This window comes from Oryx dammah, unplaced genomic scaffold, assembly GCF_014754425.2.
Source record: "Oryx dammah isolate SB20612 unplaced genomic scaffold, SCBI_Odam_1.1 HiC_scaffold_3, whole genome shotgun sequence".
Taxonomy (NCBI): Eukaryota; Metazoa; Chordata; class Mammalia; order Artiodactyla; family Bovidae; genus Oryx; species Oryx dammah.
This window is the reverse complement of record NW_024070187.1, coordinates 64,736,124-65,024,481: the sequence shown is the minus strand read 5'-3', so window position 1 is coordinate 65,024,481 and position 288,358 is coordinate 64,736,124. Positions and strand designations below refer to the sequence as shown.

At 37.7% G+C, this 288,358-nt stretch overlaps 2 protein-coding genes across 2 annotated transcripts; both read left to right on the top strand.

Moving 5' to 3' along the window:
* The first annotated feature begins 24,487 nt into the window (after positions 1-24,487).
* Positions 24,488-102,183, top strand: GABRA4 (gamma-aminobutyric acid type A receptor subunit alpha4). Its single transcript, XM_040238142.1, has 9 exons — positions 24,488-24,645; positions 25,032-25,150; positions 39,760-39,827; positions 40,751-40,971; positions 41,131-41,213; positions 43,549-43,692; positions 45,155-45,307; positions 54,604-54,863; positions 99,648-102,183. Exons 1-9 carry the CDS (start codon positions 24,560-24,562, stop codon positions 100,179-100,181), a joined length of 1,668 nt encoding a protein of 555 aa, XP_040094076.1. The 5' UTR covers positions 24,488-24,559; the 3' UTR covers positions 100,182-102,183.
* A 29,662-nt stretch (positions 102,184-131,845) lies between these two features.
* LOC120862086 (cytochrome c oxidase subunit 7B2, mitochondrial) lies at positions 131,846-272,558 on the top strand. Its single transcript, XM_040238141.1, has 3 exons — positions 131,846-131,953; positions 185,050-185,105; positions 272,147-272,558. Exon 3 carries the CDS (start codon positions 272,206-272,208, stop codon positions 272,443-272,445), a length of 240 nt encoding a protein of 79 aa, XP_040094075.1. The 5' UTR covers positions 131,846-131,953; positions 185,050-185,105; positions 272,147-272,205; the 3' UTR covers positions 272,446-272,558.
* The last annotated feature ends 15,800 nt before the right edge of the window (positions 272,559-288,358 follow it).

Sequence of the window (288,358 nt, the reverse complement as noted above, 5' to 3'; positions counted from 1 at the left end):
TGGGCTGAATGTCTATCTCAGCCTCCTCAGATCCAGGGCAGGACCAAAGTTACAGGCTCGGTGTGTTTTCACAATAAAGTCAGAAAGGAGTACCTTAATCACACCTCTGGCTTTATTCCTGCAGCAGCAGTGAATACAATCATGTTGGTTCATGGCCCCCCTACAAGGAGGGCAAGGAGAGACTGGAGAAAATGCTGACCACTTCAGATTGGTAGATGACAGTGTGAATAAGCAGGGGAAATTACCTGCAAAACTTGTCTGGCTGCAAAATGAGTAGATTTCCATACAAGATACTGCCCCCCTTCCTGAGAATCTTAAAGCTTTATATAGAGTTCTTAATGGGGTTCAGTACATATTCCATCCAAAAAGTCTCAACAGCCCCTTACTCTCTCAATGCTATGTCCTTGAAACAGCTCCCAATGTGGGCATAGTGAGCAGAATGTACATTTCAAAGATAGGGAAGGGGTGAGGAGACTGGGTCAACTGGTGGTCCTGTCATCTCTATGACCTCCTCCAAAAAAGTTGCAAAGTCTTTGGAGTTTGCCTGAGCCTCCTGCATCCTCTTTTGGAAACTTTTCACACCTGGTTTCATTTCCTTTCATTTTGTAGGTGTCTCGGCCACCTTTGAACTCCGTATACCATTGAAACTGCAAACTGTCTAATGCCCTCATTTTCACTTTGACTAAAACTTATTCACATCAATGTGTTAACTCCCTAATGCTTTAACACTTTTAAGCTTTTGACCTCTAGCTGTAGAAAGACTTTCTCTCCATCAGTGGCAATGAGTTAAAAAAACCTGTCAGTTTCAAAAATCGAATATGTTAGTTATTAATATAGCTAACACTTTGTTAGTGCTCTGTTCCAGGCACTCTTTGAATTGTTTTAACATGTATTAACACATTTAATCCTTGTTAGCAATAAAATAGGCACCATCATTGTCCTTATTTTGCAAATGATGAGTATGAAGCCAAGAGTAGTGAAGCAATGTTCCCAAGGTCAAACTGTTAGGTAACGGGGGAGTCAAGATTACAAAATTCCAGATAATAATATTCCAGCTTTGGGGAAGAAGAAACAAGAACTTTGCTAAATAAAAAGTATAATATGGTTCAGTTCAGTTCAGTTCAGTCGCTCAGTTGTGTCTGATTCTTTGCGACCCCATGGACTGCAGCACGCCAGGCCTCCCTGTCCATCACCAACTCCCGGAATTTACTCAAACTCATGTCCACTGAGTCAGTGATGCCATCCAACCATCTCATCCTCTGTCATCCCCTTCTCCTCCTGCCTTCAATCTTTCCCAGCATCAGGGTCTTTTCTAAGGAATCAATTCTTCGCATCAGGTGGCCCAAGTATTAGAGTTTCAGCTTCAGTATCAGTCCTTCCAATGAATATTCAAGACTGATTTTCTTTGGATGGACTGGTTGGATCTCCTTGCTGTCCAAGGGACTCTCAAGAGTCTTCTCCAACACCACAGTTCAAAAGCATCAACTCTTTGGTGCTCAGCTTTCTTTATAGTCCAATTCTCACATCCATACCTGACTACTGGAAAAACCATAGCTTTGACTAGATGGATCTTTGTTGGCAAAGTAATGTCTCTGCTTTTTAATATGCTCAGTTGGTCATGGTTTCAGTGTGTCTGCCCTCTGATGCCCTCTTGCAACACCTACCATCTTACTTGGGTTTCTCTTACCTTGGGCGTGGGGTATCTTTTCACGGCTGCTCCAGCAAAGCACATCTGCTGCTCCTTATCTTGGATGAGGGGTATCTCCTTACCACCACTGTTCCTGACCTTCAACGTGGGATAGCCAGGCTTCAGCAATACGTGAACCGTGAACTCCCTGATATTCAAGCTGGTTTTAGAAAAGGCAGAGGAACCAGAGATCAAATTGAGAACATCTGCTGGATCATGGAAAAAGCAAGAGAGTTCCAGAAAAACATATATTTCTGCTTTACTGACTATGCCAAAGCCTTTGACTGTGTGGATCACAATCAACTGTGGAAAATTCTGAAAGACATGGGAATACCAGACCACCTGACCTGCCTCTTGAGAAATCTGTATGCAGGTCAGGAAGCAACGGTTAGAACTGGACATGGAACAACAGACTGGTTCCAAATAGGAAAAGGAGTACGTCAAGGCTGTATATTGTCACCCTGCTTATTTAACTTCTAGGCAGAGTACATCATGAGAAACGCTGGACTGGAAGAAACACAAGCTGGAATCAAGATTGCCGGAGAAATATCAATAACCTCAGATATGCAGATGACACCACCCTTATGGCAGAAAGTGAAGAGGAACTAAAAATCCTCTTGATGAAAGTGAAAGAGGAAAGTGAAAAAGTTGGCTTAAAGCTCAACATTCAGAAAATGAAGATCATGGCATCTGGTCCCATCACTTCATGGGAAATAGATGGGGAAACAGTGGAAACAGTGTCAGACTTTATTTTTGGGGGCTCCAAAATCCCTGCAGATGGTGACTGCAGCCATGAAATTAAAAGACGCTTACTCCTTGGAAGAAAAGTTATGACCAACCTAGATAGTATATTCAAAAGCAGAGACATTACTTTGCCGACTAAGGTCTGCCTAGTCAAGGCTATGGTGTTTCCTGTGGTCATGTATGGATGTGAGAGTTGGATGGTGAAGAAGGCTGAGCACCGAAGAATTGATGCTTTTGAACTGTGGTGTTGGAGAAGACTCTTGAGAGATCCTTGGACTGCAAGGAGATCCAACCAGTCCATTCTGAAGGAGATCAACCCTGGGATTTCTTTGGAAGGAATGATGCTAAAGCTAAAGCTCCAGTACTTTGGCCACCTCATGGGAAGAGTTGACTCGTTGGAAAAGTCTCTGATGCTGGGAGGGATTGGGGGCAAGAGGAGAAGGGGACGACCGAGGATGAGATGGCTGGATGGTATCACGGACTCAATGGATGTGAGTCTGAGTGAATTCTGGGAGATGGTGATGGACAGGGAGGCCTGGCATGCTGCGATTCATGGGGTCACAAAGAGTCGGACACAACTGAGTGACTGAACTGAACTGAACTGAAGTTGATCATAGCTTTTCTTCCACGGAGCAAGCCGTTTTTTAATTTCATGGCTGCAGTCACCATCTGCAGTGAGTTTGGAGCCCCCCAGGGACTCCGGTCTGATTCAATTCTGGAAAGAATAGTGTGTATACAGATGTGAGGCATCCGTAGCCAGAAGAAAGGGCTAAGAACAGCTCACCTGGCAGCAATGAAGTATCAAAGCTTAGTAACCTTGGAAGTGGAAATAGGCTTATGGGCAGAGATGGAAAGAAAACCCAGATACCAGGAGGAGAACAAGGAGACTGGAAAGTGTAAAGAACAAATTAGTCTCTGTGAAGAGTACTGCCAAGCATCTTAGTGAAATCTAACATCAAGAAGACTGTCCTCACACAAGTGATCAGGGCACATCCTTGTGAGGCTGAAAAGCAAACAGCATCAAAGGTCCAAGGTGTCATGTTGAGAGCTGTACCATGCCACTGTTCTAGTCCAGAAAACCAGCCTCATCTAAATATAATATAGCAAGGACACCCTAACAGGCCTCCTGGCCTCTAGCATTTCCTTATTCCTAACCGTTGTTCAGTCTAACTCTCCTCACCTCCCGTCAACACAGACATAACCAGAATGACCATTTTAAAATGCAAACTTGATTACATCAATCCCAAGATATATTCCTTTATTGCTTTCCCAGTGCTGTTAGGATATGAACACCTTAGAATGACTTAAGCCTTCTTAGAATCTAGATTCTGCCCATCTCTCTGGTTTCTTGTTCCACCTCCCTAATTTTTCTCCTTTCTCTAGACAGAGTTTCTAGTTATCTATTTACTATTAATTTCTACCTTAATTTCATACCCATCAAAGAGTACAGCTGATACGATTTCAGTCTCTTGACATTTGTTTTGGTTTGCTTTAAACCCCAGCATGTGGTCACTGGGGGTGCTGGCCCATGTCATTTGAAAAGAATATATACTTTGCAGTTGTTAGGTGAAACAGTCCCCTATGTTTATAAGATTCAGTTTCTTAATAGTGCTATTGAAATCATCTACATGCTTATTATGTATTTTGTCAGTTCCATTAGTTTTGGAGAGAAAGTATGTTAAAATCTTCCACTATAATTCGAAATTTTGATTTTGTCAGTGTTTCCTATGGTGTTTTTAAGCTTGTAAATTGAAGTACAAACAAATTCAGAATTATTATATCATTCTGGTGTGTATATGTCTCTTTTCAATATGAAACATTCACCTTTATTTCTAATGATGTTTCTTGGAGATTAGGTTTCTTTTATTTGATATAACGACACTTGAAAACATGGGGGTATACTTTACCTTAAAATTATTTGTGTTTTACCTTCAAAGTAAGCCTTTTAAGTGCCATATACTTAAGCTCTTTTTGTTATTCAGTCTAACAACTTTTATCTTTTTTTAAGAGATATTTGTATCAATTGGAGGATAATTACATATTGTGATGGCCTCTGCCGTACATCAACATGAATCAGCACCATTGTCTTTTAGTTACAATATTTACTTTAAAATTTTAATGTAATTATTGGAATATTTGGTTAAAATTTAACATTTTACTACCTTTTCTATTTGCCTCACATATTGTATGTTTCTGCTTGAGTTCACATGTCACAAAATTTTGTGTTACAAGCAAAGTCAAATATGCTGAAGACAACATATTAATTATAGAATCTTCTGCCAAACACATATATAGTACTTTTCAACACTTTGCCTTTATAATTCCATATTTCAGAAGAAGTTTGCCTACAGGATACAGGCTTTATCATAACTAAAGTCATTGGAATCAGAACCAAGTGAAGCAATTTGATTTTGGACTGCTTTTGTATTCATGATCTAAGACAAAGTATGGATATAGTAGATGTGCCAGACCCATAAAATTACAGTATTCTATCTTTATGATTATAACTGGGTAATTTTTATATGTTTTTCATTTTTTACTGCAAACTTTGTGGGAATATACACTCTGGAATAATGAAATAAATTATAATATGTTAAATATCTTTTCCAAGAGCCAGACTGTTTCAGTATAATATAACGAGGGGGCTGTTTGTGAGGGTTAGGAAGCCTTATGAAATTGCTGGAAGCCAATCCTGCCTAAAATCAAAATGTATGGTCATTATTCGATATGGAAGGAAACAGCAATAACACAGTTTTTATTATAATTCTGTTGTAAACAACTCAATTGAAAGGACTCCATTTCAAAGAACATCTAAGGGAGTTAGAAAAATAGTTTTTATTTTACCCAGGAAGGAGAAGACAAAACAAATCACTACTTTTTTATTAGATGACTTAAAAAACATAACAAAAGTCTCCCCAAATCAGATACTTCCAAGTTTCAAATAATTTTTAAAAAACAGCAAGAAGAAAGGAGAGAGCATTTATTCTCTTCGTTGTTGTTCAGTCGCTCAGTCGGGTCTGACTCTTTGCAACCCCATGGACTACAGCATGCCAGACTTCCCTGTCCATCACCATCTCCCAGAGCCCACTCAAACTTATGTCCATTGAGTCGGTGATGCCATCCAATCATCTTGTCCTCTATTATCCCCTTGTCCTTCTGCCCTCAGTCTTTCCCAGCATTAGGGTTTTTTCCAATGAATCAGTTCTTCGCATCAGGTGGCCAAATTATTGTAGCTTCAGCTTCAGCATCAGTCCTTCCAGTGAATATTCAGGACTGATTTTCTTTGGATGGGCTGGTTGGATCTCCTTGTAGTCCAAGGGACTCTCTAGAGCCTTCTCCAACACCACAGTTCAAAAGCATCAATTCTTCAGTGCTCAGCTTTCTTTATAGTCCAACTCTCACATCCACACATGACTACTGGAAAAACCATTGCTTTGACTAGACAGAGACCTTTGTTGACAAAGTAATGTCTCTGCTTTTTAATATGCTGTCTAGGTTGGTCATAACTTTTCTTCCAAGGAGCAAGCGTCTTTTAAATTTCATGGCTGCAGTCACCATCGGCAGTGATTTTGGATCTCAGGAAAATAAAGTCTGTCATTGTTTCCATTGTTCCTCCATCTATTTGCCATGAAGCGATGGGACCAGATGCCATGATCTTAGATTTCTGATTGTTGAGTTATAAGCCAGCTTTACTCTTAGAAAACCAAAATGCAGTTGTAAATAAGTTTTTTTTTTGTGTGTGTGTCCTCAGTCGTGTCTGACTCTTTGTGATGCCAGGAACCGTAGCTTGCCAGGCTCCTCTGTCCATGGAATTCTCCCAGCAAGAATACTGGAGTGGGTTGCCATTACCTACTCTAGAGGATCTTCCTGACCCAGGGATGGAACCCAGGTCTCTTGCCTCTTGCTTTGGCGGGCAGATTCTTTACCACTGCGCCACCTGAGAAGCCCCAAATAAGTTGATTAGAGGGCAAATTAAATGACAACATCCCTTAGCTGAGCTCTATATGCTACAGCTCACCCATGGTCAGATTTCGGTAGAAGAACTGGTAGTCATCACAGAGACACTGGCTCCTAATTTTAGAAAATTTGCAGAGGTAGAAGTAAAGTTCTCTTTGATGGAAAATTTAAAAAGGCACTTTTAGTTCTTGTATCTTTAGAAAGCCTTTTAAAAGCTGACCATAAGATAAGATAGAAGTTCTCAGGTAAAGAATCTGCTCGCCAATGCAGGAGATACAGTAGACTTGGGTTTGATCCTGGTTTGAGAAGATCCCCTGGAGAAGGGAATGACAACCCACTCCAGTATTCTTCCTGGAGAATCTCTTGGACAGAGGAGCCTGGAGGGCTACAGTTCATGGGGTCATAAAGAGGCCGACATGACCGAGCAACTGAGTGCAGCACAACACAGAACCTACGTTAAGAGAGACCACTGTTAGTCTCTACTTTATCAATACCGAATGTTTGTGCTGCCTCACTGCTTTCGCTTTCCTGTTTCTTTTAGGATCAAAGGGTTCCTTCCCAGAGATTCTGTTCAAATCACATTTGCTACATTTCTAGCATTCACTAAAATTTAAAATCTTACTGGATTTTATTCTTTACCAAGAACCACTTTTTTTACTTTTAATCCCCTGGGGAGTGTTTCTGCCTATGAGATATTAACCCTTGGCACCACAATGTCAGATGGTGTTTGGCCTCAGCTGAGGACTATGCTTGGCTTAGACCAACAAAGTGATTGGCTCTGCCTGCTTCCTGGCCTCTCAGCATCCACTATTTATATTTATGCTTTAACAGAAATTACAAATAACTGTGTGCCAGACACCATGGGAAACGCCAAAATTAGTGAAACTATAAATTTTAAGGCTGAAAATGCCAAAACATTTTTTCCCTAGAAATGTAGTTTCTGAAGATGAAAAAAAAAAACCCAAAACAACTGGATGATATGGTGGCAAATATACATTCAAAGAGGATTCTGGATTTTAACTGGCATATCTTATTAAAAACACATTCCAAAAGACTATGTCATTTATTTTTATAGGGACATTCTGTGGATTTGGTTAAAAAACAAGGTATGGACTTCCCTGGTGGTTCAGTGGTTAGGAACTACCTATACAGGGGACACAAGTTTAATCCCTGAATCAGGAGGATTCCACATGCCATGGGGCAGCTGGGCCTGTGCACCACAATTACTGAAGCCCTAGCCCCCTATAGCCCATGCTCCACTGCAAGAAGAGAAGCCACTGAAAGGAGAAACCCACACACTGCAAATAGAGAGTAGCCCCCTGCTTGCCACAACTAGAAAAAGCCCTCATGTGGCAAGGAAGACACAGTGCAGCCAAAAATAAATAAATTAAAAAAAAAAAAAAAACAGCAAAAGCAAGGTATGTTTGGAGAATCTCAAAAACCTCCTATTCAGCTCTAAAGGACATCTCTTAATAGTCAAAGAAAGATATCAGAAATTATATTAGAGAGTCTATACTTTTCAGAAATATTAATAATGAGGACTTAGCTGGAGGGTCAGTGGTTAAGACTCCATGCTTCCACTCTAGAGGCCATAGGTTCAATCCCTGGTTGGGGAACTAAGATCCTACATCCTGTGCAGTGTGGCCAAAAAAAAAAAAAAAAAAGGTATTAATAATGATGATATCGTAATGCTTAGTGCTCATAATCTTGACATGCATGACTTGCTGTTTCCTTAGGGTAAATTCCCAGAACTGTTGGCACAAAATCAAGCACTTTAAGAAATTTAAATATATAGTTGACCTTTGAACAATGAGATGAGGTAGAGAGGCTTGGAGGCATGGACACCCTCCCGTAGTGAAAAATTCCTGTATTACTTTAGAGTCAGCCCTCCTTAATGGCAGTGCCATATCTTCAGATTCAATCAACTGTGGCTCTTATAGAACTATAGAATGTATTTATGGAAAAAAAATCTGCATAAAATCTGTGCAGTTCACAGTATATTGTTCAAGGTTCAGCTGAATTTCATATTGTCGTATAACGTAACTAACGATTTCTTAAGTTGCCTGTAAATATGTGTAGTTTAGGTCATGAATCAGGGCTTCCCTGGTGGCTCAGATGGTAAAGAATCCATTTGCAGCGCGGGAAACCTGGGTTCGACCCCTGGAGGAGGGCATGGCAACTCACTCCCGGATTCTTGCCTGGAGAATCCCCATGGACATAGGAGCCTAGCAGTCCGTGGGGTCGCAAAGGGTCAGACACAACTGAGCGACTAAGCACAGCACAGCACAGGTCATGGATCAAGTACGGAATTCAGATCCCTAAAAGAGTATTTAATTTTTACAATTCAGTTCTCTAGAACTAAGATTTCTCTTGAAAGAAGTCGGGGATTAAGCCAGTAGAGTAAAAACCTCACTGATGAAGTGTCAGTTGATAGGGGGTCCAAATACTAATTCCAGTAGTTATTAGTTGTAGAAACTTGGGAAAGTCCAATATTCTTTCTGAGCCTCAGTCTCATACTTAAAATTTTGTAGCATAACTAGGTGATTTTCTGGTTCTAGTTTGGCTTTGTGATTCTGTGATGGAAGTGGGAAATTTAAAACGTCAATATGGCCATTTACCTTCTCCAAAATCTCCTTCTGTCCTTGTTTCATCTGTTGAGTGTAAACCGTGGAAGGTTTCCTTTGGTTTAAATTTCCTAAAGAACAGTGAACTTCCTGGATTTATTCCTTCCTGGAATATTTATTTAAATATATATTAAATGCTTAGAACTCAGATCTTAAAAGGATAAGTAGGGCACCATCACCTCTCCTGAGGAACTCAACCAGTCATGAATAAAAAACTTTATGTAAATGATAACAGCCTAGAAACAACAGTTTCTAGGGATGGAACCTTCAACTAGGACTGCACAGATAGACTTCTCAAGTGAGGTTCCATTTAAGCTAAATTTCTAAAGGTATACAAGTGTTTACCAGGTAGATAAAATAGAAGAGTATTTCTTGGCAAATGGCGGGTGAAGATACATGGATGACCAAAATATTTAGTAAATTCAGAAAAATGATTACATCTAATTTACCACTAGAAGAAAAAAAAGTACATTGTTTTTTGTGTTGTAAAACAATTGGGTGATATGGAGTTCTTATGCTGTTCAAAGTATTATTTATCATATATTCAACTTTTGTCCATTATAAATTATTGTTTCCAAAAAATAACTTTTTATGGTATACTTTTTTATTGTAAAGAAAGTTCCAAATCCTTCTTTGTTTTTTATCCTCATTCATTCTTAATATTCATCAATAATACTAAGGTTTTCTCTATTCTAAAGTATTTAGTTCTTTTAACTTTCTTTTAAAATTATGGTTAATGCCACTCCATGCAGTAGCCACCAGATGGTAATGAAGAGCAGTCTAGCTTCGTAGTCTTCTGTGGACCAAATATAGTAATATTGCTATTGTGTTATGTTATGTGTTCCTAGGTTTGTTTGGAAAATTTAGTTCCAAATGCTGGGTTGATGGCTAGTCAGTATACACCTGTGATACTTTAACTGTTTACTTTGTTTGAATCTGATTTATGTGTTAGATTCTGTACTGAAGTTTAAAAAAGCACAGAAAAAAGACATACAAATATCTAACATTATGCCTGTCTTCAAAGGTTTTTGGTATTAAGCATTTTAAAAGGCTAAAATATTTGTGTCTACAATGATTAGTGAAAATAAATACATCCTTTAGGTTAATTTAATTTTTCTTCTAGTTATGAATATATTTTAAGTAGCGGGTCTCCTCATATCACTAGTAAAAAATTGATACAATAAAAGTAATGTAAGTACATACAATAAATTACATAAGATACACAATGTATTCCACATCTTTACTACCTGGACTTATTCAGTTGCCAAATATATTCACTATATACAGTTTTTGTTAAAGTTTATAAAGCAGATGGCAATAATTTTTTCAAAGAGTTAAGCCCTTTTTTTCCCTTAAACCAAGTTAAGAAGTGCCTTATTTGAATAATTGTATTTTACATAATTTTGGGGGGTTTTGCTAGTTTTTTGTATTCTCTAAAATTTCTATAATGAACATGTGTTATTTGACTGATTTAAAAAACAAAAAGACAAAATTCAAATAGAGTGATTTATCTAAAGCCTCAATTATGACTCATGTGTTCACTTATCATGAGTGAACCCTTAAAGAAAACTGTTTATCCTAAGAACAACAATGGCAATAAGATATCTTATTATAAGATAATATTCAGGACTCTAAAATCATTTCATAGTACTTATTTGGGGAAGGATTTAGTGGCATTTTAAAGGCAAGAATATGTTTCCTTGTTGAATGGACACAGCATTAAATATTTCTCATACCCCAAAGGTTCAACAAGCATTTAGTCTTATATCACCATAACACTTGTGTTAGATTAGGGTTCTGCAGAGAAGCAGAACCAATAGGAACTGAGAGAGAAAAAGAGAGATTGATTTTAAGAAATTGGCTCATACAATAATGGAAGCTGGCAAATTCAAAATCTATAGGATAGGTTGGCAAGTTAGCAATCCAGGGAAGAGTTACAGTTCAAATTTGAAGGTCTCCTGGCTGAATCCTTTCTTCCTCTGGGTTGGTCAGTCTTCTTTTCTTTAAGGCTTTCAACTGATTGGGTGATTTACTCAAAACTCCTAATTTAAATTTTAACCTCATCTAAAAAGTACTTTCACGAAACATCTAGAATAATTTTTGGCCAATATCTGGGAACTGTAGCGAAGCCAAGTTGACACAGGAAATTAACCGTCACACCACTGGTGTAAAATGCTATTCAGTTCTTCCATGAACTATTTCAGGCCTAGAGGAAAGTATATATGACAGCTAGTCTTCAAAGATGGCCATTCGATGAACCATGCCTCCCATGGGTATCCTATTTGCATGATGTGGTTTGGTCCTGTAACTTGATTTGACCAATAGAATGCAATTGTGGTGACACTCTGTCTTCTAAGGCTTGTTTTTAAGTCTCACAGCAGCCAATTGCTATGTAAAAATGTTTGGCTGTCCTGAGACCATCATGTTGTGGGGAAATCCAAGCTAAGTAAGTAACGAAGCAAAAGATAGAGGATGAGAGAGATCCAGTCAGCCCTCCAACTGCTTCAGGTATCCTGGATGTTGTATCAGTAATGTGAAGCCATAAGTTATCTTCATAGCCAGCTCAGTCAAACCTTTAGATAACCACGGCCCCAGTTACCATCTAACTGCAGCCCCAGTTACTACAACAAGGTGAGGCACTTCCAGAGGTGCCAGCTGTTCTGGGAGAGCTGCCAGATGAGCCTGGTCATACCATGAACACTGACAGATAGTCATAAATTTCTTGTTTCAAATCAGCAAGTTTTGTAATGGTTTTTTATATAGCAATAGATGGTCAGAACAATCCCTAAAAGTAATATTATGGAGGCTCAGGTCTTTACCACTGAATTTGTCAATATGTAACATTTTGCCATATGTGCTTCATTAGATAAATAATTGAAGTAGCCAATGTTCTATTCTGTTCCTCTCTTCTCCACAGACAACCATTATCTCTAATTTGGTATTTATTTTTTCATACAAATTTATCACTACATACATACTCATAAATAGCATACAACATATTCTTGGCATATGTCTAAATTTTCATATATATATATATGCACATGATCCTCTTAATTTTAATTTCTTTATAGTGCTTAATTTACACCACAATATAATGTATCCATTTCCCTGTTAAAGGACATTTAATTAGTTGGTATTTTATGGCTCAGATAGTAAAGAATCTGCCTTCAATACAGGAGATCTGCATTCCATCCCTGGGTCAGGAAGATCCCCTGGAGAAGGGAATGACTACCTACCTAAGTACTCTTTCTTAAATAATTCCATGGACAGATAAGCCTGGCGGGCTATATAGTCCATGAGGTTGCAAAAATCAGACACAGCTGAACAACTAACATTTAACAGTCTTCATTGTTACAAACAATACACTGTTTTGTAGGTCTCATTTGAGAGCTCCAGTTCAGTTCAGTCCCTCAGTTGTGTCCAGCTCTTTGTGACCCCATGAACTGCAGCAAGCCAGGCTTCTCTGTCCATCACCAACCCCCAGAGCCTACTCAAACTCATGTGCATTGAGTCAGTGATGCCATCCAACCATCTCATCCTCTGTCGTCCCCTTCTCCTCCTGCCTTCAATCTTTCCCAGCATCAGGGTCTTTTCCAGTGAGTTGGTTCTTCATGTCAGGTGGCCAAATTATTGTAGCTTCAGCTTCAGCATCAGTCCTTCCAATGAATATTTAGGACTGTTTTTTTTTAGGATTGACTGGCTTGACCTCCCTGCAATCCAAGGGACTCTCAAGAGTCTTCTCCAACACCACAGTTCAAAAGCATCAGTTCTTTGGCACTCAGCTTTCTTTATAGTCCAACTCTCCCATCCGTACATGACTACTGGAAAAACCATAGCTTTGACTAGACGGACTTTGTCATCAAAATAATGTCTCTGCTTTTTAATATGCTGTCTAGGTTTGTCATAGCAAGCATTTTTAAATTTCATGACTGCAGACACCATCTGCAGTGATTTTGGAGCCCCCCAAAATAAAGTCTGTCATTGTTTCCATTGTTTCCCCATCTATTTACCATGAAGTGATGGGACTGGCTGCCATGATATTAGTTTTTTGAATGTTGAGTTTTAAGCCAACTTTTTCACTCTCCTCTTTCACTTTCACCAAGAGGTGCTTCAGTTCTTCTTTGCTTTCTGCCATAAGGGTGGTATCACTTGCATATCTGAGGTTATTGATATTTCTCCCAGCAATCTTGATTCCAGCTTGTGCTTTATCCAGCCTGGCATTTCACATGATGTACTCTGCATGTAAATCAAGTAAGCAAGGTGACAATATACAGCCTTGATGTTCTCTTTTCCCAATTTGGAACCAGTCTGTTGTTCCATGTGCAGTTCTAACTGTTGCTTCTTGACTTGCATACAGATTTCTCAGGAAGCAGGTAAGTGTTAGTCACTCAGTCCTATCTGACTCTTTGCAGCCCCATGGACTATAGCCCTCCAGGCTCCTCTGTCCATGGAATTCTCCCGGTGAGACTGCTACAGTGGGCTGCCATCCTCTTGTCCAGGGGATCTTCCTGACCCAGGGACTGAACCTGTATCCCCTGCATTGGCAGGCAGATTCTTTACCATCTGAGCCACCAGGGAAGCCCATCTCTTTACGAATTTTCCAGTTTGTTGTGATACACACAGCTTCAGTGGGCTATAAAATAGGCATGGGATGGCCTGATCATACGTTATGATCATGTTCAATGTGTGTATATACTTCCCAAATTTGTTGCATTAATCCTGTGTTACTCTTGAAACAAGATAATTCAGACTGAGAAAGACAAATACTGTATAATCTCACTTATATGTAAAATTTAAAAATTGAACTCATAGGAGCAAAGTGGATTAGTGACTGTCTGGGGCTGGGGGTGAGAGAAATGGGAAGGCATTGATCAAAGGGATTTCAAGCTTTCAATTAAAAATATAAGGTTTAAGGATCTAAAGTATAGTGTGATAACTATAATTAATAATGCTGTATTGTATACATGAAATATGCTGAGAATAGATCTTATCACACAAACATACACAAAATGTAACTATGTGAGGTGACGGATGTGTTAACTAACATCATTGTGGTAATCATTTTACAATATACACATATATCAAATAAAACTACAAATGTAAATTTTATTAAGTAGTTCCACAGACCTTCCCTGGTGGCTCAGAGGTTAAAGCCTCTGCCTGCAATGCGGGAGACCTGGGTTTGATCCCTGGGTCAGGAAGATCCCCTGGAAAAGGAAATGGCAACCCACTCCAGTATTCTTGCCTGGAGAATCCCATGGACGGAGGAGCCTGGAGGGCTACAGTCCATGAGGTCACAAAGAATCGGACACGACTGAGTGACTTCACTTCACTTCACAAGGAAATAGAATAAAATCTTGACCTTTTCATTTTCTGGTCATGTAACTATAAGCAAAATTTTTTTAGCATTTTTAAGCTTTGGTTTCCTTATCTATAAGATGTGGGAAGTAATATCTAACCATAAAATTTTTTTTGAAGATTCAAATGAGATTAGCTATTAATAACTAATTGATACTATCATGGGCTTCCCAGGTGGCTCCAGTGATAAAGAACTCACCTGCCAATGTAAGAGATATAAGAAACAAAAAACTTAGGTTTGATCTCCCTGGGTTGCGAAGATCCCCTGGAGGAGGGCACCTCAACCCACTCCAGTATTCTTGCCAGGAGAATCCCATGGACAGAGAAGCCTGGCCAGCTATAGTCCATAGGGTTGCAAAGAGTCGGACAGGTTTGAAGCAATTAGTATGCACGCATGCACGCATACTTTCTTCAATGTCCAACTTCATCATGGACAATCACAAAAATATTTAATCAATAATTTTATAACTTTAATATAATAGCTGACTTTCCAAATTTCACATATAGAAATTATTCAGATAAGATACACATACTGCTTAAATTATTTTCTCTTTCAAGTAATCACATTGAAACAACTAAATCTGCATTAACTATATGGCAAAGAAAAATAAATATTTTGGGAGAAATAATCAATTAATTTTATGATGTATTTGTTCAAATAGATTCTGTTAAGATGCCCCAGATTATGCCATTTTAAAAGTAATAACCATTAAAACAATAGACACAGTTTTGAGATGCCTCAAGAGCAGAGATACACATCTACAACTAGACAATAACAATAGGCCAGCATGCTGGTCAATTTTTGTAAAATCATTGTTTTAATACAAAGAAGGAAAGACATGACCAGAGAGCATCAAACAATTCTTCTCGCCTATCCTAAATATTTAGTGCAAAGAAATGCATTAATGTAAAAATAGTCAATAGCTTTTACGTTCTCAGAACTGAAATGTTTCAGCTAGGTGGATATCCATTCCTTCAGAATTTACAGTAATTCACACTATTACCCTCTTCAAATAGTTTAAATTGGTTCAATATTTTACCAGAAATAATTAACAGAAAGAAAGAGAAACAGATTGAAACTTTTCAAATCATTCATTTTATTATTGCTCAAAATTCTGTGTGCCAATTAAGCCCATTGAATAAACTGACAAAAATTGGGCCAAGCACTTTCAATGTAGACTCAAAGTCTACATAATATTCTATAGAAACTGGTTGTTGTTTATCAAATGAGGTAGAGATGTTTGTCACACATTACTTACAAATGGATATTCATTTCTTTGGTTGATTTTTCTATTATATATGTCATCTCTTATGTGAAAATATTAGTCTGTACTGTAGTTGTTTACAGGCTTTCAGAATCTAATAAAAGTTATGAAGAGCACACAGAAAAATGCACATATTTACATGAATACAAAATTTTGTATTAATTTTCTGGACATTTTTTAGGCATCATAGACATAGGGTCCATCCTAAGACTTTAACAATAAGGTGATACACATTATTTGCATCCCTCCATACCAAATGTAAACCTTTATGACACATTTATAATATGTTACTGGCTTAACGTCATGATGTTTGGGGGGTAGTGCATTTGAATATAGCAATCAGAGACAGGTTAACTTTAAAGAAGGAAATTATGTGTATAATTTTAATTTCTTCATATTTCTACACAGCTATTTATAGGAAAAATTTATTTACAGCCTGGATCTTAATGGATAGGAACATTATGTCATGTTCATAATATAGCACATAATATCATGTGCTGTGATGTTTTTAGTTCCTCAGTCATGTCTGACTGAGCATGGACTATAGCCCTCCAGGCTCCTCTGTCTGTGGGGATTCTCCAGGCAACAATACTGGAGTGGGTTGCCATTCCCTCCTCCAGAGGATCTTCTCAACTCAGGAATCAAACCCAGGTCTCCTACATTGCAGGCAGATTCTTTACTGTCTGAGCCACCAGGGAAGCCCAAGAATACTGAAGTGGGTAGCCTATCCTTTCTCCAGGTAAACTTCCCAACCCAGGAATCAAACCAGGATCTCCTGCATTGCAAGAGGTTTCTTTACCAGCTGAGCTAACAGTTCAGTTCAGTTCACTCGCTCAGTTGTGTCCGACTGTTTGCAACCCCACGAATCGCAGCACCCCAGGCCTCCCTGTCCATCACCAACTCCCTGAGTTCACTCAGACTCACGTCCATCGAGTCCGTGATACCATCCAGCCATCTCATCCTTTGTTGTCCCTTTCTCCTCCTGCCCCCAATCCCTCCCAGCATCAGAGTCTTTTCCAATGAGTCAACTCTTTGCATGAGATGGCCAAAGTACTGGAGTTTCAGCTTTAGCATCATTCCTTCCAAAGAAATCCCAGGGCTGATCTAATAGGAAAGCCCCAAATAATGGCATATTGAGTGATATTTGCAGGAGTAAATTGTAATTTTTGAATTCTGGATTTATTTTAAAGTTCATAGTGACAAGATATATATGGGGACCCAAGGACAAAAGAGCAGATAAAACCAAGGAGGGTCTTGGAATGCAGGAATGGAAAAAATAGACCCAATCGTCCTTCCCTTCCCCATGTTGTCACTATTAACAGATTTCAGGTTCTCCTGAGCAGTATAACCTGTCTCCCCTCCTACCCCATAGGGAGAAGATATTTTCCTTACGCCTCCCCCACCCTCAACACAGGATATGTGCCTCATCCAATCAACAAATGACTCACAAGACCTCTATCCCACTTCTCGTACCCTGGGCATAAAAGTGGATTAAGGACCCTGTTCAACATCGGTTCTCCCTTGAGCTGGCCTGCTGTTCTAATAGTGTCTCCCACTGTAATAAACTTTATTTCCCTCTCATTCTGTCTATTGTCTAGAAATTCTTTTCCAACTTGCCCCTGGACCACGACAATATATATATCTAATGCCAGGCTAGATGAAGTACAAGCTGGAATCAAGATTGCTGGGAGAAGGATCAATAACCTCAGATAGCAAATGACACCACCCTAATGGCAAAAAGCAAAGAACTAAAGAGCCTCCTGATGAAAGTGAAATAGGAGAGTGAAAAAGTTGGCATAAAATTCAACATTCAGATAACTAAGATCATGGCATCTGCTCCCATCACTTCATGGGAAATAGATGGGGAAACAATGAAAAGAGTGGCTGACTTTATTTTTGGGGGCTCCAAAATCACTGCAGATGGTGATTGCAGCCATGAAATTAAAAGACACTTGCACCTTGGAAGAAAAGCTATGACCAACTTAGACAGCATATTAAAAAAAGAGACATTACCAACAAAACTCCATCTAGTCAAAGATATGGTTTTTCCAGTAGTCATGTATGGGTAGGATAGTTGGACTATAAAAAAAGCTGAGTGCCGAAGAATTGATGTTTTTGAACTGTGGTGTTGGAGAAGACTGTTGAGAGTCCCTTGGACAGCAAGGAGATTCAACCAGTCCATCCTAAAGGAAATCAGTCCTGGGTATTCATTGGAAGGACTGATGCTGAAGCTGAAGTTTCAGTAATTTGGCCACCTGATGTGAAGAACTGACTCATTGGAAAAGACCCTGATGCTGCTAAAGATTGAAGGTGAGAAGAGAAGGGGATGACAAAGGATGAGATGGTTGGATGGCATCACCGACTCAATGGACATGAGTTTAAGCAAGCTCTGGGAGTTGGTGATGGACAGAGAAGCCTGGCATGCTGCAGTACATGGGGTCGCAAAGAGCCAGACCCAACTGAGCGACTGAATTGATGATACATACAAGTGTATAGATATGTATATATTTTTTAAACATTTTAGACTGTAAATCCAACATGTAACTTCTTTAATAATATATGAAAAAGGTGAAATTGAAAGTTGCTTGGTTGTGTCTGACTCCTGAGACTCCATGGACTGTAGCCTGCCAGGCTATTCTGTCCATCGAATTCTCTAGGCAAGATTACTTCAGTGGCTAATCTTTCCCTTCTCCAGGGGATTTCCCCAAATTTGGGATCCAACCGAGGTCTCCTGCACTGCAGACAGATTCTTTACCATCTGAGCCAACAGGGAAGCCCTTCAGTTCAGGGGATGTTGGCAATTTGATCTCTGGTTCCTCTGCTTTTTCTAAAACCAGCTTGAACATCTGGAAGTTCACGGTTCAAGTATTGCTGAAGCCTGGCTTGGAGAATTTTGAGCATTACTTGACTAGCGTGTGAGATGAGTGCAATTGTACAGTAGTTTGAACATTTTTTGGTGTTGCCTTTCTTTGGGATTGGAATGAAAATTGACCTTTTCCAGTCCTGTGGCCACTGCTGGTTTTCCAAATTTGTTGGCATATTGAATGCAGCACTTTCACAACATCATCTTTCAGGATTTGAAATAGCTCAACTGGAATTCCATCACCTCCATTAGCTTTGTTCATAGTGATGCTTTCTAAGGCCCACTTGACTTCACATTCCAGGATTTCTGGCTCTAGGTGAGTGATCACACCATCGTGATTATCTTGGTCGTGAGGCTCTGTTTTGTATAGTTCTTCTGTGTATTCTTGCCATCTCTTCTTAATGTCTTCTGCTTCTGTTAGGTCCATACCATTTCTGTCCTTTATCAAGCCCATCTTTGCATGAAATGTTCCCTTGGTATCTCTAATTTTCTTGAAGAGATCTCTAGTCTTTCCCATTCTGTTGTTTTCCTCTAATTTTTTGCGCCGATCGCTGAGAAAGGCTTTCTTATCTCTCCTTGCTATTCTTTGGAACTCTGCATTCAGATGCTTATATCGTTCCTTTTCTCCTTTGCTTTTCACTTTTCTCCTTTTCACAGCTATTTATAAGGCCTCCTCAGACAGCCATTTTGCTTTTTTGCATTTCTTTTCCATGGGGATGGTCCTGATCCCTGTCTCCTGCACAATGTCACAAACCTCCATCCATAGTTCATCAGGCACTCTGTCTATCAGATCTAGTTCCTTAAATCTATTTCTCACTTCCACTGTATAATCATAAGGGATTTGATTTAGGTAATACTTGAATGGTCTAGTGGTTTTCCCCACTTTCTTCAATTTAAGTCTGAATTTTGGCAATAAGAAGTTCATGATCTGAGCCACAATCAGCTCCTGGTCTTGTTTTTGCTGACTGTATACAGCTTCTCCATCTTTGGCTGCAAAGAATATAATCGATCTGATTTGGTGTTGACCATCTGGTGATGTCCATGTGTAGAGTCTTCTCTTGTGTTGTTGGAAGAGGGTGTTTGCTATGACCAGTGCATTTTCTTGGCAAAACTCTATTAGCCTTTGCTCTGCTTTATTCTGTTCTCCAAGGCCAAATTTGCCTGTTACTCCAGGTGTTTCTTGACTTCCTGGTTTTGCATTCCACTCCCCAATAGTGAAAAGGACATCTTTTGGGGGTGTTAGTTCTAGAAGCTCTTGTAGGTCTTCATAGAACCGTTCAACTTCAGCTTCCTCAGTGTTACTGGTTGGGGCATAGACTTGGATTACTGTGATACTGAATGGTTTGCCTTGGAAATGAACAGAGATCATTCTGTCATTTTTGAGATTGCATCCAAGTACTGTATTTCGGATTCTTTTGTTGACCATGATGGCTACTCCATTTCTTCTAAGGGATTCCTGCCTACAGTAGTAGATATAATGGTCATCTGAGTTAAATTCACCCATTCCAGTCCATTTTAGTTTGCTGATTCCTAGAATGTAGACGTTCAGTCTTGCCATCTCCTGTTTGACCACTTCCAATTTGCCTTGATTCATGGACCTGACATTCCAGGTTCCTATGCAATATTGCTCTTTACAGCATCAGACCTTGCTTTTATCACCAGTCACGTCAGGGCAGTGGCCAAGAGGAGAACCCCAAGTCTAAGGAGCAGTGGCTGCACGAGCTTAGGAGGGCTAAGAGGATCTACTCCACGTTCAAGGTCAGGAGGGGCGGCCATTAGGAGATACCTCTTGTCCAAGGTAAGGAGCAGTGGCTGCACTTTGCTGGAGCAGCCTTGAAGAGATACCCCACGTCCAAGGTAAGAGAAGCCCAAGTAAGATGGTAGGTGTTGTGAGAAGGCATCAGAGGGCAGGCACACTGAAACCATAATCACAGAAAACTAGCCAATCTGATCACATGGACCACAGCCTTGTTTAACTCAATGAAATTAAGCCATGCTGTGTGAGGCCACCCAGGACAGGCGGGTCATGGTGGAGAGGTCTGACAGAATGTGGTCCACTAGAGAAGGGAATGGCAGACCACTTCAGTATTCTTGCCTTGAGAACCCCATGAACAGTATGAAAAGGCAAAATGGTAGGATACTGAAAGGGGAACTGCTTGGGTCAGTAGGTGCCCAATATGCTACTGGAGATCAGTGGAGAAATAACTCCAGAAAGAATGAAGGGATGAAGCCAAAGCAAAAACAATACCCGGTTATGGGAAGCCCTTAGATAGCATAAATAAAAGTCTGTGATGTAAAAAAAAAATGAAATATAAATGTCTCTACTATTATCTTCAGTTGATTTTAAGTACTAGACATCAGTTAGGAAAAATAAAATTGGAAATATCTATATGAAGGGAGAAATCTTCTTTTTATTCTTTGTGAGGTTTTAGTTTTACATACTTAATATTTTAAAGATAATTTGTTTTAACAATATGGAACTTCTTTTCCCCAAGGTCATAGTTTTCTACTCTTTATTTTATATATAAGTAAGTAAGTGTTAGTCACTCAGTCATGCCCGACTCTTTGCGACACCATGGACTGCAGCCCACCAGGCTCCTCTGTCCATGAGATTTTCCAGGCAAGGATACTGGAGTGGGTTGCCATTTCCCTCTCCAGGGGATCTTCCCAACCCAGGGATCGGACCCTGGTCTCTTGCACTGCAGGCAGATTCTTTCCCGGGTGAACTACATGGCAAGGCCTGTAGTTTTGTATATGCATGCCTCTGCTGCTGCTGCTAAGTCGCTTCAGTCATGTCCGACTCTGTGTGACCACACAGATGGCAGCCCACTAGGCTCCTCTGTCCCTGGGATTCTCCAGGGAGAATCCCTGCGTATTTAATGGCAATTGTAAAGAAAAATAGAGAATATTGAATTAGATTTTAGAAAGCATAGGAAAGCACTAAGATTGGAGAAATAATATAGTTTGATATAATAATATAGTTTGATATAATACTAATATAATGTATTAGCATCTTTTATGTAGATAATCTGAGGAGACAAATGTTTTCATGGCTTATTTGGGAAATACACTAGTATTTTCATTTTTTTCCCCCAAGAGCTTGCTTGAACTTGAATTTCATCCAAGTTAATTAAGATGGACTTGGAAACAAGCTATTCATTCATTTAATTGTTCATTTAATAAATATTTCTTGTCCTTGTATTAGGTGTCATGCACTGTAATATAAAAAAAGTAAACTCAGATAAGAAAAGTTAACCAGCTCAGGACCTCCAAGAGATTACAACCTTTAAGAGAAAGATACAGACCGAATTAGAATAAGATGTAATAAAAGCCAGTTAGGAAGTAGTACAGAATATAGTGAGAGTGCATACCTCTGGCTCTTAGGTATTTTTGGCAATCAGGAAAGTCTTCCTCTTTGTAAGAAAAAATTGAACTAAGAGGCTGAAACAAACAAGTGTGGACTCAAAAATATAAACACAACCTGAAACTAGAGAGTTATTTTATTTGGCGGGAATGTTTAGGACTCTGAGCCCAGGAGACTGCATCTCAGTAGCCCTGAGAAAACTACTCCAAGGGGGCAGTGGGCAAGTCAGTCTATACACTAGTTTGTAACAAAAGGAGCAGGCAGTCTGAACATCAAAGACCAGGTATTAAGGAATTTAGCATTCTACATATAGGAATATGCAACCCTCTAGGCTCCCTGAATTCATTCCTTTCATATGCATCTCAACTCTCTGGAGCCAATCCTGTTTTCCTAGGTCACCTTGCTTCTAGCATTCCCCCAGCTGCTCAGCAATCACTCTGGGGGTGGCAGCATCCAAAGGCTTGAAGCTAGGGGAGCTTGCATTCACATTTGGAGGCCAGAAGTCGCTGATGGCTGTGACATTTCTTGTTGCTTAATATGGCAGGAGAAATTTGCATTTTACACACACAGACAAAAACCCCAAACTCCCTTGCTTTGATTGTTTCCATATCAAATAAGTCTACCAGTCCTCAAATTTTGAAAAAATCATCAAAGTTCTAAATAGAACATAATTATTGGTGGTTCTAGGGACCTATACAGAAACTTACTTAGGTCATTGATTCAACATATAAGTATTTCCATAGGAATCACTATTAAGGTGAAAGACACCTTTCCTTCTTGGAATCAATAACTAAAGTTTTTAAAAGTTCTACTGAAAGTGTTTATCTCTGTTCAGTTCAGTTCAGTTCATTTCAGTCGCTCAGTCGTGTCTGACTCTTTGCGACCCCATGAATCGCAGCACACCAGGCCTCCCTGTCCATCACCAACTTCCGGAGTTCACTCAGACTCAAGTCCCTCCAGCCATCCAGCCATCTCATCCTCTGTCATCCCCTTTTCCTCCTGCCCCCAATCCCTCCCAGCATCAAAGTCTTTTCCAATGAGTCAACTCTTCGCATGAGGTGGCCAAAGTACTGGAGTTTCAGCTTTAGCATCAGTCCTTCCAAAGAAATCCCAGGGCTGATCTCCTTTAGAATGGACTGGTTGGATCTCCTTGCAGTTCAAAGGACTCTCAAGAGTCTTCTCCAACACCACACTTCAAAAGCATCAATTCTTTGGTGCTCAGCTTTCTTCATAGTCCAACTCTCACATCCATACATAACTACTGGAAAAACCATAGCCTTGAGTAGACGGACGTTTGTTGGCAAAGTAATGTCTCTGCTTCTCAATATGCTATCTAGGTTGGTCACAACTTTTCTTCTAAGGAGTAAGTGTCTTTTAATTTCATGGCTGCAGTCACCATCTGCAGTGATTTTGGAGCCCTCAAAAATAAAGTCTGACACTTTTTCCACTGTTTCCCCATCTATTTCCCATGAAGTGATGGGACCGGATGCCATGATCTTCGTTTCTGAATGTTGAGCTTTAAGCCAACTTTTTCACTCTCCTCTTTCACTTTCATCAAGGATCTCTGTTCAATACAACACTAACGTTATACTGCCTAGTGTTTCCTTTCAAGTCATTAGTGAACTCTGAGGCGTCCCTTTCATTTTCGGCTCTCTCTCAGACACACACACACACTCTTTTCCTGCTTTCTCCTCTCCCTTTCCCCAGACATCCTTTGCCTGCTCCCTGATGCATTCTGGATGTGGAGTCAGCTCTGCTGTGAAAGAAAAAGTGTCAAGTGTCTCAAAAAGTGAAAGTGATTTTGACCTGCTGTCCCTTGTTTCCACTTCTCTTCCCTCCGGAGAAAGGATGGAGCAGCAAAGCAGGGGGCATGCGAGTGCCAGGCGGCGGCGGGTAGCATAAAGGAATTTGTTATCTTTGTAGCAACAGCTTGGCAAAGGAGTTGACAACACATTGAAGCTCAAGTCCACCTTCTAACAGTTTTGCGAGAGAGCACCAGTGAGTTGCAATCCCTTTTACTAGGAAGATTTTTCTTTCCTCCGCCGCCCCACAACACCTGAAGGGGAGAGTCCCAGAGGTTGTTTCTGTCCAGACTTGATTTCCTCCCCCTCATCAAGATCTCCTACCCCTTCGCCCAGAAAGCCCATCCATTTCGCCCATTCTCCGTCTCCAACCTTGAAAATGGGTACAGACAGGTCCTCGACAACCTGAAGAGACAAGAGCTTCAGGGGTTAAATCCAAATGCCACCGGAGGGAGAAGCTGAGGCTAAGCTTTGCCGTGGGCGGGGACACACTTGGCGGCGGGGCTCCAGAGCTCGAGGAGAGGCTGCAGCCCCTGTCTCAAGCCCGGGAGTTAAACGTCGGAAAGAACTCGGTTCAGCCTTTCGGTATCAGTGCTCCAGGTGTTAACTCTGGCCGCTTCGGGGTGCGGGCAAGAAAGAGTGTGAGCGGCATACACAGCTCTTCATACACTGGAGAGCTCGGCGAGAAAAGGAGGGGGCGAGGAAAGGCAGGATCCGCCTCCCCGGCCCGCGTGCACACACGCGCCCACCGCGGCTGGGGCTGGCTGAGCGCGGGCGAGTGTGAGCGCGAGTGTGCGCACGCCGCGGAGAGCCTCTGCCCTCGCCTCGCACCCTGCTCAGGGCATCTGGAGAGCCTGGAAACCTGAACAGGCTTAAAGTATGGCATGTTGCAAAGATGGTTTCTGCCAAGAAGGTACCCGCGATCGCGATGTCCTTCGGGGTCAGTTTCGCCCTCCTGCACTTCCTGTGCCTGGCGGCTTGGTGAGTTCCCCGGGGTGCTGCGGGTTAGGGGAAGATGAAGAAGGGGCCAGTTCTGGGTCTCCTCTGCCCCTCCCAAGGCGAACCAGACTCTCTGGTCTCCGCTGTAACGTCAGGGGCGCGGAGCCCGGCTTTGCTCTGATCGCGTAAACGCCAAGAGCAGCAGGGGCGCGGGGTCCGAGAAGAGTGTGGATACTGGGGTCCGTGTGCGCGGGCTGCGCCTCCCCGGGCCATTTCTCTCTCCCCCATCCCTCAGCCCTGACTCCTTTAGTTTGGAGCGAGAGACTCTTTTCCTAGAATATAAACCTGTTTCCACCTGTTCGTTGATCAATTCTTAAAATAACCCCTCCGCCTGTTTTTATTTTTTGTTTGTGTGTGTGCGTTTGCAGTTTAAACGAATCCCCAGGACAGAACCAAAAGGAGGAGAAATTATGCCCAGAAAATTTTACCCGCATCCTGGACAGTTTACTCGATGGTTATGACAACAGGCTGCGTCCTGGATTTGGGGGTATGAACGATTTCAAACGCGCAAGTGTGTCCTGTGTATGTCTCTGCGTCTGCCTGTCTGTCTGTGGGAATATCATTAGGTATGCCTGGAATGCACAAATGAAAAATCTGTTAGTCTCTCTCTTTCTCCCCTCTCCGCCCCCCCGCCGCCTTTCCCTCTCCGTCTCCCTTCTCTCTCTCTCTCCCCTCGTTTGACAAGACCTCTGACAAGAAGACCGCCCCCACCGGTACTTTCCCATCTCCCTGCCCCCTCAGCCTCTTTGCGTCTCCCCCACACTAATTACCTCCTGGGACCTGACTGCTGGGCGGGGGAGGGTGAAGGGAAAGAGTCAAAAATGGGAACCTGGGGCTCAACTGGCCCGCTGCTCTGCGCCCTGAGAATGGACTTCTCCCAACTTGGCCACTTTGTTCAGAGCAGGTTGCACTTGGACAGCTGATTCTAAGTCCCCTGTCCTCCCACGTGGTGTTAGTTCCTCAGCCAAAACCTCGACCCTGTTCTACCTAGGACATGAATCTAGGGCACGAAGCTGTCTGCTCTCCTAGAGAACCCAGTCCTTGCCTATTCTTTTCTACCCTGGGATCAAATTGTCTTTATTTGGAGAGGTGGCTGTTTACTTCCCTCCTAAGACTTTGAAGTCAGGGATGTTTCTGCTTTATTTCTTCCTTAAGTAAATATGTATAAAGGGCCTGATAGAGGCACATCCATTCACAGCATCGTTGCTCTTTTTTTCGTATTCATAGTCCCTTTGCTTATGTAATGAGAATCTCAAGCATTGTGCTAGGCACCAGGTCCACAGAAATCTCAAGATAACTATTGTTAACCTCAAATACCCTCTCAGTCCAGTTCAGTGAGAACAGTCTTCACCTAAAGCCTCAGCCCATGTCTCCTGACCACCAAGTTCCTGTTCTTTCTACTACTCTGATCTAGTTACTTCTTGGGAAATGAGTCGAATAAGACTTAGGCTCTACCTTAAAGGATAAGGAATCTTACTGTTTAACCTTACAACAACCCCGAGAGAAAGGTATTACTATCTCTGTTTTACAGATGCAGAATTTGAGGCTTGGGAAGATAACCAACTGGTCCAACTTCACAGTTAATAAATGGCATGGGCAATATTGGAACCCAGATCAAGTTGTGTACTTAAAGGACAAACCCACAAAGATTGGGGTGCTATCAGATACTATGTGATGAATATCATAGTATTAGAAGCTCTGAGGCATTTGTGCTTCCTTTTGAGGGTTTTAGGAGATAAGAATGGGGAGTGTAGAAGGTAAATGGGAGCAGGATGTTCCTGGGAAAAAGAACAGAATTAGATATTATTCCAGAGGTGTTCGGTCCCAGCTTACAAAGAATTGTTGAAAATAAAAGAGAATTGTATGGGTTTTAGGAGTCTAACCAGTCTTGTTCTTCTCATGTAACAAAGGAGAATGTTTGAAAGAGAAAGTGATTTATACTGAGAAACAGAGCATATTAGGCTTCTCTGGTGGCTCAGGTGGTGAAGAATCTGCCTGCAATGCAAAGGACACAGGAGACTCAGATTCGATCCCTGGGTTGGGAAGATCCTCTGGAGAAAGGGAATGGCAACCCACACTGCAGAATTCTTGCCTGGAGAATTCCATAGACAGAGGAGCCTGGCAGGCTATAGTCCTTGGGTTCCTTAAGAGTCAAACAGGACTGAATGACTAACATAGCGTGTTAATGATAGACTGGAATCCAGTCTTCTGGAACCAGGAGCCCACTTTATTCCTTATTCCTGGATTTTATTGAGAAGGTTACTGGGAGCCATTGAGGGACTTTTTTTTTTTTTTTTTTTTTGCATTTTGACAGTGATAAAGATGGGTGAGAGGATGAAAGATTCTCCCAGTTCTTCTCATGTTGCTTTTCTAGGGGTAGGATGCTTAGCCCTGCATTTGCCTTCATGGAAATCTGAAGAAAGGCTTCCTTACAGAAGTGAATCATTTGTCAATGCACGATCTTTCCTAAGTGACTGGGAAATTATCACTTTAGATCAAAAATAACTGTGTGGAGAAGGTTTCAGATGATGTGATGCCATTTAAGGCTATAGTATATCAATAAAAGAGGATTTATCTGCCCATAAAGCTTTTAAACTTGACATTTTAAGTAAAAGAAAAAAATAATAGAAGTATCAAATCACATGTAGTTTAAATATTCATTAGTGAACTGATGTCCCTGAACATAAATTAAAGCAAAAAATTATTGAAACTGTATGATTTTATTATTAAATGTGGAAAATTAAAATCACATCTGCCCAGTTGGTGGTAATGCAAGTTGTAACTCAAAAGGAAGAAGGGATCCATTGTAGATGCATCATTTTTTTCCAGCTACCTTCTCCCATGATAGTATATAGACAATAAAATAAATGAAATCCACCTACAGAGGCCATTGCTGAATTTTGGTTAGCTGCAGGACTGCTAAAATGTTTCAAGGGCATTAGTCATCTTGTTTGTTTCTGCCAAGTTATATTCATTGCCCACTTGGAGGTTCTCTTATAGCTTTATGGGAAGGGGTTGAATTCACATTATTTTAAGTGTTAGTAGTTGATTCATTATTAACAATTTACCATGTAGCACAATTTCGTGGGTTGTTGCTCATAAATATTTGTGGTAAATGTGATTCATTATTTAGAATGGGTCATTCTCTGTAAATATGTAGTATTCCAGATGTAACAGAGGAACAGTAATTCTCACCTGCAGAAAAATGTGTAATCTGTTTACATGATGTTATAAATGAGCATCACAGAAAATAATAAGAAAATTCATTGTTAGCAGAAACTCTTGAATGCCACAGGTTTGATGCCTTCCTTGACATTTTATATCTTGTGGAAAATTTGGCATTTTTGAAATGAAATGAAAATAATTCAGATTTTGACCATTGTGCTATAAATACAGATTTACTTCCTGGTTCCCTTAATCCTGCTTCTGCTCTTTGTAGATCGTTTACTTTATATCTGTTTATACAACTTAGCAGTGTTCCCTTTAAAATAAAGCTAAAAGCAAAGATCTGAATTGAAATGGGAGGGTTTGTGATTGCTCAGTAGGCCAGGCAAGGGTTGAAATAGACTTGGAAATGAAATTACATATTTTTAACTCAGCAGCACAGCTTGCAATGGGGAAGTAAAAGGGACTGAAATGGTTCTTTCCTTTCATCCCTCCAGGATTCCCTCTCCCCTGTCTCTGTTGGAAGAGGAAAGGGGAAAGGTGAGAAGGGAAGGATGGAGGCAGAGTGAGGGCAACTAGACTGGGACATCTGAAAAGGCAGAGTTCTTCCAGCCTGCTACCATCTAGAAGGAGCCTGCACCAGCCTAGAAGAAGCACACAGTAAACCATTCCACAAAGGAGCTAGAGAGCCATCCCCTGGGCTTCTAGCCACTTCACCACTGTTATACACCTTCTTAATAATGCATAGCTAAGGTATTAACCACGTGGAGATAGCCTAGGAAGCCAGCCCTTATCCACTTCCATTGATCAAAGGATTACACAATCTTTTTGTGCATCTCTACACAAAATCTGGAATAATTGAGGCACATGATTTGGAATCACCCAGAGATGTATAGATAGAGATAATTGCCTCGGCTCATCTTCCACAATCTCTCTGAAATGGCAGTGGAACACTAGGGTTTTGCAAGGTTGTTCACCAACACTGTAGGACTTCATGTAAGTAGGGTTTTCTGCAGTTTTGAAAACATTTTCACATACGATTTCTAATAAGACGATCAAAACTATGCAAAAAGATAAGCAGGGCATGCTTTTTTCTTCTCTTAGAGAGGAGGCTGGGAAAATTGCAATGAATTAGCCAAGAATCCTGCATCTTCTAATTGACAAGACAAGATCAGAACTCACACTTGACTCTTTAAAACCTTAGTCAGGCAGCTTGTCTTTTGCTTCAACCACTTCTAAGACAAGTTTTTGCATCCTTCTGTTGACCAAGAGTCAAATTTTCATGAACATACCTTCTTGTTACTAAGTAGGTCATTACAGTAAGCAAAACGCCATTTCGCCCAGAGGAGTAAAATGAGAACTTTTATTTTAAAGACTTAATAACATTTTTAAATGGAAAAGCAAACATTGGGGGAATATATTGTTGTTGTTCAGTCACTCATGTGTGATCAACTCTTTGTGACCCCATGGACTGAAGCACTCCAGGATTCCCTGTCCTTCACCATCTCCTGGAGCTTGCTCAAACTCATGTCCATTGGTGATGCCATCCAACCATCTTGTCCTTTGTTTTCCCCTTCTCCTGCCTTCAGTCTTTCCCAGCATCAAGATCTTTTCTAATGAGTTGGCTCTTTGCTTCAGGTGGCCAAAGTATTGGAGCTTCAGCTTCAGCATCAGTCCTTCCAATCAATATTCAGGATTGATATCCTTTAGGATTGATATACACTAGGTAAATTTGGAATAATTTTCCCACAGAAATGCAAGTATCCTTGAAATGTTTTAAAGAGATCTATTGTTGGTCAGTCTATGTCATGTCTGACTCTTTGCAACCCCATATCTCAAGCTAAAAATTAAACTGATATATCATGCCAGCTTTATTGGAGAAGGCAATGGCAACCCACTCCAGTACTCTTACCTGGAAAATCCCATGGATGGAGGAGCCTGGTAGGTTGCAGTCCATGGGGTCGCTCAGAGTCGGCCGCAACTGAGTGACTTCACTTTCACTTTTCACTTTCATGCATTGGAGAAGGAAATGGCAACCCACTCCAGTGTTCTTGCCTGGAGAATCCCAGGGACGGGGGAGCCTGGTGGGCTGCCGTCTATGGTGTCGCACAGAGTCAGACACGACTGAAACGACTTAGCAGCAGCAGCAGCAGCAGCAGCAGCCAGCTTTATTAATTGAATGTTGACAGAGAATATATATTTTAAAATATATAAATGAAATGAACATTTGAAGTCCACAGGGCAACAGAAAAATAAAGCTTCATTCTCTTCAAACTTGTCACTTTCATTCATTGGTTAAATCAATAGATAGTGAGAAATTGTTACATGCTAAGAACGATGTAAAGCTGTAAAGATATAATTCTGAATCAGACACAGGCTAAGCAGTGTAGAGAGATAAAAATAACAGGGAAACAAATAATTAAAGATAGTGCTATGGAACAATCCAAATGCTAAGATAAAGAATAAATTGGGTGAGAGATCTATTTCAGATACAGTGGATGAGGTAGATGTTTAAGCTGAGACCTTAAAGGTGACAGACATGGGAAGAGTAAGTAAAACTTGTCTCAGGCAGAAAAAAAAGAACCCAAAAAACAAATGCAAAGATTCTAAGTTAGATGATAAATTAATGAGATTCAGACAGTGAAGGGTGTCCAGTGTGCTTGGAGTCAGAAAGCAAGAGGAAGAATCTCAGAGGCCTAGCTTAGTGTTGTTAGAGGAGGTCAGATTATGCAAAGTCTTTCATAAAGGAATTTTCTTTTATGAACCTGGATGCTATTGGATTTTTTTAGGTAGAGGGAGTGACATGGTATGACTTAGATTGTAATATGATATCTCTCGCTGCTGCGTAATAAAAAGAAAAACCTAGATATGAAGTTGGGACAATATTAAAAGCAAGGTAACCAATGGGAAAAAAAAAAAACAAACCTTTTATTCCCTGGTTGTCTCCTTTTAGTTAATGATGGCTTGGAATAAGATGGTAGATGCAACAAAGATGAATATAAATAGATAAAGGTGAGATATATTTTGGAGGTATAATTCAACAAAAAATTGGTGATGGATTCCTATATTGGTGGTAAAGGAGAGGGAGAAATAAGAAATGAGTCCTGGATTTTTTATTTTGAGAAAATGGACAGGGAATAGTGTTATTTAAATTGGAGAGGATTGGAGGAGGAACAGTAAGGGGAGAAGGGTGAAATTTAGAGATCATGTGTGGATATTTGAAGTATGCTCCTAAGTAGAAAAGAGCCTAAGTTGTCTTTAGATGCAGTCTTCTGGTGAGAAGGAACTACGGATGCAGACTTGCTGAGAATGGAAATGTCACTGCATGAAGACAACATGGCTGAGAAGTGAGAAGGGGTCAGTGTGATACAAGGATGAGGTTTATAAAGCTTCACAGACTGGTGAGAGCTTTGCTTTTACTCTGAATCATATCAGAAGTAATTGGAAGGATTCCACTAGGGGTGAGACCTGAACTGGCTAATTTTCAAATTCTCACCTTGGTTGCTGGATTGAGAAGAGTAAGTCAGGGTCAAGGGCAGAAATGTTTTTATGACCAAGCAGGCAAAAACTGATGGCCATTTTGACCAAGTTGGTGGCAGAGAAGCCTGTAAAGCTGTAAGAAATGGTTGGCTTTTGGCTATTTTTCAAAGTTCTAGTCTACTGGTGACAGCTAGACTATGAGATGTGAAAAAAAAAGGGAGACATCAGATCTGACTCAACAGATTTTAGACTTGAACAGCTAGAAAAATGGAGCTGCCCAAACTGGCTGAAGCAGCTTGGGGATGTAGTTGAACAATTTGCATGTGGATATGTTACATTTGAGCTGCTTATTGGATGCAAAATGAAGATGGGCTTGGAATGCAGGGATATTGGATATGTCAATGTGTATGATATATAAGGCCGTAAGACTACAGAGAAAACCATGGAATTAATGGCGATAGAGAAGAAGTACAAATATTGAGCTCCAAAAATCCCCAGTGTTAAGAGGTAGGGGAAGAGGAGGAAGAATTTCTGTCTCAGGAAGACTGAAAAAGAATGGCCCTTGAGGTGGAAAGAAAATATCCAAGAGAGTGTTTAGATTGGATGTACAGGGGAAAAAAAGGTATTTCAAAGTGGAGGCAAGATTGATCAATTATGTCTAATGCTTCTGACAGATAAAGAAATATAGGAACATCAAGTAGACCGCTAGATTTAGCAATATCTACATCTCCAGTGATTTTGACAAAGGCAGCTTCGGTGACGTGATGAAGGTGAAGGTCTGATTGCGTGTGTTCTGGAAAGAATGAGAGGAGTTTCTTTCTGGGCATCTGTACAGGGGAGCAGAGAAATGAGCTGGTAAACGGGAGAAGTAGCATCAAGAGATCTTTTTTTAAAAATGAGAGAAATAAGATTATTTTAAAACTTTGAGGGAACGATGCTGTAGATAGGGGAAAAAAAAACTGATGATACTGACAAAAAGAATTTTAGTGGATCCTAAACATGAAAACTAGATTGTAATAGATGATGGAGTGAATAAAAAGAAAATTCCAGGCAGTCAGCATAGCCTTCTTTTCCCCTCAAAGTTTACATATGAAAGAGAAGAGGAAGAGCGAAGGTTATCTTTTCCAAAGAATTAGAAATACCATAAGCTGTTTGTGTACCACTGGAAACAGACAAGGAGAGAATAATTTAATATTAGATTGGAAGGAAGGGATAACTGAAAGAAAGATGCCCTTGAGACAGCAGGAGACTGTAGAATCCAAATCACAAATTTACTTTCTTATGCTCTTGATTTAACAAAAAAGATGTACTGGTGCTAATATACGCATAGGTTCCTTAGGACAAGAATATGCAAAATGTATTTTTTTGTTTCCTAAGATAGGCACTAAAAATCTGGTTATTAATAACTTGGTGGACATTTAGATGATATTTCACTGAGATGTTCGTTTTCTCTTAGATGAAAAATTGCATCAACTTGCATTTTGTATGTCATTAAGCAAATAGCTGCTTTATCGTCTAAGCCTTTTTATGTATTTGTTATAAAAAGCTTCTGCTACACATAATTAGATTCTGGATTAATAATCCTTGGTTCATGACACATTTCCATTATGGGACCACAGATAGCCTTCTTTATATCTATCCATCTATTCATTCATTTGCTCTAATAAAGTAAACACCCACTTAAATAATTAAACAGCACAACCTTGATAACTTACTCTGCTATATGGTCTCCCTCATCCTATTTGCCTGTTTTACCCACCCAAAATAACCATGATTCCGAAACGTTTTTAAGTTATTGCATAGCTTTATTTGAATATTGTTTTAGCTCAAATTTACTCTTTTAATAAAGACATTGAAGTTTAAAATTTTTCATTTGTTTTGAACATGCTATTATCTTTTGATGCTTTTTCACTTGTGTATTTCTAAAATCTATTCTTACTATCGTGTCTTGCTATAGATCATTCATTTTAACTGCTGTGTGATATTCCCATTGCATAGGAACTAGCTGATTCATCTGCTGCTCTGTTGGCAGTCGGCATTTTGCTTGTTTCCAAGATTGTGTTTCTGTGAATATTCTGGCTCAAAGTCCCTGCTGTAAATGTGCAAGAGTTGCTTTTGCATTTATATCCAAGAGTGGATTTTTCTGGATCTTAGTGTAAGTGGGAGTTCAATTTGATGAGATAATGCCAAACTGTTTTCTGTGGCGGTTTTACAAATTCAAACCCATTTACAGTGAATATGAGATTCAGGATCCACAAACCTTTCAACACTTTAGAAAAGAAATGGTATTTTAATGTGAAATGACTTGTATTTTTCTGATTTCTACTCTGATTGAACATCTTTTCAAAATTTTATTGCTCACAAGAATTTTCCTTCTATGAATAGCATTTTCATCTTTTGCTCATATTTTTTGTTGTTTAGGTACTGTTCTTATTTGTTTATTTGATGGCTTTAATATTTAAAAAGTAGAGCTGGATTCATAGAAGGATCACAGCATAAAGGAGGCACTAATCTTTAATGTCATCTAAGTAAAGCTCTATGCTTGTTTGCTTTCTCAACAGTATCAAGAGACATCTGTTCCTTCTTTAATATGCAGGAAGGCTAGTTTTTCTATATTTTGTAGGTGACAGAGAGAATTAGAGATTTCTTTACATATTACACCAAGATTCATTGTTGTTATCATACATCTTAAATATTTTAAGTCTCTTGTTTTGGGGAGACATTAATAGTGTTTTATGAGATGTAGCTGGGTGCATGGATTTAGGTGACTGAAAACCCAGAAAACTTTCAAGCGCATAGCTCAGAAGGCAATTTGGAAAACAGGAGTTGACTCTTTTCAGTATCTACAAAACAGCTTAAATGTTTTTTCCTGGGTGTGACAGCAAGTTGGACACTTTTACTAGAGAAAAAATTAAAAAGTGATATTTTTGTCCAGGTCTCTAAAGCTATAGTAAAGAGTGGGAAATTGTCTAAGACCTTGTTAATTGCTTTCCCACTTTCCAAGCAAGTTAGATTCATTAGAAAGATGGGAGTATTCCTATGAATTTGATCCTGGTGGTCTTGGTTCCTTTCAAAACTGTTGAAGATCCCTTTGTCCTAGGAACTGTCCACTATGTTGGGGGAATTAAAAACTATTTCCTTATTATCAAGGAAGCAAGATTTTAAAATAAAAGATTCCTTTATGTTACACAAATGCATATAAAATTAAGAGAAGTCCTTCCAAGATCAAAATTATCTGGTTTCTATGTAATTATACTCTTAGGAAAGTTGATTTGAACATCCTAAACTGCAGTGTTAGAGGAAGCGTCTCTAAGAATTATTCTTAATTGCATAGCGACCGTTGTTCATTGAGAACTGATTTATTGAAAATCTATTACATTTAAGGCCTAAAATTTGTTCAGGAAGAGGATACAAATATAAATAAAACATGAATTCTACTTTAATCAGGAAATATTTTTAGCTTAGCTGATGTAACAAATAAATCTCAGAATTTTTTTCCTTTGGGGAGATTTTAAAGCCACTACTAGGGTGATAACTGGGAACACAATCAAACACATAGTTATTCACCACCTAGTATGTGAAAAACACTGTGCTTGTTTGGGATTTCCAAGAGAAGTAAGATTCACCTTTATTGTTAAGGAGAGAAAAGACTCAAGCAGGCTGTAATAAGAAGAGCAAATGCATACAAAGAGCTGCAGGAATATAGTTTAGAAACTACTCATGAAACAAAACAAGAAGGATAGGTATGGCATGTTATGTACTAGATAGAAAATTATATGTATGTTATTAACGGTGGATTTACTATTTAATGACATCATTAACATAGTAAATCTAGAATACGTCTTATAGATCAACACAGGGAGGTTATAATTCTGGCTCTGGAATATAACATTTAACCTCTGAGAGCTCAGTTTCCATATCCATAAAATTCTCTTAAAATATCATTCCTGGAGAATATTATGAAGATTGAATGAAAGAGCATATGGGAAGAATTTAGTACCCTGCTTGGCACATGCAGGCATACCTGCTTAGTCGCTCATTTGTGTCCGACTCTTTGTGACCCCATGAACGATAGCCCACTAGGCTCCTCTGTCCATGGGATTCTCCAGGTAACAAATCTGGAGTGGGTTGCCATGCCTTCTTCCAGGGGTATTCCCGACCTGGGGATCAAACCTGTATCTCTTGCATCTCTTGCATTGCAGGTGGATTCTTTACCATTGAGCCACCAGGGTAGCCCACTGGCACATAGTAGGCCTTAAATAAATACTAGTATGTTTGCTTATTGTTCTTTGGGAACAGCCCCATTGCTTGGGAGCTGTTCCACACATACATGCCCCTTGATTCGTCCAGTCTCCATCCCCACTGCCACTCTCCATCCCTACTGCCACATCCCTTGTCCAGGACACTGTCATCTGCCACCTGACTTAGTACAGCAGCCTCTTAGAAGAGATTTCTTCAGCTGGTTGTGTGTGCGTATGTTAGTCACTCAGGTATGTCCAACTCTTTGTAATCCCATGGACTGTAGCCCTCCAGGCTCCTTTATCCATGAATTTCCCCGACAAGGTTATTAGAGTGGGTTGCCATTCCCTTCTCTAGGGGGATCTTCCCAACCCCAGGATTGAACATGGGTCTCCTGCATCGAAGGTAGATTCTTTACTGCCTGAGCCACCAGGGAAACCTTCTACTCTTGCTTCCCTATAATTCAGTGTCCATACAAATGCCAGAGTGATTCAGATCATATATTTTCCTTACATCAAATTTTTCAATGGTCTCCCAGTGATTAAGGAATACAAATCAAACTTCTTACTATAACCTATAAACAGAGGCAGAGCTGGACTGCCTATCAGAGGAAGAAATCTTGGGGGAAAAAAACAGGACAAATGATTAACCTCTGTATTCATTTGCTTCGGCTGCCATAACAGAGTGCCATGGACAGAGTGGCTTCAATAATAGCAAATTCATTTTTTTCACAATTCCAGAAGCTAGAAGCCCAAGATCAATGTGTTAGCAGGTTGATTTCTTCTAAGCTCTTTCCCCTTGGCTTGTAGATGGCTGTCTTCTCTTTGTATCTTCACATAGTTTTTCTTCTGTGTGTTTCTGTGTTCTATTTCCTCTTCTTATAAGGACATCAGTCATATTAAATTCAGGCCCAGCCTAATGACCTCATTTTAAGTTTATTCCCCTTGTAAAGACCCTATCTCAAAATATAATCACATTCTGAAGTACTAAATGCTCAACATATGATTTTAGGAGAATATAATTCAGCTCATAACAATCTCTTTCCCTGGGATTTCTACAAGTTTAAGACAGTGAACTTAACATATAAATAAGTTGCTTAAAAGATACCACTTTCAGAATATGGATAGCGAAGGAGGTGTTCTGTCTGAGTTTTTCCCCTTGAAGTTCTCTTACCTGAAATGCATTTTCTCAGTTTTTCCAATGTCTTGGGATCATTCTTCAGCTCTGTTTGGAAAGTCACTGCTTTGGAGATTGGGACGACATTGTAAATCAGCTATGTGCTTAGTCGCTCAGTCACGTCTGACTCTTTGCGACCCCATTGACTGTAGCCTACCAGGCTCCTCTGTCCATGGGGATTCTCGAGGCAAGAATACTGGAGCGAGTACCATGTCCTCCTCCAGGGGATCCTCCCAACATGGATCGAACCCAGGTCTCCTGCATTGCAGGTGGATTCTTTACCATCTGAGCCACCAGGGAAGCCCACTATACAGGAAATCAACTATACCTTAATAGAAAAATAGAATTTAGAAATTAAAAATAAGTCACTGCATTGAAGAGTGGCTAAAAAATCTACAGTGGCTTTCCCAGACTATTACTAGCCTGTTTTGTTTCTCTTATGAATGATAGCATTCTTTCATTTAATTCATATCCTTATTATTTATTCTTTGACTCCCCCAATAGCATGTTAAGTGCCTGAGGCAGGAAACTTCTGATTTACCACTGTAACACCAGAACCTAGCATGGAACGGTGTACATCAGGTGATCACTCAATAAATGTTGAAAGAATGGGTGTCTAAATGCAATTTTTCTACCAATTATATATTTTTAGGCTCTCATTCAATCTCAAAGATCTTTTTTATTGTGTAAAGTAAATACTCAATAATGTCACAAATAATCAAGGTTGTAATTCTGAACATAAAGCATTTTTCAAGAATCATTGAAAAAGTAGCAATGTTATGTCAGAATTTGAAAAGATTCGTTATCATGGAATCATTATAACTTTAAGAATTAGCATAAACCCAAATTGGCTTAATCCCTCCCTTTCCTACCTTTCCTGCATGTCAATAGAACACCTGTAATATTAATGTTTTACAGGACACAGTTAGCTAAATAAATACTGTTCTAGGAAATAGATAAACATTTTATGTGAACTAAAGTGAATAGCGTCACCTAGGAACTTGTTAGAAATGTAAATTTTCAAGCTCTACTTTAGACCTACTTTACAGAAGTCTGAGGTAGGCTCCAGCCATGTGTGCTTTAATAAACCTTCAGAGTGGTTCTGATCCAGTTCAAGTTTGAGAACCAGTTTCCTAAATTGATCTTCAAAGTAACTGAATTTCTCAAGATTCTCATCAAACAGTCTCATTGTCAAGATCTACTCAGCCTTAATTCTTCTGGGTAACTTATCACTCCTTGTCCTGACTTGCACTGAAGTAATATTTTTAACACTTTAGCAATTGTCCTTAAGAAGCTAGCAGAGTGATTTCTCTCACTTTTGAATTTTTTTGAATGAAATCTCCATCTATTAGGGTTTGACACACATTATTTGCTTCCTGGATTACCTGTCTATTCCTGAAGCACTTTGGCTTTCATAAGCTTATTACTATCATATTTTTGTTGTTGCTGTTTTCAATTTCTTAGTCAACTTCTCACACTTATTCTGTTTTTTTTTTGTTACTTTTTTAAAAAATGAAAAAATTTTTAAACATTTTAGAAAATGTTATTTTTACAAAATGAAAACTCGTGGCAGATCAGCGTGATTTATACTTTTTCTCTCACTGTACTTCCAAAGGATATATTTTTCTTAGGATACTTATTCAAGAAAGAATTTTCTTTCTCCTTCAGACTACTTTTCTTTCTGTGACTCAGTCTTCACCATGTAGAGGGAGAAATACTCTCACTTGTTTTATGAAGATAACTTTAGACCTAGAGCATAAAGCTATTCCAATTGCTCTGTGTCCTTTTTGGCATAAATCCAACTGCCTACCCAGTATTCAGGAGAAACAGTCCATCTTGATAGCAGATGTTGTTCTTTCCAGTATGGAATAGGTAGCCCCTGGCCATGCAGTGTTATAAACTATCATATAGGAAATGATGTTCAAGAGTGCAGCAACTTAAAATTTTTATTAGTAATTAAAATTGCTATTATGTACAATAATAATTACTATCATTATTGAGCATGCTATATTCTGGAGACTGGAACAAGTGATTTACATGTATTATTTCAGCTAATACCCATTAAAACCCCCTCTGTATCTGATGATATATGACTTGACCAAGATCATGCCATTAGAAACTATTAGAGCCGAATTTGAACTCCGGAATTTCTCATTTTAAGCAACATGCTAAACCTGGATTGCAGCAGTTTCCTCTGTCTAAAATCTGTGTCAACCCTATTGTCATGATGCTCCCATATTTCGCTTCTGCCAAACATACCCATACACTTGTTCCTGAAACAGTCTTATTTGGATGTAGGAAAGAATCTCAATAGCAAAGAAAAGCTAATACTTGATAAATACTTTCATGAAAGTGTAACTGTGTTCAGGCTCTCATAGGAGAAATTTCATCTGATCCCCATCAATAGTCTTGTCTGATAGGTAAGGCTGCTGTCATTGAGGAGTTAAGTAACATGCCCAAGATCACAGAACAAGTAGATGGCAGAACGTACATGGGTTTGACTTTTAGGAGAGCTTGTTTTTGATCCTAATTACCAGTGGATGATCTTCCTATTGTTAAAAGTCACCTCAATCATTTTTGTGTTTATTTACCAATATCCTCAACTCACTGAAAATGTGTTCCTTACAGCCATTATGGTTTTTCTCTACCTCACTCTTGTGGTTAAGTTCCCTCTTTTTAACAGCTCACTTCTTTACTAAAAGCCAATCAGATGATGGGCTATAAAAAAAATCACAAAGGCTAAAAGCTTTTGTTCCCTGCACTGCCTGTTGTAACAGTGCCCAGGGGTGATGTATCTTCGAAGAACGAAGAATCGCAGTAAGTAATTGGGGTTTCTTTTTGCCTGTAAGTAAATATTGCTTTCTGGTTTTGTTGTTCTTTTGTCTACATTTTTTTGGAGAGATACATAATCTTACTGAAAACATAAGACGCTTGTAAAAACATAATTTATCTGTCTTTACTTTTTAATTATCAAATCCTCCTTGCCTGTAGGATTGGTAATTATCCTTTCACACTTGTTTAATTCATGCCTACTAGGTCCTGTTACAGAAGTGAAAACTGACATATATGTCACTAGTTTTGGACCTGTTTCTGATGTTGAAATGGTAGGTATTTGGGAAATTAAATGTACTTTTTGAGGTTTGGAGAAAATATGCAGAAAAGAGGGCAATTAACATTTATCTTATAATAGATTACAGAGCTAGAAAGTGAAAGAACAGCCTAAAAAGTTTTAAAAAGTGAGACATTTAATTTGCATTTCAGCTGTAATATTTGAGTTTTTTTTCTGGTTTGGAGTCATTCTCAACAAAGATAAGAACGTTCTGTCCCCACAATATAATGTTGTATGTAATATTTTTTCCCTTAGAAAATTATTGTGGAGGAGAAAATTAGAGAGTGTAATTAGTTTTGGTATGAAACTATATTGTAGTCCTAATTGCATTTAGAATTCCTTGTTGGCCCACTTGCTCATCACCCCTCCTCCCACTTCCATAGAACATCAAGCCCTGGTCAGGATAAATTCAGTTTTGCTTTCTAATATTAAATATTTTCAGTTTTCAGGTCAAAGAAATGATCCTAGGGGAACATTAATAAATTCTGTGGATATAAGATTTCTCTTTTACATACTTTACATACTTTACTTTGTCTTAAAGAGCTGCCTACAATTTTATGATTAATTATGCAATGTTATTACACGTTAACTAATTTTGTCACTTGATTTAAAACAAAGTACAACTGTAATTACCTGGTGGCTGGCAGTTTTATTAAATTAGAGTAATTATTCTTAAGTGATTAATATGTATAATAATTTATTTATCTAACAAATGTAGAAGATTAACGTATCAGATGGACATAACATGTTTTAATTGCTGACACTCCTTTTGCTCCATTGATTTAAAAAAAATTTTGCTTTTATTTGTTTTTATCTGGGGGTAGTCTTTTCTGAGGGCAAATCTAGAATTTAATGCATTTTTCTGCATATTTATGTGTAATCATCTGTGATTGAATATGTCACAACTAACTTCCCTAGGAATACACAATGGATGTGTTCTTCAGACAGACATGGATTGACAAAAGACTAAAATATGATGGCCCGATTGAAATTTTGAGATTGAACAATATGATGGTAACAAAAGTATGGACTCCTGATACTTTCTTCAGGAATGGAAAGAAATCTGTCTCACATAATATGACAGCTCCAAATAAACTTTTTAGAATTATGAGAAATGGCACAATTTTATACACAATGAGGTAGTCATTTTTTAAATTTTTTAAACTGTTTTTTCTTCCTTCCCTTCCTTCCTTCCTGTCTTTCCTTTTTCCTTCCTTTCTTCCTTCTTCCTCACTGAGGAATCTATAAAAAATTTTTTTAAGTTTTGATTTTATTTAATTGCCTTTTTTCAATCATAGACTCACCATAAGTGCAGAATGTCCCATGAGATTGGTGGACTTCCCCATGGATGGCCATGCCTGCCCTTTGAAATTTGGGAGTTGTAAGTTACAATCAGATTGTGGTTAGGATTTATGGTTACCTCATGCAAGCTGATGTTTTTGTATGTTCATGATTTTCCATAGTCTAACATTTAAATCATTGTCCGTGACAATGACTTGTCCAAGGTTTGACTTTTAAGAGACAGTTTATTACCTAATATATTTAAATTAAGAGGTAAAAACAACCCCCTTTCCCTCACCAGAAGCAAAAATTATTTCTATTTGCTACCTAGATAGCCTAGGTAGATTGAGTCATAGTTAATAGGTTGGTGATCAGTGGTGAAATTTAGGGACCACTGAACTCCTTGTGTTGGTAGTGTATCAGAGAAAGAGTAAATGATTTTTTTCATTTTTAAAATTTAACAGCTTCTGTTACAAGCAGAAACCTTTATGGTAGACTTGGTAAAAGAAAAAGAAGGTTCAGGGCTTCCTGACATGACATGGGTTAGAATAACATAAGCAGCACTATTAGTGTAAAAATGGCTGAAGCATGACCAACACAGATTAGGAGGGATGGTCTATATGTAGGCAGAACAAGATAGTATAGTACCTTATGGACTACACTAATTAGTTTGGATATTGTTCTAAGTGCTATTGGATGCCTTTGGAAGGTTTTACTAAGGGTGGTTGAGAAAGGACTTTATCTAGATTAGAGCTATCTTGAGTGAAATTTAAATTATTATAGTACAAATAGTTTTCAATTCTGGTCCCAGTAAGATCACGCTTTCTGTTCATTCTAGGGAGAATGGATTGTAGAAACACAGAAGAGCTGGAGGCTGTGTCTTAATAGATGGATGGTGGTGACATAGACTAGATTATAGTATCAGAGGAGGTGTAAGACACGTGGATTTGGGATATTTTGTGGTGGTGAAGGCAAAAGGATGAAATGAATGGGTAGGACAGAATAAGGAATCTCTTTCACCCAAGCTCCCCTCTCAGAGATGTCAGCAAAATGTGCTTGCCTCTTCTCACGTCTGCCTCAAATATTTGACTCAATCAGAATCTACCAAAAATAGATGCTGACTTTTACTATTGCTTCAGATTCTCAGTCACAATGATTGTGAAATTGTTGCCTGCTGTTATTATTGCTTATTGCTTAACTTAATGAGACTTGGCAGTCACCATTCTTTTTATAACTCTCAGTAATCACAATATTCAAGTTGGGTTAACTTGAAACTAGAGTGAGTCCTTTGCTCTCCAACCAGTGATTTGATGAGAAAAGATAAAAACAGAAAAATACACGGACAGAAAGGATACCTGACTTAAAATATCATGGACAGGATCTTAGCATTCTGAGGCTTTAAATGTATGATTTATTCATGGATATACTTCAGAAGATAAACCTTGAGACCTGATTGTACACCACTAAATGACAACACAAGCCTTATAGCTTGTTTTGCAAAGTCATTTGTAGAGATAGTCTCCCTAGGTACTAACCCCTTTTGCAGAATTAAACATTTTCACTGAGGGCCTACTGTGCTCTAGCCATTTTAGGAATCTTTGCAGAGGGCAGCACACAATTCATCTTGGTTCTTTTGAACTCATCTGTGTGTGAGCCAAGCTATCTGTTCTGGGTAGGCTGGTAAGCAAGCAGCTGGTCTCCATGTGCACTGAACACAAAATAATAGAAAATGGGCTTGAATTGCCGCCGGGAGGGATTTGCTGAAGATGGAAGGGAAAATGTTCTGATTGTGAGAGTTTAAAGGTAGAGGAATTGGTTGTGTAAGTACGTTCCCTGGAGAGCTTTACAAACTGCATAGCCAGTTGTCAACCGCAGAATGGTTCCCGAACAGCATGGGTATTGCCCAGAGGCAGAGTCTGGAATAGGTGACCCATGGAGAGCACTTCCAAAGTAGGATTTGCTTTTTGTTTTTGTTGTTGTATTATTATAGGCAGCATCTGGTATGTTTCTAATTGAGAGAGCTGCATGAGGAAGGAAGATGTCAATATTGGTCAAGTATTAGAAGTGAGCTAGAAGGGAAAGGAATAGCAGTTGGACAGTACTTTGGGTGGGGGATATTCTGCTTTTCACCTGTTTATCCTATTAGTATGGAAACATATCCAAGGGCACTGATGCATAGATCTCATTTTAGTTGCCTTCGTTTTAGTCTCTTGTCCTGTAAACCTTTGGCATAAAAATGAGAAATATGCCCAGTTGCAAGACTGCTTATTTAATCTCTACAGTTTTGTCAATCTTAAACATGTTTGAATAGATCATAATGATTCTTGTTTTCATTTATTCCATCTTTCTTGAACATGTGTAATATTCTTAATCATTGACTGTCAGTGCAGATGGAAAAGGAGCCCTGACTAACCACCTTCTCTGCTGTCCTCCAGATGCCTATCCGAAGAGTGAGATGATTTATACCTGGACAAAAGGTCCTGAGAAATCAGTAGAAGTTCCAAAGGAGTCTTCCAGCTTAGTTCAGTATGACTTGATTGGGCAAACCGTATCAAGTGAAACTATCAAATCCATCACGGGTGAGACATTCAGTAATTTAAACCAATATGCAACTTGGCACTAGCTTCTTCATTGAAATATCTTGTGTTTTCGGGGTCCAGCTAAAAGTTTCCAGAAATAGAGTTGATGCATAGCTCACAGTTGAGAATTCTCTTTCTTTATATTTAAATCTTGTTTTAGTTTAAAATAAATTCTGAGTTGCTGAGATGCAAGAAATGAGCTGGTTTTCTTTTTCAGAAAAAAAGTCAATGATCAAATATATCAAAACTATTTTCAACAGAATTCTCAGGTAGGAAATCTGATCATTGATTTTTTGAACACTGAATTTTCTGTTTTTTAGTACTTTCCCCAGATCTATTTTTTTCATCTAGAAAAAAACAATTTTTGTGGTGCTACTTACTCTATCCTTTTTCAAAAGTAAAGGCAAAATATAAAATTTAATTATAAAATATTATAAGGGCATATATTAAAGCTGTCATGTGAGTAGATGGATGATTATTATTGAGGATTCTTGGTCTGTATTTGTTTTGGGGATGTGAATGGAAAGAATCATAGGACTTAGTTTTTGTCATATTCAGTGGGAGAAAAATAGCTGATTATTGCTTGTTCTTAAACTATTCCTTATGTATGTGTATAACCAGGAAAAATATTTTTTTGAAAACATTTATTTTCCAGCCTGTAAGTGGTATTAAAAACATGTTTTGGGAAGATTTGAGTCTTCAGTCTGAGGATAAGGCTACTGCTTCCTGAGTTACTTTCTTAACATGTTACTTTCAGATGTAATATTAAAAATTTTATCAAGAGATAAAAATCTCATATCATGAGAAATCTTATGATATATTTACTTACTATCTTATTTAGGTTTTTGTCTAAATGCTAATAAAACATACCTGAACTCAGGGATGTTATGGATGGGTCTATATGTGTTTTTTTATTTTTTATTTTTCACATATATCACATTTAGAAAGAAAATTTTTTCCTGAAACTAAAACAGTAAGGAACGTTTCTCTAAGTGTATATGTATATACAATGTATAGCTGTGTATTACAATTCTTTCTAAAATGGGGCTTTATATTTTCATATAGGTGTGTGTATTTTCATGTTTTTTTTTCTAGTGATTTTCCATAAAAGTTAACTCTAAATTCTGCTCTTAAAAATGCTGAAAATGAAGTCTAATTGCTTTTGCAGTGTTAGATCTTTAAAATAGAAAGCACTGAAAGAATTTTTATAAAATTATAGCCCAACTTATTAAATTGCTTAAACACGATGTAACAACAGAAATGTTTTTCTATGTAATGATGCTCAGTATTGTTTTCCCCTTGTTGGGAACTTCATATTTCTCAATGCTTGTACTGTCATGCAGAGCAGATACTTTCTTTGCCTAGAATATGGTTTGTTAGTCTGAAATATGATTATAAAACCATTGAATATTTGCTCACAGAACATATTAATATAACAATTTTCCTCATGCTTCGTTCACAGGTGAATATATTGTTATGACGGTTTACTTTCACCTCAGAAGGAAGATGGGTTATTTTATGATTCAAACATACATTCCATGTATTATGACAGTAATTCTTTCTCAAGTTTCATTCTGGATAAATAAGGAATCAGTTCCAGCTAGGACTGTATTTGGTAATTATAATTCATTTCTTGGTTATTTTTGTCCATATTACATTTTGATTGTGATTCATGGGACTAGCCTTTAGATATTATCTCTGAGAAAATATTAAACAGTAATATGTCTGGCTGTGCTAAGTAAAGAATCACATAAGATTTCATTTTTATCAGCTAATACAAAGTAATAAAGCTTGAGAGGATAAGTGCATTCCATTCCTTCCTTTGGGTCCCCATCAGATTTCCTTTATTGTGAACTGGCAGGTGAAGACCAAGTGTAAATCTTGATATAATTTCACTGTGGGTGATATTCTTGGGTGCCTAGCTTAATGCTGTGTAATTGAATTAAAATCATGTCTAGGTGTTAAAATGAAATGCACTGGGAGCTTAAAATAAAAGTCATGGATGAATGAATATGAAAGCCTTAGAAATATTTGCCTTTTAATGAAGAGGAACAAAAGGTTTAAAGGCATTGAATTGAAAGTATTATATGCTTAGTTTGTTAACTCATTGTTGTAGTCTATCTACACAGTATTTTCTGAATATGCCACGTTTTTTCTTTTTGTTTATATACTAGCTTCCTATATATCATTCGTCATTGTATCAAATCCAGAACACTTGAGTTTTAATTTTTTTAGCTGTTAATAAGCCTTTGTATATCAGCCATGCTTTTGGCTGATTATAAAATATTACAATTAGTTATAATGATATTTAATTTAATATCTCTCTATTCTTTTTCTATTGATTGTGAGTGGAAAAGGCATTCAGTTGTAGGACAAAAAAGAAAATGATCAGAATTGCTCTGGAATGGAGGTATAGTCCCCATGAGAGATGCCAACTTTCCATTGCTTTTTTCTCTTTGGTAGAAAGTCAGACTGAACCATGATATAATACCCCTCATCACACAAAAGCTGAAAGAATGCTGGTAAGGAGTAACTGAAGAGCGTGGGAACTTCTTACCCAACCCCGATCCATTGAGATGCTGAGGGCCATCTTAGTGTTCTCAGGTGACCTGAATGTGGGGACATATTCCAGGGACACCCCCACCGCTTTAAGCTTAGGTTCACTCAAGAAGGTTTTGAAATCCTACTGGGGAAACTCTTAGAGGAGGGTTAGTACTCCGGGCAGAGTGTGACCCAAGAAGGCATTGAGCAGGTGTAGTGGGACTGTCTACTTCATAGGGTTGCGAGGGTTCAATTAAAGGATAACTGCACATTGCAATTGTTGAAAAAGTTCAGCTATTGAAAACAGATGGGAAAATGAAACAGAGAAAACAACGCAGTGAAGTTTATTTTCCAGTAGGTCATGTTTTAAAACCCACTTCTGCCACTTATTTTGTCCATCCATAAAATTGTGATAACACGTCTCTCCTTCCTAGACTAGTGAAGATTTAGAATAATGTGTGGTACTCATTACAGGTTATATACCACAGTAGGCACATATTGTTACTCCCAGATATTCTATTATACAGGGGAGAATAATTTTGTTTTGACTATGTTGCCTTAATTATTAACTGTTTTTAAAAGAAAACATGCAACTTTCCATTATGTAATGCCACATACTCTGCTAAATTCTTTTTTTTAAATTGAAGTACAGTTGATTTGCAACATTGTGTTCAGTTCAGTTCAGTTGCTCAGTCGTGTCCGACTCTTTGTGACCCCATGAACCACAGCACGCTAGGACTCCCTGTCCATCACCAACTCCCAAAGTCTATCCAAACTCATGTCCACTGAGTCGGTGATGCCACCCAACCATCTCATCCTCTGTCATCCCCTCCTCCTCTTGCCCTCAATCTTTCACAGCATCAGGGTCTTTTCAAATGAGTCAGCTTTTCGCATGAGGTAGCCAAAGTATAGGAGTTTCAGCTTCAACATCAGTCCTTCCAAATGAACATTCAGGACTGATCTTCTTTAGGATGGACTAGTTGGATCTCCTTGCAGTCCAAGAGTCTTCTCCAACACCACAGTTCAAAAGCATCAATTCTTTGGTTCTCAGCTTTCTTTATAGTTCAACTCTCACATACATACATGACTACTGGAAAAACCATAGCCTTGACTAAACAGACATTGGTTGACAAAGTAATGTCTCTGCTTTTTAATATGCTATCTAGGTTGGTCATAACTTTCCTTCCAAGGAGTAAGCGTCTTAATTTCATGGCTGCATCACCATCTGCATCTGTGATTTTGGAGCCCAGAAAAATAAAGATAGCCACTGTTTCCACCATTTCCCCATCTATTTGCCATGAAGTGATGGGACCAGATGCTATGATCTTAGTTTTCTGAATGTTGAGATTGAAGCCAACTTTTTCACTCTCCTCTTTCACTTTCATCAAGAGGCTCTTTAGTTCTTCTTTGCTTTCTGCCGTAAGGGTAGTGTCATCTGCATATCTGAGGTTATTGATATTTCTCCCAGAAATCTTGATTCTAGCTTGTGCTTCTTCCAGCCCAGCATTTCTTATGATGTACTCTGCATAGAAACTAAATAAGCAGGGTGACTATACAGCCTTGATGTACTCCTTTTCCTATTTGGAACTAGTCTGTTGTTCCATGTCCAGTTCTAACTATTGCTTCCTGACCTGCATACAGGTTTTTCAAGAGGCAGGTCAGGTGCTCTGATATTCCCATCTTCTTCAGAATTTTCCACAGTTTGTTGTGATCCACACAGTCAAAGGCTTTGGCATAGTCAGTAAAGCAGAAATAGATGTTTTTCTGTAACTCTCTTGCTTTTTTGATGATCAAGCGTATGTTGGCAATTTGATCTCTGGTTCCTCTGGCTTTCCTAAAACCAGCTTGAACATCTGGAAGTTCACAGTTCACGTACTGCTGAAGCCTGGCTTGGAGAATTTTGAGCATTACTAGTGTATGAGATGAGTGCTGTTGTGTGGTACTTTGAGCATTCTTTGGCATTGCCTTTCTTTGGGATTGGAATGAAAATTGACATTTTCCAGTCCTGTGGCCATTGTTGAGTTTTCCAAATTTGCTGACATATTGAGTGCAGCACTTTTTCAAATCTTTTAGAATTTGAAATAGCTCAACTTGAATTTCATCACCTCCACTACCTTTGTTCATAGAGATGCTTCCTAAGGCCCACTTGACTTCACATTCCAGGATGTCTGGCTCTAGGTGAGTGATTGTACCATCATGATTATCTGGGTCATAAAGATCTTTTTGTACAGTTCTTTGTGTGTTCTTGCCACCTCTTCTTAATATCTTCTGCTTCTGTTAGGTCCATACCATTTCTGTCCTTTATTGAGCCCATCTTTGCATGAAATATTCCCTTGGTATCTCTAATTTTCTTGGAGAGATCTCTAGTCTTTCCCATCCTGTTGTTTTCCTCTATTTCCTTGCATTGATCTCTGAGGAAGGCTTTCTTATCTCTCCTTGCTATTCTTTGGAAATCTGCATTCAAATGGGTATATCTTTCTTTTTCTCCTTTGCTTTTCTTTTTTCTTCTTTTCACAGCTATTTGTAAGGCCTCTCCAGACAGCCATTTTGCTTTTTTGGATTTCTTTTTCTTGGGGATGGTCTTGATTCCTGTCTCCTGTACAATGTCAAGAACCTCCATCCATAATTCATCAGCAGCATGGACCTACCATTCCAGGTTCCTATTCAACATTGTTCTTTACAGCATTATTACAACATTATTACAACATTGTGTTAGTTTCAGTTATATAGCACAGTTACTCAGATATATATATGTAGCTGCTGCTAAGTCGCTTCAGTCCTGTCCGACTCTGTGCGACCCCAGAGACGGCAGCCCACCAGGCTCCCCTGTCCCTGGGGTTCTCCAGTCAAGAACACTGGAGTGGGTTGCCATTTCCTTTTCCAGTGCATGAAAGTGAAAAGTCAAAGTGAAGTCACTGAGTTGTGTCCAACTCTCAGCAACCCCATGGACTGCAGCCTACCAGGCTCCTCCGTCTATGGGAGTTTCTAGGCAAGAGTACTGGAGTGGGGTGCCATTGCTTTCTCTGATATATATGTAGACACATATATAAATATATATGTAGACACATATATAAATATATATCTATATTTTTTAAGATTCTTTTCCCTCATAGATTATTACAAAATACTGAGTATACAGTAAATCCTTTTTTTGTAATGTATCTATTTTCTGTATATAGTGTGTATGTTAATCCCAAACTCTTAAGTTGTTCCTCCCACATCTTCTTCCCCTTTGGTAACCATAAGTTTCTTTTCTGTCTATATGTCTGTTTCTGTTTTATAAATAAGTTCATTTTTATCAGTGTTTAGATTCTACATGTAAGTGATATCTTATTAATATATAGTTTTCTTTCTCAGTCTGGTTTAGTTCCGCTCAGTATGATCATCTCTAGGTCTATCTGTGTTCCCGACAAAAGATTAATTTGCTAAATGCTTGGTGTCTATTGTCTCATTAAGTGCACTGATCACTCAGTTAACCTTGGCTGTATACATCATGTATAAAGACAGCCTGACTGGGCAGCAAGTTAGGGGCTGAGAACCAGGTCAAAGTCCCTTAACTTTCCCTTGTACAAATAATATTAATGTTTCAGGAACTATCATCAGTGAAAATAAAAATAAAATCACTTCCACATGTATTACCATCTTTATCCTATGCTCCTAAATAATTTCTGCAACAGAAAATATTGCCCCATTAATGCTGCCTTTGATTAAGAGGCATCCACGTCAAAAAGTACAGACTCTGGAGCAAGATGGCCTAGGTTGTAACCTAAAGTCTACCATTTATTAGCTGTGAGCCTTCGGTGAGTTATTTCTGCCTGTTTCCTCAAGTGTTACAACAGGGTGAATTGTCACTACTGCATAAGGTTGCTGTGAGGATTCGATGAGTTTATTTGGATACAAAGGCTACCACAGTGAATACTGTTTTTAGTGTCATTGACTATTATGACAGTCCGTGCTGCTATCTCTCTCATTTTGAGACTCACTACTTGATACTATCATGTGAATGTTCTCTTTATTTTATAGTTATTGTGATTGGTTGATGAGCTTTGAATGCTTTCTTGGTTGATTACAAACTCATTGCACTGTTCTGTTTCATTTGTCCCCAAATAATAGGAATTTCCAGTGGTATGTAGGGGGGAGAGAGCATTAGTTATAGCTGTATCCATCCAATATTTCCTATCCAGATGAGCTAGCTAAGGACATTATGTATCATACAGTAAGGATACTGCTGCTGCTGCTGCTAAGTCACTTCAGTCGTGTGTCCGACTGTGTGAGCCCATAGATGGCAGCTCTGGTAACACTAATCATAATGATAATAAAATTTGCCATGTACTGATAGAGATCATCTTATTTAATCTTCAGAATAACTCAGCAAGTTAGGCATTAGTAATTTTATATGGATAAGGATATAGACACAAAGAGATTAAGAAACTTGTATAAAATCATATATTGAAGTGATAAACCCAAAACAATTTCTGCCTAGCTTTGAGAACTCCCTCATGTCCACTCTGCCATTCTGTCCTTATGTGGTGGGGGTGGGGGTCGGGGAGGCAGTCTGGGGACCTGGGAGCTTGTGGATGACTTCAGAGCTGCTGAGTGGATGTGTATGGCTGTGCGCTCTGTGTACTTTGTGGGAACTCTTCCATTTGCTTCTGATTGTGCTCAGGCACCAAGATACTGGTTTGGGTTGACCAGGAAAATTATGCCCAATAATGAAGTCTTCTAAGACCTAAGATGTGCCAGAAGGGTAACCATTTAATTGTTTGTTGAGATTTTTGATGGTATTTTCTTAAGGAAGTTAAGTTTTAAGTATGTGGGGAGGGGAGAGTGAACAGTCTATTTCATATGAGACTCAAATAAAAAGAAATAATTCTGGGCTAGCATTTATCTGTCCCAATTCTCATTTTTCTCTTTACTCAAGGAAGAATTTGCTGAGTAAGAGATGTCACTCGAGATCACATAAAAAGAAAAACTAATAAAAATTAGTGTAAATATGAGAAGTAGAGTGTGCCAAATTCTCTGGAAAGGTCTATCGTTAAAGATGTATGCCTCTTAAGTTTTCTAATTATTCCAGTATAGTGAAACATGAAATCTGCGTAAATGCCAGTTGGCGTATCTGCATCATTACTAGTTCATTTTCTAGGAGTAGCTAGCCCAAAATTCACTCCTGTGTATTGTCTTAGCCTACTCTTAAATGTCCTCTTCCAGCTCCTGGGCCAGCCAATATGGTGCATATTCAGCATTCTAAAAACGGGGCCTGGCATCAATATCTGAACTTGTTAAAAAAGTTCCATGGTTATTAAAGTATTTTCAGGGTAGATGTGGTGACAGATGTACTGTCTTCCTAGATGCAGAAGAAGCATGGCTTCTGATCTGAGAGGTTAGCGTCTGTTTGCTGTTTTGCTGGTGTCCATTTAACCAACTACTTCACCTAGACACAAGTGTAAAAAGCCCATTCCTGTCATGCTAGTTCTTTCTTAAAATTGAACTCCAGACAGAGAAACTTTTTAATGTCTAAAGGGATGGTAATTTCAAACACTCAGCCAACTATTTATGCCAGTTACTTTCTTAATTTTACCAACAGTCATAAAATAGGGACCATAATATCTGAAAGACCTTTGTGCAAACTTTTAAATCAAGTGTACTCTAGACAATAAAAAAGTAATGCAAAGCAGCCACATAGCCATATATTGTTGAACATATTCATAAACTTGGTGATCTACCCTCCTTAACAATCAGAAAGTCATTTTTGGATTCACAACTCAATAATTGCATTAATATTCTGCTTACTTGTCATTAATGATGAAATTTCTTCTCATACTGCAGGAGAGAAAAAGAACATTACTGCTTATCCTCAGGAGAAATTGTTCTATTACCAAAAAAATGTTCAAAGCAACATGGATAATTTTAAGTTGTTTATATTTGAGTTTCAGATTCCTTTTTGATTACATTATGGTCTCTGTAAAACTTTCTGATTTCTGACTAGTATTCTTACTTACATGGCACTGTTTATATTTTATTTTCAAGCTCTTTCAGTATAATTTCTATGCTATTAGAGGAAATATACCTAATAAAGTTGTAGAACAGTTTTGAATTCTTAATAGGCCATTTAACTTGCTATGAATACGAAGAACACCTTTGATTTATATTTAAATTTTGCAGCTAGAATTTTTCAGAATTAATTTAGGGTTTATTCACTATCTCTCAATGACCATAGGGATGGTGCCACTTTCTGGATCGCAGAGTTGGACACGACTGAGTGGCTGAACTGAACTGAAAAATTAAAATAAAATAAAATAAAAGAGGCCTAAAAGTCCTGAGGTCTCTTTCCAAAACAAAGTCTAATAAATTCACAATATTGCATTTTCATAGGCATTTAGGTATTTATATATTTGATTGAATAAACATATTTTAACTCTGTTTTAAACTTATAAAATATTAAAAATATCACAAACATTTTTTTTAAAAGAGAATACAACCAAATTCTCGACTTGTTCCCTCTGTATAGTTTATGGAATATTTTTGAAAGATCCGTAGCTCAGAAGCTACACAGTTGTTCTAATTTCTCATGTTTTAAAACTGACAATTCAGAAAGGATTAGAAGGAAAATGGATTTGTGAAGAGCTGAAAAATGTATTTTTATTTACTACACATTTATCATGTGCTCGGCATTATGTGAAATATGATTAATTCCAAAGCGGTGTTAAATATTTCTGCCCTTAAGGAGTCAATGCTTAACGAAGTTGTGGAAACAAAGCTCACACAAATGGAACAATTAGGGAACAATACAAGGTAGAATATAATTAAGTCCGAGTTGAAGAGACAATGTTATTTCTCCCTGCATCAAAATATTTTTATTCCTTCATTATTGCATGGGGCTCACTGTCCCTTCAGTTTAACATGTGACTTTAGGCTAGGGATTGGCGTGGATTGGAATAAATAGTTTATGCCTTCATCATTGTTATTGTCTTCCTCATCATCATTCCTAAACATCTGAGTGTATCAATTCAGGAGATTTCCTAGGTATTATATAGGATGATTTAGATGGATATGGTAAATCTCCAAATAAATTTCCAAACTTAACTGCATAACATGGATTAGATCCACAGAGAAACAAAGATGCAGAAAGGGACAATTGTGCAAATATTTAGCATTCTTAAATAATGAATTTCTCTATAGTTTCAGTGGCAAGTGGGATTTTTCCATTGAGACTGGGGATTAACATTTTTCCAGGCTCTGCAGAAAAGGTTTTTCTGGAGATGATATGCTTCAGAAGCTTATTGATGGCAGAGAAATACTGTTATTCTTGTTACCAGTATTTTCCTGCCAACCATAAACTGAAGGGCAGTAGATGTCCAATCAAAGGAAATCAGTCCTGAATATTTATTGGAAGTACTGACGTTGAAGCTCCAGTACTTTGGCCACCTAATTCGAAGAACTGACTCATTAGAAAAGACCCTTATGCTGGGAAAGATTGAAGGCAGGAAGAGAAGGGGACAACAGAGAATGATATGGTTGGATGGCATCACCGACTCAATAGACATGAGTTTGAACAAGCTCCAAGAGTTGGTGATGGACAAGGAAGCCTGGCTTGCTGTAGTCCATGGGGTCGCAAAGAGCTGGACATCACTGAGTGACTGAATTGAACTGAGATATCCAATATTGTTAAAACCAAATTGTTCTTTTTTTTTATTATTAAAAAAAAAAAACCAAATTGTTCTAGAAATCTATTTCTTGGGAGCATTCCTTCTGTTTTATATAAATTGAGCTATTTTATAACTAGTACATTTATTATTTTAATTAAATAGGTAATATTCAGGTAAAGATTTTGAGTGTATATAACTTGTGATTTTTCTGGTAGAGAGTTTCAATAACATGGACCATGCCTACCCCAGACATGAAATTCTGATACTTTAATTTTCAGTGTTACCATCTTCCCACTCCTGGTTGAGAATCAGTGCTTCAATGAGTCACACTTCCTGTTAGGTGTTGAGTTTCTCAGGTATGTTGGCCTGGGTACTAATATCAACCCAACATATGTTAGTTGCCTCACATACTTTAAGTCTTCATAGTAAGCTCAGTAAGTGGGTATCAAGTGAAACCCAGTGTGTTTTCCTAACTTAATCCAACTCACACTGAGCCAGTGATTGGAGGAGTAAGTATTTGAACCACATCTGTCTCTCACTCCAAAGCCTGTGCTAATTTCACTGAACCATTAGGATTGGAATCATATCAAAGATGGTTTGTTTTGAATTATTATAAACTTTGTTATTGCCACCCCACCAAATTTCCAGATCTTTTTGTTTGGTTGTTTTTTCTGCGTAGAAGTAACCATAAAGTATTTTGTCTCTTTGTTTTTTTCCTTTGAAGGAATAACCACAGTCCTGACCATGACCACACTGAGCATCAGTGCACGGCATTCCTTACCCAAAGTGTCCTATGCAACTGCCATGGATTGGTTCATAGCTGTCTGCTTTGCTTTTGTATTTTCGGCCCTTATTGAGTTTGCTGCTGTCAACTACTTTACCAATGTTCAAATGGAAAAAGCCAAAAGGAAGACATCAAAAGCCCCCCAGGAAATTTCAGCTGCTCCAGTGCTGAGAGAAAAGCATCTTGAAACACCTCTGCAGGTATTTGACTTAATATCCTTTAGCTCGAGATTTCAGCATCTTGGTCAAATTTCCATTGCCAGGGGAAAAGCTAGGAAGTTGAAAATCCCAATAACAATTTGTAACTCACTTAAAAATTCAAAAAAAATCTTAAAGGATAATCATAAATTTCAACTATGAAACTATAATTAATGGCTTAAAAATTAAACAGCTCTGGATGAGATAGATGTACACAGAGCTGTTCAAATGGAAGTTCAGAATTTAAAATTTTTTAATTTTTAGGGGGCAAAATCTTTTACTTAAGAGAAACCTGTGGATACCCTTAAGTAGGTCAGAAAAGCATCTTAGTGGAGTTCATTGAACAAAATAAAGCAGAGATTCTTAGCATGGCTCTGCATTAGAACTGCCCACATGGGGCTGTGCCCTTGTATGAGAAAAGAAAAGAAAACCAATAAACTAGAAGACTCATAGGTGCAGGTGATATCCGTCCAAGATTGAGAATTCTTGTCCTAAAGAGACAGATCTAAAAGGACATGAAAATATATAACAGCTACTGTAATTTACATTGGGCACATAAGTGATTCTGCAAATTAAAAAAAGTTAAAAAGTGGCTTTTGGATACCAGTTGTACAAAAATAGCAAACCATCATGAAAATGAGAAAGCAAGCAATCATCACCTCCTCTTCCTCCTCCTCCATCTCTTCTTTCTCCCCCTCCTCCTCTGATACTCCACTATCTCTCTCTCGTTTTCTTTCCTTAATCAAAAAAGTATCTATGGTGAGTTATACACAACCTTATTGTAGTTGCCACAGATGAGTCTAAAGCTCCTTTTGTCTGCATGTACCCAAATCAAAGTGTATGTAAGTCACCAACTCTATTCTCTATAGGTAATAACTCATCCTCTTAATTATTCAAACATGCATTCATTCTTTTTTTCACTCATTCACCATACACATTTAGTATCAACTATGTATCAGATACTGTTGATGATCTGAGAAACAAGGGCATACAAAGCCCTCTGACAATTATCTTATGCTATGGACTTACATTTAACTATGTAGGAAAGGGGAGACAGAAAATTTACCCAAAAAATGTATATATATATAGCAAAACAGGTACATTAGATGGTACATTGCTTTGATAGTGCTGAATCACCAAAGTGGGAAGGAAATGTTAGGGCCTTGGGACAATAGTAGAATTCAGTTCCGAGACCAGAAAGTCCTCCCAGAGAAGATGCCAGTAGAACAAATTAGGTTAGCTGTTTACCCTGGTAGGTATGAACTGTTATGGGGCCTTCAGTTTATAGCTCTCCTTCCCAGTGTAGGGATATGGGGACTGGTTCTCTAAGAATGACATATGAGCTGATAGAAAAATTATTGTCCTTCCACTAAAGTAAGTTTGGATAGCTTCCGTTTTCTTCTAAAGAAATCAGTTTCATCAAGATTTTCAAGATTATTAGAATGAATTTTGTTTACTATTGTCAGATAAAAAACTCATTATCGACAGTTTTATCCCCTTTCCCTTTCCCCATAAGTAATTTTGTGTCCTTTCTGCCTTTTATTGTTTTGTTGTCTTAGTTTTGTTTTGCTGTATTGAGGCCTTGGTAGAATAATTCTATCTACTGTTCCTTTAAAAAATTATCCTGTGTTTATTTATTTGCTTTTTATTCTTATTGTTGATTTAAGATTTATTTTAATTCCATCTTTCTGCAGGTTAATTTTGTTACTCTTTTTCTAGCATTTTGAGTTTAGTTCTTAATTTATTTTCCATTTCTTATTTAATAATAAAGTTTCTTTTATTGCAATGAGATTTCCTTTGCATACAGCTTTGGCCATAATTCATAACTTTTTAATGATATATTATCATAATTATTTGCTAAATATTCTCCAATTATGCTGCTATTTTTCTATATAAGCTCATAATTATTTGGAAGATAATATTACAAGTTCCAAATGGGATATTGTTTGTTTATCTAGCTTCATTGTATTTTTAGTTGAACCACCTTATGTTCAGAAATGTTACTTGTATAGATTTGAATGTTACTGATATTTTCATTGTGGATTGTACTAAAGCTTATAAGTGTTTGATGAAAATTAAGGAGTTGACTATTAGTTACTAATTTTACCTAAAACATTATTATGTCACCTCTTAATAACTTTATAAGTCACTTTTGCTTTCTTGATCTTTCAAATACCAAAAAAGTTAAGAAAAATTCTCCCAAAATGAGATTGTGTTAGTTCTGCATTTTAACTAGTTTTGTCTTATGCATCTTGATACTGTGATACTCAACATGTAAAGATTTATAACAGCTCTATTTTCATTTAACTCTGTGAATTTGATCATAAGATAACCTCTATGGGGAAATTCCATATAATACCCCTTGAATTCTATTTGGTCTGATTTCATTAACTTTTATATTCTTTCTTAATATTAACTTTTGTAATGCATTTTTATTGCTAACTTTTCGCATTCTTTATTTTTTCATATACTTTGAAAACTATCTGTCCTATTACTATATAACCAGTGTTTAGCTTTTAAAACAACCTATTTCAACTTATCATTTTCTAATATTGTAGAAGTTATTAAATATATTGACTTTTCCTTGTAGCTATTAACTCCCCCTGATCCCAGGATTGCTAAAGTCTAAAGATTCTACATTTGGAGACACTATATATATATGTAGTTTTTTTTCTGTTTATAATGAGTTGATATGATTCTCTTTTCATTTTTGCAAGGTGATAAGACTCCTTGCACAGTGTTATTGTATATACTTGAAAGTACTGCTTAACTAGCATCAAACTATTTTGCAGAATTTCCAAAGGTGGGATGAGAACTAATACCTCCTTGGAACATATTTTTTGACTGTAACAGTTGTTATCACTGATGAATGCTAGGTTTGGTGTGTCCAGTTGGCTAAGTCTGCTTGGATTCAGTAACTCCTCTTGGCAGCATGGGCCTCATGCTGTGTGCAAATGACATAATAAAGAATAAGATGATGAAATTTGTTTGTGAAGGGCATAGAGTCATGGTCTTTACAGGTGTGGAAGGAATTTATAATAAATTTCATCAAAATATATGTTTCACGTCCTCTACAGTGTGTAACCATGTATGTATTATAACTTAGATCTCCAGTTTCCTTGAGCAATCTGTGTTCTAAGGACAGTGATTAATGAATTCCCATCCATCTTCCAGAGTACATATTGCTGCCAGAACACCCCTGGCTTTGGGGCTTCAGTTGTCACTGAATACTTTCAGTATTAAGTTTAGCTTTGAAGGTTGAGAATGCATTAAAATTGAGGAAGGGAAGGAGACAGAGAAAAACTTAGATAAATAAGGAGAAGAAAGCAAGAAGGGGAAAGAGTGTGTTAAGAGCTAAATTTTAAAATATGTTGCTGGTAAGAAATACTCTAATCATCTTAGTAAGTCTGGACTTTCAGTATAGATTTTAATCAAATAGTTGAAATTTTATTATTCTAATGTGTTCCAACTTGTATAGCTATTTGCTTATTTGAATAATGCTGCCTTTGTTTAAAATGTGTTTAAACTCCTCATTTTAAATTGCCTTCAGTCTGCACAATATTTGATAGTTCACTGGTCCTTTGGGTAAGCTCACTAGTCGTTTGATTCATTGTCACTATATGTGACCTATGGACTGTTAATGGCCTAGCAGAGTTTTATGGTTACCATTTTTATTTCTTGGGAATTGGAAAGCTTATGGTTTATGGAATATTCATGAAGCAAGGAGAAAAGGCCGATTGGCAGCTATGGGCAGCCTGAATATGTTTTTAGGCATCTCAGGAGGGAAAGTGAATGTTTTGCTTCTGCGACATTATTATAATTCTGGCTTTGACTTTGCCCTTCCAGTATTTAAGCTGAGCTCTATTTTTGTGGTTCTATCTTTCCGTACCCCTACTGCTTCTTAGAGTACCTACCTGCTCTCTGACACAGGTGATCTGGATTAATAGGAGGGTTTGGAAAATAAGTAACTATAAAATGTGGAGATTTCTTAATAAAATCATATTTTAAAAATTATTTGAAAATATATTCCACAGTTCTTGTTCAGTCAGAAAGTATACATTAATGTAAGCACATTGTATATTGTGAAAAAAACCCCATGATAAAATGACTAAAATTCCTCGGACTTCTACATTGTGTCAGGTACTGTGTGATATACTTAACATGTGCTAATTAATTGCAAGCTCACAATAACTATTTTACAGATGAAGAAAGTGACCCTTGAAGTTGTTAAGTGATGTATTCAAGATAACACAACTAGAAAATTGTAGACTCAATATTTAGCTTAATTTAGTTGTGTCTGAGTGTAAGATTTGTTCTCTTAAATTCTGTTTTATAGTATATAATTTATAATATAGCTATACAGATAGACATTAGAATGTATGTGTGTGTGTGTATATATATATATTTATAATACATGTGTATAAAATGATGAGCCTAACACAGAGTCTTTTGTTTGTATTTCTATGGTTAAATAACAACAGCAAAATATTCCAAATACTTTTAGTAAGAACTTTTACAGACGTTGTAGATACATTTTAATTCCAACAACTTATAAAATACATTCTATTTGTGTCCATGTTTTACCAATGAGGATATTGCTAGTTAGGGATCAAGGAATCTGCCCAAATTTATTTATCTGGTAAGTGGCAGGGCTGGGTTTGCAAACCGCAAACTTCTAATTTCACACCTTAATGACTGATTAGATGCTGGGACAGGGAAATGAAGGATGAGATAGATGGTGGTGGCATCAGTCATTAGAACAGAGAGCAGTGAAGCATGTTTAATGAAGAAGATAATTAGTTCAAGTTTAGACAGGTGGACTTTTCCATAGCGGGACATTTTCTCCTATCCCATGAGAGGACAGAATGTCAATGGGTACTTTTCTGAATACAAGTGCATACATCTCCACTGTGCACCTTTCCTGTCCCATCTACCTAATTGCTTTGTCTGTTTACATTTCACTGTAGTTATTCTTCATGGACTTTTCACTGTTAAAGTGCACATAGCTTCTTACAAGGATATTTGTAAATTAAATAGCTATTTGCTCTGCTTAGGATCTTTAAGAAAAACATGATATTAAAAGAGTATATAAATAATTCAAGATGCACCTTGAATTTAGTAATTCAAGTACATTCTTGAAAATCTCCTTCTTTACTATCTATTCTTCAAAGTCAAACTCTAGCCCTATTTCCCAGATGAGGGTTATTTTGACCAACCTTAAGCATCTCAAGAACATGGTGGCAAGAGTCCACATCTACAAAATGTGGGTAATAACAGAATAAGAGAAAAAAGAATAGAAAAATAGGAACTATTTGTCTTTCTCTGTATGACTTATTTCACTAAGAATACCCTCCAGATCCAGCCATGTTATAGCAAATGGCAACATTCTTTTGATGGTTAAGTAGTGTTTCATTGTGTGTGTGTGTGTGTGTGTGTGTGTATATATATATATATGTATATACACATATGCTGCTAAGTCGCTTCAGTCGTGTCTGACTCTGTGCGACCCCATAGACAGCAGCCCACCAGGCTCCCCTGTCCCTGGGATTCTCTAGGCAAGAATACTGGAGTGGGTTGCCATTTCCTTCTCCAATGCATGAAAGTGAAAAGTCAAACTGAAGTTGCACAGTCGTGTCTGACTCTTCACGACCCCGTGGACTGCAGCCTACCAGGCTCCTCCGTCCATGGGATTTTCCAGGCAAGAGTACTGGCACGGGGTGCCATTGCCTTCTCCAACATATATATATATATATAAACATACACATATATACTACATCTTTTTAATCCATTAATCTATTGATGGACACTTAAGTTCCTTCCATATCATGGCAACTGTAAATAGAGCTGCAATGAACATGGGGGTACATATAGTTTTTCAAATTAGTGTTTTTGTTTTCTTTGGAAATATACTCAGGAGAGGAATTACTGGAAAATATGGTAGTTCTATTTTTAGTTTCTTGAGAAACCTTCTTGCTCTCCATAGTGGCTATACCAATTTACATTCCCTCCAATGGTGTACAGGGCGCCTCTCTGTACAGGGTCTCCACACCCTCTCCAGCATTTGTTATTTGTGATCTTTATGATGATAGCCATCTGACAAGTGTGAGGTGCTATCTCAGATGGTTTTGATTTGCATTTCCCTGATGGTTACAGTAGCTGTGATCATTATCATTGTTTATTTCCTTGAAGCATCTTTGACATCTAATGCATGCACCACACATAAGTTATCAGCTATAATATTCTAAAGTATTTTGAATAAATTATTTCATATGTGATTACTCTGTTTACCTACATGGATGGTGAACTCCTTAATAAAATTGATTATGGCTTCATTCTGTCTTCCCATACAGCACATAGCACAGTGTCTAATAGTCACAGTTGTTTATTATAATCAGCCAACTATAGTAATCAGACAATAGGAAATGTGGTGCCTCTAAAAACTGATACATTTATCACCAATTTCCAAAAGCACTTGCAATTTTATGTAAAATTCCTCCTTACCACAGTTAAGTGTGAACTTTAGGTGGATATTAAGTGGTGAGCCATAACCAGGTCACTGTGAGGATCAGGAACAGCAGATAGTCATTCTGAGACATGCATGTCAACAGTTGGACTTAGCTAGTGGACAAAAACAGGGAACTGAGGAGGACGCTTTGAAAACAAAATCAAGCAAAATGAAAAGTCTCTGTAAATCTATAAGCGCAGCCATGCATTATGAGGAGAGTACAGTTTGTTGTCCTTGGATCATTTTTGTCATCTCTTTCACTGAAAGTGAAAGTCACTCAGTCTTGTCCGATTCTTTGTGAATCCATGGAGTCTACCATCCATGGAATTCTTCAGGCCAGAATGCTGGCGTAGGTAGCCTTTCCCTTCTCCAGGGGATCTTCCCAACCCAGGGATCAAAGCCAGGTCTCCTGCATTGCAGGTGGATTCTGAGCCACCAGGGAAGCTCAAGAATATCAGAGTGCATGGCCTATCCCTTCTCTAGAGGACATTCCCAGCCCAGGAATTGAACTGGGGTCTCCTGCATCGCAGGTGGATTCTTTACCAGCTGAGCTATCAGGGAAGCCCACACAGATATTGGTGTCTGTGAGCAACATCAGTGTTAAGTACGATAATTTCCCAGTGGTTGGTAATACACAAGCCTCATTGCATTCTAACAGGCTCTATAAACTAGGCCAGTTTCAGATTTTCATCTCAATCATTCTCAAAATTCCTTTTAGAAATGCTGTGCTTTAAATAGTTTAAGCTAACATGCAAAAAAAAAAAAAACACCTCATTTTCTCGTTTATCCTTATTTCTTTCACTTCTTAACTTAGTTTAAAACCTATTTCTGTGGCAGTTTGAACAAGGATGTGAAGAGGTACTGTCATTCCACTTGACATTTCGATTTGTTGGTGACAGTAGTAGTTTAATGACTTCTTTAAGTCTTATATAAATTGTACCTCTCTGAAGCCATACTTTTTTCTGTACTGAATGTTCTGTAGTTAGTAATGCTCTTTAGGCAATGAGTAATTGTTTAATTGCACAATTATTAAACTGGAGGATTTAAGTGTCATGAGTATCAGAATTATGTTTAATTTCCAACCATGTTTTTCATCTGTTACTTTTATTATGTGTCCCGTGCTGACTCATGAGAAATTGTCATTTTGCTAAAGCAAGAGAGCCAAATCTCAGTTAGCAATTTAACAAGTGTTTCTAGAGCAATACTACGCACTAGTCATCATGCAAGGTGCTGGGAAGTCAAAGACTAGAAAACCTGGGAGCATAGTCTTAAAGTGAAGGAGACAGGATATTATTCTTATAATTGACTATGTATATGTAATATATAGAATCTTGGTTTAAGAATAATTCAAGTATGTTTGTAGTAGTATAAGCTTACTCTCAAATATTCACTTCTACCTTAGACCTATGTGCTGGATCTATGAATTCAGTTACCTACTGGGAACCTATTTATTTATGGCTATATTAATGGAACACTTGTTAAGTGTAGTAGTTTGGAAATACTCTGAGGGTAGTGTCGGGGGTGACATTCAACACTTAACTTCAAATATTTAAATAATGATATGTATGTGAATGTGAATAAATGAATGTGAACATGAATGAATAAATGTGAAAAATGCTTTGAAGGATGTTTGAGAGGGTGATAATTATATCAGAGAGAGTTAAGCTGAGACTTCAAATTAGCCTTTGAAATGCAAAAAGTGACAAGGTAAGAGACATTATTCAAAATGACAAAGGGAGGAGAAGCGATCAGTTTTAGTAGCTTATTGAAGTATTACTGTGCATATCTTGGTGATTATTTGTAATAACATCACGTGGGAAGAAAAATGCCAACATTAGCATCATAATTGAAAATTTAAGCTATTTTCTCCTCCAGAATGCCATAATTTCAATGCTACATCAGGAAGGCTAGATATGTTAGCTAGTATTTAAGGAAGTATTAAGGCATCTTGTAAACCTAGTATAATACAGTGTAGGAGTGCGTGTATGTGGTATGGATATAGATTACTAGTAAACTTGTTCATTTATTTTCATGTATTCTATGTTTGCAAATATGACAAAGGAAGAAGCTGGAAGTGTATTTGTGTAGTATGTAGAATTTGGGGATTTAGTAAGTAGCTTGTCACCATCATAATCATCACTGTTATTTTTTAAATTTTTCTTTTCTAAAATTTTATTTATTTATTTTTGGTGTGTCAGGTTTTAATTGTGGCACATGGGTTCAGTTGCCCCTTGGTATGTGGGATCTTTAGTTCCCTGACCAAGGATCAAAACCACATCCTGTGTATTGGGAAGTGGATTCTTAACCGCTGGACCACCAGGGAAGTCCCCATCATTGTTACTTCTTTGTGCCATACAGGGCTTCCCAGGTGGCCATAGTGGTAAAGAACCCACCTACCGATGCAGGAGACATAAGAGATGCATCTGTGGAGTTGCAAAGAGTCAACACAACTGAAACGACTTAGCACACACACACGTGCCATATATAAATATTGTATTAGTTACTTTACGTGTGTTATCTCTGATTTCCACAAACACCCTGAGATAAGTCGTGTTGTTACATATACAGTTTTATGGTTGAGGACACTGAGCCTTGGTGAAGTGTTTGGGATGCTTTCTGATGCACTGTGCTGACTCTCAACTAGAGAAAACAGGCAGGTATTGAGGGATTTTTGTCTCTACTCTCAGTTTTCCGGTTTTTCTTTGATCACACAACCTAATATCTGAGTGTACATTTCTCTGTCTGTTACCTGATGATGTTAACCAAGATTATATCCAAGTTCCCTTCTAATTTAAAAACCTGTTACTACAAACTCATCCATATCTATAACTAATGCTAGCTTGCTTTATACTCTTTAACATATGTTTACTTTCATAAGCATGGCTACAAAGAAGGATGGTTCTTTTCGGGTTCACTGAGTCAGGTCAAACTAAATATTCAGGTTATTTTATATATTCTTACATAGCAAAAGTCCATACTGTTCCAACAGCAATAAGAACATCAACTGATCCTGTGTTTAGTAGCACCAGAGAGTATTTTAAATATTTTGCATATATTCACTTATATAATTGGCATAGCAATCCTGTTTTAGTTTCATCCTCTTTTATAGATGACTAACTGAGACACAGAGAGGTGTAAGTGATTCGTTCAAGCACACACCTCATAAATAATTGAGCAAGGATTTAAACCCAATAGTCTAGCTCCAAAGTCTAGATTTACAACCTGTATAAATTGTTTCCCCTCTCTTATAACCAAATACTACGACTGGTGACTCTTTCCTGTGCTTACCCCCATATCCTCACTCCCCACCCCATTCCTCAGTTTTCTGAAGGTTGTTAATGTTTATATTGTGGAAAGTGTAAGCCGGGCTATAAAACTCTATCCCATTTATAACAAAGCCCAAGCAGTTCAGGGCTGGCAGTTCAGTTTACATAGAAGCTAAAGTCTCAGAAAATTGCCACACTCTCCAAATTTCTAGCTTTGCATAAAATATATGTGGCTTTCCTCAGTGCTAAAAATCACCAATTGATTTAGCTCGGTCATTTTGACTATAGACCAATTCATAGTTTTCCCAATATTTTGACATTTTAAACATCTAAAAAATGTTAAAAGGTATATCTTTGAATTTTCAGTTTGAAATAACCTGCCTGATATGTACTACTAGATTCAATTAACAATATTTTCTTATAATATATTTCAAAAGAATTCTATTGTAAAGGTGGAGAGGAAAATTTTAAAGGCTCTTAAAAGAGAGTTTTTACACTTACTGAATTTATACTAAGTCAGGTGACAGCACAGGTAGTCTGTAGGGGCCAAGTGATGAAACAAATGTGGTGAATTTTGGGAGGGGCTGGTGAGAGAACCTAGCCTGGCAGTGAGGTGTATTTTACTGATGGTCAGCAGATAAAGGAGAGTATCAAGGAAATGAGCCACCTCATTACACTAAATATCATTAGTTTGGTTTGTGATTTTTATGCGTTAGCTTAAGGATCGCTGTAGAATTGCTCTATAATTAGTAAACTTCTGTCACGTTGTTGATATTTTTATTACTTCTCCATTTACTCCGTTCCTTCTCCAGTACATCTGGCACAGATTTGCTAAGAATCTAGCAGGTGCTCAAGAAACAGCTACTGATTAATTTCACTCGTCATGTAACTGAGATAGGTGCTCAGTTGTCAGGGAGAGCAATACATGGAGGAACCATCCATTTCCCCAGGTGAAATTTTTGCTATCAGTTTTTTTCTTAATGGTGTTTCCCATTATTATTAACTTGGTCAATCTTTTTCTGTGTTACTACATGAGTGGGCCAACACTTCTTTTTAGGGGGGAACATTGTCAGCTTCAAAAATATGCAGATGCTTGAAACAAATTCCCTCAATATTTGGCTATATTATCCAGCAAGTTTTCTTCCCTCAGCTACTGAGTAAGAGTATTCGTTCCTTCTGGTTTATTTGGCTAAGCTGCCAATTTCCCTTCTGCTATTTTGAGGGGCTAATTTTCCCACAACATAATATACATCGCTAAATCTCCAGCTTTTCTCTCAGCCTCTGATAATTTAGAAGTTTCAAGATGCATCAGTTTGGGTATAACTTGTTTCATTTCATTTAAATAAACCAGAGGGTATTATGCATATAAATGTCTTTGGTAGAGGAAAATTGTTATGTATTTTGGCCAATTAAAGGAGAGGGCGTTTTCTATTCAGATTGTGTGGCATGGTGTGTTTTTCTTAATATTTGCTATTATCTCATCTTCCCGGAGACTCTTACCCTACCTAACTTCTTTGAATAATGTGTTATATTCTTTCCCAATGTCTTTTTTGCTGCTTTTATTAGTGAGCCTGAATTTTCACATTCCTCTTGCTTAATTATTCTGTAGAACTATTCTTTCCCCTTCATTTGCTCTATCTTTAATTTTTTAGTTTTTTTGTTTTATTTTAGTTTTTAATTTTTACTGATTTATAGCTGATTTACCATGCTGTGTTAGTTTCAGGTATACAGCAGAGTTAATCAGATATATCCATATATATATATACCCTCTTTTTTAGATTCTTTTCCCATATAGGCCATTATAGAGTATTGAGTAGAGCTCTCTGTGCTATGTAGTAGGTTCTTATTAGTTATCTATTTTGTATACAGTAGTGTCTATGTATCAATTCCAAACTCTTCATTTATCCCTTCCCCTGCTTATCCCCTGGTAACCTAAGTTTGTTTGGTACATCTGTGATTTTACTTCTACTCTGTAAATAAGTTCATCTATACACTTTTTTTTAGATTCCACATATAAGCAATATCATATATATTTGTCTTCCTGTGTCTGATTTACTTCACTCAATATAATAGTCTTTAGGTTCCTCCATGAAGTAAATCGAATTATTTTGTTCTTTTTTATGACGAGTAATTTTTAAAAATCTAATGTTTTCATGTAGGCAACTAACTTGGGCATTTCTTTATCCCCTCCAGTCTCATGACTCCCTAACAATGTAGTCCAGTGAATTTTGCTTCTTTCTCAAACTCTCTCCCTCTTTTGGGAGTAGTTTGGCTGAAGCCAACTTTTTCACTTACTATTTGTTTGGCTAATTGAAAACAGATGTATATTTCATAGTCAGAGAAAAGTCTGCCTATAAGGAATTCAAAAAGAATGTTCAGTTAGGTTCAGTTCAGTTCAGTCGCTCAGTCGTGTCCAGCTCTTTGCGACCCCATAAATCACAGCACGCCAGGACTCCCTGTCCATCACCAACTCCCGGAGTTCACCCAAACTCATGTCCATTGAGTCAGTGATGCCATCCAGCCATCTCATCCTCTGTCGCCCCCTTCTCCTCCTGCCTGCAATCCCTCCCAGCAACAGGGTCTTTTCCAATGAGTCAACTCTTCCATGAGGTGGCCAAAGTATTGGAGTTTCATCTTCAGCATCAGTCCTTCCAATGAACACCCAGGACTGATCTCCTTTAGGATGGACTAGTTGGATCTCCTTGCAGTCCAAGGAACTCTCAAGATACTTCTCCAACACCACAGTTCAAAAGCATCAATTCTTTGGCACTCAGCTTTCTTCACAGTCCAACTCTCACATCCATACATGACCACTGGAAAAACCATAGCCTTGACTAGACGGAACTTTGTTGGTGAAGTTATGTCTCTGCTTTTTAATATGCTATCTAAGTTGGTCATAACTTTCCTTCCAAGGAGTAAGCGTCTTTTAAATTCATGGCTGCAGTCACCATCTGCAGTGATTTTGGAGCCCCCCCAAAAATCAAGTCTGACACTGTTTCCACTGTTTGCCCATCTATTTCCCATGAAGTGATGGGACCAGATGACATGACCTTAGTTTTCTGAATGTTGAGCTTTAAGCCAACATTTTCACTCTCCTCTTTCACTTTCATCAAGAAGGTTCAGTTCAATTCAGTTCAGTCGCTCAGGTGTGTCTGACTCTTTGTGACTCCATGAATCGCAGCACGGCAGGCCTCCCTGTCCATCACAAACTCGCAGAGTTCACCCAAACTCATGTCCATAGAGTCAGTGATGCCATCCAGCCATCTCATCCTTTGTCGTCCCCTTCTCCTCCTGACCCCAATCCCTCCCAGCATCAGAGTCTTTTCCAGTGAGTCAACTCTTCGCATGAGGTGGCCAAAGTACTGGAGTTTCAGCTTTAGCATCATTCCTTCCAAAGAATTCCCAGGGCTGATCTCCTTCAGAATGGACTGGTTGGATCTCCTTGCAGTCCAAGGGACTCTCAAGAGTCTTCTCCAACACCACAGTTCAAAAGCATCAATTCTTCGGCACTCAGCTCTCTTCACAGTCCAACTCTCACATCCATACATGACCACTGGAAAAACCATAGCCTTGACTAGACAGACCTTTGTTGGCAAAGTAATGTCTCTGCTTTTCAAGAAGGTTAGGGGTTTGTAAATGAGGATGGGGGTTAGTTTCTCTGAGAGTGCTTCTATCTTTGCCTCCCTAAAAAGTTTTTACTGAGTCCAGGCAGTTCAGTATGGATATCAAGGGGTCACTTGAAAGTAGAAAATCTCGTAGCATGAAAATATTAGACAAAGGGAAGAGGGAGGGGATACTCCACCGTTTAGGACATCTGCATTTCCTCTTTGGCCAGTTTGTTGGCATATGTGGGAGCTCACTTCTGTTCGATTCTTTGAGATCCCATGGACTGTAGACCTCCAGGCTCCTCTGTCCATGGAATTTTCCATGGAGTAACACTGGAGGGGACCGTCATTTCCTACTCCAGGGGATCTTCCCCACAAAGGGATTGAACCCACATCTCTTGCACTGGCAGGCAGATTCTTTACTACAAGTGCCACTTGGGGAGCCTGCAGTTTGTTGGCACCTGAGGATTAACCTTCCCAAAGAGGACTTAGCCAAAGGTGGTGAGACCTCTGTAGCCAAGGAGCAGAAATTCAACTCTTCATATATAAAACAAGTGTGTTACCCTTTCCAGCTTATCAAACTGTGGACATTTGTGTACATCTGGGATTAGTGTATTGAACAGATTTTCTTTAAAAGAAGCAATTTGAAGAATACAAATCATAAGACAAACGCTTAGCAGAGAGCCTGGCACCCAGTAAATGACCCTCCAACGTTTGTATACTGAGTTAATGAATGAAAGAATGAATGCAATATAGTCTCTACGAAATATTGTTGCTACTAGTAATGATAGGAAAGAGAAGTCCTAGATGATAACAATAATAGAGAAAAACCCTATAAACCCATCCCAGCATTGCTTTTTTTATTTTTTGAGGTTCACACAGAGCTTTGGGATTACTGAAGGAAATCTGGATATCACTTGACCTCTGACTACCTGGTTTCTTTGGAACTCTTCCCTGCGAAGGAGCTGCTTATCCCTGCCTTTTAATTGTCCATGCATTTGATTCTTAGTTTTGTTGTTGGGTTTTCTTTGTGTCCTAATGTAGATGGGCTACTAGAGGGGAAATGAGAATCGTGCTCAACTCTGCTGTTTAGGCTATATTAGGCATGTTCTCTGGTTGCCTATGGAAAAAGGGATTAATCAATACTCTCCTGAAAACTGATTTAAATGGAGAAGCTCTGGGAAGAGCATCTTGCTTGGAAAGTGATAAAAAGAAGCCTCTGTGGAGCTTGGAAGGTACTTCCCTGGAAAGTGAGCAAGGGTCTAATAACCATTTAGAAACTTGCTATCTATAGTCTCAAGAGCTGATCCTTAACTAAAGCAGCATTAACAGCAGCAATGAGTTGACAGCTGGCACTTGACTTTCCCTGGCTGTCTCTTCCGTGAAGCAATGAGCCTATGGTTTGTTTTGAGAAAAGCCAGGTTTTATTTGTTTGAACCGTGTAAAAGCACCATTTTTGCTTGGTTTAAAATGATTTTTAATACTGAGCGATGTTGAGTATCTTTTCATGTGTTCATTGACCATCTGTATGTCCTTTCTGGAGAAACGTCTTTTTAGGTCTTCCTCCCACTTTTTGGTTGGGTTGTTTGCTTTTCTAGTATTGAGCTGCATGAGCTGTTAGTATATTTTGAAGATTAATCCTTTGTCAGTTCTTTAATTTGCAATCATTTTCTCCCATTCTGAGGGTTGTCTTTTCATTTTGTTTATAGTTTCCTTTGCTGTGCAAAAGCCTTTAAATTTAATTAGGTCCCACTTGTTTATTTTTATTTTTATTTCCATTGTCTAGGAGTTGGATCAAAGAGGATATTGCTGTGATTTATGTCAAAGAGTGTTCTATGTTTTCCTCAAAGAATTTTATAGTTTCTGGTCGTACATTTAGGTCTTTGATCCATTTTGAGTTTATTTTTGTGTATGGTGTTAAGAAATGTTCTAATTTCATTCTTTTTAAAAAATATTTATTTTTTAATTGAAGGATAATTGTTTTACAGAATTTTGCTGTTTTCTGTCAAACGTCTACATGAATCAGCCATAGGTGTACATATGTTCTCCCCCTCCCCATGTTGAACCTCCCTCCCATCTCCCTCCCCAACCTACCCCTCTAGGTTGATACAGAGCCCCTCTTTGAGGTTCCTGAGCCATACAGCAATTCCCATTGGCTATCTATTTTACATGTGGTAATGTAAGTTTCCATGTTACTCTCTCCATACATCTCACCCTCTCCTCCCCTCTCCCTGTGTCCATAAGTCTGTTCTCTATGTCTGTTTCTCCATTGCTGCCTTACAAATAAATTTCATTGTACTATCTTTCTAGATTCCATATATATGTATTAGTATACAATATATATCTTTCTCTTTCTGACTTACTTCACTCTGTATAATATGTTCTAGGTTCATCCACTTCATTAGAACTGACTCAAATGCATTCCTTTTTTATGGCTGAGTTATATTCCACTGTGTATATGTACCACAACTTCTTTATCCATTCATCTATTGATGGGCATCTAAGTTGCTTCCATGTTCCAGCTATTATAAAGAGTGTTGCAATGAACATGGGGATACATGTGTTTTTTCAATTTTGGGTTCCTCAGGGTATATGCCTAGGAGTGGGATTGCTGGGTCATATGGTGGTTTTATTCCTAGTTTTTTAAGGAATCTCAATACCATCTTCCATAGTGGCTGTGTCAATTTACATTCCCACCAAGAGTGCAAGAGTATTTCCTTTTCTCCACACCCTCTCCAGCATTTATTGCTTGTAGACTTTTTGATGATAGCCATTCTGACTGGTATGAGGTGATATCTCATTGTTGTTTTGATTTGTATTTCTCTAATAATGAGCAATGTTGAGTATTCTATGTCTTCTTTGGAGAAATGTCTGTTTAGGTCTTTTCCCCAGTGTTTGATGGGTTGTTTGTGTTTCTGGCATTGAGTTGTATGAGCTGCTTGTATATTCTGGAAATTAATCCTTTGTCAGTTGTTTCATTTGCTATTATTTTCTCCCATTCTGAGGGTTGTCTTTTCACCTTGCTTGTAGGTGTGCAAGGTTTTTAAAAGCTTAAAAGCTGTGCAAAAGCTTTTAAGTTTAATTAGGTCCCACTTGTTTACTTTTGGTTTTATCTCCATTACTCTAGGGGGTGGGGCATAGACGATCTTGCTTTGATCTTTGTCTTCAAGTGTTCTGCCTCTGTTTTCCTCTAAGCGTTTTATAGTTTCTGATGTTACATTTAGATCTTTAATCCATTTCGAGTTTATCTTTCTGTATGGTGTTAAGAAGTGTTCTGACTTCATTCTTTTACACGTAGCTGTCCAGTTTTCCCAGCGCCACTTATTGAAGAGGTAATCTTTTCTCCATTGTATATTTGTGCCTCCTTTGTCAAAGATAAGGTACCCATAGGTGTATGGGTTTATCTCTGGGCTTTTTGATTTGTTCCATTGATCTATAGTTCTGCTTTTGTGCCAGTAGCATACTGTCTTGATTGCTATAGCTTTCAAAACGACATTAAGATTCACCTCATACCAGTCAGAATAGTCATCATCAAAAAAAATCTACAAACAATAAATGCTAGAGAGTGTGTGGAGAAAAGGAGGTCCTCTTGGTGGGACTGGAACAGTATGGAGAATCTTTTAAAAACTAGGAATAAAACTGCCACGTGACCCAGCAATTTCACTATCGGCATATACCCTGGGAAAACCATACTTGAGATAAGACACAGGTACCCCAATGTTCATAGCAGCACTATTTACAATAGCTAGGACATCTAGGAAGCCACCTAGATGTCCATTGATGGATGATGAATGGATGAAGAAGTTATGGATCCATGCATACAATGGGATATTACACATAGCCATAAAAAGGGACACATCTGGGTCAGTTCTCATGAGTGGATGAACCTAGAGCCTGTTATACAGAGTGAAGTAAGTGAGAAAGAGAGAAACAAATTTCCTATATTGATGCATATATATGGAATCTAGGAATATGGCACTGATGAACCTATTTGCAGGGTACAAATAGAGATGCAGATACAGAGAACAAACTTTGGAGGCAGCTGGGGAAGGAAAGGGTGGGACTAATTAAGAGAGTAGTATTGAAACATATACCTTACCATGTGTGGAGTGGATAGCTGATGGGGGGATGCTGTATGGTACAGGGAGCTCAACCTGGGGCTCAGTGATAACTTAGAGGGGTAGAATTGGTTGAGGGGTTGGGGGAAGCTCAAGAGGGAGGGGATGTGTGTATACTTATGGCTGGTTCACATTGTTGTACAGGGGACGCCAACACAATATTGTAAAGCAATTATCCTTCAATTAAAAAGAAATAAAAAACAAAACAGAACGATTTTTAGCAAGTCAAAAATGATCTTTTGAAGTGAAGATGAGGCCAAGATCTGACTTTTAATTTCCTTTACCAGCTGTCTCTTTCTGACAGCAAAACAGGTAATTAATAAGAAATTGTGCTAGTGATTAGCATTTTAAAATTTATTGGTTTGTTTTCAAGACAAAGCTTGAGTTTGGAGCTAAGGATGTCAAAACCTTGGAGCTGTATTTGGTGTGCCTGGGGCTGATGGGGACACATCCTCTGTGAGCCTCTTAATGCTCTCAGTAGGATTGTTTTGTTGGTTTGTTTATTTGATTTTGACTTGAAGCTGTTCAGGCTTGTGCAGAGGAGGAGCTTCAACAGTCACTTTCCCCTGTGCTGAACTCACTCTGGCTGCTTCTGCAAGCAAGAAACCACTTTGCTAAAGCCTTAGCTGATCCTGAAAAATGTTAACATGCTTTCTGCTTAATGTTTGCCAATGGGCTGATCTAAAAATGGCACCAAGGAGGTTACCTATTATCCACAGAACAAGAATACATTTCAGGACTGAAATAGATTATGGTCAATGGAGACTTGATCTGCTGACAGGAAGTTATATTAGTATCCCTGAGCAATTCATAAAAATAGGAAGAGATTTTTATGTGGTGAAACTTGGTTTTTTTTTTTTTAATTAAACAGAATCTTTCCTTTAGTAGCTTTCAATATTTAAGTTTTTTCTTATTTTTTCAGTTTTCTTTATTGAATTGCATTCATCCTTTAAACTCCATAAATCATTCATTTTTGCACATGTGTGATGGGTTTGTACTATAGCCACATTTATTTGATCAAATAGCACCAAATTTGATAAAATTTGGGATGATTTAAAAATAACTTTTTAAGTGAAACTTGCAGTTATTTCCTGTGTGACCTTCAAGTTCCTGCATGACAGATTGAAATTTTTGATTATTTTTTGCAGTTAACCTATGATGGATAGATTGTCTTTGCTTTATCCGGTCCCATCACTTCATGAGAAATAGATGGGGAAACAGTGGAAAGAGTGTCAGACTTTATTGTTTTGCAATCCAAAATCACTGCAGATGGTGACTGCAGCCATGAAATTAAAAGATCCTTACTCCTTGGAAGAAAAGTTATGACCAACCTAGACAGCATATTCAAAAGCAGAGACATTACTTTGCTAACAAAGGTCCGTCTAGTCAAGGCTATGGTTTTTCCAGTAGTCATGTATGGATGTGAGAGTTGGACTGTGAAGAAGGCTGAGCACCGAAGAATTGATGCTTTTGAACTGTGGTGTTGGAGAAGACTCTTGAGAGTCCCTAGGACTGCAAGGAGATCCAACCAGTCCATTCTGAAGGAGATCAACCCTGGGATTTCTTTGGAAGGAATGATGCTAAAGCTGAAACTCCAGTACTTTGGCCACCTCATGCAAAGAGTTGACTCATTGGAAAAGACTCTGATGCTGGGAGGGATTGGGGGCAGGAGGAGAAAGGGATGACAGAGGATGAGATGGCTGGATGGCTTCACTGACTCGATGGACGTGAATCTGAGTGAACTCTGGGAGTTGGTGATGGACAGGGAGGCCTGGCGTGCTGTGGTTCATGGGGTCACAAAGAGTTGGACACGACTGAGTGACTGAACTGAACTGAACCCAAGTTTATACCTTTTAACCTACCAGCTAACATTTGGTTAGGACAGAAGTATCCTGGCTTTTGTCCAATAGAGTGGATAGTTACCCTAATGATAGAGCAAATATAAAAAGCAGTCTTACTCTAGCATTGAAGACTTGTAAAGTATTTCAGTTAAATGTTTCCAAGTGGTAATCTTAGTATATATGACATATGTTGACTAAGTATTTTGTTGTTGTTCAGTCGCTAAGTTGTGTCTGACTATTTGTGACCCCATGGACTGCAGCAAACCAGGCTTCCCTGTCCTTCACTGTCCCCCGAAGTTTGCTCAAATTCATATCCACTGAATCAGTGATACCATCCAACCATCTTGTCCTCTGTCACCCTCTTTTCCTTTTGCCTTCAATCTTTCCCAGTATCAGGGTCTTTTTCAATGAGTCAGCTCTTCACATCAGGTGGCCAAAGTATTGGAGCTTCAGCTTCAGCCTCAATTGTTCCAATGAATATTCAGGATTAATCTTTTAGGATTGACTGGTTTGATCTTGCAGTATAACAAGTATAATAGGCATGCTAAAATGGAGTTAAAGTTTAAAGTTACAACCCGTAAGGAATTTCAAAATCTGATGAGACAGTTTGAGATAATCATTGGCTATAGTTAACTTCTTGGTTACTATCCAGTCATTCTAAAGCCATTAAGTGGAACTAGCTACTCACAGTATTAGAAATTATAGCATCTAAGTGATGTAAATTCTTAGTTCTATGTTCCAAGAACTAAGAATTGAAGAAAACAGAGGAAAAAAAAGTCTCAAATCTTTGTTGTTGGTACAAGGTGGGTAACAATTGTCCTAAAAGGTGCTGTGGCTTTATTCTCAGGGATTTTGTTATCAGTGTATATTCCTTGTTTTAGGGGGAAAAAAGATGGAGAAAGATGTAAAATTCGGAGCTGAAATATGTGGGGTGAAACCAGAAGTATGAAAGTTAGAAGAGAAATACTGGATAAAATATCTTCTCTTCTGTGTCACTTGCTGGGCTCTGCAGCCCATGTATTACCTAAAGTGAAAGTGAAGTCGCTCAGTTGTGTCCGCCTCTTTGCCACCCCATGAACTGTAGCCTATCAGGCTTCTCTGTCCGTGGGATTTTCCAGGCAAGGGTACTGGAGTGGGTTGCCATTTCCTTCTCTAGGGCATCTTCTTAACCCAGGGATTGAACCCAGGTATCCTGCATTAAAGACAGATGCTTTACCCACTGAGCACTTCAATTTTTAGTTTTGGGGATTTTTTTTTTCCCCCCTTGAAGCACTAATGGAGGAAATCCTAAAGTTTCAGCATATGTGTTGACCTGAATGAGAATGGAATGCTGGACTTGTACTGGGAAGAGAGAGATACAGATCCAGTTGTCATGTTCTGGATAGAACACTGCTGTTATTTGGGATTCTTGGATTCTGTCAGATAGACCTGAGTTTGCACTGAGTAGTATAGCCTGATTAGTTATAGAGCTGCTCATCTTAGCAATAACTGTATTAAATATGAACACTGTATATTTTTTTTCAGCCAATCTATGAGCACAGTAAAGCAAGCACAATCATACACTCTCAGCAAGACAGGCAATAATACAGAAGTTGTTGTTGTTTTTTCACTAGCTTGCCATATTGTACTTCTCCAATTTGAATTCTTTGTGCAATCTGGTTATTGTGTTTACTCCATGGTGTTCATTTTTGGTGTCATTAATATCCTACTTTCTGGCTGAGGTTCTCTTTATTTATGATAATAGTTTGTTACGTTTCTAAAGGATAAACAAATGTGAATACTTTAATGGTTCAAGTACAAATTGGTGTTGAGTGGCAGTCTTATGGCTGTTTCAGATCAGCTGGATATGTTCATGGCCTAAACACAGCTAGGTTTACTATTAGAGAAATGTTAAAGAGTGCTGAAAAGATAAAGACATTAGCTAGAAGCCTCTTGATATATTGATGGTAGATGATAGATTAAGATGAGAAGAATAAATGACCAAGTGGACTGTGTTATCCTTTGTAACAATTCGTTTGGTGATACCATTTCCGTGTATGCACTCCCAAGCTCAGCAGTGCATGCATACTCAGTCGCTCAGTGGTGTCTGATCCTTTGCATCCCCATGAAGCATAACCCATCAGGCTCCTTTGCCCATGACATTTTCCAGGCATGAATACTGGAGTAGGTTGTTATGCCCTCCTCCAGGGGATGTTCCTGGCCTAGGGATGGAACTTGTATCTCTTGTGTCTCCTGCATTGGCAGGAGGGTTCTTTACCTTTGTGCCAGCAGGGCAGCCCTATGCCAAGCAGGTATACCCGTAATTCATGTAGTAAACTCACATCTATTCAGATACCAAAAAGCCCAAAAAAGCTAAATTAGGTAAAAGAAACGTTTTGGTAATGTCATAGAGTGTTAACATATATAAATATGCCACAATATAATTTTAGTGCAGTTAGTGTTTATATCCAAATGCTTTGAAAGTTGACAATGCATGAGCAAAAAGGCTCTCTGTTAAGAACAAAAAAAATTAATCAGAAACTCATTCCAAAGTTTAATTTCAATGTTCAGCTTTTTTCCCCCCATAGTTCATCAAGATGGCATTAAAAGTTGTTCCATTCCTCTTTTTAGACTGATCATTTTAACTGCTCCATCCTTAATTACTCCACCATGCAGACAAAAAGAGCCTGTGAAGCCTCACTCCCAGGCTTTTTGAGACATTAATGAATATTGCAAAAATTGCGTTGGGCCAGAAATCATTTTTCAAGATGGTTGTAATGAGAAACCCATTCCCCAGCCCCACTAATGGCCATCCAACCCACATGCATTTCTTACAATGTATGGTGGACTCTTTGTTCCCTCACCCTTAAAACCTGGGTGGCCTGTGGCCACAGTAGAAATGGTGCTTTATGGCTCTGAGGCTGGCTGTCTTGGGACTGCTTTCTTGGATCCAGCGAACATGCTGTGCTCTAAGGAAATCCAGGCCACATGCAGAGAGCACAGGTCGGGCCTGCCAGCTGACCGTCCCAGCATCAGTGGTCAGACATGTGAGGAAGGAGACTCCAGTACCAGCTGCTTTGACTGAAACCAGGTGAGCGGTGCTGAATGATGGAGAGCAGCCTGAGTCCAGCCAACCTCCAAACCTGCAAAAGACGGTGTTAAGATGATTGCTGTTGTTTAAAGAAAGACATGGTCATTTGGAGTGATTTGTTATGCAGCACTAGATGGCTAAAAACACATGCTTTTAAGTCAGACCTACTCAAGTTTGAATATTGACCCTACTTCCTGCTAGTGAGATGCGTCAGCCAAGATCTCAAGTTTTTCTAATTCTTTTTGTTCCTGTTACAGATGTTTAATCTGGAATACTGCAGGTGTTCAATGAACATGAGTTTCCTCCAAATGAACATGAGTTTCCTCCCCACCTCCCCCTTCTGGTCTTCCTCCCTTCCTTCCCTCCTTTTCTCCCTCCTTCCGTTCCTTCTTTCTTGTCTTCCATCTTTTCCTTTTTGCTTGCTTACTCCTTTCCTTCCCTTCCTTCCCATGTAAATTTAACGGAGCAGCTGCTTTGGTGGTAGGCCATTTTAGATTGGAATATCTTAGTGCCAGGTGTGGATTTAATTGGACCCTAACTTAAAACGCAAGCAGACAGAATTCAGGATTCTTTTTTTTTTTTTTTCGGTGAAAACTGCTGAATCACTGGTTCCAAAATTAGCAGAAAATATGCTCAGACCTTCCACAGACAGTGTGTGTGGTATGATCAAGTGTCTTGGGCGAGTGGGGTAAACACATTTTTTAAAAAAGAAATGTTTCCATCAGTTCACAGTGAACATTATCTGAATTCAGTTCAGGCGAAGAATATCTTAAAAAGCTAGATAAAGGAAATGAAGGCATGAGCAACATGTTATTTGTAGGAATGACATACATTATCTCCTTGGCAACTGCAGGGTGGCATGCAATTTGGCACTCTATGTTGTGTCATCTCGGATGCCTGGAAGTCACTGTTTCCTATGGAAACAAAGGAAAGAACAACATGAGAAAAAGAGTTCTGATTTTAGTATGCTGAGAAAGTATTTTAAAAGTGAGGGACCAGCAGGCTTCCACAGCAGAACCAGAACTCAAAATGGCATCAAATTTTCATTTATTAATTCCTTGGTGCTTTAGAATATGAGTGAGATCCAAATTTTTTTTGACCGCACTGAACTTTTTATTCATGCTTTGTGATCAAATGATGACTCCAAACATTTGTGTGGAACTTTCAATGCCCTGGTGTGTAGTAAGTCTTTCATAAACATTAGGATGTCAGCATTATTCATGTTCATTTATCTATTCATTCAACAAATATTTGTGGAGTGTCTAATTTGTGCCAGGCATTGTGCTGGGTACTGAGGCTCCATAAACCCCTTGCCTTATGTCTTATGACATTATTCTGCCATATTCATGGGATATTGTGGTAGTTCTTTGTTTGAAGTGACTCAATAATTTAGCCAGCATTCATTTAGCCTCAGCCTGGAGAGCTTATTATTACATAGATGTTGGAGATAGCAGAAATGAACCACATAGCCTCACACTATTGATGGGATCTCATCATGGCTCTTCTTTGGTCAGTGATTCCGGGCAAGTTTCCTAGGTGCAGTCAGCTTGTTTTCATCACCAACTTCCAAGTGAATGGCTCCAAAATATTTATGATAGTAACTCATGCTCAATATAATTTCATTTGGTAGGTAATTTGATGAAATTGAATGTCTTAAATGAAGGAAATTCAGATTGCAATATAGCTGGCTAGAGTCATAGTTTCCACCTTGATGAAATTCAAAGAGGTATCAACATTATAGAATGCTACCAACATAGTTGTAGCGGGCTGCTTGATCACTGCAGGAGAATGATACACCGGTGACATGAGGTTAAAGCCTGACGTTGATGCGGCCAGGATCACCAAGGTGCTCCTAGGAATTTGTCCACAATGGTGCTGGAGAGAAGGACTGTGGAACAGATACCTGGATTCCAGAGTCAGTTCTTTCCAAGGATGATCTTGCTTTCATTCATCTATCCAGTATCTCTAGAACATGGCCTTTCCTGCTAATTTTATATTCACTCCCTACCTCATCACAGCAGAAGGTGAGGCATTTATTCACATTTCTGAGACCTATTAAAGAATGACTATGAAATAGGACAGCTAATGTCCACCAAAGGATCTCACAAGAAAAGCCTTCTAGGATGACTATACAAAATAGTGATTTCAGGTGTTCTTTTAGCTCTAAGGAGTTGAAGCCATATGGCTGATTTTATAATTTCAGCATTAAAATTAAAAACCAGATTTCACTTCCTGGATTCTTCTTCCCTAGGGTCTTATTTTACTATGTCCCTCTCTAAGAGCAATATTTTAGCTTAGAATTTTCTTGGATTTGTGGATATATTCATGGAAGATTTAAATAGCATTGCAGCTGTACAGAAAAGCTGTTCTCGTGTATGCTTTGAAAATCAGCTTTTCAATAACTGATAGCTTTAGAACCGTGATTGAGAGGAAAAATCCAGTCCTTGTTAAACAAGCTATTTCAGCTACTGGATGCATGCTTCAAACCATGTGAAGAAAGAGAGGCTCACATTCCTCATCACTTTGTTCCCAGAGAGGCAGGTTGGTGCCCATGGCCCTCACGCATTTTCTGTGTGGCAACAGAAGGCAAGAAGAAGGTGGGGCTGGATCTGGGAGATGACTCTGCTGCTCCATAGCAATCACTCAGCCATATTTTTAAACAGGCAAATTCATGAAATGGGAGAGGAAAAGCATTTAATTCTGGTTATCAGTTAATATTCCAGGATTGACTCATTAAGCAGTCCATTAACTACTGTAGTGGTCCAGGAAGTATAATCTGGATAGAATAAATGACTGTCATCTGGTTTTCAAGTGGATTTAAATGGGCTGCTTTTGGCTATATAGCATTGCCAACTACTTATCTCTCGAGACATATTGTGTGAGACTCATTTTTGCTGTTTTGAGTGTACAGGAGGGAATGATTGTGTTGTTGATTTATTTCAATACAGCTTATTCACTATTTATCATTTTTTCATTGAACTTACTTTATTGAATATTCATAGTGCTTGGTACTGTGCTAGTCATTAGGGGGAAGAAATTGGTAAGACAGTATTGCAACCCCAAAGAAACAGTAGAGATGGGCTCTCATACAGCATGCTGCATTGCTAGGCTGGGAAGAAGCATCAAATGCTGTGTGAAGATCACAGCCCCGATGAGCCATCTCTGTGGTGGGAGATTCTGAAGAGGGTGGTGGGGCTGTCAGGTTAAATTTCTCAGAGGAAGCAATGACTAAGTATGATATCAGAAAATACAGAATGGAGGCAAAGGAGATGAGGAAGCAGAGTGAGAAGAAAACGTGCCAAGACCCAGAAGCAAGACAATACAGCTCATCCTTGTAGAACTAAATGAAGACACCCTGGCCAGAACCCAGGTGTTTTAATTGGGTTTCCCCCAAAGCAGACTCTGTTTCAAGAATTTGTGTGCAAGCAATTCATATTTGAGGTGATCCCAAGAAGCACTGCAAGGAAAGTGAGATGGCAAGGAAGACAATCCAATAAAGTATGACTAATGAACAGATTTACCACTGTGTGTTCATCACACCAGAGGCTCTCCCAGAATATGTGTGGAACACACCTCAGAATTGTCCTGTTGTGTGGCAGAGAAGTTGAGGTACTTACTTATCAGCTCTTGCCTCTTGTTCATTAAGTTTATTCAGGAGATATTAATTTTCTTCTACTTCTGGTCAAACTCTCTCTCCCATTCCAGTCAAGCTCCTGTAAATAGGGCATTACTTAGAGCAGAAGAAGGTAGTAAGGCATCAGTGATGTCTGGGTAAACCAAACGAATATAGACCAGGCACTCATAGCCTGTGCAACACCAGGATCCCTGGAGTGGGTCCAGAGGAGGGTTTGGGAATAAATGGGGAGATGTACCTGGACTTGGAGGCAGGACCAGGTCAGGGAGAATGTTATGTTATATAAGTGTGCGTGTTTCAGGAAAACAATAGGTTCATAAGGATATTAGTTCTGAGAACTTTAATAGCCTGTGTGAGCTAGTGAGAGATGTAGCCATTCTGTGGCTTTGAAGAAGAATAGGCAGATTGGAAAAATCTTGAGGAAGTTGGATGGAAAGGAATAACACAGAGAGAGGCAAAAATCAAAGTTTTTTGTGGCTTGCAAAGTTAACTGGATTGTGTGCTAGTCTCTAAGATCTAGTATAGAGTAGGAAGGTTGTGTTTGTTTGGATAAATATACTGAACTCATTGGATATGAATAAATTTGTACCTAGGTTTGACTTTGGTCAAGAGGGTTTCTTAAGGGTAAGAATTTAGGGCTTTTCTCCAACTATCATATCACCAGAGTCAGAACAGTGCGTGATGTATAAGCAGGCACTTAAATATTTGTTGACTAATGCCTCTCGTGTTCCATAAGCCTCTTATCCTTCTCCATCAGAGGGCAGACAGACAGAAAACCACAAACACAGAAAACAATCCAATCTGATCACATGGACCACAGCTTTTTCTAACTCAATGAAACTATGAGCCATGCCGTGTAGGGCCACCCAAGACAGACAGATCATGGTGGAGAGTTCTGACAAAGTGTGGTCCACTGGAGAAGGGAATGACAAACCACTTCAAGTATTCTTGCCTTGAGAACCCCATGAACAGTATGAAAAGGCAAAAAGATACGACACCGAAAGATGAACTCCCCAGGTCAGTAGGTGCCCAAAATGCTACTGGAGATCAGTGGAGAAATAACTCCAGAAAGAATGAAGGGATGGAGCCAAAGCAAAAACAATACCCAGCTGTGTATGCGACTGGTGATAGAAGCAAAGTCCAATGCTGTAAAGAGCAATATTGCATAGGAAACTGGAATGTTAGGTCCATGAATCAAGGCAAATTGAAAGTGGTCAAACGGGATGGCAAGAGTGAACGTCAACATTTTAGGAATCAGAAAACAAACATGGACTGGAATGGATGAATTTAACTAAGATGACCATTATATCTACCACTGTGGGCAAGAATCCCTTAGAAGAAATGGAGTAGCCATCATGGTCAACAAAAGAGTCTGAAATGCAGTACTTGGATGCAATCTCAAAAATGACAGAATGATCTCTGTTCATTTCCAAGGCAAACAATTCAATATCATGGTAATCCAAGTCTATGCCTCGACCAGTAACACTGAGGAAGCTGAAGTTGAATGGTTCTATGAAGACCTACAAGACCTTCTAGAACTAACACCCAAAAAAGATGTCCTTTTCATGTTAGGAGACAGGAATGCAAAAGTAGGAAGTCAAGAAACACCTGGAGTAACAGGCAGATTTGGCCGCAGAGTACAGAATGAAGCAGGGCAAAGGCTAGTAGAGTTCTGCCAAGAGAATGCACTGATCATAGCACACACCCTCTTCCAACAACACAAGAGAAGACTCTACACATGGACATCACCAGATGGTCAACACCAAAATCAGATTGATTATATTCTTTGCAGCCAAAGATGGAGAAGCTCCATACAGTCAACAAAAACAAGACCAGGAGCTGACTGTGGCTAGATCATGAATTCCTTATTGCCAAATTCAGACTTAAATTGGAGAAAGTGGAGAAAACCATTAGACCATTCAGTTATGGCCTAAATCAAATCCCTTACGATTATACAGTGGAAGTGAGAAATAGATTCAAGGGATTAGATCTGATAGACAGAGTGCCTGATGAACTATGGATGGAGGTTTGTGACACTGTATAGGAGACAGGGATCAAGATCATCCCCAAGGAAAAAAAAAAGCAAAAAGGCAAAATGGCTGTCTGAGGAGGCCTTATAAATAGCTGTGAAAAGAAGAGAAGCAAAATGCAAAAGGGAAAAGGAAAGATATACCCATTTTAATGCAGATAAGAAAGCCTTCCTCAGTGATCAGTGCAAAGAAATAGAGGAAAACAATAGAATGGGAAAGGCTAGAGATCTTTTCAAGAACATTAGACATACCAAGGGAACACTTCATGCAAAGAAGGGCTCAATAAAGGACAGAAATGTTATGGACCTAACAGAAGCAGAAGATATTAGGAAGAGGTGGCAAGAATACACAGAAGAACTGTACCAAAAAGATCTTCATGACCCAGATAATTATGATGGTATGATCACTCACCTAGAGCCAGACATCCTGGAATGCAAGGTCAAGTGGGCCTTGGGAAGGATCACTATGAACAAAGCTAGTGCAGGTGATTAAATTCCAGTTGAGCTATTTCGAATCCTGAAAATGATGCTGTGAAAGTGCTGCACTCAATATGTCAGCAAATTTGGAAAACTCAGCAGTGGTCACAGGACTGGAAAAGGTCAGTTTTCATTCCAATCCTAAAAAAAGGCAATGCCAAAGAATGCTCAAACTACTGCACAACTGCACTCACCTCACATGCTAGTAAAGTAATGCTCAAAATTCTCCAAGCCAGACTTTAGTTGTACGTGATCTGTGAACTTCCAGATGTTCAAGCTGGTATTAGAAAAGGCAAAATAACCAGAGATCAAACTGCCAACATCTGCTGGATCATCCAAAAAGCAAGAGAGTTCCAGAAAAACATCTATTTCTGACTTATTGACTATGCCAAAGCCTTTGACTGTGTGGATCACAATAAACTTTGGAATATTCTGAAAGAGATGGGAATACCAGACCACCTGACCTGCCTCTTGAGAAACTTGTATGCAGGTCAGGAAGCAACACTTAGAACTGGACATGAAACAACAGACTGGTTCCAAATACGAAAAGGAGTACATCAAGGCTGTATATTGTCTCCTTGCTTATTTAATTTCTTTGCAGAGTACATCATGAGAAACACTGGGCTGGATGAAGCACAAGCTGGAATCAAGATTGCCAGGAGAAATATCAAACACCCCAGATATGCAGATGACACCCCCTTATGGCAGAAAGTGAAGAACTAAAGAGCCTCTTGATAAAAATGAAAGGAGAGTGAAAAAATTGGCTTAAAACTCAACATTCAGAAAACTAAGATCATAGCATCCGGTCTCATCATTTCATGGGAAATAGATGGGGGAACAATGGAAATAGAACAGACTTTATTTTGGGGGGCTCCAAAATCACTACAGATGGTTACTGCAGCCATGAAATTAAGATACACTTGCTCCTTGGAATAAAAGTTATGACAACATAGATGGCATGTTAAAAAGCAGAGACATTACTTTGTCAACAAAGGTCCATCTAGCCAAGGTCATGTTTTTTCCAGTACTCATGTATGGATGTGAGAGTTGGACTTAAAGCTGAGCACTGAATAACTGATGCTTTTGAACTGTGGTGTTGGAGAAGACTCTTGAGAGTCCCTTGGACAGTGAAGAGGTCCAACCAGTCCATCTTAAAGGAAGTCAGTCCTGAATATTCATTGGAAGGACTGATGTTGAAGCTGAAACTCCAATAATTTGGCCACCTGATGTGAAGTGAAGAAATGACTCATTTGAAAAGACCCTGATGCTGGGAAAGATTGAAGGTGGGAGGAGAAGGGGACAACAGAGGATGAGAAGGTTGGATGGTATCACTGACTCAATGGACATAAGTTTTGTAAACTCCAGGAGTTGGTTATGGACAGGGAGGCCTGGCGTGCTGCAGTCCATGGGGTCGCAAAACGTTGGACATGACTGAGTGACTGAACTGAACTGAATTGAGTGAATACATGAATGAATAAATTAAAACTTTGTTATGCTCCTGGTTCCTGTCTGCTGTATAGATGGGTCTTCAAGTTGGAGAAAAACTTGAGAAGTAAACATTGATTTTATGATACAGATATAAAGATGGTAATCTAAGCCCCTGGACAAGTTTATTCATTTACCTGAAGACTGAAAGAACTGAAATGTCTGAGGGTTGAGCCCTTTGGAAATGTAACATTTTAGTATTCCACACTGAAGAGAGTAAGTAAATGGAACATGCCTGGATTGTGGAATTTATTGGACCCATTTAACGGAGGAAGAAATAATCAGCAGTGTTAGATGTTGCCAAGACAGTATGTAAGATGCAGATTTTTTAAAGTTCTTATTGGATTAAAACATAAAAACTTGCAAGGGAAAGATGGGAAGGGAAATAAATAAACAGTGGGTTGAAGACTAAATGACCAGGGAGAGGTGGGAACATTAAGTGTAGAAGATGTTTCCCTAAACTGGCAATGATAGAGTGGAACTGGAAGGGACCAAAGGTTAAGGAGTTGTGGGACTTGATATTTTCATCCCCTTCTTTGTAACATGAGAGAAATTTTAGTATGTTCTATGTTGAGAAAGTGCAAATATTTTTTAATTGCTAGCCTGATTAAGTCAAACAATATTCCCAGGATTGTTAATTTTATGCTCTCCTCAAACATCCATCAGCCCAGAAGGAAACCTTTTAAATGGGAGTCCTTACTTACCTCTTCCTACAACTGTCAGATGAAGGCAAGTTGCGTTTTAGCTGATTCTTAGCATTGCTCCAAGGAATGGAGACGATTGTCTTCGCCGAGGAATAGGAAATAACATTACTTTTGAAAAGAACACCCAATATAGTGTTCCCATATATTTCCAACATTTTCTGAGGTAGATATTTACAGTATTCATTCAACATTTAGTTCTATTGCAAAAAATACAATGAATATCTGAGTATAGAAACAATGGAAACTTCTATTATAATAATTTATCTCACAGGGACTATCTACATTTTTTGTTCTAGAATACAAACAGCAGTATCAAAATGATATTTCACAAGTATTGATCACTTACCAACTTCAGATAAAGTGTTAAGCACTTTATGAATACTACTCCTTCAATAACTTCAAGAAGTTATCATTATTATCTTCATGTTACCCAGGAAAAATATGTAGCACAGAGAGGCTAAATAATTTCCCCAAGGTAACACAGCTAGTATTTAGCAGAGTCCAAAACTTGAATCTACCTGAGTTTAGAACCTACAGTTCTGACATTGGTTTTTAACTTTCAATATACTGCCAACAAAGATAAAAATGAAGATAGATATTTGGCAGCTTTCAGTTTTAGAATTTATTTTATAGATGTCTGTAGAGGGCAAGGGCTTCCCTGGAGGCTCAGTGGTAAAGAATCTGCCTGCCAATGCAGGTGATGTGAGTTCCAACTCTGGGTCAGGAAGATCCCTTGGAGAAGTATACAGCAACCCACTCCAGTATTCTTGCCTGGGAAATCCCATGGACAGAGGAATCTGGTGGGCTACAGTCCATGGGGACCCAAAAGAGTTGGACACGTCTTAGCAATGAAGCAACAACAAATAAAGGGCACATTTCCCTTGCTGCATACCAGATATTTGTGTCTTTTAGTTTCTGGCCTGCTAGGCTGAAGTGGTTACGTTAGTGATATACATTAATGTGCTGATCAGCCATTTACCATAAATTGCAACTCAGCTACTGGTTTAATTCCTGCTAATTTTGCAATCTGCCTTTACTGAAGTGCAAAACTGGCTTTCTTGTCATAAAGTGGTAGAACATGCAAAAGAGTCTAATACCTTATCTTCTAGCTCAAGTAAGATTATCTAGGCTCAGAGAAAGTTTTAAAATTTTCACTTTGGATAAACAGCTGTTTCAACATGAGAGCTTTATTAAACATCAAATGGTCTTGCTAATGCCTCATTGAAAACTACAGGTAATAGCATGGCACTTCCTCCTCAGGACAAGTCACATTATTTCCTGGAGAAAGTCAAAATGGCGTCAGCGATTTCTCTGTTTGACAACTGGTGTGTTGGTAGAATATCAATTTGTTCTGCTGACTGAATATGCTGTTTTACTATAGATGGAGATTTGTAATGAATTGTGTTAAAAAGGTGATTCAACGTATGCTTTATGACCAATTGACTGTGCTTCCATTCGTAAAGTCTAGGGAATGGGATTGATGTTTAAAATACAAGAGCATATGCAATAGGTACTTAATGAGTCCTTTTCCGCTACATACACATGTGTACACACATTTACTTTATATATAATTTGGCACATGCATTGTTGAACTTCATTTACCTTAATTATTTGCAGATAATTACATGTTCTCTTCCCTGGTGGCTCAGACGGTAAAGATTTCTCTTGCAACGTGGGAGACCTGGGTTTGGGAAGATCCCCTGGAGGAGGGCATGGCAACCCACTCCAGTATTCTTGCCTAGAGAATCCCATGGACAGAGGAGCCTGGCAGGCTACAGTCCATGGGATCACAAAGAGTTGGACATGACTGAGCAACTAAGAACAGAAGAATCATTTTCAAGTCAGAAACTAGATCACAAAGAGTTGGACACGAATGAGCAATTAAGCACAGAAGAATCATTTTCAAGTCAGAAACTAGAGCTAATGTTTATGTTGATATCTTCCCTGGATTACAATTAAAGTTAAATTGCAGTGTCCTATGAACCCGAGGGGGAGATGTTTTAGTTTTTCCATAATTTTGAGTAGCAATTTTATAAGCATCTTTCAAAAATTATATATTCAAACCGAAGGTAAAGTCTGTGGAAAGAAGTTGGAACACAGCTTCCTTTTTGCAGAAGAACTTCATAAAAACGGTTTATCATACAGAAGATGTGTATTTTGAATGATGGTGATAGTTCATTTTTCACACAACACAAAGAGAAGTTTTCTTCAATTAAAAATAAATTTTTCATTGCTAGTTTACCTTTGTGGCTAAGATAGAATTTTCTATACAGTAAATCATCTAAATGTGGACCTATTTGTAAATATTTATTTAGGTCTGACTGTAAAGGTCCATCTAGTGAAGGCTATGGTTTTTCCTGTGGTCATGTATGGATGTGAGAGTTGGACTGTGAAGAAGGCTGAGCACTGAAGAATTGATGCTTTTGAACTGTGGTGTTGGAGAAGACTCTTGAGAGTCCCTTGGACTGCAAGGAGATCGAACCAGTCCATTCTGAAGATCAGCTCTGGGATTTCTTTGGAAGGAATGATGCTAAAGCTGAAACTCCAGTACTTTGGCCACCTCGTGTGAAGAGTTGACTCATTAGAAAAGACTCTGATGCTGGGAGGGATTGCGGGCAGGAAGAGAAGGGGACGACAGAGGATGAGATGGCTGGAAGGCATCACTGACTCGGTAGACGTGAGTCTGAGTGAACTCCAGGAGTTGGTGATGGACAGGGAGGCCTGGCGTGCTGCGATTCATGGGGTCGCAAAGAGTTGGACACGACTGAGTGACTGAACTGTAGACTGTAGAAGGTATATGGGAAACAAAGTAATATCTGTAAGCATATTATGACAACTAAGCACCAAAGAAGTAGGGCAAATATTAGGAAGAACAGAAATATTCATAAGAATTTTACAATTTTTACATATACTGGAAAGGAAGGATTAATCAGAGGAAGATTTTTTTATGGGGTAATGTGGGTCAAACATTAGTACAGTAGTTACCTTATAATAGAAACTGGATTAATGTAACTAAAATCCAAATCTGAAAAACCAAGCTGTTTATAAATGTTGCTTAACCTGGTTTAGGTTATGTGCACATATTTCAGGTAAGTTATGCTCTCTTTCCGGAGAAGGCAATGGCACCCCACTCCAGTACTCTTGCCTGGAAAATCCCATGGATGGAGGAGCCTGGTAGGCTGCAGTCCATGGGGTCGGTAAGAGTCAGACATGACTGAGCGACTTTAGTTTCACTTTTCACTTTCATGCATTGGAGAAGGAAATGGCAACCCACTCCAGTGTTCTTTCCTGGAGAATCCCAGGGACGGGGAAGCCTGGTGGGCTGCCGTCTGTGGGGTCGCACAGAGTCGGACACGACTGAAGCAACTTAGCAGCATCAGCAGCATGCTCTCTTTCAACTCCATTAGGGTAGCTTTCTAACATGGCAACTTAACATATATGCTGTAAGCAACTTCCTGAAGTGGCTAAAATTGTTGGTTTGGGATGCAAATTATGACTGTAGCTCATTTTGACTGTCTGGTCATAGAAGTAACCAACTTTCCAAGGCTTCAGTGTCCTTATTGGGAAAATAAGAACATTAATACTATGTGTTAGGTTATTAGTGTAGGGCTTGGTCCATAGTAAGTGCTCAATACATGGTAGAGATGTTGATAAAGATTTAAGACTTCTGTTTGGCAAGTGCTAATATCAGACATTAATTATTTAGAGTAGCCCGTGAATGTGAAGCATTGCTTTAACAGTCTATTTCAAGAAAATACAAGGGTAAAAAAGAAAAGGAAGATTTTAGAACATCCTTAAGGGATTTCAAATTTTAATTGACAAAGAAGGTTATTGGCCTTTATCCTTACACCATAGAGAGAAATCTTTGAATGTTGTCCTCCTGCCAGCAGATACTTTGTTCCTTCCTCTAGCATCCCTCTTCCCTATGGTTAACACTTGTGCGTGTGTGCATGTTCAGTCTTGTCCAACTCTTTGCGACCCCATGGACTGTAGCCCACCAGGCTCCTCTGTCCATGGGATTTCCCAGGCAAGAATACTGGAGTGGGTTGCCATTTCCTTCTCCAGGAGATTTTCCCAACCCAGGGGTTGAGCTTGTGTCTCCTGCTTTGATAGGTGGATTGTTTACCAAAGTTTACCAAGTCTTAACTGCCATCTAGGAATATGATTAAGACTTACTCATCCCTAAATTTCAGCTTATGTGTTACTTTCACAAAGAGACTTTCCCAGCAGTCAGGGTATGTCATGTACTCCCTAATTAAAAAAATTTTTTTTGATAGCATTTATTGCTTGTTATAACTTCTTAATAATTCCTGGTAGAAGTTGTAAGGCCTGTGCTTTTCACCTCTGTACTCCCCATGCCCAACAAGATACTTGAAAATTTAGACACTCAATACATATTGTTCAATGAATGAATGGTGTAAATCAGTGCCTTTAATAAGTCCTTCATTGCTTTTCAACTTAAATGTGAATATTCTATTACTCATTTCCAACAAGAGAGGAAGCATGCAACCTGAGCCCTTTTTCCTAAAAATAAATCTGTTAAAGTCATCATGAATGTTTAGATTCAGTGGGTAAACATTATCTAATGTTCCAAAGAAAGTCGGCTTGCTTTAGGTAAGGCTCTTGGCTCATCAAAGGCTTCCTTAATGCAAAATAGCTGTGATTTTACTAAATGACTTGGCTGCTAATTCTTCAGCTTTAGAACTTTCTCCCCAAGCAGAAGTATTTGCAGATCTAGTCCTGATAAATTATTTCTTTTTAGACATTGCCCCTGTTGCCTTTGCTGATGCAGATAAAACTGTGACTCAGACTGCTTGCTATGCCAGCCTCCTATAGGGTTGGCAGGGATCTGAATTTTTCTGCATGGCTATTTATTATAGCACAATTTCATTTTGATCAAATCATATGAAGTCTATATTAAGAAAAGCACTGTCCAAATGTTTTCTAAGTTCAAATACAATTTTCTGAATATTTTCAAGCTGAAAAAAATCATTTTCATAGGATGATGTGGTTTATTTAAAAAATGAATTTGTTTGGACACCCAAGTTAGAAATTAAAAAACATGGTAAGATTTCTTTTGTAATATTTTATCAGTTATCTACATATATTACCTTTACTTTTAAGGATTAAAAATATCCTTAATATAAAATATGAGCAAAAGTTATAAATTATTTTAATGACATTTTTTCAATACTTAAACACATGTATGTTTTGAAATCCACGATACGTGTACATACATTGTCACATGAAAATCATAATCTAAAAGGAAAACAAAAATATTTAAGGAAAAATATTGAGTAGTTAAAGAAGGACCTGGAGCTAAGTCCAAATTAGAAGCTTAAATGAAAACCCTGGTTGATTCAAGCCTCTGATTAGGATTAAGGAAAACTGAAAGGAACTCAAGAAATATCATGGAGAACTCATATCTAAGCAACTTCTATGGTTTAGAAAGATGATGTAGATGCCTCCCTGGTGGATATATGGAAGTGTTTTCATTTGTTAAGGACAAAATTAAAAATGTTACAAAGAAATCGATGCTTAATTCCTGTTAAAAGCATCTCAATTTCTCTACATATCTTACCTTAACTCAATTTAGGATTTGGGGGGTTATCAAAAGAGGATACTCACTCAGTGGTGAAGAGAGAACAGACTAGAAACAAAATACCTGAGAAGAGAGAATTGTTTAGGTTTTGTTTATTTTTTTTCCTATGAGAAAGTGAACATTCATTATTTTAAAATATTAAGATGTATGTCTTAAATTTATTAAAGTTAGATTATTGTCTTTGATTCCTGAGGTTGCCATAGCCAAATAACAAGATCAGTTGGCTTAAATAACAGAAATTTATTTTCATATTTCTAAGGACTAGAAAATCCAAGATCAAGGTTCTGGCCATTCAGGTTTCTGATGAGAGCTCTTTTTCTGTTTGCAGACGACTGCCTTCCTGCTGTATCCTCATATGACACAGAGAAAGGGTTTTCTGGTGTTTCTTTCTCTTTCGTAAGGACATTAGTTCTATCTGATCAGGGCTTTGTTCTCATGACCTCATTTAATATCACATCCTTAAAGATCCTATCTCCAGTATACGACCTTGAGGAGTTAGGACTCCAACATATCAATTTTGAGGGGCCATAATTCAGTCCATAGCAATGATTAAAACTTTTTAATATTTCAGTCTTTACCTTTTTGGACATTTGTTGCCTTCTGCTATCCCCAGTTTCGTGTCTTTCATTGTCTCATTTCTTCTAATTTAAATGTGGAAAAAAGTCCTTTGGCTACTATCATTGAAATTAAAAAAAAATAAAAAGAGTGATACTATAATGCCAGACCAGTATTTCCACAGATACAACTCTTTTTAATATTCCATTATATTGAGAAAGTGGGCCAGCCAAACTGAGTTGCCAAAGTTCTAATTGTGAGCCAACATTCTGGGTATGTCTTTTCATAGCATAAGTGTGAATATCATCCTATAGGTTGGATTATAACAGTTCTTCCAGTCTTTTTCCCTGGTTACCAGTTTCTAGACTTTACTGGCAGTTGGAATGTTCCAGAAAGAGATCAGTGAATTGATATGTTAATACATGAGATGCTTTTTAAAAAAATATAATTCACATCTTTTCTGGACATTGAAATACTTGTGGCTATAGTTTTTCTTACATATAGCTTTGACACATGGCTGTTGTTGTTGTTCAGTCACTAAGTCATTTTTGACTCTTTGTAACCCCAAGGACTATAGCATGCCAGGCTTCCCTGTCCCTCACCATCTCCCAGAGTTTGCTCAAACTCATGTCCATCGAGTTGGGGATGCCATTCAACCAACTCATCCTCTGTCGCTCCCTTTTCCTCCTGCCTTCAATCTTTCCCAGCATGAGGGTCTTTTCCAATGAGCTGGCTCTTTGCATCAGGTGGCTAAAGTATTGGAGCTTCATCTTCCACATCAGTCCTTCCAATGAATATTCAGGGTTGATTTCCTTTAGGATTGGTTGTGTAAGTGTGAGTCGCTCAGTCGTGTCCAACTCTGTGACTCCATGGACTGTAGGCCACCAGGGTCCTTTGTCCATGGGATTTCCCAGGCAAGAATACTGGAATGGGTTGCCATTCCCTTCTCCAGGGGAATCTTCCTGACTCAGGAGTCAAACCCAGGTCTCCTGCATTACAGTCAGATTCTTTACTGTCTGAGCCACCAGGGAAGCCCAGGATTGACTGTGGTAGTTGGTTAATTAAAAGTATGTTAGCTAAGTGTCGGGTGCAGAAGAATCACTCAGTAAAAATTAACCATTATTGCTGCTGTTGCTGTTTTCCTAGATGAGCTTTTTATATTTGTCTTATACCATAGGATTTACTCTAGTGTTAATTCTTACCTTTATTATGTCTAAAATGTGTTTTAATTTCATTATTGCATTTTATATTTCCTTGTATTTATTCTTATTTTTGCCAGCAACATCCTTTTCGTGGCTGACTTCATCACAGACTGTCTTTAGCTCCCTCTACCTTTCTAATTATTCAAAGCAGGCATATTATTTTTATAGAAACATAGAAAAAATTTTCTAAAATCTTGTTGTCTGTAATGATTTGAGTATGAATGACATATCTTTTTATTTCAGGGACAGGATCTTGTTATCTGTCTTCTGGATTATTTCTATACAATATCCTTTGATGCCTACTAGGTACTGAGTGCCTTGCATGCATTATCTTATTTATTCCTTATGAGGAAGTACCATTATTACTCCTGTTTTAATAAGAACTTTGAGGTTTCAAGAGATTTAGTAAGTTGTCAAATATCCCACAGCTGATAAATGGCAAATTCAGTATTCGAGTCCAGGACAGTCTGATCTGATGGCTCACAATTCAGTTTAGCCAGTGTTTCCCATTTTCTGATCCCTGATGACTGGCAGTAACATAACTAATAAATAACATGCCCTCTAAATAGGGCCTAATGCTGAGTTCTTATCTAGATCCCAGGTTATTCCTGTGAACAGTTGGAGTGATTTTAATGCTGTTTTCATCATTGAGCAAGAGAAGATCTATCCTGTTCAGTGTCTGCATTTGGAAAAAGTGAGCGGATGATTCTTTGCCCTCTACCCTCTCCATTTTTATGTTGGCAGTATTGATGAACACACATCCTGGAGCAATTCCAGGTAGCATTCTGGTCAAGTCCAAGACCACCTGATCAAGCAGAGAACTTCTGCTCTGATTGGTGAAGTGTCTGACCAAGAAATTTCCTCTCCTACAACCATCTATTTAACCTACAAAGTCTTAGCAAATAAAAAGAAGCACTAGAAATCACTGTGAAATAAAACTAACCAAAGATCACTTATCTTCAAGAAACCCTACTTATTTCAGCTTCTAAATATGCTAGACAAAATGAATGAATTCTGTAAGACTGTGTTCTCTGGTAATTCCAAATTGGAGGCATAAATTTCTTATCCCAGTGCCTGATATTGAAAGTAATATTTCTATAGCTTATGGAAATGCAAACACTGAATTAAAAGCTAACATTGGGAGGAAATGAAATACAATAAATAGAGAACTCGGCATTTTCATTTCTACATTTTGTTGTTCAGTGCGTGTTGGAATCCCCTGGTAACAACTGATGAAATATTTAGCATGTTTATTTGTAGGGAATGTTTTTCATTTCTATTTGGTAACATTTTTAAAAAAAGACTCCTGAAGGTCTTCCATGAGTCATTACCTTGGGATTTAGTTTTTCATCTGCTCTTACCATTATTGTTTATTTTCTTATTAAATAAGATGTGTGTCTAACCCCTGAAGGCCTGTCAGAACAGGACTTGAATAAATGTCTTTGCATTATTGGATTTTTTGGGTATGTGACTCATTGATATTCTAGAAGATAAACCTGTTCATTATTAGCCTTGTTTGTTTTTAATTTAGAAGGGTTAAATTACATTTTATTAAACTTCATTAGCTTTTCAAATAAGCAAGATGAATGTGGCTTGCGTTCTGCACAGTCACTTTATCTCATTGCTGCTAGAGTAATAAGTTGAGATGAATTTTCTCTTTGCAGTTGATAATACTTCTTTAGAAATCGTGTCAGATCATAGTCATGATTGACGAATTGCTTGGATTTGCTCTTGTTTGCCTGTTGCTGCTTTAATTTGTTGGTAATGTTTAAATCTGCCACCTCACATCTCTATCCGACAGTTTCCGTTGCTTCAGGCTATTGTGACTAATGACAAAATGATCTCAAACTAAATCATTTTTTAAAAATTCAAATGAAGCTTAGGTGCTTTTCTTGTTTGTAACCACTGTACATCTGCTGAATACTGATAGAGATACTCAACCCTGTGTATGAAACATAACCTCACTCTGACTGACACATTAGTGGGTCCAATACTTGAAGGCTGTGTGGATATTATTCCTAGGGAGTCCTGTGCCAGTTAGGTCAGCAGATTTCTCAATCCTTTTAGAGTTTTTCATCAGGGAAAATGACAACTACTTTTTACATCGAGGACCTTGAGACCTCAATGCAAAATAACTTCAGTATCATTTGACTGCCTGGCAAAGAGCAAAGATTTAAGCCTTGAATCAGTCTAGTTCTTCTCTGCTTTTGTAGGTTATGATATTTAGAGTATTGAGATTTCTTAGGCATTCTTAGTCAGACCTGGCTTCAAGTCCAGATAATTTATACACCTTAGGTGTTATCTGCAATATTATGGACATATGTCCATAAACAAAGAGACAGTCATCTGAAGGTCAGATAGAAAGTTTCTGAAACTTATTCTTTATTTTTATTTATTTATTATTTTACTTTACAATTCTGTATTGGTTTTGAAACTTATTCTTTAATCTGAAAAAGAATCTTGACTCTGTATTATATCCATTTCAGTGAAATTTATTAAAAAATGAAGTAGATGCCTGCTATGTGCATTAGCCTACTATGATTAATAAGATAGCTTTCTATCCTAGAAGTTCACTAATACTGTAAAACTGGGAATAAAAAGATTTGATTTTTTTTTTCAGATGATAATCCTGGTGGCATACTTCATACTGCTTCCCCTACTTTCATAAAGTCTCATGCTTCATTGATTCTTTTTTCAAATCACAGACTGATCCTGCCTCTTTGACTTGAAGTCACTGTTTTCTCCAGACGTATTCTTCAAGTCTGTGCTTATATTACTTTGATATTTAAAACTTGCCTAGTAGTGGATAGTGTCAATATAATTTTCAAAACGTCAAAACATGAGTCATACAAATATGGAATGAATCTATGTCAAGGTTTTGTCTAATTCATTAATTAATGAGGATACTACTTATTAGTAAAACTGGCTCAAAATCTTTTTTGCGGGAATGCCTATAAGTAACCATTATTATTGTTATTTGAAAAGAATACTAGAATGAGACTGCTAGATTAGATACAGAAGTAGTTAATATCCTTCAGGGAGTCAAAACCATAACCTTTGGTGCTCCTTTCTACTGAACAGTAATCTATAAGTTTATATGTAACTCACAGTGTTGGGGGTCAAATCCAATATTAAACAGCAAAATCAAACTCAAGTATACTCTCCAAGAAACTTGATAATCCTTGGGTGGACTTTTTAAACCATGCTCCACAATGACATTGCAGGGACATGCTGTATTCCTTTCTGATTTCCAAGTCTTGAATAATTTTTAAACCATATACTTGACTAATACAAATACTTGACTAACTCCTATAGGTGTAGTTTATGAAGTTCTTTAATGTCTCCCCATATTTGAGTATCCAGAGGCTGTACAACATGGCAGAACACTCAGTCACTCACTCTGTGACTTTCATCCACGTAACCCCACTGCTGTGAGCTGCATGCCTGCTCGGTTGTGTCCCATGGACTGGGGCTCGCCAAGCAATTCTGTGTATGGGATTTCCCAGCAGTAATACTGGAGTGGATTACCATTTACTCCTCCAGGGGATCTTCCTGACCCAGGAACTGAATCCACATCTCTTACATCTCCTGCACTGGCAGGTGGGTTCTTTACTACAAGTGCCATGTGGGAAGCAATCAGCTATATTAGAACATAACTCACAGTTGGTATTTCAGAATATTTCGGAAGGATTCTAATCTGGAAGAAAGGAAGACAGGGTCCTACAAATGTTCTTGTGCTTCCTTCTGAGGCACAGTTAAGTCACTTATAGATTCGTCTTTTAAGGTCTCACTTTTAAAATTCATTAGGCAGGACTGGAACAGTCTGTGGAGCTAACTATTCCATACTACTGAGGCAAGGCTCTTCTGAGGACTCCACCAAATGCTACATAAATGGTGAGATTTTCCACTATGTCTGGAGGGAGCATGCACTCTTCCTGGCTTGGTATGTGCTGTGCAGTTTTTTCTAATCCTGTCAGGTGGTTCTTTTTGCCTTGGGTAGTTAACTCATACTCAAAAGTGGATCTGTGCATAGCAAAATTCTCACTGGGGACTCTTCAGGACTTTTGGCTTTTTTTTTTTCCAGTATCAAATTCTCTGCTATTTTTTCCTATGAATTCTAGCCACCTTGATTTCATCATGTTCTCAGCCTCATTTCCTCAATATAGGGGGTCTGTTAGATTGCGTGTGTATTCTCCTTTCCTCCACCACAGCATGCAAACTGAGTTTTGGTTTTTCTCTCTCAGTTATTGTGTCCTGTGTTCTGTAATGCTCAATCTCTTAAAAAACAGTTGTTTTACAAATGTTTTCCCTTTTTTTTTTTTTTGTCATTTCCTATTTTGTCATTTTTTTTTTTTCAGTTCCTGTTGCTCCATTTTGGCCAGAAGCAGAAATCTCCAATTCTTAGAATTTAGTCTGAGGGAAAATAGGAGTTTCTAAAGATTATGGACAACCCAACTTTTGGTGGAAGAAGGCAGTATGCAAATATCATGCTGTATTTGAAAAGATGTATTTCTCTCTTGCTTCTGCAATCAGGCCTTTATTACTTTCTTCCCTTCTTTTCTTAGTATATTTAATATTTTGCCACAGCTTGACCCTTCATTCTATTTTACTTTTTCTTATATTTTTGATTGCATCATGTGTGTGGGAGTGCATATCTTCCCAATGATAGTGTAAACGCTTTAAATGTTGTGGATATACCTTATCATTCTTTATATTTTTCATCTTGAATGAAACATCTTAAAATTAATTCTGTAAAGAGGGATTCAAAATCTGAGGATTAATCAGGTGATGTTTATAATGTATTTTGTATAGGAAAAGTACAAGGCAAATAATGATACCTTTAGCTTTTAGGTCGGTGTTAATTTTGGTTTCACGTGTTTCCACTCAAATTATGTGACATATGTGAGACTACAGTTTCTCATGAGTTCAGCTGCAACCAGTTTAGAAGAGTACTCCAGGCTGACATGAAAAATACTTCTTAAACCTTTTCAGATCCTGCTTTGGCTCTGCATGTTGCAAGGCTTTTTCTTCTCTCTCTACTCAGGGAACTTGAGGCCATAATTCACAAGTCTATGAGATATGTATGGACTGAATGCTTTCAACTTGTTCAATAAGAGTAGTATTGGAAAAATATTTTATGTGTAAAATAAATATTTCTCTGTAAAGGGAGCTCACAAGTAATTTTGTATAATATTACCCATAAAGTTCCTTGCAAGTTGGCTCCTTCTAATCATCCACTTGTGAGCTTTTCTTCATCATGTCTCTCTCTCCTCTGTACTTCTCCATCTCCTTACGTACCATTTATTTCGTAAAATGGTGGGAAAAGAGGATGGAAAAAGCAATTACCATATACCCTTAGTATAACTTAGAATAAACATAATTAAAGAGGAAAGATTGTTGCAAAAAGTCACAGTATCTTCTAAAGATAGACATGATTATTTTGGGAATTGTTTGAGCAATTGCTTTCCTTCATTAGTATGGACAATCTATAGTTGGCTCTATGGTTATTTATCATGCCTGTCAAAATATAAGAATTTTAATGCTTACCATCTGTATTCAGATACAGTCTTGTTCTATACATAAAATCATTTTATGGAAAATGGTGAATTCCATTTTGATTTAAATACTATTGGTAAATAGTTTGAACTCAGATATTTATGCAATGATATGGTGATGATATTTATATTATAATACAACAGTTTATTTAAAAATGATTTTCCTTTCTATTCACATTATTAATTGTGGTGAAAAAACTAAAATGCATTAGGACTTCTGCTGCTGCTGCTGCTGCTGCTAAGTCGCTTCAGTCGTGTCCGACTCTGTGCGACCCCATAGACGGCAGCCCACCAGGCTCCCCCGTCCCTGGGATTCTCCAGGCAAGAACACTGGAGTGGGTTGCCATTAGGACTTCTAGATTTTATATAATAATGTCAATGTAAGATTATGAAAATAATTCCCAGGGATTTAGAAATTAAGGTTTTGTAGTTCCTGTCTTTTAAAGGAATATTATACACGTACAGATGGCTATTGTTTTTATTCTGTGCACAAAAATAGATATCATTCTTGTTTATAAAGTGAACATTAAGAATGGCATTGAAACATGTATAATATCACGTAAGAATCGAATTGCCAGTCTATGTCCGATGCAGGATATGGCACGCTTGGGGCTGGTACACGGGGATGACCCAGAGAGATGTTGTGGGGAGGAGGGTGGGAGGGGGGTTCATGTTTGGGAACGTATGTACACCTGTGGTGGATTCATGTCAATGTATGGCAAAACCAATACAGAATTTTAAAGTAAAAAAATAAAATAAAATAAAATAAAATAAACTCATTGAAATGTATACAGCGTATCAGTAAAACTGGAGAAAGATATTGTACAGTTATCATCATGAACCCTTAAAGTAAAATCAAGTATAACTCTAGTTCAAAGTTCTAAAAGCCTAATCTTTCCATAGATTTAAATTCTAATTATTCATAAGTATGGAAAATATTTTGAAATAAAAGCTGCTTCATTCAGAGTTTCAAATATATATGTGTCCTTTTTAAGTTAGATATTCTTAAGCTTTCACAAGAAGCTGAATGACTGTAGCACGTTAATAAAGGAGCTAATTTGTAAGTATTTGATCCATTTAAATTTTGTATAATTGCATAAAATTATGTAACCAATATCATTTTTAATATACCTTTTCAGAACACAAATGCCAATTTGAGCATGAGAAAAAGAGCCAACGCCTTGGTTCACTCTGAATCTGATGTTGGTGGCAGAACCGATGTGGGAAACCATTCTAGCAAGTCTTCCACGGTTGTTCAAGGATCTTCTGAAGCCACACCACAGTCTTACTTAGCTTCCAGTCCAAACCCTTTTAGCCGTGCAAACGCAGCTGAAACTATATCTGCCGCAAGAGCAATTCCATCTGCTCTTCCTTCTACTCCTAGTAGAACTGGGTATGTGCCCCGACAAGTCCCCGTTGGATCTGCTTCTACCCAGCATGTGTTTGGATCAAGACTGCAGCGAATTAAGACCACAGTTAATAGCACAGGGACTTCTGGGAAGCTGTCAGCCACTCCTACTCCCTCTGCTCCACCACCTTCTGGATCTGGCACAAGTAAAATAGACAAATATGCCCGCATTCTCTTTCCAGTAACATTTGGGGCATTTAATATGGTCTATTGGGTTGTTTACTTATCTAAGGACACTATGGAGAAATCAGAAAGTCTAATGTAATTTTGTTGCTATAGTAGTTTCCTAAAAGATGATGAACTTAACACAGAATGTCTTTTTAAATGTTTTTAAAGATAAACAATTGTTCTTTACTAAAATAAAAATTCCATGTAATTTTTCCATTTAAAAAATTCAGCCAGTCATTGGGAGAGTTAATTAATTCCTTAGTGAAGGGAAAGTGAGCTATCTTTCATTTCAGAAAGATGATTTAAATAGAATCAATTCAGCATTCAAATTAGATGGAATACAGACTATCCTGAAAAGTTGGGACAAGCGAAACAGGGCTATTAGAGATCCATGGTGCATATTTATGCACTGAATTTTGAAAACAGTCTATGATATTTTCTAATACACACTATGAATATCAACCAACCACCCTAAATTTCTCAGTGGCACTGCTCTTAATCAGAATCTTTGGATATGATATGCCACAGTAACTTTTGGGGATCCTCTTAGTATCTTCAAGTAAAGGACTTTTCCTCTTATATGAAACACTTTTAAAAGGAAAATGGAACACAACAAATACTGACCAATAGAGTGAAACCTCTGCTGCAACAAAGACAGAGACCAGGAGAAATGTGTGAGACCAGGAGAAATGTGTTCCTGCCATGTGTTGGCCAAACAAGAGTTAACAGTTGACTAGAAAATTTGTACTTTGAGCCAAAGTTTAACTTACTGTATGAATTCCTTTTGGTAATAGTTCATTCAGTTATATATCCTTTCAACATATAGTTATTCAGAGCCTATCATGTTCCAGGCACTCTGTTAGACACTGTCTCTCTAGAAAAGCTCTTTCAACTTTACCTGCACTTTTACTCAAATAGGAGAGTGAGTGCATGCCAACGAACCACCAACTAGCAGAAGACATTGCATTCTTTAGTGTAGGAGGTTTATTTAGAGTCTGATGACATAATATTTGTTTCTGCTATATTGATAGAGGATAACAAGTGTATTATTCACATAGCCACTTTTGAGATTAGTACACATTAACGCAACTTCAGCAAGGGACTTCAATGTATAATGAAAATGTGGTAAAGACTGTTCTCTTAGTGAAAAGCACTGTGTACCTCAAAGTAGTAATCTGGGTACTGTAAGACCTTATAGATTACTTGTCTCAAACTTGATCAGAATCACATATAGAATTTGAATAGAATTTGAATAGATTCAGAATAGAACTTGATTAGAATCACAGAATTATCGGAATCAGGAATTCAATACAAAGCCTTTTAGATATTTTTCCCAACTTAAAGCTATATCAGCTGGTGAAATACTAAGCTTCTAGGGAGTTTTTCTGTCCATAGTTCATATTTCTGGGCAGTTTTATGTTTATTTTGGGGGGAGTTTTTATACAGTTTCATAACGAAGGTGAGTATTTTAAAATTATAAGAACAGTAAAAGAATGGAGTAAAGGGAAAAAAAAAATCATGACTGGGGGTAGGATGCCACTGAGGCTGTTATGTGGTTTATCAGGACTTTCATGTGCTGATTTTTCTTTTTTTTTTATTAGGTAGGCTTAACAGCTTAATTAATTTTCTTTCAGCAGTCCTATGCCTCTAAATCTAGGCCTAGTTTTTTTGGTTGTGTTACTTCCAAGATTTTTCTTCTGTACTTCTCTCTTCCTGATCTAGGGTATGTGTATGAATGTGTTCTGGAAGTTTGGGGAATATTTTGATAGAAATGGCCACCTTGTCAACAATATTTCCTATTTTTTTAGAAAAAATATAAATTTGCATTAGTTTTTTAGTTGTTGAGTTGCCTTGAAATGGTTGTATATGAGACCTATAAAACGTGCAAATACTAAATATTAATTTGAATCATATCTAAGAATTCCTTCTTGGCTATGTCTCTAGCTGTTTCTTAGAATCATCAATAATTTTAAGGCTGAAGAATATTTTAGAAATCATCCAATCCAAACTCCTCATTTACAAATTGATGCCAATAGTATGAAGCCCAGTAAAATTTGTATATGTGTATATATTTAATAAAGAATACTTATAACAAAAAAGCTGATAATAAATTATTTCATGAATGTGAATAGATTTATAGCCTTCAGGATGATGTTTGAAATTGTGGTCAGAAGCTATGATTGTTTCTTTATTCCAACAAAATGACCTTATTTCTTTGGTGAGGAAAATGCTCCTTGCTTGTCTGTTGGCCTATTCTTAAGAATAGTTCATTGGCTTTCTTTTTTTTAAAGAAATTCTTCTCCCATAAATTCTTGCAGATTTTTAGGGAATAAAAAGAAATGATTTTAGATTTGTAGATCAGTGATACAGATAGATTCATAATTTTGTCTTTACCTTTGTATATGAAGAAGATTTTTAAAACAATTCAGGTAGCCAAGCAAAGAGAAAGGACAAAACTAACCAAGGATTCTTAGTTGTTAAATGGAAGAATAAATTGATCAGAATGTTTAATCATTCTTGTGAAAAGGAATTATTTCTATTGCCCACATGTTAGTAGTAAAAATATACAGTTTGTTTTCCTTAACTCAATTCCATCAAATTAATTCAACTTTTTAAAATGATCTTTTCTATCTTTTCAATAACTCAGAGCTGCATTAATGGAACACTTTTGTGAAGAACCAGTCACGTTTTACCATGAGAAAATATCACAAGAGTTATTAGGAGAGCCCAAATCCTGGCAGTTTGTGCAAAAGAATGGCTATAAATGGTACCTTTTTATGTCTCTATCTTTTTTTTTTTGGCTGCATCTTAGTTGCAGCACTCAAGATCCTCATTGCATTGTGCAGGAACTTTTGTTGCAATGTGTAGACTATACATTTGTGGCAAACAGGCTTCAATGCGCTGCAGGCTGTGGGATCTTAGTTCCCCAACCAGGAATCAAACGCACGTCCTCTGCATTGCAAGGAAGATTCTTAACCACTGGACCACCAAGGAAGTACTTGTCTCTATCATTTAAAGATAAAATTCAGAATTGTTTCCTTCAGTACCAGGATCTATATTCACTGCTGCTACGTAATTACTTCCAACTTCCAGGTATGACTAGGGATGATAATATACTTACATGATTAATCCACAGTTGAAAAAGGCTTGCATTTTGTGTATATACAGAGTATTTGAATAATGTATACTTTAAATTGAACCTCACAAACCTTGAATTTGAGTTGGCAGAGAGTAGAATCACCCTCTTTTACAAATGGACATGAATCATAGAGAAGTTAGTGACCAAGATAAAAGCAAAGAGCTGGAAAGAACTTTGAAAGATCATTTTTCCATCATTTAAAATCAAAATTAATGCAAAAATTGATGATGAACAAAATGCCTTAATTTTAAATAAATATGGGATTGGTATTAATAATTTATCCTTTTGCATCAGCATCTAATATTGTTTGGCATGGCACTGGTATAGATGTGAGAGGAAAGAATGCATGTAATTGTATGACTGTTGATGGGGAGAAAAAAAGAGTAATGGCAGGGAATGCTTCACAGAGATCTTAAACTGAATTTTGTAGAATAATTGGGAGTGCTTATCCCCCTGCATACTCCCACAAACAACAAAAGCATATTTTCACCACCCTCTGAAGCATGAAAAGAGATACAGATTTTGAACTTCAAGAGGAAACTCTTCACAGTATTGGGAAGCAAGGTAAACATGAGGAAGTGAGAGTTGCTGATGTTGGAAAGACCTGCTGGGACAGAGAGAGTTTTGTGTAAATTACTAAAGAGAATAGATATGACCCTGGATTAGTGGCAGTTTAATGAAAATATTGCAGGATAATAATATGAAAACGAACATGCTACGCTTCTGTTTCAGAGAAATTATCTGATTGCTGTAAGAGCTATGAAATAGACGGCCATAAATCTAGAATTAGTAACACAATGGTGATATCTCATATTTCTTTTCTCTCAGTCTTTGTCTTCTAATTCTGTTTTTTTACCCCAATGAGTTCATTGTCATTCATAAAAATATGTGATTAAAAAATAAATATAGGTATCACAGAAAATTATGAACCGTCTCAAAATCCCACTGCAGAGAAATTGTTAATATTTCATGAATATTGTGCCAGATACTTTTGTACAAGTGTTCGTATTGAAGAATAGATTGACTGATTAAAAGACAGAATTCTGTAAGTTTGAGCCAAATATTCCATAAATGAATACTCTTAAATAATTTTGAAAACATTCCATTTATCTTTATCTCAACTTAAGATAGAAATACAAGGATAAAACTGAAGAAATTATTGAAGTTTAGATAGTCAAAGCAAAAGATTTGAAAGATACCATATCTTTTTTACCCCAGATTTCAGAATTTATTTCAGGATTTTTTCCCCTATTATGTGTCTAAATCGCATTTTTTCAAGGTATTCGTTTCTCTAAAAGTGTTTAGTTTTGTTTGTGTTTGTTTTTCAACCCTCTGTTGTAGTTTTCAACTTCATAATAGTTTTGGTTTTCTTCTTTTCCCTTCCTTTCCCACTCTGTGTCAATTCATTTTTACATTTCTCTCTTCTTATTTTTATAATCTCTGTTAATTTGGTTTTTTTGAGCTTCTGACTCTCTTAATGAGATCATGTCTGTAATTTATTTGAGGCTATAGAGAATTATTTATATAAACTGTTCCTTCATTTCTACCCCAAAAATGTTTTCTCTAGTATGAACTTCATCTGCATTTTCATTGTGCTTTTGTTCTTTGCCTTCTGGGCTGATTTCTGTTAATCACGGGATGAAGTCGGGTATTTACCAAACTATAGAGTGGGAAGTGGTAGGAGAATGAATCAGATTAGCCCACAGCAGCTTTTTAAATCTCAGGTTTCAAGCCCATCTCCCCAGATTTATCTTCTGCCTAGAGACCATATTATTTCTCTGCTGTTGACATTTGGGTGGTCAGTGTGACTCAGTGTAGAACTCTCAGTTTTACTTTCTCCGTGTTGTTAGTATTTTAGTGGTTAGTGCTGCTTTCCCCAGCTTTCCCACTGTGATGCCAGTGGTCCGTATTATGCTGCAGTCTGTGTCACAGCTATCAGAGTCTACCAGCAATTTTGTCTTTACCCCCATATTCTACCATCTGGGAATAAACAACTGGAAACTCATGAAGACAGGATTGTTTTTCTCTTACCTTTTCATACTCCATATTATGGTGACTTCAGTCTTTGGAGGACAGTGTAGGACTGTAACATTCAATGAAATCCATATCCTGTCAAGATATGTGTGCTAGTCAATATTCTTTCTCCTGTGAGTACAAATGTCTCTCCATTTGAAAGCTATTTATTATAGTTTATGGTCAATTACTTGTAATTATAGATGTGTTTTTCATCCCAATTTTTCATTATTATATTTTTGGAAGGATTTCTTAGGAGCAAAGTACATTATAAATGTCTGTATTTCACCCTTTTAAGTTGAATCCATCTATCATTTCTATTTCCATTAGATCAAGGTTGACCAGATTATCTTTGCTGATATCATTTACAGACAACCAGAGCTACCTGGTTTTCCCTTCTGCTTATCAGGTGTCATTGGAATCAGGTATTCAACCTAGATTAAATCTGTTATGACAGTGTTGATAGAAAACACTTCCCTTTGGGGGAAGGAAAAGAAACTATAATACTAGAAAATGAATATTACTGCAGTTAACCATTGACTGACATAGTCTTTCTCAGCCATCTATATTTGTGAACAGTAGTCTGCATTCCAGCTTTGCAGATGTTTGCTGATATATTGGAACATGTTTATTGTCATTTTACTGATTCCATATACTGTTTTCCAGTTTAATATACAATAAACGAGGGCTTTCATTTTTTAACATACGTATAAATTAGTATTGGTCGATGAGGTAATGGTCTATGATTTTAAGGAAGCGTTACTGTAAATTGAATTAAAATCCAAAGTGTTCATGCCAAACTGTACTCTGTGTTATAAGACATTGAATGGCCATAGTAAATAAGAAGCTAAATTTTCCATTGGTTTATCCTTAATGATGAAAACCTCTCAACAATTAACTGAAGAAGAAATTAAGTATTCTGTCTGGTTTTTCAACTGGAATGTTGCACAAACTGAGGAATAAAAGCTTATCTGCTTGTCCTCTGAATGATTTTGTTTCCTTAATTTTACAATTGAAAATATTCCTTATCATGAAAGTAAAGAACAGTAATAATACATAATTTATTTTATCATAAAAAACTAAATTTGTCCTCCTTTGAGCTTCATTATTCTTTTTTAATCAGAATAGCATATAGTTAAGTGCGGTATTTAAAACAGCTCAAAATTCTATAATAGATACACAGGTTTTGATTTCATGGGGATGCAGTTTTCTTACAAAGTACCCAGTTCTGGAGCTTATAGCAACCACATTTGCCTCTGTGAAACTGATGATTTTATTCCTGTAAGCGTATTATATATTTTAATGAGTATAATACAAGGAAGAGCACATAGTCGTTATGATTTTGCTTGGGCAGATTTCTTTTGAAAAGGGATATCAAATATTGGTTTAGTATTTAAAATAATTCATCAGGAGATGAGTTTTTAAAACTCCCTTTAAGCAAACTTCCCTTGCTTCACAAAGTTTAACTTGTTACTAGTGGTACATTTCCTTTGCTTCTTAAAAACAATATACTTGAGCATGACATGGAGAATAATTCAGTTTTCAATTTCCACTGGAGAGTGAGTATTTAAAATATTAAGGATTAAAATTTCCATAAAATTTGATCACAGATACTTATATCTTAAGAGACATATTTTGGAGTTGAACTCTGGAATCATTAAAATACAAACATTGTATCTCTATAATGCAGTTTTCTATTTAAAACAATAAATATAAATATCTTTGGAATATTTGGGGGGTGCTTAAGAATTTTTCTTCTGTTTGTAAATATGTTTTCTTTAAATTGGTCACAGTATTGTTAGTGACAAGATATGTCACTTTCGAAGCCCTGCCCGTATCATGAGTATTTCTAGTTTTTCTTACCTTTAATTCCCTGCATAACCCATACCATCATCTAGGTTTTAGTTTTGCCAAGCTCTCATAACTGGAGAATTTCTTTGTGGGTGATGTGGTTGAAGATAATTTATAAGGCCCATGAGATCTGATATAGCACAATAAAAGCCTGTAACTAGCTGGTTTTGATTAAAGAGGTATCAAATTTTCTGATAAGTCAAAATAAAGTATAGCTCTCTATGGTTTAATCCTAACTTGTGAAAACAAAATAAAATTCTGAGAAACTAAACAATGCTAACTTATAAAAATATATGTGTTTATGTTTTTAAATATCTAGCTCAGAATAATAGTGTAATTATTTTGATGAGATGAAGCACTTTGAACGTTCTGATGGTCTTTAATGAAATTTTTTAAAAATATAATGTATTTTGAAGCACTTTTTATGTAACCTTTCTTACTCTAAAGCAACTGTTTTCTGAAGAAAAAAATCAGCTTTCTGAATTATACCTTTTAAAAAGGAGAATACACCTGAGAGATAAAAAGTTGACCACAGATTTTCCGTGATGTACATGCACATGTTCATATCTGAATGCATACTAATAAATTACATAGTATTTTTGTTTTGGTTGTTCACTTTTCAGTTCAGTTCAGTTCAGTCGCTCAGTAGTGTCTGAATCTTTGTGACCCCATGAATCATAGCATGCCAGGCCTCCCTGTCCATCACCAACTCCCAGAGTTTACCCAAACTCATGTCCATTGAGTCGGTGATGCCAGCCAGCCATCTCATCCTCTGTCGTCCCCTTCTCCTCCTGCCCCCAATCCCTCCCAGCATCAGGGTCTTTTCCAGTGAGTCAGCTCTTCACATGAGGTGGCCAAAGTACTGGAGTTTCAGCTTTAGCATCAGTCCTTCCAGTGAACACCCAGGACTGATCTTTAAGATGGACTGGTTGGACCTCCTTCACTTTTACAAGATATTAATTTAGTCCCCTCATACTTAGCTGTATTTATTCAGTTAAATGTGATTCTTGTTGTGGACTGAATATTTGTGTCTCCCAAGATGCATATGTTTAACCTTGACCTTCCATGTGATGGTGTTAGGAGATGGGGTTATGGAGAGAGAATTGGGCTTAGATGAGGTTGTAAGAGTGGAACCCTTATGAATGGGATTAGTGCCCTTATAAGAGTCAGATGAGTTTGCTTCCTCCCTCTGCTGTTACATGAAGATACATTAAGAATTTGGCAGTCTGTTGGACTATGTGGGCACCTGATCATGGACTTCCAGCCTCTGTAAGTGTGAAGAATACATCTCTGTTGTTTAAGCTACCCAGTCTATCATGTGTTAGTCCTTCAATCATGTCCAACTCTTGTGACCCCCATGGACTACAGCCTGCCAGGCTCCTCTATCCATGGAATTCTCCAGGCAAGAATTCTGGCTGTTGCTGCTAAGTCACTTCAGTTGTGTCCGACTTTGTGCGACCCCATAGACGGCAGCCCACCAGGCTCCCCCATCCCTGGGATTCTCCAGGCAAGAATTCTGGAGTGGGTAGCTATTCCCTTCTCCAGGGGATCCAGGGATGAAATCCGGGTCTCCTGCATTGTATACAGATTCTTTACACAGTCTATGTTATTCTGTTATGGCTGCCTAATCTGTCTAAGGCAATTCCTTACTCTTGGGAGAATATTTCTATTAAATTTTTAATATTTAGATATGTGTGAGTGGGTGTTCAGTCTCTCCTTCATGTCAGACTCTTTGCGATCCCATGGACTGTAACCCTCTGGGCTCCTCTGTCCATGGGATTTCCCAGGCAAGAATACTGGAGTGGGGTGCCATTTCCTTCTCCAGGGGAGCTTCCCCACCCAGGGATGGAGCACACACGTGTTTCCTGCATTTCCTGCATCGGCAGGTGGACCCTTCACTACTGAGCCACCTGAGAAGCCTAATATTTAAATATGTAGCCCCTTTATTACGTAGTGATTTGTGTTCCGCTTTAAAAAAAAAAATTGAAAGTTGTATTGATCACCAGATCTGATTTCCAATTGAAATGAATGTTCATTAGAAAATACCTGCCTTTTATAGTTAATATTGATCATAGAGAAGTACAGCTAATGTAAAAAAAAGTCAAAGTCAAAATCAAACAAAGCTATTCTGAAACACGAGGTGATAATGCCACATATAGAGTTTATGACTTTTCAATTGTTATGGCATCAATTGTTTAAATTATACCAATTTTGTTTGTTTGAATCTTCTGTGAATAATTTCTACATAGCTTATATTTAAAGGTTAATTTTCTTTCTGACTAATTGGAAGCAGAAGCTCAATGCTGGCCACGTGGATATGAAAATACACCCTGGGGCAATTCAGTAATTGTGAGCTTGTTTACAATATTACCTAATCTGTATTATCATTCTCTGTGCATTTTGAAAATTAATCTCTCTCCTGAGGAAAATTATATTAAATTCTTGCTATTATATTCTCATATGTTTTCTTGATGTCAAATATGCATCCATCATGTGAGTTCTTAAATGTTATCCCTCTCATTTTATTCCAGAGGATGTAAAATAATGTCATTCATTTAATGTTGTTTTGGATTATGTTCTCATTTAAAAACTCTTCAGGGTAACATTCATCAACTTTGTATTCTAAGCAAATGAATTCAGGAATGTATCATTAGCGTTAAGATAAATGCTAATCACTGGTATCATTTATTAAGTAAGACCCTTATGTCTGCTTTTGAAATAATAATATTGTTAAAATGCCCACATGCATCTATCAGCTGAAAACTAAACAGACTGATACATAGGTACTTTTAATAGAAGGAAATATCTGAATTGGCATTTACTCCAACATTCTGATACATTTCCATTTCTTCCTTCAGTCTCCTACATTTTGCCTCCTTGCTCATTACTGTAAACTTATGGTACCCGAACTCCTTCCCTTGAGTTTATGGTGTTCCTACTAGTGTCATAGAGAGAAGAGATTTAAAAAAATATCTTTTTCTCCTGAATGCAAAATGGAAAGGGTATAGGCATCATTCTATTTTTGTGTCCATAACTGTTTACCAATACATCATATAATACTCCCCCATAAATGAGAACAATACATTCTTACTCAGAAGTGAAACTTGGTTTAATGTTTCTTTTAGCAGAAAAGCAAATGTTAGGGGGAAAGCTATTGCTTTTTATTTTGGAAAAGGTTGCATTGTGAATAGAATAATACCTTCTGGCCACTCTAAGAATAAACCATAGAATTGAAAATGCCCTGTAGAGACTTGTGCTAACTGAATTATTCAAATACATCCTTTAAAGAGTAGGTCTAAAATGCTGGCATTCATCATAAAAGTTGAGTGATACGTAATCCATTTTTCATTATACAATTACTCCTTGCATTTCTGCCTAACTGATGGCCTTATTTAAGCTCCTTGATCTTGATGTCTGTATAGTCTGTAATGTCTGTATAGTCTCACCCTTCTACATGCTGATGTCAGAATATTTCAGATCATTTTACACTTACCTCTGGCTTCCCTGGTAGCTCAGCTGGTAAAGAATCAGCCTGCAATATGGGAGACCTGGGTTCAATTCCTGGGTTGGGAAGATCCCTTGGAGAAGGAAAAGGCTACTCATTTCAGTATTCTGCCCTGGAGAATTCCATGGACTGTAAAGTCTATGGGGTCACAAAGAGTCAGACACGACTGAGTGACTTTCACTTCACTTCACTTTAAGTTTCTATTGGTTGGTTCATCACCTATGTGATAAAATATTAATCCTGACCATGACATTCAGGTTCCACTTCTGATGTACCATTTATCCTCTCCTTCCCCTATTCTACCATCCAGCCACCCAGGACAACATGGAATTCTCTGGACATATATGCATTGGTGTCTTTTCAACCTAAATCCTTTGTTTTCATTGCCTTTCTTATGCTCTTGTCTTGTTGATGACCTCTTATAAGTAATAGCTCTAACATCAAAAATAGATATAGGAAACACAAAGAAGTCCATTTCTCATTCTCATTAGTATAATTAATTCATGGCACTTCCCCATATTTCCTACATCTATTTTTGTAGTAACTTTCATATGGAATGATGATTATTTGATAATATTTGCTTTTAATTTCTGTGTTTAAGTTATAAAGTAACTATATTTAGATAATGGTGTGAAGGGGCTCAGCTCCTTGATCACAAGTTCAATCTTATCTCATCAGTGTAACAGGATTAAAATTAATGTGTATATTGCCTTACGGACTTCCCATGTGGCACTAATGGTAAAGAACCGACCGGCCAATGTAGGAGGCATAAGAGAGGCAGGTTCAATCCCAGGGTTGGGACGATCCCTTGGAGGGCACAGCAATCCACTCCTGTATTCTTGCCTGGAGAATCCCATGGACAAAGGAGCCTGCAAAGAGTCCATGGGGTAGCCAAGAGTCAGACAAGACTGAAGCAACTTAGCATGCACACACGCTTACTGCCTTATAACAAACAGGATCATAGCATACTGCTTGGTAATTCGTAGGTTTTTTTTTTTTTTCCTTTTAACTTATTTTTTAATTGAGGGATAATTGCTTTACAGAATTTTGTTGTTTTCTGTCAAATCGCAACATGAATCAGCCATAGGCATACATATATCCCCTCCCTCTTGAACCTCCCTCCCATCTCCCTCCCCACCCCACCCCTCTAGGTTGATATGGAGCCCCTCTGAGTTTCTTGATCCATACAGCAAATTCCCATTGGCTATCTATTTTACATATGGTAATGTAAGTTTCCATGTTACTCTTTCCATACATCTCACTCTCTCCTCCCCTCTCCCCATGTCCATAAATTTATTCTCAATGTCTGTTTCTCCATTGCTTCCCTGTAAATAAATTCTTTAGTACTATTTTTTAGATTCCGTATATGTGTGTTAGAATATGATATTTGTCTTTCTCTTTCGACTCACTTCACTCTGTATAATAGATTCTAGTTTTATCCACCTCATTAGAACTGACTCAGATGTATTCCTTTTTATGGCTGAGTTATATTCCGTTGTGTGTATGCACCACAACTTCTTTATCCATTCATCTGTCAGTGGGCATCTAGGTTGCTTCCATGTTCTAGCTATTGGAAATAGTGCTGCAGTGAACAATGGGATACATGTGTCTTTTTCAATTCTGGTTTCCTCAGGGTATATGCCTAGGAGTGGGATTGCTGGGTCATATGGTGGTTTTATTCCTAGTTTTTTAAGGAATCTCAATACCATCTTCCATAGTTGGTGTACCAGTTTACATTCCTACCAACAGTGCAAGAGCATTCCCTTTTCTCCATACCCTCTCCAGCATTTATTGTTTGTAGACTTTTTGATAATGGCTATTCTGACTGGTGTGAGGTCATATCTTGTTGTTTTGATTTGCATTTCTCTAATAATGAGTGATGTTGAACATCTTTTCATGTGTTTGTTAGCCATCTGTATGTCTTCTTTGGAGAAATGTCTTTTTCCCAGTTTTTGATGGGTTGTTTGTGTTTCTGGCATTGAGTTGTATGAGCTGCTTATATATTTTGGAAATAATCCTTTGTCAGTTCTTTCATTTGCTATTATTTTCTCCTATTCTGAGGGTTGTCTTTTCACCTTGCTTATAGGTGTGCAAGGTTTTTAAAAGCTTAAAAGCTGTGCAAAAGCTTTTAAGTTTAATTAGGTCCCACTTGTTTACTTTTGGTTTTATTTCTGTTACTCTAGGAGGTGGGTCATAGATGATCTTGTTTTGATTTATGTCTTCAAGTATTCTGCCTCTCTTTTCCTCTAAGCATTTTATAGTTTCTGGTCTTACATTTAGGTCTTTAATCCACTTTTGAGTTTATCTTTCTGTATGGTGTTAGGAAGTGTTCTACTTTCATCCTTTACCATGTAGCTGTCCAGTTTTCCCAGCACCATTTATTGAAGAGGTTGTCTTTGCCCCATTGTATAGTCTTGCCTCCTTTGTCAAAAACAAGGTACCGATAGGTGCATGGGTTTATTTCTGGGCTTTCTGTCCTGTTCCATTGGTCTATATTTGAGTTTTTGTGCCAGTACCATACTGTCTTGATGACTGTAGCTTTGTAGTATAATCTGAAGTCACGAAGGTTGATTCCTCCAGCTCCATTCTTCTTTCTCAAGACTGTTTGGCTATTTGGGGTCATTTGTGTTTCCATATGACTTGTGAAATTTTTCATTGTAGTTCTGTGAAAATTGCCATTGGTAATTTGATAGGGATCACATTGAATCTGTGTATTATAGTCATTTTCACAATGTTGATTCATCCTACATAGAAACACGGAATATTTCTCCTTCTGTTTATGTAGTCTTTGATTCTTTCATTAGTGTCATATAATTTTCTGTGTACAGTTCTTTTGTCTTCTTAGGTAAGTTTCTTCCTATATATTTAATTTTTTTTTTTTTGCAATAGTGAATGGGATTGATTCCTTGATTTCTCTTTCTGATTTTTCATTGTTAGTATATAGAAATGCAGATTATTTCTGTGTATTGATTTTGTATCCTGCAACTTTTGCTAAATTCACTGATTAGCTCTAGTAATTTTCTGATACTATCTTTAGGGTCTTCTATGTACAGTATCATGTCATCTGCAAACAGTGAGAGATTTACTTCTTTTCTGATCTGGATTCCTTTAATTTCTTTTTCTTCTGATTGCTAAAGCTAGGACTTTCAGAACTATGTTGAATAATAGTGGTGAAAGTGGACACCCTTCTCTGGTTCTTCATTTAGCAAACAATAATGTTTGCTGTAGGCTTATCATTTATGAGACTTCCCTGGTGGCTCAGATGGTAAAGCGCCTGCCTACAATGTGGGAGACCCAGGTTCAAACCCTGGGTTGGGAAGATCTCCTGGAGAAGGAAATGGTAACCCATTCCAGTATTCTTGCCTGGAAAATCCCATGGATGGAGGAGCCTGGTAGGCTACAGTCCATGGGGTCACAAAAAGTTGGACACAACTGAACGACTTCACTTTCTTTCTGTCATATATGGCCTTTACTATGTTGAAGTAGGTTCCTTCTATGTCCATCTTTTGAAGTTTTAATCATAAATGGGTGCTGATTTTGTCAAAGGTTTTTTCTGCATCTATTGAGATGCTCATATGGTTTTTATCTTTCAGTATGTTAATATGGTGTATCACATTGATTGATTTGCATATATAGAAGAATCCTTGCATTGCTGGAACAAACCCAACTTGGTCATGGTGTTGGAGCTTTTTGACATGTTGCTGAATTCAGTTTGTTAAAATTTTGTTGAGGATTTTTGCATCTATGTTCCTCAGTGATATTGGCCTATAGTTTTCTTTTTCTGTGTTGTCTTTGTCTGGTTTTGGGATCAGGGTGATGGTGATCCTGTAGAATGAGTTTGTTTGGAAGTGTTCCTTCCTCTGCAATTTTTGAAAGAGTTTTAGAAGAATAGGCATTTGCTCTTCTCTACATGTTTGATAGAATTCTCCTGTGAAGCCATCTGGTCCTAGGCTTTTGTTTTTTGGGACAGTTTTGATCACAGCTTCAATTTCAGTGCCTGCAATTGGGTTGTTCATGATTTCTATATCTTCCTGGTTCAGTCTTGCAAGATTGAACTTTTCTAAGAATCTGTCCATTTCTTCCAGGTTATCCATTTTATTGCCATATAGTTGTTCATAATAGTCTCTTATAATCTTTCGTATTTCTGTACTGTCTGTTGTAAACTCTCCTTTTTCATTTCTAATTTTATTGATTAGATTCTTCTCTCTTTTTCCTTGATTAGTCTGGCCAAAGGTTTGTCAATTTTGCTTATCTTCTTGAAGAACCAGTTTTTAGTTTTATTAATCTTTACTTTTGTTTCTTTCATTTCTTTTTCAGATGTTTAGGCTCAGATCTTTATGATTTCTTTCTTTTTACTAATTTCAGGTTGTTTTTTGTTATTGTTGTTCTTCTTTTTCCAGTTGTTTTAGGTATAAAGTTAGGTTGTCTATTTGATGTTTTTCTTGTTTCTTTAGGTAAGATTGTATTGCTATAAGCTTCTTTCTTAGAACTGCTTTTGCTGCATCCCATAGGTTTCGAGTTGTTGTGTTTTCATTGTCATTTGTTTCTAGAAATTTTTTTATTTCCCTTTCGATTTCTTCAGTAACCTTTTAGTTATTTTAAAATGTATTGTTTAATCTCATGTGTTTGTGTTTCTTACAGTTTTTTCTTATAATTGATATCTAGTCTCATAGCATTTTGGTCATGTTGCATGTTGTGATGCATGTTATGATTTCAATTTTCTTAAATTTACTGAGGTGTGATTTGTGACCCAAGATGTGGTCTATCTTGGAGAATATTCCATGTGCACTTGAGAAGGTGTATTCTTCTGCTGTGGATGGAATCTCCTGAAGATATCAGTGAGATACATCTCATCTAATGTATCATTTAACACTTGGGTTTCCTTACTAATCTTCTGTTTTGATGATCTGTCCATTGGTGTGAGTGGGGTGTTAAATTCCCCTACTATTATTGTGTTCCTGTCAATTTCTCCTTCTATGTCTGTTAGTGTTTGTCTTATGGATTGAGCTGCTCCTATGTTGGGTGCATAGATATTTACAATTGTTATGTCTTTCTCTTGGATTGATCCCTTGATCAATATGTAGTGTCCTTCCTTATCTCTTGTAATCCTCTTTAAGGTCTATTTTGTCTGATATGAGGATTGCTACTCCAGCTTTCTTTTGCTTCCCATTTGCATGGAATATATTTTTCCATCCTCTCACTTTCAGTCTTGAGGTCTGAAGTGGGGTTTCTTGTAGACAGTGTATATATGGGTCTTGTTTTTGTATCCATTCAACCAGTCTGTGTCTTTTGGTTGGAGCATTTAATCCATTTACATTTAAAGTAATTATTGATATATATGTTCCTATTGTCATTTTCTTAATTGGGGTTGATTTGTAGATCTTTTTCCTTCTCTTGTATTTCTTGGCTATATAAGTCCGTTTAACATTTGTTGTAAAGTTGATTTGGTGGTACTGAATTCTCTTAACTTTTGCTTGTTTGATAAGCTTTTGATTTCTAAATCAATTTTGAATGAGATCTTTGCCAGGTACAGTAATCTTGGTTGTAGATTTTTCCCCTTCAGTACTTTAAATAGATCCTGCCATTCCCTTCTGGCCTGCAATTTCAGCTGAAAGATCAGCTGTTAAGCATATGGGATTTCCCTTGTATGTTACTTGTTGCTTTTCCCTTGCTGCTTTTAATATTCTTTCTTTGTGTTTAGTCTTTGTTAGTTTGATTAGTATATGTCTTGGTGTGTTTCTCCTTGGGTTTATCCTTTATGGGACTCTTTGTGCCTGTTGGACTTGATTGACTATTTCCTTTTCCATGTTGGGGAAATTTACAACTATAATCTCTTTAAAAATTTTCTCATACCCTTTCTTTTTCTCTTCTTCCTCTGAGACCTTTATAATTCAAATGTTGCTGCATTTGATATTGTCCCAGAGGTCTCTGAGACCATCCTCAGTTCCTTTCATTCTTTTACTTTATTCTGCTCTTCAGAAGTTATTTCCACCAGTTTATCTTCCAGCTCACTGATTTGTTCCACTGCTTCTGATATTCTGCTATTGATTCCTTCTAGAGTATTTTTAATTTCAATAGTTGTCTTGTTGTCTCTGTATGTTTATTCTTTAATTCTTCTAGGTCTTTGTTAATTGATTCTTGCATTTTCTCCATTTTGTTTTCAATGTTTTTAATCATCTTTACTGTCATTATTCTGAATTCTTTTTCAGGGAGTTTGCCTATTTCCTCTTCATTTATTTGGACTTCTGTGTTTCTAGTTTGTTTCTGTATTTGTGTAGTATTTCTCTGCCTTTTCATTATTTTTTAAAACTTATTGTGTTTGACGTCTCCTTATCTGAAGCTTCAAAGTTCAAGTCTTTCTTCCTTTTGGTTTCTGCCCTCCTAAGGTTTGTCCAGTGATTTGTGTAAGGTTCATATAGGGTGAATTTGTGCTGAGTTTTTGTTTGTTTGTTTTTCTTCTGCTGGGCAAGACTGAGTGAGGTGGTAATCTTATCTGCTGGTGATTGGATTTGTATTTTTGTTTTGTTTGTTGTTTAGATGAGGAGTCCTGCACAGGGTGCTACTGTTGGTTGGGTGATGCCTGGTCTTGTATTGAAGTAGTTTCGTTTGTGTGAGTTCTCACTATATGGGCTTCCCTGGTAGCTCAGAGATTAAAGTGTCTGCCTGCAATGTGGGAGGCCTGGGTTCGATCCCTGGGTTGGGAAGATTCCCCTGGAGAAGGAAATGGCAACCCACTCCAGTAGGACAGAGGCACCTGGTGGGCTACAGTCCACAGGGTCGAAAAGAGTCGGACATGACGGAGCGACTTCACTTTCACTTTCAGGGTTAGTTATGGAGAAGGCAATGGCACCCCACTCCAGTACTCTTACCTGGAAAATCCCATGGATGGAGGAGCCTGGTAGGCTGCAGTCCATGGGGTCGCGAAGAGTCGGACATGACTGAGCAACTTCACTTTCACTTTTCACTTTCATGCATTGAAGAGGAAATGGCAACCCACTCCAGTGTTCTTGCCTGGAGAATCCCAGGGACGGGGGAGCCTCAAGGGCTGCCGTCTATGGGGTCGCACAGAGTTGGACACGACTGAAGTGACTTAGCAGCAGCAGCAGCAGCAGCAGCAGCAGCAGCAGCAGGGTTAGTTCTCTGGTAGTCTAGGGTCTTGGAATCAGTGCTCCCACTCCAAAGGCTCAGGGCTTGATTCAAGATAGACCATATTCTGGGCCATAAAACACATCTCACTCTCAAGTCTTTGAGGCTGCAGTTGCCATAGCACTCAAACAACTTAAGAGATGAAAGGAGCTTTTCTCTGGTGTCTGCCAAACTCCTCAAACTTCAGAGGCTGAAGTCATTGTTAAACCCTTGGGATTGGCCAATGCTCCTCAGCAACTGATAGGTTTTTTTCATTCAATAATTTTAAATAGTTGATTGCCAAAGAGGACAGTAAGCCAACAATAGATTTCACTTTTTATATTAGTTCAGTTCAGTTCAATTCAGTTCAGTCGCTCAGTTGTGTCCGACTCTTTGTGACCCCATGAATCGCAGCACACCAGGCCTCCCTGTCCATCACCAACTCCTGGAGTTTACTCAGACTCACGTCCATTGAGTCAGTGATGCCATCCAGCCATCTCATTCTCTGTCATCCCCTTTTCCTCCTGCCCCCAATCCCTCCCAGCATCAGAGTCTTTTCCAATGAGTCAACTCTTCGCATGAGGTGGCCAAAGTACTGGAGTTTCAGCTTTAGCATCATTCCCTCCAAAGAAATCCCAGTGCTGATCTCCTTCAGAGTGGACTGGTTGGATCTCCTTGCAGTCCAAGGGACTCTCAAGAGTCTTCTCCAACACCACAGTCCAAAAGCATCAATTCTTTGGTGCTCAGCCTTCTTCACAGTCCAACTCTCACATCCATACCTGACCACAGGAAAAACCATAGCTGTGACACTTTTTATATACATAATGATAAAATATTGAATTATCTAAAAAAAGTAGGAGGAAACAAATTCGATCATATAATTCCAACTTAAGATTGTATACTATGATGAAAACACCCTTTTTTAATGTTGAAAACTTCTCCCCCAGTTTTATTGAAATGTAATTGATGTACAAGACTGTATAAATTTAAGGTGTACAGTATAATGATTTGACTTACATACACCATTAAATGATTACCACAAAAATTTTAGTGAATAGCCATTATCTCATAAAGACACAAATCTGAAGAAATAGAAAAGGTATTTTTACTTGTGATGAGAACTCTTAACGTTGATCTACAACAAATAGCAGTGTTGTTCAGTCTCTCAGTCATGTCTGACTTTTGCCATCCCATTGACTGCAGCATGCTAGTTTTCCCTGTCCTTCACCATCTTCCAGAGCTTGCTCAAACTCATGTCTGTTGAGTCGGTGATGCCATCTAACCATCTCATCCACTGTCATCCCCTTCTCCTCCTGCCTTCTATCTCTCCCACCATCAGGGTCTTTTCTAATGAGTTGGCTCTTTGCATCAGATGGCCAAAGTATTGGAGCTTCAGCTAAAGCGTCACTTTTTCCTGTGAATATTCAAGATTGATTTCCTTTAGGGTTGACTGGTTTGATCTCCTTGCAGTCCAAGGGAGTCTCAAGAGTCTTCTCCAATGTCACAGTTCAAAGGCACCGATTCTTCAGCACTCAGCCTTCTGTATGGTCCAACTTTTACATCCATACATGACTACTGAAAAAACCATAGCTTTGTCTAGACAGACCTTTGTTGACAAAGTAATGTCTATACTTTTCAATATGCTGTCTAGGTTTGTCATAGCTTTCCTTCCAAGGAGCAAACACCTTTTAATTTCATGGCTGCAGTCACCATCTGCATTGATTTTGGAGCCCAAGAAAATAAAGTCTGTCACTGTTTCCATTGTTTCCCCATCTATTTGCCATGAAGTGATGGGACTGGATGCCATGATCTTAGTTTTTTGAATGTTGACTTTTAAGCCAGGTTTTTCACTCTCCTCTTTCACTTTCATTAAGAGTCTCTTTAGTTCTTCTTCACCTTCTGCCATAAGGGTGGTGTCATCTGAATATGAGGTTATTGATATTTCTCCCGGCAATCTTGATTCCAGCCTGTGCTTCATCCATCCTGCATTTTGCATGCCTTGTAGCTCAGTCAGTAAAGAATCTGCCTGCAGTGCAGGAGACCCAGGTTCAATCCCTGGGTTGGGAAGATCCCCTGGAGAAGGAAATGGCAACCCACTCCAGTATCCTTGCCTGGAAAATCTCATGGACAGAGGAGCCTGGTGGACTGCAGTCCATGGGATCACAACGAGTCGGGCACGACTGAGCGACTAACACTAACACTAACACTATGCATATAATTTAAATAAGCAGGGTGACAATATACAGCCTTGACGTACTCCTTTCTCAATTTGGAACCAGTCTGTTGTTCCGTATCTAGTTCTAACTGTTGCTTCTTGACCTGCATACAGGTTTCTCAGGGGAAGGTAAGGTGGTCTGGTATTCCCATCTCTTTAAGAACTTTCTTTAAATATAATGAATTAACAGGAGTGTTAATTATATTTATTATGTTCTACATTAGATCCCTAGTACTTATTTATTTTATTTATACTATAATGTTCCTAGTTTGTACCTTTTGAATGCTTTCATCCAATTCTCACTCCACCACACTCTCCAATCCTGGTGACCACAAATGTGACCTCTTTTTCTGCCTTCTTTAGATCTTATTTCTCAGTCTTGTTTTGAAGTATGCTGCTGCTGCTAAGTCGCTTCAGTCGTGTCCAACTCTGTGCGACTCCATAGACAGAAGCCCACTAGGCTCCTCTGTCTCTGGGATTCTCCAGGCAAGAATACTGGAGTGGGGTGCCATTGCCTTCTCCAATGCATGAAAGTGAAAAGCGAAAGTGAAGTCGCTCAGTCGTGTCTGACTCTTAGCGACCCCATGGACTGCAGCCTACCAGGCTCCTCCGTCCATGGGACTTTCCAGGCAAGAGTACTAGGGTGGGGTGCCATTGCCTTCTCCGGTTTTGAAGTATAATTGACCTGAAACATGTTAATTTCTATTATACAACATAGTGATTTGATATTTCTATACATTTCAAAATAATCACCATGAAAAGTGTGGTTATGTCACCATATAAAGATATTACAAAGTTATTGACTATATTTCCCATACTGCGTATTTTATAACCTGACTCATTTATTTTGCAACTGGAAATTTGTACCTTTCTCCTCATGTTTCTCTCCTCTGACAGTCACCTTTTTGTTCTCTGTATGTACAATTTTTTTCTCTTTTATGTTTTCTCATTTGCTTTGTCATTCAGAATCTACATATAAATTAAATCATGTAGTATTTGTCTTTCTCTTTCTGAGTTACTTCACTTATCATAATATCCTCTGGGTCCATACATGTTGTCACCAAATGCAAGATTTCATTCTTTTTTATGGTTTATGGCTGAGTTATATTCCATTGTGTGTGGATTGATATATGTATCTATATATAATTACATATCTCATATCTTCTAAATCCATTTGTTTGTTGATAAGCATTTAGGCTGCTTCCATGTCTTGCCTATTATAAACTGTGGTATAATGAACAGAGGAGTGTGTATGTCTTTTCTAATATTTGTTTTCATGTCTTTGGATAAATACCCATGTGCGAAATTGCTGGATCATATGGTCATTCTATTTTTACTTTTTTGAGGATTCTCCATACTGTTTTTCATGGTGGCTGCACCAATTTATGTTCCTACCAACACAGCAAGAGGATTCCCTTTACTCTACATCTTGGTCAACACTTTTTATCTGTTTTTTTTTTTTTTTTTTTTTTTTAACAATAGTCAATCTAACAGGTATGAGGTGGTATCTCATTGCAGTTTTGATTTGGATTTCCCTGGTGATTAGTAATGTTGAGCATCTTTTCATGTGCCTGTTGGGCACGTGTATATCTTGTTTGAAACAATGTTCAGATCCTCTGCCCATTTTTAATTGAATTATTTGCTTTTTTGATGTTAATTTGTAGTAGTTCTTTGTATATTTTGGATATTAACCATTTATTAGATATATTACATGCATTATATTTCCTTCCATTCAGTAAGTGGCCTTATTGTTGGTTACTTTCACTGTGCTAAACTTTTTCTGTGATTTAGTCACATTTGTTTCTCTTTTTTTTTGTTTCCCTTGCCTGAGGATACAAAAAAGCCCCTAAAAACCTATTACTAAGACTGATGTCATAGATCTTACTGTCTATATTTTCTTCCAAATGTTTCATGGTTTCAGGCCTTACATTTAAGTCTTTAATCCTGTTTGAATTTATTTTTGTGCATAATGTAAGAGAGTAGTCCACTTTGGACAGATACATGCAAAAGAGTCTAAACAACCATTTTTAATACTCTTAACTAAAGGTGTTATCATGACTCTTTAATTATCAATGTAATTCTGACATGGAGTTGATAGAAATTGGGCTGAGATTCAGACCTATATATTTCAAAATGGTTGTGGGGTTGTATATTTTTGTTAAATAATAAATACAGCTTTACTGTTCTTGACTGTTGTCCACTTGCCATTTTAAAATAATAGGTATAGAAAATACAAAGGATCAGCTTCACACTCATTTCTTGGTTGTAAACTTTTAATGGGATTTCTTGTGGCACAGGGGAAAAGAATCCGCCTGCAATGCACGAGACCAGGGTGCATATCTGAGTGGGGAAGATTCCCTGGAGAAGGAAATGGCCATCCACTCCAGTATACTTGTCTAGGAAATCCCACGGACAGAGGGGCCTGGCAGCCTACAGTCCACGGAGTCACAAAGAGTTGGATATGACTGAGCAACTGAGCATGCACACACATAAATGTTCTATTAACTAATAGTAGAATAGGTTGATTCCACTGGTTTTAGAAGTAGAACACTGACATACATTGCCATTCTATGAAAACCTTACTTTCAGTGCACTACTCATTGAGTGTACCAAATTCCTTCCTATAATGAGAATAGGATGAGAAAAGTGGTATCAAAGAGGTAAGAGAGTGAAAAAAAGTTAGAAACACTGGTAAGAAGCATTTGAAAGAAGTTCAACAATAGTTTTTAAAATTGGCCAGGAGCAGAATGAAATATTTTATAAAGCAGGGATGCCATTTCTACTTCTTTTAGATCAGTTTTCAAATCTTACAAAATTAAATGTTAACCTTGGGCCACAGCAATAAGTTGGAGAAGATAAAATGAGAAGAGTCTTTTTCAGTTAATATAACATGATGTATATTCAAGCTTGCTGATGTTCTTATTTCTGAACTGTTTGCACAGAGACATAGATGTTTAGTGGTGTGGAAAAATCAAATTGTTGCTGATCTAGCTACCTGTATTGGGTGTTGTTGGCATTGTGGATATAAATGGAAAACTAATTCAATCGTTTCTCCAACCTGTTTCCTGATTGGCAAGAAATGACTTTGTAAGAACACAAATTGTTTTTTATATTATTATGTAATAACAATTTAAAGATAGAAAACTGGGCTTCCCCTGTGGCTCAGTGGTAAAGAATCTGCCTACAATGCAGGAGTCACAAGAGACATAGGTTTGATCCTTGGGCTGGGTAGATCCCTTGGAGAAGGAAATGGCAACTTGCTCCATTACTCTTGCCAGGATAATCCCAGGGACAGGAGCCTGGCAGGCTCCAGTCCATGGTGTCACAAAAAAGTCAGATGTGACTGAGCACACACACACAAAGATAGAAAAGAAACTGGAAATAAAGACAGAGTAAGGGCAGAGAAGAAAATGAAATGAAATGTTTGTTTCTCGGTCATGTCTGACTCTTTGTGACCCCATGAACTGTAGCATGCCAGGCTGATCCAGTATTTTACTTTCAATGTGTTAATATTACTTTCAAGTCTACATGATATATAGGTGGATGGGCACTTAATACCCCTGATTTTTATTCACTTACTTTACTCATTTGAGGAAAGAAACATGTCTGGTACTATGTAAATAATGGAAACATTTGTGTATGATATAAATATATTTTTGTATCAATACTATTGATTTTACTTTTAAATTTAAGATTTACAGTGTCTTCAGAGTTTATATATATCTTGTCATCTGATATGATGAAGCTGAAAATATTTTCAATTAAGTCAGTGCATGCTGGTACAAATTATTAAGCAGGGACACACACATATATATACAAACACAATACTGTAAATGAGAGACAACAAACTAAGATATTTAAGGTGACAATCTACTACCTAGAAGTAGGTTAATATAGTGCTAGTTCAGGGGCTCTAGGTTCATAGATCACTTAGTAGTGTGTGACATGAGACATATTATTTAATCTCATTGCTGTTTAGTTTCTTCGTCAGTCAAATAAGAATAATCACCTGAAGAGTGATTTTGATGTGAATCAACTCACCTCATGAATTGATTCATGTGAGTATGTTTTGAAAAATACCTGGCTCATAGTTAAATGCTCAATAAATGATGGGTTTTATTCTCAGTTATCAATTGAGCCTAACAAACTTCCCTGACATTTGGTGGCTTAAAAACATCAATTATTATTTACCTTTGTTGTTCTTTTGGCTCAACTGAGTGGTTCTCACTTGCAGTCTCAGATACAGTTGCAGTCAAACAGCAGGTGAAGATCGGGCCATAAGAAAGTTTTTATACTCACAGACCTAATGCCTGGACTGAGAGGCCCACAATTATGGTGGTTATTTGAGGATTCCTCTCTGTATGTGGCCATTTTATGCCTTCCCATGACAAGGTAGTTTCATAAATCAGACTTTATATAGGGCAGCTAACTTTCCCTGGAGCAAGCATTCCAAGAGATAGGAAGTAGAAGCAGCAAGTCTATCAATGTCCATCCTACAAACTGGCACAAATATGGTTCTTGTGACATATTCTCTAGGTCAAAATGGAGTCTTTTCAGATTCAAGAAGAGGGGACTCAAACCTTACCTCTCAGTGGGAGGTGTGTCAAAGGATTACAGCCATCTTTAATCTGTCACATATATTAACATTATTCAGTGGCCTTTTAATGAATACCAACATTTCATGACTTCTTGGCAGTTGATGACCTCTGTGGAATTTAGATACATTTGCCCTAGATTCTCAATATTACAATGTTAAAAAAAAATAGTATTTGAACAATTAGCATTATAATCACTGGAGAATTCCAACCCATGAAAAGACAACCCCAGCTTTATCCTCCATTGGCTTGCATCATTTGGAGTGCTGTTGTGTATACCACCATTACCTAATAGTTAAAGATCAATTTAGAGAGGACATGGAGGAAGAAATATTTGTTCTTCCATAAAATCCATCGAGGACACATATCTCTGTTTTAAACCATGAAACAAGATTGTGAGAGAATTGGGTCACATATGTTGCTCTCAACAGGGTATAAAAATTAGAGGTCATTCAGATTCCAGGGAAAAGAATTACTGGGGCAGGGTGGCTTCTTTCTAAATCTTAGCTAAAAATGGCAGCACAGATAAGTAAAGGGGGGACTTCAAAGTTTGGGATTGTGGCAGTGGAGATATGTTTTTCTGCTCCTGTTGCACCAGCCCCTTAACCATCCCTTTATTTAGCTAATTGACTCCAGACGTTAGAGAACTGGCACTTGAGCCGGTTCAAATGGCAATTTGAAACAAAGAAAATTTAAAATTAGTTTTGGAGGTTCAGTTCAGTTCAGTTCAGTCGCTCAGTCATGTCAGACCCTTTGTGACCCCATGGACTGCAGCAGCCAGGCTATCTGTTCATCACCAGCTCCCAGAGCATGCTCAAACTCATGTCTATCAAATCGGTGATGCCATCCAACCATCTCATCCTCTGTCGTCCCCTTCTCCTCCTGCCTTCTATCTCTTCTAGCATCAGGGTCTTTTCAAATGAGTCAGTTCTTCCCATCAGATGGCCAAAATATTGGAGTTACAGCTTCAGCATCAGTCCTTCCAGTGAACATTCAGGAATGATTTCCTTTAGGATAGACTGGTTACATCTCCTTGCAGTCCAAGGGACTCTTAAGATTCTTTTCTAACACCGCAGTTCAAAAGCTTCATTTCTTCGGTGCTCAGCTTTCTTTATGGTCCAACTCTCACATCCATACATGATTACTGGAAAAACCCTAGCTTTGACTGGATGGACCTTTGTCATCAAAGTAATGTCTCTGCTTTTTGTATGCTAAGTTGGTCGTAGCTTTTCTTCCAAGGAGCAAGCATCTTTTAATTTCATGGCTGCAGTCACCATCTGAGTGATTTTGGAACCCAAGAAAATAAAGTCTGTCACTGTTCCCATTGTTTCCCCATCTATTTGCCATAAAGTGATGGGACCGGATGCCATGCCATGATCTTCTTTTTTTGAATGTAGAGATTTAAGCTTTTTCACTCTCTTCTTTCACTTTTATCAAAAGGCTCTTTAGTTCCTCTTTGCTTTCTGCCATAAGGCTGGTGTCATCTGCATATGAGGTTATCGATATTTCTTCCTGCAATCTTGATTCCAGATTGTGCTTCATCCAGCCCAGCATTTTGCATGATGTCCTCTGCATATAAGTTAAATAAGCAAGATGACAATATACATACAGACTTGACACATACTCCTATATACATACTCTTTCCCTATTTGGAACCAGCCTGTTGTTCCATGTTTTGAGGTTCAGTATCACAAATTTAGACAGGTGGTTCAAATGACCTAAATAAATGGAGAAGTCATTTCTGTCAAATATCCTGCACAGTATTAGCTATAAAGAAAATAAAAATAAAAACTTGCCAAGAAACATAGTCTCTCAAGCATTCATGTGGTACTAATGTAGTTAGATATTTATTTTTAACCTGAATCACTTCTTGACCAAGATATATTATTTTATGATATCTCCTACTAAATTCTATTATTTGTTTCATTAAAAAAAAAAAACTTTTGAAATCATATCCTTGCAGTAGAGTGGTTGTAGAATCACACACAGCAATCAAAAATCAATTTCCAAGTAAATTAATTTATTCACTTGGATTTCTTAAACACCTTGAAGTGTATGCATATAATAAAAATGAACACTTAAAATCTCTTATGTCCTATCCCTTTCCTCATATTCCACAGTCATTCCCATATCCCTGCCTCCAAAAGTCTTCATAAATGACTCCTTAAGGACCTATATCATTCGCCTCTCATTTTTTACAGCTTTCTGCCTAACTCTCTAGTTTGCTTCTTCTTTGTATTGCATTGTTCTTTAAAACAAAGCATCAGACTTTACTTTCACCACCAGACACATGCACAACTGGTCATCGTTTCTGCCTTGGCTCAGCCTCTTCACACTTTCTGGAGCTATTTCTCTGCTCTTCCCCAGTAGCATATTGGACACCTACTGACCGGGGGGCCTTATCTTCCAGTGTCATATCTTTTTGTCTCTTCTTACTGTTTATGGAGTTCTCAAGGCAAGAATACTGAAGTGATTTGCCACTCCCTTCTCCAGTGGACTACGTTTTGTCCTTGAATATTCATTGGAAGGACTGATGCTGAAGCTGAAGCTCCAATACTTTGGCCACCTGATGTGAAGAGCCAACTCATTGGACAAGACCCTGAAGTTGGGAAAGACTGAGGGCCTGAGGAGAAGGAGCAACAAAAGATGAGACGGTTGGATGGCATCATCGCCTCAATGGACATGAGTTTGAGAAAACTCTGGGAGATATTGAAGGACAGGGAAGTATGGTGTACTGAAGTCCCTTGGGTCACAAAGAGTTGGACGCGACTGAGTGACTGAACAACAACAACAACATATTCCACTATGAACAAAATAACCAATCAGGCAATTGACAAAATTTTCTTTAGAAAATTCTGGTCATTCCTTCTCCCCAACTTGGAATCTGAATGGATCTAATTTTAGAAGCAGGAGTCCTATGATCAGTTTTCAGAGATAGAGAAAAGAAAAATGTAGGAAAAGAAGAGAGGTAATATAGGGTGCCAATTTTCACTTCTGAAGTTAAGCTCTATGACAGAACAGCAACAAAAAAATCTACATGGTTAGAAATAACTATAAAGGGAGGAAAGTACACAAAATATATGTAGTTGAGTTGGAGAAGATCTTTTCAATGGGGATTGCTTCCACACCTTTTCTGAAGACTTTCTGAAAGTGTCAGGCTCACAGAAGTGTGACACAGAAAAGACTGTATATCCCATTTCTTGGCATCTTGTCCAAAATAGTATTTATCCCAGATTTTTAATTTTTGATTAAAAATTAGTCTTTATGTTTGTACTAAAATAAATCAGCTATTTGTTAGATCTTAGCCTTATTCTTCTGAATTCTACCATGGTTTCATTTAGAAATGTGAAACATGTATAATAAACAAAATTCTGATTTTGTTTGTTATGCATGATCAAACCTCAGAAACAACCAACAGTAGATTGTCTCTGGTTCTTGTCTTTCCAGACCCAATATAACCAACATCTTTCCATTAAGAATATTAGGTAAGATACTAATAAAGCAACATGATCTGGGACACTAGCAGCTCAGGGCAGCTAAAAGAACTAACTTCTGGTCTTGGGTCATGGTGAGCAAGCTTTCTGATGTTGTTCTCCTTACTGTCCTGTTGGGGTACCATCCTGCTGTGACCTGGTTTAACAGGCCTTTGAGAGACAGAGGTCCTCCCTTAGATGCCAAAGGATGTACTCAGTGAAACATTGCAGATAAGGTACACAAAACAAGCCTGGGCAACTGAGGCTAACTTATACTACTCTTGAGCTCATGTATAATCAGCTGAATTTTCTTGTTACAGTTGTTTTGTCATTTATTATATATTGTAATAAAGTACTTTATTATTTAGTAAAATTTTAACTTGCAATAAGCCTTTTCATAAATAATGAGACTTAAAAAAAAGAAAATGCATATTAAATAAGATTTTAAATATTAAATTTCTGTTTTTAAGAAAGTTCAATAATATTAAGTACTCAAAAAAGTTGTCACCATTTATCATCCATAATGAGAACATTAGTGATATCACTACCAAAGCCAGAAGTGATAGATTTGCAAAAGAATCATCAGCATTTACTTCAAAGGTTAGTAGTTATTTTAAAAAGACTGTACTGGAAGATAAGAAATTAACCCACACATGGCTACAGAAGGTACATATACACATTTCACTGTGAAATAGCTATTTTCCTTTAGAGTAAATGACTATTTATCTAGTTAGTTTTTATTATACTTTTAATCCCAAAATTTTAGTGCATGAAGTTTGATATATTGGCTATTACATAAGGCCGGTTTTGTATTATATTGCTATCTGGTGTTTCAAGTAGAAAACAAGTAAATTCCCATGCTTTTTCTTTACTATTCAGCTTGTGGAATCACATTAAAACCTGGAAATTCATTCCTCAAAAGTAAAATATCTGCTATTTTTGTGAATGTTATTTTATATTAAGTTAAAAGGATTATATTTAAAATAAAATTATCTTCAGTGATATGAATTTAAAACGGGCAAGTCATAAGATCATAGTAAAAGATAAAAATTCTGAGAAATATATGCAATGACTATATCCTCAGAATTCACTGTGGTATGTACATAATTCATAAATGCATCCAAACTGCAATTGACTTGTAAGCTGTTAATTGTCATACTTCACAAATATTGTTAGGTACAGATATACCTTGTTTTTTTTTGTGTGTGTGTGTGCTTCATGTCATTGTGTTTTGTAGATACTGAGTTTTTTACAAATTGGAGGTTTGTGACAACTCTCCTTTGGGCAAATCTATTGGAGACATTTTTCCAACAACATTTGATCACCTTGTGTCTCTGTGTCACATTTCAGGAATTCTTGGAATATGTCAAACTTCTTCATTTTATTATATTTGCTATAGTGATCTGGATTAGTGATCTTTGATGTTACTACTACAACTTGCTGAAGGCTCAGATGATGGCTAGCATATTAGCAATAAAATATTTCTTAATTAAGGTATATCTTTAAATTTTAATTAAGGTATATACATTGTCTTTTTTAGATATAATGCTATTGTACATTTAATAGACTACAATGTACTTAAACATAAATTTTATATGTGCTGGGAATACAAAATGTGTGTAACTTGATTTATTTGGTATTTGCTTTGTTCTGGTGGTCTTGAGCTGAATTTACAATATCTCAGATATGTTTGTATATAGTTGACCTTCAGTATCTGCAGATTCCACATCCGCAGATTCAACCAACCAAAGACTGAAAATATTTGAAAAAAAATTTCAGAAATTTATGAAAAGCAAAACTTAAATTTGTGGTACACAGGTAACTATATAGCATTTACATTGCTTCAAATATTGTAAGTAATCTAGAGGTGATTTAAAGTAAATGGGAGAATGTACACAGGTTATATGCATATACTATGGGATTTTATGTGAGGAACTAGAGCATCCATGAATTACTACTGTATATAACAGTTTGATGAATTAAACTACAAAACATTTTGTGATAAAATCAGAATTGGTTACCCAAAAAAAGAAAACAAAAACCAACAACACCCAAACATAATAGCATATATTTTCTCTCTTTAGTTTCTCCTTAATAAGATTTTATGAATATTTAATGCTTTTAAAATACATTTAAAAATAAATTTAATTATCTAAAAAGCTACTCAACTTTGTAAACCAAAGTTAAAAATTTTGTTGCATTGTTTAAAATTCATTTGGAAATTTTAAACAGTTCAAAAAGTGTGCTAATGGAATTCAGATTTTGAAGATATTACAGTTATTGAAAAAGAGCTTGTGACACAAGAAAGACATTTATATTTACCTCTCCAAAATAAATAACCTAATCAAGTTCACATGAATTTTAAATGATGCACAATATAAGATTTAATTTTGACATTCTATAATTATTTCCTGGGATATTTTAACTCCTATGAAGAATCTTTTGATGGAGTGCTTATTAAAACAGGATAAATTTACATTCTTAGAGAAAGTAAATGAAATTTAAGAGGCTCTCCAATTTGCAGCATCTAAGTTTGGCAAAACCTTCAAAAAGATCATAAATAATGGAAAACTTATTTTATGAAACTTGTGTCATACAAATGTTTGCTGAAGATTGTTACTTTGAGTAGAGACAAAAAAGACAGTACATGGGAAAATATTTGGACTGAAAATTATATATTTTAAGAAAAACTGGAAATGAGATTTTCTGTTTAGCATAATTTCTCTGAGTTTATTTTCTGAATTTAAAATATTATCTATAGTGAGGAGTAAATTAAAGATGTCAAAATTTCCCATATATCAACCATAAGATACATATTTGACAAGACTGTAGGCAATTAAAAAATTTTAAAACAGTAACACCATATTGGAGAGGCAATGGCAACCCACTCCAGTAGTCTTGCCTGGAAAATCCCAAGGAGGAGGAGCCTGGTAGGCTGCAGTCCGTGGGGTCACAAAGAGTAGGGCACGACTGAGCGACTTCACTTTCACTTTTCACTTTCATGCATTAGAGAAGGAAATGGCAGCCCACTCCAGTGTTCTTGCCTGGAGAATCCCAGGGACCGGGGAGCCTGGTGGGCTGCCGTCTGTGGGGTTGCACAGAGGTGGACACGACTGAAGGGACTTAGCAGCTGCAGCACCACCATATTAAAAATATATTCTTCAGGAAAATATTAGTGACACAGTATTACAGACAATAAAGGCTGAAACTAATTAAAATACATTAAGATTTGCCAAGAATTACCATTTTGTTGTTTTTTAATATTCATAATGAAGACATCTTAAAGTTTTTGCTTATAGTTTAACTTTGAGAAATAATTTTATTTAAAAAAATGAATTTTGAATTGCTCTCTATACTAAATTCACCAATATAAAATCTCAAAATTTATATTTTTGTCCCCTTTCACTTTCAGGGGTCCTAGTTTGGAAAACATATGGTTACCATAATTAATAATCTGGCATGCTTAGGAGAGGTCAGATACACTGCAAGACTTGTGGCTCATTCTCTGATTACAGGCACTTTCAAATTTCCCTCACGGCCAGGTGGGATTAAGATGTAACCGAAAGAAACAACCGGAGAGTTTGCCAAAAGATCGCTGTGACAAAGAAGGAAAAGAGTCCCACCGGAAAGACCATGCATTTCATTAAGGAACAGGAACCCTTGTCCCAGTGCTGTTTCCTTTACAATGGAGGGACACATACAAGAACAACACCCTTAACGGTTCTCGGCCTTTGGACTTCTTCCTGTATAGCCTGAGGCAATTAGCTATCTGATTGGTCAGTTCTGAAAGAGGAAGTCGGGATGTGACCCGCCCCTTTATTTCCTTTTAGGGAGGAGCGATCTCTAATAGGTTCCCACCTCACTCGGCACTCAGACCCCCAGGCAGTAAAGTTGACAGGCTGAGAATTTGCTTCTGCGCCATCTTCCGTTGGACGCTGTCTGGCCAGTGGTTGGTAAGTCTAATTCTGGAGTTCAGTATCAGTAAGCCTGCGGGTATAAGCCACAACTAATTAAGTACCTTCTTTAGCAGCTGTAAGGAAATATTTTGGTTTTCCTGCCACCTTTTTTTTTTTTTTTTTTCCCCATTTCTCTCAAGGGAAGAGAGAGACGTTACTTACGGTACCCTTCTCACATGCAGACATCTAGAATATAGAGTGGGAGTAAAGAGAAAACGAAAAAGAGAAATCTGTGTTTTAGAGTGTTTATGGAGTAACACTTCGGGCGCATGCTTATGGTATGGTTAGAGTGGGAGGTATTGGACAGTGTTGGCCTAGGCACTGACCGCATATTTTCACCTGTAGGGAGCTGTGACCACATATTTTCAGTGGTAAGGGGCTGTTCCAGCGGATGGCAGTTTTGTTTACAGGAGAGTGGCTGTTTTTATATAAGCAGACGCCGATTTCTGTAGCGGGCAAGTCTGCACACTTTGGGGTGTAAGCAAAGGTAGGCAAGCTTCCAAAGGCTTAGCAAGAAAATCTGACCAGTACCACTGAGATATGCTTATTAAATGCTGCTGCTGCTGCTAAGTCGCTTCAGTCGTGTCCGACTCTGTGCGACCCCATAGACGGCAGCCCATTTATTAAATGCGTCCTAGCCAAATAGTTGCTGCTGCTTGGGGCGGGGGAGCCTGGTGGGCTGCCGTCTATGGGGTCACACAGAGTTGGACACAACTGAAGTGACTTAGCAGCAGCAGACCTTAAATTCTGCATATTTGATTATTTCTAAGTAGCCTTGTCAGAGACAAGGGTTTGATTATAGAGTCTTTTCGTGTACCAGCTTTTTTTAGGTCTCAAAGTGTTTCTATTGTAATCAGCAGTATCTGCAGGATGTATTTAGTGCTAGGCTTAGGTTGTGGGAGAGAAAATATGATGAAATTCTGGTTATTTTTTATATTGTTTTGAGTCTCCTTCAGAGTCAAGAGAGGAAACAGGAACAAATCTAGGAGTCATGTGACTTGTTCCTATGTTTAAAAGTTGCTCCTGTCTCTCCCAGGAGATACAACAGGACTTAAGTGACTAAACCACCACCACTTATCTCTTGATCTCAAGTGGCCCTAAATTTGATAATTTCATATTCAGTCTGACCATGACTTTTCACTGCTGAGATTCAGATTGTAACTCCACCAATAGGAGGTTGATGGATATCAAAATTAAAAAATAAAAGGGAACTCTTACTGTAAAGAGTATTTTGTTGTTTAGTCCCTCAGTCACGTCCAACTCTTTTGTGACAGGCTCCTCTGTCTGTGGGATTTCCCAAGCAAGAATACTGGAGAGGGTTCTCATTTCCTTCTCCAGAGGATCTTCCTGACTCAGGGATTGAACTTTGGTCTCCTACATTGCGGGCAAATTCTTTACTGCTGAGCCACCAGGGAAGCCGATAAAGAGCGTATAACTTACTAAATTCAGAAGGAGAAATAACTCAATAAAACGATTGCAAAAATAGTGTCTAAGAAAACAAGTCAGATAGGCTTGTGCTTGGGATTCTCTTGTTTTAATAATTGTATTTGGTTAGTTTGAGGTATTCAAATAATTTAAAATTTGTGCTTAGGTTAATATAGAACAATGGAAACAAATGAACAATGGAAACAAAAGAAAAACGAGGAGAATAAAACTTATTTTAGAAGAAAACTTGAGAAATTATGGAGTGAATTGACAAAGGTGACACAGAAAATTACACTTTGAAGTTCCAGTAGACATCTGTAAGAGAGAAATAGAGAGTCAAGGGGATGTAAATACTGTTCAACAGAGTATAGGAAAAGGGAGAGGTGTTCAGTTGTTACTAGATTGAAATAGGTCCCCAGGTCCCAAATTAATCAAAAAGAGAAAGAGGCAGGGTCTCAAATGGAATGTCTCCTTCAAAGAGTCAAGAAACAATTGAGGTAAGAAAATGATGTAAAGTACATTAGAACAGAATCTTAAATAGTGAGAAAAGTAGGAAGGTCTGTAGAATATACAAAGTATCATTAGTTGATTTTCAGGTACTATAGTCTTTGTAGATTTGCAGAGAGATATACTTAGTTTGTGCCTTAAAGGAATATGCCCAAGAATTAAGACTCAAGAGAAGGCTCAGCAAGATAAGGCATATTGCAAGGAACAAAGCAAGAAGATGAGTTAAGTTTAATTTTGTATGGGCTTGATATCAGTCTGATTGGAGAAAAGTCTTTTTTGTGGCATTATCCATCTCAGAGAAGTGGGGGATAAGAAATCTGTTTAAACAGTAGATACTTGTAGTAAACTCAGAATGTAGTGATTTCATCATTGATAGTTGAAATGATTCTGGTATTTAAGAAATGGAGGAAGAAATTAGAAAAAAAAAAGTCACAAACACTGATGTCTAGAAAAGATAAAAAGGAAAGCAAGTATTCATTTCCAGCAAACAGCAATAATCCTTTATATTTTGGAGAAGAGACCAAATTAATAAGCAGGTTAAGCAGTTAGAAACTCACCTTTTGAAACGGATTAAATGGTTAACAAATTAACTACAACTTTCTGAAAGATATAGGGAAATAAAAACTAGAGGCATATTTTATTGCTGTAGAAAAATGTGTAGCAGAAAAAAAGTGCTATTTAAGGCCTGAACACTTCAGTGATGAAAGACACTGCCCGCAGGAGCATATGGAAGGGCTATTAGTTCTCAGTGGGCCCCTAGGCTCTTAGGCTTCAGAAGCATCAATTGTAGCTTCACTTCAGGAATCAACTGTTGAGAGTGATTTTTCAGCCAAAATAAATAAGATAAAAAGGAAACCCTCTCTGTGATACAGGTTTCACCAGCTAAGCCATTCCATGGCAAGAGGCAGTGGAAAGAGCCACTGCCATATCTGCCATATAAGATGGAAAATACCTGCTTTCTGGAGATATAGTAAGGCCTATTTCATGAGATAGAGTTTCCACTTCCAGTAGTAACAGTGTCAAAAACTGTAAGTTAAAGGAGAGAACAGAAATGAAGAGGTTTTAAAAATATGTTGCAGAGGGAAAAATTATACTTCAGATAAAATCTGGTGATTGCAGAATTTTAAACTTTTCTGGAAGTCAGAAATGTCTGAAATGTCAGTCTGAGAGAGGCAGTGGTATGCTAAATGCATTTTTGTGCCTAGATTGATGAGTCTATAGTGTCATAATTAATGTACTAATAGTTTTCTGGAATCTGTACTGCTCACACAGACTTACAAGCATCCAGATGAAGCTAAAACCAAGAATATTTCCAGGTATACTTCTTCCTTTTCGTGCATACTCAGTCGCTCAGTCCTGTCCAACTCTTTGTGACCCTGTGGGCTGTAGCTTGTTAGGCTCCTCTGTCCAGGGGATTCTCCAGGCAAGAATACTGGAGCCGGTTGCCATTTCTTACACCAGGGGATCTTACCAGTCCAGGGATCAAACCTGCATCTCTTGTGTCTCCTGCTTTGGCAGGTGGATTCTTTACCGCTTGTGCCACCAATTCTTTTGTCTTATATTTAAATTTTAGTGCTGTGGAGCCAGTTTTAAGTATATATGTTAATTTACTATTGTTTTTGAACCATACATTCCAAACTCAAAAACTTGTAATTCAAAAACTAAAAAAATATACATTGATAAATCTAATTTCTGTTATATTCCTTGCAAGTTATACTTACTAATATTTACTTGTTTAACATGGGATTCCCAGGTGCTTCAGTGGCAGAGAATTTGCTTGCCAAGCAAGAGACCCTGATTTGATCCCTGTGTAAAGAAGATGCCCTGGAGAAGGAAATGGCAACCTAATCCAGTATTCTCGCCTGGGAAATTCCTTGGATAGAGGAGCCTGGCAGGCTACAATCCAGGGAGTTGCAAAGAGTCAGACATGACTTAGCCACTAAACAGAAGCAGCAGTTGTTTAACAAACATTACTATAATTGTTTGGTGATGGTGGTTTAGTTGCTAAGTTGTGTCTGACTCTTGTGACCCCATGGACTGTAGCCTGCCAGGCTCCTCTGTCCATGGGATTCTCCAGGCAAGAGTATTGGAGTGGGTTGCCATTTCCTTCCCCAGGAAATCTTAACCTAGGAATCAAACCCAGGTCTCCCATATTGCAGGCAGATTCCCCACCGACTGAGCTATGAACAAATGATTTCAAATATTACAATGGACCATATATCTAATTAGTTACAGGTTCCATTATTCATCAAATATGTTAAACTAGGCTACCAAATTCATCCAAATCTTGCATATGGAATTTTATTCAGAAACTAATGCTCTCCATTCAAGAGACCAATATTGTCAACAGTTAAGCACTTAATATCCAGTTCTTCACATGAATTTTTTGTCTTATGGACCACTGTTGAGCTTTTCTCATCAAGTCTGAGCAATAAAATTATATTTCATAGATGTTCTTACAGTATTTTTCAGCAGATAGCATTGTTTATATATTACCAAATCTCATAAGTCTTTTACATTTTGCATTCTGCTTATATGCTTCACAATAGCCTTATTAACAATATTATGAAATGTTGAGATTTTTGCCAATCTGATAAGTGAAAAATGTTACTTCAGTATTGTTTTAATTTGCATTCATTATATAATAATAGGACACAAAAGAGTTTGATATCTTTCTATTTGTTTAAGGGCCACTTGAATTTTTCTGTGAACTGGCTCTCAGTTTTTGTCCTTTTTCTGGGGAACCCTTAGTGTTTTATTTCTGTGGTATCCAGCTGCTCTTTTTATATGAAGAAGATATTACTTTTGTCTCTGATGTGAGTTTCACATGTTTTACCCATGTCAATCATTTGTCTTTTGACCCTACTAATTTTTTTAATGTGGTAAAATAGATCTATTTTCTTTTATGAGTTTTGAGTCATATTTAGAAATGTATTTCTCCAAGTTTATAAAGAAATTTATTTTCTTTAGTACTTTCATGGTTGCTTTTTTCCCTTTATACCTTAAATCTTTGATTCTTTTTGAGTTTGTCAGTAGTCATGAAGTGAGATATAGATTCGACTTTATTTTTTTTCAGATGACTACTTTTTGGACTCTTTAAGATGTATGTAGTAAAAACATGTCTTTTTGCCTGTCTTTGACATGATACAATTTATGAATCCTTGAAGAAACTATACCCATTTCAGACACTGAGAATACCTTTGACTGAGAAAAAGAATAAATTCATTAACATGAGTTTTGGACTTTGATTTTAGTATTACCAGCAATTTGATAGCAATTTACTAGCAATTTGGTTTTAATATTTTCAAACTGCAGCTCACAAAGGTCTGAGACTTTGACCATAGACATTAAATTTCTTTGAACCTTAAAATTTCTTGTATTTAAACTTTCAAGGTTATCTAATTTTTGGACTTTAATTTATCCTTGGGAATTTAATAATTTAAAGAGGTTATTTTCAAGTTAGGAATTTGTCTATAATGTCAGAATTTTATTCTTAGAATTTCAGCCTTTTGATATAATTACAGGACTGCTGATGAAAATGGTGAATGTGCTGGTCAAAATTTGGGATAAGAGATAGAATTAGGATTAAATTTTCAGCTTTAGATTTAGAATGACTACAGATTTACTTCAGTTAATGTTTTTTTTTGACCTGTTTTGAAGGATTTTGGGATTGAAAATCTAAACTGGGAACAGTGGCTCTAGAAAGATACCCAAAGTCATAGTTGGAGTGGGTGACTCAGTGGTGGAATGTCTTGATAAGATACTCATTCCTTTCTCTAGGGAAAAGCCACTCCTCAAGCTGAGCTGAAGCTCAATGATTAAGCTTAGAAGTTTAGAAAGAACAGAATGCTGCAGAATATTGGCTTATGGGAGGGACTGCAGAATGCTTCCTGCCCACCTCTGATGTTTCCTTTATGTGTAAGATCCATTGTCATAACATGTCTGACCTTTCAACCTAACTTCTACCCAAGTAGTTCAGGGAGATATTTGATTGTTGAATTGAGAAGGAGAAACTAGGAACCCCTTTATTTTCACTTGTTCTTGGAATTGAACTGTCTTCAGGAAGCTGCTCTGCTCTCCTGTTTTACAAGGGTGGAAGAAGGACTGTCACCAATACCTTATTTCTGAGACTAAAAGGGAAACAGCATAATTTTGGATTCAGTAGTAGAAAACATATTAATAAACTGCAGTCTCCACTATCTGCTTTAATCAGACCCACAGGTAATATTTGGATCTCTCAAGCCAATTCAGTAAGCCATTTTGTAGTTTTTAAAACTGAGTAGGAATGCCATTTATTGACCTTCCTCACCACCATCAAAGTGAAAAGACCATGATAAGGACAATGGGGTGGCTGAACTGAAATTTCAGATGCTGGATTTTGCCTCATAACTGAACTGGGAATCAAGACGGCAAGGACATCACCATTCAGTACACTCAATACATGCTCAGTAGCGGTCTACTGAGGGAATAGCTGTGTGGAGGGATTGTATATGAGTTATATCTCCATAAGATATGTATAGAAAAATGAGCAAGGGTTATCTGCATACCAGCCTTGATGACTTAATGCTGCATATGACTTAATATTCTGAAATGTGAAATAACAGAAAAGTCTAAATTTAAAAACTAAAATTGAAGTTTTTTTTTTCGGCTATATTCTCAGAAGCAGAAATAATGAGATGGAGAAGTAAAGTAAGTTATATATTGTACACCTGAGTGTTTAAAACTGCCAAGACTATGAAGTCACATCATGTTGAGTTTTGAGTTTTTAATATTCATCTTTATTAATTTTGTTCTGAATGAGCACTTGGATGTTTTTCATCAGTGACAGATTTTTGTAAATAATAAAAGCACTACCCCTACCCCTGACCTTAACGTTTGTGACACAGTAAGAGCCAAGTTAGTTGTTTTAGTCAAGTCGCCAAATTGTCCGTAGGTGAAGAACATGAAAAGATGTTTTTTCCTCTACTTATTAAGCTGTAAGGAGTAGCTGTCTTCCTCCCTTTCTAAAGGAGTCTTCTTGAAAACTTACTGGGCCTGACTCAACTATAAAACATTTGTCTGTCAGTAAAATCTCTGCAGAAGTCAGATAGCCTTGTACAGCTCAGACATAGAGATGATGTCTCTTAAGTATTGGGTCTCCTTCCTCCTTGAAATTCCTCCTACTACCTAGGAGTAGTCCCCACAGTACTTTCATCTAGTACTTACATACCTATCCTATGGTATAACCTTTGGCTTCGGAGAAGATAAGTGTTATTGTCCTTCTGGATAAGGGTGGTTTAGTACCATCATTGGAGAGGGCAATGGCAACCCACTGTAGTACTCTTGCCTGAAGAATCCCATGGACAGAGGAGCCTGGTAGGCTGCAGTCCATGGGGTCGTGAAGAGTCGGACACGACTGAGCTACTTCACTTTGACTTTTCACTTTCATGCATTGGAGAAGGGAATGGCAACCCACTCCAGTGTTCTTGCCTGGAGAATCCCAGGGACGGCGGAGCCTGGTGGGCTGCCAGCTATGAGGTCGCACAGAGTCAGACATGACTGGAGACTTAGCAGCAGCAGCAGCAGCAGCAGTACCATCATTAGGGGAATAAATGGCTACGGATTTAATCCTATGATTTATGAAAATGTTTCTAGGAAAAATGAAAGAAGGTTCTCTATAGTGAATTCATTTTCATGTTGTAGGAAGCTTGGACTTTTCATAGGAAATATGAGAAATCCATGAATGTTTTATTTCCCCATACATCCCTTACATGATTTTTCTGTCATTTCTGCTGGATAAAGATGTTAATACTGTACTTGGGGGCGTAACAAATGCTTCACAATTGATAGCTATTAGAATAATTATGCTTATTATTTTGAGATCTTAAAAATGCCTATATCTGTGTTGCAGAAGGAATCATTAAAATGGAAATAACTTTTAAAGTCATTTATTTCAGTTATAAAATGAATTTATGGTTGAAATTTAGGTGGAATGGTATCTATCATGAGCTTTGAAATCTGCAGAGAGGAATCAACATTTTCCTCATGGAAGACTGCTGTTTGGTTCACAGCTCACTTTCTCTCCTTGGTAAAAGAGTATCTCCGCCCTCACAAACATACATATGTGTACAAATGTCACATACACACCTATATACACATGGGCATGCCTTTGAGTGCACTTAGGTTTTTGTTCTTTCCACAGCTTAATTACAGTGGATTTTGTGCTTTCTAAGGCACTGAGACTTTATTCCCTACAGCTAGCTAAACCTAATAGTTGGGAGATGATCTCTTACTTGCCTTTCTTACCTGATTTTTTAAACTCTACTTATAAGGATTCAAGTTCATTTTATTCCCTGTGTAATACAATGACAACTCTTCAAATACAGTACTGTAATGTCTAGCTAGAAAAGGAAAGCTACTTCAGGTGAGGTAATATAAGATATTGTAAGGCTATAGTAGTTGAAAAAAGAGAAGGATAAATACAGGATGAAGTATTGATAATATTTATTGGAGGAGATGGTACATGATTTGGACCTTGCTTTTTATAAGTAAAAGAAGAAAGCATATCAGGTATGGATATTAATATGAATTAAAGCCATTTCTTGAACATACAACAACTTTTTTCTCCAGCTATAGAGAAATATAGCAATAAACAAAAAGTGATGAACAGCCCCTTTTTCCTGATTTTACAGTATGGTAATTTTACAATATACTGTGATTCATTGATTATTCCTGTGATTAGGGAACAAAGGAGATATGCTGTCAGCAATGAACCTACCAGGTTAGACCAAAGAGTTTAGGATAGATGCTATGCATTATGTAGGATCAGCAAGAGATTTGAAACCAGAAAGTGAAAGCATGAAAAACGGTACTTTAGGAAATTTGGTCGTTGGTAAATTGAATGGAGAGAGACATAAGTCAGGAAAACCAATTAGGGAAATAGTAGAATAATCTAAATGATAATAACACCTAATTTAATTTTGCCTTTTTCAACAGAGAATTCTAAAGAATCAGTAGTTCTTTTAGGTTTAATTTATGAATGGAAGAGATAATTCAGAGCTTCAGGATTTGTAAAAAGATATAGAAATTTGGAAGAGAAGTAGTTAAATTCATCTTGATATACATTTGGATATTGGTCAGTGCCTATATACAGGAGAAAAATCCCTATATAAATATTAATGTTTTAATATTAAAAATATTATAAAAATTAAAATTATAAAATTTAATTTTGTATTTTGGGGTGGCCTGCCTTGAATCCCATCACTTGAGAGTGGACAGTAATAGGCCATTTCCTAAATTAGTGTCTTCTAGTACTACTGGAGGTAAATAACTACTTTGTTTCTTAGCAGAAGTCCAAGTGGTGTTTTTCTGCCTTAGCATTTTCTTGTTATAGAGAGAAAGAATGCCAACTGAGCCAGGAGTTATCACCTCCTTTTCTTTTTAAAGACTTGAAACAAGCATGGGGGTAGGTGAAGGCAGGGGAGAAAAGAGCTGGAAACTTAATTTTAAACTTAATTTTACAAAAAAAAAAAAAAACCCTAGCATTTCTTAACAGGGCCTGCAGCTTGAGTGACCTGTATTTCCAGACAGTTGCCCCTGTCTTGACCTGTTTGTTTCTGGTTTGTTGTCTGTGCCCCTGGGGTGAGGCTAAGGACAAAGGACAGTTGGGAAGCCAGCCCTGGCCCACAAAATAAGCCTTCAGTTGTCATTTTAATGGGTCTACCATTTCACCTTAATTTAATTTCCTTACCTCCAAGAATATATCTTGTTTTGTAAGTTCACAAGCTGACACATCATCCAGAGAGGCTATTTATTTTTCCTATCTTCTTCACACAAATGCTGAGATTATTCTAGCAACAGTAATCAAGATCTTCTGTCTTTGGGTTGCAAAGAAAATGCATTCAACTGTACTTGAAAGAGAAAATTGAAATTTGGCAACAGATGATAAAGCACATTCTCCTCTCTTTCAATTCTGTCTGCTTATATCAGCTGAACTGCATTAATAAAAGCAAAGGGGGCAAATATACAATATTCAGTTGCCCAAAACTATGTTTTAGGTGTGTTGTGGTTTATTCCTATCACAGAACCTTGTGCTTTTAGTCCTTTTTTGGGTCAGTGCTAGCATGGTGCAAAATGAACCACGAAAGTAGTCCCTGGAGGAAGGTTTTCCCACTAGCTTTAATAGCAGAGCTACTGTGAATTTTCTAGAAATATGATCAGATCTCAAATATGATTGCCTTGCCTATCTGCTCACTGTAACCTTTTTACATTTACTGCTATAATTATTTTAGGAAACAACCCTGTAAATTTATTAGCATGCTTAATGCTAGCTTTAATTATTTATTGCATTTATTGGGTATGCAAGTCATGAAATTGCCACTGGGTACATTTACCAATAGCACAACCACCACAATAATAAAAGGCATCCAAAAATAAAAGTAGGTTGGTGCCTCTGAGAGAGAGAGTTCCATAAATAAAGGGCGTACTGCAGATTTTTCTTTTCCCCCATCAGACATTCTCATGGTCATGATGATTGTGAAACCATAGTCAAATTTATAGAAATACATGGGTAAGGACAAAATAAAAGTTCATACTCACGTACACTCAAAATAATTCTTTATTGCTAGCCCTGTAATAGGTGGGTGGCACGAGTCTAGGCAAAATTTTGAAGTAGGAATAGTTGAATTTTAGGTGCTTCTAAACTCCTCTTTGTGTACCTACTAATGTTTCCTTCTCCAGAAGCCTCATTTATTTTCTCTTCCCTCCAAAATTATTTATTCTCAAGAGGAGATGAGATGCATTAACACTGGGGTTTAAATGATGAAGGGGGCTCTATGAGACCAAGCAGCTAGTTTCAAGTCCATTTTTTATTATTTTCCATCTATGTGATTTTAATGAATGATGTCTACCTCAGGGAGATGAGGTGTTGGTACAGCTTGAGCTTATGCAATTTAGAGGACTCTTTTTTGAAAAATGCAAAACTGTGTCTATACATTTAGGTAAGAAAGTGAATATTTATAATTACACGTTAAAAATGACAAATACAACAAAATTCAGGAAAATAAATTTTACTGGGCATTCACCAATCATGTTTGTCCATAAAAGTTTTTCAACAATAGGAATACCTTCCCAAAATAATGAGGGGTCTTGGGATACAGTGACCTATTCTGATTTCCTGAAGATGTAGGGACTACTTTGATTTTCTTTCCTCTGAATGAGTCATTTTTTTCTGATAATGAAAACTGATGTGGGGAAGATGGATAAAGTTTGGGATGAGTCAGGCACCATTGAGTCAGGCACCTGTCTAAGAATACTAAGCTACCTTTCATATAAGCTGATGGCAAGTCCCCAAAGTAACTCTTGTGCAAGGAATGCATGTCTTTGCCTTACTTCCTGAATCATGGCCAAACCAATAAACTGCTTGTAAGATGTATCATAAAGTCCATAAAGAACTATAGAAAGAAAGGTAACATGACAGTGATTTCAAAGATGCTGACCTATACTGTTTACCTATATGTGACATTTCCAATAGACTTCTCCCGGTAACATGATGAAAAGTATCACTTAAGTCCGATACCACATGTGATACGCTTTTCTTTCTAGCCTATATTCTAACCTGTAACAGTAATACTAACAGTCCCTGCAGTTAATATCAAAGTCAGGAAGAAGACTCACAGGCCACCAGAGTTAGCAAGAAGTCCTTGACCATCCTGAGAGGAAACGTATTCTTCCTTTGACATTGATGCATTAAGTAGGCTGTTCTTTGGAACCTTTGGGTTGTACTCAATTATAGTCCTTAGTATTTGCCTCTCCTAAAGGATGCCCAACAATAGCCAAAAATAAATTTAACTGAATAGGGTGAAAGAGTAAGGAAATAAAATGAATACATAAGAGGTCCATTGCACAGAGCTGGAACAAAAGAAACCTACTTACATCTGAGATTCATTTTCTCTTCACTGCATCAGCATGGACATGCCTGAAATTTAATTTGGTTTTACAATGCTCACAATCATGCTCGGCTTTCAGGATGTGTTATTCTGAAAAATCTGTGGTCTCTTCAGCTTTTGCTGAATCCAGAGTCATTCTCTAGTTGCAGGAGGAGACGGGAAAGAAACAAGAGTGGGCTCAGAGTAAACAAACTAATCCATAATGAGGTGGCATAGTATTTACTAGTCTACTACATAGATTTCCCCCATAAGAACTGGGGGAAACTGAGACTTGATGTAAACTACTGTCTTTTCTCCAAGGCTCTGAGATCAGAGACAAGGGAGTTTTACATAGTTGTGTTATTCATCATATGTGAAACGAATTGCCAGTCCAGGTTTGTTGCATGATACAGGATCCTCGGGGCTGGTGCACTGGGATGACCCAGAGGGATGGGATGGTGACGGAGAGGGGGGAGGGGGGTTCAGGATGGGGAACACGTGTATACCCCTGGCGGATTCATGTTGATGTATGGCAAAATCAATACAATATTGCAAAGTAATTAGCCTCCAATTAAAATAAATAAATTTATATTAAAAAACAAAAAACAAAGTGCATTCTCTTAGACTCTTTCAATTGGTTCTGGGGGCATATTCTAATCTTCTTGTCTCATTGCTCTTCCCTTTCAGTCCTCTCTGCTGGATCCTCTTTTTCATTCTGGCCTTAAATGTTGAAGTGTCCCAGGATGCCATCCCTCGACCGCGCCTGTTTAGACACATTCACTCCCTAGGTGATCTTTTAATTACCACTCTGACACTGAAGGCTCCCTAGGTTCCATCTATGGCCTGAATCTTTCAGCCGCATATCCAAATGTCTGCTTAAACCTAACGTAACCAAATTTGAATTCTCGATTTTTCTCTACCAACTCTGTTTCTCTCATAGTATTCCCCTTCAAGCAAATGATAATATCTAGTTGCTTAAGTCAAAAAATTTGGCATCATCCTTGACATCACTCTTTGTTTCATATCCCACATCAGCAAAACTGTTGGTTGTGCAGTTTTGAATCTGACAACTCTCTCCATTTCTGTTGTCACCACTTTCATTCAAGCCACCATCATCTATTGCCTGGACGTTTACTTAATCCTCCTACCTCTTATGTCTTCCCTTGCCTCCATTTAGCTATAAGTCTTACATTGCCAAAAGTTCCATTTAAAATGTAAATATGCTACGACCCTCTTGAGTATGTTGCTGTCATACTCAATGAAGTAGAAAATCCTTATTCACCCAAAGGCCTTACGTTATGTGCCTCCAGACTCCCTAGTTTCTGTCCTTACTTCCTGTTCTCCAGCAGCTCTGCTGCTCCTTTGCACTTGCAGTTCTCCTGTCCAGAATGATCTTAGTCCATGTGGTTCGCTCTTGTATTTCTTTCAGTCTGTCAGCTTGTCAGAGAAAACTTCACTGCTTGTCTTGCTCAAGGAAGCAGTTTTATCCTCCTTTATTTTTCTTTAAATCTTTATTGTCTGCATCTCCCAGTAGAATGTGAGATCTACGTTGAAAGAGATGTGGTCTGATTTGTCTTCTTTTATATGCCCAAAGTGTCAGATGTCCGGGCATAGTATAGTCAGTAAGTAAATATTTGGAGAGTGAATGAATAAGTCATCATTAATGTTCTTGGGGGGCTCCATTTGTATTAGAGCAGCATGCTTTCTGTTCTGTAGTCAAGTCCATTATAGTTCCCAGCCAGTTTCCAGTCCTGGCTTTTAGTAGCTAATCTCTACTAGAACAGATGCCAAATCCTAGTGATTATGAAAACATGGCATGCACTAAGGAAGGCCTAGACTTAGGCTACATTTCTGCCCAGACACACCAGAGTAACATAAAGCTTCAGAGCTCATTACAGATTCTTCTTAATGGAGGCTTAAGTCCGCTGTCCTACTATCTTCAGCTAGAAGTCGTATTTTCAGAGCAGGGACAGCTGGCTGTGCTGGTTGGAGGTTTCAGGGCTTAGGTGGCTTTCTGTAAGAAATGCTGCTGGGATTTATTCCTTTGTGTAAATCAATTTTCCTATGTTACAAAAGTAACACTGACTAGATGAATGAGGAAACATTGGCAAAACAAGAATTGTAGAAAAAGTAGAGAAATAATTATTCAAAATTCCACTACTTGCTGTGTTTCTCATTAACTTTATTTTAGTGTTCGTTTATATTTGTGTGTGTGTGTGTGTGTGTATGCATGTTTACACAGTTGGGGTAAGCCAACAGTATTTACTGAGTGTTATTTGTTGCCCTGGTGGCTCAGGCAGTAAAGAATTTGCCCACAATGCGAGAGACCTGGGTTCAATTTCTGGGTTGGGAAGATCCCGTGGAGAAGGGAATGTAACCCACTCTAGTGTTTTTGCCTGGAGAATTTCATGGACAGAGGAGCCTGGCGAGCCCCAGTCCATGGGGTCTCAAAGAGTCGGACACGACTGAGTGACTCACACACACATTTTTATTCAGAGCCTTATGTCCCTGTCCTAATGATCTTAATTTAAAAAATGAGGGGTTTTAACTTTCTGTCCTCAATATGAAGACTCTTCAGGAGGCATTCCTTTCACATGAAATTAAACTTCAGTCTTTCCATGTTACCATTACCCTGTGCTAAATGTACATTTGTCCTTTTTGTTATCTATCTATCTAGGCTCTCTCCCTCTCTGAGAGGCAATACCCCTAGAAGGCTGCTCAGATATTTTGGAACAGTGTTGGAAAAGAGAATTCCAGTGAAAACAAGAGAGAAGTATGTGAGAGTGCCATTGACTTGAAGAAGAGTCAAGTAGTATTGTGGTGTCAGGCTTGGTGGATATAAGGAAGAGTTGAATGTTAAGGAATATTTGTGACTGAACCTAAATTCAGGGAGCAGATAGCAGGTTTAAGGCCAGACCTAACAAAGATGATGGAAGTCCCAGCCAGAGAGAATGCAGATAGTAAACATAATGGATAATGGAAATGTGGGGACATTTTATAGAGGTAGATGAACTAGTTCTACCAAATGGACTTCTCTCCTTGGGTTTATTAAATTAATATATGATCATTATAGAAACACTAGAAAGTACAGTTAAGTAGCTGTCCACTTATCTTAAAATATCTTTTGGTGTTTACTTTGTGATATTAGTGATATCTAGGGTGGAGATTAGAGAAAGAAAGAATTGGAAATTGGAAGAAGTAGGGCTTCCCTGGTGGCTCAGATGGTAAAGAATTTGTCTGCAATGCTGGAGACCCGAGTTTGATCCCTGGGTCAGGAAGATCCCCTGGAGAAGGGAATGGCTACCCACCCTAGTATTATTGCCTGGTAAAGTCCATGGACAGAGGAGCCTGGCGGGCTACAGTCTGTGGGGTCACAGAGAGTCAGACATGATTGAGCGACTTTCAGTATACAAGAAATGAATAGGGAAACACATCATTGCAATATAATCATTCAGAAAGAAATAGTAATCTGTCATCTTTATAAATATAGTAACCTGTCCATCCCTGCTACTTGACCTGTTATGTATTACTTTTGTGATTTGAGTCAAATCTATTACTTTTGAAAAAACACTTAAATTCATAAACTGGCATTAACAAGCTGGAAATAGACCAGAATTTAAATGCTACTTATTTCCTATAATTCTAAAAGAATTCATTGAAATCTTAGTGGAATGCAGTGTCTAATACCTGAGGGCACCCTTCTGAGATACCTAAGTCTTTGCCTCAAAGGAAAGCGATGGGCTCTTGTGGCCCCTTCTGTCACTCTCATTGTGCTCTGAATTCACAGTACCTGGCATGTGATTTATTGCTTATCAGAGAAGCTCTTATTGTCACTGTGAAATGTTGTTCTCCAGATGTTTGAGTCATTAAGAGTGGTGTCGGCACAGCAAGCAAGCCTTCCGTTTTGGAACGTCAATGCCTTCCGCAGGGGTCAGCAGCCTACTGGTTCTGGCCTGATTAATAGTTGTAAACAGAAGTGAGCTGTGTCCAAGAGATGGCGAAAGAATCCCTGGACCATGCTAAGTGCTTCCTTTGTTTTTATTCTTCAAGCTGCCTCCAGTGTGCGGAGGCTAACTCCGCTCTGGTGAGGCAATTAGGGAATAGTCAGATAGTAAGACTGCTTTCCTAGCTGGTAAAAATTGTCACACAAGCCTCAACTGTCTTGTATCTGTATGAAATATTTACTTTGTAAAGTAATTTTGCATACATCTTAGATGAAACCGTTGAGTCCTAGGTGGCAGACAGTGTACAGATGAAGGACATAAGAACCTTTTCTTATAAACGTCAAACTGGTTAGGGTTAGAATGAAATTTTGCTTCTTAAATGAATGTATTTGCATTTTGATGTTGTTATTTGTTAATACTTTTGGTCTGGGAGGACATAGTATCTTTCTGTGGAACATGCACATGAAAATCTATGCCCTAAAATGCTTCTCAGCAAAAAATGAACAAAATGAAGCATGAACAGTCTAGAAAGAAGAGATGAGATTCATTCCTTCCTTCCCTCTCTCCTCCCTTTCTCTCTTTTTTCCTCCATCCCTTCCTTTGTTTCAGTTTGATTTATATTAAACCCTCCTAGATTGAGGTCCACTTAATGACTCCTGCCTCTTGTTAGAATTGTAATGCTAATTGTTTTTTAAAAAGCCAATATTTTCATGTTGCTGAGAGGATTTCTGCCTAGAGTATAAGACACCTGCTTGTGAGTTTTTTCCCCACACCAATTAACAGTTCTGTCCAGTAGGTGGACTCCTTCATGCATATACAGGGGTTTTCTTTTTCCTTTAATCAAGTATTCCTTAAATCTGTGAAAAAGCATTTCCTCATATTGAACGTTTGATTTCACCAATTTATTTCTGAAAGGCTGAAAATAGATTCTGGTATACTGCCTATTCCTGTTGAGAAATGACTTCATCTTTAGTTATTTTTTTAAATTTCATTTTTGTTTTAGTCTATATCTTGACATTTTTAATTTATAAGTCAGAGCTTCTTTGCAGTAACTAAACTTCATCTTCACTGGATTCTCTTAAACTGCATTTCTGAGCTTATATCCGTCACCGTATACAAATACATGATTAAAGCAAATTGACACCAAGGACTAATAATTATGTTTATTATGAGAGTAAATCACTTTATAGTCTCCATAGTTGTTTTATTCACATTGTTCTGCAGTAAATACTTTTGATAATGGTTTTTTCAATAAGTAATCTGGCACTTGGGTCATTTGTAAGCCAGTCCCTGAAACTTCCACTAGGCTGATCTGAGGTCAGGTGTTTTTAGTTTTTAGCAGTTTCTCTATGTCTTCTGGGACAGTGCAAATTCTCATTTTAAGTTATGTCTTTCTTTATCCCTAAATTCTTACCTTGTTCTTTGAAAATCTTATCATATCATGTACTTACAGACATAGATGTTGTATGCATGAAAATTACAGTAGTTGATTGAGTACTTTTATGTCAACATGAAGGAGAAATCTTTTGAAATGGAAATCCAATTTAGGAAAAGCTTCATTTAGGTAACCTTTGTGTGCTCTTTCTCTGTGACTGAGCCAGTGAAGATAGCATGTGATCTGAAACCAAATTTCTCTAGTAATTCATTGCCTTTAAATATATGTTCCACCTCCAGTGAAAGATTAAAATGTCAAAAATAAGTAGAAAAAGAAAAGACAACCTTTTTCTTGTATAATCAAGACCAACTTTGCTGTTTTTATTCTAGCCTGTAAATTTGTTGAAAGAGTTGTATCTTACTCATCTTTATCTTAGTATCTGATATCAAACATGGAGGTATAGCGGAACAGAATGTGTTCTATCACTTCAAAAATTGAAATAACTTGAATTAGTAACCTTCTATTAAGCAGAATAATTAAGGATGTCATTATAAAAACAGAATATTTTTTAAACCCACACACAGATATTTAAGATAGGCAGGTACAGTTTTGACTCATGACTCCTTTTATTAGCTGCCTGACCCTGTACAAGTCATTGAACCTCTTGGAGCTTCAGGTTTCTCAGTTTCTAAAATGGGATTGACAATTCTTAGAAATAATCAAGAACAAAATATTATATAAATTATCCAATAATATGCTAAAAAATAATTCAGACCTAGCTCTTCTGATTTGTTTTATATAACACTGAAATTGTCTTCCTATACTTTAAACACTTATAAGGACAGGGATTAGAAAATTCTCCACACTAGTTATGATAATCCTGTTCTATGATGATACAGGGAGAAGAAAAAAGATAATGCTGGAAACTTCATTTTGAAAGCAGATTTAAATTTTGAGACCTTTATACTATCTGAATGTTTCAGTCCCCTTCAAATTCATATGTTGAAATCCTAATGCACCATGTGAACGTATTAGGATGTGGGGCTTTTAGGCAGGGTGCTTAGGTCATGAGGGTGGAGCCTTCATAAATGAGATTAGTGAGATTTATAGAAGTGACCCGCATAGAGCTCCTTAGCCTCTTCCACTATGTGTGGATACAATAAGAAGTTTGTAACAGGGAGAGAACCCTCAACCAACCACGCACCCTGACCTTGGACTTCCGGCCTCCAGAACCATGAAAAATAAATGTTTATTGTTTATAAACCGCCCAGTATATGGTAGTCTGTTGTAGCAGCCCAAATGGGCTAAGACAGATCCTGACAAGAATTTTAAACTAATATTCAGGCAATGCAATTAAATGTTTATAAATGGGTAGATAAGAATTATTTTTAGAGAAAATTTTTAGTGTGAAAAAATGTGGAATGATGAGGAATTCTGAAAGGAACAAATCTGAGATACTATTTTCTAAATTAAGTGAAAAAACTAAGATATATGCCAAGACATTAAATCTGTGAAGTAATTTCAAGAAAGCATGAAGAAAACAATCAGAATTGTCAGAGCAATTGATAACATCTTTTACATGGTTAAACATTTTCTTCTAGAATTGAAAATTTTAATCCAGATATGATATCAATTTAATTATACTCAAGATTGGTACTAGCGTTATCTAGGATTCAACTGTGAGTATGAAAATATAATACACCTTGATTTTTTTCTTTACCAAAAATTTAAAATAGAGATTTTATTTCCTACTACCTATCAAAAATAAGAGGAAATTAACTTTATTTTTTATACTATTATAACCTTCAGATTTGGTTGCCCAAGATCTTGAGAGAAGTGAAAGTGAAAGTGTTAATCACTCAGTTGTGTCCAACTCTTTGGTACATCATGAACTGTAGCTTTCCGGGCTCTTCTGTCTATGGAATTCTCCAGGCAAGAATACTGAAGTGGATTGCTATTCCCTTTTCCAGGGGATTTTACCAACCCAGGGGTTGAATCCAGGTTTCCTGTATTGCAAGCAGATTCTTGGCATCTGAGCTGCCAGGGAAGCCCATAAAATCCTGAGTAAAGGATATTTACTAGATGTCTTTTCCCCATTGAAAAACTAGGAATAGTATAGATATGTGATAATAATGATAATTGCATACAAAAAATGATTAAGAACCAAGGTTATGGGACTTTTCAAGGAAATGAACAGAGTCTACAATTTGATTCTAACTCTTCACTTATATACAAAAGCATTCAAAAGCTTCAGTTCAGTTCAGTCACTCAGTTGTGTCCAATTCTTTCTGACTCCATGGAGGGCAGCACACCAGGCTTCCCTGTCCATCACCAACTCTTGGAGCTTGCTCAAACTCAAGTCCATCAAGTCGGTGATGCCATCCCACCATCTCATCCTCTGTCATCCTTTTCTCTTTCTGCCTTCAATCTTGCCCAGTATCAGGGTCTTTTCTAGTCAGTTCTTCTCATCAGGTGTCCAAAGTATTGGAGCTTAAGCTTCGCCATCAGTTCTTCCAGTGAATATTCAGGTCTGATTTCCTTTAGGATTGACTGGTTTGATCTCCTTTCAGTTCAAGGGGCTCTCAAGAGTCTTCTCCAACACTATAGTTCAAAAGCATCAATTCTTCGGTGCTCAGCTTTCTTTATAGTCCAGCTTTCACATCCTGGAAAAACCATAGCTTTGACTAGATGGACCTTTGTCGGCAAAGTAATATCTCTGCTTTTTAGTAGGCTGTTTAGGTTTGTCATAGCTTTTCTTACAGGGAGCAGGCGTCTTTTAATTTCATGGCTGTAGTCACAATCTGCAGTGATTTTGGAGCCCAAGAAAATAAAGTCTGTCACTGTTTCCATTGTTTCTCCATCTATTTGCTGTGAAGTGATGGGACTGGATGACCTGATCTTAATATTTTGAATATTGAGTTTTAAGCCAGCTTTTTCACTCTCCTCTTTCACCTTCATCAAAAGGCTTTTTAGTTTCTCTTTGCTTTCTGCCATAAGGGTAGTGTCATCTGCATATCTGAGGTTATTGATATTTATCCCTGTCGTCTTGATTCCATCTTGTGCTTCATCCAGTCCAGCCTTTCTCATGATGTATTCTACATATCAGGGTGTAAATAAGCAGGGTGACAATATACAGCCTTGATGAACTGCTTTCCCCATTTGGGACCAGTCTGTTGTTCCATGTCTGGTTCTAACTGTTGCTTCTTGACCAGTGTACAGATTTCTCGGGAAGCAAGTAAGGTGGTCTGGTATTCCCATCTCTTTAAGAATTTTTCACGTGTGTTATTCAAAAGATCAGGCTCTACCTAATATCCTTTGGGCTTTGCAAATCTGCATGCTACATTGGGAAAACCTCATCTTACAAGATATCCTGTTCAAGCTGTATTGTAAAAGAGAAAGAAGCAGCTCCAGGCTTTCTGTCAGGACTCCTCTTGCGATATTAATGTGTAAGTTTACTAAAGTTGAATTATAACCCAGGTTCGACTGGACCCATTAAAATGTGGTTCTGAGTAATTTATCAGATTGGCAGAATGTGTAGTGTCATATAGACCACATACACATTGAGTTGAGGAAGGAAATCAATCCTTGTTATCTTTTAGTGTCTTTTGTCTTTGAAATGTGGCAGGAGTAGTGCTGAATGAAAGCCAAATAAGCTGGGAATCCATCCTTCTGTTAGAGTGACTTGGGATAAGCTCTCAATTTTCACATAGCTCTTATTCTTAACATACAGAGTTTAGAAAGAAGAGAGCTTCGATTGTCAAAGAGATATTTTTTATTATCCTGGGATACATACATCTCAAATTCTGGGACTTTTCAGTAGAACATTTCTGCATAGCTTCCAATCAATTACACTAGCTGCTTCTTCAGAACACCTCTTGTTCAGTATTGGCCATGACACTGGAAGGAAAGGAGAGAAACTTTCTATACATTAGAAGTGGAATCTCTGGTAAGAGATTTCCATATCTGGTTGCTGGTCTGAAGTTTTGAACTACTCCATTTTTTTCTAATATTTCTTGTTAGATCAAGAATGTATATTTTTATGGTATTTTATTTATCTAAAAAAATTTTTATGGCTCTTCTTGTTCAGTTCAGTTCACTTCAGTTCAGTCGCTCATTTGTGTCCGACTCTTGGCGACCCCATGAATTGCAGCATGCCAGGCCTCCCTGTCCATCACCAGCTCCCGGAGTTTACCCAAACTCATGTCCATCGAGTCAGTGATGCCATCCAGCCATCTCATCCTCTGTCGTACCCCTCTCCTCCTGCCCCCAATCCCTCCCAGCATCAGAGTCTTTTCCAGTGAGTCAACTCTTCGCATGAGGTGGCCAAAGTACTGGAGTTTCAGCTTCAGCATCAGTCCTTCCAAAGAATACCCAGGACTGATCTCCTTTAGAATGGACTGGTTGGATCTCCTTGTAGTCCAAGGGACTCTCATGAGTCTTCTCCAACACCACAGTTCAAAAGCATCATTCTTTGGTGCTCAGCTTCCTTCACAGTCCAACTTTCACATCCATACATGACCACAGGAAAAACCATAGCCTTGACTGGATAGACCTTTGTTAGCAGAGTAATGTCTCTGCTTTTGAATATGCTATCTAGGTTGGTCATAACTTTCCTTCTGGTTAGCAGAAGACAAAATCAGCCCACCATATTTGGACCTTAGTCAGTCATTACCAGGTTAGACCAACTGCCTTTCCAAGATGAATTTAACAAACTTGAAACAACCAAAGTTTTTCTCATAAAAATCAGTTGCATTTAACCCTAATTAGATGTAGTGACTTTTCAGAGTAAAAATGTCAGATATGTTTTCAGCATAGATGAAACTTCACAAGTACCCTTTTGGATACTTGCATCAAACTTCCCTGCTCTAATTTTTTTTATATACATGTGGGTTTTCATTAACTTGTTTTAAAACATTGTAATTTTTTTCAAAAAGTATCTGTTGTTAATAATTTTCTTATAGAATCTCAAACTTAGAAAAATTAGAAGCATAGTACAAAGACTCTTTTCTTCTCCTGAACCGCTTGTAAGTTACTGAACTGATTCTTTATCATTACCAATACTTTAGTATTTAAACCTTATGAAGAAGGACATTCTCCCACATAATCATGGTACTACCTTCAAAACCAAGAAATCAACTTTGGTACATCAGAGAAATCTCAGATTCCATTCAGATTTTGCCTGTTGACCTAAATGCATCCAGCAAAAGAATCCAGCTAAAATTCTTGTATTTAGCTGTTTTGCCTCTTTTGACTTCTTTATTTTGGAACATTTCCATGATTTTTTCATTGATGCAAGCTCTGGGAGTTGGTGATGGACAGGGAAGCCTGGTGTGCTGCAGTCCATGGGGTCGCAAAGAGTCAGACACAACTGAGTGTCTGAACTGAACTGATTATGACCCTAACACTCTTGAAGATTGCAGGCTAGTTATTTGGTAGAATCTGCCCTCAATGTGAATTTGTCTGTTTCCTCATGATTAGATGAGATTAGAAATCTTTGTCAGAAACCATGGAAATACTTCCCTCTTTTCATTGCAGCCTGTCAGGTGGTACATGATTTCAGTTTTACCCTTTACTCATGATATTCACCCTGATGACTAGATTAATGTAGTATCTGCTAGACTCCTTCACTTTTATAAAGCAACTCTTTCCCCTGTTGTAGTTTCTATTTTGTGGGAAGTTACTTTGGTGGTGGTGCTGCTGCTGCTAAGCTGCTGAGTTGTGTCCGACTCTGTGCGACCCCATAGATGGCAGCCCACCAGGCTCCGCAAGGATTCTTCAGGCAAGAACATTGGAGTAGGTTGCCGTTTCCTTCTCCGATGCATGAAAGTGAAAAGTGAAAGTGAAGTCGCTCAGTTGTGTCCCACTCTTCGTGACCCCATGGACTGCAGCCTACCAGGCTCCTCCGTCCATGGGATTTTCCAGGCAAGAGTACTGGAGTGGGGTGCCATTGACTTCTCCGGGGAAGTTACTTTGGAACTGTGTAAATATCCTGTTCCTCATAAATCTATTCTTTGTTAATTTAGGTCAATATAAACTAGAGACTTCCATATTTTATTTTTTGTGTTCAAATTGTCCCAATTTGGCAAGCAGTAACCAACCTAGATAGCATATTGAAAAGCAGAGACATTACTTTGCTAACAAAGGTCCGTCTAGTGAAAGCTATGGTTTTTCCAGTGGTCATGTATGGATGTGAGAGTTGGACTGTGAGGAAAGCTGAGTGCCGAAGAACTGATGCTTTTGAACTGTGGTGTTGGAGAAGACTCTTGAGAGTCCCTTGGACTGCAAGAAGATCCAACCCGTCTGTTCTAAAGGAAATCAGTCCTGGGTGTTCTTTGGAAGGAATGATGCTAAAGCTGAAACTCCAGTACTTTGGCCACCTCATGCAAAGAGTTGACTCATTGGAAAAGACTCTGATGCTGGGAGGGATTGGGGGCTGGAGGAGAAGGAGACGACAGAGGATGAGATGGTGGGATGGCATCATCAACTTGATGGACGTGAGTTTGAGTGAACTCCGGGAGTTGGTGATGGACAGGGAGGCCTGGCGTGCTGCGATTCATGGGGTCACAAAGAGTCAGACATGAATGAGCAACTGAAATTAACTCAGCCCACTTAAGCTGGCTTCTTTGTTCTTTTGATATGCATATTATTTGAGTATTTCCTTTTTGTGGCTTTTAAATTTTTTTCCAGCTCTATTGAGGCTATGACTGACAGATAAAAATTGTTTTTATTTAAGGTGTACGGTGCAATGATTTGGTATATGTATACCTTGTGAAATGATTACTATAGTTAAGAAAATTAACATATCTGTTGCCCCACAGCTAATTTTGTGTGTGTGTGTGTGTTTGGTGAGAAGACTTAGTATCTACTCCCTTAGCAAATTTCGAGTAACAATACATTATTATTAACCGTAGTCACCATCTGAACTTACTCTTCTTAAAATTGATAGTACCTTTTGGCCAACATTTACCCATTTTCCCTAACCCCCAGGCTCCAGTAACCATTCTTCTACTCTGTTTCTATGGATTCAACTTTTTTTTTATTCCATATATAAATGGGATCATGCATTGTTTCTCTTTCTGTGTTTGGCTTATTTCACTTAGCATAGTGTCCTCAGGATTTCTTTATGTTGTCACAAATGGTGACATGTTGAATACTATTCCATTGCGTGTATATGTATATCTTTATTTGTTTTTGTATATTATATATAAATAATAATACTTGTATATGAAATATATGTTTATGATAATTTTATGCATTGTATATAATATATATATGATTGGATATGGAAAATTTGGTTTATATATGTATGATTTTCTTTATCCATTCATCTGTTGATGCGCACTTAGGTTGTTTTCATGTCTTGGCTGTTATAAATGATTCTGCAGTCAGCATGAGAGTGCAGATAGCTCTTTGAGATACTAATTTTATTTCCTTTAGATATATACCCAGAAGTAGAATTGGTGGCTCATAGAATAGTTGTTTTAATTTTTTGAGGAACCTCTCTACTATTTTCCTTATGGCTATACCAAATTACATTCCCACCAACAGTATATAAAAATTTCCTTTTCTCCACATCTTTGTCAACACTTACCTTTTGACTTTTTAATAATAGCCATTCTGACAGGTTTGAAGTATCTAACGGTGGTTTTGATTTGTGTTTCCCTAATGATTAGTGGTGCTGAGCACCTTTTCATATACCTGTTGGCCATTTGTATATCTTCTTTGGACTCCTACGTGTAGATGTCCTCTTCACATCACTAGGGCTCTTATACCCCATCCTACATCACTCTTCGTTGAAAGGAGCTCACCACCTTATTTGGATTCAGACATCCAGTGCTACACTGCCCTCACTTACAAAGATTCTCCTCTCTGCATTTGGGCTCCTGATTCTCCTTGTTGGACCAATCTCTCTATATACAGAAAGATCCTTCTCACTCTGCTGGAGCTCTGACATGACACACAAAGCTATGCCCATGAAGAGATAACCCTCCTCTTCTTGCTTTGATGCTGGCGTCTCCCATCAGGCCAACTTCCCACAGGAGTCACTGCTAACTCTGGTTCTGAGTGTCTGCATTGGGCTTCTGCTCTTCTCTCTTGTTTGGATGTTCCCTAACTCACTCCAGGTTGCTATTCCACGAGGGAGGCCCTCCTCACATCAGACTCTGATACTCCGTCAGAGGGAGATTTTTTCTGTGGATATCCTTGCTTCTCATGCATGCTCTGATACACTGCTCTGGGTTTCTCTTGGTACCCTTCTCACAGCTGGCAGACATGTCTATTAATATTTTGCTCTCCTCCTGTATCTTTTTTTTAACTCCTACTTTAAAAAATAAAAACCTTTCTTTTTTAAGAGAACAGGACTGAAACCTGTTTGAAACTTTGGATGTCAGGTGGTCCTCTTCTGTTTATAAAAATGTGATTTCTACTTAATCTTTTTCAGAGAATATACATTTGCCCCATTCACATTATCATATGCAATAATTAATCCATAAGTAACACTACAATTAGAATTTTATTTTGTAAACCTTTTTCAAAGATGATGATGTCATGTCCACTTTGTGTTCTCATATATCTAGTGTGTTTCCAGCAATGAAAAAAAAATTGGTAATAGATAACATAGAGTACTGTCTCATCACCTCAAGTTGCTTATGATCTTTTTGGATTATAAGTAGTTCTAAAGGATAAAGAAGGCAGCACAATATATAAACTTCTGTGAATAACTTAGTCAGTTGGTAAGTATGGTGTAAATTCCAAGAAAAATATGACTTGTGGCCTGGAGCAGTTGAATTTTCTTAAAGGATGTCTAAAGGGTCATCTCTTCAGTTGATTATGAACAGTAAATGGGATTCAGATAGATGAATGGATGGGGAAAAAAGAAGAGGCAAACATCAGGAAAATCACAGGTAGGATAAGCATGGCACTTGGGGGATGCAAAGAAATTTATTCTGATGGGAGTATCAGTAAAGGAGGAAGTCACAGGAGGTTAGATTGATAACTAAAATGGGGGCTATTTCCCATACCTTGGAGCCTGTCGATATAGAGTATGATCTTTTTTCGTAATCACTAGAACCACAGTGGGATCTTGAGCAATATTATGACATGATGAAAGTTCTGTTTTAGGAAATTTAATCTACAGATTGTTTCTACCTTGTGTAGATTATAGTTGGGGAAAATTGTCACTTAGGCAGTTAAAAATGAATTGGGAATGTCCAGAGCCTAAAATTCATCTATGAGACTGAGGATGGAAAAGATGAAACAACTCAGAGCTCTTTTCAAGAACAACTGAGAACACAGTGAAACAAACGGAAAAATGAAGGGTAAAGAGCCGCTTCAGAAGACATCAGGCAAAATGAGTGGACAGTGCATCCTCTGAAAGAAACATTAACATCTAACATTTTGCACTTACTTTTGGATTTAAATGATTTTCTTTAACTTCCTTGTTCAGTGATTATTTTAATTCATGACTTTCCAGAAAATCTGTAGAATGTTGATTTAAAAAAGCAAAATAGGAAAATTAAAAAGAATTGGTAATGAATGATCCAAAACACATACATGAACAGAAGTTATATCTTTATGCAGTGTAGCAGTTACCCACAGGAGGTACGTGTTCAAGATACATTGTGCAGCTTTAGTTCCCAGCCATAGTCTTGGAAGCAGATGGGAGATTTGAAATATTTTTAATAAGCATTTGGCGGTGGGATTGAACCCATAATTTTCAGAGAATACTTAGGAGACAAGCTGATATATCAGATTGGGAGCCCTTTGGTAAATGTTAATATGATTATATCTGTGTACAAACAAACACATAACAGAAGAGAAGCAACCAGCATAGAATTGCATGTGTCAGTCTTACAAAATACAGAAAAATATCAGTGTTGAGAGAAAATCTAGGAAACATCTTCATTTGCAGCTATTCAGCCAAGTTTACAACTCCCCCCCCCTTTTTTTTCTTTTAAGCATCATATAGAAGTCTACATAGACAAAAAATACTGTGGTTTCAGAGGGCATCAGGGACTATATATAACCTACTTATCAAAGCATAACCTTTATTTTGAAATATTAATATAGCTGAAAATACATTCTATTCTTGGAACAAAAATAATACCCAAAGAATCAATATGATGGGCCATGTATTATTTGGTAGTTATAAAATGAAACATAAAATGAAGGCTAGTTAGTTTTCAGTTGTTTTTTAGTTTTATATATATTGAATGTTGCAACTGAAAAAAATACATTCTCAGTGAAGATTTTAGGGGTGAAATTCTACTCACTGCTGCATTTCATTCGGATCTTGTTGTATCTTGACTGCAACTAAAATAACCTCAAATTTGCTTTAAGTATATTTTGTGAATCTTAAAAGTATCACAAATTTAAGCAAATTCCAACTTTTTCCCCCCTCCCAGGTATGTTGCTCTTACTTGAATAAAACAAAATTAAATGTTGGCTTTTGGTTGTAGGTTGTAAATTATGCATTGAATTTAGTTTTCTCTGAAACATGAACCAATTTTTTTTTTTTAAAAGCAACAAAATAGATGGATAAGCTACGGTTTCCAAACTAAGGAAAGACTTGCTTCTGTTTGAGTTGGAACACAAAGTAAATGTAATCTGAAAGGAAAATATATTTTTTCTCTTTATAGTTTATAATATTTTAATTTACTTAACAACTGGGTGTCAGTCTCCTGATAATCTGACCAAAAAGATGTGGCTGTGGTTTAAATAAACAGGGAAATAATATATCTACTAACAAATAATAACAAAATTTATTGAATTCTTACCATAATTTAAGTGCTTTCTATTTTCTTTTCTATTTAATTAAAGTAACACCAAGCCTCTGTGTGGTGGGTAGCGCTGCTGTTGCAATTCTAGGCACAGAGTGAGTCAGTCAGTTGTCCAGGTTTCCACAGTTAGGAGCAGGTGAAGACAGAAACTCTGACATTCTGACCTGAGTTCATTTCCTTTTCTCATGCTATAGAACTTCTCTGTTTGACATAATTTGTGAAAATTACCTGTCTGAAATAGAAATAAGAAACACAGATTTGTATTACCTAGAATCAGATAACTTGAGGATACAAAATGTCATTAAAGATATAAAATATAACAGCAATAGCTACTGGACATACCTCTTAGGTTATCATACTTAAGAGCTTTTTTACTTATTTTCTTTCCCCAGCACCATTTTCCAGATGAGGAGACTAGAACTCAGATACATTATATGCCTTCTTCAGTATCACAGAGCTTGTAAATGTCAGATTCAGAATTTAAACACAGATCTCTGACTCCAGAAATCTGTGTTCCTTTTAATAGGAATCTGTGAGTCCAAAAAAAAAAAGGGAGCTGAATAAAGATTTAGGAAAAATAGAAAATGCTGTATCTGTGGCAAGGGCAGTAAGGAAAAGGAGGAAGTTGGTAGATCTGGAATATGGATTGTTAGGGTGGAGACACCCTCATTGGCAGGAAGAGACATTTCTGGTGAGACAGGGGCTTTTAGTAATCTCACCCTTTTATAGAGTCCAGTGCAAGGGCTAATTCATCTAACCATGCATTCCTCAACATATCCATCCACATGTGTTAAAGACAACACATTCTCTATGAGTATTTTTTCCACCCTAAGTGGGCAGATCTAAGATGAGGTTCTGAATCTGCCAGCTACTGTATAATAATGAGGAATATCATAAACACACACTTTTCAGCATTCATCTTTCAAGGTTGAAGTAAGGAGCAATCAGTGATGTTTGTGAAATGACTTTAGGAAAGTGGTCAGCATGTCATACATGTTAGTTGCTGTCATGACTAGCTTAAGTTTAGGACAGTGACTGTTAATCCTTACAACCTCCAGAACCCAAACAAAGGTACACACACACACACACACACACACTCAGCACCCACCCCCCCACACACACTCACACACACACACACACTCAGCACCCACCCCCCCACACACACACTCACACACACACACACACACACACACACACACACACACACACACGGCACCCATCAGAATCTTTAAGAATTGGGGGAAACAGAGCTGTATTGTTTGGTAAAGTCTCCTTGTCCCAGGAAATTCTTAGATATTCCTCTTGGGTATGTCTAACTGTGGGCTTCCCTGGTGGTTCAGTTGATAAAGAATCTGCATGCAATGCAGGAGACTTGGGTTCAATCCTTGGAGGAGGGCATGGCAACCCACTTCAGTATTCTTGCCTAGAGAATCCCCATTGACAGAGGAGCCTGGCTATAGTCCATGGGGTCACAAAAGAGTCAGACATGACTGAGTGACTAAGCACAGCATGTCTAACTATACCAAATCAAATAATTAGATAACTTTGAGATGAAGTATTTTATTTTATCTATTTTCTTAGCTCTATATTTTCTTTTTTAAAAAATATAAATTTGTTTATTTTAATTGGAGGTTAATTACTTTACAATATTGTATTGGTTTTGCCGTACATCAACATGAATTCGCCACAGGTATACATGTGTTCTCCATCCTGAACCCCCCTCCCTCCTCCCTCCCCGTATCATCCCTCTGGGTCATTCCAGTGCACCAGCCACAAGCATCCTGCATCCTGCATCGAACCTGGACTGATGATTCGTTTCATATATGATATACATGTTTCAATGCCATTCTCCCAAATCATCCCACCCTCTCCCTCTCCCAGAGTCCGAAAGACTGTTCTGTACATCTGTGTCTCTCTTGCTGTCTCACATACAGGGTTCTGTATTTTCTTAACTTTTTACTGGGGTATAATTGATTTACAATGTTGTGTTAGTCTCAGGTGTACAGCTAAGGGAATCTGTTATGCAAATAAATATATCCACTCTTTTTTAGATTCTTTTCCCATATAGGCCACAACAAAGAATTGAATAGAGTTCCATGTGCTATATAGTACGTCTTTAATAGTTACCTATTTTATATATAGTAATGTGTATGTGTCAATCCCAGTCTTTCAGTTTATCAGTCCCTACTGTAACTCTGGTAACCATAAGCTTATTTTCTACATCTTTAACTCCGTTTCTGTTTTGTGGGAAAGTTCATTTGTAACCTTCTTTAAGACTCCACGTCTGAGTTGTGTCATGTGATATTCGTCTTTGTCTGACTGACTTCACTCAGTATGAGAATCTGTAGGCACATCCATGTTGCTGCATATGGCATTACTTTATTCTTTTTTATGGCTGAATAATATTATATTGTATGTACTTATGTACCATGTCTTCTTTATCCTTTCTTCTGTTGAGGGGGTCTTCCCTGGTGGCTCAGATGGTAAAGAGTCTGCCTGAAGTGTGGGAAATCCCGGTTTGATCCCTGGATTGGGAATATCCTTGGAGAAGGAAATGGCAACCCACTCTAGGATTCTTGTCTGGAAAATCCCGTGGACAGAGGAGCATGGTCAGCCACAGTCCATGGGGTTGCAAAGAGTCAGATGCGACTGAGCAACTTCTCTTTCTTAGTGTTGATGGATATTTAGGTTGCTTCCGTGTCCTGGCTAATGTAAATAGTGCTGCAGTGAGTATCGGGGAGCATGTATTTTTTTAGATTATGGTTTTTCTCTGAGTACATGCCCAGGAGTGAGATTTCTAGGTCATAATGGCTCAGTCATGTCTGCCTCTGCAAACCCATGGACTCTACAAACACGCCGGGCTCCTCTGGCCATGGAATTCTCCAAGCAAGAGTACTGGAGTGGGTTGCCAATTTGTTATGGTAGTTCTGTTTTTTCTTTTTGAACTGAGAACTTCCAGATGTACAAACTGGATTTAGAAAAGGCAGAGGAACCAGAGATCAAATTGCCAACTCCATTGTATCATAGAAAAAGCAAGGGAACTCCAGAAAAACATCTATTTCTGCTTCATTGACTATACCAAAGCCTTTGTATGGATTACAACAAACCATGGAAAATTCTCAAACAGATGGGACCACTTACCTGTATCCTGAGAAATACGTATGCAGATCAAGAAGCAACAGTTAGAAATGGGCATGGAACGATGAACTGCTTCCAAATCGGGAAAGGAGAACGTCAAGGCTATATACTGTCACCCTGCTTATTTAACTTATATGCCGAGTACATCATGCAAAATACTGGGCTGAAGGAAGCACAGGCTGGAATCAAGATTGCTGGGAGAAATAATCAATGATCCCAAACTTGCAGATGACACCACCCTTATGGCAGAAAGCGAAAAGGAATTAAAGAGCCTTTTGATGAAGGTGAAAGAGGAGTGTGAAAAAAGCTGGCTTAAAACTCAACATTCAAAATATTAAGATCATGGCATCCGGTCCCATCACTTCATGGCAAATAGATGGGAAAACATGGAAACAGTGGTAGACTTTTTTTTCTTGGGCTCCAAAATGACTGTGGACTGTGACTGCAGCCATGAAATTAAAAGACACTTGTTCCTTGGTAAAAAAGCTATGATAAACCTTGACAGCATATTAAACGACAGAGACATTACTTTGCTGACAAAGGTCTGTATAGTCTAAGCTATAGTTTAACTTAGTTTAACTAAAGCTGTAGTCTAAGCTATGGTTTTTCCAGTAGTCATGTACGGATGTGAGAGCTGGACCATAAAGTAGGCTGAGTGACAAAGAATCGATGCTTTCAAGATGTAATGCTGGAGAAGACTCCTGAGAGTCCCTTGGACTGTAAGGAGATCAAATCAGTCAATCCTAAAGTAAATCAATCCTGAATATTTATTGGAAAGACTGATGCTGAAGCTGAAGCTCATTACTTTGGCAACCTGATGTGAAGAGCTGACTCATTAGAGAAGATCTTGATCCTGGGAAAGATTGTGGGCAGGAAGAGAAAGGGATGACAGAGGATGAGATGGTTGGATGGCATCACTGACTCAATGGACATGAGTTTGAGCAAAGTCTGGGAGATGGGGAAGGACAGGGTAGCCTGGCCTGCTGCAGTCTATGGAGCTGCAAAGAGTTGGACACAACTGAGCGACTGAACAACAAAAAGGAACCTCCATACTGTTCTCCATAGTGTTGGCACAGTTTGCGTTCCCACCGACAGCGTGGGAGTGTTCCCTTTTCTCCACATCTACTCCAGCTTTCATTGTAGACTTTCTGATGATGGCCATTCTGACTTGTGTAAGGTGATACCTCGTTGTAGTTTTGATTGCCATTTCTCTAATAATTAGTGACGTTGAGCATCTTTTCATATACTTTTTAACCATCTGTGTATCTTACTTGGAGAAATGGCTGTTTAGATTTTCCACCTATTTTTGATTGTTTAGTTTGTTGCTTTGATATTGAGATGCTTGAAGTGTTTGTATATTTTGGAGGTTAATCCCTTGCCGGTTCCTTTGTTTGCAAATGCTTTCTCCCATTCTGAGGGTTCTCTTTTTGTTTCGTTTATGGTTTCCTTTGTCATGCAGAAGCTTTTAAGTTTTATTAGGTCCCATTTGTTTTTGTTTTTTTTCATTATTCTAGGAAGTGGATTGAAAAAGATCTTGCTTGACTTATATCTTCTCTCTCTGTTTTCCTCTAAAAGTGTTATATAGTCTTTAATGCATTTTGAGTTTATTTTTGTATATGGTGTTAGGATGTGTTCTAATTTCGTTCATTTACATGTAGCTGTCCAGTCCAGCACCACGTATTGAAGAGACTGTCTTTTCTCCATTGTATATTCTTGTCTCCTTTGTCTTGTATTAGGTGATAATTGCATGTGTTTATCTCTGGCCTTTCTATCTTGTTGTTTTTGTACCAGTGCCATACTCTTTGTTAATGTGGTGTATCACATTGATTTGTGCATGTTGAAGAATCCTTGTATCACTAGGATAAATCCCACTTGATCCTTTTATGTGTTGTTGGATTCAATTGGGCTTTGATAGTGGCTCAGATGATCAAGTGTAGAAGGCAATGGCAACCTACTCCAGTACTCTTGCCTGGAAAATCCCACAGACAGAGGAGCCTGGTAGGCTTCAGTCCATGGGGTTGTGAAGAGTCGGACACAACTGAGCGACTTCACATTTACTTTTCATTTTCATGCATTGGAGAAGGAAATGGCAACCCACTCCAGTGTTCTTGCCTCGAGAATCCCAGGGGTGGCGGAGCCTGGTGGACTGCCGCCTATGGGGTTGCACAGAGTCGGACATGACTGAAGCAGCTTAGCAGCAGCAGCAGCAGATGGTAAAGAATTTGTCTGAAATGTGGGAGACTGGAGTATTCAGTTTGCTAGTATTTTGTTGAGGATTCTTGCATCTATGTTTATCAGTAACATTGGCCTGTAAATTTATTTTTTTGTGATAACTCTGTCTGGTATTGGAATCAGGGCAAAAGTAGTCTTGTTGAATAAGCTTGGAAGTGTTCCTTCCTCTGCAGTTTTTTGGAAGAATTTCAGAAGGGTAGATGTTAACTTCTTTAAATGTTTGATAGAATTTGCCTGTGATGCTATCTAGTCTTGTTCACTTCACTTCAGTCGCTCAGTTGTGTCCGACTCTCTGCGACCCCATGAATTGCAGCACGCCAGGCCTCCCTGTCCATCACCAACTCCTGGAGTTCACCCAAACCCACATCCATCGAGTCGGTGATGCCATCCAGCCATCTCATCCTCTGTCATCCCCTTCTCCTCCTGCCCCCAATCCCTCCCAGCATCAGAGTCTTTTCCAGTGAGTCAACTCTTCGCATGAGGTGGCCAAAGTACTGGGGTTTCAGCTTTAGCATCAGTCCTTCCAAAGAAATCCCAGGGTTGATCTTCAGAATGGACTGGTTGGATCTCCTTGCAGTCCAGGGGACTCTCAAGAGTCTTCTCCAACACCACAGTTCAAAAGCATCAATTCTTTGGTGCTCAGCCTTCTTCACAGTCCAACTCTCACATCCATACATGACTACTGGAAAAACCATAGCCTTGACTAGACGGATCTTAATCGGCAAAGTAATGTCTCTTCTTTTGAATATGCTATCTAGGTTGCTCATAACTTTTCTTCCTAGGAGTAAGCGTCTTTTAATTTCATGGCTGCAATCACCATCTGCAGTGATTTTGGAGCCCAAAAAATAAAGTCTGACACTGTTTCCACTGTTTCCCCATCTATTTCCCATGAAGTGATAGGACCGGATGCCATGATCTTCATTTTTGAATGTTGAGCTTTAAGCCAACATTTTCACTCTCCTCTTTCACTCTCCTCAAGAGGCTTTTTAGTTCCTCTTCATTTTCTGCCATAAGGGTGGTGTCATCTGCATATCTGAGGTTATTGATATTTCTCCCGGCAATCTTGATTCCAGCTTGTGTTTCTTCCAGTCCAGCATTTCTCATGATGTACTCTGCATAGAAGTTAAATAAGCAGGGTGACAATATACAGCCTTGACGTACTCCTTTTCCTATTTGGAACCAGTCTGTTGTTCCATGTCCAGTTCTAAGTGTTGCTTCCTGACCTGCATACAGATTTCTCAAGAGGCAGGTTAGGTGGTCTGGTATTCCCATCTCTTTGAGAATTTTCCACAGCTTATTGTGATCCACACAGTCAAAGGCTTTAGCATAGTCAATAAAGCAGAAATAGATGTTTTTCTGGAACTCTCTTGCTTTTTCCATGATCCAGCAAATGTTGGCGATTTGATCTCTGGTTCCTCTGCCTTTTCTAAAACCAGCTTGAACATCAGGAAGTTCATGGTTCATGTATTGCTGAAGCCTGACTTGGAGAATTTTGAGCATTACTTTAATAGTGTGTGAGATGAGTGCAATTGTGCGGTAGTTTGAGCATTCTTTGGCATTGCCTTTCTTTGGGATTGGAATGAACACTGACCTTTTCCAGTCCTGTGGCCACTGCTGGTTTTCCAAATTTGCTGGCATATTGAGTGCAGCACTTTCACAGCATCATCTTTCAGGATTTGAAATAGCTCAACTGGAAGTCCATCACCTCCACTAGCTTTGTTCGTAGTGATGCTTTCTAAGGCCCACTTGACTTCACGTTCCAAGATGTCTGGCTGTAGATGAGTGATCACACCATCGTGATTATCCGGGTCATGAAGATCCTTTTTGTACAGTTCTTCCGTGTATTCTTGCCACCTCTTCTTAATATCTTCTGCTTCTGTTAGGTCCATACCATTTCTGTCCTTTATCAAGCCCATCTTTGCATGAAATGTTCCTTTGGTATCTCTAATTTTCTTGAAGAGATCTCTAGTCTTTCCCATTCTGTTCTTTTCCTCTATTTGTTTGCATTGATCGCTGAAGAAGGCTTTCTTATCTCTTCTTGCTATTGTTTGGAACTCTGCATTCAGATGCTTATATCTTTCCTTTTCTCCTTGGCTTTTCACTTCTCTTCTTTTGACAGCTATTTGTAAGGCTTCCCCAGACCAGTCGTCTAATCCTGAACTTTTGTTTATTGGAAGATTTAAAAAATAATTTTATTCATTTATTTTTGGCTGTGCTGGGTCTTCGTTGCTGCATGGGCTTTTCTCTCGTTGTGGTGGGTGAGGGCTGCTCTCTGGTTGTGTGGTGTGAGCTTTTCATTGCTGAGGCTTCTCTTGTGTCAGAGCATGGGCTCTAGGCACATGGTCTTCAGTAGTTTGTGGTACATGAGCTCAGTAGTTGCGGCTCTTGGGTTCTAGAGCACAGGCTTGATAGTTGTGGCACACAGACCTAGTTGCTCCACAGCATGTGGGATCTTCCCAAATCAAGGACTGAACCTGTATCTTCTGCATTGGTAGGTGGATTTTTTTTTACCACTGAGCTACCAGGGAACCTCCTGTTGGAAGATTTTTAATTGCAGTTTCAATTTCATACTTCTGATTGAATGTATTCATATTTTCTGTTTCTTCTTGGTTCAGTCTTGAAAAGTTGTATCTTTTTAAGACTTATCCATTTATTCTAGGTTGTCCATTTTATTGGCATATAGTTGTTTGTAGCAATCACTTATGATTCTTTGTATGTCTGTGGTGTCTGTTGTGACATCTTTTTCATTTCTAATTTTATTGATTTGGATTCTCTCCCTTTTTTCCTTGATGAGCCTGGCTAAAAGTTTATCAATTTTATTTATTGTCTCAAAGAATCAGCTTTTAATTTCATTGATCTTTGCTGTTGTTTTCTTGATCTCTATTTCATTGTGGTTTTGCTCTGATCTCTGATTTCTTTCCTTCTACTAACTTTGTGTTTTTGTTGTTGTTATTCTTTCCTTAGTTGCTTTAGGTGTAAGGATAGGTTGTTTATTTGCTATTGTTTCTTGAGGTAAGATTGTATTGCAGTAAACTTGCCTCTTAGAACTGCTTTTGCTGTGCCCCATAGGTTTTGAGTTGTCATGTTTTTGTTGTCATTCATATCTAAGTACTTTTTTTTTCTTCTTTGATTTCTTCAGTGATCCATTGATCATTAAATAACATATTGTTTTGTCTCCATGTATTTGTGTTTTTTACATTTTTCCTCCCTATAATTGATTTCTAATCTCAGCATTATGGTCAGAAAAGATGCTTGATGCAATTTCAGTTTTCTTAAATTTACTAAGACTTGATTTGTGACCTACCCTGGAGATGTGATTTGTCCTGAAAATGTTCCATGTGCACTTGAGAAGAAAGTGTATTCTGCTGCTTTCAGATGGAATGTCCTATAAACATCAATTAAGTCTATCTGATCTAATGTATCATTTAAGGCTTGCATTTCCTTATTAAGTTCCTGTCTGGTTGCTCTTTCCATTTATATAAATGTCGATGCCCTTTTTATAGCTGTTAGCATTTGTCTTATATATTGATGTGCTCCTATGTTGGATCTATATATATTTACAATTGTTATATCTTCCTCTTGGTTTGATCCCTTGATCATAATGTAGTGTCCTTTCTTGTCTCTTACAGTAGTCTTTATTTTAAAGTCTGCTTTGTCTGATATGAGTGTTGTTTCTCCAGCTTTCTTTTGACTTCCATTTGAATTGAATATCTTTTTCCGTTTCCTTACTTTCAGTCTGTATGTGTTCCTAGGCTTGAAGTGGGTCTCTTGGAGACATCATATGTATGAGTCTTGCTTTTGTATTCATGATGAAGTATTTTAAAGCTCTAGAATAATGTCTGTATCTTTTCTCTTTCTCTGTTTTAAATGCATTAATACAGAGCTAATCTTTTTATGAATGAAAAATTGCCTGAAACCCACATGCTGCTTGGGCTGGTTTATTAAAACATCTTAAAATCTAAGTGATGCTACAATATTTTCTTCATTTTGATGGGAAATTGGGTAAGGGGAGCAAAGAGTATTGTATTAAAGAAACTTAACAAGTGATTTTTCTGCTTCCCAAATGTAATTAGCAGTCTCTTTCCTCCTCATCTTTGCATAAGCCATTCCTACACAAAGTTTCTTATAGCAGTGCTTGAACATTACTTCTTATCTTCCCTGCTCTGACCAACCATGGCTAATTTCTGAATTTCCTTTACGGGGTCTGCAGACTTTTGGTTTTTTATTTTTCTAACCTTATAAGTTATTTTCTTAACTGACCTAAGATTTTAAAAATTGAGACTTTACATTTAAAAACCCCTGCTGTCCAGTTTTTTTTTTTTTTTTTTTAAGAATATCAAAAGTTCTAACAACACTGGACTATCTCTCCAAGGCTAGATCTGAGATAAATAACCTTATTCATGAGAATATTATTTTAGCTTTTCCCACAAAGCTTAGGTAATTTTAAGGAAGATAGTATACTTTGATTTAAAAGGAATCAATGTCTTCTTTTTGTGGTTTTGAAATTAACATTATTGTTTAAGAAACTAGACTAGTTTCATTGTGACCAAGGCAGTTCTTAAACTTTTGGCTGGGGACAGATCATACTCTCTTGTGATACCATTGTCAGACACTTTGTAGGGAGACTGGGTAATCTCTAGATGAAATTAGGAAATGTAACTTTAAAATAGTAATGACATTAAAAGTTGTTGTTGATCATTATTTGACACTGAAGATTAGCAGGAATAGAAAAGAATAAGTTTACTAGCTTTTGATGTTCTATTTTGTGTCAAATGTTAAATGTTATTTATGTATTATATATAATCTACTTTTCCTAGTTCCAACTATGAAATGCCTACCAGTCCAGTTCCAAGTTTATCTCTAAAAATACCATGCTCATTCCTTCCTCCAGTGTTCACATATTGCTTATAACTAAAACCATTTCATATCTCCGCTTTGGATACCCAGATCTTTCCTACTCTTCAGGGTCTAAAATAAAGTTCTTTTTTTTCATGCATCTTTTTTTTTTTTTTTAAATCACAAAGTATTGTCTATTAGAAAGGATAGGGACTTTAGAGGTGGACAAACTCCTGAGAAATCTGTATGCAAGTCAAGAAGCAACAGTTAGAACTGGACAAGGAATGATAGACTGGTTCCAAATCAGGAAAGGAGAACGTCAAGGCTGTATATTGTCACCCTGCTTATTTAACTTATATGTTAAAGTACATCATGAGCAGAGTACACCATGAGAAATGCTGGGCTGGATGAAACACAAGCTAGAATCAAGATTATTGGGAGAAATATTAATAACCTCAGATATGCAGATGATACCATTCTTATGGCAGAAAGCCAAGAACTAAAGAGCCTCTTGATGAAAGTTAAAGAGGAGAGTGAAAAAGTTGGCTTAAAACTCAACATTCAGAAAACTAAAATTATGGTGTCTGGTCCCATCACTTCATGGAAAATAAATGGGGAGAACAGTGACAGGCTTTATTTTGGGGGGACTTCAAAATCACTTCAGATGGTGACTGCAACCATGAAATTAAAACTTGCTCCTTGGAAGAAAAGTTATGACCAACTTGGACAGCATATTAAAAAGCAGAGACATTACTTTGCCAACAAAGGTCCATCTAGTCAAAGCGATGGTTTTTCCAGTAGTCATGTATGGATGTGAGAGTCGGACTGTAAAGAAAGCTGAGCACTGAAGAATTGATGCTTTTAAACTGTGGTGTTGGAGAAGACTCTTGAGAGTCCCTTGGACAGCAAGGAGATCCAACCAGTCCATCCTAAAGGAAATCAGTCCTCGGTATACATTGGAAGGACTGATGTTGAAGCTGAAACTCCCAATACTTTGGCCACCTGATGTGAAGAGCTGATTCACTGGAAAAGACCCTGATGCTAGGAAGGGTTGAAGGTAGGAGGAGAAGGGGATGACAGAGGATGAGATGGTTGGATGGCATCACTGACTCAATGGACAGTTTGAGTATGCTCCAGGAGTTGGTAATAGACAGGGAAGCCTGGCATGCTGCAGTCCATGGAGTCACAAAGATGTGGACATGACTGAGCTGAACAGAAACTTGGTTTTGAAACCAAGTCTGCTTATTTATGTGACTGTGTAGACAATTTTAGCTTTTCTGATCCTCCATTTCCCCATAAAATCATAAAGTTGGTGTAATAATTGCCTCACTTTTTATGAGAAAAATGTTACAAGATGCTAAACATCTGAAGATTCATAAAGTGTTAACATATTTTCTCTAGCACTTAATAATCCAAAGTAGCAGCTCAAGATGCATAAGCCTCAAAGTTGTGTCTGTTTGATTTACCCATGTTTTAAAATGTTTATATTAATTTCCAACACTAGAAAAATATTGATATTTTAAATAAGCCTCTAAATTCTTGTTTCTGTTTAGAAAATTTGAAGATCTGGGAACCCTCGACCTCTGTTACTAAAGGGCAGCAATCCATGGGTAGCTTTTCGGAGCAAACATGTTTCAGTGTGGCTCAGTATCTGTTTTGCCCATTGCACTTACTTATTTGCCTTTCTTGGGTCTGATTATCATTTGAATTTGCTTTCCTAGTGTTAAGCCATTTATTTTTGTATTTGAATATATTCTACCTTTCATCTCTAACTATATGTGTATGTATATATATTTCATAGTCTGTGCATGCATGCTCAGTTGCTCAGTCATGTCTGACTCTTTGCAGTCCCATGAATTGTAGCCCACCATGCTTCTCTGTCCATGGGTTTTTCCCAGGCAAGAATTCTGGAGTGGGTTGCCATTTCCTTCTCTGGGGGATCTTCCCGATCCAGGGATTGAACCCTGGTCTCCTGTATTGCAGGCAGATTCTTTACTGCTGAGCCACTAGCAATGCCCATCATAGTCTATAGTGTTTAAAAATACCATATATTTTAATGTACCTTGTTACATATAATGTATAATGTTTGCCTTATTCTATTATATATTATAAATATATAAATGGGGCTACCCTGAGAGCTCCATTGGTAAAGAATCCACCTGCAATGCAGGGGACTCTGGTTCGATTCCTGGGTTAGGAAGATCCACTGGAGAAGAGATAGGCTACCCACTCTGGTATTCCTGGGCTTTCCTTGTGGCTCAGCTGCTAAAGAATCTGCCTGCAATGTGGGAGACCTGGGTTCGATCCCAGGTTGGGAAGATCCCCTGGAGGAGGGAAAGGCTACCCACTCCGGTATTCTGGCCTGGAGAATTTCATGGAGTGTACAGTTCATAGGGTTGCAAAGAGTCAGACATGACTGAGCAACTTTAAGGACTTCCCTGTAGCTAAAGTGGTAAAGAATCTGCCTGCAATACAGTAGACCCAGGGTTCGACTCCTGGGTCAGGAAAATCCTCTGGAGAAGGGAATGCAATCCACTCCAATAGTCTTGCCTGGAGAATCCCATGGACAGAGGAGCCTGGCAGGCTACAGCCCATGGGGTTGCAAAGAATTGGACACTACTGAGTGACTAGCACACAGACATATATAAATAAATTCCTAGATGGCACATATGAGATTTTAAAAAATCTTCAAAACTCTACCAGCTTCTAGTTGTTACATTACATCATAAGTTAATAAATACTGGTTAAATTATAGTATAAGGTTAAAAAGTGTAAAGATGTAATGTGTCCGTGGAGTTAATTTTATCTATCATCAGTGTACCTTCCATCTCTCTATGAAACTATGAAGGAGGATACATGCAGAGGGGGAAAAAAACTTATTTTTTTTTTTCTCTTCAGCATCAGGATTGGTTTTTCAGTGTTTTTATTCTGTTCACTGAAACTTTAGTATGCATACATGCTGAAAATTCTTTGTTTTGATCAGTTTTTACTTCTGTAGCTCTCCCACTGGGAAATTGTACTTGCTCTTTGTTTAATTTAGCTGTTACATAAATATGTTGAAATGATCCATTATTTCAGTTCCTACTGTGAAAATATTTTGTAGGCAGCAGTATTAAAGCACTTTTTTTTCCTCTCAGCTGTATAGATCATAGGAATTTGAAAGTAGCCAGAGAATGTAAACCTTATCCAGTAGACCTCCTCATGACACCACTGAGGCTCTGGAAAGAAAATGTCCACAGCTCACCTCTAGACTGAAGGAACCTCAAGTAGGGCCCAGCAGACATGACTCCTCTTCCAACTAATGTTTAAATTTTAAATAGTAATTCAGCTTTATGATGTGAAGCAAATGAAATGGATTTCACTGAAATAGTTACGTTTTCAACCTCATAATCTAAATCAACTAGTATTTATTAAACTTACTATGTAGTTTTATTTTATTTTCACAAGAGCTGTGTGGGGTATGTACTGTTATTATCTCATCTTATGGCAGGGAAACCTGAGTGACTTTCTGAGAGTTAGAAAGCTAGTGATGGTGGATGTGAGATCCCCACTCTGGCCATCCGACTGCAGCCTCCATGTCTGTAACCATTAGGCCGCCTGCTCTGTCATCACGTGCTTATTTTCTCTATTCTGTCTTGCGTTTGTCATGTCCATGTGTAAGAACTGATACAGCGTTGACAAAGTTTTCAGTCTGTCTGTGATTGTTTAGATGTTAACTTCTAAAGTTAAAAATTTCTACCTTCATTACACAGTTCTATCAAACTGTATCTCTACTGTTCTGATTCACCATTTTACCTATCTGTGAAATTCTGAAATTGCTATAGTGGAGATTTTCTTCCTCTGCAAATACTTCTACTGATGTTTGCCACTTTAAAAACAAGCAAACAAAAACACTTTAGCTATGATGACTTTGGATGAGCAAAATAATTCTTTTAATAAGTATGCCTCAAGTCTTTTCTTGATTGCTCAAAAAAATCTCATTTCCCGTAGAAATAGTTTTGATCTTCAACTTTCAGTTTCACCCTTTTTATGTAAAGAGTGCCTGATGGGATGAAAAGCTGTGTACTTTCTATTCAAGAGAGAGTTTTTCATTCAACTTTTTAATGTCTTCATTTTTACAAAAGCTATATCCAGTGCTGGATGAGGCACTATATAGGAGAACAAAGGATTGGAAGTTGGACTTCACAGTTGAGAATTAAAACATATGAACAATCGGTTAAATAACTTAAATCCATATAAGGAGACCCTGAGCAGTGAAAGTCAGTGTTCTAGTCCTCTAGTGCTGAGCTAAAGAGTATATGAAGTGAAGCACAATTGAGTCAGGTGATGTTAATCAAGGGCTTTGGAAAAAAGTACCATCCAGTTCTGGTTCTGTAGTCATATCCTCTGCCTGGCTTTCATGTCTCACTGATCTGTAAGAAATTGGAGGAGGCACATAAGTCAGATTCTGGGCTATCTTTTTTGTAACACTTTATTTTTCTGACTAGAAAACAAAACCAGACTTAACTGTGAATATTTAGAAACTATAAAAAAGTATGAAGAAAAATATTGTCATCCAACACCCAGAGAAATCCATTGTAAACAGTTAATTATCTATTTTTCCAGGTCTGTGTGCTTAACTGTTTAAACACCTCTTTGTTGCCTTTATATTATGTATGTTCAACAAATTTAGGATCGTATTGTTTATGTACAATTTATTTGTTTATTTTTCTTTCACCTTTTCTCACTTAGCCCAGAACTCAGAGGAGCATGAAATACATGACTAGTTTGCATACACTTAGTATTGCTCAAAAGGATGTTTTAATGCCTTTGTCACATTTTCTTCTGTGACGATTGGTGTATTGTTATTCTGCTATTACATCTCTCTTCATTTTTTAATTGAAGTTAGTTGATTTATAATATTATATTTTAATTGTATAACATAGTGATTGAATAATTTTATAGATTATACTCCATTTAAAATTATTATAATGGCTGTATGTGCTGTACTATACATTATATTCTTGTATCTTATTTACTTTGTAGATAATAGTTTGTACTTAGTCCTGTATCTCTATGTTGCCCCTTCCCCCTTTCTCTCTCCCTGTTGATAACCACTAGTTTGTTCTCTATCTCTGTGACTTTGTTTCTGTTTTGTGTTTCTGTATTCATTTCTTTTTAAAATTTTTTAGATTCCATATATAAATCATATAATACTTATCTTTCTTTCTTGACATATTTCACTGCACCTAATGCCCTCCAGTTTCATCCATATTGTTATAAATGGCAAAATTTTATTTTTTATGGCTGAATAATCTTCTTTATCAATTCATCTGTTAGTGGAAACTGAGGTTGCTTTTATATGGTGGAAATTGTAAATAACGCTGCTAAGAACATTGGAGTGCATGTATCTTTTTGAATTAGTGTTTTCATTTTCTTCAAATATATACGTATTAGTGGAATTGCTAGACCGTATGATAGCTACATTTTTATGGTAGATAAATTTTGAGGAACCTCCATACTATTTTCCATAGTAGCTACACCAATTTATATTTCCACAAACAGTGTACTAGGGTTCCCTTATCTCCATGTCGTAGCTGATATTTGTTATTTGTATTCTTTTTGATGATAACCATTCTGACAGGTGTGAGGTGATACCTCACTGTGATTTTATTTGATTTCTCTGATTATTCGTGATGTTGCACATCTTTTCATGTGCTGGTTGGCCATCTGCATGTTCTCTTTGGAAAAAATGTCTATTCTGTTCTTCTGCCTATTTTTATTCTGCTTATATTTGGTATTGAGTTGTATGAGTTGTTTGTATGTTTTAGATATTAATCCCTATCAGTCATATAATTTGCTAATATTTTCTCCAATTCAGTAGTTTATCTTTTTGTTGTGTTGATGTTTTCCTTTGCTGTGTAAAAGCTTTTAAGTTTGATTAGATCCCATTTGTTTATATTTACTTTTGTTTTCTTTGCCTTAGGAGGTGGATCCAAAAAATATTATGGCAATTTTTGTCAATGAATGCTCTGCTTATGTTTTCTTTCAGGAATTTTATAGCTTCTGGTCTTAGATTTAGGTCTTGAATCCATTTTGAGTTTATTTTTGTATATGGTGCAGCCACATGGAAAAGATTTGGCGATTCCTCAAAAAATTAAAAATTGATCCCTGGGTTGGGAAGATCCCCTGGAGAAGGAAATGGTAACCCACTCCAACCTTGCCTGGAAAATCCCATGGACAGAGAAGCCTGGTAAGCTACAGTTGATGGAGTCGCAGAGAGTTGGACATGACTGAGCAACTTCACTTCACTTCATGATTCAGTAACCCACTTCTAGGTGTATATCCTAAAGGAATGAAGTCATTTCCATAGGGAAAGATAGCTGCACCCTCAAGTTCATTGTTTCCTTATTTACAATAGCAAAGGTTTGGAAATAAGTATCTGTTGATGAATGAATGGATAAGGAAGATGTCCTGTACAGGTTTCTCTCACTACTCGAAAGCAGAATGTTCCTATGAAACCTTAAGCTGAAATGGCGTAAAGTGAAGCAGCAATTTACCTTACGATACACACATCTCACTAACAGATGCATGAAATAAATCTAGATAAAGCACAGATGCTCACACACAGTTCAAACTATGATGACTTGGTGCTAAGATACTGAGTGTGGTTAATGGGGAAGAAGCTTGGTGGTGCCACTCTAAAACAGATGCTGAATGCTATTTTCACTTGTTGCCTTTTTTCATATATGTGAAAAGTCTTTAGATTTCTTTTAACTAACAAAAATTGGTACTAAAAGCCAACTGGTGTAAAGCAAACCTTTGAAGAAGCAGGATTATATATATCCTGAAGGATATGTATCTCCTGGAGGAGGGCATAGCAATCCACTCCAGTATTCTTGCCTGGAGAATCCCATGGACAGAGGAGCCTGGTGGGCTACAATCTGTAGGGTTGCATAAAGTTGGACACAGCATGCACTAATATAATATGTTGATTATTGATACTCATAATTAATATATAAACATTGATGTGTAATATTATGTAATATTTTCTAAATAATATAAACTGTTATTCAGCCATAAATAGAAGAAAATTCAATTTCAAACAACAAGGATGGATCTTGAGGGCTAAGTGACTTAAGTCACAGAAAGACAAATACTGAATGATCTCATTTATATGTGAAAAAAAAAAAAAAAACAAAAACTCAGAGCAGAGTTGCAGTGGGGAGAGGGAAATTGGGTGATAATGGTCAAAAGGTACACACTTTCAGTTATAAGATGGGTAAATTAGGAGGATATAATGTATTATGTGCTTGAAAATTGCTGAGAGTGTATCTTGAATGTTCTCACCACACCCACACCCACACTGCCCTACACACGTATAACTATGAGAGGTGATGGCTATGTTAACTGGCCTTACTCTGGTAATCATTTTGCAATATATTGTTGTTGTTCAGTCGCTCAGTCATCTCCGACTCTTTGCACACACCAGGCTGGCAATATATATATCTATCAAATCAGCACCTTGTAGCCATTAAACTTACACTTTGTTATATGTCAATTATATCTCACTAAAGCTTGGGGGGAAAAGGTGTCTTCTTCTTAGAACACAGATGAATTTGTACTGAACTGCAACTCAGGTGCTCTTGGGGGTTACCTACTTTCTTGGATCCTGTCATAAACCAAAACACCTCCAATGGCAGCTCTACCATCCTCAATGCCTATATTCCCAAGTAACATTTATTGCCTCTTTATTCCTCTGTCATTTTCAGTTCCATCACTGCTCAATCTCCTTGTCATTTCTTAGTTTGAATTCAAAGAGAAAGAAGTACATTGGCTCCAGCATTTTTTAAACTTGAACCAGTTCTCATTTATTGTCACAAGCCAACCCAATGGATTCACTGTCCTTGGATTAGATGCCTAGCTCAAGACCACTGACTTCTGTTTCTTTGGGGACATGGAAATGTGGTACAAAGCCTGGCTGTCTAATAATTTCACTCATCAGGAATAATGGTTTCAGCAGCTTGCTATGGTACTGGCAAGCAGTACATTTGGCCTATGGAGAACAGTAATTTATTCTCACTAATATATGACTTGGTAAATAACTATACTTTTTTTTTTACAATGTTAGTAATTAATTTACATTGCTGCAGTGTTTCATAGGCTAAAATTGTGTTCACTTATGTAATTTCATGTGATACTTCATATTACATTTTAGGGGAATAGAAAATGGATCTTAAGATATGTTTTTCATGTGTGATATCTATACTATACAAATTATTCTACATTTGGGAAATTTACAAGATACTCATGTTCATTTAGCAATCTGTTTCTTTTTTTTCTTGAAAATGCTCACTAACTTGTTCTAATAAATAATAATTATCCCTGGATGTAGGAATAATTAACACTAAGAATGATAGTTGATAGAATCACATAGTTGATAGAATTTCTGGAAAGTGCTGTATACCTCACTCAATTCAACATCTTCATTTTAACAATGCTATGTCTGTTTAATCCATCTTTCTTTAGACAGGTAAGACATGCTCTGATTTTTAATTATCTTTGCAATAAATTCTTGGAATTAATCGCCTAGGGAAAAATGTTTTCTTTCATAAAATGAAATACTTCTTTTTGTTGGAAATAATGTTACTGAACTTGTATTTCTGTCTTTGTAATAGCTGTGAGAAAGCACAGGGCTGGATTTAATTTTCAAAACAATTATATGGGCATATTTTTAAAAACAATTATTGTCTTCAATTCATCAGACAAATTATTGAGTGAACAAAACTATGGGTTAAGCATTTTGTAGGCCCTTATATTTAGCTGTAGTTTGTATATGTTTATCTAATGGTGTATTTCCATTTGCTTGTGTAAATGCATATTTCCATTTTCATGCAAGCCACCTCAGTCATTCTGGAAAGTAGTTTTCCAGTCAGGTAAATCTTATTGAGCACATACTATGGGTTCAGAAGTGTTTCAGTGAAAAGCTAATAGGAGTAAATACTGTGGAGGGACATAGATTCTAGTGAAGATTGGACAAAGAAGATTAGGAAAACTGTTAGTAATAAAATAAGTTGAAAACTCCTCCATGCCATGATATAATTCCCCTTGCTTCATGGTGCCAAGGACATTACTGAGAATAATGAAACCTGCTAACCCGAACAAAATGAAGTATATCAGCAATTGATTTAACTTTTAGCATTAATAATGGAGTAAAACCTTGGGAAGAGTGATGGTGCAAGATGGAGAGTTGTATTGCTAGCTTAGCAGAATATCTATAGAGAAATATACTGTAAACAAATACATATATACACACATACACACTTACATATGTATATACACATACACTATATATATATACATATATGTGTGTATATATATATGTTAGAGTAAATGCATATATAATGTATATGTTTACAGATATAATTGGCCCTTGAATAACACAGATTTCAACTGCACAGATCCACTTATAGGCAGATTTCTTTCTATAGTAAATGCTATAATACTACATAATCTGAGTTTGGTTGAATCCCCAGATGTGGAATTGAGAATATGGTGGAACCATTAATACAGAAGGCAGACTGTAAAGATATAGAAGAATTTTTATATGTGCTGATGGTTGTCACCTTAACTCCTGTGTTGATTAAAAGAGTCAACTCTGTGTAATATACACACACACATAACACATGTATACACACATGTATGTATAGATACCACATATTGAATATGTAAAAGGGAAACATTTTGCACATTTTGGATAGTATTGTTTTCTAATAGAACAGGAATAATGAATACTTGTGTGTCTTTTATACAGTTTGCCTCTCTGTTTAAGTAAGTGCTCAATATATCTTCAGTGAATAAATGAACAAGAAAGACCAAAGCATTATAGGAAAATAGGATGCTCACTGTAGATAAATGTAGATAAAAGCTGAATACTAATCATACTAAGGCACAACATAGGCTTTGATTATGTGACAGTGTTTTATAAATAGTATAAGTTTGCATACAAATTATAGATGTTCAAAAAGTGGCAGGGCAGCTTCTTTCACTGAGACATACCTAGTTAATTCAGGGCCTTTCACATAATACATGCTCATTAGAGTTAGTTGTATTAATTTTTAAAAAATGCACATTAAAAGCTAATCTAAGCATGTCTAAAAACAAAAGTTTAAAAATAGGTTATGTTAGCTACTTAGTAATTAAAATGAACTGTTTGATTAATATTAAGTGTTAACCAGTTTTGAAATACCAACTTTCACAGCTTATAAACAGTGAAGTAGCACAACTCTGGCACTAATTGGGTCTTCCTGGGAGCCTAATAGGGCTGAATGTCCTTTACTTAGCAATGCTACTTAGCACTTTCCTCTCAGAAGGAGGCTGGAGTGAAGGTGGCTGGGACTTTGCTTCTTGTGTCCCTTCCAATGATGATCACCTATAAGCTGGCTAGAACACTAAGACCCACCTCCTCACAGAAACATTTGCAGGGACACTCATCATTGCTTACAAAACTGTTAGTCTTTCATCGAAAGGACTAGTATTGTTAGTGAATGACCTCCTAAGGCAGAAGGAACTGAATGCTTACTGGCTTCTACCAGTGTCCACGCAGAATCACTGCCTGTTACCACTTTCTGCCAGCAAGGGGTGAAGTAGAGGATTCCAAGGCTGGAATGGAGATGGCTCCACCTGGTTTCCTTATTCCTGTAAGTGATTACCCCTGCGCCCCTAGAAGGTCAGAGGACTCCATCTTCTCTTTGCTCTTTATCTTTGTGTCAGATTTGTCTGAAGAATCTGGAGAAATTTCTCTTGGAGAAATGCTTTTCTCTTGGTTTTCCTCCTACCTCACTAGTCTCTCTTCCTTTGTTTTTTCCCTGGCTTTTTCATAACTCCCTTGCCTCTAAATTTTGTAGTAACTCAGGACTTGCATAAGTTTCTACTGATGCCTAAAAAAATTACATCAAAGTTGGCTTAGATGGTAAATAATCTGCCTGCAATGCAGGAACCCAGGTTCGATCCCCAGGTGGGGAAGATCCTCTTGAGAAGGGAATGGCTACCCATTCCAGTATTTTTGCCTGGAGAACTCTATGGAAAGAGGAGTGTGGTGGTCCCTTCTTGGGGTCTTTGGCCTTTGTGTCACAAAGAGTCAGAAAAAACTGAGCAACTGATACTTTCCAATTATTTTAAACAGCACACATATATTATCTCACAGTTTCTTTGGGTCAGAAGTCTAGATACAGCTTAAGTAGGTCTTCTGAAAGACTGCAGACAAGGTGTCAGCTGGTGTGGAGGTAACATCTGAATCTTTACTAGAGAAGAATCTATTTCCAAACTAAACAGGTTGTTGGCAAAATATATTTTCTTAAGGCAATATATAAGTGAGGGCTTCATTTCTTGGCTGAAGTTTAGAGACATTACAAGAAGCCAGCTAGAGGCTGCCCTCAGTTCTTTGCCTAGTGGGTTCCCCAACAAGACTCTTGCTTCACAGAAATCAGCTAGCAAGGGAAAAACTCCAACATGGTGGGCACTGTATACTGTATTGTAATAGTGTAGTCACGTGTCCATCATGTGCATGCTGCCATGTATTCTGTTGGTTAGAAGCAAGTTACAGGTCCTGCCCACATTCTAGGGAATGGGAATCAAACAAGAGCATGATCCCGAGGAGGCAGGAAGGAGCGAGGCACCTTAATCTACTCACCCCTAAGGCTAGTCTCTGTCATCTTTCTTCTCTGTCTGTACTCACTTCCTCTTGTATCTCATGTCTTTATACTAGCAATGAGTTTACAACCCTGTTTTATATTTAAAACTTGATATCCTTCTGGAAAGGGCTTCCCCTGTAGCTCAGCAGTAAAGAATCCAGTGTTCTCACCAGGAAAAAATCTCACGGACAGAGAAGACTGATAGGCTGACAGTCTGTAGGATCACAAGAGACAAATGTGACTGAGGTGGCACACACAAGCACACACAAATCCTTCTGTAAACTCCACACTGATAAGACACTGCATCCTTTATATTGCCTCTCTTGAGTATGTCTGATAGATATCTAAAAATTCAAATATCCAAAGTCAAAATAATTATTTCTCCTAGTTGTAAAAATACCTGCTTTACCGGTGGTTTCATAGTCCCACTAAATGGCAGCTATATTCTATGCTTTCAGTTCCTCAGATCAAGAAACGTGTGTCATACTTGACTCTTCTTCTCTCTTATCCAAGACCCAATTTATTAAATCTCTTACTTTTTAATTGGCCATTTCTTGATTAGTATCCTTATCAATGCAAAGAAATTGAGGGAAACAACAGAATGGGAAAGACTAGAGATCTTTTCAAGAAAATTAGAGATACCAAGGGAAGATTTCATGCAATGATGGGCACAGTAAAGGAGAGAAACAGTATGGACCTAACAGAAGCAGAAGATATTAAGAAGAGGTGGCAAGAATACACAGAAGAACGATACAAAAAAGATCTTCATGACCCAGATAACCACGATGGTGTGATCACTCACCTAGAGCCAGACATCCTGGAGTGCAAAGTCAAGTGGGCCTTAGGAAGCATCACTACGAACAAAGCTAGTGGAGGAGATGGAATTCCAGGTGAACTATTTCAAATCCTAAAAGATAATTCTGTGAAAGTGCTGCACTCAATATGCCAGCAAATTTGGAAAACTCAGCAGTGGCCACAGGACTGGAAAAGGTCAGTTTTCATTCTAATGAAAACTAATACCAAAGTAGTACAATGCCAGAGAATGTTCAAACTACCACACAATTGCACTCATTTCACACGCTAGCAAATTAATGCTCAAAATTCCCCAACCTAGGCTTCAACAGTACGTGAACTGAGAATTTCCAGATATTAGAAATGGATTTAGAAAAGACAGAGAAACCATAGATCAAATTGCCAACATATGTTGGATTTCATAGAAAAAGCAAGAGAATTCAAGAAAAATATCTGCTTCATTGACTATACTAAAGCCTTGACTGTGTGGATTACAAGAAACTGTGGAAAATTCTTAAACAGATTGGAGTACCAGACAATCTTACCTGCCTCCTGAGAAATCTGTATACAGGTCAAGAAGCAACAATTAGAACTGGACATGTAATAACAGACTGATTCCAAATAGGGAAAGGAGTACGTCAAGGCTGTATATCGTCATCTTGCTTATTTAACTTATATGCAGAGCACATCATGCGAAATGCTGGAATTGATGAATCACAAACTGGAATCAAGATTGCAGGGTGAAATATCAGTAACCTCAGATATGCAGATGACACATTTATGGCAGAAAGTGCAAAGGAACTAAAGAGCCTCTTGATGAAAGTGAAAGAGGAGGGTGAAAGAACTGGCTTAAAAACTCAACATTCAAAAAACTAAGATGATGGCATCCAGTCCCATCACTTCATGGTAAATACATGGGGAAACAATGGAAACAGTGAGAGATTTTATTTTCTTGGGCACCAAAATCACTGCAGATGGTGACTGCAGCCATGAAGTGAAGAGATGCTTGCTTCTTGGAAGAAAAGCTGTGATAAACCTAGCATATCAAAAAGCAGAGATATTACTTTGGTGACAATGATCATGTATGGATGTGAGATTTGGACCATAAAGCTGAGCACTGAAGTTCGATGCTTTTGCACTGTGGTGTTGAGAAGAGTCTTCTGACTTTTGAGTGTCCCTTGGACTACAAGGAGATCAAACAAGTCAGTCCAAAAGGAAATCAGTCTTGAATATTCATTGGAAGGGCTGATGCTGAAGCTGAAGCTCCAATACTTTGACCACCTGATGCAAAGAACTGATTCATTGGAAAAGACTCTGATGCTGGGAAAGATTGAAGGCAGGAGGCAAAGGGGATAACAGAGGATGAGATGGTTGGATGGCATCACCGACTTGATGGATATGAATTTGAGCAAGCTTTGGGAGTTGGTGATGGATAGGGAAGCCTGATGTGCTGTGGTTCATGGGGTCACAAATAGTTGTACCTGATCCTTATGTTCGGGTAGCACTGGGACCTGATCTTTATATAGGTCCCTTGGCGACTCTGGCAACTGGACACGTAATGAGAAGTAACCACTATCTGTTTTCTACAAGCCAGCTCAGTGCCTGCTTCTATCAGGGTGGACCACGTGACACTCCAACCCCTCAGCTTTCTGACTTTGCTGCTGATGGAAACTCTTGTGATTTTATAATGTGTCAGAGTTGCCTCTCACCAAACAAGTCTGCTTTTGCCTTAATGAACCTCTCAGTACAAAGAGTAGGAGGTGCAGGTAATGGGAGTCACATACCTCCTGTCTTAACATACTCTCTCTTCCGGGTTTTCTCTTCTTGGGCCTTCCTGCTTTTCTTCCAACATTCTTTTTGTTCTTCTTTCATACCCACATTTTGGAAAATTGTTATTATCTGGTTCTGGTTAGGTAGGGCTTCCCGTCATCCACTTACACTTTGGTCGAAAGTAGTGAATAAATATATCATTTTCTCCAGGTGTATTTTTACTTTATAGAATAGGAAAAAAGTGTTCCTGTGACTAGAATTTGAGGCATTAACGTGATGGTGAATTTGATTTAGGGCACAAACAGTAGAGATGTTCATAATTGTTTCCTTGAACTCACGTGGATGGGGTAGCTGCCTATACTTTGTATATATTAGGTGAACCTTGATCACAACTCTGCCTATTTGAGCTTGGACACAGGTAAATGCTGACTCATGGAGGCAGCTGACAGATAAAAGTGTGGGTTTAGAAAATTTTACAGACTCCTTCTGTATCTCCATAGGAAGGTAGGAACCATGTCCCCTTCCTTTCATATGCTTTGCAGTTCTTTTCTTTGTACTTTATTTCTTCACGTTTATTTAATCAGGTGTCACTTGTGTAAAATATTTATTGTTGGTGGAGTAGTCTATAGTGATTTTCTGGATAATATAGCTCACTCTTTACTTTTTGCCTTTTTCTGTTTCCTTGAAACCTCATACTAATTCTCTAATTATATTTTTAGGAATCTGAATCTTGAACTTTCTGAGGAGAACATCTGAGCTTCAGTGTTCCTGTCAGGTAATGACAAGATATGGGAAAGGCCCATAGCATCAAGATTAAAATTTCACTATGAGTATCAATTTTAGATAATTTTAAGGAACCATTTTTTTATGGAAAAAAAAAGAAAAAGCTAAAATGCTAGTAAGAAATTATAAACAAAATTGACAACAAAGCCGGGGTGAAAAGTTGTATGTACTCCTAAGCAGTGTATTTATTATTCAGAATCAGTCCCACCACAGAAAGAATGGGGGCATATGCAAACAGGTAAATGTTTCCAAAATAAGATTAATTCCTACCAGTTGAAAAAGTTTTACTTGAGAGATTAACTTGATAATCTTAAATGCAAGCAGTCGGATGAAAAATAAAATGTGTTTATTGCCAGCAAACATTTTGGAGAGGTAAACACTTACTGCACGTACTGTACAGGCTTAGAAAGATCTTTTTTTAGCCAGCTAAGACCACCATTTGTTTTAAAATGCCATCCATTTCAGTGTTAAGAGCGCCCCCTGGTGTGGTTGTATAATCATGCTTATGAGAAATTTAGGCACTATCCTTTTTCATTTTAAAACATTTTTATTGAATACTCTTTTATTGATACATAGTTGATTTTTATTTTTTATTTTTTTAATTTTAATTTTTTTCATAGTTGATTTTTAATATTATCTTAACTTCAAGTATACAGTACAGTGATTCAGAATCTTTGTAGATTATACTCCATTATAAGTTATTAAAAGATAAAACTTTCAATTCCGTGTCTTATACAATATCCTTTGTTACGTTTTTTATATACTGTTTTTTAAATCTGAGTTTTCTATTATATGGTGATAGGATTTCTTTTCCTGCTATGCCAGCCAGACCAATATGGTGTGTAACTATCTGAAAAAATGTGAATTTAATTTGTTCCTTGCCCTAATCCATTATTATATCTGGAATCAGTGGTGAACCTGAATGTAGAATTTCGGAATACTAAGCCATAAACTCCTTAAGTTAAAGTTAATGATCAGTAATATATGCTTTGGTAAATATGAAATTATATACTGAGATAAAATTTTACAAGATAATCAAATTCCTTGATGGTGACAGCTTTGTTAAGTGCCAAATTTCTATGAACAGTTTCTTTTTGGTAAACTCATGAACATTTTAATAAATAAATATGAGAATTAAGACATCACATTTTAGTTTTGAAATATTCATTGTGTGAAAAAAGTGATCTTAAGTTCTAAGTTTTTTTTTTTATATTCCAGTACCCTCCTATAACCACAGAAATTCCAAATGTAAACATAATAATTCATCCTTGAATCATAAACAGAACTCTTACCCATCCTCTGAAATCACCCTCACTCCTGTAAATTATCATTCAAATGTTGCAGCAGATTGTCTATTTTATAACTGTTCATTTTCCCTTGCATTTAATATTTAGTCCTTGGGGAATAATTAAACCATCCTTACAAAGTGAAAATGTGTATATTATTCTAAACTACATTTCTGTAAATTTGGTAATTGCAGTTATATTACCCCTACTGTCTCTTCTCCAAACTTAATTATCATGATGATTTTAACCATTTCTTGTAGGTTCTGTGTTCTAAACATGATCATTTACAGGGCTATCACACTGAACTCTTTAGAGTAGACTGGTTTTACTTTCATTTACTTCTATATGGTACCTCTTTCATTGAATTCTGAAGTTATAAGCTCAGCACAGGATTTATATTGTGTCCTGGCCTGTTAAAAGGATATTTTCTAAAATATAGAATAAAAAAAATTAGAACAGTGAACCTATGATAGTCGACCTGTATTTGAATCTGTTGTTGAAATTTACTAGCATTGTGACCTTGAATAAGTCAGTATCCATCTCAGAGCCTTAATCTCTCTGTAAAAGGGGAATGCAAATTGCTACTTGGCAGAATATTGTTAATTCATCATTTATATTAATATGCATTTAAGATTTACTCTCTGCCAGATTTAAGGCTGTATGCCACATGAGCATTTCATTCTCAAAATAATTCTGTGAAGTGGTTGCTATTATTTCTATGTTATTGATGAGGCTTAGGCCAAGATTTCTGTTGTTGTCTTTCTGACTTAAAATGAGCATATAAACATTATGCTTTGTATTTGTTTTAATCTTACTCATTTCTGTTAATTCATTGATTTTATTGTCCTTAAGGTCAAATTATCTCCCAATATACAAACATATAAGAACCCAATCTTTTGAAAAAGAAGAGCTGGATTTTTTAATATCGATGCTCTTCATATATGGAAAACAGAATTACTTTGGGGATTATTCTTCTACACAATTTTTTCAAACCAGGCAATGCATTAAGAGATTATTAGCATGGTTGAGCTGATAGTAGTGACAAGGACTATTAGGTTAGTGAAACTTAAGTTACTTTTATGCATACTATAAAGTAATAAATGCTAATTTTAGGAACTGTTGCATGCTTCCAACTCATCATTTCTGCTGGTTTTCTCTGGAGCTGGAACCATAATCTATTCCTTTGTGCCTTATTGTTCTTATTAGTATTTAAGCATCTAATTACTAGGAGGCTTTGTGAAGGCTGCATCATTTTCCTTATGGTTTAAGAATTTTCCCTCATGTTTTAGATACGAGATTTTATTCTTTAATTGCTACAGAAGCTAATGTAAGTTTCTCATTTTGCTAATAAGTTGTTTTGAAGGCTACTAAATAACTCACTAAGGAAACGGTATGAACAGGCTTGTTCTTTTGGAACACTGTTTCTAGGAAAATCATTATTATTGAATCTATGAATGAGTGAAGAAATGGGAGTTGTTTTAATTTTATACCCTCATTTCTGTCTCATTTCTGAACTTACATGCCCTGCCTGCCCATTACATACACACACACACACACACACAGCATTTGGTGAATTTGTTCTTGGAATCCAGTCTCTTTTTTCCCCCAAATCCTCTAATATTGTTTTAGAACATATTTTTCATTTTAACAATTGGAATTCTCCTTTATTTTTCATATTTTTCATTGGAGCAATTGGAATACTCCTTTAACTGAATTCTCTCTCCAGTGTTACCTATCTCCAATAAACTGTCCCTAGTAGCACCAGAATAATTTTCTTAAAACTTAGAACTACTAACAGCTTAAAATTATTCATTGTCTCCTTGTTCAAAAAGATTCTTTGGTTCTTGCTTACCTGTCTTCTGATTTGCCTCACTACCGTTGTCTTTACCCTTTGAATTCTATGCTTTGCACCACTGAATACGTTACACATCCCAGAATGCTTTTCACTTTCTTTGTCTTCCTGAGTTTTTATGCACTAATGCATTTGCCTTTATGCTGGTAACACCCTTCTGCATTTCATCTGGTAAGCTCCACTTTCTCTTCTCTGACAGTCAGTCCTTCCCTCTCAAAACTCACCCTGCAAGCACATAGAGTCTCTAAGTGCTTCTTTAGTGGACAATTGCAAGATCCTATGCTCACTTCTGTTGTTACAAAGTTTAGATTAAGGAGGGCAGCTTTAAAGCAAGTATTGTGTGGTGTTAGAAAGTGATCTAGTTTCATTCTAAAATGGATTAAAGATCTAAACGTAAGACCAGAAACTATAAAACTCCTAGAGGAGAACATAGGCAAAACACTCTCCGACATAAATCACAGCAGGATCCTCCATGATCCACCTCCCAGAATTCTGGAAAGAAAAGCAAAAATAAACAAATGGGATCTAATTAAAATTAAAAGCTTCTGCACAACAAAGGAAAATATAAGCAAGGTGAAAAGACAGCCTTCTGAATGGGAGAAAATAATAGCAAATGAAGCAACTGACAAACAACTAATCTCAAAAATATACAAGCAACTGCTGCAGCTCAAGTCCAGAAAAATAAATGACCCAATCAAAAAATGGGCCAAAGAACTAAAGAGACATTTCTCCAAAGAAGATATACAGATGGCTAACAAACACATGAAAAGATGCTCAACATCACTCATTATTAGAGAAATGCAAATCAAGACCACAATGAGGTACCACTTCACACCAGTCAGAATGGCTGCGATCCAAAAGTCTACAAGCAATAAATGCTGGAGAGGGTGTGGAGAAAAGGGAACCCTCTTACACTGTCGGTGGGAATGCAAACTAGTACAGCCACTATGGAGAACAGTGTGGAGATTCCTTAAAAAACTGGAAACAGAACTGCCTTATGACCCAGCAATCCCACTGCTGGGCATACACACTGAGGAAACCAGAATAGAAAGAGACACATGTACCCCAATGTTCATCGCAGCACTGTTTATAATAGCCAGGAAATGGAAGCAACCTAGATGTCCATCAGCAGATGAATGGATAAGAAAGCTGTGGTACATATACACAATGGAGTATTACTCAGCCATTAGAAAGAATACATTTGAATCAATTCTAATGAGATGGATGAAACTGGAGCCGATTATACAGAGTGAAGAAAGCCAGAAAGAAAAACACCAATACAGTATACTAACATATATATATGGAATTTAGAAAGAGGTAATGATAACCCTGTACGTGAGACAGCAAAAGAGACACAGATGTGTAGAGCGGAATTTTGGACTCTAAGGGAGAGGGAGAGGGTGGGATGATTTGGGAGAATGGCATTGATACATGTATACTATCATGTAAGAAACGAATCGCCAGTCTATGTTCGATGCACAGGATACAGGATGCTTGGGGCTGGTGCACGGGGATGATCCAGAGAGATGATATGGGGTGGGAGGTGGGAGGGGGGTTCATGTTTGGGAACTCATGTACACCTGTGGTGGATTCATGTCAATGTATGGCAAAACCAATACAGTATTGTAAAGTAAAATAAAGTAAAAATAAAAATTAAAAAAAAATAAAGGAAATTAAAAAAAAATAAAGCAAGTATTGTGTTATATTATTCAACATACCACAGAGCCAGATATTTAGAAAATGCTCAGGACTACTTTATTTATAAAGTCGATAAAAAGGCTTGATGAAAAATAAATATTGTGTTAGGATTTCCATGAAGATCCCATGCCTCAGTCAGGTTTTCAGGCTTGTGGATCTGATTGATTTCTGTCAGCCGGGCAGGATAGTGAAGCAGCCATCAGCTGACTTTATATGCTCTCTTTCATTTACATTGAATCTTTTACATTTTCACTTAAATTGACTTTTTCCCCAGCACTCCTGCACTTCTCAGTACCCCTGTGTGACAGCAATTTCTTGTGACTTGTTCTGTATTCATTCTCTTCTTCTTACTTGTGGAGTCAAGAGAAGGAAAAAACCCCCACAAATTCCCCATTATTTCATTCTCCTTGTTGCTATGGGAGACAATCTGCCATAATTCTGTCTAATGAAATATAAACAGAAATCTGATGAAATTCCTGGAAAATTTCTGCATTCTTGATGTTGATTTTATCTTGTCTTCCTTCTGGCCTTTTCTTTCTTCCTTGTTCTGGAAAGTGCACATGATGACTGGAACCTTGTTACCTTGAAAGATTAGGAATATTGCTGAAATTTTAGCCATGACTTAATTGAACTTCCAAATCAATATCAGTAATTTTCTTCCCTTGAACTTACTATGCGAGACAAGTGTCACCATTTTGTGTTTAAGTCATTGTTATTTGAATTTTCTGTTTCATCAACTGACTCAGTTCCCAAATTGATACTTCTTCCAGTTGAAATGAATGCATTGGAAGTTAGTGGTATAAGTTTTTCACCTATTCCACATATGTTTTGTATCTGGTAACTCAACAGCCATGTATTTAGACGTATTGTCATCATATACTACACTAGACACTAACATATAAGGTCTAGAACACTATTCTTATGTAGATGGATTACAGTCCCATAGATGCATAGAAACATAAAATTAATTGTGATATTATATATGAACTATGATGAATTATGACAATAGAATATGAAATAGAATATATAATATAGTAAACACTTTAGCAGTATATGTAAAAAGCCTAAGTGTATACAGAAGACAGTATTTACAATTTGATTAAGCTCTCCTAAAAACAAAGCTGCAATTTTTGAAATGAGAGAAATGAACCTCTTATTTGGGATTTCAGGTACCCTGGACAGGACAGTGTGGGTGGTTACTTACCTATATGTGTCTGCCTTCTGACTCTTACTAATAATTAAAATGAACATAGTTTCTGAAACCGGAGATAAAAATCCACACTTTGAATTGCTGACAGGCTATCTTTGGAAAGTCAAATTGGTGAGAAGCAATCTTTGGAGAAGGAGTGGCAAGAAATGACACAGGAAGTTGCCAAGGATTCTGTTGACATAGAGTAGTAAGCCAAGAGCGGTGACAAGGATGGCAGTAAACAAGGAACTGAAGCTCGGTGGTTGAAAGGCAAGAGTTAGTTAATGGAGAGAGACATCAAAACATCAGGCAGCCAACAGCCCGGAACAAACTCACAATGAGGGAGGGCTAGGGAACAAGCCTCCTCAAGAGAGCACAAAAATAGGCTGCTCTTCTCCGGGACTCTCGGCAAAGTCTGTGAGGAAAGCCAGAAACAGACCATAATAAGGACACTATTTATAAAATTACAGCAACTCAAAGGAGTTAAAATGAGAAAATGGTCTCAAAATAGAGCATAAAAATTTTAATCAGTCAATGTTTTGAAAAGCACTAAACATTCAAAGAACTTGTTTCAAAAAGAGAGTCCAGGGACCTTGGCATTGATTTCAGTGCTTGATCTTGAAGTGATGTTTTTTTTGGTACAGATTTTGAAATGAAAAAATGTTCAGGAAAGGCAAAAAAATCAATGTGGAATAAAATTTCTGGGCTTGGGCCAAATGCCATTTAGAATTCTCAGGTCTTGGGCTAAACTACAGAAGGAAATTTGAGCACGTTACTATTTCTTCTAACTGTGACACAGGGTTTTCCCAGAAGATGAATGAGAGGAAAGCTGCCAGTGATCCAGGTTTGAATAATAAGGACTGGCCATCTCTAGTCTACCACACACTTGAGAGAAGCTATGAATACCAATAAGGCAACAAGACATGTTGTGTGATCACAGAATACTCCATACTTTTGCTCTACTCAGGATTAATGGACCAAGTTATGCTTTGATAGATGACTCCCAGGGTCTTTCTGTGGCACAATTCCAGTCTTCCTAAAAAAGAAGAAAGAGGATAACTAACAAAAATAACAGATATTTTGGCTTCTATGACTGTATTGTATCTGCATTCTTCATCTAATGAAGGATGCTAATTACCTTGTGTAAATGAAATTTGATCAAGAATGATTTTCTGGTGTATGTGTGTATATATATATATTTTAAATATATTTTTATATCTGAAATATATTAAATCATTTATAAATTAAATTATTTCTAATGTAAGACATATAGATAGTTCATTCATGATTTTGTTTTTTTTTATAACTTTTAAAGTGCTTGCTGCCTCTGAGGAAGCATGATTATTTTGCATTATTTTGCATGATGTCAAATGCCACAGAGTAAGGGTTTGACCTAAATACCTTTTACCTTTTCTTCATAATTTGATGCTTATCTAGAATATGCAGATTCATCTAAATTTTCTAGGAACTATTTTGCTTGTAGTTGGCAGGCTACTTTGCTTCATCTGTGAAACACTAATGTGCTTTCAAAGAGTATACTTTTTTTTAGATTTATGTTCTAGGCATCCAGAATTCAGTAAATGCCTATGTTCGCTTTATTCATGTCTTCTTTTTTTGCAGTAGCTTCAGTTATTTCAACCTCAGTCTCAGAATGAGGAGTTTTGACCTTTGCTGTCTCTTTCACTTATGAATCTGCCCTATGGTTTATTATTCTTATTGTCCTTAACCAAAACTTACCTTGCTTTTTAGTATTTCTGAAATGTAGGAAACAGCATGAGGCTGTATGTGTGCATACATGCTCAGTTGCTCAGCCATGTCTGATTCTTTGTGACCGCATGGACTACAGCCTGCCAGGCTCCTTTATACATGGGATTTTCCAGGCAAGAATATTGGAGTGGGTTGCCATTTCCTCCTCCAGGGAATCTTCCTGACCCAGGGATCAAACCTGAATCTCCTGCATCACCTGCATTGTCAGGTGAATTCTTTACCACTGAGCCACCTGGGAAGCCCATGAGGCTATATAGAAACACAAAAAACAGAATGTTATAAAAAACTCTTGGTGGGTATATAATCATCATTACTTTTCTAAGAGCACTGTCTCTTCCTGTTGATGAAACCTATCTTCAAATAATATATTCCTGATTTTGATAAACAAGGTTATGATTATAATGAGTCATTAATATTTGATGAATATAACTTGAAAATTATGTTAGATTTCCAAAAGAGATCAAAGTCAAATAATAATCAGGAATTAATTATGAATTTGCAAAGGAGTTTTATTTAAAGAGGTATTTGTTTTTAACTTCTCAGTATCTTCCTTAGATTATTTATATAGGGAGATATTTATTTCTTTCAAGAGTTTTCACCTATAGAAAACCCAAGTTAATGTTTTCATTTATTTGTGCCTCTACTTGTGTGTTTGGGTTGGATCTCACTTTTATGTTGCACAGGCTTCCCCAGATGAGTCTGATGCATACCAGTATTATAAGAACATTCTAAAATACTCAATAAAAGTATGTAGAGTGATAACTATTATAATGAGAAGATACCTAAAAATATGTTTAAGGTTTCTGTGTTGACTTCAGATTAAATATAATTGCAAAGTATGTGTTGTGGACTGAATGTGTTTCCTCAAAATTCATTTGTTAATTCATTCATCAAAATTCATTTGATGGTATTAGGAGGTGGAGCCTTTGGGAGGTCATTAGTTTAGATGAAGTCATGAGAGTGGAGACTCCATAGTGGGAACAGTGTTAGATGTTAGAGGATTATCAATATAATTAATATAAGAAAGGGAAAAGACTAGAGCTCTCTGTGAGGACACAGTGATCTATGATATACTGCAAGCCAGGAAGAGAGCTCTCACCAGGAACCAAATCTGCCAGCACTTTGATCTTAAACTTTGCAGCCTCCAGAAGTGAGAAATTCTATTGTTCAAGCAATCCAGTCTATGTATTTTGTGTTACAGCAGCCTGAACAGATTAATATGGTATGAATTGGAAGCCAGAAACAAATTGAAAATTTAAATACCTTTTTCTAACTAAAGTTGACTACTAAACATAGAACTGCCCCAATAAAGAATGTAACCAAACGACCAATAGTAGGCATTACAGAAAAGATGATCCATTAGGAAACAGAATGTTTGGAAAATGTAGTGCAGATATATCCTATAGCTAAATTTAAATATGGAAAGACATAGTTAAGCAGAATGCCTAGAGAGACATTGTTCTAATTTAATTGGATCTTTGATAAAAGTTGAGCTGAATGTCCTTTGTGACTCAGTCATTGCTGACAACTGTATCATCAATAAAATGTTATCCTTATCTGCTCTCCCTTAATGTAATCAGAATTGGATTGTTTGCTTTTGGAAACTACCCTGAAGCATAGTTCTCATTCCACAGTACTATCAAGGGATGAGGGTTAAGAGCCATAGGTGTTTGTAATGGGACTCTGTGACGTTACCTTTGTGTGATTTGCCACATTATGTTATTAATGAAATATAGAGAATTATAGACAAATAATTCAAGTTAATGATTTTATTGAAAAAACTTTTAAATCTTAGCTGTTAAAGGTGTTTATTCATCATAATAGTCATTAATTTAGAGAAGAATTTTGTAAAAGAGGATTTAGAAGATTGATATAGTCTAAAATATTTAAAGATGTATCCTGATTCTGCACACTACTTTTTAAAATTAATGGAGGTCTAAATGGAGCTCTATCTATAGTTTATGTTCTTCACATATCACTGTGCAGTACTAAGTACTTATTTTGTGCTGGGCATTGAGTTAAGTGTGTATACACATAAACATACACATATAAAATCTCATTGCTATATTAAATAGTCTAGTTTCCGTAACAGCCTAGAAAATTAAAATATTTGTGAAATTGACATGAGTTTGTGTGTTTGTATGTGGATATGAGTGTTCAGAGCAATAGCAAACAAAGCTGCTCTGTTTTATTATCAACTGGAACATAATTGTATTTATTATAATTATTGCTGCTGTTAGTTAAGATTGTTCTAAAACTTGAAGAAATAAAATTAAAACTTAATAGAACTTTCAGAAATAAAGTGCTAAATTAAAAGCATGGAAAAGGTAAAAGAAGCACTAGAATTATCAAAATAGTGTACTCAGAGGAGTGAGAATCAGGAACAGGGCAGAAACAGTAGAAGGCTTGTGTTTTATCTCATAAACCTATTTTTTAAAAAAATGTGATTTTTTAAAAAAATATGATTTTATAAATAGGTTTCAAATGTAACAAATAATTTTATGAGTTAAAAAAAAAGAAATGAAGTGCTTAAGATATAAACTGTCAGAACCGTTCTAGGTCGCTTTAGCATTAGGTAGGAAAGAAACAAGTTCATCAATTAGGTAACTACAAATTAATTAACTTTGAAATAGCAATGTGTGTAAGGTCTTTATTCTTTTACTACCTTTACTTGATTCCTTGTCTCCACTGGCATTCCTCTCTGCTCTTACTCATGTTAGATTTTGAGCTGAATGTATATTTGAAAATTGTATAGTGTTACTCTGTATGTATGTGTTCATGTGTTTTTAGTTTACATAAATTATGACCAGTGGGCTTCCCTGATGGCTCAGTTGGTAAAGAATCCACCTGCAATGCAGGACACCCCAGTTCAATTCCTGGGTCAGGAAGATCCGCTGGAGGAGGGATAGGCTTCCCACTCCAGTATTCTTGGGCTTCTTTTGTGGCTCAACTGGTGAAGAATCCGCCTGCAATGTTGGAGACTGGATCTGATAGCTGGGTTGGGAAGATTTCCTGGATGAAGGGAAAGGCTACCTACTCCAGTATTCTGGCCTAGAGAATAAATGAAAGTCAGTCACTCAGTCCCTGGGGTTGCAAAGAGTGGGACATGACTGAATGACTTTCACTTACTTACTTATTTTATTTAATAGGTTTTCTGGTGAGCCCTGTTTTTTCTTGTGATTTATTAATTCTCTTATTAGTATTCATCTAATTCTGTTCTTCTGATTGTTGCCTTAGGTTCATCTCATGCATATACCACATTTTACTCATCTTATCTCTTATGATTGATACTTTGTATTACCAAGAGGATTCTATAGGTCACATGTGCATATAATTTTACTAAGTACTTCCTGATTGCTTTTCTGAAATAGTTTATAGGCCTAGCAGTAAAACTTGGAAGCTTAACTTCACCCTTATACTTTCTAACATTTGTACTATGCAACTTTCTGATTTTTGTCACTTGGAAAATTGGTATTTTGAAATTTGTATTACTTAATAGTGAAGATGAGCCTCTTTTTCACATATGTTCCCTTTGTTTATTCTTTCTTTTGGGTTTCTTGTGTTTTCCTTGACAATTTTTAGGAGCTTCTTATATACTCTCAATTAAAACTTTGAAACATCTAGTCTTTAATATCTTTTAACTTTGCTTACAGTATTCTTCATTGAATAGAAATTCTGCATGTTTTGTCAAATTTAGTAGTTTTTTGCTTTATATATATCTTAATCAAAGTTAATAAGCTATAATTTATATACAGCAAAATGCACTCATGCTGAGGATACAGTATGAAAATTTTGACAGGTATATACATCTGTGTGCTTACCATCACAATGAAAATATAGAAAATTTCCATCATACCAGAAACTACCCTTGTGACCCATTGCAGTCAATTTCTTCCTTTTGTCTCCAGCCCCAGACAACTAATGTTCTCTTTTCTGTTGTTAAGGGTAAGTTTTGCTTTTTCTAGAATATCATATAAATGGGATCATATAGTATGAACATTCTTTTTCACTTCTTATATTCAATATAATGTTTTTTAAAGAAATTAAAAGAAGAAAATGTATCTATACATACATACATATATATGCGTGCATTCATATATGTGTACACATACACAGTTAGATGTATACATACTATACATATATGTACAGTTTATATTTCTTCTTGTGTATCTTATATATCATTTCTTTTTAATCCTTCAGTTTTCTTTTAGTGAACATCTGCTGCTAACTCATTAAAAATGTTTTTCTTTATTTTTTAATATATATTTATTCCAATTGGAGGTCAACCACTTTACAATATTGTATTGGTTTTGCCATACGTCAACATGAATCCGCCACAGGTATACACGTGTTCCCATCCTGAACCCCCCTCCCTCCTCTCTCCCCATACCATACCTCTGGGTCATCCCAGTGCACCAGCCCCAAGCATCCAGTATCATGCATCAAACCTGGACTGGTGATTCATTTCATATATGATATTATACATGTTTTAATGCCATTCTCCCAAATCATCCCACCCTCTCCCTCTCCCACAGAGTCCAAAAGACTGTTCTATACATGTGTCTCTTTTGCTGTCTCGCATACAGGGTTATCATTACCATCTTTCTAAATTCCATATATATGTGTTAGTATACTGTATTGGTGTTTTTTTTTTTCTGGCTTATTTCACTCTGTATAATCGGCTCCAGTTTCATCCACCTCATTAGAACTGATTCAAAAGTATTCTTTTTAATGGCTGAGTAATACTCCATTGTGTATATGTACCACAGCTTTCGTATTCATTCATCTGCTGATGGACATCTATGTTTTTCAACTTTATTTTGGAAGAGTAGTCTCACTGGATATAGATTAGTTCTTAGCTGAATTGTTTTTTCTTTTGTACTTCGGATACATCATTCTTTTCTGGAATCCACTGTTTTTGATATAAAACTCATTGTTGATTGAATCACTATCAACATCTATGCACTGTGTCAATTTTTCCCCTGCTTCCAGAACTTTTTTTTTTTTTAATCTGTAGCTTTCAGAAGTTGACTGTGCAGTACCTGAGTATGATTTTCTTTGTGTTTACCCTACTGGGAGTTTGTTAAATTCCTTGGATATGTAAGCTAATATTACTTTTTTCTTTCTTTTTTCCTTTATATTGTTTATGAAGATTACAGCCCTTATTTCTTGAAATATTTCTCTTTCATTTTTTGGTCTCTATTCTCCTGGTACATTGAATCATTTGACATTACCCCAGAGTTTCTGGGGTGTCCCTGATGGCTCAGACAGTAAAGAATTTGCATGCAACACAGGAGACCTGGGTTTGATCCTGGGTTGGGAAGATCTCCTGGAGAAGGGAATAGCTATACACTTCAGTATTCTTGCCTGGAGAATTCCATGGACAAAGGAGCCTGGTGGGCTACAGTCCATGGGGTCACAAAGAGCCAGATACGACTGAATGACTTTTCACTTTCTGAGTGAATACTCAGAGTCTGTGAGCCTTTATTTATTTTCTAAAGTTTTTGTTTCTTCAAATTGTATTCATTCTAATGATCTACTTTCAAATTCATTGATTCTTCTTCAACTAGTGTTGACCACATTTAGTAAAATTTAAATTTCAGTTTACTTTTCAATCCAGAATTTCCATCTCATTCTTTTTATAGTTTCTATTTCTCTGCTAAGATTCCATATCTGTTTACACATTGAAGTATGTTTTCCTTTAAGTTTTGAATGGTGGTGTTTAGTCACTAAGTCCTGTCTGACTCACTGTGACCCCATGGACTGTAGCCTGCCAGACTCTTCTGTCCATGGGATTGCCCAGGCAAGAATGCTGGAATGGGTTGCCATTTCCTTCTCCAGGGGATCTTCCCCACCCAAGTATCAAACCTGTGTGCTCCACATCTCCTGCATTGGAAGGTGAATTATTTATCATATCTCTCTTTAATTCTTTGAACATGTTTGTAATAGCTGCCTTGAATTCTTTGTGTGGTATGTCTAGCATCTTTGCCTGGTATGTCTAGCATCTGTGCTTGTTCAAAGTCAGATTGTATTAGATGAATATTTCATGAACAAGGGTCACAGTTTCCTGCTTTTATTGTTGTTTTATTGCTTGCCTACTAATTTTTGGTAGAAAAGTAGACATTATAAGTAATATGCTTTAATGACTCAGAAACTCCTTTTTTTCTTTCCCTGATGATGATGATGGTGATTATGATTTTGTTCATCGAAAAAAATGGAGAAAGCCCTTATAAGTTAATTTGTTTGGAATCAAATTTTGAAATCTATTTCTCCTTCAGTGTTCAGCAGTAGCTGATTTTTTCTTAGCTTCTAGCTGCTGCTATTGCCTATTCTATCCTTGTTCTTCTTCTCCCTTTTCTCTTACTTCATTTTTCTTTTTTCCTCTTTTTGTTTAGCCTCCCAGCTCTAACCTGAGCATGCAGTTTAGCAATTAATCAAATATCTTATGTGCAGAGTCTATACTGAGATTCTGGGGCTCTGTTAGCTTTTTACCAGTCTGTTTGCTTTAACTATTGACATAATTTTTTTTTTTACTTTATTATCTATAATTGTGCATTACATTGGTTGGTTTCGAATATAAAATCGATTTATATATGATTTGTTTTCCTTTTTATATATTTCTAGATTTGATTGATATATTGTTAAAGTATTAATGTTGATTTTTATGTAGTTTTTTTTCCTCTAATAATGTCTTAATCTACTTTTGATTTCAAGATAATTCTGGAGTCAAAAAATGAGCAGAGATGTATTTCTTCCTCTCATTGTAATATTGCTTTGGCAGAGTTTCTGTTGGGTTTTTTTATGTGTTTGGTAAAACTGTCAGTAAAACAGTTTATCCTGTAGTAGTCTTTGTGGGGAGTTATTAAGTTACAAATGCAATTTCCCTAGTGCCGGTAGCTAGCACGGGAGATCCCACCCATGAAGAGGTCATGTGGAAGAGAACTGTTAAGCAAGGCTTTAGGACTCGAGGGGCTCCCTAGACTGCTCGAGCATCTACCCCCAAACCAGAATCTGTCTGTCTTACTATTTTGTGCCTTTCACCATCTCTCCTGACATTATCAGGGGGCTATCCCCGACCATCTTTCTCTGGAGAAAATCAACTTAGGGCTCTAGCTCTTAAGTCTCCTGGACATGAGAGGAATATTTCAAATCAAACCCCCTCTGTTAGCATTCTAGCTTGCTTGGCAGGTTTATCCAGACTCTTGCAGCTTCACATATGATTATTCACAGTCTCCCAACTGTGAGAGGCACCAGAGGCCTAAAACATAGAGCCTTTCAAAGAATTAAAAGTTACTAGAGTAGTGCTGGTGTAGGATTTCATTATTGGGCTAATGCTTGTTGCCAAGTTCCCATGTCTCTTATCCACTGTGCACCTGGGAGTGCATTAGTTAACATAGTTGGAATGTAAGAAAAACAAGTGTAGCCTTGAAATTAACCACATCAGCCTTTTGAGCTAATTGGTTCTTTCTTTGTTGTAACTCACTGCACCTTTGCTCCCTGAGAAATGTAACTCTGTTTAACATTTTCTGAGGCTGACATAGATGAGAAATATAAAGAAAAACATTTCAAGGGAAAATAAGTTTCCTGGTTGAGCAGCCTTTATCAAAAGAGGGTCATAAAATGTTCACAGGCCTCCAAGGCCAGAAGATAATGTACACAATATTGTTTATGAGAAAGGTATGCAGAAAAAATCCTGGTTTTGATAAAGACAAACAGATGTAATGTTTGGGCTGACTCTGTATGACTTTGCATCTTTCATTCCCCTCTATGTACAAATTAAGGTATAAAAGTCCCTTTTAAAAACTAAAATAATGGGCCTCGCTCACCGAAGAAGGTTGGGTCACCCCGTGTTTTTCTTTTTTTCTTTCTTTCTTTCTCTCTCCCTCTCCCTCCCTCTCTCTTTCAGGCAGATCCCTTGGAACACAGAGGCTCTCTGCATTCACTTTCTTGCCTGAGCTTCTAAGATTTTATTAGCTTTCTGTGTAAACCAAAGAATATCAGCCTCTTTCTCTCCTCTATTTTCTTATCTACAACATTCTTTCCTTATCTCTCTCTAAATCATCTGCCGATGCCGTTTCTCCTTCGGGTTACCCTGGATCCTGTGGGGGCTGGACCCCAGCACCCTAGTATATATAGGGCTATTTAATTTTACTATAATTTTTTAGTTAATTGTATTGTACTCATGAGGAACCAGAGCTCAAATTGCCAACATCCATTGGATCATGGAAAAAGCACAAGAGTTCTAGAAAAACATCTACTTCTGCTTTATTGACTACATCAAATCCTTTGGTTATGTGGATCACAACAAACTGTGGAAAACTCTTAAAGAGATGGGAATACCAGACCACCTTCCCAGCCTCCTGAGAAATCTGTATGCAGGTCAAGAAGCAACAGTTAGAACTGGACATAGGAAAACAGACTGGTTCCAAATTGAGAAAGGAGTATGTCAAGGCTGTATATTGTCACCCTGCTTATTTAACTTATATGCAGAGTACATCATGCAAAATGCTGGACTGGATGAAGCACAAGCTGGAATCAACATTGCCAGGAGAAACATCAATAACCTCAGATATGCAGATGACACCACCTTTATAGCAGAAAGCAAAGAAAAACTAAAGAACCTCTTGAGGAAAGTGAAAGAGGAGAGTGAAAAGATTGGCTTAAAACTTCAGAAAACTAAGATTGTGGCATCCGGTCCCATCACCTCATGGCAGATAGATGGGGAAACAATGGAAGTAACTGAACTGAACTAATTGTTATCTAATAATCTGTTTGCTTTCATAAATACTTCCTTATCCTGTTTTAGAATATGTATTTTCAGTTCAGTTCAGTCACTCAGTTGTGTCTGACTCTTTGCAACCCCATGGACTGTAGTGTGCCAGGCTTCACTGTCCCTAATCAACTCCCAGAGCTTGCTCAAACTCATCTCCATCAAGTCAGGGATGCCATCCAACCACCTCATCCTCTGTTGTCCCCTTCTCCTCCTGCCTTCAATCTTTCCCAGCATCAGGGTCTACACCAATGAGCCAGTCCTTTGCATCAGGTGGCCAAAGTATTGAAGCTTCAGCTTCAGCATCAGTCTTTCCAATGAATATTCAGGACTGATTTCCTTTAGGATTGATTGGTTGGATCTCCTTGCTGTCCAGTGGACTCTCAAGAGTCTTCTCCAATACCACAGTTCAGAAGCATCAATTCTTCAGTGCTCAGCTTTCTTTATAGCCCAGCTGTTACTTGCATACATGACTAAGGGGAAAACCATAGCTTTGATTAGATGGACTTTTGTTGCCAAAGTCATGTCTCTATTTTTTAACATGCTGTCTAGGTTGGTCATATCTATTCTCCCAAGGAGCAAGCATCTTTTAATTTCATGGCTGCAGCTAGTTCCATAATATAAGTTGGTAGCATCATTTTTTTTTTCTGTAAGAATTTATGTGACATAGATATTAACTGTTTTAAAAAACAATATGATTGTGGAAGATCTAGGATTTTTAAGATTTTTATAAGGGAAGACATTCCTTTTAATAAAATTTCATTTTGTGTAAGTTTTTCTATTTTTGTTCCAATTTTGCACAGTGCTTCTGTTTTCCTGCCTATGATGGGGTTGGGCAAAAGTTTCATCATAAGGAAGAAAAATAACACATAAATAGATATTTTTCCCTATCCCTCCATAGTCTCCTCTCCACCTGCACCTCCTTCATGTTATCTTTTGTCTCCCTAGATGTTTCTTGTAGTTTATTTGCTATATTCTGGGCTCTTTTAATCCTTCCTTCTCATTTTTGAAGCATCCCATGTTGTTTTTGTGGACAGGATCTAGTTCATGTTAGTGGCCTTTTCCTTGAAAGACAGAATCTCTCATTTCTATTTAAAAATAGAAGAAACTGAGTTCTTAAAGTATATTAAACACTTGACATCTATTTTGGCAATGTAAGAGAGACATACTTCATGATTGCTGTTTCCCCGGTGGCACTAACGGTAAAGAACCCGCCTGCCAATGCAGGAGATGTGGATTCTATCCCTGGGTTGGGATGATCCTCTAGAGGAAGGCACGGTAGCTCACTCCAGTGTTCTTGCCTGGAAAATCCCTTGGATAGAGGAGCCTGGCAGACTATGGTCCATAGGATCACAAAGAGTTGGAAACGACTGAAGTGACTTGGCACACACACATGTGGTTAATCAACAGAGATCTCTCCATATTCCATTATCCTAAGTATTTGACCTTGATAATAAATATTTGTGACAGTGATTATTATTCAGCTTCTACATTTAAATAATACTTCAGGTTTTATCCTGTTTATACATTCAGTTGATTCTCTTTTCTGCAAGTGTGAGCTGAGCTAAGATACTGTTGTCTGCATATCAGATTAGAGAATCTGAAGCTCAGATGGGATTAAATGATCCTCCCTAATATAAAAAAATAAATGGTAGAGCAACCACCAGATCTTCATATTCCAAACCCAGTCCTGGTATTGCTAAAAAGACTGCTGCAAGTGATCACCCTTCTTTGCTTCTTATGTTGTGTCTTAATTTGTCCATTTACATACAAGCTATAACATGGAGTCAAAAATACTTAGGATTCACTGAAAACTTCAAAGAATGTTTCTGCCAAATACAGTTTATGTTTTCTTCTGGAAAAGTAATTTCTGTCAGAAGGAATCATCTGTGCTAACTGATACTACTATCTTTGATGAGAGTGACTGAATTCTGTCTGGTACAGTTTTCAAAGTGCCTCTCATGACTTTGACTTCACATTTTCCTGTTGTATTTATGACATCTTGTTAAAGAATAATTAGAAATCCGTATTTGACTTGAATTCAGAGCAGACAACCTCAACAAGAACAACTAGGTATGAAACTCAGAGGTGATTTTTAAGTCAGCATACGGTAGTGGATCTAATTTTAGTATGTGGAAAACTTAATTGACAGACCTGTTAAAATTCAGATTGCAACTATAGTAATTCTGGTTGGCTTTCTGTGATGGGCTGTTGCATATAAATTTTTACCTTTTAGAGATACGCTACCTAACTTACTCTTCTGTATAAGCCAAAAGCAAGTAAGCAAAAAGCAAGTCATCAGATTAGACAGAGAATTATTTTAAGCTGAGTAGCTAGCAATCAATCTTGCAGAAACAGTGCAATTGCTTTCTGAAATGCAGACAGTTGAAAGATCTGGAATTCTACCCTGATCTAGTTTCTATCTGGGACTAGATCAGAATTTCCTGTCACTACTCTGCTTTACTTTAGCATTTAATCATGGTTTGTAACTCTTATTTGTTGCTTTAATTGATTTCTATACCTGTGGATTGTAAAATTCCTGAGAGTTGAGGTATTTGTTACTGTTCTCCTTTCAGCCCTTAGGATGGGAGCTTTAATTCCATATGTGGAAAGAATGAATGAGGTGTGACTGTGAAATGGTACCACCAAAGGGATTTTTGATGAAAAGTTCAATCAAGAAGTTTTCCAAATCAAATTTGCCCTCATTTTGCATTTTTTTCTATCAAAAATACTCATTTAATAATCCCTATTATGCAAGGAACTCTTGTCACTTGTCAACCAAGAGAAGCTAACATGCTATGAAAAAAAGACTGTTTTAAAAAGGGCAAAATATGAAGTGATTGTGAACATGTCAAAGTGAGTCTGAAGACATTGTATTCATTTTATTCAGTCGTTCATTAAAAAATACTTTTTGAGCACTTATATAAGTAGTTTTGAGCACTTATATTAATTTACAGGTAAATTAATTAATAGGTAGAATAGCTAAATTAATAGGTAGAAATAATGGTCCTTCGTTTTTGAAGCTTACAGTGTTTGGAGGAAGAAAGACAGCCAAATGAGTAGGTAAAACAAGGGAGGGGCTTTCTGCAACATTGAGATATCTGAAGTATCACAGAACAGAGCCTCCAAATTTATGGCATCGATAAGACAGATATGGAATCTGTGGTCTACTTCACACAGATGATAACACATATGTATGCCATGTCTAAGAGAACTACTTATAGTAATGAGAACATTTTTGTGTACTTGGTTTTCTGTTACATTGAAAGATGCTTAAAGTTTGCCATGCTTTGCTAAGTCACTGTAGTCATGTCTGACTCTTTGCAACCCCACCAGTCTCCTCTGTCCATGTGGTTTCTTCTGCACTGGTACCCATGCCAGAATGGACTATTTGAAAACATCCAGAAAGTTGTGCGAGTGAGAATAAGAGAGAAATTATGTCGATTCTCAAATTATTCAGTGATCTTGCAGTTCTCAGTAACCTTTATTGAATTTACTGTCTTATTAATCCTTTGTACTTCCAGCAGAAGGTAAGAAGAGTCAGTTTGGTTTTTTGTTTTGTTTTGTTTTTGTTTGCTTTATTGGAGTCCCACTCTATTCAGAGTATTCCAGTGAACTTTGTAAAGAATGTTGGTATTGTTTAGTTACTAAGTCATGTCTGACTGTTTTGTGACCTCATGGACTGTAGCCTGCAAGTCTCCTCTGCCCAAGGGATTTTCCAGACAAGAATACAGAAGCAGGTTGCCATTTCTCCCTCCAGGGGATCCTCGTGATCCAGGGATCAAACTCATGTCTCCTGTGGCTCCTGCACTGCAGGCAGATTCTTTACTGCTGAGCCTTATGCTCTTGTATTTTTTACAAGGGTGGCTAAGTGGTAAAGAATCCTCTTGCCAATGCAGGAAATGCAAGTTCAATCCCTGAGTCGGGAAGATCGCCTGGAGAAGGTTATTGAGTACATACAAGATCATTGAATAATTTGAGAATGACATAATTTTTCTCTTTATTTATTCTCACTTGTACAACTTTCTGGATGTTTTCAAACAGTCCATTCTGGCACAGGTACCAGTGCTCCTTTGTAAGGGGCTTAATAAGACACTGGAAGCCACTGCACACTATTTTGGGAAGAAGTCTATCTTTTGCAATTTTGAATTTTTCTGAAATTTAAATTTCTAATCAGTTCTTTTTCTTTGTTCTACTGAGAAATGCGTAGGTTCTAAGAGTTTTTCAGACATCTCATGTGCAAAGCAAGTTCTGAAGTTGAGGGATAAAGTGTGTTTGAAGAGGGTTTCAATAAGGTGACCCTCCAACTCTGCTCACTACCTAAACTCTAATCTACTAAGATGACTAGAGTGTCTGGCCTTCTTCAGCTGCCCCAGTTTGAGAGTTTTCCCCCTATCTCCTGGTTTTCTTTAAATTTCATTAAGCCTGACTCTGTAACCAGACCCTAAGCCTCTTTGAGGCTTCTTTAATTTCATCCTGTTTCCTCAAGATGGGAAAGTATTTCAGAAAGTGCTTTTTACTCTGTGATCTAGGATTATGCTTTGATTATGTGATTATTCATAATGTTTAGAGCTTGCAGTTAGTGAATTAGAGTCACCCAATTAAAGAATGTCAGAGTAGTAATAAAAAAAGCACAGTGACAGTGAAAATGTCAATATTCAGATTGTACTTGAGTTTTTCAGCATACTATAGTAGAGAGATCATAAACTTGAGGAACTGATGGGATGAACTGTGAACCTGGCTTGTCTACTCACCTTGTAGGTATACTTAAATCCCTAGTGCCTCAGTTTCTTCAACAGTGAAAAGAAGGAAAATGATTCTATCTGTTGTTAGAATGGAATAAAATAATTCATGTAAATCACTCAGCAGAATGTCTGGCTCTTGCTAATATCTAATGTGTTAACTTTTCTCTGATTCTTATTTAGCCTTTCTTCTTTCCACATACAGATAGACTCTAGTAAAGAACGATGATATGTTATTAGTTAACCACTTAATCTGTGTAGTTGAGGGTTAAAATTTGCTTACTTCCGTTCTATCCCCTTTCTTGTCTCATTTTAATTTCCCATTTATGTTACGAGCTTAAAGCCTTGAGCTAAGGTTTTATCACTCTCTCTCTCTCTCCCCATACACTAAATCTAAAAGGCAAAGTGAAGCAAAATCTTGGATCTAACCCCCATTTAAAAAACAAAATTCTCAGAGGCTCAAAAAAGCTGTAAGCTGTTCAAAGTAGGATGCCAATAAATTGACAACAGCACAGCAAATAACACACCAGACGGCTCGTATGAAAGGTCCACTTCTAGCCCACACATAGCAAGGATTATGGTGAAAATGAATCAGTGAGATATGAAGTATTCTACTGAAAGTGAATACTGTGCTGTTTTATGAATTTTTATTATTATGCAATAAACCAATTTTTCTAGTTGTGGAAAACATCCTAATGAAAATAATAGATTATTTTGAAATTAAATATTTCTTAAAATTAAATAACATTTTCAAAATTTGATTTGCATTTCTGCCATGTACAGGATATTTCACAGAGGATTAAAAAAAGTCCAGATACCAAACATGATTTCAAGGTGATTACAGTATAGTAACAGAATAGCTATTCAATAATTATAAGCCAGAATAGATCATTTTAAAGTTTCTAATAACATACTGTGAGAATTTAGAGAAGAACATGATTACTTCCTCTCACGTAAACAAGAAAGTAAAATTTTTAAGTTCTTAGTTCACTGTTTAAGCAGAACTGAATCTGCATTTCTGCAGTTGTAAGTGAAGGCAGAATGTGTCCATTTTCTTACTTTGCTGAGATTTCTTTTACTAGAGTCAGGGCAGTCTTGAATTCCAAAGGCTAAGCTCTGAAATTTTCTTGGTTAGCACTGCAGAGTGGCATAGGGAAGTCAGATCTAAGATATACAAACTGTACACTATAAATAGGGAAAGGCTGTATTAGAATTGCCAGCAAGTAGAATTGTTAATGATCACATTGGAAGCCATAATGTGACTATCATGGCTATTCTGTTGATACCTAAATAGAGTCTGCATAATTTCACTTTAATAAGCATAAATTCACTCATACTTATTCTACATTAATTGACCATTTATCATTTAAAAGAAGATCTACCCTTAGCCCAAATGGAGATAATTTTTTATTTACTATCTGAATAATTTATATGCCTCTCAATGACATTTTAATAAATAGAAGAACGATAGGATTGGCAGAATTGGTTTTACCAATGCATCCAAATTCCCTAATGTCTAAAATATAACTACTGTAGGAAATCATAACTCATGCTGATATCTCAATGAAAGAATCCAATGGCAGTCAGTACATCAGTAATACACAGTTATAAAAAATGACTGGCAAAACTTATAATACAATCTTTGAAATCATTCATTGCCAACAATTTTGTAACATATCACCATTTGTTAGTATAACTATAACTTCACATAGCAAAGAGGGTGTTTGCTATGACACATGGACATCATCAGATGGTCAATACTGAAATCAGATTGATTATATTCTTTACCATGAAAAATAAAGAAACTATACAGCCAGCAAAACAAGACAGGGAGCTGACTGTGGCTCAGATCGTGAACTCCTTATTGCCAAATTCAGACTTAAATTGAAGAAAGTAGGGAAAACCACTAGACCATTCAGGTATGACCTAAATCAAATCCTTTACACAGTGGAAATGAGAAAGAGATTTAAGGGACTAGATATAATAGGGTGCCTCATGAACTATGGATGGAGGTTTGTGACATTGTACAAGAGACAGGGAGCAAGACCATCCCCCAAAAAAAGAAATGCAAAAAAGCAATGCAAATGCAAAAAAAAAAAAAAAAAAAGGTTGTCTGAGGAGGCCTTACAAATATCTGTGAAAAGAAGTGAAAAGCAAAGGAGAAAAGGAAAGATATACCCATTTGAATGCAGAGTTCCAAAGAATAGTAAAGAGAGATAAGAAAGCTTTCCTCAGTGATCAGTGCAAAGAAATAGAGGAAAACAATAGAATGGGAAAGACTAGAGATCTCTTCAAGAAAATCAGAGACACCAAGGGAACGTTTCATGCAAAGATGGGCTCAATAAAGGACAGAAATGGTATGGACCTAACAAAGCAGAAGATATTAAGAAGAGGTGGCAAGAATACACAGAAGAACTATACAAAAAAGATCTTCATGACCCAGATAACCACAGTGATGTGATCACTCATCTAGAGCCAGACATCCTGGAATGTGAAGTCAGGTGGGCTTCAGGAAGCATCACTGAACAAAGCTAGTGCAGGTGATGGAATTCAGTTGAGCTATTTCAAATCCTAAAAGAGGATGCGGTGAATATTGAGCATAGTGCTGCACTCAATATGCCAACAAATTTGGAAAACTCAGCAGTGGCCACAGGACTGAAAAAGATCAGTTTTCATTCCAGTCCCAAAGAAAGGCAATGCCAAAGAATGCTCAAACTATTGCACAAACACTCACATCACACGCTAGTAAAGTAATGCTCAAAATTCTCCAAGCCAGGCTTCAGCAATAAGTGAACTGTGAACTTCAGATGTTCAAGCTGGTTTTAGAATAGGCAAAAAAACCAGAGATCAAATTGCTAACATCCGTTGGGTCATTGAAAAACTAAGAGACTTCCAGAAAAAACATCTTATTTCTGGTTTATTGACTATGCCAAAGCCTTTGACTGTGTGGATCACAACAAACTGTGGAAAATTCTGAAGGAGATGGCAATACCAGACCACCTGACCTGCCTCTTGAGAAATCTGTATGCAGGTCAGGAAGCAACAGTTAGAACTGGACATGGAACAACAGACTGGTTCCAAATAGGAAAAGGAGTACGTCAAGGCTGTATATTGTCATCCTGCTTATTTTACTTATATGCAGAGTACATCATGAGAAACACTAGGCTGGAGGAAGCACAAGCTGGAATCAAGATTGCTGGGAGAAATATCAATAACCTCAGATATGCAGAGGATACCACCCTTATGGCAGAAAGTGAAGAAGAACTAAAGAGCCTCTTGAAAGTGAAAGAGGAGAGTGAAAAAGTTGGCTTAAAGCTCAACATTCAGAAAAACAAGATCATGGCATCCGGTCCAATCACTTCATGGGAAATAGATGGGAAAACAGAAGAAACAGTGGCTGACTTTATTTTTTTGGGCTCCAAAATCAATGCAGATGGTGACTGCAGCGATGAAATTAAAAAACGCTTGCTCCTTGGAAGAAAAGTTATGACCAACCTAGACAGCATGTTAAAAAGCAGAGACATTACTTTGCCAACAAAGGTCCGTCTAGTCAAAGCTATGGTTTTCCAGTAGTCATGTATGGATATGAAAGTTGGACTATAAACAAAGCTGACCACTGAAGAATCGATGCTTTTGAACTGTGATGTTGGAGAAGACTCTTGAGAGTCCCTTGGACTGTGGGGAGATCCAACTGGTCCATCCTAAAGGAAATCAGTCCTGAATATTCATTGGAAGGACTGATGTTGAAGCTGAATCTCCAATACTTTGGCTACCTGATGCAAAGAACTGACTCATTTGAAAAGACTGATGCTGGGAAAGATTGAACGCGGGAGTAGTAGGGAATGATAGAGGATGAGATGGCTGGATGGCATCACAGACTCAATGGATATGAGTTTGAGTAAACTCTGGGAGTTGGTGATGGACAGGGAAGCCTGGCGTTCTACAGTCCATGAAGTTACAGAGAGTCGGGCATGACTGAGTGAGTGAACTGAACTGAACTTTACATATACATACCTTTAAAGAAGGATTCTCTTAAAGTTGCTTTTATTGAAAAATTGCTGTCGGCTTAGTTCATTTCCTGAAGGAAACATTTTATTTTATAAATGTTCCACAATTTGCACTGAAATCAACTATATATTTTTAGTAGTAATTTTTCAGTAGGAAGATGATTCTATCCAGGAAGGATACACTTAAAGATACATATTACATGTCACTTTCCCTAGGTTGATCCGCCTAAAGGAAAACAGGTGATGTATTTCTTCACACACGGCAACTTTTCTGGTGAACTACAGAAAGCAAAGTGGAAGTTCCCTTCTGAAATCTGCAAGGCTACAAGTTTGGTATCTTATGACAGGCTAATAGTTAGGCAAATAAATACTTTTAAAAGTTTGTCATATGATTAGAGAAGTATCATCAAATTAACCTCAAAATTCACATGTAGCTAATGATACTGTTATAGACATTGCTGCTCGCTGATCAAAATCCATGTTTTAATCATCTTTCTAGTCACACTGGTAGTGTTTGCCAAACTTCCTTGTGAATAGGCATGCCATGTGACTGAGTGCCACCAAGTGGAATGGGAGCAAAAGTAAAACATGCCACCTACTCACTTGAAAATGAAATTAAACTTCTCATGTTTTTGCTTCCCTGTTTATGACCCTTTTCAACAGCCTGGAATTGAGACTCCATTTTGCATGGGAGGTCAGCTCTACTGTTTACCCATCCAGTGCTTTAACATGAACAAGAAACAAATTTCTAATATGCTTCAGTTCAGTTCAGTTCAGTCGCTCAGTCGTGTCCAACTCTTTGTGACCCCATGAATCACAGCACACCAGGTCTCCCTGTCCATCACCAACTCCCAGAGTTCACTCAAACTCATGTCCATTGAGTCAGTGATGCCATCCGGCCATCTCATCTTCTGTTGTTCCCTTCTCCTTCTGCCCCCAGTCCCTGCCAGCATCAGAGTCTTTTCCAATGAGTCAGCTCTTCACATGAGGTGGCCAAAGTACTGGAGTTTCAGCTTTACATCATTCCCTCCAAAGAAATCCCAGGGCTGATCTTCAGAATGGACTGGTTGGATCTCCTTGCAGTCCAAGGGACTCTCAAGAGTCTTCTTCAACACTACAGTTCAAAAGCATCAATTCTTTGGCATTCAGCTTTCTTCACAGTCCAACTCTCACATCCATACATGACCACTGGAAAAACCATAGCCTTGACTAGAAGGACTTTTGTTGGCAAAGTAATGTCTCTGCTTTTCAATATGCTTCACTCATACTATATTTTGGAGTATATTTGTTTCAGCCATTAGACTATCCTAACTCATATAAGTATGTATTATAGTAATTAGATAGAATGTTATTCTGGTTCAGTACTGAAGCTAGGGGAGCTGCACAGTTTAAGTCCACATGTATTAAAAGGAGCAACAACAGCAGCAACAAACAGATCTAACCGATGATGGTTACATGAAAATATGGAAGGGTATTCCTCTTACTTTTCCTTTTATTTTTCATGATAGGGAAAGTCAGTCATTAGCATTGTGATTTTATTTTTCCAATTAAGGCCGTAAGCCATGTGTCTTGTCATTTGACTTGGTTGGTTATTAGAACATGAAATATTAAAATGGTGTATTAAAATATAGATAATCTGTTACAATTTAGATGAATAAAAGGAGAATGATTGCAAGGGCATAGTTAGGGCCAGTACATTAAGGACCAGCATAAACCCATGTAACATAAAATAGCAGCAAAGAAATAAGATGAATATACAATGACAAGAAGATTGAAATTGAACCAAGCAAGTATTTCTTATGAGGCAAATTAGAAAGGCACAGACAGTGCCTCTGAGATGTGTGTGTGTGTGTATGTACACATGGATATGTGCATGCTTGCACCTACCTGTCCGTATTGATTAAGCATTCATGCTGTATGAAGAATTAGAAATATAAAGGGAGCAGAGAAAAAAGATCAGGACTCCAGGTGATCAAAATATAAGGCTATTCAAGACATCTGGTAAAGAACTTGTATCTTCCCATTCCTTCAAGTATTTAAAGATTACATGAAGACATGGAAGTTTCTATTTTATTTTATTTTTTGAAACAACATCTAAGAGAAGCATAAAAGAGTAAAAAACATATAAAAGATCTTACCTATGAAAATCTACAAAGTGGCTGGAAATATGGGGGGAAACAGGACATTGCAAGAAGATAAATTAAAACATGAAATGACAAAAAGAAGGAAATAAAAATGACATTAAAATATTTGAAGTCTTTTTTAAATTAAAAATTATTGAAATATAGTTGTTTTACAACCATGTTTCAGGCATTAGTTTCAAGTTGGCCTATATATATATATATATATTCCTTTTTTTACATTCTTTTCCCATAACAGATTATTACAAGATATTGAGTGTAGTTCCCCTTGCTATGCAGTAGGTCCTTGTTGATTTTCATCTATTTTATATGTAGTAGTGTCTGTCTTTTAATCCCAAACTCCTCATTTGTCCTACCCTCTCTTTTAGTAACCACAAGTTTGTTTTTTATGTCCATGAGTCTTATTTCTATTTTGTAAATAAGTTCATTTGTATTATCCTTTTTAGATTGCACATATAAGCATATCATATGATATTTGTCTTTCTCTGTCTGGATCACTTCACTTAGTATGATAATCATTAGGTCCATCCATGTTGCAACAAATGGCATTATTTCATTCTTTTTTTGTGGCTGACTAATATCCCATTGTAATATTTGAAGTCTTAAAAAATCTAGGCTTAGCCCCTACATCTTCCATTTGTTGGCCATATAACCTTTGATTTAACCATTCTTAATTTTAGTAGTCCTATCTGTGAAAAAGAGACCAGAATTCTTGATGTATTTATCTTGTAGGATTGTAATGAAGGTGAAATAGGATAATGGATGTGAAAGATCTTTACAAGCTATAACATAGTCTTACATACATAGGTTTTGGAGTATATTATTTGGTTAACATGTAACATCTTGAGTTTTTTTGGAAGGAGTGTAGTGATATTTTTCTAACAGAGACCTCCAAGGTAGCACAAAGGCAAGATTCATAGGGAAGATGGCTTAAGAAAGTCTCATTCTGATTTTTTTTTAAGTGAGGGGAGTGTAAACTATAATGAATACTTGACTTTGTGGACAGCTTTATATATTAGAAAGTAGAGAAATCAGTGAAGTAAATGAGGTTTAATTTTTGGACAAAGAGCAAGAATGATTGTGATTTGAAAGCATCGAGGAAAGAAAAAGGACAGAAAGTGTCCAACTTATCTGAGAGTAAAGATTTGTACTATATTTATAAATGCTAAACATTTGGAGAAGGGGATAGTGGGAGAAAATGTAAAGAAATGATTGCATTGTCTCAGATTCTTAAAGGAACACTGGCTCAAGTCAGATGAGAATTTTAAAATTATTGTGCTAATGAAATAAAATATTTGATGAAGAAATGGGAAGCACGGTAACTGGGCAAGGAATCATAATTGAACTCATATTTTTAATAAAGACCCAGAGAAAAGATGAAAAGAGGCTCAGTTAATCACACAGCATCGTGAAAGAACACCAAACAGAGCTCAGAATGAGCTACAATTTGAGAAAAGTGCTAAATACAAGAAGCAGGAAATTTTTTTGTAGTTAAGGAAAGTTGGACAGGATTCTAACTCTAGGTATGGATGTCATGATGTTAACACATGAAGCAAGAAGTCATAACATCATGGTTTTATTTGAATTCCATCTTCTCCTATAAGTAGGAAGTGCTTGAAACATAGAATCTCTTTTCTCCACACAGCATATTTAGAACCAGTAGAAAAGTTACCTCAAAAGAGGCACCATGAAAGGTGGAACATGGTATAAATTTTCAGTAACTGAAAATCTGATGGTCTAGCTTAGACGGTAGTGAAACTTCCATCTCTAGACGGTAGTGAAACTTCCATCTCTAGAAGTACCCAAGTAAAGGTCACATTGTTAATATTATTATTGAGTGGAACTTAAGTTGAAGTAGTTTGTTATGTTCACTCGCTCAGTCATGTCTGAGTCTTTGCGGCCCCATAGACTGTAGCCCTTCAAGCTCCTCTGTCCGTGGGGTTTCCCAGGCAAGAATACTAGAGAAAGTTGTCATTTCCTTCTCCAGGGGATCTTCCCAACCTGTGTCTCCTGCTTGGCAGACAGATTCTTTACCACTGAGCCATCTGGGAAGCCCCCAAAATACAGGAGACCTGGTTAAATTTGAATTTTAGATAAACAATGAATAATTTTTTAGTATAAGTATATATAAGATGTTTTATCTAGAAAGCCTTCTTCTAGACATTTTTTTCCCCAATGACTCTCTGGGTCAATTTTTCCCGCTCTCTTATTATACAAGGAATAGGGAATAAAGAAATTACCAGCACAACACAGCCCAACACTACTTACAGACTTGACTCCAGGGGTTTTCTCAAGATTAAGTTAGAATCCATAGAATCACAAAATTGAAAGGAACCTCTATGTGAAATCTGGAAAATTCCTTAATTTTAAGAGGAAAATGAATGATTTGGCTTCTCCAAGACAGAACATAATGATGTAGAAAGTTGTTTGCCACAGTTATTGGTTGCTAAGAAAGTTTATGGATTCTCCTTTATTGTAGGTGATTCAAAACCATTTAAAATTCATCTTTCTTGTGCTTGTGGGAATGGAAGATAAACTTCTCCAGGTACCTTTTTGCTCTGGAAGCCTATTTTTAAGCCTTACCAGAATTCCCCTGAGGTGTAATCCCTTCACAGTTTTATAGGACTAAGTTTTTCAGCTCATCGATCCCTGAAGTTCCAGTAACTTCACTACAGATAGTTGTGGGGATAATTTAAGCAAGTCCTATTTCCCCCCAATTTCCTTTTCCACAGCTTTACAAAATAACCCAAGCGTGGGGCATTTTGTAAATGTGACAGCCTAGTTTTCAGCCTCTCCTGGGGTTAGAAGCTCTTGTGGCTAACCTTTGAAGAATTAACTCAAAGTAGGAATCCCTTAAATAGATTGTTGTTATTCAGTCACTAAGTTGTGTCCAACACTTTGCATCCCCATGGACTGTAGCCCACCAGGCTCTTCTGTCCATGGAATTTCCCAGGCAACAATACTGTAGTGGCTTGCCATTCCCTTCTCGGTTCAATAGATTGCAAACTGTAACTCATTTTTTTGTTGCTTGAATAACTTATATAAAATGATAGTAATGTTGCTGGGCATAAGGGTGGGGTGAATATTTGACTTATAATTAAAGCCATGTGCCTCAAAAAAGGACATTTTAAAATATCCTGCAAAATCTTCTATTATGCATGATTTTTTCAATGTCAGCACTTCCATAAAACCATTTTACTCATTCCATGAAAGAAGCCTTAGAAATTAGCTAAAATTAGCAAGTTTTTGTCATATTGAAGGACACCTTCCAAGGTGTTTCATGCACATTCAACCTAATTCCCTTGTCTACTCCTGCATATCTCCTTTAAACTAATAGACTTATCCATGTAACATGTAGCCAAAATCACTTAATATAACCCTAACAATCATTTGAGCTTCCCTGGTGGCTCAGTAGTAAAGAATCTGCCTGCAATGTAGGAGAAGCAGATTTGATCCCTGGGTCAAGAAGATCCCCTGGAGAAGAAAATCTCAACCCACTCCAGTATTCTTGACTGGGAAATTCCATGAACAGAGGAGACTGGCAGGCTGTATAGTTCATGGGGGTCACAAAAGAGTTGGACACGACCTTAAACAGCAACAACAATCATTTGAGCTCCTGGGATTCTCCTCTTCATCTAAGCACTGGCTCTTTAGACTGACAAATCTGCCTGGTTTGTTCTAACTGAATGAATGGAACCCATCTCAAACTGAACTCTTTTTTAAAAAAATTTAAATTTATTTATTTTAATTGGAGGCTAATTACTTTACAATATTTTATTGGTTTTGCTACACATCAACATGAATCTGCCATGGGCGTACACGTGTTCCCCATTCTGAACCCTCCTCCCACCTCTCTCCCTGTACCATCCCTCCGAGTCAGCCCCGTGCCCCAGCCCCAAGCATCCTGTATCGAACCTGGACTGGAGATTCGTTTCATATATGATATTATACATGTTTCAGTGCCATTTCCCCAAATCGTCCCACCTTCTCTCTCTCCCACAGAGTCCAAAAGACTGTTCTATACATCTGTGTCTCTCTTGCTGTCTTGCATACAGGGTTGTTACCATCTTTCTAAATTCCATATATATGTGTTAGTATACTGTATTGGTGTTTTTCTTTCTGGCTTACTTCACTCAGTATAATCGGCTCCAGTTTCATCCACCTCATTAGAACTTATTGAAATGTATTCTTTTTAATGGCTGAGTAATCCATTGTGTATATGTACCACAGCTTTCTTATCCATTCATCTGCTAATGGACATCTAGGTTGCTTCCATTTCCTGGCTATTATAAACAGTGCTGTGATGAACATTGGGGTACATGTGTCTCTTTCAGTTCTGGTTTCCTTGATGTGTATGCCCAGCAGTGGGATTGCTGGGTCATAAGGCAGTTCTGTTTCCAGTTTTTTAAGGAATCTCCACACTGTTCTCCATAGTGGCTGTACTAGTTTGCATTCCCACCAACAGTGTAAGAGGGTTCCCTTTTCTCCACATCCTCTCCAGCATTTATTGCTTGTAGACTTGGATCGCAGCCATTCTGACTGGCGTGAAATGGTACCTCATTGTAGTTTTGATTTGCATTTCTCTGATAATGAGTGATGTTGAGCATCTTTTCATGTGTTTGTTAGCCATCTGTATGTCTTTGGAGAAATGTCTATTTAGTTCTTTGGCCCATTTTTTGATTGGGTCGTTTATTTTTCTGGATGAGCTGCAGCAGTTGCTTGTATATTTTTGAGATTAGTTGTTTGTCAGTTGCTTCATTTGCTATTATTTTCTCCCATTCTGAAGGCTGTCTTTCCACCTTGCTTATAGTTTCCTTTGATGTGCAGAAGCTTTTAATTAGGTCCCATTTGTTTATTTTTGCTTTTATTTCCAATATTCTGGGAGGTGGGTCATAGAGGATCCTGCTGTGATTTATGTCGGAGAGTGTTTTGCTTATGTTCACCTCTCAACTCTAATCCAGAGTTAACTCCTATGCTGGTTGTTTTCTATCGAGAGGTCCTCTTAAAGTAGGAAAGAACTATTTTCAGAAAAAGGCTGTCTCTAGTAACATCATGTATGGAACTCACAGTGCTTAGAATAAATATATCTGCTCTAAGCTCTAAAGACCTGTGCATACAAGGGATATATTCAGAGCTTTCTGAGGCAAATTTTGTATGAGTTCTTTGATCTTCCTGGCAAAGGCCCCGATACTTTCATGTTAAGAAAACAAATGGGAACTCAGAGGCAACGAAAGTACTGAGTACTTAATTTAGGGCCTGGGTTGTTCCTCAGCCTTCTCAACTGATTATGTCAGATGGGATGGTGAAGGTCAGAAAATTCACTAAACTTCGAAAGTGACTCTAACTCGTTGATATCTGGTAGAGCAATGGATGTTAGAGTATTTAAAATCTGATTTGGGTGACAGCAGTGCCAAATGCTTCATTTGGATTATGCGATATATTAAAACATGGGGCTTCCTAGGTGGTACTAGTGGTAAAGAACCTGCCTGCCAGTGCAGGAGATGTAAGAGACGTGAGTTTGATCCCTGGATGGGAAGATCCCCTGGAGGAGGAAATGGTAACCCTCTCCAGTATTGCGTGGAGAATCCCATGGACAGAGGAGCCTGGTGGGCTGCAGTGCATGGGGCTGTGAAGAGTCAGACATGCCTGAAGTGACTTACCATACATGCATACCATGCATGCATGCAGTATATTAAAGATTACAATGTCTGATAAATCATATTCTCTTTGGCTTCTTAGAATCTGAGATAGGAACAATAGGTCTTGGGAATGTCTTGCAAAATCACCTGGTTCAAAAAATATAGAAGCAACTTCAATGACATCTCCTCTGGGTCAGTATAGATTCAAGACCCTTACTAGATTCTTGTTTAAATAGCTGAAGGTCACAGTCTTAGGCAATCTGATTGGGAAACTGGAAGATTCTAAGCAAAGTATTTGCCCTCCTAAAGGATCCCTGATCTATCAAGAATACACAGGAGTTCTGACTCTCATGTTGAAACCTACTTGTGGAAGTTAATCAGGCATGTTTCATTGGATCTTTGTGATAGCTGAAATATTGGGGGAATTTGAGGTGCTCTTTGTATGCATTTGAACAGTGTTATTGCATTTCATTGGTATGTTCTAAAGTCAGAGTTGAAAACAGCTGTTAATTGTCATATCATCTTTGCTTGCAGTGTCTAAAGACTTGGGTGATACCAATAACCATTACTGGTACAAGCTGGGATTCAGGCAGGAGGGTCAGCAGATAGAGAGGTTCCTTGTTCTTTCAGAGTCCTGTGGGAAGGAATGCTTGGGTATGAGTGCAGCTGTAATGCTCTGTGGGTTTGGATTCCAGGAGAGGGACTCTTAACAGCTGTTGTTTTCTTTCAATAGGGAAAATGTGAGAACAGCTTTGCATGGGAAGAAACGGACAATTTGGGCTTAAGTGCTGGGCATTTAATTGAGTGTTAGAAAGTCAGATGCCCAGCCCTTTGGGATCTAGGAAGCTCCTGGTCCCCTTGCGAGTTTTAATTTGGAGGAAGGAGAGCTACTTGGTCCTAGCTACCTAACTGCAAAGCAGTCTAGAGGAACCTCCCAGTGTCATTCACTAGATTATCCTATCTACCACTAAGTAAAAGAGACAAATGTATATCTACAGGTTAGTCAAGACTCACCTACAGATCTACTTAAAATCCACCACTCTTGTTCAAAATAGTATCATTTTGTTAGAATTATAAAATATTATATGTATTTCTGATACTGTTTCTACTTGAAAAGGTGCTCAGTCACACAGTTTGTCAGACTCTTAGTGACTCCATGGACTGTAGCTTGCTAAACTCCTCTGTGGGATTTTCCCAGTAAGAATACTGCAGTGGATTGCTACTTCCTACTCCAGGGGATCCTCCCTATGCAGGGATCAGACCGACTTTTCCTATGTCTCCTGCGTTGCAGGCAGATTCTTTACTGCTGAGCCACTGGGGAAACATTTTTACTCAAAAAACTCAGTAATTAATTAATACATAGTATAGAGTTTCACACAACTGAGAGACTAACACTTTTCACTTTTTTTTTCCCCCCATTGGACTGAGGGTGAGATGAAATATCCTTCTGAAGCAAACTGAACTTTTTTTGTACAATGGAATTCCAGTCTCACTGAGGACATTCAGGGGAAAAAAAGAACAAAAAAATGAGAATAAGCTAGGGCTTGATGCTTAATAAGCAACAAGAATGACAGTGAAAAGTGTAAGTCGCTCAGTCATGTCTGACTCTTTGCAACCCCACGGACTATACAGTCCATGGAATTCTCCAGGCCAGAATACTGGAGTGGGTAGCCTTTCCCTTCTCCATGGGATCTTCCAAACCCAGGGATTGAACCCAGGTCTCCCACACAAAAATAGGGTGTTTTAATAAACAGAGTGAGGGCATAATAGATGGTTCCACATGGTAGATGGAACCATGATAGATGGTCAGGCATGTGCCCAGAGCTCATCTGGTAGACTTTGTCTCAGCAGACCTTATTGAGACTGGTAATGCATTGCTTTCTTTGGACAGATTTGTTAGAAATAGTAAGAGTCTGAGCTTATTAGAAATTCCAGGAGGATATATAGGGAACTAGAACAGACATGGGCTGAAAATAATTAAAATGTATTGGGGAGTGGGATACCAAAGGCAGAAAATATAGTTTGGGGTGACCCTGTTTGTCTTTGTCTGAAATGGCACAGTCTTGATCTGGGATCAAGTAGTGACAGTGAAAGAGGAGCAAAAATAAGACAAGCATAAAGTGAAGTTGCTCAGTTGTGTCCGACTCTTTTTGACCCCATGGACTGTAGCCTACCAGGCTCCTCAGTCCATGGGATTTTCCAGGCATGAATATTGAAGTGGGTTGCTATTTCCTTCTCCAGGGGATCTTCCTAGCCCAGGGATCAAACCCGGGTCTCCCACATTGTAGGCAGACACTTTACCATCTTAGCTACAGAGCTCTAACTAAGGTCAAGCATAATACAAGCATAGCAATAATAAAATAATATATGTGTAATATGAATTTTGAACATGAAGTCACCAAACTGCTGATCAAAGTATTATTCAAAACACTACAAATGTTAGATATATACCTAGAAGACTCAGGAATCTGGCTCTTCAGGGGCTACTTAGCTGCCCCCTCCAAATGAAATAAATCCACACATTTAGGGTACAAACTATGAGTCATCTATAGAGCTTAGCCTTAGGCCAGGGCTTAATAAATATTTGCAGAGTAAGTTAATAGAATTGCAAAGAACACACCTAAGAAGATAAATTGTTTACTCTGTTTCTGCCTCAAATGTCCTAATGTTTCCTGATTGTAAGTAGACAATGTATAAAGGTATGCTTAGATGACTTTTCACCAAAAGTATATCTGATTTTAAGATATAGTATTGGTCCAAACCAATATATATTATTACTACCTCTTTTAAAACAAACCTAAAAAATAGTTTTTAGATGCAAAATATATGATAACCTTTGTTTATTTTAGTTACTAAGAGACAGTTCCACAGAGGGTCTCACTTTCTTCATGTTTCTTTAAAATTCCAAGAAGTGTCACTTTTACACTTGCTAAACCTGAACTTCTACTAGTAGGATGCCCTTTAATTGGATCTAAAAAGCAATTCCCCTGGTTATAGTTATAACCAGTTTACAGAAACCAGTTCAGGGTTTACAGAGAGAGAGGAAAACAACAACAACAACACTGAAAAACGGCAAATCTTCCTTTGCTCAGCTTAATAATTAGAGGAAAAAGTGAGGGGGTTAAGCTTAAGTGGTTCATCTGAATGACAATTGTTTCCCCCCTTGGATTAGATGAAACACATTGTTTTATTTCTTCTTATGTAGTTTTCCCCAGTGTTACAGGATCATGACATTATTAAAGCTGTGAACAGTAATATATGCCCACTGGCAATAGTTCATTCTAGAGTTTTCAGAGTAATGGTAAACAGTGTTGGATCAATGAAATTGACAGATAATTCAAAAGGGTCTTCTTATTAAAGAAACAATTTCAGCATTCCTAGAGAATACAGTTTTTAAACCTGTTTTTCTGTTGTGAGGTTTTGCTTTTGTAATGACTGTTTTTAACAGTAGTTACATAAGAGGTAGGAGAGGCACAGTATTGATCTGTTTTTTGATTCAGTTGTCTTGTTTACTTATTTTGGACCTTTCTGTATTTTGGTCTTATCTGGTAGACATGCAAGTAGACAATTGAATAGTTAAAGGAGAGGCAATCAGAGGAAGAGAGGTAAATGGCTTTGATAATCCATACACTAGCTAATCATCCACCTAATTTTTGAGAGTTGATTGGATTCACAGGGCGTGAAATAGAGTCCTGTAAAGTTTTTCTAACTAAACTTCAACTTACTTTTGCTTCCCAGTAAAAGAATTTGTGAAGTTCAGAAATCGAATACTAAGTTAGAACACATCAGAGATGACTTAGGACCCAAAGCAGAAAATAGAAAAGCAGATATTTGGGGAAACTAGCTGAGTCAGCGCAGTGCTTATTAGAAACAGCAGCCTCCACATTGGAGTCCCTCAGCAATCCTGAGGATAACTAATTTTGTTCCATGGATCATTCATGGGCTGATGTAGGTCAACACTTCTCTCTGCTTTGCACTTGCATGTGTGTGCTACGTCACTTCAGTCGAGTCCGACTCTTTGCTACCTGATGGACTGTAGCCCACCAGGCCTCTCTGTCCCTGGGATTCTCCAGGCAAGAATACTGGAGTGGGTTGCCATTTCCTCCTCCAGGGGCTCTTCCAGACCCAGGGATCGAACCCAAATGTCTTACGTCTCTCTTGCGTTGGTTGCGGTTCTTTACTACTAGCACCCCTGGGAATAGGCAAAATCATGTTCTCCATGAATGTATTATTTTTTTTTGGTGGGGGGGAGCATCATTTCAGTAAATTAGAACAATATGAATTTATTATTAGAGTTGGAACATACTGGATCAATTTGGAATTTAGATCATATTGGAACAATATGAATTTATTAATAGATTACTAATAGATTATTTTTTGTGGCTTTGTTAGTAAGTTTTATTAATTAACATGACAAGAATCAGTCAATCCTGGTGATTCTTAGGATCCTAAAAAGTATCATTTAGGTCAAAGCATGCTGGTTAGAAATTCTGTTTTGAAATTCTGACTCCTTATGTTAGATTTTTGACTCCTTAAAAACAGCCATTTCACTTGATATGGATTGTTTTAGCTAAGAAGTGACTCTTTGGTATTTAAAAATAGCATTAAAAAATAGAGAAATCTTTTCAAGGACACGTTAATCTCATCAAAACTCTCGAAAGGCAACTTTGGCCTTTTGTTATCCTGTTATGTATAATGTTTTTATTGTATGACATAGAAATAAAATTTGGAGAAGGCAATGGCACCCCACTCCAGTACTCTTGCCTGGAAAATCCCATGGACGGAGGAGCCTGGTAGGCTGCAGTCCATGGGGTCGCGAAGAGTCGGACACGACTGAGCGACTTTCAGTTTTTACTTTCATGCATTGGAGAAGGAAATGTCAACCCCCTCCAGTGTTCTTGCCTGGAGAATCCCAGGGACCGGGGAGCCTGGTGAGCTGCCGTCTATGGGGTCGCACAGAGTCAGACATGACTGAAGTGACTTAGCAGCAGCAGCAGAAGTAAAATTGGTTTTCCATTTCAGTTTTTATTATGTACTATCCAGCTTTGCTTGGTTTCATTTATATTGATTTAAATATAACTAGACTGAATGTAGGTACCAAGAATATAGAACATGTTAAACTAGGGAATTGGGGGCTTCTCTCTTAGCGGATACTTTATTCTACAATGTTGTTCTATAACTTTTCCTTTACTTTTCTTTCCTGGGCTTTTGTTTGTGCTGTTTTCACAATTTGAGCGGATACTCTCTAAGTCCAAGTGCCCAGCTCAATTTGTTGAAAGCCTTGTCTCTTAAGTCCTAAGCTACAAGAGAGATAGCTGTAAAATAGAGTTGATACCATATTTAAACAATATTGTGTGGTATACATAAAGATGTGTTAAGAGGGAAGTAAGCCAGAAAGAAAAACACCAATACAGTATACTAACACATATATATGGAATTTAGAAAGATGGTAATGATAACCCTGTATGCGAGACAGCAAAAGAGACACAGATGTTTAGAATGGACTTTTGGATTCCGTGGGAGAGGGAGAGGGTGGGATGATTTGGGAGAATGGCATTGAAACATGTATACTATCATGTAAGAAACAAATCGCCAGTCTATGTTCAATACAGGATACAGGATGCTTGGGGCTGGTGCACGGGGATGATCCAGAGAGATGATATGAGGTGGGAGGTGGGAGGGGAATTCAGGATTGGGAACTCATGTACACCCGTGGCTGATTCATGTCAGTGTATGGCAAAACCAATACAGTATTGTAAAGCAAAATAAAGTTTAAAAAAAAAAAAAGAGGGTAGATCTCATGTTAAATATTCTTAGCTCAGTAGTTTTTAAAAAGCAGGAGGGAGAAAATTTTAAAAGGAATTGGGGATCACAGATCACACATGTCAGGACTAAAAAGCCATTCAAGCGTCTTGGAGAGAGAAAGATACACTTCGAGTGATGGAATTACCTGGGTGGTCAGGAACTGGCTAGGTTGAAGCCACTAAAACTAGAGGAAACTAAAATCCTGGGAAAGAAAATAAGGAGAACACCAAGTACATAGAGCCAGTGCAGGGTGTGAAAGTACTTTCAGAATTTATTTCTAGCTTGCCTGCAGTTTAATGAAGTCCTGCTGAGTAGGCACTGAGTTCTACTTATGTTGAGGTCTGGCTCAGCCAGACATTGCCTTCTAGGATTTTCATCTCAGATGATTTCTCTTCCATGAAGTCTCTTTGGTATCCCCCAAGCTACAATTAATATATCCCTTCAATACTCCATCAATATTCCCATTGTATTTTTACTTTTTAATTAAGTTTAATAAATATTGAGTGGCTACAGTGTTTCAGACATTGTGCTAGGAAATACCTTGTCAGTGTTTATTGGTTTCCCATTTCTTCCTAAGGCTTCCCAAATGACTCAGTGGTAAAGAATACTTCTGCCATGCCGGAGACATTTGATCCCTGGGTTGGGAAGATCCCCTGGAGGAGGAAATGACAACCCACTCCAGTATTCTTGCCTGGAGAATCAATCCCATGGACAGAGGAGCCTGATGGGCCAGGGACCATGTGATCACAAAGAGTTGGACATGACTTAGTACGCATGCACGTTGTTCCCTCCTAACATCAAAAGGGAGAATTTGCACTTACTAGAAAATGGAAGAAGATTTCTGACTGGTCTCTTTGGCATGATTGTTAGTATCATCATCTTTTCCAAGCCCACAGCAAACACTTGAAATCCAGAAACTTTATCTGTTTTCATATATTTTTTGAGGATTCAAGTTTCTAAGGTATGCTATCCTGCAACAATACCCTCTTAGATATGGCCACCTTGGGGACCAACTATGGTGTATAAAACCAAAGGTACCTCATCGCTCAGTCGTGTCCGACTTTTTGCGACCTCATGGACTGCAGCGTGCCAGGCCACCCTGTCCATCACCAACTCCTAGAGTTTACTCAAACTCATGTCCATTGAGTCGGTGATGCCATCCAACCATCTCATCCTCTGTCCTCCCCTTCTCCTCCTGCCTTCAATCTTTCCCAGCATCAGAGTCTTTTCCAAGGAGTCAGTTCTTCACATCAGGTGGCCAAAGGATTGGAGTTTCAGCTTCAGCATCAGTCCTTCCAATGAATATTCAGGACTGATTTCCTTTAGGATGGACCGGTTGGATCTTCTTGCAGTCCAAGGGATTCTCAAGAGTCTTCTCCAACACCACAGTTCCAAAGAATCAATTCTTTGGCACTCAGCTTTCTTTTTTTTTTTTTTAAATTTATTTTTTTATTTTACTTTACAATTCTGTATTGGTTTTGCCATACATCGACATGAATCCACCACGGGTGTACATGCGTTCGCAAACATGAACCCCCCTCAAACCCCCCTCCCCACAACATCTCTTTGGGTCATCTCTGCGTACCAGCCCCAAGCGTGCCATATCCTGCATCGCACATAGACTGGCAATTCGATTCTTAAATGATATTATACATGTTTCAATGCCATTCTCCCAAGTCATCTCACTCTCTCCCTCTCCCACTGAGTCCAAAAGTCCGCTATACATATCTGTGTCTTTTTTGCTGTCCTGCATACAGGGTCATCATTGCCATCTTTCTAAATTCCATATATATGTGTTAGTATACTGTATTGATGTTTTTCTTTCTGGCTTACTTCACTCTGTATAATCGGCTCCAGTTTCATCCATCTCATCAGAACTGATTCAAATGTATTCTTTTTAACGGCTGAGTAATACTCCATTGTGTATATGTACCACAGCTTTCTTATCCATTCATCTGCTGATGGACATCTAGGTTGTTTCCATGTCCTGGCTATTAAAAACAGTGCTGCGATGAACATTGGGGTACATATGTCTCTTTCAATTCTGGTTTCCTCAGTGTGCATGCCCAGCAGTGGAATTGCTGGGTCATAAGGCAGTTCTGTTTCCAGTTTTTTAAGGAATCTCCACACTGTTCTCCATAGTGGCTGTACTAGTTTGCATTCCCACCAACAGTGTAAGAGGGTTCCCTTCTCTGCACACCCTCTCCAGCATTTGTTGCTTGCAGATTTTTGGATCGCAGCCATTCTGACTGGTGTGAAGTGGTACCTCATTGTGGTTTTGATTTGCATTTCTCTGATAATGAGTGATGTTGAGCATCTTTTCATGTGTTTGTTAGCCATCCGTATGTCTTCTTTGGAGAAATGTCTATTTAGTTGTTTGGCCCATTTTTTGATTGGGTCGTTTATTTTTCTGGAATTGAGCTGCAGGATTTGCTTGTATATTTTTGAGATTAGTTGTTTGTCAGTTGCTTCATTTGCTATTATTTTCTCCCATTCAGAAGGCTGTCTTTTCACTTTGCTTATATTTTCCGTTGTTGTGCAGAAGCTTTTAATTTTAATTAGGTCCCATTTGTCTATTTTTGCTTTTGTTTCCAGAATTCTGGGAGGTGGGTCATAGAGGATCCTGCTGTGGTTTATGTCGGAGAGTGTTTTGCCTGTTCTCCTCTAGGAGTTTTACAGTTTCTGGTCTTACATTTAGATCTTTAATCCATTTTGAGTTTATCGTTGTGTATGGTGTTAGAAAGTGATCTAGTTTCATTCTTTTACAAGTGGTTGACCAGTTTTCCCAGCACCACTTGTTAAAGAGATTGTCTTTACTCCATTGTATATTCTTGCCTCCTTTGTCAAAGATAAGGTGTCCATATGTGTGTGGATTTATCTCTGGGCTTTCTATTTTGTTCCATTGATCTATATTTCTGTCTTTGTGCCAATACCATACTGTCTTGATGACTGTGGCTTTGTAGTAGAGCCTGAAGTCAGGCAAGTTGATTCCTCCAGTTCCATTCTTCTTTCTCAAGATTGCTTTGGCTATTCGTGGTTTTTTGTATTTCCATACAAATCTTGAAATTATTTGTTCTAGTTCTGTGAAAAATATCACTGGAAGCTTGATAGGGATTGCATTGAATTTGCAAATAGCTTTGGGTAGTATACTCATTTTCACTATATTGATTCTTCCGATCCATGAGCATGGTATATTTCTCCATCTATTAGTGTCCTCTTTCATTTCTTTCATCAGTGTTTTATAGTTTTCTATATATAGGTCTTTAGTTTCTTTAAGTAGATATATTCCTAAGTATTTTATTCTTTTTGTTGCAATGGTGAATGGAATTGTTTCCTTAATTTCTTTTTCTACTTTCTCATTATTAGTGTATAGGAATACAAGGGATTTCTGTGTGTTGATTTTATATCCTGCAACTTTGCTATATTCATTACTTAGCTCTAGTAATTTTCTGGTAGTCTTTAGGGTTTTCTATGTAGAGGATCATGTCATCTGCAAACAGTGAGAGTTTTACTTCTTCTTTTCCAATTTGGATTCCTTTTATTTCTTTTTCTGCTCTGATTATAACCTAACTCTACACCTAAAGCAACTAGAAAAGGAAGAATTGGAGAACCCCAGAGTTAGCAGAAGGAAAGAAATCTTAAAAATTAGGGCAGAAATAAATGCAAAAGAAACAAAAGAGACCATAGCAAAAATCAACAAAGCCAAAAGCTGGTTCTTTGAAAGGATAAATAAAATTGACAGACCATTAGCCAGACTCATCAAGAAGCAAAGAGAGAAAAATCAAATCAATAAAATCAGAAATGAAAATGGAGAGATCACAACAGACAACACAGAAATACAAAGGATCATAAGAGACTACTATCAGCAATTATATGCCATTAAAATGGACAAACTGGAAGAAATGGACAAATTCTTAGAAAAGTACAATTTTCCAAAACTGAACCAGGAAGAAATAGATAATCTTAACAGACTCATCACAAGCACGGAAATTGAAACTGTAATCAGAAATCTTCCAGCAAACAAAAGCCCAGGTCTAGACGGCTTCACAGCTGAATTCTACCAAAAATTTAGAGAAGAGTTAACACCTATCCTACTCAAACTCTTCCAGAAAATTGCAGAGGAAGGGAAACTTCCAAACTCATTCTATGAGGCCACCATCACCCTAATACCAAAACCTGACAAAAATACTACAAAAAAAGAAAACTACAGGCCAATATCACTGATGAACATAGATGCAAAAATCCTCAACAAAATTCTAGCAATCAGAATCCAACAACACATTAAAAAGATTGTACACCTTGACCAAGTGGGCTTTATCCCAGGGATGCAAGGATTCTTCAATATCTGCAAATCAATCAATGTAATTCACCACATTAACAAATTGAAAAATAAAAGCCATATGATTATCAGCTTTCTTTAGAGTCCAACTCTCACATCCATACATGACTACTGGAAAAACCATAGCTTTGACTAGATGGGCCTTTGTTTGCAATGTCTCTGCTTTTTAATATGCTGTCTAGGTTGGTCATAACTTTTCCTCCAGGGAGCAAGCGTCTTTTAATTTCATGGATACAGACAGTTTTTTCTACAAGCAGGTATCCTTACCTTAATATTTTCCACCCTAGGGTATCTCATATAGTCTCCTGAGTGATTTTAGGCTTTTTATATAGGACAGGCTTCTTAGGTTGCTTCTGCTTTCTACCCAGTTGTAAACCCTGAGGAGAAGAATTATGAAGCCAGATTATCTGAGTAAAATGGGGGAAGGAAAAAGAGAAAATATAGCTGAAGTTCTCAAAAATTTACTTGCCAGACAGATATTGAACAAGTGACTATTACAGATGAGAAAAATAATTGTAGTTATAGCTACCCAATTAATTTGGAGGATTTATTTCCCCAAACAATCAAACACACTACTATTTAGTTACATTTATGTCTAGCATATTCAAAAGCAGAGACATTACTTTGCCGACTAAGATCCGTCTAGTCAAGGCTGTGGTTTTTCCAGTAGTCATGTATGGATGTGAGAGTTGGACTGTGAAGAAAGCTGAGCACCAAAGAATTGATGCTTTTGAACTGTGGTGTTGGAGAAGAGTCTTGAGAGTCCCTTGGACTGCAAGGAGATCCAACCAGTCCATTCTGAAGGAGATCAGCCCTGGTGTTCTTTGGAAGGAATGATGCTAAAGCTGAAACTCCAGTATTTTGGCCACCTCATGCGAAGAGTTGACTCACTGGAAAAGACTCTGATGCTGGGAGGGATTGGGGGCAGGAGGAGAAGGGGACGACAGAGGATGATGGAATCACCGACTCGATGGACGTGAGTTTGAGTGAACTCCGGGAGTTGGTGATGGACAGGGAGGCCTGGCGTGCTGCGATTCATGGGGTCACAAAGAGTCGGACACAACTGAATGACTGAACTGAACTGAACTGATGTCTATCACCAACCCACTCCAGTATTCTTGCCTGGGAAGTCCCATGGACAGTGTCACAAAGAGTGGGACACAGCTGAAGAGACTTAGCATGCATGGTTTGGCATGCATATCAGAGTCAGTTATTAGGAAAAAAGACATAAATATCAGTGCTCAGTAATGAGAGTATTGAAATAAAGTGTTCAAATAAAGTTACATCTGTAAAAGGATGTACTGCATGGGTACATGGGCATTAAAATGATGGTGATATTGACATTAGAAAATGTATATTTAGATGCAAAATACAGTTTACAAAGAATATGATTGACAAGATACATACCCATGTTATACCAGTGATTATGACTAAGTAGTCCATTTAGTGGGAATTCATCAGTTTTCAGTTTTATTCTTTTTGTTCTCTTGCATTCTAAAATTTTTCTCCAAGGAATGTGTATTTTCTCTTAACTATGAAAATAAAACTAATGAAAAATTTTGAATTTCAAAAAGATCTAACTGCTTCCATCTAGTAAGTGTCTATTGTGTGTGGTCACTTTGGTAGGCACTTTACATACATTATTTCTATTTTTCTCCCCAGTGTTAAGAATTGGTATAAAATGGAATTTTTTCCTATTTATTTTCTTTATTTGTTTCTAGAAGAGGAAGTGTTAATCAGATTGGTAGATGGGAAAGCCCTGTTTCCTTCTCGGCAGGATTGCTGTGTAGTAACAGGCTCTTTTCTCACAGGCCACCCCTCTTCTGCTCCATCCATGTGGTTAAGTGAAGAAGAACCCTCCACCCAAGGCTTTCTTTTTTCCTTTCTCTATGATTATTATCTTAACATACTTGCTGTTGCTGTAACTTGTGTAGAATGTGGTGATGAAGGGACAGGAAATGGACTAAGTATGGAGTAAGAAGAAGAAATCTGATTTTTAAAAATTTAACTGTGGAGGAATTTCCACACAAATGGCTGCATTAGATTTTATGGAGTTCATGTATGTTTGTTTCCCAGCAAGGGGATAGATTTCTCAGGAAAGCAGCATTCTGTTAGTTCTACACCTTTGGTAGTATTTTCCATCTCAGTGATGGGTATAACTTTCCTTAACAGTGTATCATCCACTCATTTAATGGGCATGTAAGTGAAGCTGTACTAATTGGAGAATCAAAAAGCTGCACAAGCAATGAGACATAAAATGGTAAAATATGTGCCTTAACTGATGATTTTTGCTACTGAAATATATTTTTTAAAATCAGAGTAATAGATTCTGAAAATTTATTGCAATATTTTAAATTTCTTTTATGTTTACAATTTTATGCCAAATTCTTTTCATGTACCTAAATAAGCATATTATATTGGGCTTCTCTGGTGGCTCAGATGGTAAAGAAACTGCCTGCAATGCAGGAGACCTGGGTTCAATCCCTGGGTCAGGAAGAGCCCCTGGAGAAGGGAATGCATATGGATAAGATACATATTGAGTCATGAGAATTACAACCTGTCATGGCCTAACTGATCCTTATATATCTAACGTAGATCTTGGAGTTGAAAATTTCACTCCAGTTGGTTTTTAGTATATGGAAATAGATCATTCACTTGATTCTCATAGCTCGTTTTATTTGTATAAGTCTATTTAGTCTTTACTGTTGTTGTTCAGTTGCTAAGCTGTGTCTGACTCTTTGCAACTCCATGGACTGCAGCACAGCAGCTCCTCTGTCCTCCACTATCTCCTGGAGTTTCCTCAGATTCATGTCCACTGAGTTGGTGATGCTAACCATCTTTACTACCTAAGCCTAAATTTATATGGCTTTTGTTGTTCACAACAACAGTAATGCCATCCAACCATCTCATTCTCTATCACCCCTTTCTCCTGCCTTCAATCTTTCCCAGCATCAGGTTTTTTTCCAGTGAGTCAGCTCATCTCATCAGGTGGCCAAAGTATTGGAGTTCAGCTTTAGCATCAATCCTTCCACATTTCATTTTCTTGGCCTCCAAAATCAATGTGGACAGTGACTGCAGCCACAAAATTAAAAGATGCTTGCTCCCTGGAAGAACAGCTATGACAAAACTAAACAGCGTTTTAAAAAGCAGAGACATCATTTGTCAAAGGTCTGTATAGTCAAAGCTATAGCTTTTCCAGTAGTCATGGATGGGTGTGTGAGAGTAAGCCTAAATTTACATGGTACTTTATACTTTGCAGTGTAGTATGTTTTTTAATCCACAGTTCGATTTTTGTTTACCGAGTATCAGTTTTGCTAATACTAGTACAATCTTTGTACTTTACCAGTCCTCTATTCCATGAGGTTCTGAGGGGACTGCTATTCCCCAAGTAATTTGATAGTGTAGGAGGCTTGTAAGGTACCGGAGATCTGGCTGTGATTACAATGAGGACATTTTTAACATTGAATGAATACTATATACAAACACTGGGAAATAGAAGAAAAGTTATGATATTGTCTCAGTCATGTCCTCTGCCAAAGAGAGGATTCCAACCATTAGTAGAAAAGATAAAGAATGAGGAAACTAAGGAGAGAAGCAAAGCTAACAAAGCTAACCTGGCATTTCTATCTTATCACTCTATGTCTGATATAAGTAGCATTTCTAACCTTCCCAGTTAAGTAAATTGGTAATTTATTTTTTAGCTTGTTTCATATTATTTGCACACAAAATGTGAGTGACCTCATTGAAGTGAAGTCGCTCAGTCGTGTCCGACTCTTTGCAACCCCATGGACTGTAGCCTACCAGGCTCCTCCATCCATGGGATTTTCCAGGCAAGGGTACTGGAGTGGGTTGCCATTTCCTTCTCCAGGAATCTTCCCAACCGAGGAACCAAACCTCGGTATCCCGCATGTAGGCAAAAGCTTTACCATCTGAGCCACCAAACTTATGCCCAGTATATGTGACTTTTCATTAGTAAGACCCTGCTTCAAAGAAAGGTAAATAGAATGACCTACTTTGTAGGTGCAGTCATTCTGCTTCCTTTGTCAACTTGGGGTTTATTCAGTAGGCTCATTTACAAAGTGGAAAAATAGAATGAGCATGGAGATGCTGGTGTGCTCAATAAAATGGACTTCCCCTTTCCAAGACTGACCTGGCTACATCCACTGAGAGTGCCTAATTTTCCCACATTGTTGACAAACATCACCTAATATGAAATGATATTTCTAGGAGATCAGCCAACTACCTAGTTATGGGTCAACTACTTTGAATTTCTTTCATTTTAAAATGCCAACAGTCTACAACCTCAAAAATACATATTTTGAATTTGGCTTTGTTTTCCTACCTGTAATGTTTCTGTCAGATCCATTATTCATCGATTTCTTGAATGTTTTAATATTGTCAAAATATTCCACACAAATCATCTTTCATATTGTTTCACTTCACAGTGGAACAAGGGATGTAGTGGACCAAGGCCTTGGGTTCCCTAGATTTTTCATGAATCCCACTTGAGGTACCAGGTTAGAACTTACAGCTGCTTTAGTAGTGCAAAAAGAACTAAGTTGAACACAGAACTGGTGATGGACAGGGAAGCCTGGCATGCTGTAGTCCATGTGGTCGCAAAGAGTCGGAAACGACCGAGTGACTGAACTGAACTGAACACAGAATATGTAGGAAAGGATTGAAGGGAAGACTTGAAAACCAAGCCTTGAGGTGTTCAGAAACTAGAGCAGTTCTGTTTTTGTCTACAGTAGGTGATGCTGACTGAATCTCCAAGGCACTGTCATCAGAATCTCAGCTCTAATTTTGGTTCCTCTGTGTGTGTGTTTTTTCAGACACTAACATTTCTGGAGGGGAGAATCTGGTTGGCTTAGTTTGGGTCTGTGCTTACTCCTGTGATAAATGTGGGAAGAAAGAAGTATATTAAATATTAGGCATCTAAGGACTGGACTATAGTAGCTATTACTTTTGCTTCCTCAGGATGTTTCCTTTGTGTCTCCCACTTTTCCCTGCTGCCCACCATTTAATAATAGAAAGTCTGTTCTCCTAGCTATATGGTTGAACATATGATCTGAGCTATTGATAAGCAAATTTAGCTGTTACTGTGGTGACTGTTTCTAATTTCAAAATGATAATAATCATCCTTTATCTATCATATTGAAATTCATCATAAGCTATAAAATCTCCTTTGCAAGGATAATTTACAGTAAGAATATTTTCATATGGTTTATAACTTTATTTTCCTAAGTGTAATAAATGAAGACGTTGACTTCACATAATAAAAATTATATGGAGTTGTGGTAATGAACTCTTTTAATTTTATTAATTTTATAGAGAAGATGAGTATGGATTGCCTCCAAATTATTTATAATGTATGAACAAAGATTTTGCAGTTGTTCAACTAGATGATAAATGGGAGCAAAAGAGTGTAAGCATGCTAACCTGAAGACAAAGTCAAAACAATTAGGGTTGTATTTATGTTTCAGATATAGGTAATCACAGATCTGATGTTTTAATTCTTAGGGAACCAACCAAATTCTGCCAGAGATTGTATGCCTGAATAATTCTGTGCTTTTTCCTTAGAGTAATTTTATCATATTGGTTCTGAAATTTTTTGGTTTTATGTTTTTTGTCCCCCTGTCACACGGTGAGGCAGAGACTGTGTCATTCATTTCTATATCTCATAATCTACTCTTTAGTTCAGGACGTGACAACACAGAACATAATGGGCACAGATATAGCACATGAGTTTTGGCTTTAGTGAAAGCTGTTTGATTATTGGATTTACCAAGGTTGAGCCATGTAACCAGGAGTAAATTGTTGACCCTAATCATACTTATTACATTTTTATATGTGATCTGGGAATAACATTGCGTCTTTGGGTAATGTAAGAATTAGATGTGATAATGTAAAAAAATTTATAATCACAGATTTGACATAAGTTTTAGATGAAATATAGCTAGTAGCATTGGTTATCCAATAAATATTTTTGGCTTCTTAAGTGAATGGTTATTTAATTCTTCTTGGTAAAAGCTGTTTGCTTGTTTGTGTTTTTTTTTTTTTTTTTTGGTCTAAAAAATTATATCAATGAATGTAAATATTTCCAGTATCTACAATGCAGGAGTATTATCTTGTGTTTGATATAGTATTTTTGAATGTATGCAGTTATAAAAATGTACTGGTATTGAATAAGAACACATGCTTACTACATAAAATATTGTTATGTAAGAAGAATGAGTCTTGTAATTGAATAAAATAGGCACAGGGACCATTGAACTACTACAGTGAAACTTTGGTTTCATTGATTATTCTGCTAGCTGAATTAACAGATGCTATAAATGCTAGCAAATATCTTAATGCTGATGGAGCTAATTTATATATCAAACTATTCAATGGATCATCAGCATGTGATTAAATATGCAAGATGTAAGTGATATTTTTAAATGTCTACTAATTCTGTATGCTTCATCTCACACATTAACACCACACGTTTTTAAATTTGAGTGTAACAGTGGCAAGCTGTTTAAGTATGTCATTCATAACTGCAGTTGATATATAGTGCTTATTTTTCTTGTTCTGCTAGTCAACAAATATTTTGGTAGGGTAGTCATGAAAAATAATGAAACTTAAGGTCTGCACGCATTTACCTGTAACTCTGGCATTCCAGTCCCAAAGAAAGGCAATGCCAAAGAATGCTCAAACTACTGCACAATTGCCCTCATCTCACATGCTAGTAAAGTAATGCTCAAAATTCTCCAAGCCAGGCTTCAGCAATACCTGAACTGTGAACTTCCAGATGTTCAAGCTGGTTTTAGAAAAGGCAGAGGAACCGGAGATCAAATTGCCAACATCCGCTGGATCATCAAAAAAGCAAGTGAGTTCCAGAAAAACATCTATTTCTGCTTTATTGACTATGCCAAAGCCTTTGACTGTGTGGATCACAATAAACTGGAAAATTCTCAAAGAGATGGGAATACCAGACCACCTGACCTGTCTCTTGAGAAACATGTATGCAGGTCAGCAAGCAACAGTTAGAACTGGATGTGGAACAACAGACTGGTTCCAAATAGGAAAAGGAGTACGTCAAGGCTGTATATTGTCACCCTGCTTATTTAACTTCTATGCAGCGTACATCATGAGTAATTCTGGGCTGGAAGAAGCACAAGCTGGAATCAAGATTGCTGGGAGAAATATCAATAACCTCAGATATGCAGATAACACCACCCTTGTGGCAGAAAGTGAAGAGGAGCTAAAAAACCTCTTGATGAAAGTGAAAGAGGAGAGTGAAAAAGTTGGCTTAAAGCTCAACATTCAGAAAACGAAGATCATGGCATCTGGTCCCATCACTTCATGGGAAATAGATGAGGAAACAGTGAAAACAGTGTCAGACTTTATTTTTCTGGGTTCCAAAATCACTGCAGATGGTGATTGAAGCCATGAAATTAAAAGACGATTACTCCTTGGAAGAAAAGTCATGACCCACCTAGATAGCATATTGAAAAGCAGAGACATTACTTTGCCAACAAAGGTCATTCTAGTCAAGGCTATGGTTTTTCCAGTGGTCATGTATGGATGTGAGAGTTGGGCTGTGAAGAAAGCTGAGCGCTGAAGAATTGATGCTTTTGAACTGTGGTGTTGAAGAAGTCTTGAGAGTCCCTTGGACTGCAAGAAGATCCAACCAGTCCATTCTAAAGGAGATCAGTCCTGGGTGTTCCTTGGAAGGAATGATGCTAAAGCTGAAACTCCAGTACTTTGGCCACCTCATGCGAAGAGTTGACTCATTGGAAAAGACTCTGATGCTGGGAGGGATTGGGGACAGGAGGAAAAGGGGACGATTGAAGATGAGTTAGTTGGATGGCATCACTGATTCAATGGACATGAGTTCTAGTAAACTCCAGGAGTTGGTGATGGACAGGGAGGCCTGGCGTGCTGCGATTCATGGGGTTGCAAAGAGTCGGACATGACTGAGTGACTGAACTGAACTGAACTGATGGTATTACCAGGAGAAAATACTGATAGCATAGAGAATTCAGAATACAACTTGCTTTGCCAAATGCATGTTATTGTCATAGTTACTTTATATTGATAGAGAAAATTAATGAAAATAGCAGATTTTGTAAATCCCTTTAGAAGAAATACAAACAGTAAGGATAGTGATAGGAAAGGTTTTAGCCATGTTCATGAATACTCCCAAGAAAGAATCTGGACTTTTTCAATCTGTTACAGAATTTGATTTTAGATCATGTCTCTCACACCTGCTCTCCCCTGACCTCATAGCCACTTTAACCACAGGGAAGGTCCCTTGTCTTTGTTGTGGGAAGGAATCATTTCACTCTAAATCAATGAAAATAGTGTTAAAATTAGTAACTGGTGGTAATAGTAATAGGTCACCCTTTTTGAATACTTATCTGTGTCAGGTACTATGTAAGCACTTTTCAGGTGTTATTTATTCATTATTAGTTCTGTGCCTACTAAGTCTTGGACATTTAAGAACTAGGAATATAACATAAAAAGGAAAAATGATGGAAATTTATGTCCTCACAGCTTATATTTTGTTGAGAATATATTGAAAAATAGATTGCTGTGTTATTTAATCCTTTTCAGCTTTATTCATTTGGTTCCAGTATTATCTTCATCTACCGTTGAAAAAATAGAGGTTCAAAAGAAACCCACAACGCTGTGGCTCAGATGGTAAAGAATCTTCCTACAATGCAGGAGACACAGGTTTGATCCCTGGGTTAGGAAGACCTCCTGGAGAAGAGAATAGCTACCCATTCCAATATTCTACCTTGGAGATTTCCATGAACAGAGGAGCCTGGTGGGCCTGTAGCTGTACTATGGGGTCCCAAAGAGTAGGAATGATGGCAAGACTAACACTTTGGTAATTTGCTTTACAGTTCAGTTCAGTTCGGTCCAGTCGCTCAGTTGTGTCCGACTCTTTGTGACCCCATGGGCTGCAGCACACCAGGCCTCCCTGTCCATTGCCAACTCCTGGAGTTTACTCAAACTCATGTCCATTGAGTCAGTGATACCATCCAACCATCTCATCCTCTGTCTTCCCCTTCTCTTCCTGCCTTCAATCTTTACCAGCATCAGGGTTTTTTAAAATGAGTCAGCTCTTCGCATGACGTGGCCAAAGTATTGGGGTCTCAGCTTCAACAGCAATCCTTCCAATGAATATTCAGGACTGATTTCCTTTAGGATGGACCGGTTGGATCTCCTTGCAGTCCAAGGGACTCTCAAGAGTCTTCTCCAACACCACAGTTCCAAAGCATCAATTCTTTGGCACTCAGCTTTCTTTAGAGTCCAACTCACATCCATACATGACTACTGGAAAAACCATAGCTTTGACTAGATGGACCTTTGTTGGCAAAGTAATGTCTCTGCTTTTTAGTATGCTGTGTGGGTTGGTCATAACATTTCTTCCAACGAGCAAGCATCTTTTAATTTCCTGGCTGCAATCACCATCTGCATTGATTTTGGAACCCCCAAAATAACATCTGTCACTGTTTCCCCATCTATTTGCCGTGAAGTGATGGGACTAAATGCCATGATCTCAGTTTTCTGAATGTTGAGTTTTAAGCCAACTTTTTTACTCTCCTTTTTCACTGTCATCAAGAGGCTCTTTAGTTTTTCTTTGCTTTCTGCTACAAGGGTGGTGTCATCTGCATACCTGAGGTTATTGCTATTCCTCCCGGCGATCTTGATTCCAGCTTGTGCTTCATCCAGCCCAGTGTTTCTCATGATGTACTCTGCATATCTTTTAGGCAATGGCTATTTTAGGACTGAACCCAGGAACTAAAGCCCTGCAGTGTCTTGCTCTACCATGATATTCTGTTTTTCCTAGTCTGCTGCTTCTTCCTTTACAGCCCTGTTCATTTCTTGAGAAAACTGAAGTTTCTCCCTGCTAGCATCTGTTATCCACATATTCTTCTTCATTCTAATGATACAGATGAATTTTTTGTGTGCCATTCTGAAGCCAATTCCTCCGTTTGTACCCAGGATCCCTCTGCTCTTGTCTAGTTAAAGACCTTGTTCTAGCAAATTTCCCCTTTCTTTCCTGCATTGGTATTTTCCTCTCTTACTCTCTCTCTCTACCAGATCATTCCCAATTAGAAGACATAAATTCTATTATTTTCTGTTATTTAAAACACATATGTATGCATGCATGTGGGCACACATTCTCTTTACCTCAGTTTACCCTTCAGTTACTGACTCATTTATCTGTTCTTTGTTAAAAGCAGAATTTCTCATGAGTAATCCATACTGGTTGTATTCAATTGCACTTCTTCCACATTTTCTTAAAACCATCACATTCAAGCTATCACTCTCACTTCACACTGAAGTTGCCTTGTGTTAAGTCCAAAGGCTTCTGAATTCCTAAATCCAGTTGTCATTTGTCAGTTCCCATTAGCTTATTATTGACAATTGGCACAAATATTAAGTCTCTTCTCCTTGAAATTCCTTCTATACTTAGTTTCCAGTTGAATACACTCTTCTCTTTTGTTATTTAGTGGTAGCTTTTTCTCAGTCTCTTTTTATCAGTTTTTCTTCATCTTGTCATCCTTCTAAAGATAAAATGAGCCTGGGCTCAGTTCTTAATAATTTTACTTCTTTTGCTACACTCATTTGATGATCTCATCTAGTCTTGATTTTTAAATACAAATATATAATCTGTGATAAACTATACTGTTGCACTCACTCACTCATTCCTTGTTTCCCTATAACAAGGTTTCACATTCTTTTCTCTTGTAGCACTGTTTTATCTTCAGGGCACAGGAGGATTCCTAACGGAAAGTAAATATATCTTTAGATAAATTTTCTCCAGTTAAACATTCTACTGTCTTTCCTTTATTATTATTATTATTTTTTTAACTTTACAATATTGTATTGGTTTTGCCACACATCAGCATGAATCTGCGATGGGTGTACATGTGTTCCCAATCCCAAACTCCCCTCCCACCTCCCCCCCCACACCATCCCTCCGGGTCATCCCAGTGCACCAGCCCCAAGCATCCTGTATCCTGCATCAAAACTAGACTGGTGATTCGTTTCTTTCATGATATTATACATGTTTCAATGCCATTCTCCCAAATCATCCCACCCTCTCCCTCTCCCACAGAGTCCGAAAGACTGTTCTATACATCTGTGTCTCTTTTGCTGTCTCGCATACAGGGTTATCATTACCATCTTGCTAAATTCCATATATATGCGTTAGTATCCTGTATTGGTGTTTTTCTTTCTGGCTTACTTCACTCTATAATCGGCTCCAGTTTCATCCACCTCATTAGAACTGATTCGAATGTATTCTTTTTAATGGCTGAGTAATACTCCGTTGTGTATATGTACCACAGCTTTCTTATTCATTCATCTGCTGATGGGCATCTAGATTGCTTCCATGTCCTGGCTATTATAAACGGTGCTACAGTGAACATTGGGGTACACGTGTCTCTTTCTATTCTTGTTTCCTGTGTGTATGCCCAGCAGTGGGATTGCTTTGTCATAAGGCAGTTCTATTTCCAGTTTTTAAAGCAATCTCCACACTGTTTTCCATAGTGGCTGTACTAGTTTGCATTCCCACCAACAGTGTAAGAGGGTTCCCTTTTCTCCACATCCTCTCCAGCATTTATTGCTTATAGACTTTTGGATAGCAGCCATTCTGACTGGTGTGAAATGGTACTTCATTATAGTTTTGATTTGCATTTCTCTGATAATGAGTGATGTTGAGCATCTTTTCATGTGTTTGTTAACCATCTGTATGTCTTCTTTGGAGAAACGTCTATTTAGTTCTTTGGCCCATTTTTGATTGGGTCGTTTATTTTTCTGGAATTGAGCTGCAGGAGTTGCTTTTCTAAAATTGCCAACAATTGCATCTTGTCTTTTGCCAACAGCTTGGAAATAATGATAGCCATTGTCCTGTTTAGTGCTTGGATTTTCCATCAACTTCAGGCTTCTTTGAATACCTCAGAAAACAGGGATCTCACTACCTCCCAAGGTTCTTGTTTCCTCAAAAGATAGCTTTAATGTGTATAATTCTCTTCCTTGTGTTGAGCCAAAATCTATCTCTAAAGTTCTGTTCTAATTTGTCTTACTTTTTCCTCATTGAACCCCAACTACTGTTTTTGCAGACCTCATAAATAATGGAAGGTTTTGGCTCTCTATGTATCTTGCTGCTGTAACAGATTTTACTTTGTATGTGGAGAAAATAACATTATTCAGGAGCTTTGTATTATACATCAATACATAATGCAGGGTGCTGTTCATTGCAATATGACCCAATTAGACCAAGGCATTTAAGTAACATATTTATCACTGAACAGTAGGAGATTATGCTAATAAAAGTAGTGCACGGTCATGTGCAATCTATTTGAGGGAAATGTAGGATTCTGAAAAGTGGACATTATGATTTCCATGATGAAAGATTTAAAGTCATCCTAAAGTACAGCGACTTTTTGCAATCACATTAGAGCACCAAACTGAATAGGGATGATCCCTTTAACAATACATGACTATAGTCCTAAAATTTGGCTCCAGTGGGCCCAATACTCTGGTTTGCAAAATACAGTCTTATAAGATAGGCTTTGCATAACATACTGGAAATCGTCTTTGTACTTTCCTATAAAGAATATAGCTTGTCTTTTCTTAGTCATTTTCTTTAATAGTAATAAAGAATGACTAGCAAACCCTGTATATTTGCTGTATATTTTTAAGTATCAAGTAGTATCATGTATAATATCTAGAGTAGGGCTAATTATGTAATTGAGGTAACAAATCAGAATATTAAAAGTTGCAGAAGTCTAATTCTATTTCAAAGATATAGAAACATCAGTTGCATATTTGACAGTAAGTGGTACCTCTTTATTTATATTTCCAAGTAAAAATAACGTATCTTATTATATAATGCCTTGTGTTTCTGAGTGAATAAATTGTTGTGTGAATTGAATAGTCAAAGTGTAAATTTTACGTGTAGTTAAATCTCTGATGCATTTAACTGTTTTCCTTTTGGAGTCAAGATCAACCTTAGGAAAAGTAGTCCCTTTCAAGAGAGTTTATTATCAGCTACTGTTTTTACTCACCAGTGATAAGATATGAGAAGAGGAGAGGCTCAGGTAAAAACGGAGCTTTCAGAATAGTTGGAGATGTGAAAGAAGAGTAGGGTATATAACAAAGAAGGAGGAAAGAAAAGTCATCGATAACTCTCTATAGCCATCAGTCCAGCAAACCATAGTTCACATAGATTTTGGAGAAACAGATAATAGTCTACCAATGGAAAAAGAGTAAGATAGACATCACCTTCCTCCTAAAGTCAAGTATTCCATTTTGTGCCAACATAATAAAACTATCCGGAGAAGGCACTGGCAATCCACTCCAGTACTCTTGCCTGGAAAATCCCATGGACAGAGGAGTTTGATAGGCTGCAGTCCATGGGGTCTCGAAGAGTCGGACACGATCGAGCGACTTCACTTTCACGCATTGGAGAAGGAAATGGCAACCCCCTCAGTGTCTTGCCTGGAGAATCCCAGGGATGGGGGAGCCTGGTGGGCTGCTGTCTATGGGGTCGCACAGAGTTGGACACGACTGAAGCGACTTAGCAGCAGTAGCAGCCATAAGACTATCCACAAAAGATTTAGAGTGGAAAATTGGTGATAGGCATCAAAAATTAATAAAACTAAAGCACTGGAGCAGTATTAGTATAGACTAATGGGGAGTTAGTATAATTTCTCTGCATATGAGGACATGGTCAGGCAAATTTAAAATCCAGGGCAGAATCTTTGAAAGTAGCCATTAATAGAAGAATTGAGGTCTAAAATAATGAGTTATAATTGTATGGTTAGCCAACGCAAGTAAGGAAGGATGCATTTTTAAAGAAAATCATCTGCCAAAATTGGAGGCATCTTTCAAGAAGGGATTATTGGCTATTTGAAGTATAGAAAACAATAAAAGGTGAAAGCTTTAACTGAAAAAGAGCCATGAAAAACATAACCTAACCAAATCTGTAACAGACTTTTTAGAAACTGTTAATGGGCTAGATTCCTGAAAGAGCAATGCCTAAGAGCAAATATCCAGGTCAGTTCAAAGAGAAAAACTGGATGAGGGAACTAGGAGGGTACATGTTTTCAGTTACTATAGGAAATATAGCCTTTTCAGGATCATGAAATTAAGTTTACTCGTTGTCTGACTGAAACATCCATCTCAGTCCATTCGGGTTGCTATAACAAAGTGCCACACGTGGAGTAGCTTGTAAACAATAGTTCTGGAGACCAGAAGTTCTGAGATTTCTCACAGTTACAGAGGTCAAAAAGTAAGAGATCAGGGTACAAGCATTGTTGGGTAAGGACCTTCTTCTGCATTGCAGACTGCAAGCTGCTTGCTATGTCCTCAAATACTGAAAGGGCTGAGGATCTCTCTGGAGCCTCTTTTATAAGATACTAATCCCATTCATGAGTACTCCACTTTCATGGTTTAAGCACCTCCAAAATGCTCCATCTTATAATACTGTTACATTTTGGGGTTAGGATTTCAACATGAAATTTGGGGGGAGGCAAGCATATAGACAACAGCAACATTCCTCTAGATATGGTCTTACGGAGGCAGTCCATAGACTGAATATGGCCCTCAAATGCGTTTTGTTTCCCCTACACCTTATTTTTAAAAATTAAACCTACTCTTGAAAGTCAGAATATTTCACATTCATAATCTGGATGTTCAGCTTCTTTTTTAAAAAAATGAGATCTGGAAAACCATCTCAAGTCCTAACAAGGCAACAGTGAAATAAAGTTTCCATTTGTGGAAAGGATTTGATTTCATTACTTTACCGTGGTTTCCAGCGTAACCTATTTTTCCGCAGCACTAAACTTGGTGTCAGTTCTGAATTTGAATCATGCTTACACCATGGATTTTCTTTGTAACAGTATAGAAATGTTTTTCTGTGCCCACGTCTCTATCTAGAATGGAAAATCTAATCAGTGTAAAAATCAACATTGTATGTCATATGTTACAAGGAAATGGATAATACATATATTTGGGGGACTTCCCTTGTGGCTTAGTGGTAAAAGAATCCGCCTGCAATGCAGGAGACACGGGTTTGATCCCTGGGTCAGGACGATCCCTGGGAGAAGGAAATGGCAACCCATTCCAGTATTATTGCCTGGGAAAACTCATGGACAGAGGAGCCTGGTGGGCTTCAGTCCATGGGGTTGCAAAAGTCGACTAAACCACCACCACATTTATTTTTGTTGAAATGTAAAAATGTTCTGCCTAATTCGTATGAAAATCTAGACCCTTTGCCATGTTTCCATTATTTTTCTAGCTTCTGTGGACATTTAAGTCTATGCCTTGTGTAGTGGTCTCAATAGTCCAAAGTTTTAAAAAACAATCTTATTTAAAGTTCATGACACAGAGTCATTAGGTAATTTCGGTATCCTTGAGTCAGGTACTCTAAATAGTGCACTAAGGAGGCACTGGCAATAAATCATCCTGAACATCTGAAATCTAAACAACCTGCATACATTGTTGGAAAAAAAAAGACCTTCTGTGCAAATGAAAATAAGGTACTGGATTGTGATCACTCCACTTAAGCACATAATATAGCTGACTGCTGTTCTATTCCTTGACATTTCTTTAAGTGAAAAAAAAAAAAACATTATTTTTTGAATTTTTTGCATGTCAACATTTCTGAAATTAGTGTATCTGAACATTAATTTGTACATTTGATGTGGCAATATTGTTTTTAATCTTTAAATAATTGTTATTGAATTTGATGATCATCAAAGCAAAGAGGAAATTTTAAAAATGCTCATTGCCTTAATATGTACACTTAAAGATCCTAAATAGTAAAAAAAAATGCTAAATAATTCTGACATAGCAGCAGCTGAAAAAAGGAAACATTTTTTGGAAAGGTAATCTTTCAGACTACTTCAAATCAATTATGTAGATGGTTACCTACTCCTGAGTGAGGCTGACCTGAGATATTATCATTGGCCATATTTTTACCTCCAAACTATTTTGTCTTCCCTAACATACTACAAGTGTTTGAATTACCTTCTTTGTGTAGCCAAATTATATTCAGACTGAATGTGAAGACATTCAGATAGTCACTCAAGTATAACTTGAATAGAGAATCAATTTATTGCCGATGTCATTAGTCATTTATCTATTTTGTTTCTATGTGTCTATGCATATATTAATATATTTTATTTATAAACCTATATATGGGTGTAACTTCAAATATAAATGATATTTTAATTCTCTGATGGCTTCATGTTTAGTTCATATAATTGAAAGGTTGATTTTCCACTTAAGAAATCGTATAGAGTATACACCTCATTCCTGCCTTGGGCTGGATTTCTTGCCTCTTAAGTTCCTATGATTTGGCAGGGGTGGAGACATAATTACTGAGGTACACATGGAGTCTGATTAAGTTAGCCTGAAATTTGGTTGAATTAAGATCATGTTCATGAACTCTGATAGAAATGGTCAGGAGCACGATGAAAGACCTTATTTTGTGCTTGAAGATTTTAATATTGTAGTCCTTTAGAAAATATATCAAAAACAGTTTGAAGTCCAACTAGACCACCTGAGTCACTGTTGGTAGGAATAAGATTCTGTCCTTGGGTCTACTCTAAGACCATTTAATATAAAGGATCACATGCACCAAAAGGGGGAGATGGGACATGTTTTTTAAGCTCATGAAATTATAACCTTTATAGAAAAGGAAACTGAAGCAAACTGTTATATATGTCTATATGTATATGTTTCCATTTTCTTGAGGTGGCATGAAAACTGTGATGTACACATCCCCACTTCCTTGTCATCTCTGTTAAGGTGCTGTAGTTGGACACTTACTGACTTAACTCTATCAGAATTTATTCACTCAGCAAGGATTTATTGAAAACTTTTATATTCAAGATACTCCGTAGGTGCTAGTAATTCAAGTATGAGTTGAAAACTACCTATTATTAGTAAGTTTATTATTAAGTGGGAAAATATCAGAGGGCAGGCTTTATTAATAAAGTTTAGAATGTGTAACTATAGAGCTAAGAGCCTTCTTGTTCTCTGTTGGACACTGTATTCCATTGTCACCTATTTCTATGCTAATTAAACCTCTTATAAACTCTTTCCCCTAAGACTGCAACAGTTATTATTATCCTTATTTATATATTAGGAAAATTAAGCAAGGAAAGTTTACAGCCTGCCCAAGGTCACATAGTTACTAAAATTGCAGAGTTGAGACTAGAAATTCCTGAATCCTGCACCCAGGATCATACTATTATGTGGTTACGTGAAGTCTCAGCAAGATAGTCTAAAAAAATAGACAGTAGATAAATATATGACAGTCATGATTGGTAAGGTGCCTTAATAAGGTAAGGTAAGGTAAGGTATCAGTAAGGTGCCTTAATAAATGATGGAATTTTTAGGTCTTTTTGTTTCACTCTTCTCAACGACTTTGACCTATAGTTAGAATTTCTGATCTCTCCTGGGTGCTCTCGATTTTTAATCCCGAATGCTTCCAAAGGTCTGAGAAGGGCATAACAGAAAGCAATTCATCATGTTGGCCAGCAGAGATCCATATTTCCCTGGGGCAAAGCAATGAACCTTTGAGTTTCAAACTGCTTGGGATATTGAGTCCAAGCATTCTGGTTTTAGACGTAAAACTAAAAGGAACTAATAGTCCCTGGAAAATGCATTCTCAGCCTTAATCCTATTCATACTTTCTCAGCCAGAAGCAGTGGTACGAAAACGCAAAAGGAACAGTTCATCTCTCTCCCCTCTTTGGGACCAGGAGAACACAGTTGGAATGATTGACCAATTAAAGCAATGTAATCGGTATGTGGAAGGAAGAGGAGACTGTGTATTTGGTAAAGGCCATTTCTGATGTGCCTCTGGTAGCTGTGCCAGATCTTTAATGGATACCATGGCCACATGAAAACAGCAGGAAACTATATTGCACTCCAGATGCTACCATTTAGGTGGTCCCCTGCTACTGGTTCTGCTGACAAGCAAGTTGTGCAAATAGAAGGAAGGGCTATTTTTCAGGGAGCTCTGGCTTCTGTTGGCATAGTGTTCTTTTTAAAGCTGTTTCTCGTCACTTAAAAAAAAAGTGAAAGTGAAAGTCGCTCAGTCATGTCCAACTGTTTGTGACCTCATGGACCATAGTCCTTGGAATTCTCCAGGCCAGAATACTAGAGTGAGTAGCCTTTCCCTTCTCCAGGGGATCGTTCCAACCTAGGGATCGAACCTAGGTCTCTTGCATTGTGGGAGGATTCTTTACCAGCTGAGCCACAGTTCAGTTCAGTTCAGTTGCTCAGTTGTGTCTGACTCTTTGCAACCCCATGAATCGCAGCATACCAGGCCTCCCTGTCCATCACCAACTCCCGGAGTCCACCCAAACCCATGTCCATTGAGTCAGTGATGCGATCCAACCATCTCATCCTCTGTCGACCTCTTCTCCTCCTGCCCTCAATCTTTCCCAGCATCAGGGTCTTTTCAAATGAGTCAACTCTTTGCATCAGCTGGCCGAAGTATTGCTTCATCAGTCCTACCAATGAACACCCAGGACCAATCTCCTTTAGGATGGACTGGTTGGATCTCCTTGCAGTCCAAGGGACTCTCAAGAGTCTTCTCCAACACCACAGTTCAAAAGCATCAATTCTTCGGCACTCAGCTTTCTTTATAGTCCAACTCTCACATCCATGCATGACCACTGGAAAAACCATAGCCTTGACTAGACAGACCTTTGTGGACAACATAATGTCTCTGCCTTTTAATATGCTGTCTAGGTTGGTCATGACTTTCCTTCTAAGGAGTAAGCATCTTTTAATTTCATGGCTGCAGTCACCATCTGCAGTGATTTTGGAGCCCAAAAAGATAAAGTCTGACACTGTTTCCACTGTTTCCCCATCTGTTTGCTATGAAGTGATGGGACCAGATGCCATGATCTTAGTTTTCTGAATGTTGAGCTGTAAGCCAACTTTTTCACTCTCCTCTTTCACTTTCATCAAGAGGCTCTTTAGTTCTTCACTTTCTGCCATAAGGGTGGTATCATCTGCATATCTAAGGTTATTGATATTTATCCTGGCAATCTTGATTCCAGCTTGTGCTTCATCCAGCCCAGCATTTCTCATAATGTACTCTGCATAGAAGTTGCCTTATGACCCAGCAATCCCACTGCTGGGCATACACACTGAAGAAACCAGAATTGAAAGAGACACATGTACCCCAATGTTCATCGCAGCATTGTTTATAATAGCCAGGACATGGAAACAACCTAGATGTCCATCAGCAGATGAATGGATAAGAAAGCTGTGGTACATATACACAATGGAGTATTACTCAGCCATTAAAAAGAATCAGTTTGAATCAGTTCTGATGAGATGGATGAAACTGGAGCCGATTATACAGAGTGAAGTAAGCCAGAAAGAAAAACACCAATACAGTATACTAACACATATATATGGAATTTAGAAAGATGGCAATGATGACCCTGTATGCAGGACAGCAAAAAAGACACAGACGTGTATAACGGACTTTTGGACTCAGTGGGAGAGGGAGAGGGTGAGATGACTTGGGAGAATCGTATTGAAACATGTATAATATCATGTAAGAATCGAATTGCCAGTCTATGTCCGATGCAGGATATGACACGCTTGGGGCTGGTACGCGGGGATGACCCAGAGAGATGTTGTGGGGAGGGGGGGTGGGAGGGGGGTTCAGGTTTGGGAATGCATGTACACCCGTGGTGGATTCATGTCAATGTATGGCAAAACCAATACAGAATTGTAAAGTAAAATAAAAAATAAATAAATTAAAAAAAAAAATAAGCAGGGTGACAGCCTTGACTACTCCTTTTCCTATTTGGAACCAGTCTGTTGTTCCATGTCCAGTTCTAACTGTTGCTTCCTGACCTGCATATAGGTTTCTCAAGAGGCAGGTCAGGTGGTCTGGTATTCCCATCTCTTGGAGAATTTTCCAGAGTTTGTTGTGATCCACACAGTCAAAGGCTTTGGCATAGTCAATAAAGCAGAAATAGATGTTTTTCTGGAACTCTCTTGCTTTTTTGAGGATCCAGTGGATGTTGGCAATTTGATCTCTTGTTACTCTGCCTTTTCTAAAACCAGCTTTTTTTTTTTTTTAAGCTGAGCCATAAGGGAAGCCCTAATTTAAAAAAAAAAAAAAAAAGCTCTTACTGATAAAAGGCTAAGGCCCTGCTAAGAGAGTACTTAGTTTGCTATATAAGTAACTCACCTGCCTTTCAAGAAGTTTTCCTGTGTTTAATTTGCAAGCAGCTCAAGTGACTGATAAATTAAGGGTCAGAGTGGTTTTAAGGGTCAAAAGAAGGAGAAAATTTCTGGGAGGCCAAGTTGGAGGATGTATTCTACTACAATTTACTGCTTGTACACTCACAGTGTGGTTCTGAGTTCTCTTCTAGGCATCTGAACAGATTAAAAACCTTTCTACATATGGTTTTCTTTGTTTCTCTCTGCTGAATTCTGAATGATTTCTTCATAGTTATCTTCTTGTTCACTGATTTTCTCTTTAATTGTGACTAACTGCCATTAAATCCATATACTGGGTTTTTAATCATTTATATTTCTAGAAATTCTTTTTGGTTTCTTTTCAAATCTTCTTAGTCATTCTACAGTATGTAGTTTCTTGTTCACAGTATATATTTGAATTCAAAAAAATTCTTTGAGTGTTATAAATATGTTTACCATGGAGACTATCTCTGATAATTCCCTCATCTGAAGTACTCATGAGTCAGTTTCTTCTATCGTTTCTTGTGGTTCTTGCCTGTGATTCCTTGTTTCCTTTGTGATTTGTACTTGTTTATGAACTGCTCATTTTCCTTAGACTTTTAATTGTGAAAAACCTCTGGGATCTAAGAGAGATGTGTGTTCTTCCAGAGAGGATTTATAATTACTTGTGTGAGTCTAGGCTCTCTCAATTATATCCTCAGTTTGTGGGCTTTCAGATTACCAAGACCCATATGAAATTGGGCTATAAACCTGCAGGAAACCAGTTTGTTGTTCTAAAATCTTAATCACCATTTTTAACCAGTACCCTCTAGTTTCCAGATTTAAGAGAGGTTTTTTTTTTAGTTTTCAGCAATGTGGAATATTTCTGGCCTACCCTTTCCCTGAATATAAAACCCTTTAGAATCTCAGTTGTAAAAAGATAAATTTCTGCCTGGGACAGGTTTGGGCTTTGAATATTAGTTTTCATACACAGTGAAACCATAAAAACTGAAATTCAAATTCACTTTTTGGGGAAAAGATCTTAGAATAAATGCTGTCCAACCTCCTGTGCTTATTTGACTGAGTTCCTTCATCACTAAACCTTTGCTTTGAATTGTATACATTTCCATGTGTCCTGCAATATTACTGAAAATATGAATCAATTAAAAACACTCTGTGAAAGAGATTTTGACTCAACATGCAGCTATTTTTATAATTTCCTTTTCTTTTGCTGGGGTAGAATGTTTCATTATTCTTTCCTTCATGTAGTTTCAGCTTTGTTATCTCTACTTCTAGAGATGAGAATATATTACTGTTTCATCAGAAAACACATACAAACTCTTGTATGTTTAGGCATTTGTCTGAATGCAGAGACATGAATGGACTTGTTATCTAATTCCTGGCAAATATTAATAAATGGCTGAGATAATGGCTTTATTGAGAAAAAGAAAGAGATTGACTGTCTCCAAGGGCCCTGACAGCCACCCCCTTCTCTAGATATTTTGTGTGCTATAACTCTCAACTTAGAATATTAGATAGCAGTATATTTAACTGCTAGATGAAAATTTTCACTGAATTCTGATTGAATAGTACCCCATTTTGGGGGGAACAATACTATAGCAAATGGTTACATTATAAAATAAAATATTGTACTTATAAATTAAATTCAAAATCCCCCTTGAGGCACGCACAGTTCTGCATTACTGGCTTCTACCAATGATTTTTTAACTTTCACGTGCTAGTTTTCCTTACTTCACAATCCTTGAGTCACACTGAACTTTCAGTTTCCACCTTAGGCTTCCATGTGTGTTGAGCCTTCTTAGAATTTCCTTGCCTGTCTTCTACTGGAACATTTCTAGTCATTTTCTGGTCTCACCATAAATGTCTTTTGCTCAGACATCTTTCCTACCCACCAATTTAAAATAACTTTTAAGTTATTAATACTTTACATTTTTATAGGATCCATCATATATCAAAATCATATCTGACTGTGGTTGTCTAATGATTTTATTTCCCACTGACCTATGTAAGCTCCTCGAGGTCAGAGAATGTGTCCAGTTTTTTACTGGTATTTCAATAAATAATCAAATTTACAAATAACAGCATAGCATAAAATCTCAGTTTCATATCCTCTAAAATGATAGTAATAATTAACTTTCACATTTTCTAATGGAAGTTAAAAGAAAATGTTAGCATAAGAAGTAGATTCTAAAGTAGACATACAAATATTCACTAAATGGCCTGCCATGAACTCCACCACCACCAATTACAGATGTAGATGTGTGCTTCAATAAAATTCCAAATGAGTCATATCATAGAGCTAGTTTTTGGGGTCGCAAAGAGTCAGACATGACTGAGCGACTGAACTGAGCTGAACTGAACTTTAAGTAGTTGAAACAGTCAATGAAAAAATATAAAGATCTCTCTGAGAATACTTTGAGTTTATAACAGAAGGATGAGTTAAAACTGGCTACCTGAAGTAAGAGAAGAAAAATCAGAAAACTCAGTAGAGAGAATGAATAGAAGTTTCAAAAAAATGAAAGAAGTCTATTTGTAACTGGAATGCAAGCAGCGAATAGATGTTGATGAAGCAGTGATGTGAGATGTTGCTGATTAAATAATCAAGTATCATGCTAGCTTTATAGGTCATTGTTATGAACTGAATACTTGTGCCACATGAAAGCCCTAACCCTCAACTTGACTGTTTTGGGAAACAGGACCTGTGAGGTAAGAAAGGTTAAATCAGGTTATAAGGGTGGGGCCCTCACATGATAAGGCTGGTGTCCTTATAAGAAGGACTTCCCAGATGGCCAGTTGGTAAAGAATCTGCCTCCAAATCCAGGAGACGCAAGAGACACAGATTCAATCCTTGGGTTGGAAAGATTCCTTGGAGTAGGAAATGTCAATCCACTTCACTATTCTTGCCTGGAAAATTCCACGAACAGAGGAGCCTAGCGGGCTACAATCCATGGGGTCACAAAGAGTAGGACATGACTGAGCGGATGCACTCACATGCATGGCAACAAACTGGTCAAAGAGGAAAAAGGAGAGAGAGAGAAAAAAAGTATATATATATGAAGAGGAAAAAGATAGCAGAGCTTGTTCTCTGTCTGCCATGGAGGACACAAGGGGGTAGATGTCTGTAAGCCAGGAAGAGGGCCAACACCAGAAAACAAACCCTGCTTGCCCTTGATCTTAGAATTTCCAACCTCCAGAACTATGAGAAAATAAAATTCTGCTTAAGTCAGGCAGTTTATGGTATTTTTCATGGCAACCTGAACAGACTGGGATAGTCACATCCAATGTAAGTCTTTATCTTAAAAACAATAAATGACTATTGATACTGTGTTCTGACCTAAGACAATTTGGCCTGTCTTCATTGTTAGGTTCCTTTGGTAAATGTTTGTATTTACAAATAGTTTGAGTAGGTTGTTCACATGGATGGTATTATGATGAAAGAAATTCTTTAACTTAATATTCTAATATATGGAATGAATAGAAATAAGCTATGAGAACAGAAATTCAGGGCAATGTCCTTAGGCACTTTGGCACATTTCTTACATTAAAACAAGGGTGATGATATTCTTTTTAAAGGCAGGAACAGCCAACCAGATAGTTTAATTAGATAATAGAATTCTGTATACAGTAGATAGAGTCAGGACAAATAGAACTGTAAAATTAAAGGACCGTTTCCAGTTTATCAGGCTACTCTCCATGGCAGAATTTCATTCTTCATCAATGCAAGAGTATTATTAGATCTAATATAACATTTCTAGTGAACCATGTATCTTGTTGTTGCAGTTCACTTGTTAAGTTGTGTCCAACGTTTTGAGACCCCATGGACTGCCCATGTCAGGCTTTCTTGTCCTCACCATCTCCTGGAGTTTACTCAAACTCATGTCCACTGAGTCAGTTATTCCATCCAACCATCTCACCTTGTATCACCCTCTTCTCCTCCTGCCCTCCATGTTTCCCAGCATCAGGTTCTTTTCCAGTGAGTAAGTTCTTCACATCAGGTGACCAAAGTATTGGAACTTCAGCTTCAGCATCAGTCCTTCCAGTGAGTAATCAGGGTTGGTTTCCTTTAAGATTGACTGGTTTGATCTCCTTGCTGTCCAAGGGACTCTCGGGTCTTCTCCAGTAGCACAGTTCAAAAGCATTAATTCTTTGGCACTAGGCCTTCTTTCTGTTCCAAGTCTCACATCTGTACATGACTACTGGGAAAACTATAACTTTGACTCTGCAGGCCTTTGTTGGCAAAGTAATGTCTCTGCTTTTTAATACACTGTCTGGGTTTATCATACCTTTTCTTAGGAGCAAGTGTCTTTTAATTTCATGACAGCAGTCACTGTCTAATTTATATTTTCATTTAAAAATTATTTCTAATATATTTTATTCTAAATAAGCCCTCTGATATATATTTCTATGGTTATGTGCCGGGTGCATATGAACTATTCCTGAAATGTGCATTTCTGACTGCATGCATGCTAAGCCACTTCTGTCGTGTCTGACTCTTTGTGACCCTATGGACTGTAGCCTGCCAGGCTCCTCTGTCCATGGGATTCTCCAGGCAAGAATACTGGAGCAGGTTGTCATGTCCTCCCCCAGGGAATCTTTGCAACCCAGGGATCGAACCCACGTCTCTTATGTCTCCTGTATAGGTAGGTGGGTTCTTTACCACTAGTGCCACCTAGGAAGCCCATGCATTTCTGATTAATACAATTCCAATGCTAACATCCCTTAGGATATAAACTGAGGTTAAATTATTTACATATATATTATACTGTTTATATTTAAACATTTTAAAAGTAAATCATCTGAGAGTCTAATAAAGATTTGTCAGTGTGGATGTGATAGAGTCATGTTTCTGCTTTTAGAAGATCACTTGTGAGGGAGGGTTCAACATACAACCAAAAAAATGTGATTCAGAACATTAACAAAATGAAAGATGAAAATCATATGATCACCTCAATAGATGCAGAAAAAGCATTTGACAAAATCTGAAATCATTTTATGATGAAAACTCTCAAAAGATTGAGTATAACATCAGTTAAGTTCAGTCGCTCAGTTGTGTCCGACTCCCTGCAACCCGATGAATCGCAGCACGCCAGGTCTCCCTGTCCATCACCAACTCCTGGGGTTTACTCAGATTCATGTCCATCAAGTCAGTGATGCCATCCAGCCATCTCATCCTCTGTCGTTCCCTTCTCCTCCTGCCCCCAATCCCTCCCAGCATCAGAGTCTTTTCCAATGAGTCAACTCTTCACATGAGGTGGCCAAACTATTGCAGTTTCAGCTTTAGCATCAGTCCTTCCAGTGAACACCCAGGACTGATCTCCTTTAGAATGGACTGTTTGGATCTCCTTGCAGTCCAAGGGACTCTCAAGAGTCTTCAAAAGCATCATTTCTTCAGTGCTCAGCTTTCTTCACAGTCCAACTCTCACATCCATACATGACCACTGGAAAAACCGTAGCCTTGCCTAGATGGACCTTTGTTGGCAAAGTAATGCCTCTGCTTTTGAATATGCTATCTAGGTTGGTCATAACTTTCTGAAAATAATGGAGACCATGTATGAGAAGCCCACAGCTATCATACTCAAAGGTGAAAAGCTGAAAGTTTTTCCTCCGTGATCAGGAACAATTCAAGGGTGCACTCTTTTGCCACTTTTATTTAACATAGTATTAGAAGTCTTAGCCAAAGCAATCTGACATGAAATGTAAATAAATTAAAGGCATCCAAGTTGGAAACCAAGAAGTAAAATTGTCTCTATTTTCAGATAACATGGTACTTCATGTAGAAAATCATGTAGAATCCCCCCTAATTTTTTTTTCAGTAAATTTGCAGGATATGAAATCAGCATGCAAAAATCAATTGCATTTCTATATATTAATAATGAATTATCTGTAAAAGAAATAAGACAATTCCATTTATGATATTAAAAACAATAAAATATGTAGGAATAAATTTAACTAAAGGGGTGAAAGACCTCCGAAAACTGTGACATTGATGAAAGAAATTGAGGAAGACACAGATAAAAGGAAAGATATCACATGTTTATGGATTGGAAGAACTTAATATTATAAAAATGTCCGCACTACCAAGTGATATATATAGTCTATGCAATCCCTCCTAAGTACCGATAGTATTTTTCAAAAACATAGAAAAATAATCTTAAAATTTTTATGGAACTATAAGGACCATAATTATCAAAAGCAATCTTGAGAAAGAACAAAACTGGATGCATCACACTCACTTATTTCAAACTGTATTATAAACCTATAGTAATTGAAACAATATGTACTGGCATAAAAACAGACACATAAGACCAGGGGAACTGAGCAGAGAAGCCAGAAATATACCTACGCATATATGGTCAAATAATTTTAACAAGGGCACAAAATACACACACTGGGGAAAAGATAATCTCTTCAATAAATGGTATTGGGAAAATTGTATATTCACATGCTAAAGAATTAAACTAGAACCCTATTCTATATCACTCGTAAATTTTAACTTGAAATGGATTACAGACTTAAGTGTAAGACCTGAAATCATGAAACTCTCCTATAAGAAACATATGGAAGAAGCTCCAAGTTGTTGGCCTTGGCAATGATTTTTTAAATTTTGACATCAAGCCACAGGCAACAACAACAACAACAAAAGAGCTATATCAAAGTAAAAAGATTCTGTAAAGCAAAAGGAACAAAATGAAAAGGCTACTTGTGGAATGGGAGAAAATATTTGAGAACCATATATCTAAGGGATATATATATATATATATATATATATAAAAGGGATAATATAAAAGGGATAATATACAGGATAAGGGATTAATATACAGGATATATAAAGAATTTATGCAATTCAATAGCAAATAAATAACCCAGTTAAAAAACGGGCAAAGAATCAGAATAGACACTTACCCAAAGAAGATGTACAGATGGTCAGTAGGTACATGAAAACGTGTTCAGCATCGCTACTCAGGAAAATGCAAATCAAAACCACAATGAAATATCACCTCACACATGTTAGGATGAGAGCGAAGTTGCTCAGTTGGGTCTGACTCTTTGCGACCCTATGGATTGTAGCCTACCAGGAATCTCCATGCATGGGATTTTCAATCCATGGTATTTTTCAGGGAAGAATACTAGAGTGCGTTGCCATTTCCTTCTCCAGGGAATCTTCCCAACCCAGGGATCGAACTCAGGTCTCCTGCATTGTAGGCAGATGCTTTACCGCCTGAGCCACATGTCAGGGTGGCTACTATCAAAAAGGCAGCAGATACCACGTGTCTTGGAAGATACGGAGAAAAGGGAACGCGAGTGCACTGAAGGTGGGAATATAAATTGGGTTGGAAAACACTATAGAGGTTCCTCAAAAAATAGAAATATCATATGATCCAGTAAATCCCGTTTCTGGGTATACATCCAAAGGAAACAAAATTAGTATTTTGAAAAGATATTTGTACCCATATGTTTATTGTAGCATTATTCACAGTAGCCAAAATGTGGAAATAATCCTTCTGTTGACAAATTAATAGGTAAGTAAAATGTGGCATATGTTCAGCTATAACAAAAAAAGGAAACTCTGCCATTTGGGCCAACGTGGATAAACCTAGACTGCATTATGCTGAATGAAATAAGTCAGAGAGAGAAAAACAAATACTCCATAATCTCACTTATAAGTGGAAACTGGAAAAAGACACACACACACACACACAACTGAACTCATAGCAGCAGAGAGTAGATTGGTAGTTGTCAGGCATGGGGAATGGGGGGAAATTGAGAGATGTGTATTCAAGGATGCAAATTTCCAGTTATAAGTTTTGAAGCTCTAATTGATAGCTTGTTGTGTATACTAACAATTCTGTACCGTAAACTTGAAGATCTTAAATGCCCTCATCTCTCTCTCTTCCTGACTCTCTCTCTCTTTCACACACACAATGACAACTATGTGAGGTGATGGATGTGTTAACAACTTTCATTGTTGTAGTTCATTTCGCAAAGCATACATACATCAAATTGTCACACTATATAACTTAAATTTATGCAATGCCATATGTCATTTATACCTCAATAAAACTGGGGCAGACAACATCACAAAAAAATCTCAAGCAAAAAGAAATCACTTATGAGCAGTTGGGAGAATAGATAGAGAATGTGGGATGGCAGAGGCAATGTAGGGACACCATTTATGGAAATGATTCACCATTTATGAAGAAAAGTTGAGCTATGATAGAGGCAGTTTGGATAGAAAAAAATTAATGTTTGAGATGTTTTTAAGATGAAAATTTAAAAGAATCCAGTGCTGTATTAAATGTTTCAAGGGAGTTGAAGGTGTCAAGAATCATTTGTAAGTTTAAGTTGCTCCACCACATGTGTGGAAGTAATCTTTGCTAGGTTAGGAAGCATTAATAAAGACCAGGTTTGAGTGTGGAAGGGAATACACTTACACCTGTTGATTTTGCAGACATCAAATTATTTTTGGATTATTTCATAATATCTTTGAATTAGAATTATCTTAGGAGAGATGTTAAGAAGGCAGTTTAATGTATTGCCCTGTATCTAAGAAGATAGCTTATATGTGGAGACATAATTTGGGAGTCATCTAATTACCCATTGATGGTATGTTTATTAGTGTGCCTAGGAGTACCTAGTGAGAGAGAAAGAGCATATAGATCCTTGAAGTACTCCTTCACAAAGGACCTATTAGAGAAACGAGTTTGTAAAGAAGAAATAGCCATAGAAACAGAAAGAAAACTTAAGAGATACTATAGAAGCTAATGGAAGAGAAGGTATTCAGAAGAGGGGTGCATCGTTGGATTTTATTGTAGCAGAAAAGTCAAGAAAAGGGATTTACTATATCATTTTAGAGACAGAAGAGCCATTATTGCTCTTTGTAATATCTATTTATATTAAATGAGGGGAAACCGGATGGGGTACAAGGGAAAAAACTGGAAACTCAGGGATTTTTCAGGGTTCGTTGTCTGAAACTAGATCTCTTTTCCATGGAATTGGGTCCTTCTATACATTCTTACATTGTGTGCGTGCATGTATGCTAAGTTGCTTCAGTCGTGTCCGACTCTGTGCAACCCTATGGACTGTAGCCCACCAGGCTCCTCCGTCCATGGGACTCTCCAGGCAAGAATACTGGAGTGGGTTGCCATGCCCTCCCCCAGGGGATCTTCCTGACCCAGAGATAGAACCCACATCACTTATGTCCCCTGCATTGGCAGGTGGGCTTCCCTGGTGGTTCAGACTGTAGAGAATCCACCTGCAATGTGGGAGACCTGGGTTTGATGTTTGATCCCTGGGTTGGGAAGATCCCCTGGAGAAGTGAATGGCTACCCACTCCAGTATTCTTGCCTGGAGAATTCCGTGGATAGAGGAGCCTGGCAGGCTAACAACCCATGGGGTCACGAAGAGTTGGACACGACTGAGCCACTAAAGCACAGCACACCACAGCACCACCTTGGAAGCCCTTCACATATACAGTTCACATAACGTAAGTTTTGGCTTAAGGCTTCCCTGGTGACTCAGACGGTAAATAATCCTCCTGCAATGTGGGAAACCTGGGTTCAATTCCTGGGTTGGGAAGATCCCTTGGAGGAGGGCGTGGCAACCCACTCCAGTATTCTTGCCTGGAGAATCCCCATGGACAGAGGAGCCTGGCGAGCTACAGTCTGTGGGATCAGAAAGACTTGCACATGACTGAGCAACTAAGCACAGCACATTTTGTTGTTGTTCTGGGACTGTTTTCTACAGTCAAATAAATGAATGTTTTATGTAGGAAATCCCCAGCATCATCTAGCTGCTGGGTGTAGGTTGTATCAGTAATTTTGGATTTTCCCAATATTTTGACAAATAACCATTTGTAGGCACTCACCTAATGTGTGACTTTGGATGTTAGGCATACTTAAAGGGAATACCTTCACAATCTAGCTTAAATTCAGTCCTAGATGAAGCAAGTGCCTATGAAGCATGGCTATCATTTATTATCCCAGTATCAACTGCAAGATTTTCTTAGTTATTCTTTCTGGCTCTTTAATATAAATTATGAAATTATAGGTGACCCTGCAAAATCATGAACTATGAAATAAAAGCAGGAGCTTGCTTCACTTTGGATATTATTAATTCAAAACAATTAGATTCTAACAATCTTAATTCTAATTATTTTGTGTCTATCCAGTCTTTTAAATTGCCTGCATTTGTTCTCAAGTCTCTCAGGCTTATCTGCTATTATTTCTCAGAAACATTAACAAGTTTTTATGATGATTACAATATGATGTTCAGTCTAGATGAAAATGTATTATAGAATTGGCAAAAAGTCAGAAGGAACTTCATTCCGGTATGATGTTTATGTGCTCCCATTACTGGTGCTGTTGTTATAAATTTGACATTAAAGGAGGTTCTCTTAATCTGTACATGATCAGACCTGAAGATCACCTTTGCAAAGGAAATGTTTGAAAACTAAATTTTAGTTTTGCTAGTTGGAGAAAAACCCTCAAAAAAGCTTTCCACCAACATTCCTTTACATCTAATTTGAACTTATTTATGAATTTTAGCTCACTCATCTATTACCCCAGGAAGCTTTTATTGAGCTCTTTGGCTGGCGTAGATGCCTATTTTTTTGGTGGCTTAGCATCTTGATCATATCTGTTATAGAACTTTTCATATTGAAACCTTATCATTATCTGTCTTTCCCACTGAGCGTTCTTGGGAAGAATGGACCTTTCTGATCCATTTTTATAACTCCAGTGTGTAGCAAGCTGCAGTCACATACGAGGAGCTTAATTGAATCACATTTAAGCATAAAATAGTCATAATACTATTTAGGATTTTCTAGAGGATCATTTCATTATGCAAAAATCTTGAAATGCAAATTTTCAGTTCTGTAAATAAGTGGCAGAAAGAAGAGTGTACATGCTCCCATCCTCACACGGTCTCAATTGCTCCTTTTACTGATTTCTCTGTGCCAGTGCAACATATTTATTTGAAACTTTTGATAATAGAAATAAAATGTTACAGATGGAAAAAGCTGGAGAGAATCTAGTCAGTGGATCCCTGTCATTTAATGACTGCATTGCTGTGTTTCCACTCCTTTTCCAATGGACTTGTATTTGGATCAATTTTTTCTCTCAGTATAGTAGATATTTTTTTGTTTTGGGTTTGTTTGTTTTCTGTTTTGGTTTGCCCTTGCTCATTCAGTATGCATTCCACCTTCTTCTGGTAATAGTATCCCATTGCTTATTCAGTGTCCTGATCTAAGGGAGGGCAAAGGATTCATATCTGTTTCTATACTTTGATCTTTGTGCCTCTTTTGTAAGTAGCTTACGTTACATGGAGAAGGAAATGGCAACCCACTCCAGTATTCATGCCTGGAAAATCTCATGGACAGAGGAGCCTGGTGGGCTACAGTCCATGGGGTTGCAAAGAGTCAGACACGACTGAGCAACTTCACTTACATTAGAAAAATACATACATGTGTTTGATTCTCCCTCAATTAGAATGTGAATTCAGGAAAGGAGTAGCTTAATCTCTGTGTTTACTCTACTCTGTCTTCCTATTTCTACCCATGTTTTTCCTCAACATTTATTTATAGTACTAAGTCATGAATGACCAGTCACCAAAGGCTGACTATAAGCATTAAACATCAATTTAAAGTGATGTCTGGGTCTTTCAGATCTTATGGTTTGGATTCAATGACTGTGATGAAATACATTGTCTATATAAGAGGCCCACAGATCCTCATCAGCTAGGTTCTAAGCTATATCTAAACTGTGAAAGTGAAAGTCACTCAGTCCTGTCTGACTCTTTGCAACCCATGGACTATAGAGTTCATGGAATTCTCCAGGCCAGAATTCTGGAGTGGGTAGCCTTTCCCTTCGCCATGGGATCTTCCCAACCCAGGAATTGAACCCAGGTCTCCCGCATTGCAGTCAGACTCTTTGCCAGCTGAGCCACAAGGGAAGCCCACATAAATTATATGTATAATCAAATTATGGCCTATTTGCCTATTAATCTTATTTTTCAAGTTAACAAATGTTCAAATGATTTAAATTATGCCAGGTTAGTTTAAGAATGCCCATTTAGTCTGTGAAATGTTAGACTCCATTAGATTAAAGAAAAAGAAAGTGAAAGTAACCTCTTTGGAACCAGAATTCTAATTCTGGAAACCTTAAGATTTCAAAACAAGAATCTGTGTTCTAAATTTCTGTTGCATGTGCTTAGATGGGTAACCTCCTTCAGACTTGCTTTCTTCTTTCACCTCTTTCCCTCAGGGATTTGAAAGAAAAACTAAAACGAAATATCAGTTCACTAAAGCAGGCACCCTGCCCCAAGGTTTGGCAAAATGCATCCTGTCTTACTTGTCTTCTGAGGCATCTACAAGGGAAAAAAAAATCAGTTTACTAAAGTCAGCCCCTCTGGCCAAAGTCTTTCTCACTTCCAAATAATGAATTCTAAATGGAAAGGAAGAAAAAGTAGAATACCAGCATCTTGTTAAAAGTTTCCAAAATTTCATGGAAGCAAAAATAAAAAAATAAATTATACTGAATTGGTAAAAAACAACTTGCAAAGTGATCACAGTTACTACTTGAGGGCTGTGAAGTGCTCTTCTCATCAAATGATATTTCTCTGCAAATGCTCCATAAGTTGCCCAGGTGATGGCAATAACAAAAGTCTTATTATTAAAGGTTTTATTTGCAGATATATTTTGAACAGAGTTTAGCAGGACAGAGATAGTCCAAGTAGGAAATAAAATCTGGATTTTTCAGAAACAAGGATGGAAGGATTATTTTGCAGCACTCAATATTCCAATCTAAATGTGGATTTGATTCGAATTAACTTCTGGAATAGACCATTACTGCCCTAAGTTTTGACCAGTAGCTGAAAACAATTTTCATGAAAAGTAGAGACATTTTCAAAATTAAAATGTGGTTGATATCTAAAAGTTAAATATTAATATTTTAATTTTTCTCTACTTTTATGTGAATATGAATAAATACTTAAAGACAAGAATACCTTGCATGTTTTTATTTCAAGATTTAAATGAAAGTTTCACATTATGCAAAGAGAGGTCATTGCTGCAACTCTAATGGCCATTTAAGAATCATACAATCTTTCTGCTCATAGAGTGTTTAATGAATAATGGTAGATGTAGAAAGGAGAAAAACATACACACAAAATATTAAAACTGCAGAAGTCAGACTCACATAGTGAAGGCTAAAGTTAATTGCTGAGAGTGTTAAGATACCCCCAGGCTTACCACACACTCTATACTCCCTGAGTCATATGTTGCAAGTCCCCACAAGGAAGTGATTTAGTTTGCAAGATGCCTCCTGGAGCTATTAAACCATTTAAAATGAATACAGTGATGTAACAGCATTGAGAACCAGAGACATCCTTTGGTGTTCCCCAAAGTGTCTTCTGGAAAACACTAATATGGAAATATGCTCCAGAGGAAGAAAGCATGCTGGCTCAGCTCAGTTTGGAAATCTCCACATGGTGTTCCTCTCAGAGAATCACTGTATGCATTAACACCATACAGGTTTGGGAAATACTTCAGTAAAATAGAGTTTGACTTTATTACCTGCATATTTACCAGATGACACTGAAGTCATTTAAATAAATAACACTCACTAGCATCAAACAGAGCTACTGAAATAGGCATATCTTTGAGGAAATACTGATAGAAGGTCACTTTACTACTGAAATCAGTGTCAGGCAAGTTGAGCTAAAAAATATATTATGTATTCCAGTCACTGGACTGGAGTATTCTTCTTTTAAAGTTTAGAAAATAAATTCTCACATTCAAGTTTCTAAGTCAAGTTCTGAGAGTTCCATTGGCATGAGGTGGATGCTCATCTTTACATGCCTTTGCAACCAAAAGAATTGTGGTCTAGCACTGCAGAGCAAAGGATTGGATACAGAAATTTGAAGATGGCAGAAACAAGGGACTGGCATGTTTTAAGATCTTGATTGGGTGAAGTGTCCAAGTTCTAATCATTCATCATTAACATTTGCATTATTCCCTTGCAAACTCTTCCCCACACCAGAGTAACATCTAAGGTGCAACGGTGACCCCATAATTCATGTTCCTAGTGTCTCTCAGTGGCTCATTTTCTAGATAAAACTTTCAAAGTTTCTGGAATTTATTAAAACCACATTCTTTTTCTTCAAAAAAAAAAACAAAAACACTATTTCTTTTCCAAGATTAAGTTGGATAAATGCTACACATTTCTCCTGATGTTTCTATTTACTGAATCCATAGACTTTTAGCTGGACCTGACTCTACAACAACCTACAAGCACTTAATATAAAATCTTTTGGGAGTAAGCACAGGAGCCTTCTTTCTGACATTAATACATTGCCTGAAATAACAAGGTCACTTATTTCCAAAGTTTGAAATGGATCGTAATGTAAAAATAACATGGAACTTTGCTGGATCTACTAGAGTTTAAGGGCTACCCTGGTGGCTTACCAGTAAAGAATCTGCCTGCAATGTGGCAGACTTGGAGTTGATCCCTGGGTTGAGAAGATCTCCTGGAGGAGGAAATCGCAACATACTAAAGTTTAATAAAAAAAAAAAAACAAGATAAAGTTTAACAGAGAACAATCATGCCATTGGCTTGTAGTGTGTTGTGGAGAAGAGCCCACAAACTCTCTGTAACAGTTTTGTTCTGGGAGAAAATGAGGATAGTTGAGAGTGCTTTGTGACTAAAGAAAATACAATGGGTACTTCAGGAGTGAAGCACATTAATGTAATCAGTTACATAAAAGGAATTGCCTGAATGAATACTATGGTTATTCTGAGGATGGATAGAATTGAAATAGTCTGTTCACTTTGGCTGTGAGAAGAAGTACCTGAGGGAGAATACATACCTTCTATCCCTTCACTCTTCAAGAACCATTTGCCGTTTGAGGGCATTGACTGGCAAGTTGTCTAGTCTATCATTTCTTCCTCCTGCGCAATAATCCACCACTGTAATCTGCCTTTGTGTTTGTTCAGGTGACATCCGTTTGTGTCACTTTGGGGCTTAATAAAGTGACATAATCCACACCCTTAAACAAATGGCTGCACCATCTGTCGATTGAGTAACTGAGGAGGCGATATCATTACATATGAAGTAGAACTGTTGTGCAACATTTCCATCAGTGGCAGTGCTTCATGCAGGGTTCCCAGATCTCCTGTTACCAAAAGGCTGAAGGCTTAAGTAGTTCTGATGGGTGACACCACATCGTGTACGCTTAATCCCTCCTTGAGCAGCCTCATTTTCTGAGAAATACATAAATGAACGAAGACAGTGCCGATTCGGTGCATTTTCATTTCAAGACGATTACCTTTTTACTGTTTCTTATTTTGCGTCAGCGTTCTGAAGCTGTTGATGAAGAGTAGAAGAGTAGAAATAAAAGGTGGAAATAAAAGTGTTGCAGTTGAGTAATGGAGTCTAGGAGCCTTAGCTTTGAAAGATTATTATTCGTTACACAGCAGAACACCCGTGTTGCTAGTGGTTTTAATGTTTTTAAATGCTACCAAATGTTTCCTTGACTAACCTATTCCCAGGGGTGCCATATAACTCTTTCAGGTCACTTAGGTACTGCTTTCTAAATTACCGTCGTGGTGAATTCAATTACTACTGTACTCTTTCAATGGCCTAAAAGAATAAATGGCCTTTCTGAAATGTTTTTCTCTTTGGAAAGGTCTAGAGTGTTAGGGCTGAATAGGACCTTAGAGATTATCTGATTCAGTGTTCCATAAACTTGTCTGATGACCAGATTCTCCTGAGAACTTGTTTTCAAAAATATAGATTCTCAGGCTTCTTCCCTGGATACTCTGTTACAATATATTTGACATGGGGCCCAGGAATCTACATTTTGTAATGAAGATTCCAAATAACTAAGGTGGGTTTGGGAAAAGCCAAATTAGTTCCACTTTTTAATTTTATGGATGAAGAAGCAGATGCCTAGATAGATTAAATGATTCATCTAAATTATACTGCACAGAATATTTTGGAAAATTGAGATTATTTCAGGAAAAAAAGTTGTGATGGGGAACTTACATGCATCTCATAGTAGAGAATGTATTTTCTTATAATTTAAGCCTTCTATATTGAATAGAACAGTGCTATTTAGATTGTGACAGTAGTGATGGAAGACACTTGACTCTGCACACAACAGTGGTACTCAAGAATGATTTTGCCCCACAAGTGACATTGGGCAATGTCTGGGGATAGACTTTGGTGTCACAGCTAAAGGAAAAGAGCTGCTACTGGTGTGTAGTGTACAGAGACAGAGATGCTATTAAACACAGTGCCACACACAAGACATCCTCCTACAGCAAAGAATTATTGGACCACAGTGTCAGTAGTGTCCAAGTTGGGAAACCCTGGTATTAATTGCTTTTGAACATTATCTCCCTTTGAGATACTTAATAGTCCTATCTGGGCACATTTGAGAAGTAGGATACAGTTTCCAATTTTCTTCCTGAAATTAGATAGAAAGCCTTATACCAAAGTTAAGCAGGTCATTTATTGACCCATGTCAGGCTATTCTTAGGCTGGGTGAAATTCTTTTTTTTTTTTTTAATTTTAGGATGATGCGGTAAAATCCTTTTAGGATTCTTCCTCTTTCGTCTACTCAAATATCTAGACCTGTCATTCCTACTACTACTACTAAGTCGCTTCAGCAGTGTCTGACTCTATGCGAACCCATAGACGGTAGCCCACCAGGCTCCCCGGTCCCTGGGATTCTCCAGGCAAGAACACTGGAGTGGGGTGCCATTTCCTTCTCCAATGCATGAAAGTGAAAAGTGAAAGTGAAGTCACTTAGTCGTGTCCAACTCTTAGTGACCCCATGGACTGCAGCCCACCAGGCTCCTCGGTCCATGGGATTTCCCAGGCAAGAGTACTGGAGTGGGGTGCCATTGCCTTCTCCTAGTACACCTCAATTATGTCTGCTTTGACCTTTCTGCATTCTGTATCTAGATCACCCACATTCTAATTCCATGGGATCAGCTAAAAGCTACAGTGTCAATGTCTGCTGAGTTTTAACAGAAATTGAGGCAGTTTGGGGCATAATCTTAACCTAAAAGCTAAGTAAATAGAATACACAATATACTTAGAGTAACTTATTTTCAAATCAGTATGATTTTTTTTCCGTAATATGTCTCAATTTTATCTCCTCTCTGTCTCTGTTGTCAGTACTTAATTCCAATCCTCATCATCTTTTTAGTAAACCATTGAAAGAAACACTTAACTTTCAACTTTTCTGCCACTTTTGCTGTTTTCTTACCATTTTTTCACCTAATCTATTTTGTAAAGTGCTTTTTCCTCCAGATTTTCCCCCACCTTAAAATTTTCCTGATTAAACCAATAGGTAGTTTCTCCCCATCAATAGAATGTTTCTCAATTGTGGATTACATATGGAATCTTTTTAAAGAGGAAAGAAATCATTTTATCTCAACTGGTATCTGCTTAAATTATTTGATTGCAATATCACATGTTTTTATGTATAAACATAAAATCAAATTCTGATTTATGTTTAAAGTTTAACACAACTGTGAAACCAAAACAAATTTTCAAATTAAAAATGAACCAAACTATTCAACAAATAAAATTCAAATTTGCAATATAGCTCAGTAAGACAGTTAATATTGTCCTGAAACTAAAACATTGCTTTCAGTGGCCTTGTGTTATTTTCAAGTGCCGGTGCTATATGGTAAGCTGTGATGTGACTCTATTCATCTAATTCTTTATTCTGTCCCTGAAATCAGTGCATTATTTAAATATAAAACCTGCCTCTATTCTTTTCATATTAGCCCAGGACAGATAAATGTACACTAATGCGACAAAATGCAAAACAAGGGTAAACACAGATACTAGAAATTGATAAGCTACATCAGCCAATTCTCATATTATTTTCTTGTATTTATTTATATTGTATTATTATAAAGGGACAAATCACAGAATTAATAATTCTTGTTAAATTATAGGAAAGGCTTTGTGTTTGAGCACTGTTTCCTCAATAATGGGAAAGACTGACCTATAGAATTGAGTCCAGATGCCATAGCAAGGCATGTAAAGTCTTCAATATCCACCGCTGTTCTTTTCTCATCCCTCCAGGCTCATCCATGGTATTTGCTGTTTTAGTACTTATTACTTAGTGTTACTGAGCTCCTCAGACTGCCTTGCTCCCATACTATTTTACCTCTCTGTGCTTTTGCTTGTGGTACTTGGTCTACATTTTTTCCTACCAGTTTTGATTTTTATGTTTCTTAATCATCCTTCAAGATCAAGCCTAGATTGTCTTTTCCTCTAAAACCATTTCTAGAACCCGAGGGTGAAATGTACCTCTCCTCTGTGGATTCAAGGTACCCAGTGACCTTCCCTAAACTGTCTCCTCTCTTGTGACAGCGCTCTGTCATCACCTCCCTCTATCAGAGCTACAATAAAGAGTAGGGATGGTACCACTAGCCCAGGTCCTGTCACACCAGGAATCACTCTAGAAATACATGTATGTATGTATAGTAAGCTGAAATGGCCCATTTTCAACTGAAGACCCATCTCTGGTAACCAGGCTAGCTTTTGTTTCTTTGTACGTATGTTTGTTTCCAGTACTTAGAATTGAATGTACTTTGAGAAAACATGGCATAGTTGAAAATGCACAGTATTTAAAATCAAAGGACTTGATTTCACATCTTGCCCTGTCATTTGTTCTTGTGTGTAAGATGGAGATAATCACCATCTCACACTCTTTTTGCAGATGTGCAAAATTTTGGCATAATATTTGGCAAATAGGCATATATGCAATAAAATATTAGTTTCTTTCCTATGTTATTGCTTTACTTTTTTTATGGGCTGTAGTTATTTAAAATTGTTATTGTTACCAGTAAAGTTTCAAATTTATATACCTCCTTATTATAGTCAGATTGAGGTCCACTATTATTTTTTTCTGAATTGTGCTTCTGCTTTACTGTATAAAATAGATGGGACAATCCATCTTTCCTTTTCATCCTCACAGGATATCTCACTCCCTTTAATTATTTATATTTATTCAGAATGTATCTTTTTTCTTTTATTGCCACAAGCATGAGAGAACCTCTACTTTGTTCTTATTACCTAGAAAAATCTGTCTTCTTCCTTCCCTTTGTAGTCCATTCTCATCAAAAAGCATCTACTTTGAGAAGCATTTTCTTTACCTGCATTATATGATTGAATTTTCCTTTTTTATGCTTTCATACAGTTATGAGAATCTATAGCTTCAGTTCTTTTAGTAATAGGCTTAAGGCTCTTAGATAACACAAAATTTATTGTAAAAGTAAGTCATGTGGAGTTCAGCAAGATGGAAAATTTCTCTAATCAGTAGGTCTCCAGCTCTTACATGTGTTTTATAAACAAAAATAGATCAAAGGTAGATATGAAAGCAACTGATACTGATTTAGCTGATGCTTACAAGGAAAAACAAAAAAGGAATGAAAAGGTGGCATTTTTTTTTTTTATTATAGAATGAAATGACTGTAACTACATAAAGCTACAGAAAGCATTCCAAATATGAAATTCTTAATAATGGACACTTACTGGTACAAGAAAATTCAGACTAGATGGAAAAAAGTTTCACAGATCTGGTGATAGCCAAAGGATGAACTAAGCAGCAAAGGGATGCAACCAAGTGTCACTAGAGACAAAGTATTTGAGTTTCAACTTAACATTGAGAGGATAGGAATAATGAAACCAATTTGTCATAAAGCAGCAGGCATGAGTTGATGACCCACAGGAGATCTCTATTATCACGAATTATTCTCTGGTTCCGTGCCTTCTTAAAGACTGAAAGCTCTGTATGGTGCAAGTGCTTTTGTATTGGATTAAGGCTGCACCTGTCATACTCTGATCCATTTCACCTTCAACCAACTCTCTGAACGCCATTCAGATTAAAACTGCAGTGCTTTTTGGTGAAGAGAGTCATGACTAACAGAAAAAAAAAAAAAGCTATGAATGCTTGAAACATCAGAGGAAATGCATTTGGTTCTGTTTTTACCCTGTTTGTCACAGTCACGAAGAGTACCACTTTACCATCTGGTAGGAAATAAAAGAGAACCTTAGGGTCTTGTTTTCTAAGTTGGGAATAAAATAATTTGAGTTGGAAAATCTCAGTGAATAGTTAAAAGTTCACAAGTACTGACCTCAGGCCCTTTTGTATGCATGTCGCCTGCATTTGGAGTTCAGTTAACGTATGTCATTGCTAGAGACTGAGCACTGTTTGACAGCTTGCACAGAGAAGAGAAATTAACAGAAAGGACTTCTCTATGCATTTCTGCTTCTATATCTCTTGTTCAGTGTAACTATCTGTTTGAAAAATTAGAATCATTAGGACTATTATGGTCATGTACAAATTCCATGATTTGGGGTCTTGTTCTCAGTTGGTTTTAACTTCTTACGAGAATACCAATGTTCATTTATATTTCAGATTGACTCAAAAATGTTCTTTCTTAATTTTCATGTCTGCTACTGGGTATGCAAAATTACATTCTTTGCTCTTGAAGATTTTCAGATTACTGGAGGAGAATATAAAGATAATTCTTTAAGATAATGACAAGACAAGCCATAGGCTGGAAGAAAATATTTGCAAAAGACATATATGATAAAGGACTGTAGGTTCATTGCAACATATATAGCAAATGTGCTATGCTGGTACAGGATGGTAAAGACATGCATGTATGGAGTCAGGAATTATACGGAGACTTTATACTTTCTATTCAATTTTTTGTGAACCTAAAACTAAAGAAATTAATTTTTTTATGCTCATCACATCTTTATTGCTTGAGAAATTAGAAAGGTTTTAGGAGCTCTGGTCAGGATCTATGGATGAAGACTGAAATGTATATTTTTCACTGTATCACAATAATCACGCCTTAACATCACAAATTTACAGTGGAGCCAACTGTAGCCCTACCAAAACAGAGAATGAAAGAAAAGGGAAATTGGTCTCTACTTTCTAGAAAGTTTTAAAATGAAGATCAAAGGACTAAATAGTTTCAAAATATCTGTTGTCAAATTTAATCCAGTTAAAGGTGAGGCTCCAACTGTTAAGTCCAAGTACTAGAAAAAATTTCAAGTGATTGCCACTACTCTAAATCTATTCTTTCTTTGATTATTATTATAGCACATACTAGTTTAAAATACTTTTCCCTCAGAGTTTCTTTTTTTAATATAAATGTATTTTAATTGGAGGTTAATTACTTTACAATATTATATTGGTTTTTCCATACATCAACATGAATCTGCCACAGGTATACACGTGTTCCCCATCCTGAACCCCCCTGCCTCCTCCCTCCCCATACCATCCCTCTGGGTCGTCCCAATGCACCAGCCCCAAGCATCCAGTATCATGCATTGAACCTGGACTGGTGATTCATTTCTTATATGATATTATACATGTTTCAATGCCATTCTCCCAAACCATCCCACCCTCTCCCTCTCCCACAGAGTCCAAAAGACTGTTCTATACATCTGTGTCTCTTTTGCTGTCTCACACACAGGGTTATCATTACCATCTTTCTAAATTCCATGTATATGTGTTAGTATACTGTATTGGTGTTTTTCTTTCTGCTTATTTCACTCTGTATAATAGGCTCCAGTTTCATCCACCTCATTAGAACTGTTTCAAATGTATTCTTTTTAATGGCTGAGTAATACTCCATTGTGTATATGTACCACAGCTTTCTTATCCATTCATCTGCTGATGGACATCTAGGTTGCTTCTGTGTCCTGGCTATTATAAACAGTGCTGTGGTGAACATTGGGGTACATGTGTCTCTTTCTATTCTGGTTTCCTTGATGTGTATGCCCAGCAGTGAGATTGCTTGGTCATAAGGCAATTCTGTTTCCAGTTTTTTAAGGAATCTCCACACTGTTCTCCATAGTGGCTGTACTAGTTTGCATTCCCACCGACAGTGTAAGAGGGTTCCCTTTTCTCCACACCCTCTCCAGCATTTATTGCTTGTAGACTTTTGGATAGCAGCCATTCTGACTGGTGTGAAATGGTACCTCATTGTGGTTTTGATTTGCATTTCTCTGATTATGAATGATGTTGAGCATCTTTTCATGTGTTTGTTAGCCATCTGTATGTCTTCTTTGGAGAAATGTCTATTTAGTTCTTTGGCCCATTTTTTGATTGGGTCGTTTATTTTTCTGGACTTGAGCTGCAGCAGTTGCTTGTATATTTTTAAGATTAGTTGTTTGTCAGTTGCTTTATTTGTTATTATTTTCTCCCATTCTGAAGGCTGTCTTTTCACCTTGCTTATAGTTTCCTTTGTTGTGCAGAAGCTTTTAAGTGTAATTAGATCCCATTTGTTTATTTTTGCTTTTATTTCCAATATTCTGGGAGGTGGGTCATAGAGGATCCTGCTGTGATTTATGTCGGAGAGTGTTTTGCCTGTGTTCCCTTCTAGGAGTTTTATAGTTTCTGGTCTTATGTTTAGATCTTTAATCCATTTTGAGTTTATTTTTGTGTATGATATTAGAAAGTGTTTTAGTTTCATTTTTTTACAAGTGGTTGACCAGTTTTCCCAGCACACTTGTTAAAGAGATTGTCTTTAATTCATTGTATATTCTTGCCTCCTTTGTCAAAGATAAGGTGTCCATAGGTGTGTGGATTTATCTCTGGGCTTTCTATTTTGTTCCATTGATCTATATTTCCGTCTTTGTGCCAGTACCATATTGTCTTGATGACTGTGGCTTTGTAGTAGAGCCTGAAGTCAGGCAAGCTGATTCCTGCAGTTCCATTCTTCTTTCTCAAGATTGCTTTGGCTATTCAAGGTTTTTTTGCATTTCCATACAAATTGTGAAATTATTTGTTCTAGCTCTGTGAAAAATACTGTTGGTAGCTTGATAGGGATTGCATTGAATCTATAGACTGTTTTGGGTAAGTATGCTCATCTCATTTTCACTATATTGATTCAGTTTGTTTTAAAAAATGATTAAACCAATGCATCATGCCAGATGGTATGAAAGAAGGGTTGTAAGAAGTGTAGAAGCCCAGAGAAGAGGGGCTTATTCAGCCTAGAGGGGTTTCAAGAAGACTTCATAGAACCGATGGCTTTTAGACCAGGATTTAAAGGTAAATAGAAGTGGCCCTGTAGGAAAGTGCAAGGCAAGAATTACAGGTAGAGGTGAAGAAATGAGGAGGAGGTTTAGAAGGGAGGAAAGGAGCAAGAAAAAAATGAGATATGACGTACTTGTGAATGCCTTGTAATTCTGACTGAAACTAGAGTTTTACTGTAGACATAGGCAGGTCATTGGACTAGTGTGGCATGTTGGAAATCTAAGCCATTTTATCAGCTGAACATTTTTGTCTCAGTTTGCCATTGAAGAAATTAAGGCAAAAAGAACTATATGAACTGCCCAAGTTCATATGGCTGGTCAGTGGCAGAGCTAAGACTCAGATCCAGACATCATGATATCAAAACTCAGCTGCCTGAACACACTGCAGGAGATAGTGTGGGTAAAACCTTCAAACTAGGAAGAACTAAATGTAGGTCAGATGTCATTGTCCATTTTTTGTTTTTGCAGGTTTCTTCGGAAGGAAATAAACCGGCAGCTTCAATCAACTTCAATTCCGTCCTACCTTCATGATGTTTCCCTTGGTCAGAAATGCACTAAGTAGTCTCAGGATCCGAAGGATTCAACAAATTAGACAGAGTCACTCAAAACACTCACCAGATTTTCATGACAAATATGGTGATATCCTACTAGCCACTGGAACCTCTTTCTGTCTTGTTACATGGGTATTTCTAGTCACACAGATTGGCATACAGTGGGGCCGTTCCCCTGTTGGCAGAGTCACCCCACAAGAGTGGAATGAAGAGTAGCCATCACAGTTACTGTAAAACAGAATTGTTTCAAGGTCAACTTGTTCTTTAAGCACTCTGCTGCTCATTAAAATACAGCATAATTGAAGAAATAAAATGCATGTGAAACTGTTGAAAAGTCATTGAAAATAGTCATTATTGTGCATGAAAGCAAGGCAGTAGTGGTATATATAGATTCCAGGGCATTTTGAAGAATAAATATTTGAAAGTGGAATTAATGAACCATATACTTTTCTGGTTTAATAATTTACATATCTTTCAGCAGATATACATACATAGGTACTTTACAAAGGGGCTTCCCAGGTGGTACTAGTGGTAAAGAATCTCCCTGCCAAATCCAGGAGCTGCAGGAGACTTGGATTTCATCCCTGAGTCTGGAAGATCCCTGGAGGGAGAAATGGCAACCCACTTCCATATTCTTGCTGGAAGAATATCATGGACAGAGAAGCCTGCTGGGCTACAGTCCACGGGGTCGGAAAAGAGTAGGATGTAAATGAGCATCTAAGCACACACATACACTTTACAAATTTAATTGTCCGGCAAATCCTATTAAATCTTACTTTAAAACAATTCATAATTGACCATTTTTCCTTCCCTGATCTGAACCAACATACTTTCACTGGGATTATTATAAAAACTTCCTAGCCTGTCTCCTTTTCTTTACACTTGGATGACCCCCAAGCCTGCCCTGCACCCCCCAACCCAGTCACACACTATTTTAAGGACAACAGCAAGAATGATCGTTTTAAAACATTAGTCTAGTTGGGCTTCTGTGGTGGCTCAGACAGTAAAGACTCTGCAGTGCAGAAGACCTAGGTTCAGTCCCCGGGTCAAGAACATCTGGGGGAGGGCATAGCAACCCACTCCAATATTCTTGCCTGGAGAATCCCCATGGATGGAGGAGCCTGGCAGGCTGCAGTCCATGGGGTCGCAAAGAGTCGGACATGACTGAGTGACAAATCAGAACACAGGGATATTACTCCTTTCTTCAAAACCCTGCAGCTCCCTTCTTCCCTCCAGAGTACCCAGAACCCTTTGATGCTGCACTGCTCAGTTTCACCCCTGCATCAAGACTTCTGCATTTGCTCTTCTCTCTTCCTGGAATGCATTTCCTCCAGACCCTGTATGACTCACTCCATCACACATTTTCTTGGTTTTGTTTGCATACTGTCTTTTCAGAGAAGGTCTCTGAATACACTTTTGAAAATTGCAAACCCTGCTTAGACCAGGCTTTGTTTATCCTGTCTACTTGCTTTATTTTTCTCTATAGGATTTTCATCATCTGACACATAGGATGCATTTTATTATTAATTGTCTGTGCATCAGTTCAGTTCAGTCGCTCAGTCGTGTCCAACTGTTTGCAACCCCATGAATTGCAGCGCGCCAGGCCTCCCTGTCCATCACCAACTCCCAGACTTCACTCAGACTCAACGTCCATCGAGTCAGTGATGCCATCCAGCTATCTCATCTTCTGTTGTCCCTTCTCCTCCTGCCCCCAATCCCTCCCAGCATCAGAGTCTTTTCCAGTGAGTCAACTCTTCTCATGAGGTGGCCAAAGTACTGGAGTTCCAGCTTCAGCATCATTGCCTTCAAAGAAATCCCAGGGCTGATCTCCTTCAGAATGGACTGGTTGGATCTCCTTGCAGTCCAAGGGACGCTCAAGAGTCTTCTCCAACACCAGAGTTCAAAAGCACCAGTTCTTCAGTGCTCAGCTTTCTTCACAGTCCAACTCTCACATCCATACATGACCACTGGAAAAACCATAGCCTTGACTAGACGGACCTTAGTCGGCAAAGTAATGTCTCTGCTTTTGAATATGCTAGTCATAAATGTAACTAAATACTAGTGTGTTTGTTTGTTCCATAGTTCATCAGGCACTCTGTCTATCAGATCTAGTCTCTTAAAACTATTTCTCACTTCCACTGTATAGTCATAAGGGATTTGATTTAGGTCGTACCTGAATGGTCTAGTGGTTTCCCCTGCTTTCTTCAATTTAAGTCTGAATTTGGCAATAAGGAGTTCATGATCTGAGCCACAGTCAGCTCCTGGTCTTATTTTTGCTGACTGTATAGAGCTTCTCCATCTTTGGCTGCAAAGAATATAATCAGTCTGATTTCAGTGTTAACCATCTGGTGATGTCCATGTGTAGAGTCTTCTCTTGTGTTGTTGTCTGTGTATAAAACTCCATAAAAGCATAGATTAGGAACTTGTTTTTTTTTCATAACTTTAACCTGACAACAGGGCCTGATAAATTAGGTCTTCAGTAATTACTGGTTGAATTAATGACTGATTTGAGATAATTCAAAGTCCTTCTTAGTCTGAAAATAATGCATTTGTTTACCACTGTGGGTTTGCAGTGATTACTGGAGATTTTATTAATATCTGTTGCTACTTTACAAAGTGCTTTAAAATGTAGTGATTTGAAACAACAAACATTTTTTATCCCACAGTTGCTGTGGGTCAAGAATCTGGGTATGACCTAGCTGGATATCTCAGGTCCAGGATCCTAGACTTCTTCAAAGTATCAGACAGGGCTGCTATTATTTTAAGACACAACTGAGGGAGGATCCATATCCAAATTCACTCATATGGCTGTTGACTGGTCTGAGGGCCTGACTGGATTGTGGCTGGACACATCAGTTTCTTGTCATGTCGGTCTCTCCATAGAGCTTACAGTGTAACAGAATAAGAGAGGGTGTCCAGGACAGAAGCTTCAGTCTTTTTGTAACCTAATCTTGCAAGTAACATTCCATCACCTGCACCATATTTTGTTTATTAGAAGTGAAACACTAAATCAAGGCCGTGCAAAAGGGGAGGGAAATTTACAAGGGCATGATTGCCTCAAGGCAAGCATCACTGAAACTATCTTATGAGAGACTTACTACCTCTTACTAGAGTGACTAGACCACCTCCTACTCCTGGATGATCAACTCCAAGGTAAGTGTACTGTTCCTCAAGCTCAAATACATATTAGTATCATTATTCTCTGGATAAAGGACACATTCTTCCCCATTATTACTATTTGAGGGTTTTCTAGAATCTTTCCGAGGTGTGTTATTTATAGGTCTTTGAGGAATGCCCATTTTCAGTTTTGTTAGTATTACTAAGTTATTCCCCAAAGTGGTTAGTTTACATTCTAAGCAATGATATGTACAACTTCTTGTTTCACATCCAAACTTACTCTTAGAGTTTTCATACATTTTAATATTTTCTACTTTGATGAGCATGAAATCATAGCTCATACTTTATGTTTTCCTGATAATTGATGAGGTCAAACATCTTGTGTTAGCTTTTTGTGTTTGGGATTTTTTTTGTGTATGTAAACTTTCTATATGTTCCTTTTTGCCATTTTTCTATTATTTACCTTAATCATATGTAGAAAGTTTTGTATATTCTTCATACTATTAATGATTATATCAGGATTGAATCAGAGAGACAGAAGCAGTGTGAATAGTATAGACTCTAGAGCTAGAAGAGAAGTTTTTACAAGGCTGTTGTCTTTGGTACTGAACAAGTTCTCAGTAAAGGAGGAAAGCTAAACATCAATTAAGGGAGTGCTGGGGCCAACAGGAATTGAGAAGGATGCACTGGAACCATGGCTATAAACTGGAAACTGTGCCTCTTTCTTACTGTCTCTTAATTGAGATGAGAAGGATGCCTTATGGGAGAAGCTAGAGCCTTTCACAGTGGAACTGCACATTCAGCTGGCTCAGGACTCAAAAGAGCTGGAGAAAAACAGGCAGGTATTTAAGCAGTTACAGGCCCAGGTGCTGTTTCTTATCAATCAAGCCAGAGGATCAGTAACAGCATACGCAAGCTGCCACAGTGCAGGGCAACTTCAGTTCAGTCACTCAGTCGTGTCCGACTCTTTGCAACCCCATGAACCACAGCACGCCAGGCCTCCCTGTCCATCACCAACTCCCGGGGTCCACCCAAATTCATATCTATTGAGTCGGTAATGCCATCCAACCATCTCATCTTCTGTCGACCAGTTCTCCTCCTACCCTCAATCTTTCCCAGATCAGGGTCTTTTCAAATGCATCAGCTCTTTGCAGCAGGTGGCCAAAGTATTGGAGTTTCAGCTTCAACATCAGTCCCTCAAGTGAATACTCAGGACTGATTTCCTTTAGGATGGACTGGTTGGATCTCCTTGCAGTCCAAGGGACTCTCAAGAGTTCTCCAAAACCACAGTTGAAAAGCATCAACTCTGGCCCTCAGCTTTCTTTATAGTCCAACTCTCACATCCATACATGACCACAGGAAAAACCATAGCCTTGACTAGATGGAACTTTGTTGGCAAAGTAATGTTTCTGCTTTTGAATATGCTATCTAGGTTGGTCATAACTTTCCTTCCAAGGAGTAAGCATCTTTTAATTTCATGGCTGAAATCACCATCTGCAGTGATTTTGGAGCCCAGAAAAATAAAGTCTGACACTGTTTCCGCTGTTTCCCCATCTATTTCCCATGAAGTGATGGGACTGGATGCCATCATTTTAGTTTTCTGAATGTTGAGCTTTAAGCCAACTTTTTCACTCTCCTCTTAAACTTTCATCAAGAGGCTCTTTAGTTCTTCTTCACTTTCTGCCATAAGGGTGGTGTCATCTGCATATCTGAGGTTATTGATATTTCTCCCAGCAATCTTGATTCCAGCTTGTGCTTCCTCCAGCCCAGCATTTCTCATGATGTACTCATAAGTTAAATAAGCAGGGTGACAATATACAGCCTTGATATACTCCTTTTCCTATTTGGAACCAGTCTGTTGTTCCATGTCCAGTTCTAACTGTTGCTTGCTGACCTGCATACAGGTTTCTCAAGAGGCAGGTCAGGTGGTCTGGTATTCCCATCTCTTTCAGAATTTTCCACAATTTATTGTGATCCACACAGTCAAAGGCTTTGGCATACTCAATAAAGCAGAAATAGATGTTTTTCTGGAACTCTTGCTTTTTCGATGATCCAGCAGATGTTGGCACTTTGATCTCTGGTTCCTTTGCCTTTTCTGAAACCAGCTTGAACATCTGAAGTTCACGGTTCATGTATTGCTGAAGCCTGGCTTGGAGAATTTTGAGCATTACTTTACTAGCATGTGAGATGAGTGCAATTGTGCAGTAGTTTGAGCATTCTTTGGCATTGCCTTTCTTTGGGATTGGAATGAAAACTGACCTTTTCCAGTCCTGTGGCCACTGCTGAGTTTTCCAAATTTGCTGGCATATTGAGTGCAGCACTTTGACAGCATCATCTTTCAGGATTTGAAACAGCTCAACTTGAATTCCATCACCTCCACTAGCTTTGTTTGCATTGATGCTTTCTAAGGCCCACTTGACATTCCAGGATGTCTGGCTCTAGGTGAGTGAGCACACCATCGTGATTATCTTTGTCGTGAAAATCTTTTTTGTACAGTTCTGTGTATTCTTGCCACCTCTTTTTAATATCTTCTGCTTCTGTTAGGTCCATACCATTTCTGTCCTTTATCGAGCCCATCTTTGCATGAAATGTTCCCTCAGTATCTCTGATTTTCTTGAAGAGATCTCTAGTCTTTCCCATTCTGTTGTTTTCCTCTATTTCTTTGCATTGATCACTGAAGAAGGCTTTCTTATCTCTTCTTGCTATTCTTTGGAACTCTGCATTCAGATGCTTATATTTTTCCTTTTCTCCTCTGCTTTTCGCTTCTCTTCTTTTCACAGCTATTTGTAAGGCCTCCTAAGACAGCCATTTTGCTCAGCCACTGCTGAGTTTTCCAAATTTGCTGGCATATTGAGTGCAGCACTTTCACAGCATCATCATTCAGGATTTGCTGTACACCCATCTTCCAAGTGTAAAATGGATGCTGGTTCACATCTACTAATCCTATCTCATGCATCTCTCTCTCTTGTAGCCAGTCCTAACCTAAAACCATAGACGGGAGGGAATTCTGGAAAAAGTTCAGTCCTAGCTAAGTTGACATTTAAAAAGCTATGGTAATCCACCACTTGTCAACTTGCCATTCATGGCAGTACTTATATTTCAAATAAAGACAGTAGCAAAAATAAGCTTTCACCTAACACAATACAACTGCCTCTCTTAAAACTAATGCACCAATCCTATCCTCAAAAGAGGACACCTCAAAGACCCTTTATCTGTGGCAGGGTGGCACCCTCAACTTCCAGTTTAGTGGAACCACTGCTGTGATCTCTACTGGAAACTTAGACTTCTAGACCAGCAAAACTCTAAAGTTACAGGGACAGGAAACAAATGCTTCTCTAGTGTAATGCTAGGGGTGATTGTGGAAAAGCAACTCTAATCTCCACCTCTTGATTTCCAGGCCTGTGAATCTCAACTGTGGGAAATAGCACTGTATATTTGTTGGTTATTTAAAGCAAGTCCAGCATCTTGGGAGACATTACTTCAGCTGGCAAGATAGTGTGGCCCAGTTGTTTCAGTCACTAACACTTCAAAAGTGTTAGTGGTAATAGGGACTACTAATAGGTAATAGGGACTACGAATCATGTACTACCTACCAAGAAGATTTCCCTTCTTCAGGGACAATTGGTAATTAAACTATATTGCTGAAGCTGTCTGCTTTCAGGTAGGGCCAGCATATTTTGTAGAACCAGATCTGAATTCTTTCTTCCTCATTCATATGGCTTATGAACCTATTGAATGGTAATGAACCCATTACCATTTCATAAGTGATTGGAAACGTCGTAATTTTACTGACTCCCAGAAGCATAAACCCATTACTATACTACATTTGCTGTAAAGTAAGCTTCTTGGTCAGAATTAGTGCTGTGTTACATACCATGGTACTAAGTAAGACAATTTGTAAGTTAATGGATGATGGTATTCACAGAAAAGTCACAGGGAGAAGAGGTAAATTTACATTGTTGGTAAGTGTGTATTCAAATGAGAACAAAATGCTGCCTGTTCCATGATGAAGATGTCTAATGAAATCAACCTAGCACTGATAGCTAGCTGACTCCTTCCTTTCCTCTAAGGAATTAGTGTCCAGTAAAGGTGCAGTGTGGGTCTATTCATTTGATAGATCGAGCACTCAACAGTGACTATAGCCAGACTAACCTTGATGAGTGCAAGTCCACGTTGTTGAGCAGACAGTCTCCCTACCTGCTGTGATGACCACTTTGTCTCTGAGCCACTGTGAAAGCACAGGGTGGCTGAGTGTGATAGCCACAAGAAGGGATCATCTTGTCCACCTGAGCATTAAGATAGATACACTTCTGATAAGTATTTTTTTTGGTGAGCATTTATACAGGACCTGACTATCTTCCTATTCTGTGCTCATTTAGAGAAATCTGTTACATAATCCATTCCCAGGCTTGTCACCAATTTTCCAATAGTGTTGCTTCTAATTCCCTGACCAGCTTACCAAACCATTAGGTGGTATCCATGACCAGGTGTACACTTGTACCTCCAACTAAGCAACAACTCTGTGTACTAGTTCATGTACTACCTACCAAGAAGATTTCCCTTCTTCAGGGACAGTTGGTAATTAAACTATATTGCTGAAGCTGTCTGCTTTCAGGTAGGGCCAGCATATTTTGTAGAACCAGATCTGAATTCTTTCTTCCTCATTCATATGGCTTATGAACCTATATATCCTAGATTTTGAAGTGACATGAGACTTTCCCAAACCTACAATGTGTAAACAGTGGAACTTGGAGTCAAACTTTAAAATATATTATTTTACTTCCAAGTTACATTGTCTCTCAGTGTTTCTTAAAGTATATGGCTTGGACATTCCAGAGAAGGACTCAAGCTGGAGCTAGAGAAGATAGGGAGTTATCAGATTGTTGTGAAAACCATGGGGGTGAAAAACATTATCAAGAGAGTATATCAACAAGGTGGAGGAGGAAATGGCAACACACTCCAATATCCAGTATTCTTGCTTGGAGAATTCCATGGACAGAGGAGCCTGGTGGGCTACAGTCCATGGGGTCACAAAGAGTCGGACACGACTGAGTGTCCGAAACATGTATCAACACAAACACACATATCAACAAGGAAGCAGGTATAAGGAATACATGAGGTATGCAGTGGATACTATATTTTAAAATGGCAATTACTTATGTTCACCTTGAATATTTTCTAATTTGAAGTGAGAATGAAAGCCAATCTCTTTAGGCTTATGTATGCATATATATAAGTATGGGCACGCATAAATGGGAATGTGTATGTGTGGGGATGTGGAATGTGCATATTTAGGTATACAGATATAGACACACATCTATACGATATACACACATGCATACATATTTTTAAAATTTATTTTAAGGAATGTCTATACACATAAATGGACTTCTCTGGTGGCTCAGATGTTAAAGCGTCTGCCTACAATGCAGGAGTTCATTTCAGTTCAGTTCAGTCGCTCAGTCATGTCCGACTCTTTGCGACCCCATGAATCGCAGCACGCCAGGCCTCCCTGTCCATCACCAACTCCCGGAGTTCACTCAGACTCGCGTCCATCAAGTCAGTGATGCCATCCAGCCATCTCATCCTCTGTCATCCGCTTCTCCTCCTGCCCCCAATCCCTCCCTGCATCAGAGTCTTTTCCAATGAGTCAACTCTTTGCATGAGGTGGCCAAAGTACTAGAATTTCAGCTTTAGCATCATTCCTTCCAAAGAAATCCCAGGGTTGATCTCCTTCAGAATGGACTGGTTGGATCTCCTTGCAGTCCAAGGGACTCTCAAGAGTCTTCTCCAACACCACAGTTCAAAAGCATCAATTCTTTGGTGCTCAGCTTTCTTCACAGTCCAACTCTCACATCCATACATGACTACTGGAAAAACCATAGCCTTGACTAGATGGACCTTAGTCAGCAGGGGACCCGGGTTCAATCCCTAGGTCAGGAAGATCCCTGGAGAAGGAAATGGCAACCCACTCCAGTGTTCTTGCCTGGAAAATCCCATGGATGGAGGAGCCTGGTAGGCTTACCATTCATAGGATCACAAAGAGTTGGACACGATTGAGTAACTTCACTTTCACTTTCATACATATGAATAAGCTTTGCTGCTGCTGCTGCTAAGTCGCTTCAGTCATGTCCAACTCTGCGTGACCCCATAGATGGCAGCCCACCAGGCTCCCCCGTCCCTGGGATTCTCCAGACAAGAACACTGGAGTGGGCTGCCATTTTCTTTTCCAATGCATGAAAGTGAAAAGTGAAAGTGAAGTCGCTCAGTTGTATTAAAATTTGTGACCACTGGTCTCTTACGAGAAATTGAAATTTTTTTGCTATTTCTGTCTTTTCCCACTGGATTATTATAATCTGATCAGACATAAAACATCAAATTCAGGCTGTTTTATTATTCTCCACTTGTCCTAAAACTAACTTTTGAAGACATTTATAAAATTTTCAGCCACAATGTATTTTTTTATAGTATCACATACACTTCCTGGAAGATTAATTTATATTATTAAAATGTTGCTGTTTTTGTTCAGTCGCTAAGTCATGTCCAACTCTTTGAGACCCCATGGACTGAAGCACTCCAGCCTTCCCTGTCCTTCACTATCTTCCAGAGTTTGCTCAGACTCACGTCCATTGAATTGGTGAGGCCATCCAACCGTCTCATCCTCTGCTGCTTTCTTCTCCTATTGCCTTCCATCTTTCCTGCATCAGGGTCTTTTCCAATGAGTCAGCTTTTCACATCAGGTGGCCAAAGTATTGGAGCTTCAGCTTCAACATCAGGGCTCCCAATGAATATTCAGGGTTGATTTCCTTTAGGATTGACTGGTTTGATCTTTGCTGTACAAGGGACTCTTGGAGTCCTCTCCAGCACCACAATTCAAATATATCAATTCTTATGGCACTCAGCCTTCTTTATTGTCCACCTCTCAAATCCATACATGACTACTGGAAAGCCATAGCTTGACTGTATGGACTTTCATCAGCAAAGTGATATCTCTGCTTTTTAATAGGTTTGTCATAGCTTTTCTTCCATGGAGCAAGCGTCTTTTAATTTCATGGCTGCAGTCAGCATACACAGTGATTTTGGAACCCAACAAAATAAAATCAGCCACTGTTATCATTTTTTCCCCATCTATTTGCATGAAGTGATGGAACCAAATGCCATGACCTTAGTTTTTTTAATGTTGAGTTTTAAATCAGCTTTTTCACTCTTCTCTTTGATGGCTCAGACAGTAATGAATCTGCGTGCAACACGGTAGACCTGGGTTTGATCCCAGGCGTGGGAAGATCCCCTGGAGAAAGGAATGGCTGCCCACGCCAGTATTCTTGCCTGGAGAATTAATGGACAGAGGATACTGGCAGGCTACAGTCCATGGGGTTGCAAAGAGTCAGACACAACTGAGTGACTAATATTTTCACTTTCACCCTCATAAAATGCTCCTTAGTTCATCTCTGTTTTCTTCCATTAGAGTGCTATCATCTGTATATCTGAGGTTTTTGATATTTCTGCTGACAGTCTTCATTCCAGCTTCTGATTCATCCAGCCTGGTGCTTCACATGATGTACTCTACATAGAAGCTGAATAAGCAGGGTGAAAATATACAACCTTAACAAACTCCTTTCCCAATTTTGAACCAGTCTGTTGTTCCATGTCTGTTCTAACTGTTGCTTCTTGACCTGCATACCCATTTCTCTGGAGGCAGGTAAGGTGGACTGCTACTACCATTTCTTTAAGAATTTCCCAGAATTTGTTGTGATCCACACAGTTAAAGGCTTTAGTTTAGCCAATGAAAGAGAAGTTACTCTTTTTCTGGAATTCCTTTGCTTTTCGTATGATCCAACTGATGTTGGTAATTTGTTCTCTGCCTGTTCTAAATCCAACTTGTACATATGGAAGTTCTTGGTTCACCTACTGTTGAAACCTAACTTGAATTTTGAGCATTATCTTGCTAGCATGTAAAATGAGCACAGTTGTAAGGTAGATTGAACATTCTTGGTGGCTCAGCTGGTCAAGAATCTGTCTGCAATGCAGGAGACCCTAGTTCGAACGCTAGGTGGGGAAGATCCCTTGGATAAGGAACATACTACCCCCCTCCAGTATTGTTAGGCTTCCCTGGTAGCTCAAATGATAAGAAATCTGCCTGCAATACCGGAGACCTGGGTTCAGTTCCTGGGTGGGGAAGATCTCCTGGAGAATGGATATACTACTCACTCCAGTATTCCTGCATGGAGAATTCCATGGACAGAGGATCATGGCAGGCTACAGTCCATGGGGTTGCAGAGTCAGACATGACTGAGTGACTTTCACTTGCACTTGCACATTCTTTGGCATTGCCTTTCTTTGAAATTGGAATGAAAACTGACTTTTTCCAGTATTGTGGCCACTGCTGAGTTTTCCAAATTTTCTGGTATGAGTGCAACACTTTAACAGCATCATCTTTTGTGATTTGAAATAGCTCAGCTGGAATTCCATCACTTCCATTAGCTTTGTTCATAATAATGCTTCCTAAGGCCCACTTGACTTCACACTCCAGAATGGCTGGCTTTAGGTGAATGACCACACCATTGTGGTTATCTGGGTCATTAAGACCTTTTTGTATAGTTCTATGTATTGTTGTACTTCTTGATCTCTTCTGCTTCTGTTAGATCCTTGCTATTTCTGTCTAGTCTTTTCCACTCTGTTATTTTGCTCTATTTCTTTGCACTATTCACCAAAGAAAGCTTTCTTATCTCTTCTTACTTCTCTTCTGAATGCTGCATTCAGCTGGGTATATCTTTCCCTGTCTCCTTTGCCTTTCACTTCTTTTTCTCAACTATTTGTATGGCCTCCTCAGACAACCATTTTTGCCTTCTTGAATTTCTTTTTCTTTGTGATAGTTTTGGTCACTGCCTCTTTTAGAATGTCATGAAGCTCTGTCCATAGTTCTTCGGGCACTCTGTCTATCAGATCCAATCCCCTGAATCTATTTGTCATCTCCACTGTATGATCATGAGTGATCTGATATAGATCATACCTGAATGGCCTAGTGGTTTTTGCTACTTTCTTCAATTTAAGTCTGAATTTTACAAGGAGCTCATGATCTGAGCCACAGTCAGCTCCAGGTCTTGTTTTTTGCTGACTGTATGGAGCTTTTCCATTTTCTGCTGCAAAGATAATAAGCAATCTGATTTCAGTATTGACCATCTGATGATGTCCATGTGCAGAGTCAGCTCTCGTGTTGTTGGAAGTGTGTGTTTGCTATGACCAGGGTGTTCTCTTGGCAAAACTCTGTTAACCCTTACTCTGCTTCATTTTATAATCCAAGCCAGCTTGCCTGTTACTCCAGGTATGTGACAACATCTTTAGTATAATTGTTCTCCAGTTTGTGACTCTCCCACCTGGCAGCTCTATGATAGCACTTCAGGTATAGCACTATGGTAGGGCTAATGGCGCCCTCCTCCCAAAGGACTTATGCCAGCACACCGACCCTCCTAGGACTGCTGTTGCCAGTTCTCCTGTGCTGCAGCAGGCCACTGCTGACCCACGCCTCCACAGGAGACCTTCAGACACTTACAGGCAAGTCTGGCTCAGTCTTTTGTGGGAGTTACTGCTCCTTTCCCCTGGGTCTTGGTGTGTATGAGGTTTTGTTTGTGTCCTCCAAGAGTCTCTGGTGGGTATGGGGTTTGATTTTAACATCCTTTTAATGTGATTCCTAGTGTCTCATTGTGGCTTCTCATTTGTCTTTGGACATGGGGTATCTTTTTTTGGTGGGTTGCAACATCTTCCTATCGATGACTGTTCAGCAGCTAGTTGCAATTTTTGTGTTCTCACAAAACTTGTGAGAATATGAGCACACATTCTTCTACTCCACCATCTTGTAAATATTATTATGAGGAAAATATTACTTGGAAATTACTGAATATATTTGCTTGCTGCCATCAAAGGAGGAGAACTTCATTCTGACACATTCTCTCTTTATTTTGAAAAACTGGGCTAGTAAGGCTACACTTTGATACTGGGCTCAAGTATGAATGCTGCTACTGCTAAGTCACGTCAGTCGTGTCCGACTCTGTGCGACCCCATTGATGGCAGCCCACCAGGCTCTGCCATCCTTGGGATTCTCCAGGCAAGAACACCGGAGTGGGTTGCCATTTCCTTCTCCAGTGAATGAAAGTGAAAAGTGAAAGTGAAGTCGCTCAGTTGTGTCTGACTCTTTACCCCATGGACTGCACCCCACCAGGCCCTTCTGTCCATGGGATTTCCCAGGCAAGAGTACTGGAGTGGATTGCCACTGGCCTATGAAAGTGAAAGTGAAGTCATTCAGTCGTGTCCGACTCTTTGCCACCCGTGGACTGTAGCTCACCAAGCTCCTCCGTCCACGGGATTCTCCAGGCAAGAATACAGGAGTGGGTTGCCATTTCAAGCTAGAATAGTTAAAGCTTTCTATTTCTACATGCTCTTATAGTTGTTGAAGCATTGAATATTTTTCTTGTTTGAAATTTATAGAATACATAAGCTTGTCATGTATCCTATTGAATAAATGTACATCCGTGATTAGCCATGGGTTGGTTAAGTTTGGACGTCATCCAAAATTGAAGATAGAGATAGAACCCACATCTCTCGGCCTTTGGTCTACTGTCCCATTAGAATTTCACATGCTTCTAAGAAAAGACAACCCTGATCTCATCCCTTGGGATGATGGTAAACTGATAAATAACTGGAGTGGCTGCATGCCAGCTATTGGGAAAATTGGTAAGTTAGAATCAGGCTGGAGAACAGGACTGAAAGGGTGGTGTGTGTGTGTGTGTGTGTGTGATCAGTCTAATTTATGTGCATGCACCCACTTTAATATGATTTGAATATGAGGTCCAGCATTTACTAATTAATAGAAATAACAGAAGCTATCCAAAAAGTATAAACAATAAGTAAAGAGATATCTCTGTGCTAAAATTTTCACTCACATCATTAATTGATGTAACAGATGCAATGTGTGCCATCTTCAAAGATGTGACGTAAGAAAAATGAAGTGGAGATGACAAGCTAGTTCTTAATAGCCATTGTTAAAACAGATTTCAGTAGAAAATTCCCCCTTTTAAGGGAAATTTCTGCTAAATTTAGAACTGTTTAAGTATCATGTTAGTTCCTCATTTGTTACGAGCATAGAAAATAGCATAGATGTTCGACCTACATCATAAAATCTTTCATGTTTTGCAATAACAGCAGTTGCTTTCTTTAGTGAAGACGGGACATTAATTTGAGCAGTTATCTGTAATTTTCCAATAACCTTTTACATTATAAAAAAAAAAAACCCTGCAACTTCGTTTTCTTCTCCTATCTGGAAACCATAGAAACCAATGCGAAATTACAGCTAAGAAGTTCGTCACTGGGCTATCTCAAGCTGATCTCCATGGAAACATTTTACATTTTCTTGAAATGAAAGATATTCCAATCAGACACAACCATAACTGATGGGTGTCTGACAAATATACCACCACCAACAAAAAGTACACAGATATTTTTATTAGATAATACATTTGGAAGAGTTTTAAAACTACTTCATAAATGAGGACATTTAAATGGTAAGTGTGATACCAACTACAGAAATAAAAATACAGTTTTGAAAACAATGTTCTGTTACTCTATTTAAATATTTTTCTTTCTAGATTTTTACATAAAAGGCAACTTCCTAAAATAGTATGGACTTCGAATTCAGAAAGATCTGTATTCGCAGCGTAGTTCTGCCCCATAGCTGTCTGGCTTCTGACTCCTAATTTTCTTATTATAAAGCTGAGGAAAATAATACCTGATTTACAAGTTTTGTTTGCTAATGGGTTATGCTAAATGCTTAATAAGCAATTATGAATTTTTAACTGGTTAAATGAATAAATGCGTGATGGAAGTATTCATGAGGGTGAGAAGGAGGATTATATCAGCCTTTTAATGAATGGTTAAGAGATGAAAGGTGAAAAGAAACCAAATAGGTGAAAGAGACCAAATAGGAATGTCAAGAGTTTTGACAATGATTTAATTCTAATAATACAATGATTATTCCTAATTCAAAATTTGAATAATCTCCAAAAAATTGTTTTTAAGATTGCTGTTTGCAGCTTTGGTCATATGAATGGGGTGGAGAAGGGACTTCATCATATTATAAGAGTGAGCCCTAAAATAAGCCCATAAGGTAAAAATCATATCTTCAAAAGTATCTTAAATTGCACATAAAATTCAGTATCCATTTAATGTGGTCTGTTATATAAAGAATATACACAGTAACACACATTAACCAAGACATATACATGACAAATGTAATTATACAATATACCTCCATAGAGTATGAGGGCATGTCCTTTTATGAGAGCAAAGTGAAACCAAAAAAAAAACTCAGAAACGTAGACTTACTGAGCAGAATAGATGGATTGTTCTGCTCTGTATTCACTATATTTTTGTATGTGTCTGTCATTCTGTATCTTTGTTCCAGTCTCTTTAATCTCACCCCATGCCTCTTTCCATTTTCGTGTCCTCCTGTTTCTGTCTCCAAGCCTATAAGCTGAATCTGATTAAATTAAACACATATATGATATGACTCCACTATATTACCATGGAAGCAATATTAAAATTAAGCAGCTTTTAAACTCTCTCTGCTGCAACACATGCTGAGTGATATAAAACAAACTTCTATGGGTGTATTCAGAATTTTATTTTTCCAAAAATAAGGAAAGCAAAAGGAACATGCATGTTAAGTCAGTTAAGAAGTCATGGATATTCACAAAAGTATTTTAAACACACACAATTTCATTGATTATAGAATGATCAAACTTTTAAAGGAAATAACTAAACATGCATAAGCTGTATAATATGGAGAAGGACATGGCAACCCACTCCAGTATTCTTGCCTGGAGAATCCCAAGGACAGAGGAGCACAGAGTTGGACATGTCTGAAGCAACTTAGAAGAAACAGCATGTATATTAAAGACCTACATTTAAATTTTTTTTGCTAACTTTAGGTTAAGATAGGCTTTCAGTTATGTTACAATTT

Coding starts and splice junctions, on each gene's coding strand:
- GABRA4 (XM_040238142.1), top strand. CDS start 24,560: ATGGTTTCTGCCAAGAAGGTACCCGCGATCGCGATGTCCTTCGGGGTC. Junction 24,646..25,031: donor TTCCTGTGCCTGGCGGCTTG/GTGAGTTCCCCG, acceptor GTGCGTTTGCAG/TTTAAACGAATCCCCAGGAC. Junction 40,972..41,130: donor ACAATTTTATACACAATGAG/GTAGTCATTTTT, acceptor TTTCAATCATAG/ACTCACCATAAGTGCAGAAT.
- LOC120862086 (XM_040238141.1), top strand. CDS start 272,206: ATGATGTTTCCCTTGGTCAGAAATGCACTAAGTAGTCTCAGGATCCGA.